We start from the raw sequence: 243793 nt of genomic DNA, 5'->3' as shown, positions 1-243793 counted from the left end.
CACATTCCTTGAGAGGAAGAGGAAACCTAGACAAAATATCTTCAGTAACATTATCACGACTAGGAACATATACAATTTTGTAAACAAAATCCTGCAATCTCATGGATAGACTCGCAATTCTAGCTGAAGCTGTAATCATGCCATCAGTAGTGAGCAAGCGTATTAAAGGTTTGTAGTCAGATCTAATTTTACACTCCTTCCCCCACACAAAGACTCTAAAATGTTCAAAGCCCACACAACGGCTAGAGTTTCCCTCTCTATGGTAGAATATTTCATTTTGGTAGGAGTTAAAGCCCTTGACGCGTAAGCAATTACTACTTCATTGTTCTTTCCAACCATTTGAGTCAAAACAGCGCCTAAGCCTTTTGCACTGGCGTCCATAGTAATAACACCAGAAAGCTTAGGATCAAAACTATTAAGAGCAGCAGCTTTTCCAATGGCAGATTTTACATCATTAAATTCTTTTTCACACTCCAAATCCCACCCAAATTTGTTCTTATTTTTTAACAACTGTCTAATATTAAATACCCTGCACGAAAAATTGCAGACAAACTTTGAGTAAAACTCAGTCAAACCTAAGAATGACCTAACATCATCTTTTGAATTTGGTGAAGGAGCCAATTGAATGGCCTCTACCAGATCAGGTTTCGGTTTGACGCCTTCTTCACAGAGAACATGACCAAGATAAGTGACACATTTAACACAAAACTTGCACTTTGAATGTTTAACAGTGAGTCCATTCTTCGAGAGTTTGTTCAAAACCATTTCTAACACTTCATCATGAGCAGAGCCAGGAATCCAAAGTAGAAATAAGGATTTATTATCGTAAACGATAACAACACCAAGGACATCCGGTTACCACTAAGTCCAGCCTTCAACTGCCCACGAACTACACGGCACGAACCTAAGACTCTAGAACATCAATAGAGTCAAGGCTAGGTTCGTGCCTAAAGACAAATGAACATAAACATAGCAACAGTAACCATAACACTGTGGCCCAGTCAGGAGGCCGCTTTTCTATGCTTGAGGCCTCCTGACCCCTGCCAATTTAGGGTCAGGCAACCCAGTTCCAGGATTCTGCCGCAGAGGTAGGCAGGTCAGGGGCCCCCTGTTCGCCCACGGGTGCAATGCGGTAGGCAGCGCTATACTTGAGGATCTCCTCCGCACTTTGTGGGCCCTGCTCCTCACCTCGGGGGCCCCGTGGGGGCCTTGCTAGATCTGGCTGGGTCGCGGCGGTGAAAGCTCACAGGTAACTCCTTGTCCGTAGTAATCATACTTCGCGGGCACTGCAGCCGTCTCCCGCCAGTGGACCCACCGCCTAATTGGAGCCTCAATTAGCGAGAAATGCTGCTGCCAAACTCCGCCCAAGTCCGGGCTGCCATCTTGGATCCAGCCCGGCTTCAGGCCACACCGCCGGATTCTGAAGTAATTTCATTGCCTCCGATGCCCAGCAACGTGGGTGATCCGGTTATGGGCATTTGCAGAAGGTAGGGTGCCTTCCATCAGGCTAATTTCATCAAGTATGGCGCAGAGCCGATCAGCGTTTAGTCCGCTCGGCCATGATAGTTGGCCACTGTACTAAATTTAACGAGCCAATTCATGTCGACCGCAAAGAGTCCGAAAATATTTGATTGAGTCTTTTGACAAAGGTTAAACCGAGCTCAGCCCTGATGAAAATCCTGTGAAATAATTAACGGGATTGGAAACCAGTCGGCTTTTCCGCAATACTCACAAAGGGCAATCTACTAGCTAAATGTCTAGTGTGCTTTCTCCGTGGAGGCTACTTTCCAAAGATTTATCCCCCCAAAAATTTGCCCTTGCGACAACAGTCCTAATTTACTAAGGCATAAATCAGCAGATTTTAGGATTGTTAATATTAGTGATGCTGGTGTAATGTTTTTACGTTGTAATTGTTTTGTGTTATATCATGTGGAGTCATTGAATCACATGTTTATGTATTGCTTTGTGTTCATGAATATTGTCAATTACTGTAAATTGTGTTAGTGTCGCGCTCAGACATATGAATGCTGTAAATGTATCACAGCATGTTTAAATATTTGTGATAAAACTCGCTAGTGCCTGTGAATAGATGGTCAAGGCATTTGAGTCTGCTTAAAAAAACAGCAGCAACTAAAAGTGGAGACCAGGTTACTTTGTTCTTGATAAATTAGTTATGTCCCACCTGGTCCCTTATGGACAAGACCCCCCTTTTTCACAGTTCAAACAGTTGTTGTCATGTTTAATAGTATCTAACACCATGACAGATATGCAACTGTTTTGGAAAGAACTTGGTGGCAAAGGTTATCAACTGAAAATTCGCTTTATTCATAATGAGATATGAAAAAAATTAGAAGTACGTATTGGTTAGGCTTATTCCCTTCTAAGAATTTGGGCTGCACAGTGGGAGAGGCCTTTAATGCTATGTCCTCTGAAATGCTAATACCATATATGATGGTCAGTATAATGGTGCAGATGTTAAAGGATTCCTTAATTCAAGTTGCGTATTGGGAACCATTTAAAAACAAAGCTGAGTAGGTGTTCTATGAAAACGGCGTTTGTTCACTCAAAAAGGATAAGAAGACTAAGTAGAAGTAACAGGTTAGGTGCTATGTGGTTAGATATAATGGGAATTGAAATAAGTCGGTAACAGCTGGCCTGATTGCAGAGCCTATAAACTCACCTGCTTACGAGTCCTCACGCCATGTTCATTGGATATGAAGGTTGGTGTAATTCAAAACCTGGTTGCTTGTAAGGACGGGTGGCACATTCCTTCAAAGCATATGGTTTTTACACTTAGGCACAGTTTATCCATTGATATGGACTTGCTTGATACAAAGGCTAAGACCTACCAAAATAGCCACTACATCGCTTAGGATTTGCACAGCATTGGGATAAAAAAAAAAAAAGGTTCATCTTACAACATTTTTATTCAGTGAATGAGGATTGGGAATTTAGCACAGATTGTTTTTGCTCAGTTTAGTTGTGAACCAGTCCAATGGGCTTCCCTCCTGTCCAAGGCTTCCTCTCCACCCTGTGGGTTTCCTTGCTGTCTCATACCCACCTGTATGCCTCTTTCCTATGTTGCGAATTAGACAGCCAGTCAAACTGATAAATATTAAGGTGCAAAAAAAATGCAAATTTTATTTTCATGGTACTGTGGCAGGCATGACTGAACTTGAATCCACTCACCCAGTTGTCAACTCATTTGTTTTGGGAAATACAAAAAAACAAGAGAAGCAGTGCGCACAGACAAAATAAGGCGGATGCTTGAATTAAACAAGCAGTAAAAAATGTTTTAAATGCTAACCTTTCTTCGTTATGACTTCAAACTGTACTAAATTATATAACTTTCCCCTCTGAGGAGCCATACAAGAGTTTTTCAAGTATTTTTGTATGAAGCTGCAGATTTAAAATATTGATTTGGGCGTCTGAATTTAATTAGTCACTGCCTGCCATACTGTTCGATTGGGATGATGTTCTCTGTATGTCATATTCCTTTAAAAATGATTACGACAAATAAATAAAAAAGGTATCAAGTCACGTTATAATTCAATTTCGCATGGATCATCATTGCTATAACTTCTTGGCAATAAGGCCTACTCAGCTGATGGGAGAAATGATTCTGTTTTGAATTGCAACATTAGGAAAATAGTTCCGGTCAGACTTAAAAGGTTAAACTTTAGCTGTAAATGTGTGAAACCAAAAACCTGCGAGTTTGAAGATTTGAATAATTTTGAACTTTAATACTGAACGGTACGGCCTGCTGATTTAGATTTTAAGGAAGAAAACATCGACCCATCATATCAGACCCTCTTTAACTCTACAAACACTACAAGAAAATTCTCTTTGAAGCTTCAAAATGGTTATTCTAATTTATTAATTAATGATGCAAGTGCCAGTGGGAGTCGATGCCAACGTCCACTCTTCTTCTACTAAGAATGTTGCTGATATATTGCAGCACAAATTGATAGTACATTAAAACGTCCTCGTTGGACAGTTGATGTCTGATGGTAAGATTGATGAGTGGACTGTCGAGTGCTGAACATTTATTTAACCGAAAATCAGAATCAACAATCCACGTGCCCGTACAGCACCGGCAGCAACTCTCCCCTTCTTGCAACAAAACACCATATGAAAAGAACATCAGTTCATGGAACAACAGCCACACTGTAATCAAAAATAAGGCTACCAGCTCGAAGGATAAAAAAGCAATGAATTATATAGTGTGAACTGAAATATTTTTCCAGATCAAATTTGTGGCTTAATTCTCTGGAAATGTTTGTAATGTGCTTTGCGTTTTTCTGCTTTTGAGACCCCCATAACATTTATTCATTCACTTTAAATACATGGTTTACTTATCATTCCATTACTTACATTCCGTATATAATATGAAGCTTTGATATAGGTTGATAGTGCATCACTGATTAATGAAATGTATTTAGTAGGGCGATGTATAAAGTATATTATATTTATGCAACTGTGCAGAAGAAACTCATGTTTCTTTTGTGCACTTTACTTCAAAAATCATGGGGTCTGTTTCTTTCATAATAATCCTGAGAAGGTGCAAATAAATGGGATGCACAGGTGTTCCAACTGGGGGGGTCTTCAGGCTTCTAAGGGAGCATTGAAGCCGCAAAGTGAAGGCCTGTTGCTTTCTCATCCAAGGCACAGCTAAACTGACCATGCTTGAGAAAGACCGAAAAAAACACTCAAAAACGAGGAATAAAAGGTGTGCTTGTAATAAGGCCATACATGAAACTTATGTATATGGCACCTTTGGTGCCATTAGAAGTAGGCTAGTGACTAAGCAGGTAGAGATTCAGGTATAGATTGTTTCCATCAATGATTTGAGACAGTGATCACCATCGCCATTATGGGCTATATTTACATTTACCTTATTTTTGCTTTTCACCATTATTTTAATTTGTGCAATCATACTAATTCAGATAATCTGCACTAGGACAGGGATTTCATATTTAAAGAAGCCGCTTCAAATATATCTGGTGTAGATTACGTGAGTGTGCATCTTTTGGAGAATGGGGCTCTAGAGCTCACTAATAAATAGAATCCTGCATTCTCTGACATGAATTATCTTTAACCAATATGCAATAACTCCAGGTAAATCATAGGATGCGCATGTCTTTTTTTCATGCTTGTGTTACCAAGTTGGTTCATACCTCTGATTGCCGGGGGATGTGAAAGTCAATATGGGCCACATTTGCAAGGAGACTTGTAAAAACGTATCTGTTTCAAACCTTCTTAACAATAAAACCATTCCATCCAATTGAATCCCCTTTATTCCTCAAGAGGATTTATCCGAGGACACCATATCCCTTTCCAAGCCCACATCCAAAGCACTTTAATGGCTATGTAAATTCTTAATGCATACCACCAGAATCTGAATGCCAGAAGTCAGTAACATTTCTTGACATAATGAACCCTTCTCAGCTCCAGATAAAAGAAAAACAATGCTTATAAACAAAATACATGATCACTTTTAATGATTAAAGGAGAGGTCTTTGCTTGAGTCAGTAATCCAGGGATGGCTGCATCATAACTGCAGGAGAGTGCTGGAACTATGCATGGATTTCTGTAATAAATACGAAAACAGTCACATGTGTAGATTTCATATTACAGAAGTCTGGGGTGGTGATATGATGACGCGATTACAATGTTGACTGCAGGCTCAGATATCTGCATGACCTTGCACCAGTCATCACATAAGAAGCTGAGAGAAAATGATGTAGAGAATAAGAAATGGTCCTTTGAGCCTCTGCCCTGTATAAAACTGCCCACCTGTCCAGCTTGGCTTTTATTTGTACAAAGTCAACAAGAATGTTCAGCAGGCTAGGATGCCATAAACACTTCAATTGGTGTCACTGTGCCTGGGAGCGCATAACTGATCATCCTGTGCCACAATCAAGAAGCCAATGTCTGGCTCTTCTCTTCAGCCTGTACTGCTGGGTCACTTAGCTGCTTAACATACTGCTGCAGCAGGCACACCAGATGCATGGGGTTGCGTTGAAGGAGTGCACAGGTCTGTGATGTCATCAGAGTGAGGCTGCTCACCACCTCGCCTTGAAGGACTGCCGCGGACGGCAGTCTGGAGCAGTTAATCACCCCCTGTTTGCTGAGGAGGGTATTTTCAATGCACGCACCTGGAAAAGAAGATAAAGACTCATCAAACGCTCAAGTGGGCGAGGCTTTGTTAGAAAACAAAACAGGTCTGCTTCACCCTCATTACTAAAAGAGTAACAGCACAGCCCACCGTTCCTTTGGAAGGCTTTCCTCACTCCTGCTTAGATTTTATTGCATTTCTAGTGCTTCCTCTTAAACGGAGTAGTGCCCATCCAGCAGCTCTATCACTCAACATAGAGACAAATAAATATGGACACTCCAGTACACATTTGAATCCAATTCCAGTACTTACACCATCAATATGTCCAAACACTTGCTAACACTTACATTAGTACAGCGGTCTTTCATTCAGACATCACAAGGAAATGTGTACTTTTAATCCTAGTTCTCCATTAGGGGTTTCTTCCTTGACTTTATAAGCATAGACTATCTGCGGCATTCTCATGTTGCACAGAGAAAAACGATTGCCGATAAAAAGGTACTTTTTTTTATATAAGTGAATTATAAAGCAGGAGAATTTTGTTTAGACTTTTGTAAAATGTAGTCCATTTTGACAGTTTTATGCGCGAGTAAATTTTGGACTTGGGTCCATGTTCACTCCACTGATGGAGACAAGTTGTTTATGAATTTGATAAGATGCTCACAATGAAACTATAGTGTTGCAAGAAACTAATTTTTCTTTCTCTACCATGAGATCTTCATCAAGGATAATAAATAGTGCATAGAAACCTTAATCCCAATACTCAGAGGTGGAAAAAGGGAAAGCGTATAGAAATCTGTGTATTGTGAGCAACAGCCACATTCATAGTGAAAGTCATCCAGGCACCAACTGAATTGGAACTCCACAACCTTTAGAGATTCTAAACTTTACATCACAGCTATCTAAAGGAGAGAAACACGAGGATAGACTTACATAAACCAATAAGGACACAACAAACAAGTATAATGAGAAAAGCGACAAACTGGGAAAAAAAACAGTTTTATCTGACTAATGAGACTTATTCTAGATTGCTTTGTAATGCAGTCCTGTGGGTGGAATTTCATTTTGCTACTCTACACATTACAGTAACAAGAACAGTGAGAATATGTTCCGAATGTGTGGTCGGCATCATTCTATCGCTGGGTTTTAACCTCTGCACACTGGGGCATTGCTGTCCAATTCCCAGTGTATGTATTCTTACTCCTAAAACATGTAAAAATTGGCTAATCACGGATTGGCATATTTAACTCTTCTGTACGGCCATAGTATTTGGTCTAGAAATTAAACCAGTGGCATGGAAAGTTAAAGTTCACCTGCAACCTGTAAGACGATTTGTGCTACCCACACGGACGTGGCAAGGAAAACATGGCTTCAGGCCTACCAGTGTAGCCTGACAGCAACAGTTTACACCTCCAGACCCACATGCCAAAATAACGCTTTGTGTCAGGGTGAACAAAAACTTCCATTTAATATTAATATATCACCTCTTGTAGCCCTTGGTATTTAAAAATGTAACATGCGGAAACGTAATATTACCATGCACCTGCATGACAGCCCACAAAACCTACTTTCACTGTGGGAAGCTGTGACGCACTATGAGAAATCCTTGGATTTGGGGAATAAGGTACACTGTAGCACTGTTTACAAAAGGGCAGAGAGAATTTGGGTAAGAGTGTGTAGGGTTCCCCTGGAAACTTTTGCCCCACTGATTAGGGACAAGACAGGAGTCGCCATAACTAATTAGATGGCGCCAGGCATAAATTAAGCGCGCCAGGCATAAATTAAGCACACCGAGCAGCACCACCCTCTGGACCTGTGGAAGAACCGAAGAAGGACTGGATATGCTGTTTGAGACCTGGGAGGAACCTGGACCTGCTGCCACTCGTACCCAGGACAAAAATGCAGATTCCAAGGGTTAGATGACTGCCCTCCTGTGTAGCTACAGGTACTGCAAGATAACTTTTTCCTGAAGTGCCCATCTGACCAGTAGCAACTAGACATGGACTGGACGCTGCTGTTGGCCTCTGCTTGACAACTGGAGACTCTTTAAGTGCATCCCACACGGTCATGGGGGACTTGAAGTGTACTCCTGTGGCTGTTTGAGCACCAGAAGATTGTTTGGAAACTTTTGAAAACGTTTCCTTCAGAGCTCAAGAGAGAGCTACTTGAAAATGTATCCAATCAGAAGTACCATAGCATCGGATTGGATCTCAGCTTCGCCCTGCTCAAAGATCCATGTACCTCTAAAAAAACAACTATATCCTGTTCTGTGTAGGAACTTTCAGCAAGAAATTTACAAAGATTCAGAGCGGCAACAGAAACAACCTCTTTTAGGTACTTGGCCGTAGGTTCTATGGCAGCAATGACTACAGTTTCAATTGCGACCTCCTCTTGGAAGATTTTTCTTCTCAAAAAGTGATAAGTCTAAATTGGGACTTAAAAGAAATGTCAATGAATTTATTCAGGAAAGTGACATTGTCCCTTCCTGAAGGGGGACGTATAAACCTTATGATTTTCAGACTTTCACCGGGACCAATCCACTTGGTGTATTTTTCTTGGCACTTTCCTACTTAAATCTTAAAAATTCATATATCTGGTCCCCTTAGTGGAGTTCTGTCATTTTGAATATTGTTTCTCTTTTTTATAAATTGTAGTAGGTTTTTTATAGTGTTGGGTCTTTGGTTTTTTAACTGTTTTGATACTTCTAAATGTTTTCCACATTTTCTGTAATTTAAGCCGGTCTACCCTGTGCCATAGCTAATCGGGTTTTAGCTCCGGTTTACATTAATTAAACTTTCGACTGGAACTAAGTGGTTAGTAACTTTATTACTTGTAGTGGACAACCATCCACCCCAATTAATAATTCACTTTCTTCCAGAGACAATCCTAAAATAGGTTGTAGTTGCCACTGATCCTCAAGTGAAGGGGTCTGTTGAAATGTCGGTACCATGTGGTTATACAACAACCATTTAAATGTTGCTAAGTTTGCCTAGCAGAAACCTAACACTTAGTTAGACTTCCTAATGTCTATAGGGATATTATCCTGATTGTAGCCAAAAGCCCTTTTTCAAATTCAGGGAGAGGACAAACCTTCCTACTGAGAACAAATCATTGTAGACAGCTGGATGAAAAATCGATTGATTTACAGAGCTATTTCACATCACTTCTGGACAAATGAGGAAGTCTGCTCAAATCAATGTTGTTCCCAAATTTTGTTCCTACTAAATACTCAAGGATTGTAACAATCTAACAGACTTTAACAGCTACAAAGACAGCAACCTTCTTTAAGAGGTGATGAAGGTGTGATTTATATATAGCTGCAAATGGAGAACCAACAGTTTAGACAGGACAATCCCATGGTGTGTGTGTGTATATATATATATATATATTTTTATATATATATATATTTATATATTTTCAGCTCCAATCGTCCACTAGGATTACGCCTGTTCAGATGAGCGGCACTCACGGGGATGGTTTTTCCAAAAGTTTATTTAAAAACCTCTAGCACATCAAAGACGCGTTTCGGCGTTTAGCCTTTGTCAATTTGCTCAACAGTTGGCGCCATGTTCGTACGTAATTTAAATATAAGTCACATGATTACTATCATGAACATAGAAAATGGACTATTAGTTCATTACAACACAAGTCCATATTGCAGTAAGCAAATGTATAGTCGAGACACGATATATATCGCTAACATTAAGATTCTCAAACAAGTTGTGTGACAATCGAATGAGCCAATTCAATATAAACACTAATTTCATCATACTCTCGCCCACAGATGGGCATATACCAAAACGGAGTCCAACATTAGAAAAACTCCCACAATCCTGCCCTGGATGGGCTACCCGTTCAAACATAGTAAATGCGACACATACCTATAATTGATGGCAGTTCAGGTCAGCTTAAACATATATAAATTTATATAAATTCATCCAGATCTTTCATTATATATATACATAAAGGAGAAAGACAGTCCTAAAGAGAAATTGTTAAACAATCATACAAATCATCTTTAGCCCAAATGTACCGCCAGTTCTTCATGGACATTTAAACCATTCAGCATTTTACTTTGTAAATCGATGATGTATCGCGATTCCAGTCGTCTCAATTTTTGTAGCCGGTCGCCCCCTCTAACACTAGCGGGGACGCAATCTAAGCATATATATGTGTAAAGCTTGTACGTTCAGTAAAGACTGTAAAACATTGACTGTTCCCAACAGTAGGAGAGTGTTCACAATCCGTAAGCGATTGACATGCAACACCCCATACAGCATATACATTTTAATCTGTCCGTGCAACAAATGGTATGTAGGCAGTACCAAGCACACTGCAAAGAAAAGGGTACTAGAACACCTACGGGCCATACACAACAACAACAAACAGTATCCAGTTGCCAGGCATTTTTCAGATATGCATATGCAAAATGAACAATTGGTGCAGTTGGTTGTAATAGACAGTGTTGATCTTGGAGTAAGAGGAGGCAATGAAGAACTGTCCCTCAGAAAACTGGAGTCCAAATATATTGTGGATTTTGAATGTTCAATACCGAAAGGTTTAAATGTTACTGAGGAATTGGCAATCCATTTATATGATTAGAAATTGTTATGTACTGATATCCGCGGTTTTCTTGATTTTAATCTAATCCATTTTATTTTCAGAATCTCACACATCACGTGGTGGCGGCACAACATGGAATTTGAATACAATGTTCTGCATCCAGACTCTGTTGTGATATGAATTTACTGCTGGGTTAGTCAAGTCAAGTCAAGAGATTTATATAGCGCGCTACATACCCATAGGGTCTCAAGGCGCTAGAGGGAGGGTGGGGAGTTACTTGTCGAATATCCAAGTTTTAAGTTGCTTTCTGAATGCTAGGTGGTTTTGAGTGAGGCGAAGGTGAGTGGGAAGTGAGTTCCAGGTTTTAGCTGCCAGGTAGGAGAAGGATCTATCTCCCATGGTGGTTTTGTTGATGCGAGGTACAGTGGCAAGGGCTTGATTGGAGGATCGCAGCTGACGGAAGGGGGTGTAGAAGGACAGTCGTGAATTGAGGCAATCGGGCCCAAGTTCGTAAAGTGCTTTGTGTGCGTGGGTTAGGAGGCGGAAAGTAATCCTCTTATTTACGGGGAGCCAGTGGAGGTTTTTCAGGTGACCAGAGATGTGTTCTTTACGCGGGATGTCTAGTATGAGCCTGGCTGAAGCGTTCTGGATGCGTTGGAGTTTTTTCTGGAGTTTTGCGGTGGTACCGGCGTATAGTGTGTTTCCGTAGTCCAGGCGGCTCGTGACCAGTGCGTGGGTGACCGTTTTTCTAGTTTCGGTGGGGATCCAGCGAAATGTTTTTTTGAGCATGCGAAGAATGTTGAAGCAAGATGATGAAACGGCGTTGACTTGTCTGGTCATCGAGAGTGAGGAGTCCAGGATGACGCCCAGGTTCCGTGCGTGGTCCGTCGGGATGGGGGCTTTTCCAAGGGCTTCTGGCCACCAAGAGTCATCCCAGGCGGAGGGGGAGGTGCCTAAGATGAGGACTTCTGTTTTGTCTGAGTTCAGTTTCAGACGGCTGTGCTTCATCCACTCGCCTACTTCTTTCATTCCTTCATGTAGGTTGGTTTTGGCGGTGTTAGGGTCTTTGGTGAGTGATAGGATCAGTTGAGTGTCATCCGCGTAGGAGATGATGTTGAGATTGTGTTGGCGAGCGATGGCCGCAAGGGGGCTCATGTATACGTTGAAGAGGGTGGGGCTGAGTGACGATCCTTGTGGCACGCCGCAGATGACTTCAGAGGCCTTTGACTTGAATGGTGGGAGGCGGTCTCTCTGTGTTCTTCCGGAGAGGAACAAGGTGATCCATTCCAGTGCTTTTCCTTGGATTCCTACGTCTCTGAGGCGCTGTAGAAGGGTGTTGTGACAGACTGTGTCGAAGGCAGCGGAGAGCTCGAGGAGGATGAGGGCGACTGTCTCCATTGTCCAGTAGGGTTCGAATGTCGTCTGTTGCTGCGATGAGGGCGGTTTCAGTGCTGTGTTTGGCTGAGTCATAGAAGTCCATTTGAACATGATATAATTCTTTTGGACTCACAAACTTACTGAGACTCCATGTTCAATTGCCCACTGGGGCGAAACTCTCAATATAGAGCATTACGGATATGGACTTTCTGCACAAACTAAGTTCATTTGCCCACTGGGGCACCACTGTCAAAAGCTAATGACTAAAACTATCTATAACGGCTATGAACAGAGTACTACCGTAGTTTGTTGTTACACGTGGTATGTTTCTATAGCAACAGGACCACAACCAATTATTGAGCTGGAATGTAATGCTGAATCAAATTATGACTTCTTGCACAATCATGCCTCTGTGGAGTATTGTTACGTAACATGCTTTGGGTCTAATCATTATATGAATTCTGCAGAAGTGTCGTTTATGCCGCGATAATACTGTTGCTGCATGATCAACGTAAACAAACATAGGAGTCAGAACGTAGCTACCAATCACGGGTCACTTTCCGTAAGACTCAGATTTAGCGATACTCTAGCAGTGTTTACTTACTTAATGATCCAAACAGCTTTGCGACATCTAGACTGTGTAAATACGGCTATGTTGGATATACGGCATTACATCAAGAATCATTTTCTTATGAAATTTTATATTGACATTATTGCAGATAACCACATGAATTTTATATTCTTATGTTTTCTGACCCAATTTTGTAATATAAGAGGCAAAATGTGGATTAGTGTACCATTAGATATATGATTGCAAGTATACTAACATGTTACAAGATGACCGCCACTAGCTATCGTGATGGTAATCTATGCACTAGGGTGTTGTGTTTAAATAATGGCAACCAACGCCACGAGATGAGCGTGACCAAGCCGTAATGGTTAAACGCGTCGTGGAACTTTTGTCATCTGCCGAATAAACTCCTGTGAAACTGCAGCTCTGGGTGTCCTGTTTTCATCATAACTTTGATGTGTTGCGGAACGGATTTATACAGCCAGCTGGTGGCTGCAACAGGACCGCTCGTGCCAGCATTACTCCTAACCAGCGGTGGTGGGAACAATATATATATATATATATATATATATATATATATATACACACTACAGCAAACCTTCTGGGTTCAGAAAGTAGTCAGGACACTCCGGGATGCTCCAAAGTAAGTATATTTGCAACAGATGGTTACAAACCGACGCGTTTCGCCGTAAGGCTTGGTCACGGTAAAGTTTGCACATCGTACTTCTGTTTACATACACCCAGTGATAAAAATAAACATAGGACTATCACGGTTTCAGGCAGTTGGTAACTTTCGTCGCCATCTTGTAATGATTATAATCCATCTTGTGCTCAAAATTAAAAGCCGATTTTCTCCATGTGGGTTGATGCGCACTATGCTGTACTGCTCGCTCCGCTTTCCAATTGTCACTCGTTGCCCTGTATCCTCAATAACGCTGGCCCCTGCGAGGAGCCAACTGAGCCCGCTTCAACTGGCGGTGAGCTTCTTTCCGCGGCCGGACACAGCCGCAAATATCCAACGTAAAAGGTTGCCCCAAGGAAAGAGCCTCCAGCATAGTACAGTACAGCATAGTGCGCATCAACCCACATGGAGAAAATCGGCTTTTAATTTTGAACACAAGATGGACTCACTGGAGGAGTAAGCGCCCACACTACAAGAACCAGAATTCCATGGACATGGTTACGCCCACATGGGCGGGGTCTTCTAATTTGGAAAGTGCTGGGAGCTATGCTGTCTGTGTTTTTGAGCAACATTAGCCATTGAAGAAGGGGATTTGAGGCGTCTGGCTGTTCTGGAATATTACTTGATGCTGATACCTTTGCTGCTGCTCGTGTGCAAGTTGTGCTCAATAAAGATTGCAACACGTACCTGCTGGAGGCTCTTTCCTTGGGGCAACCTTTTACGTTGGAGATATTATATATATATATATATATATATATATATATATATATATGGTCTAGTTATAGGAGGCCTTATAAGACAACCTTAGGTTCTGCTTTCCTAGTTCACACAATCTCATTTTCATGCACTTAAGGGTCACTTTTCAAGGAAAGAGGGCCTTGCTCTGGAAGTATGTACTATTTTATTAGGAATGCAGTTTCTATGCTTGCTGTTGATGATTTAAATAGGTCAACAGAAGCAAAACTATAAGATGTTTTTACGCAGAAACATTTAGAGGGGTTTTTCAGGATTATTGTGTGTTTCACAATAGGAGTAGAAAACAGTGTCAAGCTTCATCTCCCATCAGTGGGGGACCCACAGTCACCTGCTTCTATGCATGGGTTCAAGAGGAAGTCCCCACATGGCCCTGATATCAGAACCCGTTTCACTGCCCCCCCCTGGAGTATTGAGGTGGCTATATTGCTGCAAGTGTAGTTTCCTGTTGGTGCTGGGCTTTATACCATTGGTGTTGTATGGTGGGGCCAGAGGAGGGTCTGGAAGCGAAACAGAGGGTTCTCCAGTGCAGTCTTAGCCTGTTAAAACAGTTAAATGTATTTGTGGCTTTTCTGTATTTAACTGATGGTATCACTGGATCGCATTCCCTTCCCATGCTCATTTCCCATGCAATTCGTCAGGACTATGAGATTTTGCCAGGACCTGTTCCAAAACCATGGAAAATTGTCATTTTGCTGCTGGGCAGCCTTGAGATTCAAAGGTTTTGCAGAAAAAAAAATTGTATCAGCCCAAAATGACCAAGAGATTGATAGTGGCTGTCACTTCACCGGCCTCTCTTTGTGGACTACCTGTGCCAGCTTGCATCTGAGCCCTAGCTCCCTGTGGTCAACATTTTGTGGAAGGTAGTACTGATGACTACAGGCAATCTTTAGAGGGCAAATCTGTTGTAGAAAATAGTGTTACCCATAAGAACTAAGGAGACATGTTGCATCTGGGCGGAGATATTCCATCTTCTGAATGTACAACCAGGGGTGTACCCACATGTGGCATGCATAGGAAGAGATGTATATTTCTTTGTCAAGTTTGTTTCTGTTTAGGTCTTAATTCGAAAACAAAAACTTCCTTGTGAGAGTAATTTCCACTGATCTCTTTTGGAAGTTTAAGATCAACAGCAGCTGTTGCAGAGGAACAGCTCAAAGCTGAAGTTCTTGATAGCGGAGGGTTTGCCATTTAAAGCTTTGAAGCAATAAGCTGATGGCTTGTGCAAGAACCAGAAATCAAAGACAAGCATTTGCAGTGCCATCGGTCTTGCCTTTGGGACCTTATAGGTACTTAGCAATGCAGCACATTAGCTCACATTACTGCAACGTAGCCTCGCTTACATGTATTTTCAGCACGACATCCCCAGCTGAAAGTAATCATCACAATATAGGGAAGACCCAACGACTTCCGGTGATTATTATATATAATTATTTTTAATCACAGAAGCATGAGTAAAAGCAGGCACTGAGGATCTCTACTTGCCTTTCAGTGCGATGATGCGGGAGTGTGTTTTATTAACCGGTCATGCTGTGGCAATAAGCCTGTAAAAAAGGGCCCTAGAGAGATGTGCTTGATTTAAGGAGACATGCGGGTTAGTCATGCATCTTGCGGATCTGTCGTTTTTTTCCACTTCATTCCACAGAAGATTTTCAGCTAATTTTCTAGCCTAATTCCTGTTTCAGAATATCTCTCTTCTGTCCAACTGGCAGCATGAATGGATGCACTGAGATTGAGATTTGCATCCTCCCCTGAATGAATGGTGCTTCGAGGTCTGTTAACACCAGGACCAAAAAATCCTGTGTCATTTAGTGAGAAACGAGTTACTTAGCTGCGGGCTGAAGCACGTTCCGTGCTTGTGTTGTGCCCTACTCACTGGTGGTCTCTCACTAGTGTCTATGGGCAGTGCTTTGAATATTCATCCATCTTGCCTGGCAAGAGATGGGTTTGTCACCATTTCCAAGAAACATGCACTTTTGGGGGAACATTCACAAAGATTGTTGGCCTTATTGTTTAATTTCTACATTAAAAAAATTCTAAGTCATGATCGGATGACTCCAGCAAAAAGAAGTCACACAATGTGCGTGCAACCTATGTATTCGTAAGTCACTCTAAGATAAATAGACTAGCCTTCTCCGGGTAATGTCAACACCGAGATCAAGACAATGCAGTGGAAACAGGGTGAGGAAGCCGTATTTGTAGCTACTCACAAACATTTGCCCTGCTTTTCTAGCACTTACCTGCATTTCTACAAGTTTACCCGAACAATCCAGAAAACAGTAATAATTTACTATACTGCCACAGAGAAGGAGCTGGAAGAAAAACCATTTAAACAAGCATTGGCATAGCCAATAGGTCTCGCTTTTGGGAACTTATAAGTATTTAGTTATGCAGCAAAATATCCTTAGTGCAACAACATCAACTGTTGCATGGATAAACATATATAAGGTCCCAAAAGCGAGACCTATTGGGTATGCCAATGTTTCTTCATGGTTAATGAGCACAGAAAGTGACACACTGGGTGAGTCTACAGCAGCCACCCCGGGAACACAAGGGCTCTCCCATCAATGTATTTACTGACTGAGAAATAATCATGCGAGCAAGAAATACATCATGAGGTCAAAGTCATAAGGTACCAAACAGGTAGGGTGGTAGACCGGATTCTGTAGATAAGTGGTGGATTTGGGGACAGACATTAGATAAACAGTCATAAGACAGCACTAGAAAGGTTGGTGATCTTTTTGAAAGAATGGAAATAAATCACGCGCTGGCATACACACATTTTTTTTTAAAGTACATTTAAAATGGGAAGAAGTTGCTGAATTTTGTCTGTAGAAAAGATAGCAATTGTGCTCCAGTGACCATAGCTAGGCACGACACAATGGTTATTGTTGGTCTTCTTGCGAATGGCCATGGTGTAGCTAACAGGGGCCTAGCGGAAGGGGTGGCTCCACTACTGCTGTGTGCTTCGACCCCTTTCCTCCTCCTCCTCCTCCAACCCTGCTGCAGCGGCTCCTAACACCACGTCTGCACTAGCAGTAACGCTCTTGTTCCCGCCAAGCCGTTCCTCCCCCAGCCAAAACCCGGAGCAAGGGGGGGGAAGGGCGGGGGAGCGGGGGGCGGGGGGGGAGGGGTACGGGGGGAGCCAGAGCCAGGAGGGGCTTGTGCAGGCCAGAAGGGAGTGAAAAAAAATAAATGAACACGCAATTTACAGACGACTAGGATGTTCTTCTTGGTAGAGTTGTAATACATAGCGGCCATCTTGAAATAGAGATGTTAAGTTTCAAGTTAATAAAAAAGTACAATTTGTTCAAAATATTAGGGCATTCTATACCCCCCCAAAAAATCACAGCACGCACAAACGTTCAAAGCAATAATGTACCATGCAACAGCGCAATACTTAATCTCAATTGTTGTCAGCATCCCCATAGCAACTTAACCCATATTTGTTTCATTTCGAGAAAATGTAAAATGCTGATATCCTAAAACGACTAAGCGCCTAGCTGCCTTCAAGAGAAAACTGGGTCCCTTTTCGGCTTCGCTCGAGGTAGAGTGAAAACAAAGACACTTGTGTCCTTCAGTTTTAAACCAATGCTTCTTTATACAGGAAGTAAACCTTAGGTGCTTGCCCCCTGAAAAACAGATAGGGTCATAATTACACCGGCGGCTGCTTGGACTAAACGTAGTAACCATATATATTTATGTTTGCTTCCCCTTTTGTTGAAAAAATACCAACAAAATCGAAACGAATAAGTATGTATGTATGAAAACATATATGTATATTCGGTGCTTTCTTAATTTTCATGCTGTTCGGGAAACACATTGTTTGGTGTACATTATATACAATATGATGTCTTATTTAAAGCTTTTATACTGAAGTTTAACAACTAGTTGTTTACAGCGCGAATGGTTTACCTGTATACACTTATATGTACTCCTCCCAGAAAGAAGGAGATACATTATTTAAATATGGCTGCCTGGTTAAAACGCTGTTGAGAGCAGATCGGCCAAAGTTCTAGCCTAGCTAGACTTTTTCAAAACGTAAACATGCCAGAACCAGAAAAACATCAGTATGCGCATGAGCGCACCCTTAGCCTGACCCCAATTCTAGTCTGGCATTTCACACGTTGCATGATTTTATTGTGCGCGTGTGTCACTAGCAAGCAGCATATTTGGTAATCCCTGGAAAAGGGATGTTGAGAGGGTGGGAGCGATCTGTCCTGCTTAAAAAAAACAGTAAATAAAATCGTTAAGAAAGAATCCCTTCTTTAAGACAAAGCTTCATTAGCTAAACGAGCACATGGCTGGCTGACTCTGTCCTGCTGACGCAATATAGCTGGGTTTATTTAAGGAAGGAGAATAAACAAGCATAGGCCGAGCGGCCATGAAAGTGACACGGCTGCGCTGCCGTGAAAGTGATCGCGGCCAGCGATGCAAGCATTGGCCGCGTGCGGCTGCGAGAAGCAGATGGCGGCTGCGTGCGTGCACACAAGCTTGAGGCCACCAAAAGCCTGTGGTGGCACTTTCAAAAGCCGCTTAACAAATGTCTTGCATAACTGCACATGCACTGGCTCAGGCGAGACCTAATAAAAAAAGCATTCCCTGAAAAAGGGAAGAAAAAGAATGTGATAAATAAACTATTTTACTAACTGCGCAGTTAGAAAGTTTCCAATAAGAAAACTACACGAACGTGCAAAATTATTATTAGAGTTCTCTCACAATATTCACCAGTGTGTGCATCATACCGTCAGAGTTGGGTAAAAAGGCAGGGTCACCAGATCATTCCATGTCAGGGGCCTTTGCCGAACAAAGCAATACATCCTGGATGTGAGATGCACCTTCCTTGACTTCATGTGAACCAACTTATGTTTGGAAGAAGGATGTGAAGGGCTTGAAACAGGGTTTCTCTTTGGACATGGCGCCGTCTGGTTGTTTGAAGAAGAAGCTCAGACTCTGCACTCCTTCAGTCTTTGACCACAGTGCTGGGAATCCCACCAAGGAGTATTGCAGAGGCCGCCGCACCCGCCCGAAGGGTGGGGGAGGCTCGAAGGCCGGCGCCATAACCCTCGTGGTGCCACCAGCGGGGGTAAACTGGTTCTGGGCGCTTCGATACGCACAGGAACCAGCGGAAGCGGGGTGCGCACCAGCCACCTGACCGGAAGTGACCTGTTGACCTGGGCGCCCCCAAAGGGCGCCCAATGGTCAACCTGGCTTTGTTTGAACCCCCCAATCAGGGGGACTCACCTGAGGCCTGCATGGAGGGCTCAAGAGGATTTAAGCGACGCCGCCCTCCCAGCAGAAGCACATCGCATTCGAGGAGCTGGGAGAACGGCGCGACAGCAACAACGACTGAAGAGGAAGAGAGGCGACGCGGCGAAGGACGAAGCGGAAGACGGCAAGGCTCCAGTTGAAGATCAAGGTCGTCATCACCGAGGACGCCTTACGGAGCGCGGCGCGCCGTGCCAGCTCCCCCGAAACAACAGGTAAAAACCGCGGCAAGCTCAGAGCCCGGGATAAGCACACGCAGCTAGCTGTGCCCCCAGCAGACGGCCTGACGCAGACGCGAGAAACCAAGAAGCCACACACAAGTGCGCAGAGACTCACGACATGTCGGAAGGCCAGCCGGATGAGATGGCAGAGGTACTGATAAAGATCCGCGAGTTATCGGCCATCCACGGCGACGACTGGCTTCACCCCCACCTGGGCAAAGGGAAAGAGAACAGACCGGTAGAACAGGCGGACGAAGAACCAGGGCCTTCCGCACCCAAGAAGCTGAAAAACACGCCGATTAAGAGAACATCGAAGAGGAACCCTCCGAGGAAAGTGCGGCAGAAACCCCTCCCGCCGAGACCAGAGGGCAGCGACCAGAGCGAGACCACCGGCAAAAAGAAAAAGGGTGAGCATATTAGCAACATCGTAAGGGAATGTCTAAAATCGCTGGCGCCGGGGCTACTTAATGGCACAGGGCAAGGGGTACCAGGGCCTAGGGAGCAGCGCGCGGAGGAAGCGGCAGGTCTCACGTGGCATATGGTTGACCCGGGGTGGGCCCGTCAGACAAGAGTGCAAGAGCAGGTAAGCTTGTCCGCCCAGGGGGAACAAATCTCCCCACTACCCGGTTGGGGTTACGGCCCCGTTTCAGGAAGTCCGCCTCCGAGCGGGGTAGTCAACGATCATTACATCAGGCCATCCCCCGGTCCGGCGTCCCTGACTACGAAAGCCACCGGCTTGGCATGTCTCATCCCCCTAGCGGTAAAAGAGAGGATATGGCGCAAGGAATTCATTGACATATTTTCGCTGCTTGAAATACAGCTAGAGGGACTTGATCTAACCACGTGCGACAGGAAGGAAGAGGATAGGAGAGAAAGGCGTGGGGCCAGAAAAGAGCGCAGTTTCGACAATTGGTTAGATGCTTTTAGAATCATGGCATGCATTATAGTGGAAAGGTTCCCCCATTGCGCTGCTGACTTGTGGCTGTACGAGGCCAATATCCACCTAGCACAGAGGCAGTTCCCGGGGGATGCCTGGTTAGAATACGATAAAGGGTTTAGATTAAAAATGCAGAGGCACCCCGAAATGGAGTGGAATGAGGAGGATGTCTCGGGTTTCATCCACAAGATGCTCACAGCCAAAGATGTTAGGGTCTGGGCAGGAAAAGGCGACCAGCCCTTTCAGAGCTCCTACCAAAAGGGGAAGAGTGGTTCTTATCAAAGGCGGTCGAACGGGAGATCGTACTCCCCAACCGCAACTAAGGCGATCTGTTGGAGATACGAGGCAGGGGACTGCTCATGGGGCTCGTCTTGTAAGTTTCAACACGCATGCGCTAGCTGCGGGGGCAAGCACGCCACCGTTGCATGCAAAGGTTCCAAACACGAAGGGAAAAGGGAGAAGAGAGAAAAGAGCAAGAAGCGTTAGCCCCAACGCAGGGGAAAGGAGGGGACTGGTGGACATTTGTAGGCGCCAGCTGGCCAGATCCCCCATTATTACACAACAGCTGCGCAGATTAGCAAACAAATACCCGAACAAGGCAGAGGCCAGGTCACTGGTAGAGGGCTTCGAGCAAGGCTTTGCTATTCCATTCCAGGGCCCGCTCCCCTCGGCGGGGGCGAGTAACCTGAAGTCGGCAAGCCAACACCCCGAAGTTGTTAGCGCCAAGATAGAGAAAGAATTGAAACTGGGTAGAGTTGAGGGCCCCCTCCCAAAGGAATTGCAAGAAGGCATAGTCGTCTCCCCGCTAGGCGTGGTCCCCAAGAAAGAACAAGGTCAATTCAGGCTGATACACCACCTATCGTTTCCGGAAGGTTCCTCCGTGAACGACGGTATCGACCCCGAAGCTTGCTCAGTGGGCTATGCGTCAGTCGACGACGCTATCGAGCTGGTTAAGGCGACAGGCAGAGGAGCCCTCATGGCGAAAGCCGATATTGAATCTACGTTCCGGCTATTGCCGGTCCACCCCTCCAGCTTCCATTTATTGGGTTTCCAATGGGGCGAGGACGTGTTTATTGACAAAGCCATGCCCATGGGATGCGCGATTTCATGCGCATACTTTGAGCAGTTTGCCACTTTCTTAGAATGGGCGCTGCATGACCGGCACCAGGAAGGTGGAAAACTGCACTACCTAGACGATTTCCTGTTCACAGGCCCGGCAGGGTCCTCAGTGTGCGCAAGCACATTGGCAGCCTTCGAGGATCTAGCTAGTTCCCTAGGGGTCCCCCTCGCAAAAGAAAAAACTACAAGCCCGACCACAAGTCTCACGTTCCTGGGCATAGAATTGGACTCTATAGCAGGAACGGCCAGGCTGCCTCCAGGCAAAGTGAAAGAATTTCGTGAGGAAGTATCGAAGCTACGGGGTCGGAGCAAGGCCACCCTGAGGGAGATCCAACGAGTGATAGGTAGACTCAACTTCGCAGCTCGGGTAATCCCGCCCGCCAGGGTATTTTCAAGACGCCTAACAGGGCTAACGGCCGGCGTCACCCACAAGCACCAACACATCAGGCTGAGCGCAGGCGTGAAACAGGACCTGCAGGTGTGGGACGAGTTCCTACAAGATTTCAACGGGGTGCTGATTTGGAGGGCAGGGTGGGTAACGGCCGAACAGATAGCTCTTTACACAGACGCGGCCGGAAGCCTTGGCTTCGGCGCGGTCCTGGGAAACAGTTGGTGCGCCAGCCAGTGGCCGGATGAGTGGCATGCGCAGGGGCTCACCAGGAACATCCCGTTTCTCGAGCTGTTCCCGATCATTGTGGCACTGACCATTTGGAGCGAGAAAATAAAAAACCTGAAACTCACGCTTTGGTCAGATAACATGGGAGTAGTGCAGGCCATTAACAGAGGCGCAGCGAGATGCCCGGACATGCTGAGGCTAATGCGACGGTTAATTAAATTGCAGCTGGAAGGGAACCTGGAGCTGAAAGCACGCCACGTGCCAGGGGCAGAGAACTCAGCAGCAGACGCGCTCTCACGGTCCCAAATGAAACGTTTCAGAGAACTGGTGCCCGGGGCGGACAAGGAGATGACCCCCTTTCCATCGTCCCTCTGGGACCTGGGGGAGTAGACTTATCATGGCTAATAGGGCAATCACTTACCGCAGAGGCTAACAGAAGATACAGGACATACGCGTGCACGGTAATGAGAGTTGGGGGCCTAAGATCGCTGGAAGACAGGGCAAAAACTCGCACAGCAGTCGAGAAATTCGTGCAATGGGCATTCGAGGCGAGAAAAACGAGATCGTGGGCCCAGGCGCATTTGTCCGCCATCGCCCATTTTGCCAGGCTTTACACAGGCGAGGACCCCACTACCTCGGCCTATCTAAAGACGGCCTTAAAAGGCTGGAGGAGGGTCGAAGGTAGAAAGAAGGACGACAGGCGTCTCATCGATTTTGCCAAACTGGGCCAGCTCCTTGGAGCCCTCACAGGCTTAATATCGGATAAATATGAGCTGCTGCTATTTAGGGCGGCTTTCACGACAGCTTTCTTCGGAGCATTCCGTATCAGCGAATTGGTAGCCCCCAGCAAGTCGGGCCCAGCGCAGCAATGCCTGCAGGCAAGAGACATTAAACCAATGGAGAGGGCAGTTGAATTAACGCTGAGACAGTCCAAAACGGACAGGGCAAGGAGGGGGACGACGATACGTCTCCATTGCATCCCAGAGTCGGGGCTCTGCGCGGTATGCTGGTTATTCAAGTACATGGGGGCTCGACCAGCTGGTGAGGGCCCTCTCTTCATACATAAGGACAGGAGGAACCTGAGTAAGTTCCAGTTTACAGCCATAATGCGCCAAGGCCTTGGTAAAGCCGGGTATTGCGCGGCATCGTTTGCCTCTCACTCTTTCAGGATCGGTGCAGCGACCTCGGCAGCGCAGCATGGCATGCCAGAAGACAGGATCCAGGCAGTGGGCAGATGGAGCTCCAGGGCGTACAAGTCGTACATACGCCCTCACCTCGTATAAAAAAAAACAGAAAAGAGAGAGAAAGCCCCGAGGGGGGGGGGGGGGGGGGGGGGGGGGGAAGGTGAGGGAGTTGCCTTGGGATGCCGCACGGCAGGGTGACAGCACCCCCCTCCCTCTCTTAAATGCACACGGTGCGCAGAAAGCCACCTAACAGAATGCTTTCTCTGGACAGGGGGACACCCGCAGCTGGTCTGGGTGGTGGGGCACTCATTCGTGTCCCGGATGGAGTCTTGGTGGCGGCAGGGGGGCCGCAGCATAAACAGGCCCAAAGTGACGTACATCCGGTGGATAGGGCAGCCAGGTATGAGATGGGAGCAGCTACTGCCGACGCTGGACGGCCTCATGGCAGATTCGGCCTGGTTGCCCGACGTCCTGATCATCCACCTTGGGGGCAACGACCTGACCCGGCTAGGGCGAAAAGCAGTCGGGCAAGCCATCCAAAGGGATCTCACTAAGACAGCAGCGTGGCTGGGACCCACGACGGTAGTCTGGTCCGAAATGATCAGCAGGAAACATTGGAGAGGGGCCGATTCCAACAAGGCCGTCGACAACGCAAGAAGGAAGCTAAATGTGGCAATGCACAAGTTTTGCCTCGCCAATGGCCTGGAATCAATTCGGCACGGCCTCATCCACCCGGGCCGCCCGGAGCTCTATGGGCAAGACGGGGTACACCTATCCGAAAAGGGGATGAAGGTGTTTTGGGATAACTTGTGGGGTGCAATGTCACTCGCAGGTTGCAACTAAAAAAAAAAAAAAAAAAAAAAAAAAAAAGGGGTAAAAATGTGGAGAAAGGTGGGAGCCGCGAACCAGGTGCAGGGGGGGGGAGCCACAGTGAGACGTGGGCCTCCCTGCGGGGTGGCGGAAATCCTACACTGGTTGGCTAAGAAAACACACCGGCGGGCGGTGTGTAAGAGGATGGCCACTCACTTTTGAATGCCGCACGGCAGGGTGACGTGGCGGCATAAAGGAGAGGAGTAACAGGAGGAGACGGCACTCGCGGCCCAGACCCGGCCGGACGGCAAGGCGCAATTTGGTAGCGAGCTGGGGACCTAACTCCCGACTGGAAAGCTCCCCTCCGCAACACGCAGAAGGCGTGGGCAACCAACCACTGGAGCACCAATAGACTGGCAACAAACTGGTTTGTGTACAAGCCCCATTTTCGAACTAAGGAGGGCACAAAGAGACTGACACCCGCTATCACAAGAGGGTGTCATAATGTGTAATATGCCAATTATGATTGATGAGTAATGTTCGCAAAATGGAAGATTGCTTGAAACCAGTTTGTGTTATTAATATGTCTTTGGTTATTAATAAACTGCGGCCAACAACGACCACTAATGATAACAGGTTTTGCTGGCTGACATTATTTCCCACCTTTGGCAACAGCAGAATGCGGGGGCCGGTAAGTATGGAGGCTGGGGTCTCCGCAGAATAGGCACATGCGAGGGTTATTGCAGAGGCCGCCGCACCCGCCCGAAGGGTGGGGGAGGCTCGAAGGCCGGCGCCATAATCCTCGTGGTGCCACCAGCGGGGGTAAACTGGTTCTGGGCGCTTTGATGCGCACAGGAACCAGCGGAAGCGGGGTGCGCACCAGCCACCTGACCGGAAGTGACCTGTTGACCTGGGCGCCCCCAAAGGGCGCCCAATGGTCAACTTGGCTTTGTTTGAACCCCCCAATCAGGGGGACTCACCTGAGGCCTGCATGGAGGGCTCAAGAGGATTTAAGCGACGCCGCCCTCCCAGCAGAAGCACATCGCATTCGAGGAGCTGGGAGAACGGCGCGACAGCAACAACGACTGAAGCCCACCCACCCACACCTAAGGAACAGCAAAAGTCGCAGTGCTGGATAAGGGAAAGGGCGTTAGCGGAAATCCTACACTGGTTGGCTAAGAAAACACACCGGCGGGCGGTGTGTAAGAGGATGGCCACTCACTTTTGAATGCCGCACGGCAGGGTGACGTGGCGGCATAAAGGAGGGGAGTAACAGGAGGAGACAACACTCGCGGCCCAGACCAGGCCGGACGGCAGGGCGCAATTTGGTAGCGAGCTGGGGACCTAACTCCCGACTGGAAAGCTCCCCTCCGCAACACGCAGAAGGCGTGGGCAACCAACCACTGGAGCACCAATAGACTGGCAACAAACTGGTTTGTGTACAAGCCCCATTTTCGAACTAAGGAGGGCACAAAGAGACTGACACCCGCTATCACAAGAGGGTGTCATAATGTGTAATATGCCAATTATGATTGATGAGTAATGTTCGCAAAATGGAAGATTGCTTGAAACCAGTTTGTGTTATTAATATGTCTTTGGTTATTAATAAACTGCGGCCAACAACGACCACTAATGATAACAGGTTTTGTTGGCTGACATTATTTCCCACCTTTGGCAACAGCAGAATGCGGGGGCCGGTAAGTATGGAGGCTGGGGTCTCCGCAGAATAGGCACATGCGAGGGTTATGGTCTGCAAATTGCTCTAGCAATATTTTTTGGCAACAGATACCAGACGCCTTAGAGTAGAAAGCACGGTCTGAATTCACACGCGTTACCAAACAATTCAATAGTTGCAGAAACTGTTCCGCACAGGACAGCCAGTTACCTCAAGGAGTTGAATGCTCACTGCTGACATCGGCGTATCACTAGTTCCAGTCTTGCAAAGACACACGCAGCCTTCCAAGGTTGGCAAAGCCTCAGTTAGTTCCGATTCAGCGACCCACAGCTGAAGGGCTCCTGAATGTTTCTCTAAACCCATCGGGAGCTGAATACCAAATAATTCTGAAATAACCTGACAGATTTATACACAAGGTGGAAGGCTGACTGCTGCTGTGCGATTAGCAACTCGTGAACAGTTAGTGCTAATTATACAGAATGGCAAGATAAAGAAGCCTACAAGCAGAAATCGACAGTACATCAACGGAGAGCGTCAAGGTCCAAGCCAAGCTCCGGGACCCCCACAGGCCCATGCTCCTTGCTGCTGCCTTCGCCGAGCCGCCTCACGTGCAGCTACTTCGATATGCAGCGGGCCTCTTAACAGCCTCCGAGCCAGAGTTTACATGTCACTTGCAACCTTTCACTTCGCTACACATCAAAGGTCCGCTCTACATTTAGAAGGGGAAAACAAGAAGCTGCGCCGCAGGACGGCAGCAACTGGTTGGCAGAAACAGTGACAAATACAAGGGCACTGAGAGGCATTGGGACAGACTTAAGAAAGAAAAGGAAAGCCACGCCGATTTTCTTTATTCAGGAAACAGCTGTTTTTAAATGGAAAGATCCAATGCTTTCTTTGTTTTTGGCACCAGCTATTGACAACCTAACGAACACTAAGGCTGCAATGCCCAGACGCCAGAGGGGAGGAGGGGTCATCACAAGCTGTAAGAGGAAGATGCACGAAGGCCCGTGAAGTATGATGACCCAAATAAAGTTCTTAGAGAAATCGCAGGGGAGGGAACTACGCACACATAGGAGAGACATTTAGAAAAATGCAACAATAATAATGAAGCACCCAAGACAAGCACAACAAAGAACAAAAGGCAATACAAGGGCATTCCTAAAGCCCATAAAATGATTACTACAGGTCTTGCAGACACGGCGTTCATGCTGCCTAAACTCGACCTAAAAAAGAGGCACTAGTCTGAGGTCAGTTTTTAGGGATCCACTTTAACAGAATTTGAAAATGAACTGCATTTTAACGATCATTGTATTCCAACCTATTCAGCAGTTAAGCCAGACCCCTCAAAATGACAGTGCCACTTTTCTTTCCTTGACATTGTTCTACCTGCATAATTTCCTCCACGTTTTTTCTTAGGTATGAATATTGAGAGGATTGTCAAAGACGCAAAATTTCCAAAAATCTTCTGTTTGATCTACTCTAATTAAAAATAATAAAGGATAGCGAAAATTAGTTTTTAAGTATGCAGTCAAAAATATCAATTAAAATTAATCTTATTTAAAACCTCTAAGATACCACATATGGACTATCTCAGTGGTTGTGAAAATCAATGAAGATCCCAGGATGGAGAATTAGTTCTGTCCAAAAAGCAGGGTGTGAATCATGCGCCTCCAAGGATAAGGACACCAGCAAGTCCTTCTGTTGCTACATTTTGGGTAGGACTCTGCACACTACGTGATAACTATTGCTTTATTGGTTACCCAGAATATGTGCATCAGACACTGTTTTTCTTACCCAAAAGCTGAACTTGTGGTGTGTTCCGGACCACATTCAGCATTTCCTTCGCCTTTACTTCTTGGCTCACTATTAGGAAGGTGTGTCCAATGAAGAGCGGGAGGAGGTTCTTGTAGGGAGAATCCGCAAGGGTGAGCTTTATAATCTGGACCAAAAAAAAAAAACAAGGAGTGCAAACGAAATACACCATCAGATGCAGATAAGAAAATAGAACAGAGAAGAAGTACGCCTCAGAATTAGCCATGCGGTTGTGTGGTATAGGAGAGTTACCATTAGCCTCTCAATCCGCAATTATAGATGGGAAGCTAAGGAAGGAAAGTAACCAGGTACAAATAGGTAATTACAGAAGAACAATGCAGGTGAGAGCTAATGAAAAGCATTTAGGAGAATATTTTACAGAGCTCCTAAAAGGACTGCACTTGGTCAACTGCATAAAAGAGTTAGTTATCAATCGAGGGAATTAACTGCTATAAGGCGGGTTTCCCCCATCCCCTGTTTTTTACTTCAAAATTAAAGAAGAGTTTTTCAAAAATTATTCAGTCCATGATTAAGCTCACTAGAAGCGAGCCCTAACCAATAACATAAAATAAACTAAATTTACAAACCTCCCCAACAATGTTCGCTTCAACAAAAAGAAATAGCAGATAGATTGTGCTAGAGAAAACTGCTCTAAAAAAAAAAAGAAAAGGAGTATGGACATCTTTAAAGCTTATTTGCTACTTTTCCAGGTAAGAGGGCGGCCTCCAAGGAGGTCTACAGCACCTGCAACTAATTATTTTATAGAATAACCATCCAGGCTGTGCTTAATGTAGCACATCTTTAGGATTTTAGCAACGCTTAGAATTGAAGAAATATTTAATATCTATATAGTTAATAAAGATTTTGAAACCGTAACAATCTTTGAAAATAATACAACAATTCAAGAAGAGATACAGCCTAGCTTGTGTCTTATGAATTTGCTGATGCACTCAATACCATAGGTATATCAACATGTCTGCAGAACCTGCTGATGGGCAGTCACTGGTTGTAAAATAATCTAACATTTGTCAAACACAGTTGTAGAACTGGGAAGGGGAGTGAATTTGCTGACATTTGCTAGCTGGAACAGAAGCTCTGGGAGTGTAGATCATGACCTCAGGCATGGAAGGACTGGCCTGCTTCCATTGGCTGTGAATACTATGAAGTAGCACTGCTTAGTTAACCCCAGAATGCGAAATCTGCCGATAACCTTTTTTGCCATATGACAGCCATCCGTACGGTGTTCACTACGCTTATTCACATTAAGAAAAAGGCTGAACAGTGTTTAAGTGCCCTTACATTTTAGTAGGGTCAACAGTTTGACCAAAGAAGCAATTCCCATGTGTTAGACCTGACATCCTTGGCGTGGTTTCCCCTGACTTTTTGATCTCTGCCTCCTATGTTTTTGACTCTATGCTGGATTACGTTTTCCTGGTTTAGATGCTTCGGGCACTTTGCCACTGCTGATCAGTGCCAAAGTGCAAGTGCTCCCTGGGTAATATTGCCCCAGGAATGGGATATACATGATTGGCATATTTGCTTTACCAGTGGGTCCCTAATAAAGGGCACTGAGTGTGCCAGGGCTGGTAATCCAAATGCTACTAGTGGGCTTGCAGTACTTATTGTGCCCCCACAGGAGCAGCGCTGAAAAGGTGTCTCAGGCCTGCCACGGCAGTGCCTGTGCGCAGTTTGAAATCTGCCCTATTAGCCTGGCCGGTGTACCCACTTGCCAGGCCGGATCCTGCCCTTTCCTTACACATTGGTCACCCCAAGGGAAAGCCCTGGGTACCCTCTGGGCAGGGGGCACTGTGGGTGAAAGGTAAAGCCTGTATTGATGTAGGGGACATGCTCTAGTAGTGAACTACTGCCAAATTCGTTTTTCACTGCAGCAAGGCTATCGTGCCCATAGGACAGAATGTGTACCTGCCTATCTTCCCCCAGGAGCAAGATAGAAAATCCAAACCTGGTTTACCAGGATTCAGAAATTGAGAATAATTTTTTTAGCACAGATGGTTTTTAAATTTTGTGTCTGGAAATAGCACTTTTAGAAAGTGGCTATTTTCTTGTCCAGTCTGTCGGTGGGCCTGCCAGGGTGTGCGAGCTAGAGGGAGTGTGACAGGGTCTGGGAAAGCTCCAGCAGTGGGGTGATAGCTGGATGCCCCTGAAGGTTGGGGGGGGGGGGGGGGGGGGGGGGAGGGAGTGGTGCTGGGCTGTACCCTGCCTTTTACGATACCGGCTCCCCTGTCTGCTAGATGACGGATGTCCCTGCCTCCCTTCTTCAAAGGGAAAGATTCCCCAGGACCAAGAGACTCTCACCGCCAGGATCTGGACAAGGCCAACCCGTGCCTAAATCACAAAACCTCCAAGGCATCAAAGACAATTTGCTGTATAAAGAAAAGACCTGTGCACAATAGAAGCAGACTACTTTTGACTCAAGAGGAGGATCCCTGCTGAAGAAGAACACCGGAAGAAGACCTGGGGAACAGTACTGCCATTGCTGTGTGTCTGGGAGATGACCTGCTGTCTTTATTGTTCTACCTAAGAGGGACCGTTGGGACAGTGCTGTGTGCTTGGTCACCCTCCTGCCAAGAAGAACTCTCCAAGGGCTAGAAGTTGAGATAGCCTCCTGATCCCAGAAATCAGGGCCATCAAATTCCTGCTGTTTTGACCTACACCGCTCAGCTGCCTTCAGAGCAGGAAGATCACCCTTTCTTGCATCTGCACCGGCAGAGAACAAGAGCGGCGTGTGCCTTGCCGGCCCGCTCTCCCCCTGGTGCCTGTTTTACCAAAGATCACCGCTGGGGCCACGGGGCCTGTCTGGCCGTGCCTTCCCCCAAACGCCGAGGGCCCTGACCTCCACCGCTAGAGCCGCGAGGTCCAGAGGTGCTCCCCTCCCGCCGAGGAATCGCACAGAGAAGATCGCCGTGAGGGAAGAGGGGCTCGTCGTCCCCGCCGCGCTGCGATTGGCCCGTGGGCCCTGATGTCATCGCCGGAATCCCCAGAGGCCGCGCCCTGAGTGGCTCGCGACTCGCCGAGTCATCAGGAGGAAAGCCCGGAAGCAGCGCTGGGATTGGTCCAGCGCGTCTGCCACGAGCTTCGAGTCACAAGGAACCTGGGAGCCGTACTGCCTGCCGCTTCCCCTCCAGGTAACCCTTGAGTGTTTGCCTCGGACGAGCACGTGTCCACCTGGGGGGAGAGGGAGGCGTGGAGTGTGTGGATCGCCGGCGTAAGCCAGCGCTGAAGTGATCTATCGCCGAGCCCCTCCCTGGAAGCCCGTACCGGTACCAGAGTGAAGTGCGGCAACGGGCTAAAAGGAAGATATTGTTTGTATCATCATCCGAGCAGCCTTAAGGAGGTACAGTTCATGGGGGTATTACATTCTTACGCGCACCCACGCACAGGATCCCCATGAAGAGAGGGACAGTCCTTTTCAATCAAAGACTGCTCGTGGTGCATTCTGAATTGCACAATCTTTTGCAACAGACTCTTTTTACTTTTTAAGAACACTTTCCACAAGAAGAATACTTTGTTTCAAGAAGCATATATTATGTTGGTTTGTGTCCGTTTTTTTTTTTAAAGTCTGCCTAAAAATATATAAAGATATATTATTTTTATAAATATACCTGTGTGGTGTCCGTTTGTGGTGCTCTATTTCATTACTGTATGTGTGGGCGCAAATACTTTACACATTGCCCTGGAGATAAGCCTGTCTGCTCTGCCAAGCTACCAAGGGGGTGAGCAGGGGTTGTCCACACATGTGTATCCCCCTTACCCTGACTGGAGGAGAGGGTCCCTATTTGGGCAGAAGCCTTGGCCTCTGCCAATTAGAGACCCTCAATTCTAACATTCCATCAAACTGCATATTGAAGACAAGAACGTGTCCCGCTTGACACAATCCAGCAACTGTAGACCCATGAACTGCACTACAAGACCAGTCCAGTAATAATGTGTCTGGCATTGTCTGGCTGAGTCTAACAAAGCTTGTAATAGTCCAAAATAAGTTTGTCCCCCTGAATTACTGCTGCTACATATTGTTTTCATCTGGCAGATGCTGCGTCAGAATTTCAAACTCCTCACATCACAGCTTTTGTGGCTGGTTATATCTTTTTATTTATTTTTGGCGCCACTATGCGCTGGATTAGTAATTAAAGCAACATAGGTAAAACCAGTATTCTTTTTTATGAATGGATTTCAAGTTTCAGGTAAACAGAAATCTCCATCCCCTCATTCTACCTAAACCTATATGTTGAGGACGTTGGAGGCAACAGAAAGGGCCACAAATGATGATCCTCAATCTTCCCACAGAGAATTAGCCTACCAATACCACACAATAATTTCTTTCTCACTCACTAGAGCTCTATTACCTGTCTGATTATCTTTATTCTTTAGTACATATTGTGGTGGATTGTGGTACATGTGCTCACAACATAATGGGAGTTCAGGAGGATTCCTAACTGGTAGCACACCTATGAGCCCATAAGTGTATCTCCCATGGCACCAGTTTTCATTGCTGTAAATCCAGCTGTAGTTTTAATCCAAAAAAAGTTCCAAACAACAATGTTCTCTTGTTCAAGTAAATTATATTTCCAATTGATTCAAAATGTATCACATTATTGTAGCAATAATCCTGTATGTGTTCCAATGCATTTCGGTGATAGAATCACCTTCGTCAGGGAACGTCTACAAACAAATGAAAAAGGTATACATTGTAACAATTTGTGATAAAGTCGTCTTTAAATCTATCTATTTACACAAGTTTAACATAAATGCGTAGCGCGTTTTGAAAGCATGTTATAAACGAGTTACATCTACTGATATGCGATGTTCGGTTTTAACGTCTCAGCGTGTGTCCTTGTTGAACTGTGGCGGTTAGTTAAACGAGCCGTTTAGCTTTAACAAATGCTCGCTCCTTAGCGGGAATGTGGGAGTCGCGTTGCCGCTTACGCTTGGATAATCTAATTCTGTTCCCTTCTCACCTTGCTACTGGTGTGCTAAATCTCGCCGCTTCTGCTCAACCGTGCCTGCATGTTCGCTCTCAGGTTCAGGGAGTCTGAACTAACGCCGCGATCCTTGCGCATGCGCTGTGCTTGAATTAAAGGGTGTGGTTCTGTTGAACATTTTTTTACAGTTTTTACGTATCATTGACAAACAAAAAACTTTAGTGAACGAAAATCTGAATTTCATATCTCCTGTATCTACTACTTGTAGAGGTCAATCTAGGCTACACATTCAAAAATAGCAATATGTTCATATGTCCGTTATCAAAAATGTATGCAACATAATACCATGACATTGATTATTTACAGAAAGGTACACAGGAATCACTGGAACAACAATTGCAAAGATTGGATGCAAAAAATGAAAGAATCAAATTTACCTGGACCATCAACAATACTACCATCCAATACTTGGATGTGGAAATAACATTAAATAATGGCATCATCACCACGAACTTATACCGAAAACCCACAGACAAGAACAACCTATTACACTATACCAGTAACCATCCTTCTACATTGAAGCAACACCTCCCTTTCACTCAGTTTCTCAGGGTCAGGAGAGTGGTATCTGAGGACCACGTATGCCAAGAACAGCTACAAAACATGGCAGATAGATTTTCCACCAGAGGATATCCAGAGGAGATCATTCAGAAATCCCAAGAAAGAGCTCGTACAAAAACCAGACAAGAACTACTCACCTACAAAACCACCACTAAAACACAAAGAATAACGTGTGTTAGCAAATACTCTAATGTAAGCTCCCAGTTCAAAAAAATCATATACAGAAATTGGCAAATTGTTAAAATGGAGACGGACTTTAAAGGCATATTTGATCAAGAACCTTTATTTGCTCACTCAAGAGGCAAGAACCTAGGAGAATTACTGAAGAAACCCAAGCAAACTACACCTCACCAAATATACAGAGGGACGGTACCGTGTCTAAATTGCGCTAACTGCCACAACATCATTAAGGGGATAACGATTAATCACCCCATGAAAGGACACAAGATACCTCTTAGGGTTAACGCCAGTTGCGACACCACCAACGTGGTGTATCTCTTAAAATGCCCATGTGGGAAAGTGTATGTGGGACACACAGAGAGAAAATTGAAAGTGAGATTACATGAACACAAGAGCAATATTAGAACTCACTCCACCAAATCCACAGTAGCCATCCATTTCACAGAAGAGCGCCATAACACAAATCAACTGAGAGCATGCATACTGGAAATTGTACCGAGGAAAGAAGGAGCACTTAACAAAAAAAACTTGTTAAAAAGGGAGAACCACTGGATTTATTACATGAACAGCCTTAAGCCAAATGGGCTCAATGATCGCACAGAGTTTTCATGTTATCTGTAAATAATCAATGTCATGGCATTATGTTGCATACATTTTTGATAACGGACATATGAACATATTGCTATTTTTGAATGTGTAGCCTAGATTGACCTCTACAAGTAGTAGATACAGGAGATATGAAATTCTGATTTTCGTTCACTAAAGTTTTTTGTTTGTCAATGATACGTAAAAACTGTAAAAAAATGTTCAACAGAACCACACCCTTTAATTCAAGCACAGCGCATGCGCAAGGATCGCGGCGTTAGTTCAGACTCCCTGAACCTGAGAGCGAACATGCAGGCACGGTTGAGCAGAAGCGGCGAGATTTAGCACACCAGTAGCAAGGTGAGAAGGGAACAGAATTAGATTATCCAAGCGTAAGCGGCAACGCGACTCCCACATTCCCGCTAAGGAGCGAGCATTTGTTAAAGCTAAACGGCTCGTTTAACTAACCGCCACAGTTCAACAAGGACACACGCTGAGACGTTAAAACCGAACATCGCATATCAGTAGATGTAACTCGTTTATAACATGCTTTCAAAACGCGCTACGCATTTATGTTAAACTTGTGTAAATAGATAGATTTAAAGACGACTTTATCACAAATTGTTACAATGTATACCTTTTTCATTTGTTTGTAGACGTTCCCTGACGAAGGTGATTCTATCACCGAAATGCATTGGAACACATACAGGATTATTGCTACAATAATGTGATACATTTTGAATCAATTGGAAATATAATTTACTTGAACAAGAGAACATTGTTGTTTGGAACTTTTTTTGGATTAAAACTACAGCTGGATTTACAGCAATGAAAACTGGTGCCATGGGAGATACACTTATGGGCTCATAGGTGTGCTACCAGTTAGTATTTCGACATACACTCCAGGAGGGGAGTGATTCCCATGTCAGCACGGTGAAAGTTTTTCACAAACAGGCGGTGCACAATCCCTTTTTTCCACAAGTTCAGGAGGATTCCACATAACCAAAAGGGTAGAGAGATCCTTTGACCAAGTATGGAGGGATACGTCCTCCCTATGTAACTACTTATGACATGAAAAGTGTCCCCTCTGTACTATCTTTATATGTTCAGGGAACCAGATGGATCCCTGGCAAACCTAACTCCACTCTAATATAAGTGGGGAAAGGAATAAAATCCTTTTTTTATATAACCCTCACAAACTCTAGAAGTGACATGCTTTATCATCTGGTCCACCCTGACCCCTATAAGACTACGGTGGGCTCGACCTTATCCCAGGAAGCTCTTATGTAGACTGCTAAAAATAAAAAGGAGGGGGGGGGGGGTGGAGACATCACTTTAAATATCTGTCGTCCACTCCCAGGTATACTATTATTAGTGGGGTGGATGAGAAAGGTTAAAAGCTATGTTAGGGATTGAAAGGTTGCAATGGTCCTATGACCCTAAATCACCATCATGTTTCAGTCCTATACTGATGCCCTCAATGGTCCTGGGTTTTCTTCAGGTGGAATAATGCTACTAATACCCTCACCGATGTATATGTAATGTGTAGTTCCCAGAGTAATGGAGACTGTTACCTTCACAGGGGCACGAGTGCGGGCCCTGTAGGCAAACCAGGGTCAAGGGTCTCAACCCACTTCACAACCTACTCGCCTCGGCTCCCCTGCTTCTGGCTACTAAATGTGCTCCATTACCTTCAGCTTATTTCTAAACAAGCTATTTGGATATGGCTATACAAGGTTGACACCCAAAATATTTAAATGAAGACATTTTTTTTGTGATTGATGATTAATTACTTTTCTTAAAGAATAAGCTTGGGCTGATCTCCAGTCACGTTTTTCCTCTTCATCGGATATTCTTAGAACAACAAAACCTGGAATCATTTTGTTTACTTCGAGTGAGACTGCTGGCACCGACACTGAACCAGCAGGTTTTCACACACCTTTTTTGACATGTTGTTAGCCGGTATCCCACCTATGTGTACGGGGACTGGAAATAAATGGGTGGACTGGACTTTGAAGGAATGACGGTTGGTAGAGTCTAATGGAGTGTAGACCGAGTAACGGTGGAGAAAATGTCTGCAGCACATTAATGGAAACCACAGAGAGGTGAAACGCTGGGCTGCAATTACTCATGGAAAGTTACGGAGTAATGCACCATAATGATTCCCATATACCATAATATTATAAATGTACAGGTAATGTAATAAACGTTAATAAAATGTTTTTTTTTTTATTGTAAGCACCCTATTTTCTCACCCTCTGGCTTTCTTGTGTTTTTTTTATATAGCCTGGAAGTCGCACAACCCTAACTGTATTTTAACACACTTTTTATGTTGAAGAACAACATTTTATTTTACACTGTGCATCCAAGGCTATTTAGAGAACGTGTACTCAAAATAAAATGTGCAAAGCACCTAGCATGGAGGGAAGTGCACTGCATGGAGAAAGGACGACCATAACTGCCCTACACAACAGGACAAGACAGCAAAAACGTTGCTACTGCAGGGGCTGGACAGGTGTTTGTGGATTAGTGAATTAGTCACATTTGGAATCCAGCTCTACTGGCCCATTTTGGGTGTTGTGCTGCCCTTGTTAACCCAATCCCTGCAGATGGTATTTACCTGGTTGGGGAAGACCTTGATATGGATGTTGTGTTTCAAAAGCCTGTGCCTGAGTTTCAACATGTCCTCGCCGCTGATGGCGCAGTTCTGGAACACAGCGATCATCTTATTCTCCTGAAACACACCTTTTAGTTGCCGACTGAGGATCTTTACCAAAAGGCTATCCTGAGGGTAAAGCACACAAAAACAAAGAGTGAGAAATGCAGACATCTCAGAAACAAACCTCAGATACAGGATTATTCTCCGTCTTCTTGCCTGCTCTAGGCAGTCTACACCCAGGGTACACTTGTTTCCTGAATCATGTGGTCTGTGCTTATGTGTGTCCAGTCACTGAATTCTTTATTTGGAGTGATTGAGTGCCAGGTTGGTGCCTACTCTTTCTCGTCTGGGCTGAGCCTTTGTTTTCATCTGCTTTACCGAGCATGTGTTCAGAGTCCAGAAGTCACGTGATGTATGAGGCTTATTCTCTTATGTGTTCTCTTAATGCATTCTCCATGCAGGTTGCACTCGGTCCAGTTACTCAATGTAGCCTGTGTCAGGGTTCCGTTACTTCATTTTCAATGTAGGCTGTGACCAAGCTCAGCCTGTTGCCTGAATACGCGGTCCGTGTTTAGGGTCAGACTGCTGCTTGTGCCCAGTTCCGACTGTTGACTACAATATGAGGCTTGTGCTGAGGGCCCAGTGAATGCAAGGTCTATACAGTGTGCACTCAAGATGCCAAGCTTGAACTCTCTATTTGCATTTCTAAAGCACTGAAACACTTGTACATCCTACCAAGACAGTTCAATATTTTCAGTCATCAGTCAAAGTGAAGAGAGTGATAATAAATGGAACATTAAAATGACAGTCCACTAACTACACAGCAGGCTGTATTTATACAGGATTCTATACAAATGTAAAATGTAAATGTGGGATTCTTGTAAAGCGCACTGCTACTCTACCAGAGTGTCCTGGCGCTGTAGACCGCTGGGGAACCCGTCCTGGTTTTCCCTGTGAGATGGTCCCTTTCTGGGTATCTCCAGGGTGAAACCAGGCATCCCCGGCGTCTGTGGGGGGCTGTTGTAGAGATGAGGCAAGCTTAATGCCCAGAGTTACCGAGTGTGTTCCCTGGTCAGAGTAGGCACTGAGGCGAGAATTATCGAGTCCGTTGACCCCTGGTCCACGACCCTGCCACGTCGGGAATTGAACCCTGGTCCCGGGCCGTTCTCTGCTTACAGGTCTGCCGCCTCCAACCAGTGAGCCACACCTCTCCATACAGCTTACTAAGGAGTAACGCCAGCCACTGGGAGGAGTGAGTAGGAGTAATGGAGGAAGCATAGGCCAAGATACTTAACAGGAAGCCTTTTACGACATAATTGAACTTAGGAATGGAGGACTTAGCTTGAAGAGTATTGTGTAGAGGGTTTTTAGCAGTTTATAAACACTGACTTGGGTGTGGTGCATGGTGGCCTGGGCAAAGAAAGCAGTTAGGGTTTTTGAGTATGAAACTATCTGATAAGTTATAGAAGAGATAGAGGGTGAGATGCCATGTACTGCTTTAAGTATTGTTTAAAGAGTGCTTTGTTTTGAGCTGACAGTCATCTGACTTGGAGGCAGTGAGGACTGGGAGAAGTAAGTGAACAGCAAATGTAATCATTTAATTATGTGTAGAGTAGCAACGCGAGAGGACGGACTAGGAGAATGTTGCAATAATTAAGTTTATTTATGACTGGTGTCATTTAGCGAGTTGGGCAGTTTGCAGAAGAATGTGGCTGATTATTCACATTTTCAGTAGTTACAAGCAACCTGCCAGTAGTGACAGGAAAGTGATGAGGGCCACCAGCCTCAAGTAGAGTCAGACGATCTGCTGAGAATCGTGGCAAGGGAAGAAACGGTGGCAAAGCATAAATGTGAATTTGGGCAGAGAGAAGAAGATCCAGGTGGTTGTAACAGAGTGTGCAGAGGATGCTGGGAAGTAGATCTTTTTCTGTTTTGCAGACGTTCAGAATGAGGAAGTGGAGGGTTCAACTATGTTTGATAGCTACGAAACAGTGGAATTCAAGACTTCATCTTGCAGGTGATGGATTACAGGAGAAGAGAAAATATCAGTATTTTAAGCCAAAAAGGGTATATAATAAGGTGAAGAAGTTTATGTCGGTAACAGGTAGTGACACGAGAAAAGAGAACACAAGCATGCCTCTTTAGACACCTATTCATAGGCGGACAACTATTTGCAAGGGGTGTCATCTAACAATAGGAATACAAGAGTAGAAAATGTGTAAAAGAAAACAAGTTGTGCTATGTAGCAGTCTCAGAGGCATAGCAGACGGTGAGCCAGAGGAATTAAATGTTCAATCATTTTTGAGAAAAAAAAAAAAGATGCGTAGCCAGCCACTGGTTCCTTGCTCAATTAAAGTATCTTTACAGATATGAAGCGATATGTGCAAGCACAAGAGCGGATGTGAAATGGATTGTGAAAGTAACAATTTGTGACAGAGAGAGAAAACGTGAGGTAACAGGGTAAATCGGGAGTGCAGAACATAGTGTCTTTGGGTTCAATCCAAATTCAATGATGGCAGGTGGGCAAGGGATAATAATCAAAGTGTTTGGCTAGTCAAAAGGAAAGGCTAACTTCAAGCGACTTGTGTATTCCATTGGGAGATCCGCAATACGACCTACAGAACTTGGTTCAACCCATGTTCATATCGAGATCCGAGTTATGGCACTGCTTTATTCACTTACCTCCGTAAGACACTATTTGAACAACTAAAATCATAAACATATTGCCTGTCCAATAACATATGGAACGTCCTGCCACAGGGATACCCATGGCTTCCTCCTTCACGCGGTTCTAAAGAAGCACCTACTAGTTACCTGTTGATTGAATGCTTTTTCGATCCCCAAGTTGGAATCCTTTGCCAGGACACCCGGTTTCTATGCTCTGTCAGTTACGGATGGAGAGGGTGAGCTAGAGAAATCTGACGGGTGAGTGCAAGGGGATGTGAGTATGTTGGATTAAGACTCGCACAGCTCATCAGAAGCCTGCATTCCAAAAGTGCGCAGGAAATGTCACTACTGGGTAAAGAAGAGCGATCCAGGCTGACTGTCTCTCATTCAGATGATGCAGCTGGGACTGTAGTATGTTGCATACCGTAGTTGCAGAGCGCAGTTTCTGTTCCCTGTTATATTGTTATGTTATGTTATGTTACGACTATTTATTGTGCGCACAGATACTCCAGCCAAGGAGCGTCCTGGCGCAGAGACAAGGTAGCACGTAACACAACGACAGGCTAAAAACAGAAACTAAGAAACAGCTAAAACAAGAAGGTTTTTATAGCCCTCCGAAAGGTCAGAAGGTCCTCCAGCAAGCGGATTTCAACAGGCAAGGAGTTCCATGCTGACGCAGCCATTACCCTAAACGAGCGGCCTCCCATGCGGCTAAGCCTGAATCTGGGAACCACCGCAAGGGCCAGACCCTGAGAGCGAAGGCTACGGGCAGGGACATACAAAGACAGACAACTCGACAGGATTTCCGGGCCTGTACCTCTCAAGATTTTAAAAGCAAGGCACAAAACCTTGAAGAGGATGCGCTTCCTGACCGGAAGCCAGTGTAGGGAGCGAAGGACACCTGTCACTGAGCAAAATCTGGGCAAGCCAACAATCGCCCTCGCCGCAGCATTCTGAACCCGTTGTAAGCGGGTTAGTTCAGCCTGGTTAGCCCCAGCCAGGAGAGAGCTGGCGTAATCCAGGCGGGAGATGATAGTAGCCTGGATCACCAGCTGCCTGGTCGGGGCATCAAAGAACTTGAGAACAGGTCTCAAGCCCCTCAGGAGACCGAAGCAACAGGCTGCGGTTCTTTTAGTATGGCCTACAAAGGAGAGGCCCGCATCCAGCCATACCCCCAGATTTTTCACTTCCGATACCGGGATCGGAGTAGGTCCCAACTCTGAGGGCCACCAGTGGTCACCCCAAAGCTCCACTCCCTTCCCGACGACCATCACCTCTGTTTTAGTGGCGTTTAGCTGAAGGCAATTGCCTGTCAGCCAGCTAGCCACCGCCTTCAGTCCGGACTGAAACCTGGGGGCCTCAATCTCCGCATCCCCGCTGAGAGTAACCGCCAGCTGAGTGTCGTCAGCATATGAGACCAAAGTAAGGCCCCACTGCCTAGCGACATCAGCCAGCGGTCTCACGTAAATATTGAACAACGTGGGGCTCAGCGAGGACCCTTGCGGAACCCCCATGGCCAGTGGTTGGTAGTTGGACTTGAAGGGAGGGATGGCAACACAGAAGGAGCGGTCATCTAAAAAGGAGCGGAACCATTGCAACACCTGACCGCCAATGCCATGTTCAGTGTCGATTTTACTATGATCCTACAGCGACCTGCTCCATGCAAACTGTACTAAAGAGCAATGCAGTTCCTGTATTGTACTGCATGTTCAAGGTCAACTGTTGCATGCTCTATGCTTCCATTAGTATGGGCACGCTTGCGCTATCTATGCAATCTGTTCTCAAAGTGTACCCGTTGAATGCTTTATGCCATCTGTGTTCACGGTCCAGTACCAGCCTTTTCTATATAGTCCATAGTATGGATCGTGCTTTATCAAGTCTGTGCTCTTAACCCATGTCATGGCACCTCAACCCACGTGGTCCACTTCTACTCCAGTTTCATACCCAAAGTACAGATTCAGCTACTGGAAATAAGTTACAAGGGCATGAAGGACTGGGGAAATCATGATCAAAATTCAACCCCTTGCAAATCATCATGTGTACATAAAACAATGGCACCAATTACAAGCTCAGGGAGCCAAAGGAATTGTATTTTTCCTTAGGTGAAGGCTTTCATCCGACATTCTTGATTTCAACTGGCCCTCAATTCAGAGTTGGAAGTCCCTAAAGGTTGATTCAAGGACGTTACAAGAAAGAAAGTATGCCATTATTACCAAAAAGGTTCATGCAATCTGTCTGTTGAAAGTTCATTGCAGGTGGCTTATCTAAATGAACACTGGAATATTGCTACAAATAATTTGTTGAAAGTGAGGATTACTGAGCAAGAACTCCCTTACCTCATCCACTATAAATTCTAATGAATACATCATACCTTCTCCTCATCAAATGGCTTCTTCTTGGGAACAATGCATCTTTCTGGGACGGCAGGTTTTGGAGGGATATAACGAGTCAAAGCCATGAGCTTCTGCCGCTCGAAGTGCATGGCCTTGCGATGGCGAGTGACTGCCTTGGAGCCATGTCGCACACTCTGAACCGTTGGAAAACAGCCTGAAAATTGAGACAAAAGCATCAATTATGAAGACTCTGTAAGGTCAGGGTGAACACATTAATTTGTCCTTTAATAAACTTCAATGTTTTTCTGCTGGAGTATAAAGTTAATAAATGTTTAGATCAGGCTGTAGAATGATGGTCTGAAAGTATAGCCTATATTAGATCGTGGGGCAGACATGGAGGTGAGGGACTGTGTACAAGAGGTGTAATACAGGTGCAGAGGGTCCTGATTGTGTAGCTATGAAAGTTCTGAGAGGGGTGGAAAAAGACAGATGACTAGTACATGGTGTGTATCTTTGGGCTCAAAATATGCGTGTCTATGGCCTGCGTTCGAGCATATGTCTAAAATTGGATATTTTCTAGAAAGAAAAATCTGCTGTAGAAAAGAGTGGTTATTAATGCGTGCAACAGGTTCAGCTGTAGTGCCTCAGTTTGCTCATTAGGTTAAATGAATTTTATTACACGTCTGAATACCCAAAAAAGACAGAAAAGCAGAGGAAGGGTACCATCCTGGAGCAGATAATTGAGGGCACAGAGGATCAGAAGAGCAATTTTTTCATAAATTCCCACCATCTGATGATCAGCTGTGGAACACCAACAATGACCAATAAAAATTCAGAGCCCGGGGGCAAAACTAGCGAAGCTGTGGATGCCACAGAGCTGCTCACTCGCTCAGTTAGGAGAAGTTAAAGTTTAACGTCTGAGATCCTCTTTTCAACAACTCACTCAATAGAGCTGGATTCAGTTAATGCTCACTGCTAATAGTGTTCCTTGTGGAACTTGGCTCTTGACCCTAGAGCCTTGCATGTGCTAATCTTGCGTCTCCAAGGAAGAGCGTGAAACATTTCTTCCCAGTTATGTAGCTAGTCTTAATTAGAGCTCAATCTCCTCTCTACCACAGTAATTCTGCTGGTCTGAGAGGCCACATTGTCTGCATCAGGCCTAGTTTGATAATGATAAGAGTCCACTTTGTTTCCAAGAGTGTGTTTCATCGCACTCTTCAACCTTAGCAGAGCATGTATTCTGAATGCTGGAGTGCATCTAAAGGCTCTGTGGGCGAGGTTTCCTCGTTAGCCATGGTCTATACAGAGCTGCCCAGGGGCACCACCCTAAATTGCCATAAACTCCACAATTTCCTTCCGCTCCTCTGTCATATTTGTCCACATTCTAAGAAGAAACGCTTTGTCTTGAAAATACTGTTAAGTTACCCCAAAAAAAAGCACTGGCAAAGACAACAAGACTGATGTTGGCTTCCGCCACAAGGCTCTGCCAGTCCCTTTGTCCCATGGTGTAGTTGGAGGAAGAAATATGCGAATACCAGACCAATAGTTGAAGATATACATATGTGTATATATATATATCCCAACACTTTTCTTTCGCTCAGGACCCGAGCTTCTGTGCGACAGCGGGTGGGGTGGCAAGCCCCTATATTTCCCAAAAAGTGTTGTTCCTACTTGATTCGGACAACACCACGGGCCAAATTCTTTTCTGCGTGTTTATTTTAGCAATGCAACTCTACTCATTTCGGAGCAATCCGGAGCAATCCGCTCCTTGCTCATGTGAGCGGAATATGTATATATTTACTGACAAAAAGCCATAAAAGTAACATTGTTAGGTCAAATTGTCAATGACAACGTTAACATGTTAAACTAAAAAAGAAAGAAAAAAAAGAAATTCGCCAGTTATAATTAGCAGCACTAACTATAACGTGTGCCCCTGCCATGCACTACTTATGACCTCATAGACAACATCACTCAAGACGTGTTCTATGACATAAGCCAGTCCATTCTAAGCAGCATCTAGAGGTGCCCCCATTTTCCGATGAGATTGTTAAACCAACAATAGGTTAAGTCAGAAGACAGCCTCCAGTTAAAATACTCAAAACGTACTCTGTAGAAAGGTATCACCCACACATAGTATTCCTGTGTGAAATATTACATTTACTACTTATTTCCATAAAGAATGTTGTTCAGGTGTTTTTAGAGCATAATGAAAATAAGCGCGAAGCAAGAACAATTATGACGGGTAAATGTTTTTTACCCTAACTGAAGATGTACAGTTGGGATACAAGGTGAAAGTACACGTTGCTTTGTTTAAATCTTAATTCGGAGAAGAAATCATCATATGCTGGAAACTATGATTTTTGTTTGGTAAAATGAAACAGAAATCATACGGCAATGCTTCTCCATTACAGCTTACATAAAACTACAAAGTCCGAAGAAGGAGTACAGGGGGACGAAAATAAGAGGACTGCAGACATTTTTGCGATTCTGGGTTCAGTGTTGTAATGCTACATATTACTAGATTTAAAAAGGTATCCCCAGAATTAGTAAACTATGTCAAGTCATACGGTCATCAGTTAACTACTTGTGTTACATTCAGCAGGGAAAACAGTGACCTGTAGATCACACGTCTGAATCCCTATAAGCCAACTAAGGTTTCGTCCTCCAGTGTCAATAGATTTAGTCATAATAAAATAATACTACCTCCGGGTATTTACAGCACTTAGAAATGGAAAAAGTGTAATATGCAACCGTATCTAAATTATTTATTTCATAGACTCTGTTCATAACCTTCCGCCCGAACTGAAAGCAGTGTGTTAGACTTGGCATCATTGGTGTGGTTTACCCTGACTTTTTGCCTTCTGACCGCCTGCTTTTTGCTGGCTTTAGAATTCTGGGCACTTTACCACTGCTAACCAGTGGTTAAGTGCATATGCTCTGTACTCAAACCATGGTAACATTGGCTTATCCACAATTGGCATATTTTAATTACTTATAAATCCCTAGTAAAGTACACTATATGTGGCCATGGCCTGCAAATTAAATGCTACTAGCGGGCCTGAAGCACTAATTGCGCCACCCACATCATAAGACCTTTAAACATGGCTAAGGACTGCCATTGCAGAGCCTGTGGGTGCCGTTTAAACTGCAATTTTGACCTGGCAAGTTAACCTACTTGCCAGGCCCAAACCTTGCCTTTAATTACAAATATGTCACACCTAAGGTAGGCCTTAAGAAGCGTATGCCAATGGTGCAGTGTATTTAAAAGGTACTTTTGAGTTTTACATGTCCTGTTAGTGAATAACTGCTAAATTCTTTTTTCACTACTGCAAGGAGTATATCATCCATATGTTAACATTGGGATTGCCTTAAAATATCTTTTACATGTAATTTCCAATTGGGAAAAGATAAGAGATTTAGAGTGTAGCGTCTCTGGACTACCAATTTAAAATCACAAAGTATGTTGAAGTTGCACTTTAAATTGTAAATCTGAAAATGCCACTTTTAGAAAGTTAGGCCAAAAGGGGGTCAGGCCCAATTGACAGGAACCAGGTAGGGCCAATTATCAATGTGAAACAAGGGGGGAGAACCTGAGATCCTAATTATTTTTTACTTGCAAAAAAGCTGCACTATATACTTTTTGTGGTCTGAGTTGTTTATTTACCCTCTTTTTTTTCTTTCATTCTTTTTTGTTACTTCATAAGGCACCTTTGGGTAGAAGTACTGGAACCCTGATACCACCATATCAGAACTTTGCTGGAACCAAAAACATCCTCCCTGGAAGAACATCCTCCCTGGAAGAAGAGCTCTTGTGCTAAAGGATGGACTGCAACTTTGCTAACTGCTTTGGGCTGGTGATTGCTGTAGGAGGGACTGCCACTTTGCTACCTGCTTTGCTGTGTTGGCCTGCTGCTTCTTGCTTGAGAGTGAGAATGACTGGACCTGTGCTCTACATCCGTGAACCTAAGTTTCTCCAAGGGCTTGTTGACTTGCCTCGTGTTTTCTGAAGTCTCAGGGTCACAAAAGACTTTTTAACTCTGTTGGTCTATTCCTTCTGTGAATCATACCCTTGCCTGAGATGCACCTCCAGCCCTGGGCCTCAGAAGTGGGTTCTGCAAAAAGAAATTTGCCGATTGGAACCAAGTCAGTGCCCTGAGGACGCAGTGAAGATTCAACAACGACGTAAGTCTCGACTGCAAAGTTCAACAACAATGCAGCGCCGATCGGATAACGCCGCTGCAAGGCTGGACTCTGACACAGCGCCGACCCTTCAACACCGACTGTGAGGCTCGACTTTGACACATCAACCTGACTTTGTGAATCAGAACAGACACAGGGAGCCCTTGAAGAGGTGCTTGCTCCATGCAAGGTACTTTTTCAGCTGGCCCTGCATCGCTCCTTTAACCGGCCTGCCCTCCATCGTGGTCGGAACTTTGGATTTACCCCGGTCTAGTGCGACCACAAGTAACCCTTTAGTGCTATTGAATTCTGAACACTGTTTTGGGATTTAATCTTTACAAATTCATATCTCGTTTTCTACTTATTGGGTATTATCGTTTTGGTCTTGTTTTTAATCAAATAAGTATTCTCTGTTTTTTAGGTTGAGCCTAGCGGCAGCGCGCTTGCAATGCTCGCTCTGCGAGGCGTGCAGTAGTCAAGTATGCTGTGTACACCTCACCTTCTCTTCTGACATATTTTTGATTGGCTGGTGTTATTGCCCTTGGTAAAAGCTGGCTTCCGATTCATTATGAGGCTTGTTAGTCTCTCCTTGTTACCACCTTGTCGCTATTTTTTACCACCCATGACGACTGGGTCTTTTACTTGGCTCTGTACACGTTCGGCTTTACCGAGTGGGTCAGCACTATTTTGGGTATGGGCACTGGCGGCTGCTTTATTTTGTTGTATTTGTATCCTGAGCGTGGCGCCCGCTTTAGGGACACCGCGCTCAGTTTATTTATTTCTATTTAATACTGAGCGCGGCATCCACTTCTGGGACACCGAGCTCTGTTTAATTTGTATTTTTTGTACTTTCATAGTGAGCGCGGTGACCACTTCAGGTACACCACGCTCAGTTTTTTTTAGGGGGGGTTTTAACTGTAAAACTGAGTGTGGCACCCGCTTCGAGGACACCGCACTCCGTGTTGAAGTTAAAAATTTTAAAAACGAGGGTGGTGTCCTTGAAGCGACGCCATGTTCAGTTTTAACTTAGCGGTACAAAAGGGGGTGGTGATGGACGGAGCATCTGAACCAATCAAACACTCACACCCAGTCAACAGATCTGGGTTTAATCCATCACCGTTCTTTAGCCCACTCTGCCACCCCAGTTCAGACATGGCCATATGCAAATCATGTGTGGCGACTCACACATGTGCCTCATGGGAACAGTCCAGCCCGAACTGCCAAGCCATGCCTTCCCTGGACCGGAAACAAGCTTCATAGGACCGGTTTCTGGCATTACAGCTGTCTTCAGCCAGGCTTGCTTGAATCCAGAGGTAAAGTGAGCAAGGGACTCACGTCTGAGCATACCCTGCAAACAGTATCCAACAGTTTTCAGGCAACAATGAAAGTGCCAAGATAACTCTGATAATTAATGTACCTGCTGGAGATAGATCAGAGTTTTATCTACTGCCAGTTTTAACTCACTTAAGGTAGCGCAGAGGGTTAATAAGCCTGCTGCAAAGAGTGTGTACTATGCAGGTCACAAAACAGTATTTTATATGCCTAGCTTAGTGGGTTACTGCCTCTGTCACATAGATCCTTTTGTTACTGTGCAGATCATAAGTTACAATCGTAATCTAGGTTAGAAAGTTATGTTTTTTGTCCCAGTCCTTCATTATCCTAATTTTGCTGAAAAAAGGATTTGTTTGGGTAGAAATGTAGGGTTCTGTATAGTACTCTGCGTATGATAGCTCTGGCAGGAGTTGCTGGTAGAATGGAATGATGTGGACCGTTACAGAGGCTATGACCAAAATATAGAGCAATGGTTCACAATCTTTTTACAACCACAATGCAATTTATAGAACAAAAAACGTTTGCAGCCTATCTAATTTTAATAGACGAGGTCACTGACCTTGGCCTCGAAAAATATTACCTCCATCCAGAATCGATAGTTGCTTTCCCAAAAAAGGAACTTAAGGAACTTGCATTACGGCATCTGGAAACACTAAGACTGTCAATCGAGTCAGCAAAACCTTCAGTGGTTCACGCGAACAGTTCAGCAAACGTTTGGCATCCAACCGTATCTTACTCTTGATACTAAAACATACGAGAGGATGCTGCTCACCAGGCTCAGACTGAACCTCTTTTTTAGACTGGTCGCTTTTCCCCTAAACAAGGCTTGGGACTCAAACCTCCCTCTGTGTCCCTGCGACGCGAAATCAACTCAATCCAATATCCATGTCATCTTTTTTTGTAAATTTTATCATCCCACAGAAAATATTGGATACTTCCGCTATGCAGGCGATGGGGCCTCAGACAATGTCGACCGGCCTTCCTAAGACTGCAAACTTTAGAGTCTGAAGAAGTCTGTTACCTGGTCTTAAACTTTTTAAAATGTATTTTGAATCACAGAAAAAACCTCTAGCAAACTGCACTAGGGAAAAGGAAAAAAAAAATAATGATTTAACGATTTGATGATGATCCTTTGAAGCAAAAACCTCTCTTCTTTTTAAACAAATGACACTTACTCCCTTTTTCCTTATTGTATAAACGCTCCCATGAAATGTCATTTTAACTCATGTATGTATGGTCTTTTTATGCTGATTGCTTCTTTTATGGTTTTCTTCGTGATTAACCGAATAAAGAATTATTATATTAATAGACGAGGTACACGATTTTTTTAATGTAACTAAAGCATCATGTGGTAGCACACTGTTGTTTACAGACAGCATATTTTCCATGGAAATGACCACTATATTTGCATTGATATACGGTTTTACTGACAAAATTAGATTGTCCACAAACGATAATGTGAGGAAATTAGGTTTCAGTGAATACTGATCAGTTGTGAACCACCAAGTACAGTGACATGATCTGTTCTGATCCTATTATAATCTTTGTTTCCATCACACTTCATAATTACAAACAAAATGTGCATTATTTTTGCTTTCCTACCTGCTGAATGTGTGCAGTTCATTCATTTACAGGTATTTACATTTTACTGTGTTACAAAAAAATGACATTCTGGGGCATTTTCTATCACACACTGGTGCTCCAGCAAGACTGTCACATAATGCAATTTAATTTTCTTTCTCCGACTACAAAGTGAAAACTGTGTGCAAACACCAATCCCCATTTTTTCCCCGAAAAATGCAGCAATTTGTCAGCTGACATAACCTGGCGTTTGACCTATGTCTTTGAAGCGCACTAAATCCGACAAGATAAATATTGAATTCAAAAGCATCTTTATTTATTTATCAGACTTTTGCGACTCACCAAAAATCGGCTTGAAGCCACAGGTTGGGAAACACTGCTGTAGAGCATTGTTTGCTTGGCAGTGCCAGTGGTGTATAACTGTTCTTTACTTAAACGTGTGCATTACCAGTTTAAAACGAATAAAACTGCAACATGACGTCTTACGGTTGGTGGGCCACCCCCTCGCTATGATATTAGCCACCGAATACCTCATTGCAGACCCTTAAAAGAAAGATGTTTTTGCCACTCTCAAAGAGTCTCCTCTAACCCCCAACTTAACTCACTTGACTCTACCGAGATCTAAATGGCATTCGCCTATGTCCATTATCTCCACAGACATCCCTCTCCAGGAAGAAATGGGTTTTAATTTTCACACCTACATGATGTATAATACTAATTCCTAAAGGTAGTCGCTGCTAAAGTAGTTTTGTCATTCTATATTGCCTAAACATCAGAATACTTTACATGAGCAAACAATTACATAACACGATTCCAGGTGTTTAGGCATGGAGGAGATTTAAGTGATTTGCCCAGAATCACAGGACGTTGAGCTGACGCTGAGACTAGAGCCTGATTCTCCAGTTCCAAGGTCGATACCTGAGGCCATTGGGACACATCTCCTCCCCTGTTTCGGTCTCTGAGGGGACGTGAAGGGTTGCTGGCAGAAGTATTCTTACCCGACCGGCAAAGAACTGCTCTTTGCAGCCACGAAAGCGCTGTCATGTTCGCAGCGGACCCAGACCGTAGAGGTAGCTACGAGGACAGGACACCCGGTGTTCAGGAACGGACAGTGAAGAAAGACTAGCTTCTAAAACTGTTCAGCCGGGTTTATGGCGGCCATGTTGGAACGGGTATCGTGACTCCCCAGTTTAGCCACCGAACGCTTACTTAACATCTAGTATTGGACATCAATCTTCATTTTTTAGGTTCCGAGACACTTTGAATACATCTACTACACTCAGTCAAACCAACGCAAAATAAAGCTGCTTTCACTTTTAATACGGGCCAAAGAAGGGCACTGTGGGCGTTACCAATGTACGTCGCAGTTCAGGTGGAGCAGGCCATTAAACGAGGGGGTATATTCTGAGTGCATGCCGTTCTGACCCCCTGTACCAGAGCCGAAGTAGTACTGTCCTCACGCACGTTGGTCAAAGATTGGTCTCCTAGCAACCGAGACAGCTAGGAAGACACAATGGCACAGCTTTGGGGAAGTGCCACTAGTTGATTTCAAAGCATCGTAAATAAACAACAACGGAAAGAAGCACTCTGGACAGACAGGTCAGCGCGTACCGAAGAAGCAAAACATATAACCGACACACAACACTTTCGGGTGTTGAGCCTATTTGAAGCCATCTCCATCTGAGACCATGACAGGAGGTAACAAACTTCTGACAAATATGTACAAACCCATTGGCAAGTTGTTCAACATTCCACTGTCTGACTATTGCATGGGAGATAATCAAGCAGTTCGATCTTTAGTGTCACCATTTGTTTTTATATCATTGATATCATTTATATGTTCCCAAAGCAAGCGCCTTGAGACCTTACGGTGAAAGGCGCTACATAAGAACGTACGATTTACGATTTATTTACATCAGTGCTGGAAATGGAAACAAATATTTTGGGAACCTAGAAATTGGGGGTCAAGAAATGATAGCGAAACGGGTGTGGAGTCATGAAAGGAGAGGTTACTGTCATCCGGTGTATTTTTTGTGTGCAAAACTTTGCATCTAGAATCAGTGGTTCTGGGGCAATTTTCAGAGTGAGGGTGCTGCCATCAATGTTAGATCACTGATCTAATAGGAATTGTTAGAAATTCAAACGTCATATAAAGAACAAGTGTTGCAAATGAGCCAGACCCAGTCAGCAAGAGAAAGGTAAGGTCGTAGTATATAGCTGGGTAGTATATAGCTGGGTGTAAAATTTGGAGCACACTGTCGTAACCATATTACTAAAGCATGGTGTGATAGAACTTTGTCATTTACAGACAGCATATTTTCCATAGGAAGGGCCCTTAACTTTGCACAAGCATAGTTTTATTTACATTTAGGCATGGTTTTACTTATAGTGTTATTTATAAAACGAAATAGTACATAAATGGTAATGTGTGCAAATTGGGTTCCAGCACATATTTGTCTTTTGCGCATCACCAGGTAAAGTGTCTTGATTTGTTGTGATCCTATTAAAGTCTTTGTTCACACTTCAGAATTACATTACAAACAAGTGCAGCATTTGTGGTTTCCTAACTGCTAACATATTTTGAAATACGTGTACATTTCAATGATAGATATTTAAATGTTGGTGCATGTTAGAAGAAAACTACATCCTGCAGATTGCTGCATTGCTCCCTTTACAAAATCCTCTCACTTTGTAATCTGAGAAAGAAAAGTAAATACCAATCGCCATTTTAAAAGAATAAGCAGCAATTTTTCACTAGGCATAGCCTGACATTTAACGTCTGTCTTTGAATGCACAGCAAATGTGTCAAGATAAAAACAAAATATAAATGCATATTTATCGTTTATTCACCTTCAGAACACCAGCACGGTAATACTGGGAGTGCTGCAGCACTCCTAGTTCCAGTGTCTATGATCAGCACAAATATGACAAAGAATCTGCTCTGCCTTAACTGGTCACGAAGAGACTGAATTTTAAAATATCTTATGAGGTCAAGCCACTTGCTGCATAAATCTTTGTGTGCTCAGTAATTTTCAGAGGATAATTACAGTAAGATACCTCTGGTGGTTAATGCATTTGCTGGAGAGATCAATAGCATAGCCAATGAGTTATGGATCTCAGTGCAAGGAAAGAAATGGCCTTCTGGCTGCTGGTTGAGTTATAATCTGGGTTCAGTGGGACTGACTCTTAGCCCAGTGACACTGCACTATCTACACCCCTGGAAGAGATCTATGTTTTGTCTAGTCACATGTTTTGGATCAAGTCTGTTTATTAAGTTTTGAAGACCAAGTATACAAATCTACCACTTACAACTGAGAGGCGAGCAGGCATTTAGTCATACGTAAAGGAAAAGAGAAAATCAAACCAATTGAGAAAGAACAACTCACTCCACCCCTCCTTATTCACCCTCTTAAACTCATAGCTCTTAAACTCCACTTATATTACCGCCATTGTTCTGCACTGTTGATGGCCAAACGCTTCTATGTCACTGTCTTATATGCAACTTGCTTGTAATTTAACCTAATTGTCTCCTGGTTTAGTAGGTACTATATGCAGTGATTTAAGATATTTAGGGCATGTCAACTCATTACACTCATAGGAAAGGCAATTCATCTATGGGACCTAGATCTCTTGGAATGCACCTGCCTTGTACCCTATGGAATGTTTTTCTTTTCCATTTTCAATAATTACCAAAGTCTGATCCGAGGTACGATCACAGCCCCAGGGGGAAAAAAAGGCTTGATGTGCTGCACCTAACGTGAAGGTGATTTGTTGGCAATTCAAGTATTTCTGCAGAAATATTGTATCTATGTTGTCTAGTAATGCGTATAGTTCAGTGATCCAGTATTTGTCTTTCAGAAAAATTAATTTTTCAAAAGGTGCGGGTGGTTGGAATGCTTGTTCCTTAATGGAGGGGTGTGTGACCCAGTGTCAGATTTACATGTATTGCATTCGGATCGCGTCTAGCAGCCCATAGTGAGCTTTCAGTCTGTCAAGGAAATATTTATTCCCATCAATCAAAACCAACCCCACGTCTTGAAACGTATTTATTTAATATAGCATACCGTCTAGAATAGAAGAGGGAGGAAATGAGTCACCTCATCACCACTTGGCAGAACACAGTGTGCAAGAAAGAATTTATGTATACATAATTTGACAATTTTTTGGGGTATATACCCTAAGTTTATTGTGCATGTCAGTAATACGCAAACATATCGAAATACATAAATGGATATTAAAAATAGATACAGAGAAAAAATATGTATAAACATTTACAAAACACACAACACAAATGTGGTGTAAAATGCACCCAACTTAAAGATGAATACTGATCAATGCCGTACTCATTCATTCACTCATCTAACCACGTAGACAAGACAAATACCAGACTGGACAACATCCCATCAGACACATACGTAAAACCGGAGATGGTCAGACAAATAACACAAATTAATTTATACAGGTATTTTTCCTGTTTTGCTGTAACAATTTCAACAGTTTGTAAATTGCTGTCCAATGGATTATTTATATATATTTTGATATTTTATGCAGAAAGGACAGAAACATGGGATAACATCAATTCTGTAGAAAAGTTGCGCCAGTCGGGAGGGGAAATGCGCAGATGCGCGTTTTAGTGAGAGACCCCGGGTAAGGGTCACACCTTCCTCAGGGCGCTAAGAGCATAAGATGCGGAAGCAGCAGAGGCTTGGGGGATCTGGACGGGCACAAAAATGTAGCTCACAGAAGGATGTAATGTAGTCTTGCTGATTGTTCTGCTTAAAGAGGGTGAGAGCTGACCTCAAGGGATGAGCAAGGGAGGCCGGGCCGCAGGCACAGTAGAAGAAATAAAACCCAGAAATGTTTGTGCCCGGTGGTTTTAGAAAAGATTGGTATGAGTCCGACAGAGTCCACATGTGGTGAAATAATAGAGAGCCGTCATGGATATCCTGTACCATCTAATGTCGGAAAATCTGTAGCTGCCATAGTTTGAACAGATCCCAGGGTAGCCGTCGCATCAAAATGAGCCTGGATGCAGATATTTCCTTTAACAACGAAAAAGCTGCCATTTCTCTTGCAACCAGTACTTTGCGAGTTAAAGAAGCTCTAGTCACAGTTGTGGCTCATAAAGTAGGATAGAGGGTAAGGTGCCTACTGCATAGCACAGTGCATAACATCCAAATCACAGGTTTGTGTGTTATGTAGATAACTCAGTGGGCTACTTGCCCCAACACTTTTCTATCTATATACAGTGGACCTGGGCAAGACTCTCCACAACACCAACCTCGCCGTCCCAAAAATTGGAGTCAATAAAATCCACAGCCAAAGGAACCCCCACAAAAACTTCACACAGACTGCGTGAAAGGGTTCATGCCCTTCTGAAAACACGACATTGCACTCTCTCTTAAAAAATCTATACTGATGCCATTATCATATTTATTGTGATGTGTACCCTGAGGGCACCTTAAAGGTGCCCCTTGAAAACCTACTAGTCCTCCGTTGTACCTATGGACTGGTATCGTCCAGCCTGCCACCCCAGACAAGTTTCTGATCCTCTTTAGGTGACTGCCCGCACTCTCAGAGGCAAGAAACAATGCCTACCCCGGATGAAGGTGTTCACACCTCCTCCGAAGCAGGATGGCTCACTAGCCATCCTGCTTAGCATATCAAGACCAGAGGCTTTAACGACTCAGCCGTCTTTGATATGTGACCCTGGCTGCCCCTCAGGCCTGAGAAATGCCACCTCCTGCCCTGGGCCCATTTGGCACTAGAGCAGGAGTAAAAATTAGATATCAGTAGACGTGTTGCACTTTCAGGATAGCCGCACCCCTAAAGTGGGCCATTTGAAGTGGACAGCCAAGAAAGGGTTTCACCATTTTGAATTTGGTGAAACAAGGAAATCTGGGCCAGGAATATGGCCACTTTCCACAGGAAGTGATCATATTGGGGGTATAGTCACACCAGGGGTAAGTAGCCCATTGGCTATTTGTTATTTGTTATTTTGTTATACTTTTATTTGTATAGCGCACGGCTACTCAGAAAGAGTGTCCCGGCGCTTTGTACAGGCAGCTCAGCGTTAACAAACATAACAGCATAAAACAAAAACAGAAGAAAAGAGAAACAACCTAAAAGTTAAAAAGCCAGGTCTTAAGGCTCTTCCTAAACAGGAACGAATTGGGAGTACTACGTAAAGCCAAAGGTAAAGAATTCCACAGCTGGGGGGCCCTGAGACTAAAGGAGCGACCCCCGGTGCGAGCCTTCCTCACTCGAGGGACCACGACCGTGAACAGAGATTCCGACCGAAGTGAGCGAGCCGGGCGATAAAAAGCAAGCCTTCGCTGCAGATACCTTGCTCCCGAACCAAAAAGTGCTTTATGCACCAAAGTCAGAGTTTTAAACATAATCCGCTTCCGGATGGGCAGCCAGTTAAGCGACTGTAGCAACCCGGATGCTCTCGCTCGCCTATGAAGGCCAAAGATGGCGCGAGCCGCGGAGTTCTGCACCACCTGCAGCCGCTGAACCAAATAATCCGGAAGCCCTAAATGAAGGGCATTGGCATAGTCCAATCTAGAGCCTATTAGGGCTTGAACAGTGATCTTTCTGTGCTCTTCTGTAAGCAAAGGTAGAAACTTACGGAGCATCTTCAAGATACCAAAACAAGTGCCCGTCAGACCAAGAATGTGAGATCTTAGCGTGAGATTGTTATCCAACTTGACTCCTAAGTTTTTGGCCACCTGAGATGACTGGGCAGGGGGACACATGTCCGTTGGCCACCACTCCCGCCATTCAGGGTCTGCGGCACAACCAAAGAACAGAACCTCCGATTTGCTGGAGTTGGCCTTAAGGCTGTTCCGCTGGAACCAATCAAAGACCATCCCCAGACACCCCGAATGCTCTCTCCATCGAATGCCTGATCTTTCCTGCACGTAAAGAGCAGTTGCGTGTCATCCGCGTAAGACACGATCTGGGCCCCAAAAGCCTCCACCAGCTACTACCCAACACTCCCATGCATGCCTCTAAATTCAGTATTTATGCCCCCCCCCCCCCAACACTAGGAACTCACATTTTTCTACTGGGAACTGAATGAAGGACAAAGAAGAGTTGAGGACATGATAACAGAGGTCCAGCTCTGAGATTGGAACCAAACCCTGCCTGGCTGCTTACACTGTGACAGTCACAAATACTGACTCGTCCAGAAGCTGAACAGCCTCCCCAAATCCTTGGAGGACTGTTTTCCCCTTCAATAATTAAGCAGCTTCTCCTTTGAGGTGGACGAGCTATCCCCCTGCATCTACAGCAGGGCTCGACAGATCTGAAAAATGGTACTAGTCCTGCAGGTCTAGTACTTAAAAAAAACTCCTCGACCTAACAGTAACCTACTTGACCTCCGTCTCTGAAAGCGGAGCAAATGTGACAAGATAACAAGATTTGAAGGCCTCTTTATTGCTCATTTGCTTTGTGAGCAATAAAAAGGCCTTTAAATCTTGTTATCTTGTCACATTTGTTCCGTTTTCAAAGATGGAGAACAAAAGTTAGTATGTTTTCCTACTCACCAGAAAGGGCGAGTAGGACCTAAAAATAGCTCGACCTCATAAAATTTACCTCGCAAATGCGAGTGGTCGAGTGGATTTGTTGAGCCCTGTACAGGCACCAACTGATTCGACCCAGTACTTTGTCTTGCTGGCCATCGGGCCCACTGAGGGAACAACTCACCAGGAAGAAGTTGTTGTAAGTCCAGGCGATCAGCCCTGTCGGTTTTACTATGTCTTGAGATGCTGACCCCTCCAGGGACCTCTCAGCACCAATACCGTGGGAAGCGGAGCCCTTGCATGTTTCAAGGCTTGTTGCGTGTCCAGTCCAGACACCACTGACTCTGGCACTGACCTGCCGTCAAGGAACTTCCGGATCCACGAGGCCTTCGAGAGTGGCCCGTTTTCTCTCCCTCTCCAGGTCACAAAGCCATGCGAGAGCCTCTAACCACAGCAACCCGCTGCACAAAACACCTCTGCACCCGAGCCCCCTCAGCCGGGGTTCGCGTAATCTGACTGTGTCCTTGTGATCTAGAGACCCTCAAGTGCTGAGCTCTTGGTATTCTGCCAGACTTCTCCCTAAGTCCCCACTTGCAGACTTTCTTTTGCAGGTACATCCTCCATAGACTTTAATGCTTTAGTGCTTGAGGCTACTAACACAAGCAGCACCTTTGCACCCGAACACAACAAGGCAGGTAAAACCGAACTGCTGGCGGTTTCTTGTACTTTGGCCCCTAAGCACCTTAAGAACAAGAAGGCACCCTAAAAAAACGTTTGCAAGTATATCTATGCAGTGTATGGTTCTCCCATAGGATAACATTACCACGCTTAAGGGTTATACATCAAAACTGTTATTCAACTGTATTTTCGATTTTTACTAAAATCTATAACTCTGAAAGTACTTAACTGATTCCGATGATCTTGGTGTATAAAATTATACACAGATCTGTGCTATTTTTGTAAACTGGCCTAGGATTTCCTTCTTGAGTGTGTATCTCATTTATTGACTCTCTGTGTAAAACAAATGCTGAACACTAACCTCTGATAGCTGCTCAACCACATTACCACAAAGAGAGAACTTGGGATTATTAATTTAAGGCATGTAAACCAATAATAGTAGTCTGTACTTTTTGCATAGTGTGCCCTTACATTGGCACTACCACATAAAAAAACAGCTTCGTACACACACATGCATGAATTATTGTCTCTGTACTATGTGCGTGATGTAAAATGCTCTGACACCCTACATTGGGATGAGTAGCACTATAAAATAAATGTAAAAAACATGTAATTGCTTCTTAAATCAATATTGGTAAAATAGACAGATACAGCTTACATTCTTACAGTGCTCGCATATATCTAACATGCAAGGGTTGAACTTAGTCAAAAAACAGCTTCCGAGTCAGACTTGTACTTGAGAAGTGATATAATAAGCTATGTGGCTTTGTTTCCCTCCATTGTACGGGCATCTGAGTTTAAGTCCCAAATTTCTCTTACCTGTATGGTACTCCATCAAAAGGAGGCTTGATAGACCTCTAAATCAGGCCATTGTTTTAGGCCCAGGTTGAAGGGAAAGCTCCTCATCCCCTGCTGGTTGCTAATCCAAATAAAAACACTGAACACTGAACTACACTGGGACAAATTTTGCATATTTCACTGGGGCCAGTCTGGATCCACCTCAAAAATAGCTATTGGATCAGGGACCCAGCTGGAATCCGCTCACTTCCTGCACTAATTGGTATGAAAATTGTCGGATATTTGTTCAGAAAATTGTCATTATCTTTCCTGGCAGCACAGTAATCTACTATGGGTGAATGTTGAATGCTGACTGCAAAGAGCATTAGTAGTTTAGAGGCACTTGTGGCTACACTCACAGATAGCAGAACAAACATGATAATTATGGTGCAGTCACATGTCCTCTCTAAACATTTATGGATTAATTCACAAACATAGTTGCACACTTGCATACATGTAATCATTTTCTTTTTATTTTCTTATCCTCAAAATTTGATGCAGTTATTTTACCCTTCACACCTGCAAAGATCTTTGTTGGAGCAAGTTTCCAACATTTCCAGAGTAGAAAGCTTCCGAATGCCTACAAATTCATACGTTTTCGGGTTTTCACAAACTCTCAAGGCAAGCTATGACTTTATCTCCACCCATTGGATGGGGTTTATGCTATGTTGAGAGTATAATTCTCAAAAGACCTTTATTACAGTCCCCAGCTCGTGACTGTTCTATCAACAAAGAACCGACAGTGACCCTTCACAATAAGTACTACACATGAACAGGGGCACAAGACAATATAGGGAGTGCAGGGACAAGAACATAAGAGGTTGGGAATGCAAAGGCTCACGACAGCTCCAAAGGTGTAGGGAGAAATTAAAACATAGTTGATCAGACCACAAAACATCACTTCCTGTAGCTAACAAAATATAGTTTAAACATAGTCCTTGAGGTAGCTCGGTCTTTTACATAGTCTTGTGCTAGGCATCATTTAGGAGGAATGTGCAAAATAACTTGTTCCACTATTTCATATATCAACTGTTTGAGATTTGAAGTTCCATCTTCTTGTTTAGGTATGTTGTCATACACAGCTTCCTGAAAACTATCACCAGAAGACACTGGCACTGCAGGTAATAAAGCATCAGTCGAATCACAATGAAGGATATATGTTTGATTCAATCCTTCAGATTCAGGCAAATGTTGAGAACATTTAGCAAAAGGAAGACACAAAAAGAAATCTTAACTTATGGGTTAGTAAGGCCATAACAATGCCTTTACTAGGTTAAATAAAGTATCAGTCTCCGGCTGGTCCTGTGTGTACCTTTGTAAGGGTTTTAAAGATGGCCGGCGCGGCGGTGCCTGTATTCAGTATTCATATTCTTTATTCAGCATTTCAATGACACCATAAAAGTACAATATAAAAGGGAATACAAACATTTAAAAAAAAAATCCACTATAATACAGTGCCACCAATTTTTCAGATCATATATAAAAGCAATATTTTCTGCTCCAGCCTACAATCAGGATAATTATGATGTTGCTCCACAAATTCCTATGGTAGCCCTTAATTTAAATGAGGTTCTCAAAAAGTGTATCCCACAAAATATAGTCAGGGGATCTCGGGCCATTTGTAGAAATACGAGAGCCTCTTTCACAAGTCTAAGATAGGCCTTTTTGAACAAACCTGTTAAAAAGCGACGCCTGGGCATTAGATAAAATGGGTGTAATAGTACAAAATGAAGGGTATCCTGCGGAGATCGATGATCGCAGCCGTAGGGACCCTTTGACTCAACTGAATTAGTGAAACTCGCAGGCACAGCTAGTAAGTGATGAAAAAGGTTGAGCCTAAAACGTGTTAATAAAAATCTGTCCTGGGGATTATGTACAAGGGCGAGGTAGGGCGCCAAACCACTACAGGACCTCACTACAGCATGTGCCTGAACTGACTGTTTATTTCTCGCTTCCACGTCACGTGCTGTAGCTTTATATTTAGATAGCATCTCCTTTACTCTAGCTTGGTCCCGTTTTGTAATACATGATGGTATTAAAAAAAGGTCTACACACCCAATACTCTCTAGGCCAGCCTTCACATATTTGAGCCAAGGGATAGACATTCCTTTCTCCCTCCCCATGCAGTCAGTGATTATCTGTTGAGTCAGACTTGCTTCTTGGTTGACCCAGATCTTTAACCACGCGGCAAGGGGCCTACTCCTCACCCTGTCCTCTTAAGTGCTCACATCCCAATTCCTCATGTACAATATGGGATGATACACATTGGGGGACTTTGAGGAGCCTTCTCAGGTATTTATTGTCCTCTATTTGTAGTTTAGATACCTCCACCACCCCCCACAGTTCTGCCCCATATGCTACTTTAGCACAACAGATCGATATGTACAAAGTCAGCATCTGCTCCGGGGACCATCGCCCCAGTCTACGGCCAAAATTCATTATAGCCCCTGAACTTGATACTAACTTGTTACAATGTCCTCAATCAATGATTTAAAAGTTAAACCCCTATCAAATAAAATGCCCAAATATAAAAAGGTCTGTACCTTTGCCAGGCTCGCAGAACCTATTTTATAATTAAAATGTTTCCCAAATTATTTCGTGGCCACCTCCATGACATATGATTTAGTCAGGTTAGCAGATAAATCTTAGCTGTTCATAAACTCTACAAACCCATCTATCAGACGCTACAGTCCTACTGGGGTGCGTGCCAACAGGACCGCATCGCCTGCGTAGAGCAAGACAGGGATTGATCTGCTGCCTATTCTTGGTGAGTCTACTTTTAATTTAATTTTAAAAAATTCTACGCCATTAATGTATATGGAGAACAGGAAGGGGGCCAAAATGCATCCTTGCCTGACCCCACTGGTACACTTAAAAGACTCAGTGTGCCCTCCCTCCAAATTGTACCTCACTTTTGCAATTGTGTTCTGATGAAGGACTCTCAGGATATTAATGAGGCCAGCATCAACCCCTAAATTGAGCATTATGGCCCACAGCTTCTCCCTATTCACACAAAGGCTGCTGCCAGATCCATGAATGCTAGGTATACCTTTTCCTTGCTAGCTACTGTATATTTCGTGACCAGTAGATATAAATTTAGACATTGGTCAGTTGTGGATCTGCCGGCCGAAAACCGTACTGGACGTCTGTGAGGATATGGTGTTCTTCTTCCCAGCTCATGAGACGATTTAGGATGACCCTGCCCATTACTTTAGCTGTTACATCTATCAAAGAAATAGGACGATAGCACTGGGGGCTATCCCTACTACCCTTTTTAAAGATAGGCACTATTGTGGCCATTGACCATGAGCGGGGTAGGCCAGAAGCCGTGGCCGCATTTATCACTCTAGTTAACACTGGTCCCCATAGTTCCACATTACTTAAAAAGAGGTCCGGCGGAATCCCATCCGGGCCTGGGGCTTTGTATCGAGTGAGGCCCTTAATGCCCCCCACAATCTCTTTTAGTGTGAATACTGGCACCACTGACCCACTCTCCCTGGTTTCCTCATACTCCCCAATCACGTAATATAGACCACTAAAGTGTTCCACCCACCGTTCAGGGAGCACGTTGGACTTTATCTTAGGACTATTTCCATCTTGGAAACAAGGACTGTTAATTATCGACCAAAAAGTGGAAAGATCCTTCTGCTGCCCCTCTTAAATCTTCCCAGGTTTGGGTTTGGAGTGTGTTCTTCCTGCGCCTTACTGCCTGTTTATAAAGTAGTCTGCAGTGTATGACCCTTAAACCGTCTCAGGGCTTGTGTTTGAGAGCTGCTCTTAAATTCTTTTGGGGTAGGGAACACCCTCTGTCAAACCATTTAGGCTTAATTGTTATTTTTCCTCTCCCTGTCGTATGAATTAAGCTATATACTAGCCGCTCTATCTCTTCAAATGCCTCGACCAACGGGGGCCTCTTAATCTCTAGGATTAAGCACACCTCTAGGTGCTGTTTCCCCTCTTCCAAAAGTGTTTTATAAAAGCTATCTCCGTTTAGTTTAGACCATTTTAGGCGACGCCCCTGATCCGTGACCGTATCCCTAACATCTCCTATTCTCCTCCTTATTTCTCTACTAACCTGTGACACTGCCACTGTCACTGTTAGGGGATTATGGTCACTGAAACCACTGCAGTCAATATTAAATCCCACAATTCGCTGTTTTAACAGGTGGTTTACAATTACAAAATCAATGTAGGAACAATATCCTCTTCCTTTAAAGGTAGGGTTGACCTGTCTGTTAGGTTTAATAGATAACAGATCCATTGAATGTTCCATACCATGGTTTTTCATCACCCTACTTAGCTCCCTTCCTTCCACCGTGTGGCAAAGTGGGCTCCCTCTTCTATGTTACAAGATGTCCAATTTTCTGTGAAAGGTATCAAATTTGGACACAAATGGCAATTAAAATCCCCTGCTATTAAAATCAGTGGGGCCATGGCGTCCTTCACCCGCTCTCTCTGTGACCCCAGAATTTCTTCCAGCTCTCCCACTCTGCGTCCTCCCGCATTATAAAAAAACACTATAATTAGGTTGAGATTCTTGGTTTTATACTGCACCGCTAACATACAGTCTGATTTCCATTTTAGGTCCTTCCAGGGCCTATCCAGACTCAGATGGACCCATAAAAGGAGACCCCCCTTAGCTCTGCCTGCCGTTGATCTGTCAGCTGGGACTCCGAACGCTTTATATCCGACCAGGTTAAAGTTAGTCGGTTCAACTTCCCAGGTTTCTTGGACACAGATTACATAAAGTTTATTGACGTATTCCAGCCACTCAGTATTCTGAAATTTGTCTGAAAGACTCGCTACATTCCAGGACACTAGTTCTAGGGTACTCCAATGGTTCTTGGGGGAGGACCCTGGGGTCAGAGTGAGCCCATTAAATATATTGGTGTTCGTGGCTCTGACTTGGGGTGCGTTACATGGTGCCACATATTTCATATTTGGGTATACTCCTTTTATGATCCCCTCTCCTTGTATTCTTAATTGTGGTTCGCTTTCCTTGACTGTCATATCCTTGGGTAGTCAGTCTACTTCACTAAGATGTCTACCCCAGCTCAGAGGTACATATTTGTTGGATAACGGAAGAACGCATCCTTCCCTTATTTGGGCTGTCAAAACTCTTATGTGTATGTGAACCCTGAGTACAGTTGCCTGGGTTCTCATTCCTGGCTCTATGTGTCCATCCCCTTCCTCTATTTACCCTCCGCGATCTTCCCAGTACCCTCCCGTGGTCCCATTGTGTTCAGGCTTATAGAAATAACTTAAATCTTGCGCCTGAATGATTGATCGCATACCTATCTGTTGGGCACAGGTAACATGCCGTACTGCCCTAGGATCATTGAAATTCACCACAATACAGTCCCCTGCTATATTTTTCTGCTTATGTCCCACCCTGCTCACTCTCCTTACAAACAAAACCTTACATTGAGCTTCTCGGGGCAGAGGCCTGTTACAGTTTAACCAGTCTATTGTTTTGTTTTTCAATTGATCGTAGGATTCCTCAACTTCTGTTTTAAGCTCTGGAACCCCCGTCAGGACCGCGATATATGGTGCACAATCTGGGGGTAGATTTAAGTTGGACTGCAATTTCTTTACGCTATTCCTTTCTGAACATTCATTACCAGGCCCCTCCTGTGATCTATCATCATCATTCATTCCCTTACCCTCCACTCCCCCCCCTGCTTTGTCTTTCACCGGGAGTTTTGCCGCAGGTAGTGACCTAGGTGTTTCAGTGAGAATTAGGTCTGTTTGGCCCTCTCTCCCATCCCCCCTTCCTGTACTTTTCAGGTAGTCACCCCTATTTATCTTATCATCAATTTTTCCCAGGGTGCCCAATATCACCTCCTCAGCCTTCCCAAGTCTATGTTCGATCGCTTTAAGTCTGTCCCCTATAGGCTCCTGGTGAGCTATTAAAAGGGCCTCCAACTTCCTCCAGAATGAATCATCAGTTTGCGCAGAAGCCACTGCCAGCTCTGAGGCAGTTCCTTCTTCCTGTGTCCCTTGCAAATTATCAGCATTTGCGCTATCCTCAATGACAATTTCCTTCTGCGTGCTCTGCAGGCAGTTTTTCAGCTTCTTCCCTTTCTGTTGGGGGCCCACTCGGGTAGCTCCTCGCTTTCTTTTCGTGGTAGCCCCCCTCAAACGCTCCGCTAGTGGACAGGGCTTCTCAGGCATTCCGCCCCGCCCACCCCGCAAGGATGTATTACTTGATAAATTAGCCTCCAAGTTCCGTGAAATTTGGGGAGCTTGGGTGGTCTGTGTACCTGTGGTTTCCTCCTGCGGGACAGTTACAATATCACTCTGGCCTTGTTTGTACGGCGTTTGTGCATTTCCAATGACCCCCAGGGAAGATCTTTTTGAGAATACTGGGTCCATTGAGAGGCGACGTTCCGTCAACTCTATCTCGTGTGCCAAGACTGAGGAGGCTCTCCTAATGAATTGGTCAAGAGTCCCTGCAACATACCCTGCTCCCGCTCCTTTCCTTTCAATACCATTAAGCAGCGGCATGTTAAATAAAAGTTATTTCAGATAGCAGGGCTTCAGTAAGAACAAAACCAGCGTGCAGGTTACTTTTTACAGTGTCCAAGGGCTTCGAGGGGGGCCCAGCCCAGCCTCAACCTGGCTCAAATAGGCCCGCCCTTGGCCCAGGCTTCGCCCGGCGCGTGTCCCTCGTAGCGGGGGTCACGAGCCGCTTGGTAGTGCAGGAGGGCGTGGCAGTAAAATCCCCAGGTGAGTGTGGTCGAGGGCTCCTGGAAAACACCCTTCCAATGTCTGGCGATCAGCAGCAAGTCCGCTGCTACGAGCGGCTCTCGTGAAGCGGGGACCGCAAGCCGCTTTGTAGTGCAGGAGGGCTGGGCAGTAAAATCCCCAGGTGAGTGTGGTCTAGGGTTCCTGGAAAACACCCTTCCAATGTCAGGCAATCAGCAGCAAGTCCGCAGCTCTGAGCGGCTCCCGCGAAGTGGGGGCCGCGAGCCGCTTTGTAGTGCAGGAGTGCGGGGCAGTAAAATCCCCAGGTGAGTGTGGTCGAGGGCTCCTGGAAAACACCCTTCCAATGTCAGGCGATCAGCAGCAAGTCCGCGGCTACGAGCGGCTCCCACGAAGCGGGGGCCGCGAGCCGCTTTGTAGTGCACCCAGCACCCAGTTGAAAGCCAGGGGCTACCCAAGAAAGTTGTTGCAACATTCAACCAAACGAGCCTGGTTCACACAGAGGGAAGAACTTTTGAGTAAAAAAGAAAAGAAACCATTAGAGAGGCCAGTGTGTGTAACTACGTATGGCCCATATACCAATAAATTCAAAGCAATAATTCTGAAGAATTGGCATTTAATTTCGAATTTAGGGGTTCCAATGGAAAAACCTTTTTTTGAACTAAAGAAAAACAAGAGCATTGGACAACAGATTGTCCGAGCTGATGTGGGAGTCAGCCAGGCCAAAACAGATTTACGCACGCTCTGGAAGTTGAAACCAGTTGAAGGGCACCACAAATGTGGCACTTGTGTTTCATGTATCAACACAATAGAAGGGGCGACGTTTGAGTTTAACTCAACAAAATGGACACACAAAGAGTTTACTAATTGCAAAAGCCGCAACGTGGTATATGCAATAATGTGCACATGCCCTAAACTATATATTGGGAAAACCAACCAGCAAATAAACCAACGGCTGGCACAACATCGATACAGAATTAAACAAAAAGTGTTAACCGCCCCAATGGTTCAACACTTTTTACAGAGTAATCATACAGAAAAAGACTTCAAGTGGACTATCCTGTCCGGTATGAAAACTCCGCTACGTGGGGGTAACTTAGATACCATGCTGTTGAAAAAAGAAGCGTACCTAATTTTGAGGTTCAACTGTGTGGTAGATGGAATGAACGAAATGTCAGAACTTCAAAGAACAATTTCCTGAGTCCTCTAGTTTATACCACAGGTTATGACATCCTTTACAATTTATCAAAATATGGCTATATAATGGAGCCCCACCATTTTTACTAACGTAAGCAATAACATCTGTATCTGCATGTAACAATGAGCTCCAGTGATTGCGCCAAGTGCTATATTTCACCAGAATACATAGGGAGAATCTTTCATCTCCTTTCACAAATCCATTGAAAATATGGTTATATATTATAGCTTCACCACATTTATCACCGAAAGTAACATCACTAACTCTTTCAACCATATGAATCAACAAGCTTTAGTGATTGCACTCCGTTTTAGTACAAACAACTACATTTCCCCCAATTCATAGCGACGACAACCAACATGTGACCCGCTCGGTCATTTCCGGGTATCTGCGCATGTAACTTATGGCGCGTGTGGTCCCGGAACGCTAAGAAGTGCAACTGAAGGTGTTGGACCGATTTATTAAATATTCTATGATTGCAGGAGGTGAGATCCGTACATTTTAATTGCTGAACAATGGGTCTCTTCAGATATATTCGAACCCTAGATTACAATCGGTTACTTTATGTTACAGGAACAATAACGTGAAGCGGACTCGTAACGGAGATGCGCTCACGTAAAGCCATGAGAATCCCGGAACTGAGCGGACCTTTGGCCCATTGCTAAAGTAAGGTGCCGTTTTTTAAGAATAACTTGATCTATTCACCACAGACCGTGCAGAGTAGCTAACTGAACCATTTTCACCCAAAAAATTTTTGATAGACAAAGCGGTGAACGCCCTATACATTAAACTACAATTGTTGATTCGTCCAATTTATGCAAGCTTCCATCCAAGCCATACAGTAAGTGTATTGCTTTACTTAACCACCAAAAAATAAGATGCCATTGCGCTAACTACTAGTAAAAATATGAGACATCAGTCAGTTCTCTTTTTTCCATCCAAGTATATTGAAACAAGCATTTACAATGCAGCGGTCTCGCCTTTGAAAAAGTTAGAGCTATTGGTATTGTAAATGACAACATTTTTATGTATGTGTTGGTTTTGAAAACAGATAAATAAATGGCATTGTCATTTACAATGCCAATAGCTTAATTTCTCGCAAATGCCACACACGAACACAGACCCACACAGAGTCCCACACACATACATACCTACAGAGCCACACGCAGAGCCACACACACATATACACAGAACCACATACACACATACACAGAGCCACATACACAGACACACACACAGATACAGACACACACACAGCCACACACACACTTCATCCACCCACTAAGTCCATCCATCTAGCCCCCACTCAACTCCATTCATCCACTGACTCCATCCACCCAACCACACCTTGTCAGGGGTAGCAAGCACTAGATAATACAGTTACAAAACAATACATAAAACAAACTTGAGCAAGTACATGACAGCCTGCACGACACTGCTTGCGCAGTGAACGCCAGGCTTCGTCCTAAAAAGTAAAGTCCATTAAGCGCCCTCAGATCAAAGGGCTCGCCCACTGCTCCCACCGTGGCCAGGAATCTAATTAAAAAGTGGACGGGTAGCCGAAAAGGCACAGTAAGCAATTTTTGGGGTGGGTGATCGGGGGCTGCAGGGTTTCCAGCCACAGCGGTGTTCAGTTCTCATTTCAACATACCTTAGTGAGGGGGGGATGCTTCAAGGAGGGGTAGGTAGTCAGAGTTAACCAGTGTTCCCATGTTGATGGTGGAACATTCAGCAATTCCTGTGTTTGTTTGTTTTTTAAGTAAAACAGCACTTTGTGAGCTGGGATCTATCGCCAATCCTACCTAAATAAAAAAGAAAACGTGGAAACATATGCTTCATAATGCCAAGTGCTATGGGTTAATAAAAATGACAAAAATAATATCCCAACGAGGTCACTTGGTAGCTGTGAATAAGTCCACCCCGTAGCTGGGTTTGGGGTGGTACTGCTTTGAATGATGGTTCTGGTGGCCTAGGGGTGCCTTACTGCTTTGAGTGTGGTTTAGAGTTGAGATGCTTGCAGTGTAAGTTTGACGGTCAGTCCATCACCTGTGGAAAGGAGTAATTTTGTTTTAGGAAGTGTTTCAGTGATCAACGGTGCTTTCGTCATGTTAGGTACTCGAATAAGCAGAAGTGATGTTTGGGGTTGTTTGGGGAAGGTGTGTTATTCTTTGATCACATTTGGATTTTGGTACAAGTCTGCTTTCAGTGGGTTTGGATGATCGCCACTGTTTCGGGCATCTTTTATGGGGCACAACAGCATTAGGCAAGGTTTGGGGCTAAGTGTTGGGAGTCTGTAGTGCTTTGTCCAGAAACGGGGTATTAAATAGAGAGAGACCCCATACAAGCCAGGGGAATAGGGTACTAGTACATAGTGAAAAAAATGGGATCCCTTGGTGTAATGTTATCCCACAACCCAAAAATATATGGTTGTTATTCTTTTATGCCATATATTAGAAGTGAGAATAACTAATAGATCCGTAAATTCTAAAAAACATATTTTATTTTCAACTTTAGAAAAAGATTTGTGTGTATATTACACAGTTTAAAAACAGTACATAATAATTACATTCCACAATACATCTGCATACACTTCAATAAAAAAAAGAATGTTTACAATAAATGCACAATTTTATGTTAAAAAGGTTCCTAAACCACTTCTAATCATAGGTGAGAGAAAGACAGAGGAGAGAACAAATAACAGACAGCCCTATTTGTCATTTTAGTACATATCCGGGAATTATAATATAAGAGGCTAATCCAGGACACACTCTTGTAATGTCTATGGAGAGAGCTCTATCCCTTGATTATGTAATCCCAGGCGTCGACGCGTTTCGATGGTTTATCTACTATTTTCTGACCATCTTTTTCAAGACAATAATGGATATGTCTCTCATATAACACTGGCACTGGGTGGTTGCCAAGGTCAAAGAAAAACCTGCAGGTAAACATACTCATATAAGTATTGTGTTCAATACAATTTGCATCTGCATCATCTCATCTTATTTGTCACAAATTTTTTGATAAAAACACAATAGTCCAATTCATACCCCATTTTTAATTCAATTTGTGGTCTTTACATTTTAGATAACATTGTACGCATTGCTTTCCAATTTTTATCGTCTTCTATCACAATTGCATACACATTTTTGTACCTTGATTTAATCACACTTAATTCCGCCTTTTATTAGGTCATTTCTCATATATGGGCTCTTTGGGAAAAATTAACTCTCCCCTGTTGCATTGGGCAATAAAAAAAATTATCTTTATCAAACCCGGGGAGGCTTAAAAATGACCCACAAGCCCCACCCCGTTGTCAGACCATGAATGCTTGGGCAGGAAATACTGGATTTGTACTTTATACCTTAAATCATGTCCGCCTTTAGGTTCTTCCAATTACAATTTATGATTGTTTTGCATCTCATCAGGGGGCTTCCTGTAAGGAAAATATAATCGTATTATTCCCCTATCACTGGTAACAATGTTGATGTTCTCGTCCCAAGCATTACTAGTAGGGCAGAGGTATTCCTATTTATAACTCTCTGTACTACGGAATCTAGATTTGTATAAATAGCAAAAACAGGTTTTAATGTACCTCTTCCTTTGGGGTAGTGCTTGTATAGAAGGCGTCTTTTTTATATCTTCCAGTTACCAGGGACCAGCTTTAGAGGGAATCTGGCAGTAGTATTTTCTTATTTTCTCTTGTATTAGAGTTCTGTGAGGGGGACAACGATAAGGCCTCTGTCTTATATCTTCGCTTCCTCAAGGCTTGTATTTACAAGGGAAAATGTATAATATTATCGTACCTTCTTACTCGTATATCTTTATGTTCCACACTCTAAGTTTATCAACAATAGGTTCTTTTCTACTGGTCAGCAGTAACCGCCCCGGACCTTTTACTTTGCTCTCTGTTGGTCAGATATACCGCAAGAGAAAAAGGGATATATTTATTTTTATTTAGTAAGTATGGGCTCTTACTGTAGACACATGTCGTACTTAATTGTTAACATTTCCTTATTACTAACAGGCTAAGAGGGTAGTCAGAAAATTCCCTCTTCTTATCGTGCCCTGAGGCGGTATTTTCGATTGCTTTCTTAGGTCCCTCTTGGAGGTGCTCTAGTTACAGGTATAAATAAGAAAAAATGTTCCACCTATCAGGATTTATACACTAAAAGAACGCTGTCTTTTAACTAAACTAAGCCGTCTATATCGTGGCTATACGATCGCCTTACCTTTCGCAGCTCAGCTAGCTAAAAATCTGGTCTTCCTTCCTTGCCTCCGGTCGTCTCTCGTAAAAACGGCTTGTTACTCGATTGTATTCGTTAGGGTATTAAATATTCGAAAGGGCCTCTTTTCATTGGTGGAAATGAGGCCACCTCAGGTGTAGCTTGTTACAAATGCTGCGCTTCCTCTGGTTACCCGGAAGTTCAGCTTCAAGTGGAGAAGTGTGGCTCAAGTGGTCCCGCCTTGGCGGGTCTTGGGCTCAAAATTTCCCCGGACCTGACAATTCTCGCCTCGGTGCCTATTCCAATCATGGAGTCCCACTCTGTAACTCTGGGCAATAGCTTGCTTAATCTCCACAACGGCCCCTCGCAGCGGGATGCCTGGCTTTCACCTTGGGGATGCCCAGTAATGGGTTATCTCGCAGGGGAATACCAGGACGGGTTCCCTAAGCAAGCGCTGGGACGCTTTCGGGCAGCCATGTGCTCTACAAATCAAATTTCATTTCTTTCATTTCATTTCATTGACCTGGAAGTTCAAAATATACATCTAAGCCATTGATTGCCGGATCCAAGCCTCTTTTTGGATTGTTTTTACACGGCTCATTTTAGACATATCCAAGCCTCTATTTGATCATTTCATCGTGATCAGATAACTCGGAAGCATCATGTACCCATGTGACAATGGGTTAATTTTAGCTCAATACCGCATCATCCTCTAAGTGTGCCGTGATATACGCCTATTGTAATAAAACTGGATATTGTAAACAATTACGCCACCCACGCAAATGGTAGCCCTATTTACAGGAGATTAAACATATTCCCGGGCGTTGTGAATAGGGTAATTTCCAATGATCGCGGCTTGTTACTACTTACATTTTACAGTCTAGGACAGACAATGATTACCTAATCGATTCATTTAAAGATTGTTTTTTAAAATTCCAAAACATTCTCTTCATTCATAATAGTGCCCATTTACATTGTCTCTTTGGTGGCTTATAACAGCAGATGTTTATAAAGCTCACGCTCCTTACCTAAGGGCGTATAAGGAACAGTACACTATCTCCTAGATGTAAATTATTTTGTTGTTATTGTTTGATGGTAGCCCTATTAGGACATGTTCCTGGATTCCCTCAACTATTTAATTTTATATACAATGGCTTCAATAATGAGCATGTTTCTCACTAGGGGTATAGTCTAATCCCTTCTCCTCAGATTCCAGGTATGGTAAATTCCATGTTATCTTGTCGGTAAGGTAAGGATACATTATTTTAACTAATAGCCCTGACTAGTTAAAAGGTTCATCCATTCTTCTCTAGTGTTGAGACCTTTCTCGATTATATTTAGGTAACACATGTACCATTGTTCAAGAGTCTTTCTGATTGTCTCTAGGTTGTCTCCTCTCCTACTGATACTAATCTTTTCCAGTATATACCAAGTGAAATCATCATGTCCATGGTTGTTTTTAAGGTAGTGATCAGTTAAGGGTGCGTTTTCTTTTTTGTTTTTTATGGACGATCTATGTTCCGAGAGTCTTACCCGGAGTTCTCTGCCTGTCTCTCCAACGGAATCTGAGGAGAAGGGATTAGACTATACCCCTAGTGAGAAACATGCTCATTATTGAAGCCATTGTATATAAAATTAAATAGTTGAGGGAATCCAGGAACATGTCCTAATAGGGCTACCATCAAACAATAACAACAAAATAATTTACATCTAGGAGATAGTGTACTGTTCCTTATACGCCCTTAGGTAAGGAGCGTGAGCTTTATAAACATCTGCTGTTATAAGCCACCAAAGAGACATTGTAAATGGGCACTATTATGAATGAAGAGAATGTTTTGGAATTTTAAAAAACAATCTTTAAATGAATCGATTAGGTAATCATTGTCTGTCCTAGCCTGTAAAATGTAAGTAGTAACAAGCCGCTATCATTGGAAATTACCCTATTCACAACGCCCGGGAATATGTTTAATTTCCTGTAAATAGGGCTACCATTTGCGTGGGTGGCGTAATTGTTTACAATATCCAGTTTTATTACAATAGGCGTATATCACGGCACACTTAGAGGATGTTGCGGTATTGAGCTAAAATTAAACCATTGTCACATGGGTACATGATGCTTCCGAGTTATCTGATCATGATGAAATGATCAAATAGAGGCTTGGATATGTCTAAAATGATCCGTGTGAAAACAATCCAAAAAGAGGCTTGGATCCGGCAACCAATGGCTTAGATGTATATTTTGAACTTCCGGTTCAATCAAGCTGAACTTCCGGGTAACCAGAGGAAGCGCGACATTTGTTACAAGCTACACCTGAGGCGGCCTCATTTCCACCAATGAAAAGAGGCCCTTTCGAATATTTAATACCCTAACGAATACAATCGAGTAACAAGCCGTTTTTACGAGAGACGACCGGAGGCGAGGAAGGAAGACCCGTTTTTTAGCTAGCTGAGCTGCGAAAGGTAAGGCGATCGTATAGCCACGATATAGACGGCTTAGTTTAGTTTAAAGACGGCGTTCTTTCAGTGTATAAATCCTAATAGGTTGAACATTTTTTCTTATTTATACCAGTAACTAGAGCACCTCAAAGAAGGACCTAAGAAAGCGATCGAAAATACCGCCTCGGGGCATGATAAGAAGAGGGAATTTTCTGACTACCCTATTAGCCTGTAAGTAATAAGGAAATGTTAACAATTAAGTACGACATGTGTCTCCAGTAAGAGCCCATACTTACTAAATAAAAATAAATATATCCCTTTTTCTCTTGCGGTATATCTGACCTACAGAGAGCAAAGTAGAAGGGCTGGGACGGTTACTGCTGACCAGTAGAAAAGAACCTTTTGTTGATAAACTTAGAGTGTGGAACATAAAGATATACGAGTAAGAAGGTACGATAATATTATACATTTCCCCTTGTAAATACAAGTCTTTAGGAAGCGAAGATAGAAGACAGAGGCCTTTTCGTTGTCCCCAACACAGAACTCTAATACAAGAGAAAAAAAGAAAATACTACTGCCAGTTTCCCTCTACAGCTGGTCCCTGTTAACTGGAAGATATAAAAAAGACGCCTTCTATACAAGCACTACCCCAAAGGAAGAGGTACATTAAAACCTGGTTTTGCTATTTATACAAATCTAGAATCCGTAGTACAGAGAGTTATAAATAGGAATACCTCTGCCCTACTAGTAATGACTGGGACGAGAACATCAACATTGTTACCAGTGATAGGGGAATTATACGATTATATTTTCCTTACAGGAAGCCCCCTGATGAGGTGCAAAACAATCATAAATTTTAGTTGGAAGAACCTAAAGGCGGACATGATTTAAGGTATAAAGTACAAATCCAGTATTTCCTGCCCAAGCATTCATGGTCTGACAACAGGGTGGGGCCTGTGGGTCATTTTTAAGCCTCCCCGGGTTTGATAAAGATAATTTATTTTGTTGCCCAATGCAACAGGGGAGAGTAAATTTTTCCCAAAGAGCCCATATATGAGAAATGACCTAATAAAAGGCGGAATTAAGTGTGATTAAATCAAGATACAAAAATTTGTATGCAATTGTGATAGAAGACGATAAAAATTGGAAAGCAATGTGTGCAATGTTATCTAAAATGTAAAGACCACAAATTGAACTAAAAATGGGGTATGAATTGGACTATTATGTTTTTATAAAAAATTTGTGACATATAAGATGAGATGATGCAGATGCAAATTGTATTGAACACAATACTTATATGAGTATGTTTACCTGCAGGTTTTTCTTTGACCTTGGCAACCACCCAGTGCCAGTGTTATAGGAGAGACTTATACATTATTGTCTTGAAAAAGATGGTCAGAAAATTGTAGATAAACCATCGAAACGCGTCGACGCCTGGGATTACATAATCAAGGGATAGAGCTCTCTCCATAGACATCACAAGAGTGTGTCCTGGATTAGCCTCTTATATTATAATTCCCGGATATGTACTAAAATGACAAATAGGACTGTCTGTTATTTGTCCTCTCCTCTGTCTTTCTCTCGCCTATGATTAGAAGTGGTTTAGGAACATTTTTAACATAAAATTGTGTATTTTATTTAAAAAATTCTTTTTTTTATTGAAGTGTATGCAGATGTATTGTGGAGTGTAATTATTATGTACTGTTTTTAAACTGTGTAATATACACACAAATCTTTTTCTAAAGTTGAAAATAAAATATGTTTTTTAGAATTTACGGATCTATTAGTTATTCTCACTTCTAATATATTGGATAAAAGAATAACAACCATATATTTTTTGGTTGTGGGATAACATTACACTAAGGGAATCCCAATTTTTTCACTTTGTCCAGAATCCCCAGTGAAATGAGGTTACACTTTGATCACGTTTAGTTGAGGAGACATTGCGGTGTCAGTCAGTGTTAAGTGGCTGAGTATTGCCTCAGACAGGTTTTGTCTCTTTGAGGGTGACTTCTGCTGTGCACAGTGAATGGTGCTAAGTGTTGCTTTATGCACTGTTTTGGAGTCCATGCTGCTTTAGTTGGCTTAGTGTGTCCGAGGGTCATTTCTACAATGTTTGGTGTTTGCTCAGTGTTGCTTGACGAGTGTATGAGGGTTTGTACTGCTTTTGGCATGTTGTGTCTGTCTTTGGGGGATCACTTCTGCTTTTTCTCTGTATTTGAGAGTCGCAGTTGTTTTATAAATAATTCAGATTCTCTTTAGATAAGGGGCTATTTTAAGTTCTGAAGCCTCCAGCCGGCTAGTAATCCTAAAAGGGCTGCCTTGATCCCAGACACGCTTGACTAAGAAACAAACTCTACGCGACGTCACACAGGAGCCGTACACGTCAGGACCCAGTTCTGGCGGACCCTGAATAGCCAGGGCGCTGCACTTGGCTTCAGTGAGGCTGCGTTGACCAGACCTTCACACCAATGCCCTGCATGGCCCGGGGTACAGAGAGCACAGGCCTCCCCCAAGAGCACCCAGACTATGCACATGGTAAATGATTAACGGCACAAGGTGAGCCGGCCAGGCACAAATATTTGCTCGGCACTTCCTCCACGGGCAGGGTTCGCGCGTTGCCCTTCCGCGCACTGCTCTGCTGTCAGAGCTGCAAGGTTACCGCCCGGGCACCAAGATGAAAGAAACGGGGCTAGAACCTGCATCCTGCAGCTGTGCTGTTCGTCCTGCTCGCTGTAGTAATGTTGATCACCCGCTACATCCCTGCGGTGCTGTCGGTCTTTGTGATACAACACTCTCTGCTGTGCTGTTTACGGTCCATTGCGATGCCTACCGCAGATGTGCTGTTGGGCACTCTACCGTGTACCCAGGCCAGCTCAGAGACATGCATACTACTGCAGCATGCCTACTGTGCCGCTCTGCAGCCTGCTGCTGTGCTGTTCGTTAGCTTTGCAAAACGCCCCGCATAAGAGAGGGCGCGAAAACAAATATAGCTTCATTGCTGTGAGTGCGCCCTCCTTCAAAATGTGACCATATTTCAACACACAAATTGCTCAGGGGAGGCATCTGACTCCACCCCTTTCATTCACAGAACTCGACCCATGTCCTATCAAAGCAGCCAATTATGTCTTTACACTGTGCTGTCCCCCTCAAGGAAAATAACTACAATTTCGATTAATCTGGACACAACTGTAGTGAGCCATCCGGCCACTATATCATTATGTGCAACTTGAACCATAGGGAGGCTGAAACGTTCTTTACTTGTAGTTATTCACGAAGCGTTGAATTTTGTTTTAAAATTTTAAAAAAACTTAAGCAGCTGCATTGCGTGTTTCTATGAGCTGTACCTACTGAGATGGAAGGGCGTATGACCAGTGTCCAGCGCCGCCATGCTGCGTCCTGTCCCCTAATTTCAAAGAAAAGCTGCCTGGTGCCACCACAGCCGGGGCCTGTCTGCCACCGACGCCAAACATAACGTTTCCCAGACCTAATGGACATTTTCAGCTCATCCATCGAGGCCTTGTGTTTACAGCACTCCCACAAAATCCGAGCAATTACCCTCTGTAACGGGCGGGGGCTCGCGGAGACAACGGGACCCCTGAAGCCTTAGAGAGAACGACTCCCCTGTAGCCCGGGCCTTTATTGTTAGTAAATACCATAAATGCCTATCTTTAGAGACAATCGACCCCGAGCTGTGACCCTGGCGGATCATGTGTCTCTCATCTGGGGGAGCCATTAGGCCTTCTTGGTTCGTTCGCAGCACGGAGCGCCAGGGCCCCCGCATCAGTGCCCTTCCCAAGATGGGGGACACAGTGGCCCATGTGGGGTATTTTCCCTCACCTGTATACGGCAGGATAAGTCAGACCCGGTGATAGAGATAACCGGATGCGGGAGGGAGGGGAAGCCCTCCGGAACCCCCTTACCTTTAAAGACGATGCTGGTGACCGGGTCCGGCTTCCCCAGTTTGGTCTTGGGGATGTTGCTGGCACTATCCACGATGACCTTCAGCATGGTGCCGGAGGAGCAGGGCGAGGACGCCGGGGTGCGGGAAGGATGAAAGGAGCTGGCTTGGAGTCTCCTGCGGGCTCTCCGAGGCTCTGCTCCAGTCCTACCCCAGAGGCCAAGGCCCGACTCCTGCCTGCACGTCTTGGGACCCAGCGGAGCGGCTACTGGAGCTGCCTATCCGTCTACAGCTCCTCCCACATCGACCAGCGGCCTCAGTGCGCAGCCCAGTCCTGCAAAAGCCACAAACAAATGATCAAAACATGCCGCCCCCCCCCCCCAAAAAAACCACCGCCCAACGCCACATGACGTTCGCAAAGGGGCGGAGCGAGAAACAATCACCGCAACGCCCACGAATCTGCTCCGAGAATTACTGACAGATCTCTCTTCTAATGGCTAGCCTCCATTTATGGAGCTAGCCAATGGAAGAAAGAGGCGGGTGAAAGCCCCTTAGCGAAAAAAATAAAATTTCGCCTGCTCGACACTGCTTGCGCAGTGAACGCCAGGCGAAACCTAAAAACGAAAAAGAACTAAAGAAAGTAATTAGAAGTACATACAACAAAACCGTCTCAAAGCACAAAGGTAATTTTAAGTCCCTTCTAGCTTTTAAAAACAAATAGGAATTATGAGAACATTACTGAAAACAGTGTTGTTTAATTGGCAGTTACCCAGCTTTGCCCTGAGGAAGAACACGCTACTCGGGAACGTGTTTGGGAACGCGTCGGCTTTTCCTTATGAGACACTCACCCTAAGCCCACTAAGGATATTAAACTTATGGGGTGCCAGGTTGATTGGACACCTTTGTAAAGAAAGCCAAATAATAGAAACCCTTAGTGAGAACAGTCCTGAAGTACATAAAGGAAACTTACAAACAGGACTGTATGAGTTAAAATTCCTCTGGTGTACCTATGTATTGTTGATTTATTGAATGCATATAATTTTTCTTTGATTTTGCCACATATTAATTATTCATGTTTGATTTGTATTATTGTTTATTAGAAAACTGGGATACTAACAATCTCAGGGCGCTCCTCACTATATATCGGGGATAAAGTGTATTCAGTACTCAATCTAATTGTGGTGCATCTAGAGGAAGGGCGTATACCCAACACCCCAAATTTTCCGTTTTCACACAGAAATGAACAGTATAATATACCTCTGAGCACTCAACTATATACTCCGGTCAAGTGTACCAAAAAACTAAACATGTGCTCCAAATTATTCAGCAGACCACAAAATTCAACAGTCCCAAATGAAGTTTAGCAAAATCAATGTCTCTTGGTCGTCTTCAAAATTTATTCCAAAGTTCCAGGTAAGTTCCAAAGTTCCAGATATATATCTTCAATACATCATTTCAGTGAGGATAATACTGTTGCCAACACGTGTTTCGTCGTGTGTAAATTTAACACATAGACTTCCTCAGGGCTGTAACAAAAATATACATCGCCCACCATTAAAATACTTCAAATCATAAAAATCTCAGGAGAGATAAGTATAGTCCCCTTCACCTCAAGAAGTTATTATTATGTGCAAAATGTATGTAGGCATTATACGTGAGAAATATAAGAGTGAAAATTATCACACACAAGAGACCAAAGATAATAAACAAGTTAAGGATTGCGTGACTACCTTATAACCCCGTAACATCCAAACAGGAGGTAATTGCCGATATTCACCTGAAAAACTATTTTCAATCCTCTCCTGTAAATATGACCTCCTCTCCAGTGTTAACTTGGCAAAATGTCTAAGTAATGAAAACCAGACATCAAAAATACGACTCCCAGTCATGTTGTCAACAACTCCCTATGATCGCGTCATAAGTCAGCATGATAATATGGGTTCATATATTTAAGTATAACACGTATATATTACTACAATCATTAACCATGGTGTTCACCATAGTCTGTGTATCAATGTATGGCTAAACCAAAATAGTACGCATGCTAATTTCATTACCCTGACTTGGGTATATAAATTGGACTCTCCTAAATATACTGTGCATACAGTTATTTCCTCATGTATATTATACCACTCTCTAAATCAAAAATCGTCCTAAAAAACACAATTTACCATATTATTGTCAAGAATCGTTAAATAATAAATCCACATATCAGTTTGATAAATACATTTGCGTTAACCCACGGTATATAATGGGGGTTGCAAAATTATTCATAATACAGTAAAATAAAGTACAACAATTCAAAACTGTAGTAGGCGACATAAGGATTACATGCACACCCAATAAATCTAAAGAGTAGAAAAGAGCCTCAACTCACCAACTTCAACCATACGTATCTTTATGTGGGGGCACTGTAAAGTAAGAGAATATAACATTCACTCTTCTATCCCATGTCCAGTATTTACATCCATAGTGATTAATCCTATTAGTTCTTACCCTCGTATCTTATCAATATATCAAAGTCCCCAATCCGATCCGTTCCAAATATACAGCGTCTCTGTTTCGAAATGTAGTCACATTAATGACATAGAACCTATATATCCAAACAAAATATATATCCAAATAAGCGATAGTCAATATATAAATCCTAGGCATTACGTTAATAAAAAGTACGCCCCACGGTCTAGTCTTACCGTAGGGTATTCGTTTTCGGTTGTATCCAACCTCGCAACGTTCATCCTAAAACACGGAGAAATCTGTTGTAAATTCTAGCAACAGATAATCATAAGAAAAAGTGTAAGTCGTGGTAGTAGTCTAAACCACACGAACTACATACCCGTGATACAGCGGCAAGTGTCCTCGCTGTACGTCGGCATTCTGTATAAGCGCCATCTTGGAAGATCTATTTAACAGACAAATTAACAGCCGCCATCTTGTAGTGGGAAAATCTCACCGTAAAAGTCGTCGTGATAGTATATAATGTCCAATACGTCTAATGAATAATATAGGACGTATTCGTATTTTAAATGAAAGTAGTCAAGTCCTACGTAACATAATGAAATTATGTTCGTGTTTATCACATGAATGACGCCAGCATAATGTCGTCGTGATATTATATATTGTCCTATACGTCTTAATTAATACTAAAAGGACGCAAATATATACTAAATGAAGGTAGTCAGGTCATTCGTATCACATTAAAATTAGGTTCGTGTTTGTCACATGACTATCGCCAGCATAATGTGGTGGTTTTGTGGGGAGGCACTAATCTCAAACGATCCTATTTATTCAATGTAAATATATATAAGCAAGTTAACTAATACAATAAGCTCTTATCTGCATACTGAAATGCACATACGTAGCCCATGGTCTAACCATGAAGATGGAAATAAAAATGTCAACACCCACTACTACCACCACTAATACCCTATTACACTGGGTGTTGACATTTTTATTTCCATCTTCATGGTTAGACCATGGGCTACGTATGTGCATTTCAGTATGCAGATAAGAGCTTATTGTATTAGTTAACCTGCTTATATATATTTACATTGAATAAATAGGATCGTTTGAGATTAGTGCCTCCCCACAAAACCACCACATTATGCTGGCGATAGTCATGTGACAAACACGAACCTAATTTTAATGTGATACGAATGACCTGACTACCTTCATTTAGTATATATTTGCGTCCTTTTAGTATTAATTAAGACGTATAGGACAATATATAATATCACAACGACATTATGCTGGCGTCATTCATGTGATAAACACGAACATAATTTCATTATGTTACGTAGGACTTGACTACTTTCATTTAAAATACGAATACGTCCTATATTATTCATTACACGTATTGGACATTATATACTATCACAACGACTTTTACGGTGAGATTTTCCCACTACAAGATGGCGGCTGTTAATTTGTCTGTTAAATAGATCTTCCAAGATGGCGCTTATACAGAACGCCGACGTACAGCGAGGACACTTGCCGCTGTATCACGGGTATGTAGTTTGTGTGGTTTAGACTACTACCACGACTTACACTTTTTCTTATGATTATCTGTTGCTAGAATTTACAACAGATTTCTCCGTGTTTTAGGATGAACGTTGCGAGGTTGGATACAACCGAAAACGAATACCCTACGGTAAGAATAGACCGTGGGGCGTACTTTTTATTAACGTAATGCCTAGGATTTATATATTGACTATCGCTTATTTGGATATATATTTTGTTTGGATATGTAGGTTCTATGTCATTAATGTGACTACATTTCGAAACAGAGACGCTGTATATTTGGAACGGATCGGATTGGGGACTTTGATATATTGATAAGATACGAGGGTAAGAACTAATAGGATTAATCACTATGGATGTAAATACTGGACATGGGATAGAAGAGTGAATGTTATATTCTCTTACTTTACAGTGCCCCCAAATAAAGATACGTAGGGTTGAAGTTGGTGAGTTGAGGCTCTTTTCTACTCTTTAGATTTATTGGGTGTGCATGTAATCCTTATGTCGCCTACTACAGTTTTGAATTGTTGTACTTTATTTTACCGTATTATGAATAATTTTGCAACCCCCATTATATACAGTGGGTTAACGCAAATGTATTTATCAAACTGATATGTGGATTTATTATTTAACGATTCTTGACAATAATATGGTAAATTGTGTTTTTTAGGACGATTTTTGATTTAGAGAGTGGTATAATATACATGAGGAAATAACTGTATGCACAGTATATTTAGGAGAGTCCAATTTATATACCCAAGTCAGGGTAATGAAATTAGCATGCGTACTATTTTGGTTTAGCCATACATTGATACACAGACTATGGTGAACACCATGGTTAATGGTTGTAGTAATATATACGTGTTATACTTAAATATATGAACCCATATTATCATGCTGACTTCTGACGCGATCATAGGGAGTTGTTGACAACATGACTGGGAGTCGTATTTTTGATGTCTGGTTTTCATTACTTAGACATTTTGCCAAGTTAACACTGGAGAGGAGGTCATATTTACAGGAGAGGATTGAAAATAGTTTTTCAGGTGAATATCGGAAATTACCTCCTGTTTGGATGTTACGGGGTTATAAGGTAGTCACGAAATCCTTAACTTGTTTATTATCTTTGGTCTCTTGTGTGTGATAATTTTCACTCTTAAATTTCTCATGTATAATGCCTCCATACATTTTGCACATAATAATAACTTCTTGAGGTGAAGGGGACTATACTTATCTCTCCTGAGATTTTTATGATTTGAAGTATTTTAATGGTGGGCAATGTATATTTTTGTTACAGCCCTGAGGAAGTCTATGTGTTAAATTTACACACGACGAAACACGTGTTGGCAACAGTATTATCCTCACTGAAATGATGTATTGAAGATATATATCTGGAACTTTGGAACTTACCTGGAACTTTGGAATAAATTATGAAGACGACCAAGAGACATTGATTTTGCTAAACTTCATTTGGAACTGTTGAATTTTGTGGCCTGCTGAATAATTTGGAGCACATGTTTAGTTTTTTGGTACACTTGACCGGAGTATATAGTTGAGTGCTCAGAGGTATATTATTATTGTTTATGATAATGTGTTTGGAAGTGAGAATTTCTTGTACATATGTGTAAAAAGAAGATGAAATTGACAAAAACTTAAGAATGCGAGTATATGAATAAAACGTAGGGGTTTCTGAATTAATTAATCGAAGCCCACAGTCTGCTTTAAATAAACAGCAGCTGACTCTAATCTCGAGACCAGGCTTCTTGTTTGTTTATTTGATTGTAGTGCAGGAGGGCGGGGCAGTAAAATCCCCAGGTGAGTGTGGTTGAGGGCTCCTGGAAAACACCCTTCCAATATCAGGCGATCAGCAGCAAGTCCGCGGCTACGAGCGGCTCCCGCGAAGCGGGGGCCGCGAGCCGCTTAGTAGTGCAGGAGGGCGGGGCACTAAAATCCCCAGGTGGGTGTGGTCGAGGGCTCCTGGAAAACACCCTTCCAATGTCAGGCGATCAGCAGCAAGTCCGCGGCTACGAGCCGCACCCCTGTATCATGTGTGTGCCTTTTACTCGTCCACCGGTTTGTGCCCCCTCTTTCATAATCTGTCTCTCACCCTCCCCCACCTCTTTCCCTCCTTCATTCTTTGTCTACTTCCCCTGCTCCAACCCCCTCTCCCCTGAATCTCCCCCATACCTGCTCTTTCCCGTGCGTATATGTCCTTATTGTTTTTATCGACCTAACATGTAACTATGCTTTGAAACTGTGTAATCTTGTAATGATGTAACCTGCAACTATGGTCTGATACTCATGTGAAGCGCTCTGATACCTTCAGGTCTAGCCAGCGCTATATAAAACCTTTCATATAAATAAAATGTCAGTACTCAGATGCAATGTCCTTTGCAGGCCATAGTGCCGCTTTGGCCTCCAGTTCTTGTTTCAGATTAGCACTCTGTGTAGCTGCAAATGTCAAGTGGTAGGGGCAGTATCCACGGCTGTGCAAGAATTACTAAATGGCTCTGCTTTTATCAGTGTCCAATGTCTGACTGTGGGCTATCACCTTTGATGCCATTGTGCTTCTCAGTTCCCCACGTTGGCTTTTATTCTGGCTTCAAATATTTCCTAGGAACTCATGCCTGTATATTTAGCTGTGTGTGTGTTATGAATTAAGTATGGGATTGAGAGCTTTTCTGCATATTTGAATGGCGTCTTGGTTGAAGGCTTCAAGAAGCAACTTTCTATGATCGTATAACATTGGAAGTCAGATACAAAGGGCATGTGTTAAGGTCTCCTTTGCCATGGTTGAATCCCAACCAAAGGTGAATGAAGTTGGAATTAGAACCAATGGTCAAAATATTGCTGCTCTTTTAGGACTTGCAGGTGTTGGTCACTTGCCAAAGTGTAGGCCTGCTTTGCCAATGTCACATTGTCTTCCTGCATGTAAAGAGATCTAGTAGCTCTATTAGGTATTCTCCTAAATTCACTGGTTGATGGCTGGGTAATCCATAGGTTAGCGATTTGTAGTGATTGTTTGGGGTCTACTAAAAAGCAGCTGAATGTTAACTTCAAGTTCTGCTTGTTAATTTCTTGCCAGACCTATGCGGATAATGAGTTTTCCTCAGCCCATCTAAATCTATTGTACATCTTTAAGAAAGTTTTTTTGGGCAGTGTCTGTTTTGTTAAGGGCAACCCTAGGCGCAGATGTTCCTGCAAAGTGTGATTTGGAAGATTGAAAATGGACTGGGAGGCGTGCTGCCTTGTCTGCAGTTTTTTTGCAGCTGTGCGTAATAGTTGGAAGCCATTTTGCCACCATGGCCTTCTGTAGTGGCCTAAGACTGGACCCTGCAGTGATCTTGAAAATGTGCAGAATCCTGAAGTCAGAGAGACAGGTTTAGATTTCACTGTGTCCATGTGTGGCGTGAGGGTCCCTCTTGAGTCAAATACCATACTCGGGTATTTATATTTTGATTTGATGGATAGCTGGATCCCATCGATGTTCCATGATCCCGCAAAATGTAGTTTCTTGCCAAATTTCACAGCTTTTGTTTACTTTTAATTAATGTTGAGTTTGTGCTGTGAAACAAAGTAGGGCATCTAAGAGCCATCTAAGAGCCATTGCAACCCCACAGGAGTCATGCTCATTATGAGCAGATCAGCAGTGTATAAAATGTAGGTAAGGGGGCAGTCCCCTGGTTTTGTATGTGGAACATTGATAAATTCCCGTTTAGTGGACAGGCACTGTGGCAATGTGCTCATTCCCTGACAACTTTAAGGACCAGATATGGCCCTCAGACCTGCCCTGCCCTAACTCAGTGGGAATCAACAAAACCATTTGCCAGTACTGTGCGATGAATGGCTACAAATTACATTTGAAGAGCTCTCAATTGCTCTATCAAGCTGACCACTTTTTCAGTCAATGAAAATTTGAAACAAGAAGCTTCCAAAAGATGTTTGTTTATTAGATTTAACTTTCAATTTTAACTATTTATTCAGACTTTGTTTTTTGTTTTTTTAGATATATTTGTCAAAAAGATCATACAATATATACAACAATATACAATCAGTTGGGAGGAGAAACAAGTGAATGGGCAAGGGGAAGGTCAATAAAACATTTTAGACAACATTTAGACACTAGACGTACAATTAGACACTAGACAACAGAAACATTGAGTAGTACACAAAAGTTGGGGTTGGTAGAGGTTGCTGGCGTTATTTTAAGCTATTTACAACAAAGCAACAGTATTTTTTCATCGTCCTATATTCAAGTTTTTTGGCTTTTTTTCGGAACAAATGAAAAAAGTATGACTTTCTTTTTATCGCTCAATGAGCTAATCAATATTCTGATAAAGCTTTACAAAATTCAGCTCATTTATCGCCAACGATTGGCCGCAATATTGTACAAAACAACCACTATAGTGGCGCCAACATTCAACTACCACCTCAATAGGTCGACTCGTTTCAAATCCTACATTGATATATAGGATTCTCTTCAGGACCAAACAAACTCAATCTGTGAAAAACAAATGAATGAAAACTCTGTCAGTGGAAACGAAAGAAAGACTCTCAACTCACACTTTACATCCATCCACTCTCAGTATATTACCTGTCAATAGTTTGACTGCATTTTTAGGCGTGGAGGTATACTGAAAAGAAGTGAAACAATATGTTTCAGAATTTAAGAGCACAATTTGATCGTTTTTTAGAAACTGTGTTAAGGTCATGTTAGTACTCACAGAATAATATTGTAAAGCATCCCCTTTCAACGTGTATCCAGATAGTTGGCTTTTTCACAATCCAAGGCAGTAAACGAGGGGCGGGCTCGCCTCGTGGTGTCAATCTATGGTAAAAAACAACGGATGTAATTATTCCGTTGTATATTCTTGGAGACCTACAGTACGAGCGGGAGAGCACAGGCATAGCGTGCAACTCCGCTCGCGGTTAACTGATAGATCGCGGGCGCTGTTTACCTGAGGCTGCGTCTTTCTCCTCCGATCTGGATCGCGGTCAATGGGAAAACGCCTCTATTTACTTCAGGTTATTTCCGGGTTACAACAGGGGGACTCATGGGAATTGTAGTTTTGAACAGCCGGAGAGCCCTCCGGCTCTTCATTCAGGCCGTGTATGTGACATGGAAATGAGGTGCCATAGTTATGAACAGTGTAGGCACTGTCTAATATCAATTTGATCTTATTCTTTTTATAAACTATATAATTCCGACATTTCGTTTAAGCCTTGCGTGGTTGTATTAAATTTCAAGATTAGCATGGCTTCGCGTTGTCGCAATTTGGCCTCTACATCTCCGCCTCTCGGGTCAGGGTCAATTTTAGAGATAACAGTCCATTTAAGATCGTGTTCACCGTGAAGCTGGTCAATCCAATGTTGGACTAGTGGGGCAGTGACCACTTTCCTCTTTATACGTGATTTATGCTGGGACATCCTTTGTCTTATTTCCTGACTTGTTTTTCCTATGTACAGCTTGTCGCACGGACATAGGATCCCGTACACCACATTTTTCGATCTTAAATGGACTGTTATCTCTAAAATTGACCCTGACCCGAGAGGCGGAGATGTAGAGGCCAAATTGCGACAACGCGAAGCCATGCTAATCTTGAAATTTAATACAACCACGCAAGGCTTAAACGAAATGTCGGAATTATATAGTTTATAAAAAGAATAAGATCAAATTGATATTAGACAGTGCCTACACTGTTCATAACTATGGCACCTCATTTCCATGTCACATACACGGCCTGAATGAAGAGCCGGAGGGCTCTCCGGCTGTTCAAAACTACAATTCCCATGAGTCCCCCTGTTGTAACCCGGAAATAACCTGAAGTAAATAGAGGCGTTTCCGCTCCATTGGCATCGCGTTTTCCCATTGACCGCGATCCAGATCGGAGGAGAAAGACGCAGCCTCAGGTAAACAGCGCCCGCGATCTATCAGTTAACCGCGAGCGGAGTTGCACGCTATGCCTGTGCTCTCCCGCTCGTACTGTAGGTCTCCAAGAATATACAACAGAATAATTACATCCGTTGTTTTTTACCATAGATTGACACCACGAGGCGAGCCCGCCCCTCGTTTACTGCCTTGGATTGTGAAAAAGCCAACTATCTGGATACACGTTGAAAGGGGATGCTTTACAATATTATTCTGTGAGTACTAACATGACCTTAACACAGTTTCTAAAAAACGATCAAATTGTGCTCTTAAATTCTGAAACATATCGTTTCACTTCTTTTCAGTATACCTCCACGCCTAAAAATGCAGTCAAACTATTGACAGGTAATATACTGAGAGTGGATGGATGTAAAGTGTGAGTTGAGAGTCTTTCTTTCGTTTCCACTGACAGAGTTTTCATTCATTTGTTTTTCACAGATTGAGTTTGTTTGGTCCTGAAGAGAATCCTATATATCAATGTAGGATTTGAAACGCGTCGACCTATTGAGGTGGTAGTTGAATGTTGGCGCCACTATAGTGGTTGTTTTGTACAATATTGCGGCCAATCGTTGGCGATAAATGAGCTGAATTTTGTAAAGCTTTATCAGAATATTGATTATCTCATTGAGCGATAAAAAGAAAGTCATACTTTTTTCATTTGTTCCGAAAAAAAGCCAAAAAACTTGAATATAGGACGATGAAAAAATACTGTTGCTTTGTTGTAAATAGCTTAAAATAACGCCAGCAACCTCTACCAACCCCAACTTTTGTGTACTACTCAATGTTTCTGTTGTCTAGTGTCTAATTGTACGTCTAGTGTCTAAATGTTGTCTAAAATGTTTTATTGACCTTCCCCTTGCCCATTCACTTGTTTCTCCTCCCAACTGATTGTATATTGTTGTATATATTGTATGATCTTTTTGACAAATATATCTAAAAAAACAAAAAACAAAGTCTGAATAAATAGTTAAAATTGAAAGTTAAATCTAATAAACAAACATCTTTTGGAAGCTTCTTGTTTCAAATTTTCATTGACTGAAAAAGTGGTCAGCTTGATAGAGCAATTGAGAGCTCTTCAAATGTAATTTGTAGCCATTCATCGCACAGTACTGGCAAATGGTTTTGTTGATTTCTTGATAGGGCGCAGCCTTACTGTGCTTTACGCCAGACCCAATTTGTTTCTTGGTTGATATAGCGGGCGCCGGCTCGCGAGGTGCATTTGCGAGACACCAACCTGTCTCAATTTTTGAACCCGTTTTTTGCCATAGGCTTTGGACTGTGGTTAGTAGTCACTTTGTTATTGTGGTGTTTCATTGACAGGCAGCGTTTTGAGCTACTTGTCCCTTTTTTGGGGGATTTACTAGTGTTGTTCCACATATAATTTCATTCACAATCTTATTCTTTATTTTTTTGTCTTTGAATGAATGAATGAAAGTGTTCGTATGAATACCCTCTAGGCGAGTGTAGTTTATCACCTTACCCCCTAGACTATGTCAGAAGACCAGACCTTCGCGTACAGCGAAGACCACATTAAAAAACTTTTGAAGGACCCTCCCACATTTGGCTCCGCCACACTCAGTAATACAGCACAAGTGAACAATGAATCAGATAAATTGATCCGTTTGAAGAAAAAACAAATAAGGACAGATCTGCACGGCCACTACCTGCTCCAACATCTCAGGTCAGGAACTATACCGTCAGGATTAATTGTTAAGAATATACCAGTGATATTTACTGAGGACAATATATACAAAAAAGGATTCAGCTATATTGAGACTAAATGTAGTCGGGATCTGATGGTGTTAACCATCGAAACTGCTCAACGTTTATCAAAATCACAACTTGAGGAGATTGAAAAATTAGAATCTGAAATTAAAACTAATCCTCTAATCCAGGATTGTAAAGCCTTACTTGAGAGAGTCGATAAGGAAATATTAGAATTCAAAGACTTCACTGTTCAACAAAAAGATAACAACTTTGAAAGAGATAAACGTAACTTCACATTCGAGAAAACTTATCCGTATTTACAACAAGAATTTTACTCAAGACCAGAAGCAAGACGCTTCCTGAACGACAACCAAGGGAGATCCCGTTCTAAATTCCTCACATTTTCAGATACATCCTCCTCTGGAGGTAGTGATTCTGATCAAGGCAGCTCCCGCCCGCGATTCAACCAAAGAGGTGGATATCAGAGGAACTATCAGCAACAATACCAATCGAATTACCAGCCCAATTTTCAAAATCAGCAGCAACAACAGCCTTTTTTAGGACAGGACGCACAAAAGCCCCGTGGGAAAACCAGATACAATCAGCCATGGGAAATGTCAACGCGAAGGCAAAACTACAAGAATTAACATCTTACAAAAAATCTTCTATTTTCAATCTTTCAAACACGATATTAACATCATCAGAAATCAGTGTCCTGGAGAAGGGACTCACATTTGTACCATCTAGGTTTACTGACTTCGTGAGATTAAAACTTGAATTTATAGAATTTTGTCGTAAAATTCGATTGACCACCTTCTTTGCTGATAAAGAAAATCCCCTTCAAGTAGAGACTACTGGTTTTAAGAAAAAATCAAGCTTCTGTCCTCCAGCACATAAAGTGCCTAAAGAGGTCACTTACTTTGAAAAAACGATACTCTCAGCACTAGCTTCACAAGAGAAAAAAAGAAACGGATATGTCAAACCAAATTTATCTCAAGAACAGAAGTTGGCTTTGCAAACTATTAAACAGAATGACAACATTATAGTTAAGCAAGCCGACAAAGGCGGATCAATAGTTGTATGGGGAACATCAAATTACATCCAAGAAGCAGTTAGACAACTATCAGATTCAACTTGCTATCGCAAGATCAATAAGGACCCAACATCGGATCTACAAAAAGAATTAGGGCTGATCCTTAAAATCGGACTTGAACAAGGTTTTCTAGGAAAAAATGAATTCAATTTTTTGTCCAATAAACACCCACGTATCCCATTATTTTATGTGTTACCCAAGGTGCACAAAAATGCAGTTACCCCTCCAGGCAGACCCATCATTTCTGGATGTGATTCATTATTCGAACCGGTCTCCAAATTCATCGATTTTTTCCAGAAGCCTTTTACCCTCACGGTTAAATCTTTTCTTTTGGACACCACTGATTTTTTATCGAAACTTGAACAAATTCCATTTACTGAAAATCAAGACATGCTAGCCAGCATGGACATAGTCTCGCTTTACACCCAAATCCCCCAGGATCAGGCTTTGGAGGTATTAGAGATTTACTTGAACAAACGAGAGAGCCCTATGAGAATTCCAACAGAATTTATATTACAATTGGCTAAATTGGCCCTTACAAAGAACTACTTTAAGTTTGGCGAAGACTTTTACTTTCAGATAAAGGGAGTCGCCATGGGCTGTCCCTTTGCCCCGGAATTGGCGATTCTCTATATGAGCCAATACGAAGAGATGTTCATCCATAATAATAACCCATTCCTCCAATGGATAGGGGGATGGGTAAGATACATAGATGATATTTTCTTCACATGGTCAGCTCTCCGGCTGTTCAAAACTACAATTCCCATGAGTCCCCCTGTTGTAACCCGGAAATAACCTGAAGTAAATAGAGGCGTTTCCGCTCCATTGGCATCGCGTTTTCCCATTGACCGCGATCCAGATCGGAGGAGAAAGACGCAGCCTCAGGTAAACAGCGCCCGCGATCTATCAGTTAACCGCGAGCGGAGTTGCACGCTATGCCTGTGCTCTCCCGCTCGTACTGTAGGTCTCCAAGAATATACAACGGAATAATTACATCCGTTGTTTTTTACCATAGATTGACACCACGAGGCGAGCCCGCCCCTCGTTTACTGCCTTGGATTGTGAAAAAGCCAACTATCTGGATACACGTTGAAAGGGGATGCTTTACAATATTATTCTGTGAGTACTAACATGACCTTAACACAGTTTCTAAAAAACGATCAAATTGTGCTCTTAAATTCTGAAACATATCGTTTCACTTCTTTTCAGTATACCTCCACGCCTAAAAATGCAGTCAAACTATTGACAGGTAATATACTGAGAGTGGATGGATGTAAAGTGTGAGTTGAGAGTCTTTCTTTCGTTTCCACTGACAGAGTTTTCATTCATTTGATTTTCACAGATTGAGTTTGTTTGGTCCTGAAGAGAATCCTATATATCAATGTAGGATTTGAAACGCGTCGACCTATTGAGGTGGTAGTTGAATGTTGGCGCCACTATAGTGGTTGTTTTGTACAATATTGCGGCCAATCGTTGGCGATAAATGAGCTGAATTTTGTAAAGCTTTATCAGAATATTGATTATCTCATTGAGCGATAAAAAGAAAGTCATACTTTTTTCATTTGTTCCGAAAAAAAGCCAAAAAACTTGAATATAGGACGATGAAAAAATACTGTTGCTTTGTTGTAAATAGCTTAAAATAACGCCAGCAACCTCTACCAACCCCAACTTTTGTGTACTACTCAATGTTTCTGTTGTCTAGTGTCTAATTGTACGTCTAGTGTCTAAATGTTGTCTAAAATGTTTTATTGACCTTCCCCTTGCCCATTCACTTGTTTCTCCTCCCAACTGATTGTATATTGTTGTATATATTGTATGATCTTTTTGACAAATATATCTAAAAAAACAAAAAACAAAGTCTGAATAAATAGTTAAAATTGAAAGTTAAATCTAATAAACAAACATCTTTTGGAAGCTTCTTGTTTCAAATTTTCATTGACTGAAAAAGTGGTCAGCTTGATAGAGCAATTGAGAGCTCTTCAAATGTAATTTGTAGCCATTCATCGCACAGTACTGGCAAATGGTTTTGTTGATTTCTTGATAGGGCGCAGCCTTACTGTGCTTTACGCCAGACCCAATTTGTTTCTTGGCTAACTCAGTGGGAGGTCCAGCCAAGAATTTGGGGGTCTGGTTTGGACAGGACCTTAAATTATCGGACCACATCAAAAAACTGACTGGCATTTGCTTCGCCACTCTTAAAACTCTGAGAAGATTTTTCCCTCTTCTCCCTAGAGTAGCCAAAGAGACTGTATTACGAGCCCTGATTCTGTCTCGGCTCGACTATGCAAACGCACTATTTAGTGGCTTGCCTGACTACATGGTACACCGCTTGCAGGTGATTCAAAATGCGGCGGTACGTCTGCTATTCTCGCTACCTAGGAGATCCAGTGTGTGGAGCCACATACGAAGCCTTCACTGGCTTCCAGTGCCGCATCAAATTCTTTTTAAGGTCCTGGTTCTGGCATTTCGAGCGGTCCATCGTCTTGGACCGGTTTATCTGCAGAAAAGGTTCTCATTTTACACCCCAAACCGTGCACTGCGCTCTGCCAACCCATGTCAAATGGCCCTGCCTAGATACAAATATGCCAGACTGGGAGGCCAGTCCATTACAGTTAAAGCCGCCAGAGCCTGGAATGCACTTCCTCTGTACCTTAGAGCCTCTCCGACCATCTCTGTTTTTAAGAAGGGGTTAAAAACCCATCTGTTTAATGCCCCTCTCTAGTTGGGTTGGTTATGCTATGTTCTGACACTCTCTTTTTCTAAAACTCACCGCGCCAGGATACTTTGTAGTAACAGAGCGCGATAAAAAAGACTTAATAACATAACATTTTTTCCAATATGGTTGAGTACGTGTTACATGTGGTTTCTGGGCCTCTCTGAACTTTGGAGCTCCAATTTAAAGCTTCCAGCTTAGTGTCTATTCCTGAAATAAATACTGCCATGGTATTTAACAGGTCAACTTGTTTTTCTATCTTTGTTGAGTGGAATAGTTTTATTTCAGGAATAGACAGTTAGCTGGAAGCTTTAAATTGGAGCTCCAGAATTCAGAGAGGCCCAGAAACCACATTTACCACATACTCAACCATATTGGAAAAAATTAGCACATTGCTATAGTTCCTAAACAGTCTAAGGAGTTGTTACGGAACCCTCTCTCTGGGTTTACTGAGTGTTTGTGGGCGGTGAATTCCTGCTTGTTCAAGGGTCCCAGTGGCTTGGGGCTAGGTTGCGACTGTGTGGCTCAAAGTATTGTGGGTTTAGGGTTTCCATTTGCTTGCCTGTTGCATCTGGACCAGCTGTTCATATAGCCCACTGGATTTTTGGAGGGGAGGCGTAGGTGATGTGGTTTGAATGATCGTGTTAGGATCAGGGGGAATGAAAAGGTCTGTCTGTTGGGGTTTCAATGACTATTCTTCATCCTGAAAATGGGGAAACTAAACTGAATACAGTCTGTACTGTGTTTCATAGTGTAGGCTATGAATTGATGGATTATCCTCACTGCACTGTGGCCTATGGTGGCTGTTTCAGTGGGGTTTGCACTAGATGTATGTACAAGTCGTTGACCTTGTCCCCATCAGGGAGTGTCAACACAGGCGGGGTTAGACCCCTTCTTTCTTATCATGGCCTCACTTATCGGGGTTTTAATGCCCTGCGTGGCAGCTTTGCACTCCTCTTTGGATTTATTTAAAGAAGTCAAACACTGTGGGGGAAAAAAGGGTCTTCAAGAGTCTATGAATTTTTTCTTTTTTATGCTCTTGATGTAATTGGCCGTGACTAAGGATGTGTGTCCTCAACAGGTTTTCTTAGTCTTTTTGCCTCCAGTGGAGTGGACTTTAGCCTCCCGGACCTCATGATAATACCTCTTATGCTTATACTTGTACTGCCTGGGTATAACCTTGTTAAATTGTATTTGCGATTGAGTTGTGTTATGGTAGGTAGTGATACAAATGAATTGTCTCACTGTTGCAGGTGCTGTTGCAGCCGGCTGGGCAGAGCGGTTTAAATGGTTTAACAACTGGAGCAGTCAAGACAGTTAAAGCAGGCCCAGTGACCTTTTTTGGTCTTGTAAATGTCTTTATGGAACTTAATGATTGAGTGACAGGCTGATTGGCGGATTAGCAGGCTGGGAGGGCCGTTGAGGCATGGTGTCTAGAGAGAAACTGACAATTGGCCGTGATACCAGTGGAAGGCGAAAGAAGTCACAGAAGTCTTGGGATCCAGGGGACTGGGGCACACAAGCCACACTGGTACCTGGAATGCCCGCCTCCACCCGCCACTGGGGCTGCTATTCCCTCAGAGGGAGGCCTGCAATGGTACCCAGATACCTTCAGTAATAATTATATTATTCCTTTCTGCTAGACCATTGCTTTGTGGTTAATATAAAGGAGTGAGCTTATGAGTAATTCTATGAGAGCCCAAAAAAGTCTTCATTTTATACAAAGTAAATTGTACTCCATTGATAGTGGTAATGGGAACTAGAAAATCTTCCCTGTAAAAGCAAATCTAAAATATCATCCATCTCTGCTTTACTCATAATTTTCCATTCAACACATTTTGAAAATCCATAGCTAAGTGATGCCATGGAGCTTGGGGAAATGGAGAGGGAAAAATCGCTGTTTTATAAAACGCCAAGGGCTACATACATCATTTGTAAATTGCAGTCGCCAAGGGGCAGATTCGCAGAATCTGCCCCTTTGCGATCACAATTTCTGCATTTGTTATGCATCTTCCCAAATGCAAAAATCGCTATTTAAGTAATCGCTAAAATTGTGATTACTTAAATTGCGATTGCATTTAGGGAATCGCAAATTACAATTCCCTAAATGCAGTGCAACAACTCCCAAAAAAATTGCGATTTCTCAATCAAGAAACGCAAATTACCATCAATTCAAAGTTGATGGTAATTTGCGAGAACTTTGAATAATGCACAAAACTGCATTTTTCATAGTTCTATGTTGCACACATACATGTCCTTCGGGCATGTGCGTGTGCAACATGTGTTGAAATTGCAATTTTAGGGTTGCATCAGGGTGTCCTTTTGGCACCCTTGCACCCTTGAAATTGCATGCGCAATTTGCGAGTACCTATTTGGTACTTGCAAATTGAGAATGCAATTCCCATTCATTCCTATGGGCCTGTAGGCCCACAGGAATGAATGGGAAGCAATTCCTTATTTGCGAATTGCAATTTGTGAGGCGCAAATAAGGAGTGTGTAGGAATCGCAAATTGTTTTGCAATTCCTCCATGCATAAGCATTTGCGAGTACCTATCTGGTACTCGCAAATTGAGCATGCAATTCCCATTCATTCCTATGGGCTTGTAGGCCCACAGGAATGAATGGGAAGCAATTCCTTATTTGCGAATTGCAATTTGTGAGTCGCAAATAAGGAATGTGTAGGAATTGCAAATTGTTTTGCAATTCCTCCATGCATAAGCATTTGCGATTCCTAAATTGCCATTACTTAAAAATCTCAATTTAGGAATCGCAGATGCACAGTTTGATGCATGTGGCCCCAAACGTTTATCAGAAATGAAACATTTTGTACAGTTCCTCACAATAGAGGAAATCACGTTGTTCATGTAAAGCCCTCAATAAGCAGTTATTTCAATTTCTTACTAAAGGCAAGTTCTAGGTGCTCTTGCCTTCATTCACGGGTAAAACAAACTTATCTTCCCTTTAAACAATACTACTTTCAGAAGACAAATCATCTTAAACTTTCCAGCAGATTAGTAAACCTTTGTATAACGAACCCTCTCTGGACTATTTACTTGCAACGTATTCCCACACTTGCTTTAACTCCTAGTCTTTATCCATTCCTGTCTCCCAAGCATCCTCATCCAATAACTCCATGTACCTTCAAGTGCATCATTAATCATTAATCAATCAACACACCTAGAATACTATTGACACAATGTGAAACATTAAGATAGTTGATTTTGTTTTGTTGATAATTTATAAAAGAGATTCTTTAGGTTTGATACCATCAGGTGTGATATAGTGACCCAAGTACTCAAATTTGTTGCACAAAAACATGCACTTCTCGAATTGTAATGATTTATTTTCTGTAAAACCTGAATAACTTTATCAACAATGACATAATGTCATCCTGGAATGCCTAGACTCTAGTCATGTCCCTAAAAAGTATGTTTATAAGCCTCTGGAGTTGAGGCCAAACCAAATGTTATGTTATGTTAACATTATTTGGTATAGTGCATGCGAAGGAGTACCTATGCGCTCTAAGCAGTTCTAGGCACAAGATATTCAAAATAGGCAGGTCTGTAAGAGTTGTTTTAAGCTGTTGAAGTTTTAGCAGGAATGGATGTAAAAAGAAAGTTTGATCCAGTGACCAGGAGCAAGATGGGAAAATGACCTTCCGCTGTATCTCACAGTACGGATATGGTGGGGACATAGCAGCAATTGATCCTTAGGTCTGAGATTTCTACTCAGTAAGTAAAGGAAGAAGTTCTCTCTGAAAGAAAAAGTGGGCCCCTGCGAGCTAAAGATTTATGACCAAGACAAAGAAGCTGAAAAAACAAGGACAGTTTGTTCACAGGGAGCCAGTGAAAGATTTTCAGTGTGGGCTCCGAAGGAGAATCTGAAGGGAGCTCAAAGACCAAACGTGCAGCAGTATTTTGAACCACTGGCATCCGGCGAAAACAACATGTCCCTCCTCAGGAGTAATAAAAGTATTTAAATATGTGTAGTTATTTGTCAGATAGATATAATGGTATGCTGCCCGTAAATCTAAAGTGGAGAATTAGGTCTTGCCAATTAGGTCCAAAAATAACACTGGATCATGTTAATACTCCCATTTCGACTTAGTCAGGGGCTCTGGGACAATTGGAGACTATTACCTTCAGTAGCCCGGTTAATGCAATCAAGGTGGCCTCATGGAATATAGCAGGATTGAGGGGTCGCCTGGATAACAACGATTGGGTAGACTTCATTATCACACATGACATCATCGTTTTTCAGGAAACTTGGTCAATCGAGCCCCTATTTAGGGTAGGCTTCCTAAATTATTATAAACCAGCCACACAGGGCCCCAGGGGTAGGGCTTCGGGAGGTCTTACTATATGGATCAGAAACTCCCTGGGCTTCAGCGTTAAGGAAACCCTGGTGGAGAATGCTGACCTCCTTTGTATTTCCCTGAGTAAGGACAATTGTAAGGATATTGTTTTAATTAACATCTACTCCCGAGGTTGTCAGGGTGGGAGGAAGCAACCCATTCTTAATGACCTCGAACACCTCCTGAATAAGTATAAAAGTGATCATCTTGTCTTAGTGGCTGGTGATCTGAATTGCTCATTCGAACCCATCCTGAGTCTAGCTGAGGATGTGGGGATTGATGAAGATACCGCCTGGAATATCCCCCCGTTAGCTATAACTAAGGGTGTTAGGGGAACGGAGGCTGCCCCCTCTGGCTGGGGCTCTGCCTAGAGTGGGGGCTTCGGGCAGTGAATGGCCGTAGTCCGTCTGACAAGCTGGGGAAACCAACCTTCGACAATGGAATTAGTGCAAGTCGTATTGACTATATATTGGTCAATATAGAATCCTGGTCACACGTAATAGATATGTTAATAGAGACCAGGCCAGAGAGTGATCACAATCCTCTCTCCCTGGGGCTCAGGGTTCCTGGATTAGGTGTCCCCAAACAGAAACAGCTTGTATAACATCTGACCTAGTCCTGTGTGATAACAGAAGACGGGTCAAATGGTCAAGGGTCACAGCTGACCCAGAGCTTATCTGTCAAATAGAGGAGTTGGTCCTAGACACAAGAAATAGGATGACTGTATTATCTCCCAATGGCGGGATAGAGTCCATTACTATTGATCTCCACGAGAAATGTTTTGCGGCTCTCAAAAATCTTCTCACTAGGCCATCTAAAATCATAAAGTCAATCCACACAAAAGATGGTATAATAAGAACTGCAGAGAAGCCCACAGCAAACTAATAGCAGCTGTTAAAACCAGAATAACCCCTGATATCAGGAAAGCTAGACAGTTTTATAAACACACCCTTTGGGAAGCTAAGAGGGATTGGGACGATTCGTACTGGCTAGATCTCCTCAAAGCCTGTGAGTCGTCTAACCAAGTCAAATTCTGGGAGATAGTTAGATGGGGCAGGGATTCGGATTCCCAAATCCCTGTAAATCATGTTTCCGCTATGGATTGGGTGGAATTTTTCTCCGCCCAATTTAAAGATACAAATACTGAACAGGAGCTGTCAATTGAGTCTACAGTGGGAATAACACCAATATCGTATGGGGATAGGCTTACTTTCTGCACCTCAGGCACTGTACATGCCCTAGGTTCTGTCCAGTCTGGTAAAGCCCCAGGTTTAGATGCCATACCAGCGGACCTTTTTAAATTGAACCTTGATCTGTGGGTTCCATATATCACAACTCTAGCAAACTCTATCGCAGCAGGGGCAAGGGTACCACAATCCTGGAAAGGCGCTGAGATACTTCCAGTTTATAAGAAAGGGGACCGATCATCACCGAAGAACTATCGCCCCATTAGCCTGATCAACTCTATTCAAAAAGTTGTATCAAGAATGGCCCTAGCAAGAATACAGGGGTGGATCGAGCAGAATAACATACTCTCCCCCATGCAGGCAGGGTTTAGATCAGGCACCAGCACCCTAGATCAGGTGTTCCGACTTACCATGCTGTATTGGAAGGTGGTTTTCTTGGGCGGTGGGGTCATCTATGCCGCCTTTGTTGATCTTAGGTCGGCCTTCGACTTGGTCCCTAGGGCAAAACTATGGGAAGCCCTCAGACTTATGGGTGTCCCACTCGAACTTTTAGAACTAGTCAGGCGTTTACATGAGGATAATTTTGCCCAGGTAAGATGGGGGAGACAGGGTCAGGTGACCAACAGTTTCCCAGTCCAACGAGGGGTGCGCCAGGGCTGCGTGTTGGCCCCTACCCTGTTTCTCCTGTTTATCAACCAGGTGGTTGCATTCTTTAGTGATACGCAAACAGACGCACCTACCCTGGGGGGATTAAGATATCCCATGTTAATATTCGCCGACGACACCCTGCTCCTTTCCAAAACCCAGAGCGGGTTACAGGTAGCCCTGAATAGATTTGCTGAGTTTTGTATAAACAATGACCTACAGATCAATGTCGACAAAACCAAATTCATGGTTTTTAACAAAAACAAACCAATTAAAAGTTCGGTTACTTTGAATGGTGCCCCAATTGAACAGGTCAAGGTCATGACATATTTGGGCGTGACTCTTGATCACCAACTTACCTGGAACCCCCAGTTGGAGGTTTTAAAACTTAAATTTGTTCGCCTTACGGGATGCTTATTGCAGGAACAAAAAAAAACCTTGACCAAACGCATCATACCAGCGGTAAAAATTTATGAGGCCAAGGCCAATGCTGCTACCCTGTATGGAGCGGACATATGGGGTTACAAAGACTTGTCAACACTAACCACAGCACAGAATAGGTTTCTGCGGAACCTGGTGGGGCTTCTACAATCATCACCAATAAAACCATTGCTTTTAGATCTAGGTTGTAGACCTCTGAACGAGATGGCGCAGTATCGTCTCGTAGCACTCTGGCGTCGCCTGTGGACGACCCCAGAGCTTAGTCTTTTCGCTCATGAATTGGGCGAGGTCAAATCATTGTGGGGTGCTAACAAAATCCCATGGCTCCGTGAAGTAAAACAAATATTGTATTCAATGGGCCTCCCCGAATAATGGTTACATCCTGCATGCTCTAGGTTCCCTTCCAAACAAGAGTTTAAAGATCAGTTCTGGGCTGCAACGAAATCTGCACTGGTCACTCTTTCTTCTGACAACAGCTTAACGGGACTTTTTTTTAACACATAAGATAACACCGTCCCTTGAGCCCTATTGGGACTTGATCTGCAAAACCCTAGACCGTAAGCTATATAATCAGTTTTGAGTGGGCACTTTGCCGACCAACTCCTTTACTGCAAAGTGGGCGAAGAAAACAAGTAATAAATGTTCTTTTTGTCCTGACCAGGTAGAAAGTATTGGTCATCTGTTTTTCGCATGCCCAGCATATCGATCGCCTCGATTGAAATGGTTGAATCCTATTTGCAAAACCTTGAATTGTCGGGGAAATTGTGAAGCCCTGTTAAAATTACGTGATATACGAATTGAAATGTCTGTGATCTGTGTAGCCAAATTTTTGGGGTGGGTGTGGCTGATTCGTGCAAAGAAATCGAAAACCCTTTTAAATTAATTATTATGAAATGATTGTATGTTGATTGTGACACATTCTTTTTTTAAATCTTGGGGGCTTGTTTGTAGAGGTTTTTAAATATTATATTATGTATGTTGTTTTTTATGAATTTTATTCGAAATAAAGACAAAATGAACTGAACTGAACCACTGGCATCCGGCGAAAACAACATGTCCCTCCTCAGGAGTAATAAAAGTATTTAAATATGTGTAGTTATTTGTCAGATAGATCTAATGGTATGCTGCCCGTAAATCTAAAGTGGAGAATAACCTGGCATTACTCAACTTGTAAATAGTTCTTGAAGTTTAGGCAAGGGATGGGCAGTCCACCAGAATCTGCTTCTTCAGAGAGCACAAGTCTGCACTGAGTCGCAAATCCCTAGAGTTCTAAATACCAAAACAATGGGTGTCACACATGCAAGTTATTCGTTTGGTTCAATAATCCCTTGTGTGCAAAAATTGTGATTCTCCTATTACCATGACTAGAGTATCTGGATTTCATTAAAGACACAGAGGCTAACATTATACATTATGCATAATCTTTTAATGCAGTCTCTAAGCAGCCGCATACATCATTTTAAAAAGGTTCCATAAAAGAACATTAAGAATAGATAAAGGGCATGAGCCAACATGAATCTGCCTCTTTTAAATGTGGAATTACTGAGAAATCCATAAAATACAATAAACTTCAAAATGTCCAAATAACTTCAGAAGAACTTCAGGTAAAAATATCCGAAGGCGGGAGAACCGTACAAAGATCCATTCATCTCGGAATTAAGAAGGATCATCTGAAAAGGATATAAATGTTAATTTGGAGGAAACCAATCGAATAAATAAGACAATAACATTTGTATCACATTAAAATAAGAATCAATTTGTTAGAACTGTAAGCAAGATAGTAAAAAAGTAATACAGATTAGTAAGCCAAAGCTGTAAACAGAAGTGCAAACGGACACAAAAGAACATATCCCAGGGTGGGATGGGTGGGATAATGTGAGCCTCCGTGTCTTTAATGAAATCCAGATTCTCTAGTCATGGTAATAGGAGAGTCGCAATTTCATTACAAGAACGGAGGCTACATTATGCATGTTGGTAGCTTTGTAAGACTACATCAGACATATGTTCTATACGCTTACAGTAATGTTGAGCAAAGGTGCTAGCATTCAACCAATCAGCAGCTTTAAGAATGTCATCCAACTTACCACCAGACCAAAGGGATTTACTGGCCATGGCACCTCTAAGAGAGTGAGCCTGATATTTAAGTAAATCGATGCCTGCTAAGCTCATAACAGTTTTAACCCATCTAGCAATGGAGGTAGAAGAAATAGCTTTATGTGGTCTAACAAAGGAAATAAGTAACTGTTTGACATCAGGGAGTCGAAGAACAGACATTCTGTGATCATACTCCCTTAAACAATCAACCACACGATTAGGACAGGAGTCAAAGCGAGGATCGAAAATTGAATCGGACGTAGTCTTAGTTCTTCTATAAATCTCAAATTTCACACCAAACATGTTTTAGGACCTATTAGAAATATCTAAAGCTTTGACGCCAGAAACTCTTCAACGTGAAATTAGACATAAAAGAGTAGCAAGTTTGATTGTGAGGTGTTTTCTGTTAAGGAAAGTGTTATCAGGCCAACTAGTGAAAAGGTCTAAAATTAATTTAATATCCCAAAGAGAATCATACTTTGGTTTTGGGGGCCTTCTTAGACGGATGCTCTTCATAACTCTACAAATGTTAACGTTTTTACCTACCGGTTTACCACTCACAAGAGTATGACCAGTAGAGATAGCTGATCTATAGCAAATGATGGTTCTATAGCTAAGACCTCTATCAAATTGTTCACAGAGGAAATTAACTATGTCAACAATAGGTGCCTAAAGGGAATCCAGGTTCCTTTCCACGCACCAACGAACCCAGGTTCTCCAAATGTATTTGTATCTGTAGTGGGTGCCAGGAGACCATGACTCTGAGAGGAGAGCTGAAGCTGTAGAGGAAAGTCCTGAGATCTCGTTTAATCTCCTGACACTCTCCAAGCAAGAAGGTTCTAACTCCCAGTCTGGATAAGAGAGTGAATTCCGCCATCTATGTCTGTTAGGAGATGATCCAGGGAAAGGATTAGGAAAGGGTTGTCGCAAGCCAGTTCCACAGCTGTTGGGAAACAAGCCTGAGAAGGCCAGAAGGGAGTTACTAGAACAAGGGAGCATTGTCTCACTTTCTGTAAAACCCTTTGGATCATGGCAAAGGGGGAAAGGGATAGGCTCTTAGATCCTTCAGGGATTGGAGAAAGGCGTTCACAGCTAGGGCTCCGGGATTGGGCATCCGGCGGAAGTATTTTTCCACTTAAAATGTTAGTCTGCTTTCAAAAAGATCTATTTCGAAGGGGCCACAAACCTTGTTCAGACAGTTGAAAATGGAAACATTGAGTTTCCAATCGCTGTAGTCTAGAAGAAATCTGGAGTTCCAATCCGCTGAGATGATGGTTTTTCCTGGGAGGTATTCTGCTTTCAGAGTGATGTTGTGTTCTAGACAGAACATCCAATGTTTTTTGGCCAAATTCGAGAGGTCCGCAGATTTGGTACAGCCTAAGCAATTTATATAGGCTACTGCAGACATGTTGTCCATCTTTAAGAGGACCGACCTCCCTTGAAGAGAGTGTTTGAAGCTCATCAGAGCATAAAGACCAGCTGTGAGTTCCAAGTAATTTATGTTTTGAGAGGATTCTTCCAGAGACCAGACTGCACCTGTGTTCTGATCGAGGAGGCAAGCTCCCCAGCCATGCAGGCTGGCATCTGATTCCAAAACTAATTCAGGTTTCGAACCAAAAATCGCTTTTCCGTTCCATGCTTCCAAGGTTTTCCAGCCACCAATTCAATTACAACTTGGTTTCTCGGTCTAGAGAGACGCGATCTTCATACCAAAGACCAGATCTTAGGTCTCTTGCTTTCACTCTTTGGAGGGCTCGATAATTCAGAGGACTGCGAAAAATCGCTTGGATAGAGGAGGAGAGAAGACAGAGAAGTCTGGCCAGTTTCCTGAGGGGAAGGTCTTCTTGTTTCAGGACATGACAAATTTCTTTCTTGATTTTGGTTGATGATGAAGCCGAGACTTTCGAGAAGGTTCATAACTGTCTTTAGATCTTGAGATATTTGGGAAAGTTCCTGTGACATAATTAGAATGTCGTCTAGATAGACGATCAAACGGATTCCTCTTTCTCTTAGGAATGAGGCGAAGGGTCTCATAACCTTGGTAAAGGACCAAAGGGGACGGAAGAAAGGCCGAACGGGAGGGCTTTTAACTGGTATAATCGATCCTTCCAAAGGAATTGGAGAAAGGGTTGATGAATTTTGGGCATAGGGATGGTGAAATAGACACACTTCAGGTCTAGCTTTACTAGCCAGTCTCCTTCTAAAAGAAGATCTCTTAAGAGATGAATTCCTTCCATTTTGAAGTGTCTGTACACCAAAAATTTGTTGAGATGTCTTAAGTTTATAACTGGTCTCCAACCTTTGTTTTTTTTCTCTACCACGAAGAGGGTGCTGATGAATCTGCGTTCTTCCAGAGAGACTTCTATGATCGCACCTTTCTTGAGCATGGAGGAGATCTTTTGCTGTTCCGAGGGAACTGGAAAATTCGATGAAAGAGAGGATTGAGTAGGGGTTTCTGTAAAGTCAATTCTGAAACCCTTGACGGTGTTCAAGACCCAAGGATCTTGAGTGACCATTTTCCAGTTCTGAATAAATAATTTGAGTCTCCCTCCCACCTCTTGGGGGAAAGAAAGAGGGGAAGGAGGGGCAAGAATACTCACTTGGTGTGATGTCGGTGGAGGATTGACCGCAAGATCTAAATCCTCTTGAACGCATGCCTCGTCCTCTTTAGGGATAGAACTGCGAGATGTTGAATTGCTGGACGCCTCTACCGAAACCGCGTGATCTTGAGGAGGGCCTTTGATTAATTCGGCCAGAAAAGAGGCCCCTTCTTCCGGCCTGCCCAAAAAGGTTATTATTAAAAACCTTGCACATGTTTTGTTGGGCTTTATCCAAAGCCGTAAAAGTTGCAACATACTTGACAAGAGATTTTATGAGATCCTCGCCAAACAGTAACCCTTTAGGATTCTGAGAGGTCTCCTTGTCAGCCATGTCAGAGAGTTTAGGGTTTATTTTGGTTAAGACAACTCTACGTCTTTCAGCGTTTAAGCTAGCATTAGCATTTCCAAGAAGGATTAAAGCCCTCTGGCTCCAGCCCCGGATTAAGTTAGTATTAAGGGCAGTGCCATTAATATGGCTCTCCTCAGCTGCGTCAGTCATTCTAGCTAATGGGCCTAGTATGTCTAGAACACGATCCTGACATCCTTTAAGGGATTTCTTCATGCCTTTACATGGATCTCGGCCAAGTTTGAAAATACATTTTATCAATTCTAGGTCTAAATTAGGAGTTTGGCATGCTTTGTCATCAATTGAAGGTCTGGAGCACTTAGCTCTGAGAATATTGCGAGTATTACGCTCTAGTGGAAACCTCAACCATTTATTGAAGAACTTTGCCATGTGGTCCTGAGGCCACCATTCAGAACTTCTAGGATGTTTAAGGTTTAGGGGAGAGAACATTTCGTCTCCCAAAGGGTCAAGAATGGTATCCTTTAAGGAAGAGGAGGGTTCAGGTGGTTTAAAAAGGTCTTGATCATAGTCCTCGCTCAAATCAAGGATGTATTCTTCAGGGGTATCTGCTGAATTATCATCCCTGAATTCATTCTCTCCCATAAGGTCATGAGCACTTGGATTTTGTGTGCCGCTAAGGACACCCGGATATTGTGTGCCACGAGGTACACCTTGATAATATGTGCCGCGAGGGACACCCATGGGTTTCGAGGTGCAAGGACCTCCAATTGTATTTGAGGTGCTAAGACCTCCTGGATTCTGTGAGGTGCTAGGACCTTCCATAGTGCTCCTAGGGGTCAAATGTTCAATGTTTTTGGCTTTTTTTGATCTCTTACCCCTAAAGTTTTCAACATTGAGAGTTTCTGGTAACTCATCCTCATCAGATGTGAATGACCTTTTAGAGGACATGACCTTTTTTAGAGTATCAAACATGCAGGATTGCATTTCACTATGTAGAAGTTTCTTAAAACTCTCATTTTCCATATTGGCAGTAGGGGCAGAAGCACCCTCACTGTCTGAGTCAGACATGGCTGGTATATTGTAATTAAAAAGTCTAACAAGGGCAAAGAAGGTTATAGTCCCCAAAAGCGGTTAGACTTCCAATATGATATTGGATGGAAAGTGAGTTTTACCTTTCCTTTATATTATTATTTTTTACATAATAGGCACAATGTATCAAATTAATTTTTAAAATACAGAATTATTACTTGCGGTTGAGGCAGGAGGTAACAGCTGATTGCGAAAATCGAGTAACTGACTCGATATAGCTCGCGATCAGCTGTCCTCCCCATTGAAATAGAAACCGGTGTCTCGGCCCGGAGAATAAGAGCAGAGAGACTCGCAAACAATGGGGAAGTGGAAAGCACCTTGGCAATGCAACTGCGCGACGTCGCGGTTGCCAAGATCCCCTCCTCTAGCCCACAAGCGTAACACAGCCGCGCTCGAGGAGCGGTGTGTGATGCGAAGAAATGGGGAAATCAAACTCAGTTTTGACGGTGATACAAGGCTAAAAACAAGGAGAAAATCAACGCGATCAGCGCGCGAGGCAGAGGGATAAATACAAGAAGTGGAAAGTGGCACAGTAAAAGAAAAACTGCTAAACTGGGAAAGTTTATAAAAGGTAGTACTTACGATTGCTGAAAATTAAAGGGGAGTTAATACTTACGATTGCTGAAATTAAAAACCGTTAGGAAAAAAACACAATACACAGTAACAATAATGTGAATAGTCATAAAACTAGGCACGATAAAATAGGCCATAAGGGAAGAAGTAAAGGGATTTCCATAAATCGGAAGTTGGTATGGAGGCAGGGTGGGAAGAAAAGGGTGAGAATAACCCAAACATTTCAAATATTGTTCATATAAAATGAAGATAAGGAAAGAAATGAATAGCACTTATCTGCCCAGAGCCGCATTTGAAAGAGGCAGATTCATGTTGGCTCATGCCCTTTATCTATTCTTAAGGTTCTTTTATGGAACCTTTTTACTATGATGTATGCAGCTGCTTAGAGACTGCATTAAAAGATTATGCATAATGTATAATGTAGCCTCCGTTCTGGTAATGAAATCTTTCAGTATATTAGGTAGTTCCTTTCTAACACTAAGTGAACCATTGCATATGTTATGTTTGACAGAAATTGCATTCCCTATGAGTCTAATTCTATGTTGAGCCTTCTTCTCTTTTCCTAAGTTTTTGCTGAACATACCTTTGCACTAGTGAAGAATATTTTCAACATCAATCGGTTCCTTCTTAACACACACAACAGGAAAATCAGTTCCTGGGCAGAATGTTACCAAGGTCACCTTGATGACACCAGCCTAAAAAGTGTTGACCTTTTTGGCAGCATACACTTTTTTTTAAATGCAGTTATCTTTACATCGTGTTGAGAACCCATAAACTAGACATACAATTGAGTTCTCACAATACAAACATGTTTTTACATCGGGATCAAAAAGAGTTGTTTCATTCCAGTTTTCTTCCAAGAATTCTTCTTCAATAACGAATCACTGAAACAATATCGATGACACACATACCTAAATATCGAGTAAAAAATATAGAATACAAAAATATCGACTTCCTATCTCCAAACAGTTAAGTCCAAAAATATTGAATCAAAAATATTGTTGTAAAAAATATGGTCAAAATATCAATTTTTTTAATGCTTTAAGGTAATTAAAAATTAATGAAATAATAAATATAATTAACTTAAACATACTTAAAATACTTAAATAACATTAAAATTAATAAACAATTAGGGGTCGATTCCGATCCTGGAAAAAAAAGGCCATACGATTCCTATCCGGAGCCCTCTCCGTACGAATCGTAAACATGCCGTACGACCTGACGAGTATGATCAGGACCGGGGTATGAGGACGTGATTCGTACGGTCAACGTCAGGTAAGGCCGATTTGTACGGAAAAGCACACAATCACATACACACCGTACGGTCCGTACACCCCATGATCGCAGGGGTACGGTGTGTACCCCTGCGATCATGGGGTGTACGGACCGTACACCGCGATCGCAGGGTGTACGCACCGTACACCCAGCGAACATGGGGTATGGTGCATACACCGCATGATCGCGGGGTACGGTGCGTACACCCCATGATCGCAGGGGTATGGTGTATACGTACCGTACCCGGGGGGGCCCTTGTGTACCTGTTTCAAGGCGAACTCTGCTTCGTTTTCGACTCCCGTTAAAAAAGCGTTGTACGGTGCGTACCCGACACGAATCGTACTTGCTGTGTCGGAGAAACCAGTCGCAAACCGTACGGATGTCACATACAGCGGGTTCTGAGGGAGAGTCGTACGGGGGTTTGATTCATACGGTCTCTGTACGATTCGTACGGACTCCAGCTCCTGGTACAAATCGTACTTCGTTGTACGTACGGGGGACGTTGCAGGGCACGATTTGTACGGGAAAACGCTCCTTACCGCTATTCAGAGTGGTTTTTCCCAAACTGGAATCGACCCCTTAATGTACGTTAAAAAAACCAACATACAAATTGATTTATTAATACATATATATATATATGAACGTAATATTGATGAACAATATAACATATTTTTACCGTAGGATAGTGTAAAGAGTAAAATTTACTATTACCACTCCAGTGAGTGCAACAGTAGAAAAAGCGTTGGATAGCATGGGGGTAAACATTACTATTCCCACTCCAGAGAGTGCAACAGTAGGGAAAGCGTTGGATAGCGGAAGGGTATAAATTACTATTCTCACTCCAAAGAGTGCAACAATAGGGAAAGAGTTGGATAGCGTAAGGGTAAAAATTACTATTCCCACTCCAGACAGTGCAACAGTAGGTAAAGCGTTGGATAGCAGGAGGGTAAAAAGTTACTATTCCCACTCCAGTGAGTGCAACAGTAGAAACAGCGTCGGATAGCGTAGGGGTAAAAATTACTATTCCCACTCCAGAGAGTGCAACAGTAGGGAAAGTGTTGGATAGCGTAGGGGTAAAGATTACTATTCACACTCCAGAGAGCGCAACAGTAGGGAAATCGTTGGAGAGTGTAAGGTTAAAAATTACTATCCCCTCTCCAGAGTGTGCAACAGTAGGGAAAGCGTTGGATAGCGTGGGGGTCAAAATGACTATTCCCAATCCAGAGAGTGCAACAGTAGAGAAAGCTCTGGATAGCGTAAGGGTAAAAATTACTATTCCCACTCCAGAGAGTGCAACAGTAGGGAAAGCATTGGATAGCGGGTGTATAAAAATTACTATTCCCACTCCAGAGAGTGCAACAGTAGGGAAAACGTTGGATAGCGAAGGTTTCAAAATTACTATTCCCACTCCAGAGAGTGCAACAATAGGGAAGGCGTTGGATAGTGGGAGGGTCAAAATTACTATCCCCAGTCCAGAGAGTGCAACAGTAGGGAAGGCGTTGATAGTGGGAGGGTAAAAATTACTATTCCCACTCCAGTGAGTGCAACAGTAGGGAACGCGTTGGATAGCGTAGGGGTAAAAATTACTATTCCCACTCCAGAGAGTGCAACAGTAGGGAAGGCGTTGGATAGTGGGAGGGTAAAAATTACTATTCCCACTCCAGTGAGTGCAACAGTAGGGAAAGCGTTGAATAGCCTAGGGGTAAACATTACTATTCCCACTCCAGTGAGTGCAACAGTATGGAAAGTAAATACTTCATATATTAATAAAAATATATATATATATATATATATATATATATATATATATATATATATATATATATATATATTAATACCAATTAAAAATTAATTAAAAATAAATACAAATGTAATATAATATATTAATTAATCAAATAAAAATACAAATAATTTTTTTTTATTAATAATCATTTCCTATTAATACAAATGAATTACCAATTTACAATTAATTAGCAAATGAAAAATAATTAACAATTAATTAAAATAAATACTAATAAATACATTTATAAATTTAATTAATAACAATTAAAATACTTCCCACCCTATTCCCCTATAAAACCACTACCCACTACAGTAAATAAATAAATAAAATAATTATTAATTAATTAAAAATTAATTAACAATTAATTCAAGATAAATACCAATAAATAAATTAAAACATTTAATCAATTATAATGAAATTAATTCCAACCCTATTCCCCTATAAACCCACAACCCGCTACAGAAAAAAATAAAATAAAATTAACATAATTATCAATTAATCAATTAATAAAAATTAATTACCAATTATAAGTTAATTAATTGGCAATTAAAAAATATTTAACAGTGAATTCAAGATAAATACCAATAAATTAAAACATTTTATCAAATATAATTAAATTACTTCCCACCCTATTCCCCTATAAACCCACAACCCGCTACAGAATTTAAAAAAATAAAATGTACATAATTATCAATTAATCAATTAATAAAAATTAATTACCAATTATAATTTAATTATTTACCAATTAAAAAACAATTAATTCAAAATAAATACCAATAAATAAATTAAAACATTTAATCAATTATAATTAAATTACTTCCCACCCTATTCCCCTATAAACCCACAACCCGCTACAGAATTAAATTACGCAAAAAATAAATACCATAAAATTCCTTACTTAAAATAAATTATAAAATAAATATACACTTTTCACACATATACTAACATAATAAACACTTAAAAAAATTCGATATTATTAAAAAATCGATATATTTTACATCTATATTAAATACTTCGATATTTTGACTTTCTATATTTATGTAAATCGATATTAACTTACTTACCTCAAATTCGATATTTTTGTTGTCAATATTCTGTCCATTCGATAATTTGTCCTTTTTATTCGATATTTTTGTTGTCTATACTCTGTCCATTCGATATTCTGTCCATTCTATATTTTTAACTGGATATTAAAGTAATTCTATATTTTTTACTCGATATTATGACTGTATACCTTCAATAACAGTTTATAGGGAACAAGAGTCTGCTAAAACATATACTGTAACTCCATCCACAAAAATATTGCACGCAGGTGGAATATAATATCTATTGTCAATACATTCAACGTGAGAATGAACAACAGATATATTGTCTTTGCTTTTAGTGACCTCTATGGTAGACGGAGAAATACCCAGAATGACATTTCTTTTGTTATTCGCAACTACATCCTTGTTTTCTTGAGTAGTGTTGATGCTCTTAGTAAAGTATTGCAAACATTTGCTAAATTTCCAGATTTGTGACATTTAAAACATTCTGTCCTCACAGCTGGCAGGCGAGTTAGATTCCTCTGTAGAATGTTGTAGATTGCAGAATAAATGTTAATCAGTCACATTTTTTGATATGTTATTTTGTTACAGTGGTAAATGTCTGTATGCCACCAAAATGATTATTTTTGAATAATAATCTACGATATAAGTATGCTCTCCAATTTGGATGCTTTCAGATAATATTGTAGTTGCATGCTACAGTGTTATCAAAATTCGATAACCGTGTTGAGCGAGTGACACTCCGATCACAGAGAAATGGGCGCAGTTTCCATGTGGCAGCAGTTATATTGGAATGCCAGTATCAATAAGGTAGCCATTTTGTGACCCAAGTTGGCGGTCACAAGATCATGCTTTCACATTTTGACCCGCTTACTTGAAGGTATGGAGAGCTTTTAAGTAGGATACAGATGAGAATCTACATTTCTGTTTAGCGAAAGTAGTTCTTTTGAAAAACTGTTGACTGACATTATTTGTTGTAAAATGTAACTATACTTAAAGCAGCATGCTCAATATGAAATAACTCTGTTTACAAAACAAAATAGTGGACCTAATGCTATAATCGAGAAATATGTGTGCTTTTTATGTTCTTTCAGTGAGTGATTGAAGCTGAAAAGTTAATTACCAACACTGTTTATTTGATTGTACTATTCAAAATAATAGGAATATATACATTATCACACGAGTAAAATGATAAGTGATCGGGATGTATTAGGTAAGCTATTGAGTCATAAATAGATAAAACACCCGTGAAGAGCAATATATACTAGAAAGAAATGGTTAACAGTTTAAATTACATGTGATCCTATGAAGGAAATGGGGAAACAGAAATGGACTTACAGGTCCTGGGCACACACAGTGCACTGTACTAGGGACTTCGTAGTAAGTCAAACAAGCCAATCATGGAAACACCAATCCATATTCACAATTGACACAAAGAGCATATGCACTTTAGCACTGATCAGCAGTGGTTAAGTGCCAAAGTCCTAAAACCAACAAAAACAGGGTCAAAAATAGGAGTCCAAAAAGTCTAGGGATAAACCCGCTGGAAAAGTCAGGTCTAACATATGCCAACAGGGATGTACTGGAAGAATATATAATAATTGTATCTTGCAATTAAATTGTGTGTATATATCATTTTTAGGTCTCGCCTAGCGAATGCAGCGCATGCGCTGCTTCACCTTGGAGAGACTATTATTGTGGGTTTAGTGAGCGAAGGGAGACAAACCATGTGCGCGTACAGACTGGCGATGTGCACGTCGATGGCGTCTCCTCTCCGCGCACACACCCTTTCACCGCACGCTTGTTTTTCTAGAGCAGCAATTTTCTGGAGTAGCAGCAACATGGAACTGCCAGCACAACCAGATGGACAGCTTACATTGCACCTGCACCTGCCACTAGTAGGTTCTAGAACAAGCTGTTCAATGTAACCCAATCCTGATAGGAGCTACTCATACTTTTTTGCCCTATGGATCTGATGGGCATCTAACATTGCCCCTCGTTCCTGTTTGGAGACACTCCTTTTCCACCATTGGAATCTGTAAATGCCCCCCTGTCTTGAAGTGAAGTACTTTAGGCTGTTCTATCTTTTGAAGTCAGTACATAGCTAATAGCATGTCTTAAATTTAACCTGAGATGTCACTGCTATTCCACTGCTAACTCGAATGGATCAGTTGTAACTCATTCTGGTCCTGAAGTCTGCATACTTTTCTACTACTGAGATCAGACAGACATCAGTAAGGGCAACTTGAGTTTCATCTGAGCTTCTCCAGCTTTTTAACTAATGAGATGTCAGGCAGGTTTACCAATGCATCTCAGGCAGGTTTACCAATGCATCTCAGGCAGGTTTACCAATATATCTCAGGCAGGTTTACCAATGCATCAGGCAGGTTTACCAATGCATCTCAGGCAGGTTTACCAATGCATCTCAGGCAGGTTTACCAATACATCTCAGGCAGGTTTACCAATACATCTCAGGCAGGTTTACCAATACATCTCAGGCAGGTTTACCAATGCATCTCAGACATGTTTAACAATGCATCTCAGGCATGTTTACCAATGCATCTCAGTCCAACAGCGAGTGTGAGGATTCTGCTGTGATAAATTCCCATCTGCCTGAATAGAAGCTTTGCCACTAGAGATCTCACACCATTATGCAGATTTAAACCCACCAACCCTGTTGTGCAGGACTTAGAGCTACTACACTGCTAATGCCTCACCTCATTTACCTGTTCACCATCACTCATCTGCAGCTCTATTAGCGCACGGGCAATTTCTCAGCTACCGTAAGGAACTTGAGGTAATTTAGGATTGTGTATCACAGGATTGTGCCGCAGTGGCCCACAAGGTGCTGGTCACAGGAGTAAGTGCTTTTGGCATCAGAGGGAAATCTATGGGATTTGAACCTGTTCCAACTACAATCTATTATTTTTAATTCAAGCCTTAAATTCATAAAATTACTTTCCAAGTCTGGATTCATGCAGTAGTAACCAGGTGCATGTGCCAGCCAGTTGTAAGTCCTCTTTAAGGCTCTCAGTATGAGCCTACTGTGGCTCAGAGTCACTTTGAAGTTGCCTAGGCCCCGGGGCTAGTAGGGGGTCCTACTCATGCAATGTATTGCAAACCAAAGCCAGTCACTTGCAGGAAATTTCTATCAGCATTGTAAGAAAGTGGGTTATTAGTTGCGAAGGATGTGAGTTCTTCACAAGTAATAAGTCTGCACACACTTCCATCTACTGGGAACCAAGTACCCCTTTGTAGCACTTGAATCTCTTGGGTATCGAAGTAAAGCAGTCCAAGGCCAACTCAAGGCAGATGATCAAGGCTAGTACTCTAGTCCCCAGGAATGTAACAAACAACACACAATAAATCATTGTCCAGTCAATGCTTTTGTAATACTTTATTATGCACACACTATTGAATACTACATTTAAATTTAGAATTATTCAGATGATGGCAGGTGGAAATACCTATGGTGACACCTTACCCACAGTTCGCACCCCTACCCTGACTTCCCAAAAACATTTTTACCAAAACAGCCTATGAATGAACACCTGTACTTAACCCTGCTCAAATTATATTCAATAGGCCACCCACAGCTCAGTAAATTATCTTCAATATAATATTACAAAGGCTCTTTGTTTGCTTTCAGGAATTTTGTTGGATGGATCTGATTCCAGTGAGATATTTTATATGGCATTTCGCACCAAAACAACAGTGCATTCGTACTTAGGTGTATGCTTGATTGCTGATTGGTGGTCTGACCTCAGGACTTGTTTGGCTATGAGTAGAAGAAATAGCAGCTCTAAAACCATTTCAAATTCATCTCAGGCATTCCATATTGTCTTCTCTTTTAAAGTTCTTAACCATGTTTTCTTTAATAACCATTTTCTACTTTTTGGTATGTAGTTGTAGAATTGGATAGTCCTTTTGAAATTAAGCGACATTTCTACAAGGAAGGAGATTTAACGTAGGTAGAGGCTTTTCTTTACAATCTACCACAAACCCATAGCAATGATGTTGCCTGAACCTGAACATTTAACAATAGGCTCCAAGAATATTACTTTGAAAATACATGCAATGTAATCAGGAAGCACAACCCTGGTACATCTTGTTTGTTTGTTTGTTTATAAAGGTTTATATAGCGCGAACAAGATCCCGAGTGATGTCAGAGCGCTTTACAAAGGAAGGAAGGAAGGACATCCAGTATTGACAACAAATAAGAAAATACAACAGGAATATTCACATATGGAGGCAAGATGGCGGCTGTGGCGTGGGCTGTGTAAGCAGCTCAGCTCCTCTCTCCTGACCCCTGACCAAAGATCGAGAGAGAGAGCGAGAGAGAGAGAGAGAGAGAGAGAACACCCTGACTTTTTCGGCTACCTGGCGAAACCATGACCCGCTGAACAAGAGCACCAGCTTTCGAGGGTATTTCCCTAGAATTTTTTTTTTGCTTGAAGGACGGCACGAAGATGAGATGCTGAAAGACGCCAAGAGGGTTGTAACCCAAAGTCACAGCTAGTCAACGAGAGTCAGCAAGAGAAGCCGGAGCTTCTAGACTAGTAGCGGAAAAGAAAGTTTTTCTTCCTGGAACTACAACCTCTGCAGTTTTGGCGAACGAGGGAAGCTGAAGACGGATACGGATGCTGGGTGATTTGCTAGCACTTCGGCACAGAGCTCCGATATGGAGATTCCCTGCTCTGTTTTTCCCTAGTCATTGGTACAGAGTTATTCATGGCCGAGGAGGCGCCGCATTGAAAAGAAGATGCCGCCAAAAGTCGCCGGAAAGCTAAATGAAGTAGGGAAAGTGACTACCCGGAGCGGAAAAGCCAAGGAGCTAACCGGAGGAGCCAACGTGGAAAACACAGAAAACATGGACGGCAATGCAGACCGCTGTGAAGAAGGTGAGAGCGCCCCTGATATTCTCAGTACTTCCAACTACGCTAAGGCGAATGCAAAGAAAGGCGGCGAAAATAGGGGGAAGAGCGGTGCAATATAACGTATGCCTAAGCAAGGAATTCAGAGTCAGACTCTCCCCGCAATGTTTGAGCGGCATAATGCCCGGAACATGGACTTAGTGGTGGAGCCAACAGGAGTGGGGGGTGCTGCTGTTTCAGACGAAATTCCTAGTGACCAGATGCATTTAGATGAGGTGTCATCAGACTCAGCAGCAAATTCTGAGAGTGTTGAAGTAAATTTAAATAAGGAGCGACTCTGTATGGGAAAAACTGAAGCTGAAAGATGCATTGTGGGAACTGTAGTTTCGGAAAAAGCAGACACAGTGAAAAATCATAGTGTGGATAACATAGTGACTGAAAATGATCCTGCTACGTTTAATCAGGAGAAGCAAGGGGGGGCAGGAGCGCCAGAGCCCAGCGAAAACTTTTACTCACTCTCTGAGGCATCTTCTGACGAGGGCTCAAGTATGAGCAAGGACTGGGCAGATTATAGTGAAGGCAGCAGCCCGGATGTGGAGCTAAGAGAAAGTGCTCCATCCCCCGATTGCAGTATCACAACCATTAAAAAGAAGAGGAGGAAAAAATTGTGACAAGTTACACCAGGAAAAAAATGGGCAAGGATTAACCCGCGCACCATTGCCCCAGGAGTTTACTTTGGTTACCATATACGAAACAATGATGGGCCACAGAGCGGAAAGTGAAGCAGAGAATACTAGAATGCAGGCTACCTGTAGCAAGGTTAAGAATGGAGTTCGGCGGGCATTGAAACTAGGGGCAGAAACAGCGGTTTGAGCGGCATAATGCCCGGAACATGGACTTAGTGGTGGAGCCAACAGGAGTGGGGGGTGCTGCTGTTTCAGACGAAATTCCTAGTGACCAGATGCATTTAGATGAGGTGTCATCAGACTCAGCAGCAAATTCTGAGAGTGTTGAAGTAAATTTAAATAAGGAGCGACTCTGTATGGGAAAAACTGAAGCTGAAAGATGCATTGTGGGAACTGTAGTTTCGGAAAAAGCAGACACAGTGAAAAATCATAGTGTGGATAACATAGTGACTGAAAATGATCCTGCTACGTTTAATCAGGAAAAGCAAGGGGGGGCAGGAGCGCCAGAGCCCAGCGAAAACCTTTACTCACTCTCTGAGGCATCTTCTGACGAGGGCTCAAGTATGAGCAAGGACTGGGCAGATTATAGTGAAGGCAGCAGCCCGGATGTGGAGCTAAGAGAAAGTGCTCCATCCCCCGATTGCAGTATCACAACCATTAAAAAGAAGAGGAGGAAAAAATTGTGACAAGTTACACCAGGAAAAAAATGGGCAAGGATTATCCGGCGCACCATTGCCCCAGGAGTTTACTTTGGTTACCATATACGAAACAATGATGGGCCACAGAGCGGAAAGTGAAGCAGAGAATACTAGAATGCAGGCTACCTGTAGCAAGGTTAAGAATGGAGTTCGGCGGGCATTGAAACTAGGGGCAGAAACAGCGGTCAGAGTTACAGAAGCAGAAGCGCAAATTTCTGCCCTTGAAGACTATGCCTCGGCGCAAAAAGAGGAGTTAGAATCCATCAAGGCTCATCGTGACGATTTGAGCTATAAATTATCGGAGCTTGAAAATCAGTCCCGCAGAAATAATCTCCGCTTTCTGGGGGTTCCTGAGAAAAAAAAGGGGGCGGGTGTACGTGTTTTCGTTGCAGAATTGCTAAAGGAAGCTTTTCCGGAATTAATAACATGGGACTGGTCTAGGGAAATACAGCGGGCACATCGGTTTCCGTTTACTGCAAGAAAGCCTCGTCCTGGAGAAGAAAGCCTTCCTAGAGCTATATTAGTCTGCTTTAACAATTTTCTGGCTCGAGAGGAGATATATACGACCAGGCTCGGCCTGATAAGAAAGCAAAGGCGAAGGTCTACAGTTTCGTTGTCAGACCAGATTTTTGTCAGGCCACAGTCTCAAAGCGCTGGCATTTCCGCCAATTGATACCAGACTTTCAAAAAAAGGGGGCTGTGGTATATTTGCAGAACCCTGCGAAATTGAAAATTATGTTTAAAGGTCAAACTAAATTTTTCTGGTCAGAGATACAAGCTAAAGAGTACTTGGATACTTTATAGAGTGTGGTATTAGGAGGTAAAAGAAGCAAAAGAGGAAAGCTCAGGGAAAGCCGGGGGAGTTTAGCTACTAAGATAGAGATGTTTTTTCTCGAGGGGATGATATTGGACTAACTATTGGTTCTGCGGGCTAGGGGGAGGACACGGCACTCCATATTTTGCAGGGACTAATCGTCCTTGGGCTTCATAGGTTGGGAAGGATGGGTGGGGGGGGGGTGGAAGGGGTAAAGGGAGGGGCACAGGGTTGTGGTGTTGGGGGGGAAAGACAGCAACAGACAGTAAGGATTGTGAGCAGGTTGATAAAGCACAGATGACAGAGAAAATGAGTGTGAAGAGTTATAAAAAATGCGGAAGATGTAAAAGCGTCCATAAAATGGAGAAAATTGGTTATACAAGCATAGAACAGGATTCGAATAATAATACCAATGGATAGGAAAATTAGGATTTGTACATTAAATATATGTGGCCTAAATGACCCTAAGAAACGTCCAATTTTAGCTAAAATTATACAGATATTACAGCTAGATATATTGTGTTTGCAGGAGACACATGTTGCATGGGCTTACAGAGAATATTTAAAAAACATGGGAATGGGCCTTGTTGTCTGTTCTAAGCAAACTGGAGTGAAAAGAGGGGTAGCGATACTTAAAAAGAGGGGAGTGGGAGACTGTCCAAGGGCAGAGGCAGATAAATGGGGCCGGTGGCCAATTTGCGAATTTATAGTGGGACAAAAAAGGTTTTCATTGTGTAATGTGTATGGGCCGAATTTGGACGATGCTGAAGTTTTTAATTTTCTAAATCTGGAAATAGCACAATGGACACTGCCTGTGTTAATAGAGAAGCGTGGCTCAATGGTTAGAGCGGCAGACCCTGATGCAGACGTCTGACCCGGGACCAGGGTTCAATTCCCGCCTCGGCGGCTCTTGGACTCAATCTCCCCGGACCTGATAATTCTCGCCTCGTGCCTAGTCTAATCATGGGTTCCACTCTGTGACTCTGGGCAATAGCTTGCTTAATCTCCACAACGGCACCAGCAGCGCTTGGATGCCTGGCTTCACCTTGGGGGTGCCCAGAAGTGGACATCTCACAGGAAAGCCAGGAAGGGTTCCACAGCGGTATGAATACAGCGCTACGATAACCTCTGGGTAGAAGGCGCTATACAAGTACAAACACATTTACATTTACATTTACATTTATTGTGTGGAGATTTCAATATCCATATTGACTCGTGTATGAATGTCAGATTCAATCAAATATATAAAGGGAGAAAGAAGTTAGTTTTCGCGGCAATAAGAGGTTTGCTCTTGGACCATGGTCTCCATGACGTTTGGAATGCAAAACATCCACGGGATTATGAGTTTACCTTTTACTCTGCCCCCAACTCTAAATTTGTACACCTGGATTACTTTGAATAACATCTGAGCTGTTAGCTTAAGCTAAAATTGAGATCCACCCTAAATTGGTCTCCGACCATAATCCGATAGTGTTAGAGTTGGCTTTAGATTTGGAAGATAAAGTGGAACCCCCACAGTGGTCTTATGAGGGGAAGTTACTTTTGGATGAGGAGTACTGTCAGGCAATGGGTAAAACAATTCAGGATTTTTTTGTTTTTAATAAGGGCACAGCTCCCCAGGAAATAGTTTGGGACGCGTTCAAATCAGTAATCAGGGGGGGAACCATCAGCTTTTCCAAGTTTAAACGTAAAAAGATACAGCTCAAATATCGGCAGAATTTTGTGCAGGTTCTTAAGGCAGAGCAAAAGTTGGCAGAGGGCATTAAGCAAGGAGCAGTGGCCGAAGCAATTCAGTTGGCCCAAAGAGACCTTACAATTAAAAGATCTAGTGTATATGCCAATATTGCCGATCAAATAGCTGTAAATTACATACAACACAAAGAAGCGGCATACAAGTTTGGGGAAAAATCAGGAAGAGTGTTGGCAAAAAGGACAAGGGAGAAAGTGGTGTATAATAGTATTTCTAAAATTAAAGACTTACAGGGGGCGTTACAAGAGACTAAGGAAGGTGTGTTAACTGCCTATCAAGGGTTCTATCAACAGCTATATACTGATGAGTCAGGCAGAATGGGGGCTGACGAATATCAAAGGGATTTGATTCCAACAACTCTGTTTGAGGCACAAAAGACAGCTTTGTTGGCTCCACCAGATTGGGAAGAAATTAAGGCTGCAATTCTAGGTTTAGCTCTGGGCAAGGCCATGGGACCTGATAACATCCCACTGGAATTCTACCGAATTTTTAGGAATACATTAAAAAAAAGAATAAGTGGAAGTTTGCCAGCAAGCATTTCTGGGGAAGGCTCCTTGCTCTTGGTTGGAAGCTACCATTGTAGTCTTAAAAAAAAAAGGTCAAAAAGCGGAGGAGATGGGGGCGTGGCTAGCAGCCGACGATGGCGGCAGCCTAGAGGGAGAGCTCCGTGACTGAGGCGGCTCCCTGGATTAATCCGAGCATCCATCCGTTTTTGAAACTTCCCGGGCGGGAAGGCACAGAAGCCTAGGACCAAGCGGCGACGAACCGTGCAAGCGGGACCTCAATCCGAGGTCGGGAAGTACGGTTCTGGCAGTGCCCAGGAGGGGCCTCTGCACAGCGTCCAGACCGGGGACCACAGTAAGCGGCAAGCCTGGAGGAAGTGGCCCGTCTCGGGCACAGAAACACCGGAAGTGCCGGCCACGGAGTGCGGCGGTGGTAGACTGACCGGAGCACCCAGCCGCCATCACCGGGCATCAGGAGCCGGAGGGGCCTGGCGTGAGGCGCATTGGAGGTGAGGGCAAAGAGATCACAGACGCCCGGCGTGGGCGAAGGGTGACACACGGAGCGGCGAAATCCAGGCCGGCGACCGCCATCTTGGCCGGCGGCGTCCGCGCTGAATAACTGTACCGCGCAGCAACTCCCCAAGGGCGCCTTGAGCGGCAAAGAGCCCAGACACCGCAAAGAACCTCGAGGTCACCCCCGCCCGGCTTGGGACCTGAGACCTGAAATACATTCACACGGGGCGCCCGTCCTTTCCCCGGCAGGATCTGGCTGGCACCGGCACGGGGCCCCCCATTTACATCAGAGATCCCGAGCAGGGGACCCGACGGCCGCAAAGAGAAGGGGGCACGCGTGGCACTCAAGAAGGGCGGTGACAGTTCCCTCAGGGCGACACCGATCAGCTGCATACCCCGCACAACAGCCCGAGACCCTGCTGGTAGCCTCTCACCTCCACACAAGAGAGATCCGGTCCAGCTAGGCGCCTTTACTGGACACAGTGCCTGGAACGCCCCTCGAAGGCCGCACCTCACCCCTGCACACTGAACGGACCCCGGGACAGCCCCCTATTAGCTGTCCGAGGAGGTCAGTGAGGCACAGCCCCAGTGGAACTTGGAGTGCGGCGACTACACAACACCAAGTCGGCCCAAGAGACGCCGGAATGGCAGGCAAAGGACCTAAAAACGTGGCGGCGCAGTCACGCCTGGACCGGTTCGCGTATGAAAAGCCCGGCTCTCCCTCGCAGGAGGCCAAATCACAATCAAGTAAGACGACCGACGTGCCCAGTGGCAAGAAGGCGACAATTGACGACGTCATGCGATCCCTCACGCAGGTGCAAGCCACGGTGGGGTCGATCTCAGCCGAGATTACGCTCATAAGGGCAGACTTTCATAAAATGACGGAGAAGGTGAACAACATGGAAGTGGTGACCAAATCCTTGGTTGAAGACGTGTCTGAACTGCAAATCAGCATGGAACGCATCTCTAAAGAAAACAAGGAACTGCGCGAAAAGCTCGATGACCAGGAAGGGCGCTCAAGACGGAATAACATCCGTATAATAGGTGTGCCAGAATCGGAAGACACGAGGGCGATGGACCTATATGTAGAGAACCTGATCAAAGAGACTTTGAAGCCCAAAGGACTCTCGGCCTTCTTCACAGTGGAAAGGGCGCACCGGGTACCAGGAGGACGCCATAAGACTGGCGCTAACCCCAGACCAATAATAGCGAGACTCTTCAATTTCAGGGATCGAGATGCCATCCTACAGGCGGCGAGGAACTCACCTCCCATTAAAATCCAAAACGCGACACTGGCATTCTTTCCTGACTACACGGCCGAGGTGGCACGGAGGAGAAGGACCTTCTTTGAAGTCAAAAAAGAACTGAGAGCCAGGGAAATCCCATACTCCATGATCTTCCCAGCCAAGCTTCGGGTCGTGGCTGACAACAAGACTTGGTTTTTCGATTCCCCGGAGGTGGCGCAAGATTGGTTAGAGGGATGGAGACCGACGGGCCTCCCCCGTCGCTCCAACAGACAGAACAAACACCGTAATGCTGGCTCTCGGCAGGGCTCGCAAACCAACGACGAAGACGCAGAGGTGCATTCCCCTTTGGCTGATCATCATGAGGACAGTGCGGACGGGGGGCTGTGAATCACTGCTGTCGACTGGATGAACCGATGAAAACGAAGACTGACAAGGCCGCTTTGGACACTGGGCGGAAGGGCCTCCGCAGCTGAGGAAGGGGGCCGCCGACCACGGAGAAACCTTCACCCCAGCGAGCAAGTACTATGTTATGGGTGGGGATCAAGCACTCTGCTGAGTTGGGGGGGCGGGCAGTTTTGAGTCCGTTGAGCAGGGGGGCAGGGAGGGGGGGTGTTGGGGGTAGGATGGGGTTATGGTTCTTAGTTTCTACACGGGGTCAAGATTGCTACAAAGGGGCGCATGACCACAAAATGCCACTGTCACGATACTGCACGCAGAGTCACTACACGGACCTCCTGGTCCTCCATGCGCACAACTTCTCAATCCGCATACCCGAACAGGATGGGGGAGGGCACTGATGTAGGGCGGGCGTCCCCATTGAGCCTCATGTCATGGAATGTGAGAGGTCTGGGCGACAAAATCAAGCGAGGGCTGGTCCTACAGAGTATAAAAAGGGTAAATCCCGCCCTGGTCCTACTACAAGAAACACACCTCACAGGCACGGCCACAAGGGCCCTAGACAGGAGGGGCTATAGCATGGTGGCCCACTCTGAGTTCACGAGAGGGTCCCGAGGCACCGGGATACTAATTCACCGATCGTCCAAGTTTGTAATCCATTCAGTGGCAACGGACACACAGGGCCGCTTCGCAGCGGTGCATGGACAATGGGAGGGAAAACCACTTAACATAGTATCGGTATACATCCCGCCGGCACTGCACACTATAGCCTTCCCGGAACTAGGCAAATTCATATTAGACCTTCCAGAGGGGACTCTTGTGCTGGGCGGGGATTTTAATGCAGTGGCTCATGACTCCCTAGATCGATACCCAATACGTACACAAACACCGGCACACTCCAAATTGCAAGACTTCATAGAAGCGCAAGGCTTAGTGGACATATGGAGGCGGCTCCACCCAGTGGACCGGAACTACACATACTACTCAACGGTTCACGACAGCCTGTCGCGGATTGACTATTTCCTGACGTTGGGAGGGGGACACCTCACTTTCACTGACTCACAGATTAGACCGCGAGGGGTCTCAGACCACTCCCCGCTAACACTGACTCTCTCCAGTCAGGAACGGACCAGTAGGCGGATCTTCCCTATCTACCCGGGATACCTGGGGGTGCCTGATATAGCCAAGGCCTTGAAAAGAAATACGCGATCTTACCTCACCGAAAATGTGGGATCAGTGGCGTCGCCTACGGTCCTGTGGGAGGCCTACAAAACGGTGCTCCGCGGGCAGGCGATCTCAGTGATCGCACAGCACAAGCACACGCAGCGTCAGGAACTGATAGGTCTAGAGGGACAACTTGACAAGGCAACGCAGGACCACGAAGGGAACCCAAATGGAGACACGCAACACGCGCTCCGAATAGCCCAGCAACGGCATACCGACTTTCTGCGCAGCAGAGTGAGGGAACATATGTCAGCTACTGCGAGTCGGGTGTACGACATAGGCGACAAAGCAGGGAAACTCCTGGCGCGGTTGGAGAAAGCGCGGGGAGGTCAGAGGGCCATACTCCAGTTGAAAGATCCCAATGGCGAGATGCACACCAGTCCGGCAAGAATAGTGGAGCTCCTGGCAGACCACTTTCACTCCGTGTACACCCCTGAGTATGAGGTCACACGGGAGATGGCAGAAAGCTCGCTCTTAGGAGTGCAGACCCGCACTCTCACCCCCGACCAACGGAACGAGCTTGACTCCGACCTGACAGCGGAGGAAATACAGATGGCCATAACGGCACTACACCCGGGGAAAGCGCTAGGCCCCAACGGGGTCCCGATAGAGTGGTACAAAATTATGTCCGAAACGCTATCCACACCATTGCTTGATATGTTCCAAGAGTGTCGGGAACAAGGGAGACTGCCTCCTGACCAACGCACGGCCACAATTGTTGCAATACCCAAGCCCGGCAAACCCCCTGAGGACTGCGGTTCGTACCGCCCGATTTCCCTCCTCAACGCTGAGAGTAAGATCCTGGCGAAACTGTTGGCCACCAGGCTCCTGCCTCACCTGACACATCTGATACACCCGGATCAGTCGGGCTTCATGCCGCACCGGAGTACGGCGCTGAACCTGAGACGGCTGCACGGGGTGCTGGCGCGAGCCCCACGGTTGGGGGAACCAGCGGCGGTACTGTCACTAGATGCCAAAATGGCGTTTGACATGGTGGAGTGGCGCTATCTCTTTGCGGTCCTGGAACATATGGGTATTGGCCCGACGTTCATATCATGGATCAGACTACTGTATGCCGAACCCGTGGCGCGGGTGACCGCAAATGGCCACATATCGAGAGAGTTTCCGCTGGCACGGGGCACGAGACAAGGGTGCCCACTCTCGCCGCTACTGTTCGCCCTAGTGCTGGAACCCCTAGCCACAATTATCAGAACCTCCCGGCTGCTGAAAGGCATACAATGGGGAGGTGGTTGGGAAGATAGAGTATCCCTATATGCCGATGACATGCTCGTCTACCTCATGGACCTCACGAACAGCATCCCGGTCCTACTGGCACTGTGCGAAACCCACGGTACGGCTTCGGGCTACAAACTTAACTGGTCCAAGTCCATAATCTTCATGGTGCAGGGCGACCTTCCAGCCTTGCCTGAGGATTGCCAATTGATCGTAGAACGCACCTCCTTTAAATATCTAGGGATATGGATCACGAGGGATCACTCGACCTTCATGGAACTGAATCTTAAGCCCCAGCTGGACAGGCTGAAGGCGGACGTGCGCCACTGGAAGAATCTCCCCTTAACACTATTAGGTAGAGCAGCGCTCTTCAAGATGATGGCACTGCCTCGCTTCCTCTATGTCCTGGAAAACACCCCAGCGATGGTCCCCGTATAATTTTTCCGCCACGTAGCGGCACAGCTGTCCGGCCTTCTGTGGGGTGACAAACCGGCTAGGGTTGCGCGATTGAAGTTGACCAGGGACTGGTACAGTGGAGGGATAGCCCTCCCCGACCTCGAACTGTACTACTGGGCCGCTCACCTCAAGGTGATCAACCAATGGGTTCACGCGGCACAGGACGACCCGGCATATGAGGCTGACAGGCACCAGCTGGGCACGTCCACCCTTCTGGCCCCACTCTACAACAAAGGAATAGTGAGGAAGCTTGAGGGACCTACCAAACACACAGTAACCATCTGGCACAAAGCGCAACGGCGGCTGGCATGGGAGGGAGTGATCACTAGCCTCACGCCACTATGGGACACGAAAACACTCGGCAACCTGCGCAGTTCAAAAGGGTTTGATCAGTGGGACACTATCGGGATCTCCGTGGTGGGCGACCTATGGACGAGGGAGGGCGTGCTCTCCTTTGCGACCCTGAGGGAGCAATATAACCTGGAGGTAACCGAAACATACAGATACATACAAATTAGGCACGCACTTTTGTCGGTGTTGGAACCAGGTGTTACGCTGCCGGAATCGGCCCCGTTAGAGGACCGATTGCTTACGGACTACATGGAGTCCAGTGCAACCTCCCTCACTTACCGCAAATTGATGAACTACCTGCCGGATCCCCTTGGAAAGTTGAAGGAGTACTGGGAGGATGAGGTAGGAGACCTAGATGAGGCGGACTGGAACGCAGCCCTGGCATCGCCCAGGGAGGCGGGTATTTCCACCCGATTCAGGCTGGTCCAGCTCAAGGTACTACATAGGGTCTACTACACCCGCACCACACTATATAAAATAAACAGGGCAGAACACCCATATTGCCTAAGAAAATGTGGGGAGGAGGGTACACTGTTCCACACTATATGGACCTGCCCAATCATACAGGACTACTGGAGGCGTGTCACGCGCACGATCAGTCAGGCCCTCCAAAACCCGTTCGCGCCTGACCCCAGAATCTGTCTCTTGAACGTATGGGGTCCAACGGATTTGTCGTTGCATGCCAAGGGCTGGGTGGTCATTGGAGTAATGATGGCAAAGCGTGATATAGCGAAGAATTGGGGGGCACTAGAGACACCGACACTGGCGCAATGGTGCAGGAATATGGACGTGCTCATGGTGACGGAGAGGGCAGTATATCAACAGAGACGTAATCCACGTAAATGGAACAGGATTTGGTCACCGTGGAACGCATACAGGGGGGACATTTGTGAGCCTTTGCCCGAAGAGGAGGATGGGGACAGCTCAGGGGACGATGAAGATTTGGAGTGATAAGAGGGGGGAAGCGGGAGGCCCAGGTACACTGCATGGGTCCGGGACCAGGGAACTTAAGGGACAAGAGAATGCTATCGCCAGAGACTGTTTTTAGGATTGCTGAACGCCTGCATGCGGATCATTGTTGCAATGGCCTACAGTTCATGATCGTATAATGCAACCCCTGAAGTAGCAAGTTTTATGTTGGGGGGGGGGAAAATTTAAAAGTTGCTCTATTGATCGTAGGCAGCTGAATGTTGACGCTGCTCTACAGTACGATTAATTGTGAATGTATACCATGAGATTGCAACAACAAAAATAAAACTTAAAAAAAAAAAAAAAAAGCGGAGGAGATGGGCTCATATCGGACGATATCATTATTGAATTCAGACAGCAAAATGTATTCTAAGTTAATTGCTAATCGGTTAAATAATCTGATGCCGGGGTTTGTTTCTCCCAGACAACATGGATTCATACAGCATAGAGGCACCACAGATCACATAAGACTGATTATATCTTTGATAGACTGGGCTCAGGGTATGCAGTCTCCTGTCGGTGTGGCCCTGTTGGACGCCGAAAAAGCGTTCAACAGGGTCACCTGGGGCTTTCTGTGGTTGGTTTTAGAACGGAAGGGGTTCCCCGCAGAATTTGTAAGGGCAATTCAGACTCTATATTCTCATCCGTCTGCTGTTATTCGAATCTCTGGGAAGGTGTCGGGGAAAGTGTCAATAGCAAGGGGGACAAGGCAAGGGTGTCCCTGTTCCCCCTTGCTTATATATTAAACCCTTTATCATCAGTCTAGAGGAAAATATTGTAATTAAACCTGTGCAGGTAATGAGTTATGATTTCAAAGTCTGTGCATACGCGGACGATATCGCGATAGTGACATCAGATATGTGTGCCGCATAACCAGCTATTATAGAGGCTGCGAGATATTTGCTCAATTTTCTGGGTATAAACTGAATGTTGACAAGACGCAGCTTATTCATTCAGAAGCCGGCTGCCCAGAGAATATCAAGTTTGAAAAAGAAGCTAACTATTTAGGGATTAGGATTACAGCCCAAACTGAAGAAATTATTGCTATAAACCTTGACCCCATAATTATTTCTTCTAATAAACTACTAGAAAGAATAAATAATTTAAAATGTTCACTCCTTGGGTGCAGCAATGTGTTAAAAATGCTAAGTTTTTGTATGTATTTCGGTCTATCCTCTTTATTATCTCCTCTGGTTATTTTTCCCGAATAAAAAGAATGTGTTCTAGATTTCTCTGGGGATATCATCGGGCTCGTAGAGCATTAAATAAATGTGAGTTGCCCCGAGAAAGAGGAGGCCGGGGTATACCGAACTTTCATTTCTATCACTGGATTGCGTTATTGCAGCATATGGGAATTTTGATTTTACCTGAAGATACTATTGAGGATTTTTCTACGCCCTCTATTTATGAGATGCTTTTGGGTGCTGAGGCCAAACAGTGCTTAAATCGGATTATTGAGCCCAGTTATTACAAAAAAACTAAATTCAAGACTATATATTCCGGCTATGTTATATGGAGGACAATAAAAAAAAGACTTAAAATAGGCCCCAATATAAATATGTATACTCCTTTGCAGAATTGTTCTTTTCTTCCAGACTTATTTCGAGATGGGGTGATGCAAAGATGGCATAACTTGGGGATATGCAATTTTGGAGATCTGTTTCAAGGGAATGACTTTGTTTCTTTTGACTATTTAAGGAAGGAATATCATCTATACCACATTGATATCTTCAGATACGTAGTTTTTGTGTTCAGAAACTCTCAAACAACTGATCCTACCGGGAAAAATTAGAATTGTGGAAGCCATAAAGAAACTGAATAAAATAGGACCCTTATATCAGCTGCTATTTGAGAAGGAAGAAGATGACTTAGAGGATAGGGCATCTAAATGGCAAAATAAGCTAAGTGTTGAGTATGTAAATTTGGAGAGAAGCATGGAGATTGCGATTAAGGTATTACTCAATGGATCAATGATTAGCCAACACTCTATGTCAGTCTTTGAGTTATATTATACGCCAGGGAAACTGGCTAAATGGAACTGAGGGCGAGGGACAAATTGTAACCGATGCAGTCTATATGCAGCGGATGCTGCTCATATGTTCTATAGATGCCCCAAACTGTTGCAATTTATTGCTGATATTGAGTATTTTTTAACTAATAGTTTGAGCATTTCAGTTAAACTAACGGCTCCACTGGTCATTTTGGGGTGTGATGAAAGCAAAGCTTATCAGGTCTCAGAAGCAGAGGAAGGTTTTATTTTTATTTGCATGTCAGTATATCGCTCATGCATCACATCTCAATGGCTTGATGAGGAACCACCAAACTTTATTATGTGGCAAACTAAACTATTGTCTATGTATCATCTCGAGATTTCATTGTATAAAATTAAGGGCATCAGGGAAAAAACTTTTGGGTATAAATTATGGTCTCCAATAATCAACTGGGTAGGACTGTAAGAGAAATTCACGGCATCATCTATGCTCTCTATGTATCTTATGAGGCAAACTGAATTAGTGTCTATGTATTATCTCGAGATTGCACTGTATAAAACCAAGAAAAAAACGGGGCATATTTTAATGTCTATGATTTATGTATTTTTAGGTTTTGTTTTTTTCTCTTTGCCGTGGCTTTCTTTTGAACTGCTTTGAAGGATATGATGTTGCTTGCGGCTTGATAAATTTAAGTTGTATTTTGGTTTTTCTTTTTCTCTGCTGAACGTATGCTGTCATAAAAACTTAATTAAAAAAAAAAGGAATAATCACATATATCCCAGACAAATAAACGCATAGTTTCCATACAAATGAAACAAGGAGAATAGTACAATAAACGAGTATGTAACAGTGTAAGAAAGGGGGTATATAATGCGGAAAAAAGAGCATAGATCCCGTATGGACATCAGGTATGAATACATAACAGGAATACTTGCATGTTTCCCGGACAAGTGAATCACGGAGGGTAATATGACAAACCTGAATATAACAGGCAACGAAGGGGGACACATAATGCAGTAAAGACAAGCAGCATCACATGAGGGTACAATGGTTGTCGGAACGGTGATTATGAACAAGTGATCCAAGCCCAAATTAAGGTAAAAATGTGTTCATTAGAACTCTTTTGGCTTCAAGTTTGAAAGCAGTCGTTGAAGAGATTCCGCGTACTTTCAGTGGAAGAGATTTCGAAATCCTTGGAGCAGCGCCGGAGAAGGCTCGGAGAGCGGTTCTGTTTTTCTTAATGATGGGTGGTTTCAGGAGGAGAGTGATAACGCTTCTTGACGCTCTCCCACCACAGGATAATTCAAGCTTTTGCGCAAGGTACCTGGGAGTTTTGAAATGCAGGGCCCTGTGCACCAGAACAGCAATCTTTAACTGAATTCGAGCTTCATAAGGCAACGATTTAAGAGATTTTAGGATTGGGAATATGTGCTCTCTTCGTTTGGTACCTGTGACCAGTCTTGGCGCAGCGTTCAGTGATGCCCTTAGTGGTGCCAGGGTGTATTTGGGCAGGCCGCAGAGCGTCGCGCTGCCATAGAGATACAGATCTTGAGATACAGATGGCCAAACTCTACTTCTGCACACTCAATTGCAGAAGAATATGTTAAGTTTGTGGTTTGACATGCAGTGATGTAATACCCTGCAAAGTACACTGAGCCCCCCAGGCCACCACCTACCACTTTTGATGAGGGGGCCCCCTTGGAGCTCGAGGCCAATGTTACGCCACTTCTGACTTGAACCAGCCACTTTCCTTGTCTTGCTAGTGCAAGCAGTGGAATCATTTCCGTTGGAGGCTCCGATCCATAGTTAGTGCCATTGCTGGTCAGACCTCTTTGGCCACTACACATGGACAGAAGCTTCCCTCACACAAAGAACAGTCATGGCATTGCAAACCTCTCTAACACTGGGAAAAGATACTGCACAGGAATCAGGAGTGCAAGCTTACCTCACATACAGAAGTAGAGCACGAACACACCCAGTGCAAGCACAGGTATACCTCAAACAGAAGCACAAGTTTTCCTCATACATGCATGCAAACTACATAACATACAGTAGATGCTTCACTCAAGTACACGTGGAACTGGTACTGTTCAATCAGCAGCCCAAGCTTCCCTCATATAAACAGATGGACAGCAGAGGCAGCAGGGCATAGTTCCCTCGCATACCGAACAGGCACAGCTTGAGCGCACATAACTCATGTCTCCAATGCAAGGGACAGATATAGCTAGGTCGCCATATTCAAGCAATGGCTCTGAGTACAACACAAACTTGTTATCATACTTGCCAATAGACCCGATCCTGGTGGGAGACCCCCTTTTTTAAAACCAGAAAATGGCTTTATTTCAGCTGTCTCTTGCCTGAAATTCCCTTTGCTTCCACAGAAGTCAATGGGGGCAAATACAGTCTCCTGATTGTTTTTTTTAACTATTCCACTTCTCTCTTCTAAAATGTTGGCATGAATTGTGTTAAGTACATTTTACTTTAGAAGAGACGAGACACAGGGATGTTATCTCTTCTCACGGCAGGCAGTCCTTGACAACTCTGTGCTGTCCAGCGGTCGCAGTCCTGACTAGATTGGAAAGGGGCGACCACTCGGTCCCCCCGAACGTATGGTGGAGTACCCCGATCCCCCCGGGAGGCCATCTTGGGCGGGAGGCAAGTCTCGGCTGGTATGCCCGAAGCGGCGTAGCCGGGGCGCGCCTTTTCCCGCCCTGGAGTGGGTTGTCCTAGACACTGACGCGGCCGGCCACGCCCCCGGAGGCAGGCGGAGGCGGGTTTACGCCCGCCCGAAGACGGATAAAAGGAGCAACAAGCCAAGAAAGCATCCTCTTGTTCCTATGCTCTGAAGCTGCACCTCCCCGCTGCACGTGAGCTCGAGACGGAACGAAGAGCCAATTTTGAGCGTTGTAATCTTTCTCTTTGTTTTTCAGATATCTTCTTTCGAGAATGCCGGGCAAGAAGGTCGGAAAGCGGGTCGGGACCGATCAGATGCTCCGCATGCTCATAAAGGAGGTAGCCGATTTGAAGAAGCAGATGGCGGCTAAGAACGGGGAGGGAGGACCGAAGCGAGTCGTCGGACCAGCTTTGCCGGGAGTAGTCCCCAGCGGGAGGGGCAAGAGGTCCAAAAGGGGCGCACCTGGGGGGGAGGCCCCGGTTCCCGATACTCCACTGGAGGAGCCAACCTCGGTTCCGAAGGAAGGGCATCCGATCCCCGTGGTGGTCACCCCCGTGAACGGGGAAGATATGCCTCCCGAGTTGGCGGCGCAATTGGCAGCGTGGTTGGGAAAAGATAGTGAGGGCACCACGGCTGACGACGCCCGGGCAGTAATGAGACAACTGCGGGAATCTAGAGAGGCTGCGAAGGCACCATCTTCTGTTCCCCCACAGGTTCCGGCGGCTGAGAATGCAGCAGGCGCAAGTTCGGCAGCAAATGCAGCATGTAGCTCAGGTAAGCGGCTATTGCCGATTGCGGGGGAGGGGTCTGTACCTTCACGAAGGGAGAAAGTGGCCCAGCATGTTCCACTGGAAATTAAGGAAAAGATTTGGGCGGATAAGTATGTGAACATGTTTTCTTTGCTTACCGACCATTACGAGATGGAGCATGTGAAGAGCCAAAAGGAGCTCATGCATCCGAGTGTTTGGCGCGCAAAAATGGCCGCCTTTAAGGTTGACGAAAGCATAGGCACTTGGGGCAGAGCGTGGGGCATTTTTACCTCCATCATGGGTGAGCGCAGGCCCGAGTTGTTGACCGAGTTGCCTATTTATCAGTCACGTATCATGGAGTATTCTCTGGCGTACGAGGGTAATCAGTGGTTCTGTTATGACAATATCTTTAGAAAGGCTAAAGAGCACGACCCAGCTTTATCATGGGATTGTTTCGACTCCATCTCTTGGCAGAAAATGGAGAGTTCAGGAATGTTAAAAGTGCCATTGTCGGGGAGTAACGGGGGTGAATCTTCCCGCCAATCCTCGGGGACACCCTTTCGGACGGGTGCAGGTAACGATCACCACTCGAAGTCGAGTGGCAACGCAGGTAAAAGGGGGATTTGTTGGAATTTTAACAGGGGAAAATGTACGAGGCCCCAGGGGTCATGCAAGTTCAGGCATGAATGTGGAGGGTGTGGGCAGTCATCCCATCCTGAGACCATGTGCAGAGCCAAAACGGGTGATAACGGTGGTAGGGGAAGCGCCAAACAGGTCTGAAATAGTCCGAGGGGCGCCTTTACCTACCCCGATTGATACCATGGCAATGATTCCTTGGCTCAGCGAATACCCGGATCATGCTTCCGCTGGGGTGTTGCGGGACGGGTTTTCATATGGTTTCCGCATCCCAGTGGGAGAGTTTCTTGGTGTAGCAAGCTGTAAGAACCAACTGTCGGTCTTGCAGCATACGGCAGTGGTACAGGTAAAGATTGGGAAAGAGGTGACTCGAGGTCGTGTCGCCGGTCCATTTGATTTGCCACCGGTCGCTAACTTTGTTTGTTCCCCTCTAGGAGTGGTCCCCAAGAAGGACCCGGGTGAGTTTAGGCTGATACATAACTTGTCAGCCCCACGTGGTCTTTCCGTGAATGATGCGATAGACCCGGAAGTGTGTTCGGTGCGGTACGCATCTTTCGATGAGGCCGTCGCCATGTTGAATCGCCTGGGGCCCGGGGCGCTGATGGCAAAATCAGACATCGAGTCAGCGTTCCGGTTGCTCCCGGTACACCCAGACGATCAGCGTCTCCTTGGTTTCATGTTTCAGGGTCGCTATTACATGGATAGATGTATGCCAATGGGATGCTCTATATCTTGTGCCTATTTTGAAAAGTTCAGTTGTTTTTTGCAATGGGTCTTCACAAAGAAGACGGGTTTTCAACATGTTATGCATTATCTCGATGACTTTCTGTTTCTGGGGGCAGCTGGGGATCCAGAATGTGGACAGGCTTTAAATGAATTTTGTGTCTTAATGAACCATTTTGGTGTGCCATTGGCGCCAGGTAAGACTGTGGGTCCCTCGACCTCCCTCGAGTTTCTGGGGATCGAGCTCGACTCGGAAGAAGGTTGTTTTCGGTTACCAAGAGAAAAAGTGTTAAAATTCAGGGCATCCCTTGAAACATGTATTAGTGAGACTAAGGTAAAACTGCATCAATTGCAACAAGTGGTGGGCCAGTTGAATTTTGCCCTGAGAGTAATGCCGATGGCCCGCCCCTTTTCCCGCTCGATTGCACAAGCCATGGTCGGCCTGAAGGAGGGTCACCACCGCACGAGGCTCTCGGCAGAGGTTCGCCAGGACATGCGCATTTGGTTGGCATTTCTGGCGGATTTCAATGGTCGAATTGTCTGGAACAAACCGGCGGTGTCCTCCGAGGAGCTGGGGCTGTGGACAGATTCGGCGGGGAGTATAGGTTTTGGAGCCATATTCGGCACACAATGGTCGGCTCAAAAATGGCCGTCATGGTGGCATGAGTGCGGGTTGACGAGTAACATTGCGTTTCTCGAACTTTTCCCCATTTTGGTGGCCCTGAAGACATGGCCTGAGGGGTTCCGGGATCACTCTGTGGTGTTCTGGTCTGATAACATGACCGTGGTTGAGTGTATCAATAGTCAGGCAGCACGTTGCAAATGGATTCTGAGACTGCTCAAGGAAATTGTGTTATTGTGTATGCAGTTGAATGTGCTCTTTAGGGCAAGACATGTCCCGGGGGTACTGAACCAAGCGGCTGATGCGCTTTCTCGTTTCCGTATGCAGGCCTTCTGGGGTTTTCTGCCCACAGCGGACCCGGTGACGGCACCCTTTCCCGAAGCTCTCTGGTCTCTCGGTGCCCCGAACTACAAAACCTCGTGGGAGAGAGTTTAGCACCCAGGACAAGGAAGGCATATGAAGGGGCGTTCCGTTCCTATTGGTCCTTTTTGGTTTCTGCTAGGGGGGAGCTTTGGGGACAGGAAGAGCTTGTCGTGAAATTTTTGCTGTCTTTACATCAGGCAGGCAAATCGGTGGCTACGGCCCAGAGGCATCGGGCCGCCATTTCCTTTATGGCAAAGGCTCATGGGATCCAGGACCCGACAGCGTCTTTCATGGTGCAGAAAGCGCTACGTGGGTGGCAACGCCTTGAGGGTCGCAGAGTAGATGAGAGGCGCCCGATAGGTCTGGATAGGTTGGCCCTGTTATTATCCGTACTTCCTGCAACGTGTTCATCCCAGTATGAAACAGTGTTATTCCGAGCCGCATTTGCGCTAGCATTCCATGGGGCTATGCGGGTAAGCGAACTAGTGGCGAAGAACAAGCAGGATACGATGGGGGGACTGTGCAGAGAGCATATTCAGGTCAAGGTGGAGACGATGACTGTCTCGTTTGTCAGGTCCAAAACCGATCAGGGTGCGATCGGGGACTGCATAATCATTCAGAGGATTCCCGGGTCTTCCATGTGCCCTGTTGTTTGCGTAGAGGAATATTTAGCGCAGAGGGTGGCATCATGGGGGGGGGACCTTGTTGAGACACGCTGACGCCACCCCACTGACGAGGTTTCAGTTCCAGCGGGTGCTTGCGATGTCAGTTTCGGCCGCGGGCTTGAACCCTGGCGATTTCGGGACCCATTCCTTTCGGATAGGGGCTGCTACTGAGGCTACAGCCAGGGGTCTGAGTGTTGAAAAAGTAAAACGTTTGGGGCGTTGGTCCTCGAACTGTTACAAAAGGTATGTGCGGTTGCACATGTTGTGAAGCTGTAATGATGTACTCACGCTTCTTGTTTTTGTTTGGTTTACAGTTTCGCAAGCTTACGAGGCGGGGCGGACTGTGCAGTCGACCCGACACCTGGGAACCAGCGGTCAGACATCACCGGCTGCGAAAAAGGAGGTGTGGGTCGTGGGCCACTCATACGTGAGGCGTGCCGCGGACGTATTCAAAGCAGGTGACATGATTCACATGGCTGGGGAATACGGGTACAGGGTGACCTTCTACGGAAGGGGCGGGCTCTGTATTGACCATTTTCAATCCTTTTTCGAGGGTTTGTTAGGGCGGACAAGGTCACCGCCGTCTATAATCATAGTCCATCTTGGGGGCAACGATTTGGTGGCCACTGGTAGACGACTTCTTCTTGAGGCGATGCTTTCCACAGTAAGTTGGTTGGCGAGAAGAGTTCCAGGGTGCACAATTGCATGGTCCCATATGATTCCACGGCAAGTGTGGCGGGGGGCAATTTCGGTGTCTGCTCTGAATCACTCAGTGAAGAAAGTAAATAACAAATTGGGTAGATTGTTTCGTTCAAGTACATTGCATTCTATTCCGCATGGTTGTATCAAGGGGGACAGTATGTATTTGGGCGATGGGGTCCATTTGTCCCGGGTGGGGAATGAGTTACTCATAGGTGACCTCATAGCTTGGCTAAGGAGTTTAAAACATGACCTTTAGGCAGGAGTTGTTGTGGGGGGTCCGGATAGCCGGTCAACTATCCGGCCTGTGGCGGTAAGGTCATGATCGGTGAGCAGTAATTGGAAGATCCCTATGGGGGGGCGTCACCCATTACGGATGGGAGCGCTCGGGGGAGGTGGCCATTGGCCCCTCAACGGGGAGGCAGTCCCTTCTAAGGATGGGCCGCCGAAAGGAAAGGGAAGGCGGTCAAGGCCCCTTCCTGGATAGGAGGGGCTACGGGCCCCTCCTGGGGAATTTCCCGGGGCCAGGACATCTGCGACGGCAGATGTGGTAAGTTGTGTGGGGCGTGGGAGGGGGTTTACGCTACCTTCTAGACACCTCACACGAGTCCTCGGACGACCTTTAAATGGCGTCGAGTTTATTGGGCCCCCGTCAAGTCAAGGGAAATTGGTAAATGCACTGAGGTACGCCTCTGTGCGGTCGCCCCTCACAAGTGAGGGGGGTATTTCTGGTTTAGGGATCTGACACCGGTTACGACCTTGCCGTTGGCCCGTAAACGTTAGGATGTACAATTTCAAGTTAAACGTTTTGTAGGATGTTAGTTCGGCTAGGAGAACCTTTGTATTAGAAATATGTTAAGGTTAGCCAAACATCGTAATGTGGAAATGAAATTGTACATAATATGAAACTGTTATTTTAATGTTTTGATTTTGTTTCATATTTTAATAAATACGGCCGGGAGGGTCACTCCCTCCCGTCTTCCAAAAGTTCTGAACCGTTTCCGGTTTCCCATCCTTGGGGATTGTGTTGAGAGGGGGTGGCGGGTATCTCAGCCATATGGAAAGGGGCGACTACTCGGTCCCCCCGAACGTATGGTGGAGTACCTCGATCCCCCCGGGAGGCCATCTTGGGCGGGAGGCAAGTCTCGGCTGGTATGCCCGAAGCGGCGTAGCCGGGGCGCGCCTTTTCCCGCCCTGGAGTGGGTTGTCCTAGACACTGACGCGGCCGGCCACGCCCCCGGAGGCAGGCGGAGGCGGGTTTACGCCCGCCCGAAGACGGATAAAAGGAGCAACAAGCCAAGAAAGCATCCTCTTGTTCCTATGCTCTGAAGCTGCACCTCCCTGCTGCACGTGAGCTCGAGACGGAACGAAGAGCCAATTTTGACCCACCCACCAGCCCCTGAAGACAGACAGAGGTTTTTGAGTAAAGTTTGGATGTGTTAACCCTATTTTTTACAGGTAGTGATGACTGTCGTGTTAATTTTTTTTTTTGTTGAATATGCAATAAAGAGAATGGTCATTTACAGTATGTTTTCTTTGAAATAAATATAGTAATGTTGAATTAGTATGGATCTGTACTGAGATGTAAACAGTTATGGTTGCCTTTCTTTTTAGTAATTTAGTCAATTGTCGTATTTATCTTGGTCGGGCGGTAAGGTCATGATCGGTGAGCAGTAATTGGAAGATCCCTATGGGGGGGCGTCACCCATTACGGATGGGAGCGCTCGGGGGAGGTGGCCATTGGCCCCTCAACGGGGAGGCGGTCCCTTCTAAGGATAGGCCGCCGAAAGGAAAGGGAAGGCGGTCAAGGCCCCTTCCTGGATAGGAGAGGCTACGGGCCCCTCCTGGGGAATTTCCCGGGGCCAGGACATCTGCGACGGCAGATGTGGTAAGTTGTGTGGGGCGTGGGAGGGGGTTTACGCTACCTTCTAGACACCTCACACGAGTCCTCGGACGACCTTTAAATGGCGTCGAGTTTATTGGGCCCCCGTCAAGTCAAGGGAAATTGGTAAATGCACTGAGGTACGCCTCTGTGCGGTCGCCCCTCACAAGTGAGGGGGTATTTCTGGTTTAGGGATCTGACACCGGTTACGACCTTGCCGTTGGCCCGTAAACGTTAGGATGTACAATTTCAAGTTAAACGTTTTGTAGGATGTTAGTTCGGCTAGGAGAACCTTTGTATTAGAAATATGTTAAGGTTAGCCAAACATCGTAATGTGGAAATGAAATTGTACATAATATGAAACTGTTATTTTAATGTTTTGATTTTGTTTCATATTTTAATAAATACGGCCGGGAGGGTCACTCCCTCCCGTCTTCCAAAAGTTCTGAACCGTTTCCGGTTTCCCATCCTTGGGGATTGTGTTGAGAGGGGGTGGCGGGTATCTCAGCCATAAAGACTACAGAGGCGTGCTATGTTCTCATCCCCTCCGAGAAAAGAGCACTCAACACACTGTCTGAAGTCTGAAAGAGTTTCTACACTAAGAGCGGCGCCCAAATAAAACAGGGGGCTCCTCCAGGCACTATCTAGCTGCTCTTGCCGTGCGTTACCAGAACTGTTATTACCCTGTAATTTCCTCATGCATCCCACATGTGGATACTTGACCTCCGAGCTGCAGGTGGAGGGGTCATGAGTTAACACAAGGCCTCGTGGGTCTTTCTCCCGATTAGTTCACGCACCCACGGTCAGTGTCGAGAGAACACCAGCGCCCACAGTGGTTGGTCTCTGTCCAGGTTTACTGGACAGCGGTTAACCAAGCAGCCACATCTGGAAACGACTGACAGCCAAAAACCCAGCTCTAGTAGTCATTCCAGGGACTGTGCTGAAACGCTATTCATTGGCTTGGTACAGCACTGTGTTTTTAGGTCTCGCCTAGCAAACGCAGCGCATGCGCAGCTTCGCCTTGGCAAGACTATTGTTGTCGGTTTGGTGCGCGAAGGGAGACAAACCATGTGCGCGCACGGACAGGCGAAGTGCACGCGCATGGCGACTCCTCTCTGCCTCACATGTTCGCACCTCGCGCCCACACGCTCCCACCGCGCACTTGTTTTAGAGACAATAACACTTCAGAAAAAGTCTACTAGATGGCGCCATAAACCAAGCCTCAAGAGACACAGACATTTGATCTCTCGTGGCTGCGCTGGGAATAGGTGTCAAAGGGGCCAACGCTGTGCTTTACACAGGTGAAATCTTGGAAAAGTGCTTATTTTGAGTCATCAGGGGCGCCCCAGTGGAGGAAACCTTACATATTTACGTAGTACTTCCATAACGCTGGAAAATAGGAGCAGCAACACACAACAGACAGCACAATGACATGATAGTAGCAATCCCGAGGAGGGTTTCTTTTCGGCAACAGATATTCTTTTAGGATATGCAGATGTACACAAACAGCAGCATTTGCGCATTTCAGTTCAATTTACGAGTATAATTTTGTGTCTTAATGAACCATTTTGGTGTGCCATTGGCGCCAGGTAAGACTGTGGGTCCCTCGACCTCCCTCGAGTTTCTGGGGATCGAGCTCGACACGGAAGAAGGTTGTTTTCGGTTACCAAGAGAAAAAGTGTTAAAATTCAGGGCATCCCTTGAAACATGTATTAGTGAGACTAAGGGAAAACTGCATCAATTGCAACAAGTGGTGGGCCAGTTGAATTTTGCCCTGAGAGTAATGCCGATGGCCCGCCCCTTTTCCCGCTCGATTGCACAAGCCAAGGTCGGCCTGAAGGAGGGTCACCACCGCACGAGGCTCTCGGCAGAGGTTCGCCAGGACATGCGCATTTGGTTGGCATTTCTGGCGGATTTCAATGGTCGAATTGTCTGGAACAAACCGGCGGTGTCCTCCGAGGAGCTGGGGCTGTGGACAGATTCGGCGGGGAGTATAGGTTTTGGCGCCATATTCGGCACACAATGGTCGGCTCAAAAATGGCCGTCATGGTGGCATGAGTGCGGGTTGACGAGTAACATTGCGTTTCTCGAACTTTTCCCCATTTTGGTGGCCCTGAAGACATGGCCTGAGGGGTTCCGGGATCACTCTGTGGTGTTCTGGTCTGATAACATGACCGTGGTTGAGTGTTTCAATAGTCAGGCAGCACGTTGCAAATGGATTCTGAGACTGCTCAAGGAAATTGTGTTATTGTGTATGCAGTTGAATGTGCTCTTTAGGGCAAGACATGTCCCGGGGGTACTGAACCAAGCGGCTGATGCGCTTCCTCGTTTCCGTATGCAGGCCTTCTGGGGTTTTCTGCCCACAGCGGACCCGGTGACGGCACCCTTTCCCGAAGCTCTCTGGTCTCTCGGTGCCCCGAACTACAAAACCTCGTGGGAGAGAGTTTAGCACCCAGGACAAGGAAGGCATATGAAGGGGCGTTCCGTTCCTATTGGTCCTTTTTGGTTTCTGCTAGGGGGGAGCTTTGGGGACAGGAAGAGCTTGTCGTGAAATTTTTGCTGTCTTTACATCAGGCAGGCAAATCGGTGGCTACGGCCCAGAGGCATCGGGCCGCCATTTCCTTTATGGCAAAGGCTCATGGGATCCAGGACCCGACAGCGTCTTTCGTGGTGCAGAAAGCGCTACGTGGGTGGCAACGCCTTGAGGGTCGCAGAGTAGATGAGAGGCGCCCGATAGGTCTGGATAGGTTGGCCCTGTTATTATCCGTACTTCCTGCAACGTGTTCATCCCAGTATGAAGCAGTGTTATTCCGAGCCGCATTTGCGCTAGCATTCCATGGGGCTATGCGGGTAAGCGAACTAGTGGCGAAGAACAAGCAGGATACGATGGGGGGACTGTGCAGAGAGCATATTCAGGTCAAGGTGGAGACGATGACTGTCTCGTTTGTCAGGTCCAAAACCGATCAGGGTGCGATCGGGGACTGCATAATCATTCAGAGGATTCCCGGGTCTTCCATGTGCCCTGTTGTTTGCGTAGAGGAATATTTAGCGCAGAGGGTGGCATCATGGGGGGGGACCTTGTTGAGACACGCTGACGCCACCCCACTGACGAGGTTTCAGTTCCAGCGGGTGCTTGCGATGTCAGTTTCGGCCGCGGGCTTGAACCCTGGCGATTTCGGGACCCATTCCTTTCGGATAGGGGCTGCTACTGAGGCTACAGCCAGGGGTCTGAGTGTTGAAAAAGTAAAACGTTTGGGGCGTTGGTCCTCGAACTGTTACAAAAGGTATGTGCGGTTGCACATGTTGTGAAGCTGTAATGATGTACTCACGCTTCTTGTTTTTGTTTGGTTTACAGTTTCGCAAGCTTACGAGGCGGGGCGGACTGTGCAGTCGACCCGACACCTGGGAACCAACGGTCAGACATCACCGGCTGCGAAAAAGGAGGTGTGGGTCGTGGGCCACTCATACGTGAGGCGTGCCGCGGACGTATTCAAAGCAGGTGACATGATTCACATGGCTGGGGAATACGGGTACAGGGTGACCTTCTACGGAAGGGGCGGGCTCTGTATTGACCATTTTCAATCCTTTTTCGAGGGTTTGTTAGGGCGGACAAGGTCACCGCCGTCTATAATCATAGTCCATCTTGGGGGCAACGATTTGGTGGCCACTGGTAGACGACTTCTTCTTGAGGCGATGCTTTCCACAGTAAGTTGGTTGGCGAGAAGAGTTCCAGGGTGCACAATTGCATGGTCCCATATGATTCCACGGCAAGTGTGGCGGGGGGCAATTTCGGTGTCTGCTCTGAATCACTCAGTGAAGAAAGTAAATAACAAATTGGGTAGATTGTTTCGTTCAAGTACATTGCATTCTATTCCGCATGGTTGTATCAAGGGGGACAGTATGTATTTGGGCGATGGGGTCCATTTGTCCCGGGTGGGGAATGAGTTACTCATAGGTGACCTCATAGCTTGGCTAAGGAGTTTAAAACATGACCTTTAGGCAGGAGTTGTTGTGGGGGGTCCGGATAGCCGGTCAACTATCCGGCCTGTGGCGGTAAGGTCATGATCGGTGAGCAGTAATTGGAAGATCCCTATGGGGGGGCGTCACCCATTACGGATGGGAGCGCTCGGGGGAGGTGGCCATTGGCCCCTCAACGGGGAGGCAGTCCCTTCTAAGGATGGGCCGCCGAAAGGAAAGGGAAGGCGGTCAAGGCCCCTTCCTGGATAGGAGGGGCTACGGGCCCCTCCTGGGGAATTTCCCGGGGCCAGGACATCTGCGACGGCAGATGTGGTAAGTTGTGTGGGGCGTGGGAGGGGGTTTACGCTACCTTCTAGACACCTCACACGAGTCCTCGGACGACCTTTAAATGGCGTCGAGTTTATTGGGCCCCCGTCAAGTCAAGGGAAATTGGTAAATGCACTGAGGTACGCCTCTGTGCGGTCGCCCCTCACAAGTGAGGGGGGTATTTCTGGTTTAGGGATCTGACACCGGTTACGACCTTGCCGTTGGCCCGTAAACGTTAGGATGTACAATTTCAAGTTAAACGTTTTGTAGGATGTTAGTTCGGCTAGGAGAACCTTTGTATTAGAAATATGTTAAGGTTAGCCAAACATCGTAATGTGGAAATGAAATTGTACATAATATGAAACTGTTATTTTAATGTTTTGATTTTGTTTCATATTTTAATAAATACGGCCGGGAGGGTCACTCCCTCCCGTCTTCCAAAAGTTCTGAACCGTTTCCGGTTTCCCATCCTTGGGGATTGTGTTGAGAGGGGGTGGCGGGTATCTCAGCCATATGGAAAGGGGCGACCACTCGGTCCCCCCGAACGTATGGTGGAGTACCCCGATCCCCCCGGGAGGCCATCTTGGGCGGGAGGCAAGTCTCAGCTGGTATGCCCGAAGCGGCGTAGCCGGGGCGCGCCTTTTCCCGCCCTGGAGTGGGTTGTCCTAGACACTGACGCGGCCGGCCACGCCCCCGGAGGCAGGCGGAGGCGGGTTTACGCCCGCCCGAAGACGGATAAAAGGAGCAACAAGCCAAGAAAGCATCCTCTTGTTCCTATGCTCTGAAGCTGCACCTCCCCGCTGCACGTGAGCTCGAGACGGAACGAAGAGCCAATTTTGACCCACCCACCAGCCCCTGAAGACAGACAGAGGTTTTTGAGTAAAGTTTGGATGTGTTAACCCTATTTTTTACAGGTAGTGATGACTGTCGTGTTAATTTTTTTTTTTTTTTGAATATGCAATAAAGAGAATGGTCATTTACAGTATGTTTTCTTTGAAATAAATATAGTAATGTTGAATTAGTATGGATCTGTACTGAGATGTAAACAGTTATGGTTGCCTTTCTTTTTAGTAATTTAGTCAATTGTCGTATTTATCTTGGTCGGGCGGTAAGGTCATGATCGGTGAGCAGTAATTGGAAGATCCCTATGGGGGGGCGTCACCCATTACGGATGGGAGCGCTCGGGGGAGGTGGCCATTGGCCCCTCAACGGGGAGGCGGTCCCTTCTAAGGATGGGCCGCCGAAAGGAAAGGGAAGGCGGTCAAGGCCCCTTCCTGGATAGGAGGGGCTACGGGCCCCTCCTGGGGAATTTCCCGGGGCCAGGACATCTGCGACGGCAGATGTGGTAAGTTGTGTGGGGCGTGGGAGGGGGTTTACGCTACCTTCTAGACACCTCACACGAGTCCTCGGACGACCTTTAAATGGCGTCGAGTTTATTGGGCCCCCGTCAAGTCAAGGGAAATTGGTAAATGCACTGAGGTACGCCTCTGTGCGGTCGCCCCTCACAAGTGAGGGGGGTATTTCTGGTTTAGGGATCTGACACCGGTTACGACCTTGCCGTTGGCCCGTAAACGTTAGGATGTACAATTTCAAGTTAAACGTTTTGTAGGATGTTAGTTCGGCTAGGAGAACCTTTGTATTAGAAATATGTTAAGGTTAGCTAAACATCGTAATGTGGAAATGAAATTGTACATAATATGAAACTGTTATTTTAATGTTTTGATTTTGTTTCATATTTTAATAAATACGGCCGGGAGGGTCACTCCCTCCCGTCTTCCAAAAGTTCTGAACCGTTTCCGGTTTCCCATCCTTGGGGATTGTGTTGAGAGGGGGTGGCGGGTATCTCAGCCATAAAGACTACAGAGGCGTGCTATGTTCTCATCCCCTCCGAGAAAAGAGCACTCAACACACTGTCTGAAGTCTGAAAGAGTTTCTACACTAAGAGCGGCGCCCAAATAAAACAGGGGGCTCCTCCAGGCACTATCTAGCTGCTCTTGCCGTGCGTTACCAGAACTGTTATTACCCTGTAATTTCCTCATGCATCCCACATGTGGATACTTGACCTCCGAGCTGCAGGTGGAGGGGTCATGAGTTAACACAAGGCCTCGTGGGTCTTTCTCCCGATTAGTTCACGCACCCACGGTCAGTGTCGAGAGAACACCAGCGCCCGCAGTGGTTGGTCTCTGTCCAGGTTTACTGGACAGCGGTTAACCAAGCAGCCACATCTGGAAACGACTGACAGCCAAAAACCCAGCTCTAGTAGTCATTCCAGGGACTGTGCTGAAACGCTATTCATTGGCTTGGTACAGCACTGTGTTTTTAGGTCTCGCCTAGCAAACGCAGCGCATGCGCAGCTTCGCCTTGGCAAGACTATTGTTGTCGGTTTGGTGCGCGAAGGGAGACAAACCATGTGCGCGCACGGACAGGCGAAGTGCACGCGCATGGCGACTCCTCTCTGCCTCACATGTTCGCACCTCGCGCCCACACGCTCCCACCGCGCACTTGTTTTAGAGACAATAACACTTCAGAAAAAGTCTACTAGATGGCGCCATAAACCAAGCCTCAAGAGACACAGACATTTGATCTCTTGTGGCTGCGCTGGGAATAGGTGTCAAAGGGGCCAACGCTGTGCTTTACACAGGTGAAATCTTGGAAAAGTGCTTATTTTGAGTCATCAGGGGCGCCCCAGTGGAGGAAACCTTACATATTTACGTAGTACTTCCATAACGCTGGAAAATAGGAGCAGCAACACACAACAGAAAGCACAATGACATGATAGTAGCAATCCCGAGGAGGGTTTCTTTTCGGCAACAGATATTCTTTTAGGATATGCAGATGTACACAAACAGCAGCATTTGCGCATTTCAGTTCAATTTACGAGTATAAGTCTAAACAAGCATTTGCAACGCAATAGGTCTCTCATTTGCTAGAGTTTCAGCTATTGGCCTTGTAAATGACAATGCCTTTTAATTATGTTTTAAAAACCAACGCATATATAAAAGGCATTGTCATTAACAATGCCAACAGCTCATACTCTCGCAAATGCGAGACCTATTGCATTGCAAATGCTTTTTTAAGGAGCTGTTGTATGAGGTATGATTTGTTTTTATATTTAAGTATTCAATGGGGATAAATAGACTATGATGTGGCATAGTTTGTCTCTCTTTATTTAAATTGTAGTGAAACAAAGTCATGAAACTGGACTAACTACTGAAGGTGTGACTATGAAAAAGCAATAGGATTGTGCGAAACACATGTTGGCCAATGTTATGAAATAAATGTTTCTATTCTATGGAACTGACTTTGCTTAATTTGTGCTCCTTCCAAATTACCTTCTCCCCTCCCAACTATTCCCTACAGATGAGACATGTGGTGATCATTATGTATTCAAATCTCAATTCAATTAAAAAATTCTTTATTTCGGCCATTATGGCCATAAATGCACATAGAAAATAATACAGCACAGTTTGTACATATAAATCTTGCAAAAATAAATAAAGTGTGTATGCTTGCAGGATTTAAAAAAGAATTCTGAATATAAGTGTAAAAAAAGGTGCTAGTTCGAAATAGATGTTTTTAAAACATTTAAAACATAGTTAAAAAAGTATTATATATTTTATTTGCGTTAAAAAGCTAAAATGATCGGATAGATCCAGTTTTTTATATGGATGACCGTACACACCACATAGAAAATAAATAACGAGTGACTGAATACACTATGGGCAGACTAGTATCGTATTTTAGGAGCCTATGCTTTGTCCCAAGATTCCGGCATACCTGTTCTAACCATCGGTATCTAACCTTCTTGTATGCCGGGCAGACAAATAGAACATATTGATCCATCTCCGCACGACTCATCCTGGACATCCCCCGCCACAGCCACATCTCCGGACACCTGAGAGCCCTGCACTGGCTTCCCGTCAACAAGAGAATCACGTTCCGACTCCTCACCCACGCACACAAGGCGCTCCACTACCTGGGCCCCAGGTACCTCAACGACCGCCTGACCTTCTACACTCCCACCCGCCAGCTATGATCGACCAGCCATGCCCTCGCCGCCATTCCACGCATCCGAAGAGCCACCATGGGAGGAAGATCCTTCTCCTACCTGGCAGCCAAGACGTGGACCCATCCACCTCCGTCAGACCCAAGACCACCTCTCCTTCAGGAAGCAACTCAAGACCTGGCTGTTCGAGCAGTAGCAGACCCCCCTCCCCCAAAGCGCCTTGAGACCCTCCGGGTGAGTAGCGCGCTATACAAATTTCTTGATTGATTGATTGATCTCTGGATTGTCTGCTTAGACTGGACACCCTGAGTCAGAGTATTTCTCCATTTATTTGTAAATGCGTGCATTGGTAGTACACCGTGCCTACATTGTAGGTACAGTTTTTTTGTAAGGTGGGGCTGTATGACATCAAGAACAGGATCTAGCTTATATTGATCTTTGGCCTCTAGAAAATATAGGGTCAATGTGCCAGTATTGGAATTGGCCTTTATCTGGTTAAGTTTTAAATTCTCTAAAAATCTTTGACAAAGCCTGCTTGGGAGTTATCACGCAAGTTGCTTCAGCATTAACCCATAGGTCTCCCATCCTCATAGCAGCCAAGGTGGTTTTAATATAGGACAGCCATGGGATTTTGCCAACTCTCTGTATATTTACGACCTCCTTTATCTCTTCTCTAAAGAACTAAAGTTCTGGAGTACTCCAGATACGTCTCCAATAGAGAAGAGGCCTAAGGGCAGCTTCCTCCACAATTGGGTTAACCCCAAGGTCCATGCGGGGTGGCGTCAGTGGTGTGCTTTTAGGGAGACCTAATAGCTGCCTAATAAAAGAGTTCTCGTTCTTTGAGAGGGGATCAGGTGGTCAATGGCCCCATATTTCAGCACCATATAAGGCTGCTCACCTACCCTGGACCTTATAAATTTCTATTGCTGGACCAACCATTTTGTGGTGCACTTCCTAGACATCTTTGCTATCTCCCCAGCTGTCTGTGCCAGCTGTAAGCTAGCCTTCTTGATTTGTGCAGTCCACTCCATTTTTTCGGTGAGTGTTAGGCCTAAGTAGTCGAAGACAGTCAATTTCTCTAATGGTTTCCCATATAAAAGAGGGTTTGGTTGTGTGGTGTTACCTGCGTTGAAAACAATAAATTTTGTTTTTAGTGAGTTGATTTCGAAACTCCTGTTTTTACAAAATAGATGGAAAATATCCAAGGCCCTCTGTACTCCCATTGAGGACTTGGATAAATAGAGGGTATCATCAGCGAACATCATGGCCGGAACCCTGTTGTTCTCCAGCCTAGGGACATCTATGTCTCTCCCAGCATTTAGATCCTCCACCAGACCATTGATCGGGGCCAGGACGCATCCTTGTCTTACCCCTCTGTCTATTGGAATGGGGTCAGTAAGCTCACCGTTTTTACCGTACCTAACTTGAGCGTAGTTGTTTTTGTGGAGCCGTTTCATCTGGTAGCAGAAGTAAGGGGGAATCCCCAAATCCAATAAAATGGACCACAATTTATTCCTAGGGACCAGGTCGAAGGCGATTTTAGGTCCACAAAGATCAGATAGAGGCTGCTTCCCTCTAAAAGCACTGTCTTCCAGTACAGAAGTTGGAGCCTGAGTATCTATTGTGGACATCTTGGCTCTCAATCCTACTTGGTAGGGACTGAGTATAGAATGCTCCTCCATCCAGCTTTCCATTCGATCCAATAGCACTTTTGCGTATATTTTTTGTGTGACATCTATGAGGCGTATTGGACGTTAGTTAGCGGGGAGGAGTGGCGAGCCGTTTTTGTAAATTGGAATAATCTCCGCCCCCAGCCATGACTGGGGAATTGACATTCCATGTAAGATGGCATTAAACAGGGTCCATAGGTAGGGGGCCCAAATATTAGGTTTGTTGCTTAATAGGTCACCCGGGATCTTATGTAGACCTGGTGCCTTTGAGGGGGTGTAATGGCCGGATTTTCCGCTTAGATGGGATCAGCCCCTAGGGGCCCCTATAACCCAGCCAAAACGTACTCACCTCCCTCCTTAGAACGTATTCACAATGAATATGGATAGATATATGTATATACAGGTCGTACCAAAGGATGGGGAAATAGCAATACACATGCATAGATTTTCTACAATATCTTATTCACATCAGTTAGTCTCGCGGCCACTCCGACCCAGACTGATCTACCCTAGGGCAGATATGACACACAATCCGGTGCGTCTACACATGGGCCTGCAGAACCCAATGCTCTCCTTTCCAAACGGTTCACAATCCGGTAAACCTACACGCCAGTCATCCCCCCTGACGCTCTCACTTACGCAAGCCACAATCCTGTGGGTATCCACGCTGGTAATCCTCCCCAACGTTCTCACTAACGCCGCATATCAACGACGACCACATTCCTATGAGCAATTATCGGGACAATGTCTCATTTATCTACTTGGGATAGAACTATGATAATGAATTTTAATACGGTTCCCAAATGGTATGATGTACCTCCTATTCTTGGCATCAAAGGTCCACTCGCTCCCTATTTATTTGATCACTATTTACCTGATCGGGATTTCACATCCGTTCATGCAAACAACACTCAACTAGGAAATCCATTTACCAGGATTGAACAAGAATACAAGGCACATATCAGTTCTCTAAGAACTAAGGTATTTATTGACAATAAACATACATCACAATACTATGCAACATAATTTCTGTAAAGAAAAGGTAAAGGTTAGAATGCGCGCTCATTAAAGAAAGGGCGGAGATCACCTTGTTAACGTGAAGTCGGGACTCGGCAGTCATCTAGGTTCCCTTCTCGTCTCTGTGTCCTGGCTCGCCTCGCAGTCACACCCCAGCCGTCACAAGTACACGTCTGCACCACTAGGCTCAACCTCGTCTGCTTCCCTCCAGGCCACCGGAACCTTGCTGGTTATTAACTACCGTCTCTCTCTCTCTCTCTGTGTCAGTGCGCTCCGCGCTAATTCTCCTTCAGTCTTTCTCAGAGAGTTTCGGTCTTAAATCTTTCTCGGACTTCAAAGATGGCGACTGTCCGCCATGAAATAATTAATGGCAGAGATGCTAACGGCTAGACGCCGCCTACGAACAAACTGACAACTGACGAACACCTTCGCTAATATCAAAGCCCGTTCCTTCATGGAAAGTTACGGCCAGCAACCTGCCGCCCACCAAATTCTTGTACCTCCCCGTACCAAGGACACGTTCCTAGCCGGCCGGCCTGAAGTTGTGTCTTCGGAGTGGAGAAAAATACATTCCTTCGATAAGGGCCAGCCTGAGCCGGTTCTCTCCAAGCGAACAACAGCTTGAAACTAAAACATTACACCTAACCTAGAAGGCCTCTCGAGCTACCAGGCATAGAGCAAGATGGAGTCTGTCTCGTTTAAGGCCTACAGGGCCCGCAATATGCGTAACTCCATGGAAAATATCCTAACACGTTAGCAAATGGGCAAATCATGATTAGTACTTATGTATCTATCCCCTAACTTAAATTCATAAGCCCTACACTAAGGAAAGGGACACGAGAATGCTCTACTATATGAAAGGCAGGGATCCGGTCTATAGTCCTAATCCCTATGCTATGGGGGTGATAGGCTGGAGTCACTCTCCATCATTCTCCCTCTTAAAGGAGCCAGAAAAGGGCAGCCATTACATTACACCCCTTGACTCCAGTCTATTAACCATAAACTAAATAGAACTCACATCAGTAGAAGAATAATAGGAAACAAAATTAACTGACCTATGTCTCTTGCTAAGTCTACAAAATTGGAGCAGGGAAGGAATGCACTGAATAAAGCAACAAACAGCTATTAAAACACAAATGGCAACGATAACTCCCCCTAAAATCTGTCGTAAAGAATGCAAGTCAGGTAACCAATTAAAGAGCCAGTCAAAGAAACCCTGATCTATGTGTTGTCTAATTTCTGCAGTCAAGTCGTGGAGTTTGTCAATATGGGCTTGGATTGATTTAGAATGGTCGGACAAATTAAAACAGCATAGGCCCTCAAAATCGGAACATTCATGTCCATGTTTTAACAAAAGATAATCAATAGCAGCGCGATTCTGTAAAATAGCTCTACGTTCGCCTTGGGCATCTAATAAAAGATCAGATAAAACAGTAGAGGTTTGATTGATGGACTTAACCATCCAGCAGGCCATCTTGCCGATCGTTTTGGCATTATAAACGGCCAATGCAGGCACTCCAATAATAGAAAAAGCTAAACCAAGATATTCCGATTTAGAATAAAGGTGGACAGAGGAATCACAGTCCTCATGCAATGACATTGAATCACGTACAATACGGGAATGTGAATTAGGATGTGAGGAAAACATTAATAAACTCAATCTAGTGATGGCACATGGGCCACCAGAAATATTTGCAGGAATATAAGGCCAGGATGAATTCCCGCAAGAAAAGAGCCAGCCAGATGGCAATAACATGGAACGATAATAACTAGGGGCAACTAACAAACGTCGACATGTCATATTATTCTTAACAGAAAGACATGAATTCGGAAGTCTCTTCAAACACAGCAATCGTTGATGAGCTGAAAAAGAAGTTGCAGCTTGTATCTTCAGTTTAATACATTCGGTGATAGCTTTAGGATCACATGTCATTATAAAACATAGGTCTCCAGGGGTAATGTTAAAAGTAGTAATCCGGGAATGAATAGGGATATCGAGGTCTGGAAGAGCAGTACATAAGGGACAAAATTCGTGGGCCGCAAAATCGCCCAGAATAACATCCGGCGTAGCAGGCCAAAAGGAGTCCAACGCCGACACATCCTGCAGCAGCAGTCCAGAGAATGATCTGAAAGAATACAAATACAGGCCTTAATCATTCTCGTAAATAACATTTATCAGCTGGGACAGCTTCCCAGCCATCTTTCCCTGGCTTCATCACCAAAACGGTGTTGTCATGACCGGTCGCAATAATATCAGCCTGTTCAGGAGGATTTTTAGGCGATTGCACCCATATTTCAGCTCCAGGAAGATCAGATGATCCGAAGCCTTTTTGTCCTCGCACAGTTAGCAACGTTGGGGCAGAGCCTTTCTTGATCTCACCACTGAAGACAGGCATAATCAGTAACTGAGCAACGCGGTCAGACTTTTTGATCAATAAATCAGTCTCACTGCTATTAAGCAAGAGAACCTTAATCTCTCCCTGATAGTCACTGTCAATTACTCCTCCGAGCACTTGAATACCTTTCAGGGCCAGACCTGATCTGGGGGCAATTAATCCAAAACTACCGGCAGGTATACAGACACCAATGCCAGTTTCAACAATGATTCGGTCTTTTCCTGGTAAATTTGCATCATTTAAAGCATGCAGGTCTAGGCCTGCGGAACCTGGGGTCGCTCTACATGGAGCCAAAGCACCGGGGGTAATTTCCCAATACATGACAGTGTTGGATAGAGAATTAGGCTTTACATCAACATTTGGAGGAAACAAACGCATCAAAGGGGATTCAGCATGTAACAAAGGGCGATTATTTAAAATCAATAAAGCTTGAAACAAAACATCCTTCCAATTCTTATATCGGTCATCAGTCAATTTACGCAATTGTTCTTTTAACAAACCATTCATATTCTCAATCAGTCCTGAAGCTTGTGGATAATATGGAATGTGAAACACCCAATCAATGTTATTTTCCACACAGAATTCCTGCACCAATCTTCCACGAAAGTGGGATGCATTGTCTGATTGAATTTGGAATGGGACACCATAGTACAGAATAAGCAGCTCCAGGGTTTTAATGGTATTCACTTGGGTAGCGTTCTTGCAAGGGAAAGCGACCAGAAGGCCACTATAAGTGTCAACAACTGTACAAATATACTGACAATTCCTGCTCATAGGGAGCGGACCAATATAGTAAATCTGCCAAATTTGAGCGGGCAATTTACCTCGATGTAAGTGGCCTCGAACAATTTGAGGCACCTCCTTTTTTCTAGAATGCTGACAAATGGGACAATGTAGAATGACATCTTTAATTAAAGAAAAAGGAATATGAATTCCTCTATCGGCAGCCCACCTGCTAGTGGCTTTTTCTCCAAAATGTCCTGCTTTCTGGTGGGCCCACTTCGCCAATCCCACCAAATCAGAATCTTGCATATCCACCACTGCCTCAGCAATTTTAGATTTTTCATCTGCAATGTTATGAAAGAATTTATCAAGGGAGTCAATTGGAGTGTGAGCATCCACGTGAAAGATTGTTACAGTACTCTGCGGGAGCAACTCCCAAATTTCTTGCCATAATTCTTTTCCCCACAATTCTTTTGAATGCAATTCCCAATTATGAGAATGCCATGTTGGTAACCATACCGCCAGTCCATTCGCAGTGGACCAGGAATCAGTGAAAATATGACATGTGCCAGGCAATTCCTGTTTCAAAACCTGGTAAACTGCATAGAGTTCAGCATACTGACTACTCTTACCATCACCAGTTGTACTCAATAATTTCTGCGTGATTGGGTTATAAGAAACAGCTTTCCAATGTCTTTTCTCACCGATGAACTTCGCGGAACCATCCGTAAACCACACATGTTTTCTATCCTCCGCGGACAGATCATCAAATGATTTACCCCACTTAACGGGAGACTCCTGCACTACGGGTACGGAACAATCGCTTCCAGTTTCATTGGAGGGCGCCTGCGCCACTCGTTCGTGTAAAACCGCCACACCTTTTGGACCCACACGTGCCCTGTCCTGAATGTACCATTTCCATTTAATCACACTCGCCTCTTGAGCATGTCCAATTCGATGGGACTTCGGTGAACTCAAAACCCACTGCATGATGGGAATTTCAGGCCTCAAAATCACAGCATGGCCTAGGGTCAGTTGCTCGGTATCCACCAGAGCCCAATAACAAGCAAGTAATTGTTTCTCAAAGGGTGAGTAACGCTCACCAGCCTCAGGTAACTTTTTAGTCCAAAAACCCAATGGCACTTTTTGTCTGCCCTGCTTTTGCCACAGGCTCCAATTGGCATACAGACCTTCCACGGACACATTCAAGTCCACATCACCTTCACCCACCGGCCATAAATCCAAAGCATACTGAATAGCTTCTTTAGCCAAAGTAAAAGCATTCTGTTGAGACTCACCCCATTCAAACGCATTCTTTTTACGAGTGACTCGATATAATGGAGCCAGAATCTGACTCAGATGGGGAATATGCTGACGCCAAAAGCCAAACAAACCAATGAAACATTGAGCCTCTTTCCTGTTCCTAGGGACTGCAAAATCAAGTATTTTTCGCTTCACCTGTGGGATCACTTCTCTGTGACCTTCATGCCAATTGATTCCTAAAAATTTTACATTTTGGGATGGACTTTGTAATTTGTCAGGATTCATTTCCCAACCTTTCGCTCGCAAACAGTCAAGGATCTGATCTAAATGGGACTGTACCTGGTCTTGCGTTTCACCTTGAATCAAAATGTCGTCAATATAATGACACACCTGAACTTGTGGATTCGTGGGCACTTCAGACAAATGCTCTGCCACCAGCCGGTGACAGATCGTAGGACTGTGTACATAGCCTTGAGGAAGACTCCGGAACGTCATTTGACGTCCATTCCACGTAAAACTGAACTGTTCCTGACATTCAGGGGCAATCGGAATTGAAAAGAAAGCATTAGCAATATCAATAGAAGCATACCACGTACCTGGATGCTTTTGAATTCTCTGAATCAAAGTGACAATGTCAGGCACTGCAACAGTCAATTTAGGTGTGTGTTTATTCAATTCTCGATAATCAACAGTCATGCGCCAAGAATTATCACTTTTGCGCACGGGCCAGACGGGATTATTCCAAGCAGACGTGACCGGAGTTATAACTCCCGCGTCAACCAAATCCTGAATTGTAGCAGTAATTTCTTCATGACCACCTGGGATACGATATTGCTTTTGAGAAATTACCTTCGTGGCTAAAGGAATTTTAATAGGTGGCATTCGCAAACGGCCAACCCGTACGGGTCTGGTCGAAATGTACTGTCTAGTTCCAAATTGATAACAACCATCATCCAAATGCAAAGTCATTCCTTTTAAAATGTCAATCCCAATTATATATTCCAAAAGTGGTACAACCAACACAGAGTATTCTCTACGAGGAATCCTACCAATTTTAATTTCAAGTGCAGTTTGAACTGCGGGTGTTTCTTTACCACCTAAACCAGTAATTGTGAAAAACTGTCCTTTAAATTTCTTTGATTTACCATAAATTAAAGTGGCCTCCGCCCCAGTATCAACTAATGCTTGGGCCCTTTGGATATTACGATGTTTCCAAAAAATCTCAATATCTACATAGGGTCTGTTGTCTCTGTGAGCCCACTTGTGTACCGGAGCTTAACCTATTTCCTAGTCATTTTTCCCCCGTTCTGTCAACCAAGACAAATCAGGGTAAATGCTCTCAGTTTTCTTCGGTATCAAAATATCTTGTTCATATCCGTCTCCAGTACGAAACGGATTATTGTCATGTTCAAAAAATTGTGAATTGCGGTCAGAAAGTCTGTTACGATCCTCCCTTTTTCTCATCTCAGGGGAATAACTCCTCTCCTCTCTTTGTCGGTTGGAAACACGATCATCTCTCCCCCTTTCACGGTCATCCTCTCTCCCCCTCCCGCCAATATGATGAGGGGATGCATCACGTTCACAACGCCGATCATCACGGCGACCAGAATTCACACGTCGTCTCTCATCACCACTGTCATCCGAACCACGGTCATACTCATTCTTTCGCACACGACGGGCACCCTCCTTCCGATCCAAACCACGCTTACGAAACATGTCCCATAGGCGATTATTAGGCTCACCGTCAATGTCCTCCCTTTTGACACCATCAGCAATAAGAGCAAGAAACATGTCACGTCTAGAGAACTTATAGTCCCCACCAGTACGACCCTCAGGTCGAGATTGTCTTTCAGGTTTAAACCACTCACCCAGCTCACCATGCTGACGAACAGAGTCAAGCACAGCAGACAAAGGATTGCCAGTTTGATTAATCAACAAAGTCATCATGACCTGCTTGTAAGCAACAGGCGAAGAACGGATAATTCGATTGCGCACAGAAGATGTTAAAAGACCATCCAGCAATCTGTCAGCAGTACTAAGAAAGATAGCGGTTTTCATGACTTCCTCCTTTAAACGTTGCGACGCATCGCGCAAAGTGTACCATGGTTTGTCATCAATAGGCCAATCAGATTCAGTAGGATATTTGTGATTACAGCCGTCAGACGCAAGCTGGAGCAAAGTAATTTGACCAGCACCATTATAGTTCCGAAAATGATCTTGAATAGTAGAATCAGAACTCAAAGAGCAAAACCGTAAGCAATCAACAGCATCAAGCATAATACCGGCAGCGCCAAGTTCATAAAGGCGCACCATCCAGGTAAGCAAGGCCTCACCAGGCCGTTGTCGAAATCGTTGTAAAATGTCACTAACCTCCTGCTGAGTAAAATCTTCAATACAATCCAAAGCAATACCAGCTGGATTACCAGGGGCTTGTTGTAATTTGCGCCGAAACACAGGGTGAGCAGAAACCTCAGGAAGAGCTTCCGAGGAAGCCCGCAACTTAGATTTAGAAGAACAATCGGGGCAAGATACGTCATCCGAATGGGAAGAACGAGCACGGTCGCTGTGAGGAACCGTATCAGTATATGAAGCAGATTTACAATCACGTCCGGAGCGAGAAGATTCGCGCTTGTCAACCTCCTCCGCCGAGGAGTCTGAAGCATTTGAATCCCAGATATTACCATCCCACTCATCAGGATTCCAATCCATTCCGGCTTTTGCTACAACCAGACGCACTTTACGAGTAGATACACGACCACGACGATGTTTATACTTATATCGTGCAATGCGGACCGCAGCTCTTTCGGCTATGGTCTGATATGTTTCAAGTTTGTCGGCAAGCAATTTATTTTGACAACGCAAAAGAGTATGCGCATTTTGCAATTCAACACACTGTCCTTCCATGTCCTTAAACTGCTTTTGTAGCTGAACAAACCTCTCATGAAGTATCCTGTATGCATTAAGAACAATCCAACGGGGCGTGGCTTGGATGCCGAGGAGGTAGGCAGCGTGAGCTCGGAGCTCCGTGCCCGATCCCGGAAAATATCCTGAAAATTCGATCGGACCCCGAGGTAACCGATACCATCCGGTACTGGAAGGTACTGCGGAGGGTCCGGGGCCCACGGAGGACGACACCGAGCCTTCCCACAGCAGTATTTCGACTTTGAAAGTTGAACCCAGGCGGAAAGTCGCGGACCCCAAAATGGCGGCGAGGGCATGAGATCGCTCGCAACGGAGACATCTGCCTGGAGACCCACTGAGGACAGCTCCCAGACACACGAGAGGTGTTGTCGGCTGCATCGCGCCTCTCCCCAGGTGCCGAGTGGACTTTGGGCGCGCCCTTGGGCGGTGGTTGAGGACCGCCTCCTGGTAGGAGCGACGACGGTGCGACAGTGATCCAGAGACGAGAGCCCCGGGCCTCTGGCGCATCTGGCGCTGGCCGGGCTGCGATCGCTAAGTGCGTCCTGCTTCTTGGTGACATATCCGGGCCGGAGAACCCTGCCGGAGAACAGAACCCGACGACGCTCGGAGGGCGGCCAGGAACACACTCGAGGACCACCGCCCGTCCCGGCCCAGATGGGGAAGACGAAGGGGAAGGGAGATGGCGCGACCGATACTGAAGCGGCGGAGGGAGCGGAGAGAGACCAAGCGGCGTTGCAACGGATGCAGGATCGTATCCTGGAGGCCATCGCCACCACAAAGGACGCCCTGCAGCAAGACATAGCTCAGGTGGCGACGGGCTTGGGCCTCCTGAAGGCCGACCACGACAAACTTAAGGACAGGGTGAAATCCGTGGAGATCACAGTTAAGGACTTAGCCCCAGGCCAGGCAACGATGAAGGCCCAGATGGCCGACGTGATGGACCGCCTGAAGGTGCTGGAAAGGAGGGCCGAGGATGCAGAAAACAGAAACAGGCGCAACAACGTACGCCTAGTGGGCCTGCCGGAGAAAATTGAAGGCGACGACATGGTGGGCTACTTGGATAACTGGCTGCGGACGGAGGTGGCACCAGAAGGTCTGTCCCCCTTCTTCTCCCTGGAACGGGCACATAGAGTTCCGGCGCGTCCGCCAGCCTTAGGCCTTCCTCCTCGCCCAGTGGTGTTCAAATTGCTCCATTACCGGGACAGAGACTGGCTTTTGCAGAGGGCGAGAGAGGCAGGGCCCTTTCAAGTGGAAAACAACAGAGTCACCATGTTCCCGGACTATACATTTGAGACGCAGCGTCTCCGGGCAAACTTCCTGTCCCTCAAGCGGGAGCTCCGCCAGGAAGGCATCAAGTACTCCCTGTTGTTTCCTGCCAAGCTAAGAGTGGTGGTGGATGAGAAATCTTTATTCTTCACGACCTCCGCGGACGCATGGGACTGGTGGGACACTTATAAAGCGGGAACGGACGGTGCTAAAGCCAGGGAGGAAGAAGCTAAGGTGGCGAAGCCGATCAGGCAGTCCCAACGGATTAGGAGGAACCGCAAGAGAACCGGGAAACCCTCGATGTCGCAGACGGAGGCGGAGAGGCAGGCGGCCCTACAGGCGGTGGTGGACTTATCTAGAACCGCCAGGACTCAGTCCGGGAAGGGTACAGATTCGGAGGACCCGGGCACGGGCTCAGAGACAGGACAATCGGAATTTGGTGGAGCCCGGGGCCCTATTGTGACGCCGCAGACTTCGGGAGAGATACTGGAGGCGTGTTGAACTGATCTGTTGGATTGAACTCGCTGGTTGGACACCGGGGCACTGGGCCCGCAGCAGTGGACCGTTATTGATTGAGGTTTTGGGGAGCTGTAATGTGGGGATTGTGGGGTGGAGCGCGCGGGGCTGATTTGTTTAAGGACTTATAGCATTGAGCCGCGCCTTACTGGCCCCTAAGGTCATCGCAGTGGGGACTGCGACTATTGCCACCTTTCCTTGAGGGGTGGTCGGGAGTGTTGGTTTGGATGGGGGTACTTCCAGTTGCGGGGGGGCCTGTCCTGGGGGGGTGGGAGTTGCGAGCAGTTGGGGTTGCTCAGGGGGTTGTAGTTGTTGGAGGGGTTCGGCTTCCTGTTTGGAGAGGGTGGGTGGGTGGGCCCGTGGTCGCGGGACTTGTGTGGACTTTGTTCATTGCTGTATGGTCCGGTTGTGTAGGGGGGAATGGCTAGTACTGGGGCGTTAAAATGTGTGACCTGGAATGTGCGGGGTATGCAGTCCATGGCGCGCAGACATAAGGTTCAGGCGTACCTCAAGCGTAGGGGGGTTCATATAGCATTCCTGCAGGAGACGCATCTAAATAAGCAGGAAGGGGCGGCTCTGCAAAGGCGCTGGAGGGGGCAGTTATTCTACACAACATTCTCAGCGTTCGCAAGGGGGGCATTGATTTGGATACGGGCGGGGGTCCCCTTCCAGGTCTCAAAGTCATTAGTGGACCCTGAGGGCAGATATGTGGCGGTGGAGGGGAGGCTGAGAGGCAGGATGATTTCTCTCTGTAATGTGTATGCTCCTAATGTAGACCTGCCTGCTTTCTTGTCTACCATCTCGGGCAAATTGGCGGGTTATTTGGCAGGACCGGTCCTCTTGGGGGGGGACTTCAACTCAGTTGAGGATGTGCTACTGGATAGGTCCCATCCCCCGCTGCGCGCGTCCCCAGTACATAGGGTCGCCAAGCGTAGGTTGGAATGGCAGGAGAGCTGGGCCCTCACGGATGCATGGAGGGCGTTGCACCCCACCACTAGGGACTACTCCTTTCACTCGCACCTACATGACTTGCATGTGAGGCTGGATGCGTTTCTTTGTTCGGAATGTGTGCTCCCCGCGGTGGGAGGGGCGGAATACTTGGCCAGGACGATATCGGACCACAACCCCTTGTTGGTGTCTCTGGAATGGATGGTGACTGTTAACTGCGTGCCAACGTGGCGCCTGCAACCTGACACCCTGGACGACTTGTTGTTCAGGGAGGCCCTGAGTGAACGCATTGAGAGGTATTTTGAGGAGAACAGTGGCTCGGCCTCCACGAGGGCGGTTGAATGGGATGCGTTCAAGGTGGTGGTGCGGGGACACTGTATTGGACACACGGCAGGGGCTCGGAAGACTCTGTTGGATGACTTAGATAAGGCAGAGACACGGCTGAGGGATCTCGAGAAGAGGCGCCCATATCACCCTGAACTGCAGGAGGGGCTTAGCGGGGCACGGGAGGGGCTGGCGGTAGAGCTAGAGCGGCTGCGCAGCTTTGACCATAAGGCGTACGTGACGAGGGCGCATGCGGAAGGTGATAAGGCGGGGGCGATGTTGGCTTGGCTTGCTAACCCAGCCCGGGGGGGAGGGCCGATCATGAGGATCCAGGAGCCAGGGGAGGATCCCTGTCACTCCCAACCCGGGATCCTGAATAAGTTTTGTGCTTACTATGAGGGGCTCTATCTGAGTGGCGACACGGGAGGGGCGGAGGAGCTTGAGGAGTTCTTGGACGGGTTACAGTTGCCGCGAGTGGAGGACTCGGAGGCAGAAGAGTTAGGGCGGCCCATCTCCCTCGGAGAAATAGGTTGTGCTGTAAAACAGATGGCTAGAAACAAGACCCCGGGCCTTGACGGACTACCGATCGAATTTTATGGCAAATATCTAGAGTACCTTGCTCCGCGGCTGCGCGAGGTGTACAACGAGGCACTGGAGAAGGGCCGACTCCCGGGCTCTATGTGCGAGGCCCTCATGATCCCGCTCTTGAAGCCGGGTAGAGAGGGTGCGGCGCTGTCCTCGTATCGTCCGTTGTCTATGTTGACGACGGACTACAAGATCCTTAGTAAAATTCTGGCCAACAGATTGCTGGGACACATGACGGGCCTGGTTCACGGTGACCAGTGCGGTTTCATACCAACACGCAATACCACTCATAACATCCGTAGACTCACGAGACTGATGGGTGCGGACTGGCAGGACACTGTCTCCCCATTTGTCCTTTCCATTGATATTGAGAAGGCATTTGACAGCCTCGAATGGGGATACTTGTATGAGGTGATGCGTCGCTTCGGGCTGGGAGACGGATATATAAGATGGACCAAGGTCCTCTACGCTGAGGCGGTAGCGAGGGTCCGGGTGGGCGCACTGATCTCGAGACAGTACCCGATTAGGCGTGGCACTAGACAGGGTTGTTCCCTATCCCCGCTCCTGTTTGCATTGGCAATGGAACCCTTCGCTGCAATAGCCAGACTGGGCCGCCACTACGCTGGTTTGTCCTTTAGGGGGAGACCGCACTTCATCTCCCTGTACGCAGATGACTTGCTGATGTTTTTGGCCGATGCGGGCACCGAGCTTCAGGGGGCGCGGCGGCTACTGGAGCAGTTCGGTGGGTTGTCGGGCCTGAGGGTCAACTGGCCTAAGTCCTGTCTGTTTCCCCTGAGGCCGGGAGAACCATGCCCACTTACTGCTCAGGAACTCCGGTGGGAGCCACGCTGCCTACATTATCTAGGGGTCTATGTTTACCACGCCCCGTCCGACCTACTGGAGGGCAACATCACTCGCTGTATTAACGCCCTGCGTGGGTCCATGGACTTCTGGGCAACTCTGCCGCTCTCCCTGGCTGGTAGGATTTCCCTGCTTAAAATGATCGCCCTGCCCAGGCTTTTGTATTATTTTAGGACACTGCCGGTATGGGTCCCGAGCTCTGTTTTTAAACGCCTGAGGTCATTGGTCATAGCGTTCTTGTGGGGCACGGGTAGGAGGCGCATAGCGCTCGACACGCTGTTGCGCCCCAAAGATGAGGGAGGTATGGCAGTGCCGGATTTTGAAGGATATTACCTGGCCGCGCAGCTGCAGACTTTTACTCAGGAGGTGGCGAGAGTGTATAGAGGCCCCGAGGAGGCGAGAGGCGAAGGCACCCCACGACACGTTCTGGCCTATATTACGCTGCACCAGAGACTCCGAATGGGTGACCTGACGGTCGAGGAGCAGACATTCCGGCTTTGCTGGGACCGGGCCCGTAAGCGGGCGGGTGTCCGCCTTATGTATGCCCCCGAAATACCGCTGGGAATGGTCACTGCCCTCCCACACGGAGGTGACTGGTCGCGCTTGCTAGGGTGGGAGGAGGCCGGAATACAAATGCTGGGTGACCTCTATGAAGATGGGGTGTTGCTGCCGTTTCGGGACCTGCAGGAGAGGTTTGACCTGCCGAGGGGCGACTACCTGCTGCATGCGGCAGTCACGGGCGCCATGCGAGCCCACTGGGGGGAAGGGCTGCAGGAACCGGACACCTCGATGGCTTGCCAGTACGCCATGATGGCGGTGGGAACCTTTAAGGCTGTCACGTGCCTGTACTCCAGGATGCAGCGGGAGGCCTTGAAACCTCTGGCAGCCCTGAAGGCCAAGTGGGAGCTGGACCTCCAGGTGGAGATACCGGACACGACCTGGGGCCAATTGCTGAGGCGGGCACGGAAGAGCTCGAGGAATGCCAGGTTCCAATTGATCCACTTTTATGTTATTCACAGGGCATACCTCACGCCCGGGAAAATCCAACAGTACTTTGGGGCGACCGACGCTGCTTGCCCCAGATGTAATACAGCTGGGGCGGATCTATGTCATATGCTGTGGGATTGCCCCTCTTTGGGCGACTACTGGCAGGAAGTTGGGCGGGCCCTTAACGGCGCGACGGACAGGGATATCCAGTTTACCAAAGCAGTGGGCGTCCTTCATTGGTTCCCACACACACCTAGGACTAAGATGTCCAGTAAATTTATAGATTTAGGGCTTATCCTGGCCAAGCGGGAGATTACACGAAATTGGAAGTCCAGAGTGGGGCCCACGTATAAAAGATGGTATGGGGAGTGTCTGAGATGGGCCGCGTGTGAAAGTACCCTGCGATACCAGATGGCCTGGAGGTCGAATGACGAGAAGGCACTGGAAAGGGCGACTGCATGGGAGGTGATGGTGCAGGCGCTCCGGGATGTGGACGATGAGGGGCAGGATGGCGAGAGTGAACTAGCTGGAGCAGACCCTGACACTACACAGGAGACCACACCTTAGCGAAAGATTACTTCCTCCTGCAATACACCAGACACTATTACATGGCTACCCAAGCGCAGAGCGACCACGGGGGAGGGCGGGTAGGAGGCTGGTTTGGAGGGATGTTGGGGTACCGAAATTTGGGGAGGGGGAGGGGCGTAAATCACAAAAGCATCCCAGGGGTATGTGCTTGATGAAGCGGTCGGACAGTGTAAGAAGTACAAGATCTGGACGGAGACGGAGTCGCCCGCGTCAGGATCGAGGAGATCCCCCCAGATGGAGATCAACTGGATCGAACTAAACCTGTACATGTTATATACTTATTGGTGAATATCTTGTCTGTACATTTATATTGGTGATGCAATAAAAATGATGTTAAAAAAAAAAAAAAAAAAATTAAGAACAATCCAACCTCTGCGTCCTAAAATAGGAAGCTCATCACCCTTCACTACTGGCGCTTTCTGTAAGCACGATACCACATCGGCAGGCTCCGCCTGCTCCAAACAAGAAGACCAATTTTCACTCAAACCAGTAGAATCAGCCCACTCACGGGCCAAAGCCTCGTAAGGCGTACACTCCCAGCCGGGAATCTGAATCGGCAACTTGAAAACCGACGGTGATTTTTTCGCAAACATATTAACACAAAAAAGTTATATACACAATTATAAACAAAATATTATACGTACGAGCCGAGCGCAAACCAACAAGATCAAAACAATACAACGCACACAGGCTTCGTAAACAGTTCGTGACGCCAGATGTAATGGCCGGATTTTCCGCTTAGATGGGATCAGCCCCTAGGGGCCCCTATAACCCAGCCAAAACGTACTCACCTCCCTCCTTAGAACGTATTCACAATGAATATGGATAGATATATGTATATACAGGTCGTACCAAAGGATGGGGAAATAGCAATACACATGCATAGATTTTCTACAATATCTTATTCACATCAGTTAGTCTCGCGGCCACTCCGACCCAGACTGATCTACCCTAGGGCAGATATGACACACAATCCGGTGCATCTACACATGGGCCTGCAGAACCCAATGCTCTCCTTTCCAAACGGTTCACAATCCGGTAAACCTACACGCCAGTCATCCCCCCTGACGCTCTCACTTACGCAAGCCACAATCCTGTGGGTATCCACGCTGGTAATCCTCCCCAACGTTCTCACTAACGCCGCATATCAACGACGACCACATTCCTATGAGCAATTATCGGGACAATGTCTCATTTATCTACTTGGGATAGAACTATGATGATGAATTTTAATACGGTTCCCAAATGGTATGATGTACCTCCTATTCTTGGCATCAAAGGTCCACTCGCTCCCTATTTATTTGATCACTATTTACCTGATCGGGATTTCACATCCGTTCATGCAAACAACACTCAACTAGGAAATCCATTTACCAGGATTGAACAAGAATACAAGGCACATATCAGTTCTCTAAGAACTAAGGTATTTATTGACAATAAACATACATCACAATACTATGCAACATAATTTCTGTAAAGAAAAGGTAAAGGTTAGAATGCGCGCTCATTAAAGAAAGGGCGGAGATCACCTTGTTAACGTGAAGTCGGGACTCGGCAGTCATCTAGGTTCCCTTCTCGTCTCTGTGTCCTGGCTCGCCTCGCAGTCACACCCCAGCCGTCACAAGTACACGTCTGCACCGCTAGGCTCAACCTCGTCTGCTTCCCTCCAGGCCACCGGAACCTTGCTGGTTATTAACTACCGTCTCTCTCTCTCTCTCTCTGTGTCAGTGCGCTCCGCGCTAATTCTCCTTCAGTCTTTCTCAGAGAGTTTCGGTCTTAAATCTTTCTCGGACTTCAAAGATGGCGACTGTCCGCCATGAAATAATTAATGGCAGAGATGCTAACGGCTAGACGCCGCCTACGAACTAACTGACAACTGACGAACACCTTCGCTAATATCAAAGCCCGTTCCTTCATGGAAAGTTACGGCCAGCAACCTGCCGCCCACCAAATTCTTGTACCTCCCCGTACCAAGGACACGTTCCTAGCCGGCCGGCCTGAAGTTGTGTCTTCGGAGTGGAGAAAAATACATTCCTTCGATAAGGGCCAGCCTGAGCCGGTTCTCTCCAAGCGAACAACAGCTTGAAACTAAAACATTACACCTAACCTAGAAGGCCTCTCGAGCTACCAGGCATAGAGCAAGATGGAGTCTGTCTCGTTTAAGGCCTACAGGGCCCGCAATATGCGTAACTCCATGGAAAATATCCTAACACGTTAGCAAATGGGCAAATCATGATTAGTACTTATGTATCTATCCCCTAACTTAAATTCATAAGCCCTACACTAAGGAAAGGGACACGAGAATGCTCTACTATATGAAAGGCAGGGATCCTGTCTATAGTCCTAATCCCTATGCTATGGGGGTGATAGGCTGGAGTCACTCTCCATCATTCTCCCTCTTAAAGGAGCCAGAAAAGGGCAGCCATTACAGGGGGATACCCTTCTCAATGCTCCCGTTATCTCTATCAGGGAAATTTCAATGACAGCAAAATTATCGGACTGCAGGGAAACGCACTCATTAGTAGCTTGTCGTGCTTCTTCCTCTTCCCTTGTATAGAGGGTTTCAAAATGAATCTTCCAGATTTCTGCCCCCAAATTTGGTTCTATTGCCGACTTGCCCTCTGTGGAGCCAGTGTTGACTAAATTCCATAAGGACCGCATGTCCCTGGAACATAAGGCAGATCTCAAGCTTTCCCATTTGTCTACCTCCCGCCATTTTTTTGCCATGTTAATTATATTTTTATGAGCTATCTGATTGCCTTTTATCATGGGGTGATCTTTCTTTTTAATAGCTGAGATTAGTGCTTTCTTAGCCCTATGGCAATCACCATTATACCAGGGTGGCCCGTGGAATCTTTTTTCTTAGTTTTTACTAGAGGAAAAAAAAAATTGCCAAGTCACACACTAAACCTTTATGGTTCTTCCCAATTTCTGTTCGGGCAAAATCAGAGGCAACATTATAACTGAATTGATCAGCGAGCTCTAGATAAGGGATGATGGTTTTGTAAAGGGATGATATATTTTCCTGCGAATTACAGAGAGCCCCCCATTTGACTCTCCTACTCCAATTGGAGAAAAGTGGCCAGGATCTAATTGGGTATTGATTTGCATGAATATCCATACGACAGAACTATACCATCTCTAAAATTAAGGCATTATGGTCGCTATCATGACGAAGAATTACCTTAAAATCAATCACCCAGTGCCAAGATTTAGTGTCCAACAGGATATAGTCCAAAATGGACGAACAACCTGATCTAATGTAGGTATGGTTAGCCGGGGAGTCAGATTTAGTGCGCCCATTACAAGCCCTAATAGAATGGGTCAGTGTGAGGGTGTTCATTTGGAGTACCAATGGGGTCCAAGCCGGGGTGACTGGTGCATTCGATTCTGGTATAGCCCAATGCTGGTCTTCCTCATTGGGATCACCTCCTATCAAATCTTTCAGGGATTCAAACTGACAATTGAAATTTCCAGCGAGAACCATCGGGGTATTATCTGGAATAGTGTGCAAAAAACTGGACAATTGTTCAAGAGTTGACGACTCCTGACCATAGCTGATTTGGCGGGAAAAGGCATCCATTATGGCCACTCTGATCTTAGTGGAAAAGGTCAGAATGACACAGCGTATATCCCGTGAAGATGTCTCAACCTGTTTTGCACTGCAACCCAGATGCACAGCAATCCATGTACAGAGTCCTCCCGCAGGTCTACCCCTTCCTCTGTTGGTAGCTGCCAGGCTAAAGGTCGCATAGCCTAGTCTATGGGTGCCCTCACTTGCCCAGTTTTCTTGAAACATGCAGATGTCATTTGCATGATTGAGGGCTCCCCACTCGGGATTTTCTAGTTTAGAGGTAAGGCCAGCAATATTCCACGATAAAACATGAAGTTTAGATAGATTTCTTGGTGGCTGGTTTGAGTTATCAGTAGCTACTACAGCCGGCTTAAGGCCATTCCCGTTCCCATCAGACTTGGTGGGTATGATTGCTGTGCTTGACTGCAACTGGGCTATGGATGTTTGCACATAATTCAGTAATATATATTGTGTAGTATGGGTATGAGCATGAGAGGGCCCCTCCGCCCCCTCATTTTGGGCACTTTCCTCCCCCGCAGCCTTCCTTAATCCCTGTATTAGTTTTTGTCTGGGGCTAACAGAAATCTTATACAGTATCCTCCCATTCGGGTGGTTTTCCCAACGATCCCTCTGAAAACTTGGCTCTGGTTTGGATGGCTGAGATGGTGGTAGTCAATCAACTTGTTCTAAGGGTTCAAATCTATTTGCAAGTGGAAGGATAAAGAACAAAAAATTCAATTGGTCCTGCCCCACACTAGGATTTTGCTCAGGCCGGTGTCTGAGTTCTGCACCACGGATTGTCCATGAGCTGCTTTCTGGAATGAATCTCAGGGGGTAGAAATACCCCAATGGAATGGGTCTGACCCCCCCTTCATGTCTTTGGCTGTTTCGCATTAGGGGGGGTCCTTACAACCCGGGGATTTCTGAAATTGATTACAATAATGTCAGCAGGTGTGTCTTTTATTTTTTAGCCCACCCATCCCACCCTGCATGTGAATAAAATCTCGTTTGCATCGCTATATGAAAATTGATGTTCAAATCTCAACATAACCCCACAAATCACCACTATTGTTAAGAAAACCAACTGCCAACTCTCTTCTTCAGAAAAGCCTTTTACTTCTAGACAGGGATAATAAAACAGACTTTATATGTGATCTGGTGATGGTTTGGCTGGACTACTATATGACAGGCTACACGGATCTTATAAAAAAAAAACTCCTCCTCAAACTGCAAAATCATGCAACCTGGATCTACATTAGGCCAGCTCTTGAAGCGCTCCAAAGGCTCCCTCTTGAATTCAAGATCTTATTCCAAGCACTATGCATTATGCACAAAACTCACTAGGACAAAGTTCCAAACTGCTTCAGCATGAAAAAGGCACTCTTTGTGTGCACATTAAGCATGGGCGGAAAATCCGTTTCGCTCGCGGATTTTGCGGATTTTCGGTAAATTCGCAATCCGCGAGATTTGCGAATCTCCCGCAAAATCCGCAAATCCGCGAGCAGCGGATTTTGCTCGCACTGTTCGCACTGTTCGCGTGAGTTCGCGCCCCGCGAATAAGTGCAAAATTGCAGAAATACGATCTTAGCAAAACTGAAAGTAACTACTTACCAGGTTCAAAAGTTCAGGCTCATCATTAGTAGCCATTTCCTGTAGTGCTTCCTGAGGGGCCCCTCCAGAGTTCAGTTGCCAGTTGAAACTATTATGTGACCCTGCTCTGAACCTCAGAATAGTTACACATATGCCACAAAGGTCCTGAATTACAGCTAAGGGAGACAAGCAGGAGCCAGGCTGGAAGTTCAAATCCATTAATCAGCCCCTAATTCATTATTGTCAGTTGGGGCAGGGCAGGTGTTGTAACTAATTTTGCAACAATGAAAGCACTTAGCAAGTGCAAAAGATCACTAATCAGGAAGCACTAAGGAAGCAGGTGCCAGCTAAAAAAATATTCTGTGACACATTAATCAGCCCCAAATTAATTCAGGTCACTTGAGGCAGGGAAGGTGTGCTTGCGTTGCCACAATAATGTACACTGACTGGACAACCAGAGGGTGCTGTGATGAAACAGAGGGTGGCATGGGTGGGCCAGAGGGTGGCATGAGTAGTCAGAGAGTGGCAGTGGTGGCAGAGAGTGGCAGTGATGAAGAAGAGTGTCCCAAACAGGCTGGACACGTAGAAACAACAAGTTTGCGAAACTTGCGACCCGACAGGTAAGTTCGCAATTTGCGACATTGTTAAAAACCCTCGCGAACTGGCAGAAACCCGCGCAAACACACAAAAAAAAAATCCGCAAATTCGCGAGAATTCGCGGATTTTGCGGATTGCGAGTTCGCAAATCCGCAAAATTCGCGAACGCGAGATTCGCAAAATTCGCCCATGCTTAGTGCACATCTGAAATAAAAACGTCAATTTAAAAGCATAAAGTATGGAGGAAGATTCTTAGGGTTCAATGGCCCGACATTATGGAACTGCTTTAGCCCCCACCTCCAAATTGAAGCACAATAACTTCAGTTGAAGAAACACCTGAAAAATAAACCTTCCATTAAGTCTTACAGCTACATGGAACAATTGAAACTATCTAAACTACTAGGTTCATCCTACTCCTTTAGCTGGATGCTACCTCTAACGTGATACCTTGCTGCTCAGACCAGGACACCATTCCTTGCTACCCGCATCAGCATTATAGTGCCATTACCAAGATGCTCGGATTAGAATACCAATCCTTGCTTTCATTATGAAGTGTCTGAACTACACACCCTGATACTCTTTTCCTGAGATGATACAATTCCTTGCTCACCTTATGAGATTGCTTGTCTGATAGCCTGACTCTCTCTGTTCAAGAGGATGTGAAGCTCCTTTCAATAAATAAGCTGGAATGATTTTTCAAATCTGACTGCAACTGTCCCTGAGAAAGTTTCATGCAATTATACATTGTGGAACGAAAAAAGTACTAGCAGGAAGATTTTAATGGGATTGAATATTGGACTATTTGAAATATAATATAAGAGACTTGGATGAACTAATGGGGACACAATATTGCCTGCTTTTCAAACAACATAAAAGTGGGATTTTCTTCAAATAGTTGGGGGTGTGCTGAAAAATTTTCATTGCTATCTGCAATGTGTAAAAAGTCCACTGATCTTAATATTTTAAGCAACCCAATATCCCTCTTCCGTTTCAGCACCAAACTACAGAGCTTGCTGTAAATCAAGGACAGCAGGCTGATAGCTTCTGAGGTTGCTGAATGCTTTACACAGGTCATTGTTAAAAACATGGCCTGGAGCCTCATTTATTCTTTTCAGAGTGGCATGGTAGCTCACTGGGTTGGCGTAGGACCTGATCTCCACTCTTCTGGTAGACTACCAACCACCCTTTCTCAAGATCCTCTCTGGAAGACAGGAATCTCTCTTCAGTGCATGCACCATTGCCGCTGAGGCGTTAAATGCAGACCAGAATGCTGAGTGGGCTCCATGTTCTTTTGTTTTTTTTACTGGCTTGTTAATTTGTTTGTGTTTTACAAAGCCGCAAAGCAGAAGTTTGTGGGAAAAAAAATTGCTAATGGCCCTGACTCTCAGTGAGTTATCTCACTACCTCTTGCGACCATTGATCGGGGTACTTGTCTGTGACTGCCATACCTTGCTAGGTGGTCTCTGACGAGTCACTCCTTCCTCAGGTGGAAATCGAACTGACGGGTTCGACAGCATTGTTGACTCAGGCTCCACCGGTGGAGGCCACGCATTTCCTCCCCAAAAGTTTTTTTTACAATAACTGGGGGCTTATAATTGCCCTATAAAAGGCTGGACATCATTAATTTTACTATACAGACTTGTTTTGATGCGAGAACATGCCCGTAAAATAAGATTGCAGAGCTATTCGATTATAATAATTTATTACAAGTGAATATTGACTTCACATTGCCACATTCTCAGAAGTTCTACCTGCCAGATTTAATGGCTCATTTCTTTCTCTTCTGCTACCTCACCTACAGACGCGCTGGAAAAATACCATCACCCTTGACAGATTGTCAGAGAGTGCCTGCTACGCAGAGTGCATAATGCGCCTTGTGATGCTGAGCAGTGGAACTGCTCCTGGTCGGGTCTCTAGTCTGTCTCTACTTTATCACATGGATCTGAAGAAGAAATAAAGCTATGATCCTGACTACACCTACAGACTATGGATCTTTCTTGCCCCACCCCCTCCCACTGACCAACGGACATTTCCACCCCAACGAGTAAGGCTGCAGGGAGGTTTTCATTAAAAAGATTCAAGGCGTAATATTTAGTTACAGGTTGTGATGCTCCCTAGCCACATATTAAGGCTGAGCTACTATTTAAATAATCGATCTTCCCCTCTAGTCTCACAAAGCTCTGCAGTTGCCAAGGTCAAACATGAGTTGAACATTCAGTACTTTATTTTGTATGCTGCTTACTCGCAAGCTTTGTCCTTTTGAAGTCTCCTCATAGTGCTGTATCACCACATAACTCATTGGTGACATTGTCATGGCATTCTAATGTGCAGTTGGTGGTGCTTTGTCCCATATATTCATAGATTCTTGTTTTGGCTTCTTGCTAGATACTGTGAGGAGGCCCCAGGAGGAAGCGCCCTTGATATCTTTCACTCTTATAGCCAGACGTAATCTGGATCCTCCATTGGAGAACTGGACCATGGAACGCATGTGAGTATCACATGGTCATGAGACTCAGTTATTGCAAACTACAGGGACTTTTTCGAAATCCCACTTGGCAAGCGTATTTTGCAAAACACACTATCACCCATGAAGGTATCCTGGCACTAAGCAGGTGTGTGTGTGCCTAGCCCTGCCTATGGTAAGTTGGTCAATTGAAAATGCAGGTCTTTAACTTCTTGAGTAATTCAAGGAGAGAAGAAGAGGCTCTGATGTGGCATGGGCGGTCGTGCCACACTTTAGGAGCGATGTAAGAGAACGCTCATCCTCCTGATGTGGTTCTGTGAATGCATGAGATGTGTGTGAGTAGGAGCCCTGCGGAGCGAGGTGTCAGGTAGGTGGGGCCTGAGATGTTTAGGAGTTTGAATTGAGCGTGTTTGTGAAATGGAAGACACTTTGAACGTAGAACTTTCTCCTGTAGTCTAGGCCACATTTAAAGTATGGGGGTTCTGTAAAGACTGTCTGTAATACTGTTTCATTTCCCTGCATGTAGTTCAGAGGCCCTACGGTCCCTTCACACGGTCAGGCTTGACAGGGAGAAGCTCACTGCTATTGAAAACCTGGAGGGCTTGGAAGCAACCAACAGCCTCTACCTTCAGCAGGTAAAATGTGATGATCTTACAAAGCAAAGCAACATCCCCTCAGTGCCTTATAGAATAAACATCTGATTAATCTCCTACTTAACATAAATGTTACTAGGGTCACAATCTGAGCTATATGTCACTGTCTGGCACCGCTATCCTTTTTCACTCCCAGACTAATGATATTGTTTGTAATTCATGGAGTTTACTATTTCCCTACCTACAACTTCCAGGGGCGGCTCTAGGCTCATGGTGGCCCTGGGCAGCGAGCGTAGGTAGAGGGCCCCGGAAGAGGGGGTCAGGGCGGGGTGGAGCGCGGAGACCAGTGAAGAGGGGGTGGTCAGGGTGTTTGGAAGTGGAACAGAGCCGGAGGCCGCCAAATCCCTGCCAGGGGCCACCACGCAAATATGTAACCATCCTCAGAGGATTATTATATTAAGGATATATATTGTCGTGGTGGCCCCTGGGGTTTGGTGGCCTTGTGCAGGTGCACAGCTTGCACATGCCTAAGGCCCCTGCACCTTCTATAATTCACCCTTCTCGTTGTGTAGGCTATGGTATGTGGCTCGGTAGCATACAGCTATTGTCAGGCCCCTTTGCTGGCCACGCTCACCTTGATCTCAGTCATTGTTTAGTGTCATGACCCATAGCACACATCCTCTTTCCAATCTACATCCATGATGGTCTCAGAAACATGCCTAATGCTATCACTTCTCTTTTTCTACAGAACAGAATCAAGAATATAGAAAATCTTGATCATCTCTTGAACCTGCGGTGAGTGTGATTAGGGCTGTAATACTTTGTGTCACTCAACTTCCACTTTCCTGGAAAGAGATATACAGTCTAACAGAGGGAGGAAGAGAATAACCTCACACTTGCTTAACCTGCTTCTGTATGCAGGCTACATAAACTCTGTTATGGTACAGAAGTATAGGGATTAGACCACTCATGTTACCATCAGTTAAGAGCCCCATTTTGACTCGCTAAAAGCTGAATTCTAAAAAAGATACTTTCTAACTCTGTGTCAAATTACTGAGAACTTCCTCCTCTATACAAAACGGTGCTTGAACAGTGACAAGACGAAGGTAAATAGTTCAGTCTCACTGTCTGAACTGGCTTTATGTGGGGATAAGCATGGTAATACGCTGACTGATTCCTTATATAGATGTGGGTATGATAGGTCTGACCTACCATCGGTATGGCTAGGATATAACAAAGACCATGCAACGGTCTGGGTGGAGTGTTCCTGATCACTGACTGCTTGAGCTCTTGATAGCATGTCACTAAGACCTTACATGGCTATGTTTAACCCCTTAGCTGCTGAGGATTTTCCACACGGAGAGCTGTGCCCTTTTTTTTGATATTTGGGGTACTTCGCTCTTACGCCTTCATAATTTTTTTCTGAATAAGGTATCCATGCCAAATTTGCATTCTTTTTTCCAACATCCTCGGGATTCTAAAGATACCCAAGGTTTGTGGATTCTCCTAGAGGGAGCCGAAAAAAATAGGCAAGAGATAATTAAATTTCGTTTACTTTTTAAAAAATGGGAACATGTGTTTTGAAGAAAGTATGTTTTTGTTTCCTAAAGTGGAATCGACAAAAGGTTTGCTGTGGTAGGATCACCATCATCCCAGCTTTGAAGAACAAGCAGAGTTTTAAAAAAACACTGTGTTTACATTTTTCTATGAGGTAGGCCATTCTTCCACATTTTTATGGTTTTTACCTACAAATAGTTTATGGTTGAACCAGACCGAAAGAACAACCATACTTATTAGAAAGTAGGCAACATTCTGAATTAGGCACGAGGTCATTTGTGTTGATCCCTCAAGGTTTTATCAGAGAAACTAACTGTTGAAATAATGAAAATCAGTAGGGGAAAAACAACAATTTGTGGCACTGTTTTCATCTGTAACTTCATGTCATGATAGCCAATTTACAAAAGCAAGATATGGTTATGCTCAATAGACCCTTCTGGTCGCATGGGTTGTTGGGTTTTTAGGTTCTCCAAAAACAAGGTGTGCTGATTGGTTGGAGAGGAGGAGCCTCTCGGCCCGAGTTTGTCCGCTGCTCTGCCAGTAAAGCTATGTCCGACCCAGGGCCTGATTTTGAGCCTGATTTTGAACCGGGGTCAGGCCCGGACTGGCCGTTGCGGGCACCGGGCAATTCCCCGGTGCGCCACAAGGGTGGGGGCCGGTTTTGGGCCCCTGGGGGCCGTTTTTGTTACAAGGCCGTTTTTGCAGCGTTGCTGCAAAAACGGCCCTGTAACAAATTCAACCGAAAACCGGCCCTGGCAAAGAGCCCGGTCGCACCCCCAAATCCCCCTGGCGGGGGCCGGCCGATCACTTTGCCAGGGCCGGTTTTGGTTCCCAGTCCGGCCCTGGCCGGGGTTGAGCCAGGTGCTAAGTAGAGTTGAGCTGGTGTGGGTGTGCAGTGGAGGTGGTCGCCTGCTCCCCGCACCCGGCTACCGCTCCTTGTTCACCACTCCCTGCTCCCCTGCCTCCCACTTTGCCTGCCGCAATTCTTTGAACGGAGCAGAGCTGGTGATTGGAGAGCAGGGGCAGAGGCGAATCGTGCGGCGGCTCATTTATCTCACTCTTTCGCTCCCACAGCTGCAATATCTATGTTTTCCCCACATCCCCACGGAGGTGGGCCGCCTAATCCCAAGGCAAACACGCCAAAGGGAGCGGAGAGGAGAGGCGATCAAAAGGAGCTGAGTTGAGCAGAGTGGAGCAGTGAAAGGGGTTGGAGTCAGGACACCTGGTTGCGACGTTCAGGTAAAGAGAGCGAGCAAATCCATTGCGAGACGCTTCCTGTTCCCTCTGCCTCCTGCCCCCCACTTCCTGCCTCCTGCCTCCTTGCTCCCTCGCACTCCTTGCATACACCAGGGAACTGTGCCATTGTAGTGCGGTAAAAGTGGCAAAAGTGACAGTAAAAGCAGCTATTTGTCACAACAGTAAAACAGCAGAGTCCATCAGTCCAGTTACAACAGCCCTCTGCAGCCCTCCGCAGAGGAAATTAGTTAGAAGGGGTGTGAGTTAATCATCAAGACCCCGCTCACTAAAGTTAGTGGCTTCATGATGAAATACGACCAGAAATTTGCACACACAGATTTATGAACAATTTAAGTACCCAAGCAAAAGGGAAAAGAGGGTTGTTGAAACAGCGTCCTCACAAAGTTTTTGCAAAGAACTAAGCCACAAGTCAATAAAGAAAGTCCAGCATGCAGCTATATGGCTGAGATACCCGCCACCCCCTCTCAACACAATCCCCAGGAATGGGAAGACGGAAACGGTTCTGAACTTTTGGAAGGCGGGAGGGAGTTACCCTCCCGGCCGTATTTATTAAAATATGAAACAAAATTAAAACATTAAAATAACAGTTTCATATCATGTACAATTTCATTTACACATTACGATGTTCTTGGCTGACCTTAACACATCTCTAATACAGAGGTTCTCCTAGCCGATACTAAACATCCTGCAAATGCATTTCTCAAAATTGAAATTGTACATCCTAACATTACGGGCCAACGGCAAGGTCGTAACCGGTGTCAGATCCCTAATACCAGAACTCCCCCCTCACTTGTGAGGGGCGGTCGCACAGAGGACTGTACCTCTGTGCCTACTTCCAATTTCCCTTGTCTTAGCGGGGGCCCCTGTTAACTCGACGCCATCTTAGTGGTCGTCCGAGGACTCGTGTGAGGTGTCTAGAAGGTAGCGTAGACCCCCCTCCCACCCCACACAACTTACCACATCTGCCGTCGCAGATGTCCTGGCCCCGGGAAATTCCCAGGAGGGGCCCGTAGCCCCTCCTCCCCAGGGAGGGGCCTATGGCCGCCTTCCCTTTCGGCGTCCCCATCCTTAGAGGGGACCGCCTCCCCGTTTGAGGGGCCAATGGCCGCCTCCCCCCGGGCGCTCCCATCCATAATGGGTGACGCCCCACCTCTAGGGATCTTCCAATTACTGCTCACCGATCATGACCTTACCGCCCGACCAAAATAAATACGACAATCTAAGACTAAAGAGGAGAAAAGACAATTATACTTAAGCAATTCAAAGTATAACCTCTACTGAGCATCACTGTTCAACTCTGGTGCAACTACTTTGCTGAATAAAACATGCTGAAAAAGAAAAATTATCAACTTTATTACATACCAAATTACCAACTTTTATTCAGAACAACCTGTAAGAGAAACAATATCACGTCACTCGACTTTATTCAAACAAATCGCTGTCATCAGGGGCTGGTGGGTGGGTCAAAATTGGCTCTTCGTTCCGTCTCGAGCTCACGTGCAATGGGGAGGTGCAGCTTCAGAGCACAGGAACAAGAGGATGCTTCCTTGGCTTGTCGCTCCTTTTATCCTTCTTCGGGCGGGCGTGGACCCACCTCCAATCCGCCTCCGGGTGTGGCTAGTGGTGTCGGTGTCTAGGACAACCCTCTCTTGGGCGGAAAAAGGCGCGCCCCGGCTACGCCGCTTCGGGCATACCAGCCGAGGCTCGCCTCCCGCCCAAAATGGCTTCCCGGGGGGATCGGGGTACTCCACCATACGTTCGGGGGGACCGAGTGGTCGCCCCTTTCCATATGGCTGAGATACCCGCCACCCCCTCTCAACACAATCCCCAGGAATGGGAAGACGGAAACGGTTCTGAACTTTTGGAAGGCGGGAGGGAGTTACCCTCCCGGCCGTATTTATTCAAATATGAAACAAAATTAAAACATTAAAATAACAGTTTCATATCATGTACAATTTCATTTACACATTACGATGTTCTTGGCTGACCTTAACACATCTCTAATACAAAGGTTCTCCTAGCCGATACTAAACATCCTGCAAATGCATTTCTCAAAATTGAAATTGTACATCCTAACATTACGGGCCAACGGCAAGGTGGTAACCGGTGTCAGATCCCTAATACCAGAACTCCCCCCTCACTTGTGAGGGGCGGTCGCACAGAGGACTGTACCTCTGTGCCTACTTCCAATTTCCCTTGTCTTAGCGGGGGCCCCTGTTAACTCGACGCCATCTTAGTGGTCGTCCGAGGACTCGTGTGAGGTGTCTAGAAGGTAGCGTAGACCCCCCTCCCACCCCACACAACTTACCACATCTGCCGTCGCAGATGTCCTGGCCCCGGGAAATTCCCAGGAGGGGCCCGTAGCCCCTCCTCCCCAGGGAGGGGCCTATGGCCGCCTTCCCTTTCGGCGTCCCCATCCTTAGAGGGGACCGCCTCCCCGTTTGAGGGGCCAATGGCCGCCTCCCCCCGGGCGCTCCCATCCATAATGGGTGACGCCCCACCTCTAGGGATCTTCCAATTACTGCTCACCGATCATGACCTTACCGCCACAGGCCGGATAGTTGACCGGCTATCCGGACCCCCCACAAAAACTCCTACTTAAAGGTCATGGCTGCAAACTCTTTAACCAAGCTACGAGGTCTCCTATGAGTAAAGTATTCCCCACCCGGGACAAATGGACCCCATCCTCTAGATACATATGGTCCCCCCTGATACATCCATGAGGAATAGAATGCAATGTACTTGTACGGAACAACCTACCAAGTTTGTTATTCACTTTCTTCACCGAATGATTTACAGCAGACACAGAATTAGCCCCCCGCCACACCTTCCGTGGAATCATATGGGACCATGCAATCGTGCACCCCGGAACCCTTCTCGCCAACCAACTTACTGTGGATAGTATCAACTCGAGAAGTACTCGTCGACCAGTGGTCACCAAATCATTGCCCCCAAGATGCACTATGATTACAGATGGCGGTGACCTTGTCCGCCCTAACAAACCCTCCATAAAAGTTTGGAACTGGTCAATACAGAGCCCGCCCCTTCCGTAGAAGGTCACCCTGTACCCGTATTCCCCAGCCATGTGAATCATGTCACCTGCTTTGAATACGTCTGCGGCACGCCTCACGTATGAGTGGCCCACGACCCACACCACTCTTTCCTCAGCCGGTGATCTTTGACCGCTGGTTCCCATGTGTCGGGTCGACTGCACAGTCCGCCCCGCCTCGTAAGCTCGCGAAACTGTAAACCAAACAAAAAACAAGAAGCGTGAGTGCATGACATTAGCTTCACAACATGTGCAACCGCACATACCTTTTATAACAATTCGAGGACCAACGCCCCAACTGTTTCACTTTTTCCACACTCAGACCCCTGGCTGTAGCCTCTGTAGCAGCCCCTATCCGGAAGGAATGGGTCCCAAACTCGCACGGGTTCAGGCCCGCAGCTGCGCTTGCCATTGTTAGCACCCGCTGGAACTGAAACCTAGTCAGTGGGGTGGCGTCGGCGTGCCTCAGCAATCGTCCCCCCCATGATGCCGCCCTCTGCGCCAAATACTCCTCAACGCATGCTACCGGGCACATGGGAGATCCCAGAATCCGCTGGACTACTACGCTGTCCCCGATCGCTCCCTGATCGGTCTTGGACCTGGCAAATGAGACTACCATTGTCTCCCCCTTAATTTGAATGTGCTCTCGGCACAGACCTCCCCCCGTATCCTGCTTGTTCCTTGCTACCAGTTCGCTTACCCGCATAGCCCCATGGAATGCTAATGCAAAAGCGGCCCGGAATAGCACTGTCTCTGATTGAGATGAATATGTCGCAGGAAGTACGGACAGTAACAGGGCCAACCTTTCCAGACCTATCGGGTGCCTCTCATCCACTCTGCGACCCTCAAGGCGTTGCCACCCATGCAGCGCCTTTTGTACCAGAAAAGACGCTGTGGGATCCTGGATGCCATGAGCCCGTGCCATGAAAGAAATGGCGGCCCGGTGCCTATTGGCCGTAGCCACTGATTTGCCTGCCTGATGTAATGATAACAAAAATTTCAGGACATACTCCTCTTGGCCCCATAGCTCCCCCCTAGCTGAACCCAAAAAGGACCAATAAGAACGGAACGCCCCTTCATAAGCCTTCCTTGTCCTGGGTGCTAGACTCTCTCCCACGAGGTCTTGTAGTCCGGGGCACCGAGAGACCAGAGAGCTTCGGGAAATGGTGCCGCCACCGGGTCCGCTGAGGGCAGAAAACCCCAGAAGGCCTGCATACGGGAACGAGAAAGCGCATCAGCTGCCTGATTTAACACCCCTGGCACATGTCTTGCCCTAAAGTGGACGTTTAGTCTCATACACAGCAGGACAATTTCCTTCAGCAATCTCAAGATCCATTTGCAGCGGGCTGCCTGACTATTGATACACTCAACCACGGTCATATTATCAGACCAGAACACCACAGAGCGATCACGAAACCCCTCAGGCCATGTTTTTAAGGCCACCAGAATAGGGAACAGTTCGAGAAACCCAATGTTACCTGTGAGCCCACTCTCGTGCCACCATGCCGGCCAGGTTCGTGCTGACCAATGATTACCAAAGATGGCGCCAAAGCCCACACTCCCTGCCGAGTCAGTCCACAACCCCAGCTCCTCGGAGGAAACCGCTGGTTTGTTCCACACGACACGACCGTTGAAATCCGCCAGGAATGCCAACCATATGCGCATGTCCTGGCGAACCTCTGCCGAGAGCCTTGTGCGGTGGTGCCCTTCCTTAAGGCCAACCATGGCTTGAGCAATAGAGCGGGAAAAGGGGCGAGCCATCGGTATCACTCTAAGGGCAAAATTCAGCTGACCCACAGCCTGCTGCAACTGATGCAAATTTATTTTCGTCTCGCTAATACATGTTTCAAGCGATGCCTTAAATTTCGTTACTTTTTCCTTAGGCAAACGGAAGCACCCCTCTTCGGAATCGAGCTCTATTCCAAGAAACTCGAGCGAAGTAGACGGCCCCACTGTCTTACCTGGTGCCAATGGCACGCCAAAGCGTCTCATGAGATCACAAAATTCATTCAAAGCTTGTGCACATTCTATGTCCCCGGCTGCCCCCAGGAATAGAAAATCGTCAAGATAATGCATAACATGTGTAAACCCCGTTGTTCTTGTGAACGCCCATTGCAAAAAACTACTGAATCTCTCAAAATACGCACAAGAGATGGAGCAACCCATTGGCATGCATTTATCCATGTAATAACGTCCCTGAAACATAAAACCAAGGAGACGCTGATCATCTGGGTGTACCGGGAGCAACCGGAACGCCGACTCGATGTCTGATTTAGCCATCAGCGCGACGGGCCCCAGGCGATTCAAAATGGCGACGGCCTCATCAAAAGATGCGTACCGCACCGAACAAACTCCCGGGTCAATCGCATCGTTCACCGAAAGACCCCTTGGAGCTGACAAATTATGTATCAACTTGAATTCCCCTGGATCCTTTTTGGGGACCACTCCCAGAGGCGAACAAACAAAATTAGCAACTGGCGGCATGTCATATGGTCCAGCAACCCGACCTCGGGCCACCTCTTTCCCAATCTTTGCTTGTACCACCGCCGTATTCTGCTGAACCGATAGTTGGTTCCTACATTGTGCTTTTCCCTGAAAATCCCCCGCCGGGATGCGGAAACCATACGAAAAACCATCTCGCAACACCCCAGCGGAGATATGATCCGGGTATTCGTTCAGCCAAGGAATCAGTGCCATGATATCAACCGGGGTAGGTAGAGGCGCCTCTCGGACTATTTCAGACCTGTTTGGCGCCTCCTCTACTTCCCGTATCACCAGTCTTGGCTCTGCACATAGTCTCGGGGTGCGAGGACTGCCCGCACCCTGCACATTCATGCCTGAACCTGCAAGACCCCTGTGGCCTAGTACATTTGCCTCTGTTAAAGCTCCAGCAGACCCCTTTTTTACCTGAGTTGCCATTATTCCTTGTGTTCTGATCCTTGCTTGGTCCCGCCCGAAAGGGCGCCCCTGACGAATGGCGGGAAGACTCGACCACGTTTCCCCCCCAAGATGGCGACTTCGCCGCGCCTGACTTCTCCATTTTTTGCCAGGAAATGGAGTCGAAACAATCCCACGTCAGGGATGAGTCGTGCTCCTTGGACTTACGAAATATGCTATCATAACAAAACCATTGACTACCCCCATATGTTTCATAAAATTCCATGATACGTGTCTGATACACGGCTAATTCCACCAATAATTCGGGCCTACGTTCCCCCATAATTGCAGTGAACATTCCAAACGCTCTGCCCCAATTGCCTATCGATTCTTCAACTCTGAAACCGGCCATCTTTGCGCGCCATACACTAGGATGCAAAAACTCTTTTTGATTTTTTACATGCTCAATCTCATAGTGATCGGTCAACAAGGAAAACATGTTCACATATTTATCCGCCCATATCCTTTCTTTCACCTCAATCGGGATATGCTGAACAACTTTTTCCCTCCTTGAAGGTACCGATCCCTCCCCGCCATCGGCAATGGCTGCTTACCTGAACCGGTAGCTGTGACCGTAGTCCCTGCCGAACCAACGCCCGATACTGGTTGTTCCACGGAAGCCTGCAGGGAAACAAAAGGACACGGTGCCTTCGCAGCATCTTTCGATTGCCGCAACTGCTTCATTATTGACCTGGCTTCTTCAGCCGTGGCCCCCTCGATCTCTTTGCCCAACCATGCCGCCAACTGGGCAGCCAGCTCAGGAGGCATATCCTCCCCGTTCACAGGAGTGACCACCACCGGGATTGGTTGCCCCGCGTTCGGGACCGGAGTTGGGGCCTCGATCGGGGTGACCGGGTGCGTTGGAGGTGCTTCGGGAACCGGGGCCTCCCCACCCGACGCTCCCCTCTTGGCCCTTCTACCTCTCCCGTTAGGGACCACTCCCGGCAATGCTGGTCCGATGACTCTCTTTGGTCCCCCCGCACCATTCATTGCCGCCATCTGCTTCTTCATGTCCGCCATGTCCTTCATCAGCATACGAAGCATCTGATCGGTCCCGACCCTCTTTCCGACCTTCTTGCTAGGCATCGTCCACGTATACTCCTCAAGGTCCTAGGTCAGGAAGCTCCGAACTCGCTGAAAGAAGAAACACAAAAATTAAATTCTCAAAATTGGCTCTTCGTTCCGTCTCGAGCTCACGTGCAACGGGGAGGTGCAGCTTCAGAGCACAGGAACAAGAGGATGCTTCCTTGGCTTGTCGCTCCTTTTATCCTTCTTCGGGCGGGCGTGGACCCACCTCCAATCCGCCTCCGGGCGTGGCTAGTGGTGTCGGTGTCTAGGACAACCCTCTCTTGGGCGGAAAAAGGCGCGCCCCGGCTACGCCGCTTCGGGTATACCAGCCGAGGCTCGCCTCCCGCCCAAAATGGCTTCCCGGGGGGATCGGGGTACTCCACCATACGTTCGGGGGGACCGAGAGGTCGTCCCTTTCCAATCAAGTTGTAAGGAGCATGAGAATAGGAACAATTCGTCAAGCACCTTCGAGTAAAATTAGGAAGAGAGCACTCACAAAAGACCTAACTCCTACTTCAAACAAAAAGAAAAAGAAAGAGAAACCCACTTCGCAAAAAGAGAGGCTGGTCTCAGGCCCAACACCAGAACCAGCGCTTTTCAAATTCGGGGGAAAAACGGGACGCAAACATTTCACTTGCTAAAGGACCCGATTGCCGCAATTTACGCCTCCCCAGAAGAGGCTTTAGGCTTGCAAAGCCCCATAATTCCCCAAAAATCCACAATCCCCAAAAAATTAGGAGAAGCAAACCCCCTACCTTCAAAACCGCAAGTAAAACAATACCAAATAAGTGAAAACACCCCACAAAATAGAAATTACGGTCAGGAAATAAGCGCAGGGGCAGTTGATCATGAAGAAGCACCTAATAAAAGGTGGTTGATAAAAACAACAGCACAGGTACACCTGCCCACTGCTTCATCAGATATAAGTAAGGAAGGGGAAAGCGGAAATAATTAAGATAAAAAAGGAGGCACAGGTAAAACTGGTACCCAAGATACCATACAGATGGAAGAATGGATCAGTTCCTTCTCCATTTCAAATGATATTGACCTTATCTAACCCTTGGAACTTAACACACAAACCAAAGAGGATATTTATGCAAACAAGCAAGGGAAAATTCCAGTAGTCGGCCCGCCTCCAAAAAGGATAATTGAGGCAGAAAGGGGGGGGTGGTTGCCTCCACACCTATAAAACTCTCAACCAGTCTGGACCACCAGGAGGAAAAAACCAACAACAGAAATGCTGAATCTCCAGAAAGACGAAAGCATCGATCACCCCTGAATTACAATGTTGTCAGTCAGTGGATTAGACTCAATATTGGGGATTTTGCTGCTATCTATCGATAGAGCCACATGGAGCAAAGCGCTGGTAAGAACACTACAGCAAGCAATAGATGTCCTAAATTTTCAATCTAATAAACTAGATGTCTAGGTTGATTTAATGAACCTAATCACAGTCCACATTGCAGGAATCCATGCAAAACTAGATACAATCAAAGCTCAAATCACAAATGGAAATAAAAAAGACGTACAAGCCAAAAATCAATTGTTAAATCAAAATTGTGGATGTGGTCAGATAATAGGCAAAATGGCATCTCGGCCCAAAATACTGACAGAAATTTTACGGGTCGTCCAATCACCTGGAAGTATTGACTGTATGCCCATAACAGAACAAAAGGACGACAAACAAGGTACAGTAAGTCAATCAAAGGAGACGGGCGACTCCATGCACCGATGGTTTTATAAAAACGAAGGAAGTCCTGGAAATAAATTGGGCATGTAACAAGCAAAGTGCCAACAAAATAATTTCCATACACAACTCACCTTGTTCAAACAAAAAGACAATGGAAACGTGCTCGGAAAGCCATGCACAACGCCAGCAAACAAGCTGCCCAGGAAAAAGTATGAATCTATCCAATATTCATCCAACACTAAAAAAAAATCATCAATAATTACAGTAAGAACATATAAAAGGCGGACTCGTGCAGCCCAGGGTTAAACATGCAAGACCTCACTGACAGCCCCAACATATCCCCTCAAAGTAAATCTATGTTATCCTAAAAAAGAAAACAGGAAAGCACTGAGCAACCTAAGCGAGGGAATAAAAACAATAAATCATGCTAAGGCTAGCACAGAAACCACGAAAACGAGGTTCGATCTGAAAACCGTAACTAAAAAACAAGAGGGAGTAAAAAGGAAATCAATGGATTCGCAAGTCTTATTTCCAATTCTAGAAACAAAAAATATAGAGCAAGTAGAAATAAGTTCGCAAATAAGAGTACAAGAAGTTCAGACAACAAACCAGCAAATAAGGGTATCCTCACCAATAGCAAAAACGCAGAGAATTCAAACAGAAATGGACAAAAATAACAGCAACCAAATAAAAATAACCCTGGACAAACAGGGCAGGGTCTGTAAATTACCAATTGAAATGCAAATCACAAAGGAAAATGCACCGTAGAGCATGATCCAAAAAACAGTAAAAACAGAGCGTGAAATAATCGGTGAAGGAAAATCAAAATCAAATACTTCCTCGTAGGAAAGGGCTTTTGAAGACAACATGCGCCAAGACGAAAACACGGCCTGTGAACCTTTAATGGAAAAAATGAGTATAAATTAAAACCGAAACCGACAAAGTGCTTCAACAAAGTTTTGCCGAAAACTAATTTTTGTGCCAGAATACCCAACTAAAGGCAGATTGGATATCTTAAATAGGGGAAACTTAATGAGGCGATTTAATGAGATCACAAAATTAAGTAACATTACATCAGCAGAACTCTTGGCCGTGGAATTTCAACAAAGGGAAAAAGGAACAAAAACAGAGGCAACCCGCACAACATGGTCTTCAAATGTAACAACGGCTTTGATATATTCAACAAAAGTAGCCTTTGAAGCATGGGGCATATTGCTAAAATATTCGGAACGTATCAAATACCCGTACCCATTATTATATAAAGAGGCGTATCAAAACCACTGGAATTAACAAAAGATCAACATCATTTTTGAGGGGGCGAGAAGAACCACCCTGAAAGCATAACTAAGGCAGGTAAAAAGTTCTAACAAGCTCAGCCCAAGCCCCCAACAATCTAAACAACAGACAGAAGAAAATCAAGATTGGTCTTGGGCTCCCCAAGTCTTGAGCAAACAACGACCCTAATGAAAACAAAATTCTCAAAGGGAACAGTTCATAGAGGTCCAATCAATTTTACATAATGAGGAAATAATAAGAATCTGCTCATGGAACACCCATGGCTTCAGAGAAATGGTCCAAGACCCGGCGACCATATCCTTCTTGGGAAGTTTTTGACATAATCCTATTATAAGAAACATAGAATCTAACATCAAGATCTATTGTTGGCTATGAAGAACATCATGTCCTGGCAGAAAAAATGTCTAAGCATGGGCACTCAAAGGGGGGGGGGTGCACAGTAAAACAGGATTGGAAATCAGAAGAACTGGACAAGGGAGAAAATTGGGTACAAGCCATTAAATTGGAATGCAAGTAATCCTCACATACAAACCCATGGCAGTTACTGATTTTAAATATATATATCCATCCCGATAAGAAGAAGAAAAAGGAAAGATTGTTCTGTCTGATAAACATGTTACAGACACTGCAAGCCACACACCAAAACTACGATTATTTCAGGTGATTTTAAGAGCAATTTATTAAGGGATAATCTGAACAAGAGAGAGCGCCAAATGGAGTCCGGAGTAAACAAATTTAACCGAGAACAGGAAACCCTAGGTTATACCATCCTGAACGGAAATACCAAGGGGAATCAACCAGCTGGCATCACATTTTTGAGTGGAAAGAAACAATCCACATAGATTATACTATTGCAGTAAGGAACACTTGCACTTAGATGACTCCTTTTGTATAAATACCCGTCGGTAGAGTGACCATCTCGTACCAGAAATGGCACTAAACATACACCTGCTTCATAAAAACAGCCTTTGCTAAAATGGCAGATATACAGGAGACTAAAGTGGTGAGGAACAAACCTCAAACAAATAATGGACACCGTGCATAAAAACGTAGAAAACATCGGGACAATGAGTACCCATTTATTAAAACAAGATTGGGAGAGCTAGGAAAGACCTTGTTAAATATATTTCCAGTAATTCCAGCACGCCAATTGACCCATGGCGCCAGAAACGAACCATGGTACAATATACAGCTGCACGACTTGAAGAGTAAAATTGCAAAGGAGGTAAGAACCAAGGCCGTAGCAGCAAGAATGGGAATAGTTACAAATAACGGTAAGATCACAGAAATGAGAAAGGAATATAAGGATAAGTGCAGGGAGGCAAAACATGTGCATATTGAAAATCTTTGGGAGAAATTGCTCTGGGCAAGTAAATTGCCAAATAGCAGTGAATTTTGGGGGTTATTAAATAACCTAACAAAAGGAATAGGAACGTCCAAAATGCTGGAATAAGCGAGTCAGCATGGACACAAAATATTGACAAATTGTACAATAACACTCAAAATGGTACACACATGTGGGCAGAACCAGACTTGAATATATTGGAGGATGCAAAGCAAAATGAAATTTCAATTAGCCCCCCCATCCCCCAAACAGAAAATAACACAATTGGAACGGGACCTATTAAAACGCAATATTCACGACTTAAATAACCTAATATCAACTAAACAACTACAAGTAGTGATAGAAAAATGGAAAACTGAAGGTACAGCAGGGCCAAATGGTCTCCCTAACGCACTTTTTAAGCAAGATCCTGAATTTTGGGCAAATTACTTCACACCACTTTTTAATCACCTATATCGCGAAAATAAGATGCCAAATTCCTGGAGAGGGAACCTATTTCATCCAATTTATAAAAACAGAAGTCATACTGAGCCTGGAAATTACAGGCTCATTGCTTTAATTGACTTTGAGACAAAACTATTCGCATAATGTATTTACAACAACTACAGGTATGGACGGAGGAAAAGAGTATATTCCCGAAATACCAAACAGGTTTCAGGCATGGTATGGGCACCAACATGATCTAGGCAGCATTGGCAATCCAAATAGAAAAAGCAATAAGCAAAATAAGCAGATAATCCAGACTATTTGCATGTTATATCAACCTAAAAACAGCCTTTGACTGAGTGCCACAAGATCGCCTTTGGATGAAATTGAAAGCATGGGGATTACCACAAAAACTAACTGACATCATAATAGCCCTTTATAGTGAAACCTGGGCAAGGGTGAAGCTTGGAGACAGCAGCAGAATATCTTCTAAGATAAATACAAACAATGGACTAAAACAAGGCTGTGTCCTATCACTGAGTCTATTTAATCTATATCTCCCAACATCTCGCAATATCTAAACAACCACCTGTCAAAAGTAAATGGCAACCCTCCCAAATTGGCAAATAAGCCAATTCAGTCCCTACAATACGCGGACGATATAGTGGTCGTGAGCCAAACCCCAATCAGGTTGCAAAGAGTTATCAACAACCTGATCAATTAGGGTTGGAACAAAGGTGGTGCATCTAGCAGGTCCCAGGCCTGGTAAATATAAATGTCACGCAAAGGGTGAACAAATAGAGGAAATCAGTTCATATAAATACCTTGGCATTAAATTGGGTCAGAAAACAGATATAAAAGCCCATTCATTAATTTTCGCTTACAAATAGTTGCAAAGGAAACTGCGCTGCCCTTCCCACAGTCATCTTCTGAAAGTAATGGCAGTACAATTACTTCCGACACTGGCACATATCATAGAAATATGGCACAGTCAGGAAATGTATATTCTAAATGAGCTGCAAACAAAAGTATACAAAGCAGTTTTTAACCTTCCCAAGCGACGTCACCAGCACAGATACGTTGGGAATTCGGCCTTCAGAACCAGGAATACCAAAAAAAATCTATCTTCGCGAAATTGTGTTGGAAATTTCGATTGTCAGAATCCGGATCTCTGAACAACTTATGCTGGGCAGAAATAAAGGCCCAGTTTGATCAGAAATCATCAAATACATGGGGTGAATACCTGAGTGTAGCCCTGAAAGCTTTGACCTTCACGAGGTTTGGGACAGTAAGACGGAAAGAATAGCATTTAACAGAAGACAAAACAAGATTTATTAAACGTCGTCATGCCTGGTCGGTAATAAATTCATATACAGAGCCCAAACCGCAAACCTATTTAGCAGCACATTTTCGACTTACATCAAAAAAGAGGTTTATGCTGTACAGATTAGGAGTGTTACAAAAGACAAGGGAACTCAATAGGCAATTGGTCAGAGACCTTGGGTGCATATCTAATTTCTAAAGACAGGGGTCCCTAGACAGTTTTGAAGATATTCAAGGTAATACATATAGCCTAATAGACTCTATGTTCTTTGTCCAGCTGGACATAATTTAATATTAAATAGGTACATGGAAAGGATTTCATACAAAATTCAAGTGGGACACAGCCCACTCATACAGTTCCACAAACGTTATACTAAAATACTACACAATAAATTAATATATGAACTAAAGACCCAGTATCAGAACTCTGAATACATGCAATATTGTCATAGTATAGGAAGTATACATTTAAACAAATAAGCAACCATTGTAAATAAGAAACAGCATCCAGGGGTTTAGGCCAAAGGAAAGTGGCAAGTAGGTTCACAATATGAAGGGCACCTAAGCAAATAATGCAAAAGCACAAAACCCTGGTTACCCTGATATTCGCCCTTGTCTTAATATCTCTCAAGCCTGAAATCTAAAAAAGATTGTCCCTTCCGTCAATTCCTAGTGGATTTGCAGTTCAAGACATTATAGGCACATGCCTTAATTAGGCAAATTCAGGTGTTTTTAATACCCTATCAAAGTCAGTGCATCCTTGATTTGTTGGACATAAGTGGAATGATTTCCTGAATTCAATGATTGGTTCCAAAACCGATGTGTTTATTGTGAATTTTCACACATAAAACAAAGAACAGCCAACACGTGTTTCGGCCGTGGGCTTTCGCAAGGAAGAAAGTCATTGCTGGCAATCCAGTACTGTGGCAGTCATAGGTGGCAGTCACTGTGGTCTGTCGTTAGCCAAGACCTTTTAGGTTTAATAAAACTATATGTGTAATATACTTATTTACAGAGGCTTTCCGGTTGCCCTGTCAAGTCAAGTCAGGGATATTTGTATATTTGAGAACAGCAAGGGGACCCAAATAAAGTCAACAAGAGACCTTGGAAGTTAGTTCATTAAAGCACCAGTGGTCCCTTACAGGCGTGGGGGATATAATCAATAAATATATATATTGAAGTGACATGCCCAACCGGGCAGAGGTCAAATATTTACTTTTCAAACAATGTCAAGCAACTTATACATACAATATACAAGGCGGGGCACAAGCCTGTACCCAGCTTAACCCACAGTGAATAAAAAGGGAGAAAAACAACACAAGAAACAAACAAAGGGCTTTTAGGGAAAGGATTCGTGTTCTGTTATCTTGTTATACGTACAATTTTAAGGTATAGAGCAGAACATTACTTGCACCTTTACAATTATTAGGAGGGCAATAAAGTTTTTTCATTTGTATAAGGTGCATACATATGTCAACGGCGTTTCGATCCGTTGAACAAATCATACGGATCATCATCCGGACATGTAATAAATGCCTAACAGTTAGAAGCCTCAATTGCGGTTTGCAAGCCGGGGGGGGTTTTAAAAGCAAGGGTGGCTGCGAAGGCAGCAGGAACGTTCAATTGGAATCGTTAAGCCGAGTCGATGATCCGGGAAGGAGCGTCAGATGGCCAATTTTAAGGCGCGATCTCTCTGGATACGCGTTGGGGTACAATGACGGGATGAAAGGTCTGTGCTCAGCTCAATCGCATTAAGTGAGGGATATTTGTATAGCGCACATATCACTCCCAAGAGTCTCATGGCGCTGGCAAATGGCTCTGACAAAGAGATGATGAGGTAATGGCTTAGTTTTCAAAAAGCCATGTCTTCAGCTTTTTACGGAAGCAGCTGTGTTTGGGGGTGATGCGCAGGTGTAAAGGTATCTCATTCCAAGATGCCGGAACAAGAAAAGAGAAAGAACGACCCCCTTTCCTGGCAGTATGAATTCTGAGAGGAGTAAGCAGTGCCTCATTGCTGGATCTGGGCAGTCTGCCTGGCTGATACCAGCATAACTTCTGCGACCAGTATTTGGGACCAATACCATACATTTGCTTATGGGTCAGGCACAGAATTTTGAAGAGAATTTGTTTTTTTCACCGGAAGCCAGTGGAGAGCTTTTAGACTGGGATCAGAGGAAGATCTTTGGGGAAGGTCGAGGACCAGCCTAACTGCAGTGTTCTGCAGGACCTGAAACCTGTTCAGAAAGCTTTCACTGATTGAGAGAAATAGGGCATTACCATAGTCCATTCTGTTTATAATAAGTCCCTGTATTAATGCTTTTCGGGCTTCAATAGGGATCCATTTGAAAACCTTCCGTAGACTGCGCATTATGCCAAAGCAGGTGCCGATTAGATGATTTATTTGGTTCTTCATGGACAGTTGGTTATCCATGTATACTCCGAGATTACGGACCGTTTCCTTGGGTGTCGGACAAGGGACAAGGTTGGATGGCCACCAATCATGAGTCCAATGCTCAGTGGCCTTGCCAAAAAGCATGATCTCCGATTTGCTACCATTCAATTGAAGATGGTTAGCCCTCATCCACTTATCAACATGTGTTATACAATGTTTCAAATGCTGCCTGGTTTTGTTCGGGTCTGGGTCCGGACCCGGGCCCAAGGTGATCAGAATCTGGGTGTCATCAGCTTAACATATGACTTCAAAGCCGTAGGATCTGATCACCATAGCCAACAGAGTCATGTACAAATTAAACAGCGTTGGGCTCAGAATAGAGCCCTGCGGTACTCCCATCTCGACCGGTCTTTCATGAGCACTGCAATTGCCGATCTTCACTGTGGTTACACGGTCCGATAAGTAGCTGTGAAACCATTTCAGGGCATTTCCTCAGACACCTATCTCCTAAAGCCTCTGTTTTAAGATGCTGTGGGAGATGGTGTCATAGGCGGCGGACAGATCAAGCAGGACGAGGATGACTGACTGATGTTTGTCTAACGCCAGTCTGATGTTGTCAGTGACCTCGATCAGTGCTGACTCAGTACTGTGCACTGACCTGAACCCAGACTGTGAGAGGTCTAAGAGTTCATGGCTTTCAAGATGGTCAACAAGCTGTTTGTTAACAAGAAATTCTAGCTCCTTTCCGAAATAGGGGAGTAATGATATGGGATCGGCCGTCGTTTTTTTAGAATCGGTCTTACTCTGGCAGCTTTCCATATTATAGCAGAGTCCGCCTCCGAAAGTGACTTGTTAAATAAGCCAGTTATTCTTTCCAATAATGCTGGGGCAATAATGGAGAAAAATTTGGGCAGAATAGGGTCTGTGGGGGAGCCAGACTTTACCTTCTGCAACACAGAGGTGGCTGACTTGCAGTCACATTTTACAAAATAATTTAGAAAATAAGAATGGTCGGGTTAAGGGATATGAGAGAGTGATGAATAACTGTAATTGTTTCCTCAAAGAATTTAGATAGACAATCAGTCCAGTCTTGGCTGGCAGGTTTTAATGGCTGATTGCTAGGAGTTGTGAATTCCTTCAAAATTTGATATAGTTCTTTCGAGAAGTTTTCTGACATATTTATCCGATCTATAAGGAATGTTTGTTTTGCCAGTTTTATTTCCTTCATGTAGTCATGATGCACATTCTTGTATGTTTTTTTTTTTTTCGAATATGGAACGCTTCACGAATTTGCATGTCATCCTTGCGCAGGGGCCATGCTAATCTTCTCTGTTTCGTTCCAATTTTAGTATATGTGCTGCCGAAGCGAGCACACATTCTTGTATGTTTCACGATCGCCCCGATTTTTACTTTTGCGCCATTTTCTCTCTGCGGTTCTACATGAAAATTTTGTAATTCTTAATTGGTCCGTGAACCATGGGGCAGTTCTCGTCTTCATCTTAACTTTACTGAAAGGGGCTATTTTATCTAATGCAGTCAAAATAGCATTATCAAGATGTTTTGCCACTTGGTTTATGCTAGCTTCTGGGCCTAACTGGTCATGGCAAAAATGTTTCAGGAAAAGGGGCAAGGTAACTTTGCGCCATGGCCTATGCAGTATATGTTCGCTTTCCCGGTCAGTTTTATCTGCAGTTGTGGGAATGGTGAATTTTAATAAGTAATTGTCAATAATAGTGGAGTTGGGGGCTGCACCTTTATTCCAGTTGAGTTCGAAAAGAGAAGATCCAAAGTATGACCTGCACAATGTTTGCCGACCCTGCCCTGGTCTATTGGTGTGTCATGCACAAATTTCTTACTATGTCGCCCACTATAGCATCTACCAGGAGACAATGGGTTGGTGTTACAAGTAGGAATCATGTGTGAAGGCTTAAGATGTTGTTTATTTCATAACATCAAGTATTCGGTATAAATGCAGCACATATCCTCTTGTCCCTGCTTCCTTCCACCAACTGTCTACTCCCCAGCAACCTGGACCGTTTCCCCCATATTCTAATAATTACATCCACTACATTCTACTACTGTGAAATCCCATTACAATACATCCCCCTTTGGATAAATCAAAAAATAAATACAAAATAAAATTAAAAAAACAAAACACTGAACAGTATCATCAGAATGCAAAATGTACACAATAATTAGTATGTGTTTCATAAGCTTTCATGTACAAGTCCTCTAACCACTTAGCTGTTTTTCTAAATTTCTTATTACGTACATCTTTATCAATGTTATTAATACCCACATTTTCCTCCAGATGACCCTGTGCAACAATATCTTCACCTGAAGCATTGTCAGATGCCTCATGTGAAGACACCATCCCTTCATTAGTGATCACATTGTTTGTTTCAAACCGAACTCCATCAGAACCAGCAGAAACAAAAGTACTATTATGACAATGAACAGTGTCATTTACATTTTTCTGGACATCAATCAAAGGATCACTGGCATTCCTGGAATGTTTAGCATCTATCTCCATCCAAGCATCTGAGTGACCAAAAGCTATTCTTTTAAGATTTCATACATTTCCACTAAGTCTCTCAGAATTTTCCAAAATGTCATTGACTTCTCCAGGATCATAACATTTACTCTGCCCTTATATAACACAGCCAGGTTTTTACACTCAGTTCCAATCTCCTACCTTAATCTCCACCTTCTTAGTGTGGTTTTTGGAGTCGTGGTACAGTTTACATTTTTTCTTGCAGTTTTTTACGTTTTCTCTAAATCTTCAATAGAGCAACTCTTTATGCTCGAATTAAACAGCCATCCTGGATTAAATTTTGATCTGAGATTCTGCCCTCTCTTCATAACGAATAGAGAAACACCAGTAGATTCATTAGTTGTAAATCTATAGGACCAGACAGTTTTTCCAAGTTGAGTCACCCAATCTTCATTTCAAGCAATGGCCAATTGAATTGCTCCTTTTATGACATGGTTGAATCTCTCAACCATGCCATTACTGCTTGGAATATAAAGTGAAGTAGTTTTGTGCTTAATTCCTGCTCTTTCAAAATATGACTTTGCTTTTAGAGGAACAAACTGGACTCCATTGTCACTTAAAATGGTGGTGGGAATTCCCTCAGACACAGACTTGATCTAAGAATTCTAAAACATAGTAAGTATCCGCATGGTCAGCAACCTTGGTTACAGGCCACCTAGTTAACAGATCAATGAGAACCAAAACATACATTTGTGGCGTACCGATAGGTCCCAATACATCCACGGCTACAGATTCCCATGGGTTCTGAGGACTGTCTGTAATACACATTGGAGGTCTAACAATAACTAAAGATTTATCAGCCTTCATGCAATTGGAATATTCCCTCACAAATTTCTCAATTTCATGGTTACTACTAGGCCACCAAAAATGTTTTTTACAACTGCTTTCGTTCTTGGTATACCAAAATTACATTCATGAGCCAAAGCAATAACAGTTTTGCGTAGACAAAATGGGGGGTAATTTTTTCACCTCCATTGTCTTCAGTAAGTTCAGATCTCACTTCCCAAAATGTTCGATTAGTCTCTGTTCTTGCCATCTCTGTGGACATGTGACACCTGTGGTTGAAGTGAGTGTTGATGAGTCCCAGCCGGCAGGCACTTCAGGCAGCAGCAGGAGAGGGTCCCAGGCAGCAGCAGGAGAGGGTCCCAGGCAGCAGGCACTTCAGTCAGCAGCAGGAGGGGGTCCCAGGCAGCAGGAGAGGGTCCCAGGCAGCAGCAGGAGAGGGTCCCAGGCAGCAGCAGGAGAGGGTCCCAGGCAGCAGGCACTTCAGGCAGCAGCAGGAGAGGGTCCCAGGCAGCAGCAGAAGAGGGTCCCAGGCAGCAGGCACTTCACTGCTGAGGGTCCCAGGCAGCAGCAGGAGAGGGTCCCAGGCAGCAGCAGGAGAGGGTCCCAGGCAGCAGCAGGAGAGGGTCCCAGGCAGCAGCAGGAGAGGGTCCCAGGCAGCAGGCACTTCAGGCAGCAGCAGGAGAGGGTCCCAGGCAGCAGCAGAAGAGGGTCCCAGGCAGCAGGCGCTTCAGGCAGCAGCAGGAGAGGGTCCCAGGCAGCAGCAGGAGAGGGTCCTAGGCAGCAGCAGGAGAGGGTCCCAGGCAGCAGCTAGAGAGGGTCCCAGGCAGCAGCAGGAGAGGGTCCCAGGCAGCAGCAGGAGAGGGTCCCAGGCAGCAGGCACTTCAGGCAGCAGCAGGAGAGGGTCCCAGGCAGCAGGCTCTGTGAGCAGTGGAAATGTTGGGCTCACTCTCACAGAGTTATAGCCCCATGGGCTCGAGTGAGATGCCAAGCTGCAATTATTGGTTGTCCATGTCTGCCTCATTCAAAAGCATCCAATGACCGGCTCCGCGGTGGCAGAGCACGCCTTCCGCGATTTTCAAACCTGCATCAGGCCACCGCAATCGTCGCTCCCATTGACTGTAGGCTATGCCCCATGGCAGTGATGCACCGCAGGGGCCCAGGGTGAGCTACTGCAATGGTGCATCTTTCAAACTCATCCAATGACCGGCTCCGCGGTGGCGGAGCACGCCTTCCGCGATTTTCAAACCTGCATCATGCCACCGCAAACCTCGCTCCAATGGCTGTAGGCTATGCCCCATGGCGGTGATGCACAGCCGCGGACAGGCGGTATCAACCGCCATATGTGATCTCACTTCCCAAAATGTTCGATTAGTCTCTGTTCTTGCCATCTCTGTGGACATGTGACACCTGTGGTTGAAGTGAGTGTTGATGAGTCTCAGCCGGCAGGCACTTCAGGCAGCAGCAGGAGAGGGTCCCAGGCAGCAGCAGGAGAGGGTCCCAGGCAGCAGGCACTTCAGTCAGCAGCAGGAGGGGGTCCCAGGCAGCAGGAGAGGGTCCCAGGCAGCAGCAGGAGAGGGTCCCAGGCAGCAGCAGGAGAGGGTCCCAGGCAGCAGGCACTTCAGGCAGCAGCAGGAGAGGGTCCCAGGCAGCAGCAGAAGAGGGTCCCAGGCAGCAGGCACTTCACTGCTGAGGGTCCCAGGCAGCAGCAGGAGAGGGTCCCAGGCAGCAGCAGGAGAGGGTCCCAGGCAGCAGCAGGAGAGGGTCCCAGGCAGCAGGCACTTCAGGCAGCAGCAGGAGAGGGTCCCAGGCAGCAGCAGAAGAGGGTCCCAGGCAGCAGGCGCTTCAGGCAGCAGCAGGAGAGGGTCCCAGGCAGCAGCAGGAGAGGGTCCTAGGCAGCAGCAGGAGAGGGTCCCAGGCAGCAGCTAGAGAGGGTCCCAGGCAGCAGCAGGAGAGGGTCCCAGGCAGCAGCAGGAGAGGGTCCCAGGCAGCAGGCACTTCAGGCAGCAGCAGGAGAGGGTCCCAGGCAGCAGGTTCTGTGAGCAGTGGAAATGTTGGGCTCACTCTCACAGAGTTATAGCCCCATGGGCTCGAGTGAGATGCCAAGCTGCAATTATTGGTTGTCCATGTCTGCCTCATTCAAAAGCATCCAATGACCGGCTCCGCGGTGGCAGAGCACGCCTTCCGCGATTTTCAAACCTGCATCAGGCCACCGCAATCGTCGCTCCCATTGACTGTAGGCTATGCCCCATGGCAGTGATGCACCGCAGGGGCCCAGGGTGAGCTACTGCAATGGTGCATCTTTCAAACTCATCCAATGACCGGCTCCGCGGTGGCGGAGCACGCCTTCCGCGATTTTCAAACCTGCATCATGCCACCGCAAACCTCGCTCCCAATGGCTGTAGGCTATGCCCCATGGTGGTGATGCACAGCCGCGGACAGGCGGTATCAACCGCCATATGTGTGGCGCATCATGTCCACCGCCAGCAACCCATGCCTCCATGCCAATGTCTACCGCACTTGTGGACGGCGGGGGGGGGTGATGGCGTCACACCGCCGTGGACAGGCGGTAGCTAGACATCAGCACCACCCCGTCCACAAGTGCGGTAGCTATTGGCAGGGGTGCTGGTGGTGAGCATGCTGCGCCACACATATGGCAGTTGATACCGCCTGACGGTGGCGGTGTGACGCCAACACCACCCCTGTACACAAGTGCGGTAGACATTGGCATGGAGGCATGGGTTGCTGGCGGTGGGCATGCTGCGCCACACATATGTCAGTTGATACCACCTGTCCACGGCAGTGTGACGCCAGCACCACCCCCGTCCACAAGTGCGGTAGACATTGGTATGGAGGCATGAGTTGCTGGTGGTGGGCATGCTGCGCCACAGATATGGCGGTTGATACCGCCATATGTGTGGCGCAGCATGCCCACCGCCAGCAACCCATGCCAATAGCTACAGCACTTGTGGACGGGGTGGTGCTGGTGTCACACCGCCGCGGACAGGCGGTAGTTTGCGCAAATTTGGTCACATGCAATGGGAATTTGAAACGTGAACTCTGGATCAGTACACAGCAGCAACAGGTTTAATGGCACATCATTGTACACACAATTGCATCTCTTGGTATCAGGCACAGGTGGCTGCATGCTATGTGTGACGCACATTGCTCTGTGTTCCTGCATTGTCACTGATGCATTTGATGGTTGATGATGGCTGACAATGTGAAGCTGGTGTTAATTATGTGTAACCAAGCACTGTGCTGTTGGTCTGTGCTGACCTTGGCAAGGCTTGTCTCACTAAATGGTGTTGTTCCATACTTGTGCCACCATATCCGGCCATGCACACAAGTTTGACATCTACTGTGATCATTGTGCTCTTGATGTGCGCCAGCTTCACATGATGCATTGAGGTGTGACAGGTATAGCAGATGTGTGTGAGGCATTCATGGTCAACTCACACACTTTTCTGGATGTTACTGGATGAGTTGTGCACATGTGGGATGTCCAGTTCAGGAACTGTGCTATTTACATTGATATTCTGTTATGTCTGTGGGACATGTTTTAGGTAAATGGATTGGTGTGTCCCCAATTTATACACATGTAACCTTGTGTGTCATGCATCTCACATGGAATTTATAATTTTGGCGTAACATAATCCATGGTATGCGCTGTGTCTGATAGAGCGCGCAGTCCACCCGGGTCACCGAGGTTACCAATTCTTTACACGCACTGGGCCCTGACGTGCAAATTTCAATACCACACTAATAATTTGGGTGAACCGGGTGATGATTACTTTGTTTCTCCTCCTGCACGCTGCTATGAGCAATTAAGGTTTGGTTTCACCTCTGCTTACCATGCACCTGACTTACCACAGGCACAATTCTTATGACAGATCTGGAGCTAACAGGGAAATAGCAGACAGGCCTGAGATCAAATACTCTTTATAATCAGTACAATACTTATCCACAATTTCTGTTAAATGACCACAGACACCTGAGGATGTTTAAAGCTTTATAAAAAGTTCAAAGAGAATATGACAAGGCAATAAGTGATAGGCAGAATAATGCGTCTAACATCAAAATCAACACCATAAAATAGCTATAGATTAATGCTAAGACCATTTGAGTATATGGGAAGACTAAAAGGTAGGAATTTTTAGAACAGAACTAGTCACTGCAACTTTATACTAGAACATAGGACGTGGATGGGACCTAGAACATGTACTTAACCTAAGTGTACTAGACTATTCTTGCTAAGATCACTGCAATCAACTAAAGGAAGGGGAAAAATTGGAGCATACTAATAAAATATAACAGTTTGGCAATCTTCTAAGGGTAGGGAGAGAAGTGGAACAATTCTAACAAACAATTTGCATATACCTTGCTTTTCACGGTGATAGGGCAATATCACAGACAAGAGTGCTTTATTAAGAAATTATGGGGAGAGAGAGAAAGAGAGAGAGAGAGAGACGCAAACCCACGGACTGATAATTACCTAGTTCAGAATGAAGACTAACCCTGGCCACGGGTCAGTTGAAAGGACGGGGACAAGGACCCTCAGGAAGGAATGCCAGAATGCGAGCAGGTACAGCTCACGGACAGTAAGGACAGGATACCCCTCAGGATTTGGGATCAGGACTGGGCTCACCAAGGTACGACCAACACCCACAGCTTCGGAAGCAACGCCAGCGTTACCCCTCTCTGCAAGTAATCCGCCAGTAACCCCGATTGGGTTTTCAAATTTTCCCAGCAAAGTGCTTCGCCAGCACTTAGGATTATTTCCACCCCTTAGGAGTTTGTGGAAAGTATGGACAGAGTGCTCCGCAGCACTTCAGATTGAGCACCTATAGAGTTCGTAGGGTCAGTGACAGGTCTGCTACTCGGACAAGTCGGACAATTTTCCTAAGCTAAACTAGGGCAATTATACTATTCTGGGGACCCTTAGACCACCCTCTAATGTTGCAAGTGACAGTTTCCCACATTATGATTGGTCAGGAGAGGTGGTGCGGTCAGTACCACCTCCTAAAATTCAACGTTCCCATCATGAAATTTAAATTTTCTTTTCCGCCCATTAGGTTCACGTTCCCATCCATAGAATACAATAGAAAAATATGAGCGCACAAGACATCGCAACAAAGTCTTTAATTCTCAAGGTGAGTTTCATCATCTTGTGCTGGTTTCTCAGGCGCATTGGGCTTCAGGAGCCAGCTGGCTGGTTTCAGCTTCTGCGCAGTGGGGTTTTCTCTCCCGTCATGTGACAGTGCCCAACAGAGCCTCAAGTATGGCTCCGCTCCCGATTTCCCAGCCCCAGAGACGCGGTACATGAAAAGTAAGCGAGAACAAATTAAAATCACATATAAAATGATCACACTGTATACCATGATAACATTCTAACCAACCCTTACTTTATAATGACTATAGCATTATTGTTTTAGTGCGAAAAGACAGATAGGCTAAAGCAGCAGTAGCAAGCAGAAAGCGTGGTGAGAGACAAGCAGCCATATTTGCGACAGTGCGCATGAGCACAAATTCCCTCCAGAATGCGAGTGCGTCACATCACATGGGTATGACCGACGCATGCGCAGACTGAATTTCAGCGAAACAGCCGGGTTTAGTGCAAGCTTCGTTAATATGAGAAAAGACATACAAGCAAGCATCCTGGGGACACCCGCGTGTTGGGGAAATACTTAATAAATGACGAACAATGGTGTTAATATGATTATACAGTTTAGGCAAGGGTTTTGTATACGAGCAGGGCGCTTTACATGCGAATCCCTGCTCCATCAATCCCCTCTTTGATGATGTTTACTATCATCACCACATAAAAGGAAACAGATGCCAACTTTTCATTCATCCACATCACTCATTTGAGTTTCAACAAATTTATTGTTGAGTTTTCTTTCAGCTTCTCTATGAGAGTGGTGATTTTTCACCTTTTTGTAAATTTCACTCTTTAACTCTTCTAATTCTAGTTCATCAATATTTCTTTTCACCCCCCTCTTATTCACAGTATATTTCTTTTTGCACTTCTGGCATTTGCAGCAGATAAAAATGATCAATACAACTACACCTATTACAACTATTGGCATCAGTATTTTCCACAAAAGATTTCTACCTAGGTTAGTAAACCAACTACCTATAGAGGAGAGACCTCCAGTCAGTCTCGTCCAGGCACTGTCAACCTCCAATGGTTTGAGTTCTTTTTCCAAATTAGTTATGTTTTTCACATATTGTTTTAGTTCGATACTTTTATCAGGAATGTAAGTGCAACAATGTTGCGCTTTCAGCATTCTACAGACTCCGCCCTCTTTTGCTAATAGGGTGTCAAGGGCAAGACGGTTTTGTAAAACCATTGATCTGATCGCAACCATTTCAGTATTGACCATCAGAAATCCAGCAGCAGTGTCCGTTGATAACCGGTCCACTACTGTAGACAATTTGCAGATTCTATGAGTGTTCAGAACTACCCCCATTCCAGGTATCAGTGCACTAAAAATATCACCTATAATTTCACCTACACTTTCACGTCTACTACGCACTAAGCCATTAGTTTCTTCATCGCTTCCAGCTGCATTATTCACATGGTATATTTTCGGGAAAACAATGCCAAAGTAGCAGCTTCCATACCAGTGATCCGGCAATTTGAAATAAGCCTTGTTCCCACATATATAGTATATTCCGGGGAACACAGGTTCTGACCCATTTTTGAAACCCCAACCTCCAATTACCTTGTAATTATGTTCACACTCGCTGGAACCGATGAATACATTGTTATAGTACTCTGTCTTTTCCCTATGGATACAGAGTTTCCCCTTTCGTTCAAAATCCAGCAACAAGGCAGGACTAGCTTCGCCTTGCGAGGTGTTATCCATGTGCTCAGCCCACCTAGGGACTCTATCCTTTTCGTCATTTGCCTTCTTCTGAAACTTTTCTCTCCTTCTGTCTGCCATCTTTATAAACATCTTTTCCTGCTCTTGCAGAGAACAGGTCAGATTAGCTTGTCTTGCTTCATCTAAATCTATGTTGCCTATAGTCAGAAAATATTCTCCCATATAACGGGTCACGTCACTTTTAGTATGTACAAGGTTCAAGTGTCCTCTAATAGGAAGTTCAGAAAATACTACGTCAGCATTTGAATAATAGTACTGTAAAGTGCTTCTATAAAACAAGCTAGCTAATATACTACAGGAGATTCCATAGGTTAAAGGTAGATGGTGGTATGTCACGCCTTCAGCCACTGAGGTTGGCAGCTTCATGCAGACATAACAGTCCTCTATTTCCATAGCTTCTACGTAATGCACTAACAAGTTAGCAAAAACATTTAAATGCGTCTTGTTTCTCATTTTGTGAAAGTGTAGTCCATCCTCATCTGATGCTTCTAAATTAGGTCGTGTGTGTGTCAGTCCTACTTGTTTGTCGCGTCTTTCTAGGCTTCGTGGTGTTTCTGCAGTCTGTACAACCCCTATGTCTACTGCTTCTGGTTCAGTAGGGGACAAGTTAGGATCTTTACTTATCATAAAAGGTATAAAAACTGTTAGTCCTATCCACATGACTATTAGCATTGCTATACTACACAAGCATATTTTACAACAGGTTTTAAGACACCCACACCGGGATCTCCCAGAGACATTCGGATCAGACATTTTTAGCTTACAGGTGGCTTTTGCTACCCCTCTTCGTTTCTTTGCACCAAAGGCTCACTTCGGGGCTCTCTCAAGGAGGGTCTTCGTCAGAACTCCGATCAGCGATGGACTCTTCGTCACTGTTGCCACTGTGGTGTGGTTCGTCTATTTCCTCCAACACAAAGTAAGTCCACTCAGGGCTCCGATACAGTCGGTTCTGTTTCTTTAGTCTGTCGCTCTTTCTTAGCGATATGCCTTGGGCTGCCTTTCTTTCACTTTCAGCCCTTTTTCGGTCTTTTAGTTTTTCTTCGACTGTCTTTAGTCTGAGCCTCAGTCTCTTGACGTATCGGGGTGCACTTCTGCCTCCGTGCCTCCCAGTAGTTGAGGAAACTTGGCCTTCTTCGTGCACTCTTTTTACTTTTTGATGTGGCACCTCTGTTTCCCTGCCTGTCTGACTAGTTCCAGGTCTTTCATCTATTTCTTCTGCCTGGTCCCTAATCTGACCCTGCTCAGATTCAAATCGTACTTACTTTTTATTTCTGGTTACTGTTGTTTCCGTTGTCTGAGCACTTTGATCTAATTCTATCTGTTCCTGTTCATGCTCTTCGATCTCTTCGTTTTCTTCTGCATGAACGTCAGCTCTAATTTTTAACTGTCCCTCTCCAATTTCTGGAGTTTCAGGAGAGGTTTCGATGTCTTGATCTGACCGTACTTGGCCTATTTCCTGATCAGGTGTGTTATGATTTTCGTTGACCTGACCTTCTTCTTCTATTTCTAGCTCACCTGGACTATCCCACTCACTGTCTAAGTATGAGTATTTCCTGGTTCGTATTGGATCATGAACCGGGTCGTCGGCGGGGAACCATTCAACGTCTCGACTTGTGCTCGGCAGTTCGATGTCAGCTAGCTCCGGACTCTCCTCCTCGGAAGCTTCTTCAGCTGCGCTGCCTTCAGCTCCAGTCGCGTTTTCTCCAGATACCCGCTTCGTGTGGCTGGCGTGGATCCACTTCGGTACACCAGCACACTTTACAGCAGTTGTAGTGACGAGGATCACTTGTCGTGGCTTTCCCCACCTGGGTTTCAGGCAACTGCTCCGGGTGTGTTTCTTTAACGCCACCCAATATCCTGGTTGCAGTTTATGTGCTGGAGTCTTTGGCCACTCGTCTTCTGTCTCTCCAATCTGCTGAGAGAGAGAACGCACTTGGTCACCCAGCTGCTTGCAGTATTCTAATACCATATCATCAGAAATGCTTAGCAGTTTGTGTCCGGGCACCCATGCCTGTCGCATCACTCTTCCCATTAACACTTCATGGGGACTCAGGCCAGTTTTTCTGTTCGGGATACTTCTCAAACTCATCAGCACAAGGGGTAAAGCTTCTATCCAGTTCATCTTTGTGGAATCACACATTTTTGCCAATCTGGATTTCAGGGTGCCATTTATTTGTTCCACTACCCCAGAAGCCTCTGGATGGTAGGCACAATGCAGTCTTTGCTTCATTTTGAATGCTTTACAGAGTTCCAATAGGACATCGTTGGCAAAATGCCCACCTTGGTCCGTTTCGATTGTCTCTGGGATCCCGTACCTAGGTATCAACTCCCTGAGCAATAACTTGGCTGTGGTGAGAGCATCATTTTTCTTTGCTGGATATGCTTCCACCCACCTGGAGAATAGGCAAACTATGACTAAGATATATCTATACCCTTGACACCTAGGCATTGTTATGAAGTCTGCCTGCATTCTGACAAAGGGACCTATTGCCTTTCCGACATTACTCTGTTCCACTACAGTCTTCTTTCATGCATTAAATTGCTGACACACTAGGCACCTCTGGCAAAGCTTTTCCGCCTGGTTCCTGAACCTTGAATTACAGAACACCTTGTCAAACACCCGACACATTGCGTCTCTTCCCATATGTGTTGGTTCATGTATCATTCTGATCATGGGGTCGACCAAGCTATCAGGCAGCACAGGCACCCCAGTCGGGTTTACCACCACACCATCATCTCTCAATTTGCATCCTTCTGCTGCCCACTTTCCTTTCTCTTGCCTGTCTGTTGCCTGTTGCAAATCCTTTAATTCCTCCCACGTTGACACATTCTCAAACAACATAAGTTGGCAGCTGGTTCCACCCCACAACGCAATTTGGAGTGACATATGGTATCGGGCACAAAACTGTGCAATTTGGTCAGCGTACCTATTACCGGCAGTCACATCATCATTTCCAGATTTGTGAGCCGCACACTTGACCACGGCCAATTCTTTGGGCAATTGGATAGCTTCCAGTAAGTTATGCACCACCCTTCCATTTCTGATAGGGGTGCCTGAGGACGTCATGAATTCTCTTTGCAGCCACAATTGGCCGAAGTCATGAACAACCCCGAAACAGTACTGGAAAGAAAAGGTTTTTAACTCAGTTCTGGATGGGTGCACTGCCTGTTTGTACGCATACGATTATGTTTATTGTAGATATCTTAGGTGCTATTCGGCGAGTGGACCAACCTAAACCACTCCCTAGAGTAGAAACAACTACTGCTAAATACGTTACAGTTTGCCGGAGCACTCTCATGTGAGTATACAGATTGTTCGGTAACAATTTACATACATTTCAACACCAATTATGACAGAAGTACAAGAAATCCAAAAGATGAGTGAATCTTGGAGTCTTTAATGGAGATTACAGCCAGCCGACACGTGTTTCATCGCCTTCGCGATTCATCAGGGCTAGAAGGCCGTATCGACGTCACAAAAGGTCGCTTAGCTGGTGATAATTCCGACCCAGCCGGGCCCGTGACCTATGAAAGCTGGTTCGAGTGCGTCCAGCAACAGTCTAAAATCTTGTTTATGAATAATAAATCAGGGCGTATTATAATGTACTCGGAGGCGACCCCATATAGTTGTTTACGTATGTGTTTGCTTCATCAGACAAGTACTCTCTTTCTTCGAATTATGGCGGTAACAATTTCAGTAAATAATGTCCAGGTTTTACCTCTCTTACTTAGGATTATGGCGGTATCAATATCGTTTTCGGATTATGTACTGCACGGAGCCGTGTGTTGGCTCTTGCAGCGCGTACGGTGGGTGTGCCTCCTCCGAGTTCAGTTCCTGTTTGGACGAAGGCGATGAAACACGTGTCGGCTGGCTGTAATCTCCATTAAAGACTCCAAGATTCCCTCATCTTTTGGATTTCTTGTACTTCTGTCATAATTGGTGTTGAAATTTATGTAAATTGTTACCGAACAATCTGTATACTCACATGAGAGTGCTCCGGCAAACTGTAACCCGAAACAGTACTGGCTGTCTGTGTAAACAGTTATTCTTTTGTTCTTACCCCTCTTACATGCTCTGGTTAACGCGATGAGCTCTGCCACTTGTGCAGATTTCACCTCGCTCAGGTAAGATGCTTCTATGGTTTCTGTCAACCTAACCACAGCATAGGCAGCACTCAGACTCCCACTCTCATGTCTCAAACACGAGCCATCCACGAACATTGTCTTATCCCCATCAAGTAACGCTATTTCACGGATATCCGGACGGGGCTTTGTACTGTACTCAGTTAAATCGATGCAATTATGTTCCCCTCCCTCTTCGATTTCTACATCCAGAGGGACCGGTAACAGTGTTGCAGGGTTCAGGACATTGCACCGAGAAATAGTTACATTTTCGGCGCCAATCAGAATTCTCTCATACTTAGTCAGCCGACTAGGTGTGAGGTACTGGGTCTTAGTTCTGGTCAGTAGGATTACAACAGAATGAGGGACATATACAGTGACGTGATGTCCCATGACAATGTTCTCACTCTGTTCCAGACTGACGCAAGTAGCAGCAACTGCCTTCAAGCATCCAGGTAATCCAGCAGCCACCGGATCTAGGGTGGCCGAAAAATAGGCCACTGGTCTTCTAACTAGTCCGTGCTCCTGGGTCAGGACTGAAAGAGCACAATTCTCTCTTGTGTCACAGAATAGTTCAAAGGGCTTGGTGTAGTCTGGCATGCCCAATGCAGGAGCGGTACATAGACAGTTTCTCAAAGTTACCCAAGCGTTCATGCTTTCACTGTCCCAACTGACGGGGTCTTCTACTCCTTTCTTTGTCAATTTTATTAGGGGTCTGGCTAGAGCCGCAAATCCTACAATCCATTGTCTGCAATAACCCACAACTCCCAAGAACATCCTTACTTCTTTCTGAGTTCTGGGCAGTTCCATTGCTTTAATTATTTTGATTCTTTCGGTAGTAACTTTCCTGATTCCTTTTTCTATCTGGTGCCCCAGATACTTCACTGAGTTTTTACAAAATTGTAACTTGTCAGGCGACACTTTATGTCCTCCCTTTCCTAGGTGATTCAGCAAGGCAATTGTGTCAGTGACACAGTCAGTCTGGGTTTTAGATGCCACCAACAGGTCATCTATGTACTGCACCAAAACAGACTCTCTTGGCAGCACTAGGGATTCGAGGCACTTTTTTAGTATCTGGTTGAAAATCGATGGACTTTCGGTGTACCCCTGGGGGACACGATTCCAGACATAGATATGGCTGTCAAATTCAAAACTGAAAAGGAACTTGCTTTCTGGATGCAATGGGATGGAAAAGAACGCATGGCACAGGTCGATGACAGTGAACCATTCTGCATTCCAGGGAATCTGATACAGTATCACTGCAGGGTTGGGCACAACAGGACAGCAAGGCACAACTATTTGGTTTACCTTGCGCAAATCTTGCACCACCCGGTACTTTCCACTAGGCTTTTTGATCCCAATGATTGGCGAATTACAGGGACTGCTCATCACTTCCTCTATTATTTCTGCTTCGAGCAGCCGGGTAATTTCAGTCGCTACTCCAGCTTTTACTTCTGCACTCATTTTGTACTGTCTGGTTTTGGGGTATACAGCATTTGTTTTTATTGCTATTTTAACTGGGTCCACATTTGCCATTAAACCTACATCTTTTCCTGTGAAATCCCACACTTCTGGAACTACTCTTAACTGGAGCTCTTCTGGTAGATCCTCAACTGTTAAAGGTTTGATATCAGAATCTTGTCTGACTAACATCAGCTTGTACAAACCATCTTCATCGGGTGTCTGAATTTCGACGCCTTTCGGTGTGCAATAGATGGTACAATGCATCTTGCACAACAAATCACGTCCCAGCAGGTTCACAGGACTGGAATCACAGAACACAAATCTGTGCATTTCTTTGAAATTTCCTATAGAAACTTCCATGGGTTCAGTTACTGGAGTACTTATTATTTGATTGGAGACGCCCACTACTTGGATCGCTTCTCCCGAGAGGGGTAGGTTAGGAACATCCACTGTTCTCACAGTAGATCTGGTAGCACCAGTGTCCAACAGAAAGGTGACGTCTTTTCCCTCAACCTTTCCTTCAATGTATGGTCCAGTCTGGTCTACCGGTAAGGAGGCGCCAAGCACGCACTCCTCATCCTCCCCTCTCAGGCCCCGTCAATCTTGATCTTCACAGAGGAAGGTATCATTTAACAAATACTGTGGAATGACTGCGTTTCTTTCACTCTCGACTTCCCATACTTCCGCCCTCTCATTCTGCTGACCCTGACCCTTAAAATTCTGTCTAGGAGCGCGAGGTACTGGAGGTAATTTTACCTGCTGCTGGTTCTTTCTTGTCCCCTCTTTCGGCACCTGTGGATTTAAACCATTTACAGGGGCATTACCGGCCTGCAGGTGTGGACACTCGTCTCGCCAATGCCCTATCTGGCCGCACCCATGGCACGGAAACTTTTTCATGGCCTCTTCTCGACTCATTTTAGCTCGGGGCTTGCCTCCCCCCCCAGCGGTGGCATTCTGAGCATTATTACTAGAAGTCAATTTACTTAACTGTTTCTCCTCCTGTTCAGCTAATTTCACCTGTGCCCACATTACCTTTTCTTTAAGGGCTTTCTTTTTATTTTCGATTTCATCTTCGCAGTATTTTGCATATTTCAGGACATCATCTATGGGCTTTCCCTGCCAACTGATTTTATTATCTCGAATCCATTGTGAGATTTCAGGCCTTAATCCTAGCACAAATCTGTAACTGAAATGGGTCATGTCTTTCATGTCTACGTTATCGATACCACTGTAAGTTTTAAATACCTGCAGTAACCTTTCATAAAATGAATGCACCGTTTCATCACGTTCTTGGGTGGTTCTATCTATTCTGGTCCAATCCGTCTCCTTTGCTGGCACCTTTTTCTTTAGGTACTGTATGACCTGATCGTACTTCCTCATTACTTCAGGGGAGGGAGCTCCGGTTTTCTCATCTCTGGGATATTCATCGTTGGGCCAATTAATTTCTATTTTACATTCGGTCCATAGATCTACAGGGACCACAATGTCGAAAAACCCATCCAGGTCTTTCAAGAGGCATTTCTGAACTTTTATGAAGCGTTCTACCTGCCTGTACCAGTCAACTGGCTTCTCACGTAATTTCGGGAAGTCATTTGTAAATGACACAATATCCTGTCTGGACCAAGGGACATGGACATATTTTCCTCCCGGGACCTCTCTCATGGGACACAATTTTTCTGTTGGGGTTACTTCCTTTAACACGAATTCTGAAGCCTGAGACTTAGCCCTGCTGTCTTCCTTTTTCTTTGCCCACCGGGTCCTCCATTTTCCCACCTCGCCCCATTTCTGCAAGAGCTTCAACAATTCTTTTATCTGGATCTGTTTTCCCATCACATTCAAGCTTTCTAAATCCTTATCTGAAAAATCTACTCTGTAGGGTTTCTGAAGAATTTTGGAGCGACTAACATCAATTCCCATTTCGGTGGCTGTATCCATTATCCTTTCATGGAGCAACCTAGCACTCCGGGTAAGATTTTTGCTGATAAACAGTAACTCGTCTTCACTGTACGAGCTTAGGCGCTCAACTCCTACATTCCCAGCCATCATTTCTTCTATTTCTATCCTTAATTTATATATCTCTAATGCTTTAGGTTGGGGAGTGGTCTCCTTTTCCAGCTCTTTTGTCCATCTGTCTAATTCTTCTGGGGATACTACGGTGGCACTCCTAACCCCAGATGCACCTTCAATCAGCACCTCTTTTGGTCTAGTCTGACTTCTTGCCCCCGATGTACTAGTCCTCGGCTCTCTAATGGGCAAATCCATCAGAACCACAGATTCACACTCACTCTCTTGATCCTCATCTATGAATACTTCCTTCCTCGGGGAAGGGACGCTAGGAGTAGGCAGCATTGGGGTGATGACAGGAGGACGGGGACTAGCCAGGTCATTTCTATACAGTGGAATAGCTGGACCAATAGTTACTGGAATAGTCAGGGAAATAGGATGTGGATGTATCTGGGCAATGGTTCGAACTAAATCCTCTCGCTGTCTAGCCAGGGCTTCTTTCTCTTTTTCCCGCAATGCCTTTTCGGCAGAATTGTCATGCAATACCTGAGGTACCAAGGGAGGATAAATACTCGGAGCAGTCGGAGTGACCAATCGGGGTGGACCTTCTCCGAACGGCTGATAATTTGGGACCGTGGATTTAGGTCTGCAAAACCCATCCCCGTCACTGGTTTTACTGTCTGTACCCGTTCCATCTGTATCACTGTCCCTCCTACATCTGGGATATTTTGAAAAGGGATTTGGAGAATGCACAGGCTCTGACTCTGCAACATAGGGAGGTGGATTTTTCATTAACAAATCTTCCAGGTGCTCATCTTCTGAGTCCCCTACAGGCATTAGGTGATGGGTCTTTTCTTTACATTTTCCTTTCTTCTCTTCTAATACCCCCATCATAGGAAATAGTCCTTCAGTCAACATAGATTGCCTCCACTGTTTCATTTTCTGCTCTTTGGTCTGCGCTTGAACCCTCGGATACCATTTACTCACTCCCTTATCCATCCGGGGTTTATCTCGCTCTGCAGCCTCAATCTCCCATTCCTCCAGAGCTTCGTACTGGGTCAACCTAGGTCTAGGGTGTAATTCATTCATGCGGGTCCTTAAGTTAAACAGGATCCGACCATTAAATGTACCTTCAACAGGGAATGCTAGGACTCCGTCATCGGCAGTATACTTTGCCCAATTTTCTAACCAGACACAAGTGTGGTACCCTTTATCAAACAACATGAAAGAAGCAGGGGTATTTGGCGGAGGAATGAGCACGCCTTCCCTCGTTCTAATGGGCTTATCAGTCTTGAAAAAATTCTTTATTTTATCAGAAAGTGACATTTTCCTCTTTACTCCATACATCATGTGCGGTCGTATAAGCTGATCCTTATGAAATCCTAGGTACTGTGGATTCGGTATGAAATCTGGATACCACATGCAACTCTCCAGACTCGCTTCTAACTCGGCTTGATTAATTTTGTTTACCTTTGTGCTTCCAATGCTAGCGCGACTTATATTTCGCACTACCCAATCAGGTCAGAGATTACAAACACCCTTGTCCAATGGGTGCGCGGCCTTTTCGCAAGACAGAGTCTCACGCTTCGGCACTCACCCCTCCTTTACAAATTCAGCTCCACTACACACCCGCTGTCTTGACCAATACCAGCGCGGCACGGAGTGACGTCAGAGCAGCTCTCCGACTGACTCCCTCCTTTACAAGGTAACGGAAACTTTTTACTCTCCCTAAAGTGCGAATACAGATTTTATTCAACAACACGCAACGTTTGCCACTATGTCTGAGTGTTCTAAAGAGATAAAAGAACTTTTTCTCACTACAAGTAAACCACTTCTGTCTACTTTTCATTCACTCTGGATATACTTCTTTGCCTGTCCCTTCACACTAGTAACATAGAACCCGTTATTCTTCTGACTCATCCACCTTAGTCGGGGATATGTGCTGAGCCAGGATTTCACCAGCGAACTATCTTACTTACCAGACAAGCCTCGGAGACCCTACTACTCCTTCCGTATGCGACCCTTACTAGGTGATATCGCAATGAAAGTTTTATAAAGGACTCGTAGCTATCATTCACTCCAGAAAACAAAGGTCCTAATTAGTGCTTCCAGTTATCCTCAACCCTGCACTGATGACTCAAACCTAGTGACTTCAACAGCTAACCGGATTCTGCTCACCGTTAGCTAAATACTTCCCCGGGGATTCGGACTACACTGAACATTCACAAACAATTTTCGGTTAATATAACATTTATAGCAGCAATGCAAAAATCATATACATTTACATATAAATCCTTAAAACATTTCAAAATATTTGACTCAATACAGTAGAAAATCAGCAGCACATTTTATTTTCACGGTTTGTTTATGACCTATCCTGTCTACCTAATCTAACTAGTCCAAACCATCCTCTGGTTACCAGAAAATTACTGATAGAGCGCGCAGTCCACCCGGGTCACCGAGGTTACCAATTCTTTACACGCACTGGGCCCTGACGTGCAAATTTCAATACCACACTAATAATTTGGGTGAACCGGGTGATGATTACTTTGTTTCTCCTCCTGCACGCTGCTATGAGCAATTAAGGTTTGGTTTCACCTCTGCTTACCATGCACCTGACTTACCACAGGCACAATTCTTATGACAGATCTGGAGCTAACAGGGAAATAGCAGACAGGCCTGAGATCAAATACTCTTTATAATCAGTACAATACTTATCCACAATTTCTGTTAAATGACCACAGACACCTGAGGATGTTTAAAGCTTTATAAAAAGTTCAAAGAGAATATGACAAGGCAATAAGTGATAGGCAGAATAATGCGTCTAACATCAAAATCAACACCATAAAATAGCTATAGATTAATGCTAAGACCATTTGAGTATATGGGAAGACTAAAAGGTAGGAATTTTTAGAACAGAACTAGTCACTGCAACTTTATACTAGAACATAGGACGTGGATGGGACCTAGAACATGTACTTAACCTAAGTGTACTAGACTATTCTTGCTAAGATCACTGCAATCAACTAAAGGAAGGGGAAAAATTGGAGCATACTAATAAAATATAACAGTTTGGCAATCTTCTAAGGGTAGGGAGAGAAGTGGAACAATTCTAACAAACAATTTGCATATACCTTGCTTTTCACGGTGATAGGGCAATATCACAGACAAGAGTGCTTTATTAAGAAATTATGGGGAGAGAGAGAAAGAGAGAGAGAGAGAGACGCAAACCCACGGACTGATAATTACCTAGTTCAGAATGAAGACTAACCCTGGCCACGGGTCAGTTGAAAGGACGGGGACAAGGACCCTCAGGAAGGAATGCCAGAATGCGAGCAGGTACAGCTCACGGACAGTAAGGACAGGATACCCCTCAGGATTTGGGATCAGGACTGGGCTCACCAAGGTACGACCAACACCCACAGCTTCGGAAGCAACGCCAGCGTTACCCCTCTCTGCAAGTAATCCGCCAGTAACCCCGATTGGGTTTTCGAATTTTCCCAGCAAAGTGCTTCGCCAGCACTTAGGATTATTTCCACCCCTTAGGAGTTTGTGGAAAGTATGGACAGAGTGCTCCGCAGCACTTCAGATTGAGCACCTATAGAGTTCGTAGGGTCAGTGACAGGTCTGCTACTCGGACAAGTCGGACAATTTTCCTAAGCTAAACTAGGGCAATTATACTATTCTGGGGACCCTTAGACCACCCTCTAATGTTGCAAGTGACAGTTTCCCACATTATGATTGGTCAGGAGAGGTGGTGCGGTCAGTACCACCTCCTAAAATTCAACGTTCCCATCATGAAATTTAAATTTTCTTTTCCGCCCATTAGGTTCACGTTCCCATCCATAGAATACAATAGAAAAATATGAGCGCACAAGACATCGCAACAAAGTCTTTAATTCTCAAGGTGAGTTTCATCATCTTGTGCTGGTTTCTCAGGCGCATTGGGCTTCAGGAGCCAGCTGGCTGGTTTCAGCTTCTGCGCAGTGGGGTTTTCTCTCCCGTCATGTGACAGTGCCCAACAGAGCCTCAAGTATGGCTCCGCTCCCGATTTCCCAGCCCCAGAGACGCGGTACATGAAAAGTAAGCGAGAACAAATTAAAATCACATATAAAATGATCACACTGTATACCATGATAAAATTCTAACCAACCCTTACTTTATAATGACTATAGCATTATTGTTTTAGTGCGAAAAGACAGATAGGCTAAAGCAGCAGTAGCAAGCAGAAAGCGTGGTGAGAGACAAGCAGCCATATTTGCGACAGTGCGCATGAGCACAAATTCCCTCCAGAATGCGAGTGCGTCACATCACATGGGTATGACCGACGCATGCGCAGACTGAATTTCAGCGAAACAGCCGGGTTTAGTGCAAGCTTCGTTAATATGAGAAAAGACATACAAGCAAGCATCCTGGGGACACCCGCGTGTTGGGGAAATACTTAATAAATGACGAACAATGGTGTTAATATGATTATACAGTTTAGGCAAGGGTTTTGTATACGAGCAGGGCGCTTTACATGCGAATCCCTGCTCCATCATGTCAACTTCTTGATGGTTGTCTCACTGGTTAGAGGCGGCAGACCCAGAAGCAGAGAATGGCCCGGGACCAGGGTTCAATTCCCGACGCGGCAGGGTTGTGGACCAGGGTCTGCGGACTCGATAATTCTCGCCTCAGTGCCTACTCTAACCAGGGATCACACTCGGCAACTCTGGGCATTAGCTTGCCTCATCTCTACAACGGCCCCCCACATTCGCCGGGGATGCCTGGTTTCACCTTGGAGATACCCAGTAGGGACCATCTCACAGGGATAGCCAGGACGGGTTCCCCAGCGGTCTACAGCGCCACGACGCCTCAGGGCAGCAGTGCGCTTTACAAGACCACATACATTACATACATTACATTACATTACATTACTTTGACATGTGTCCATGTACATCACACCTAGGAGGAGGCCAAATCTCATACGCCACCTGACAGTGTTGGGGGACATGGAGGATGTTGCGATAATCCGGAAATTCTGCCTCGACCGGGCTAGCCTCAAGACCCTTTGTGACCAGTTGGAGCCCCACCTGCAGCCTCGTAGCCACTACCCAACTGCCTTCACACCCACATACAAGGTGATGGCAGCCCTCCACTTTTTTGCTACTGGTTCCTTCCAGGAGACCGTGGCCGCCACTGTAGGGATGTCGCAACCCATGTTCAGCATGGTGCTGAGGGATATTCTTGCAGCCATAATGTTATATAAAGATCAATACATACATTTCCCCAGGGGAGCTGAATTGCCAGGAGTGAAGGGTGACTTTTATGCCCTTGGGCACATACCACATGTTGTAGGTGCCATCGATTGCACCCATGTAGGTCTGGTGGCGCCACAGGCCACTGAGCATATGTTTAGGAATCGGAAACATCATTCTATTAATGTGCAGGTGGTGTGCCTTGCGGACATGACGATTTTGCATGTGTGTGCAAAATGCCCGGGCTCTGCACATGATTCCTACGTCATGAGGGACAGCATGGTGCCCCGTATGATGGCTAACCTGCATCCCAATCGTGCTTGCATTGTGGGTAAGTATGCCCTGTGATATGGCGTGAGGTGTGTTTGTGACCTGCTGCACTGAGCCTATGCGACATTGCAATGTGTGTTTTTATTTCCTAGGTGACTGAGCATATCCCAGTCGACCCTGGCTGCTGAGTCCAGTGCGAAATCCCAGGACCCTGGCCGACGTCCGGTACAATGAGGCACATGGCAGGACCCGAAGTGTCATTGAGCAGACTCTTGGGCTACTCAAGTCAAGATTCCGCGGCCTTGACCGGACTGGAGGAGCACTGGCATACTTGCCTGGGAAGGTCTGCAAGATCTTTCTGGCATGCTGTATGCTGCACAATTTGGCCATTCACAAGAGGATTCCCCTGCTCCTGGATGATGGAGAGGAACCAGGGCCCACACCTGCCCAGGGACCTGAGTCCAGTGATGAGGACAGTGGAGAGGAGGAAGGAGTTGACATTCTTCAGCAGCTCATCAACCGCTACTTCACTTGAAGGTGTGTACAGAGGTTCAACTTGTACATTATCTGTTGTGGTGATTGTTGTTGTGCAGGGCTATCTGCGGATGGTAGAGACAGGCACACGTTCAGTCACCTGTGTGTGGTAAATGTGACATTGACGTTCCATATGGGGACATATGCTGGACTCTATTTGTTCACACCTGCAGCCCATTGTTTTGTATGCCAGTAGTCTCTTGTGGATGTTTTGTATAGTGTTCTGTCTGTGATGCCACAATGACACCAGTGACTGTTGTTCTATTGTGTCTCCCTAGGTGCTTCAGAATAATCCTGCCCTACATATTGTACATCATTTGGACACATCATGGACATTGTCAACACTGTAAATATTGCACTAAAAACGATACTGCACAAAGCTGGTGCGTCAGGTATTTTATTTGGAAAGTGGACATGTGATTTGTGCGGGAATATTTACATGAAGGTGGGGAATGAGCAGTGAGTTGACAGTCATGGTCGATGAAATGCAAGAGTAGACACCACATGGATGTGGTGACCCAGTCCAACAGACAAGTGCCATTGCCAAGGAAATGTGGGGAAAGACAGTCCAAACAGTCAATGCAGAGGGGAAGAGGGTTGCCATCAGGGCTGTCTCCGTGACTGGCGTGTGGCAGGTGCTTTGCCTCCGGGGACTCCCAGGCTCTTCTTTGGATGCCCCCTTGATCTTTTTGTGCGGTGGGGGGGCCTGCTGACTGGCCAGCGGCGTCAGAGGACTCGCCCCTCTCTGTTGGCGCAGGGGAGGATTGTGCACTGTCAGCCTGCGGCACAACAGGAGGGGGCAGAGGTGTTGGTTGGGACACAAGCCTGTCCCTCTGCAACGCCACGTGCTGGGCCATGAGGTACACCATTTGACCTATACGTCTGTCGATGGCCCTCATCAGCAGGATGAGCTCACTTAAAAGTTTGTCCGACTGGCCACTTTGTCCCTGGACCTGTTCATATGCACCGATAACTCGGGTGAAGTGGTCCAGGGATGGTGTGCCAACCTACTGACGTCTGGGGGGGGACCCTGGACCTCCCACCAGCCCTGCTGCCACGGACCAGTTGCCTCGCCATGGTGGGTCCTCGCACACTCTCCCTGCCCTACACAGTTGGTGTTGTGTCCTGGTCATCCCCTGGGACAGGGAGGGTGCTGGTGGTGGTGGTGGACGAGGTGATAGCGGTGGACGAGGTGGTAGCGGTGGAGGCACATGCCGTGACTGCAGGGGTCTGCTGTGCAGTTGTTGGTGCAGCAGACGTAGTGGTGGTTGGATGGGGTCCAGGGCCCGGTTGGGCCTTGGCACACCAGATGGGTCGACCTCGAGCTCATCGTCCAAACTGTCCTGGGAGTCTACATCCGTGAGTCCATGTACCGGGGGTGGAAACTGGCTCTGCTGGTTGATGTTGTCCGCAGCAGCAAGATCTTCATCATCTGTGGATTATATGGAAAATGGTCAGTGTTGGGCGATGTGCAGGGATTCTGTTAGCTGCATGTCATCTGCTGTCTGTACAATACACAATTGAGACAACTTTTGCATTCTTGTTACAGGCAATACTGGCTGTTATTACATGGTGCATGCCAACATCATGAACTCATACATGTCCTGTGTCAATGCATTGCAGGCAATTGGTGTCGTGTGTAGTGTTGCGGGTCTCCCAGACAGAAACAGCTAGAGCTGTGAGGATGGCTACCTACCTGTAAGTCTGTTTGATAAACAGTGCAATGGCTGACACATGCTCCTGGGTGGGGAGGCTTCCATGCTGCTGGGAGTAGTAATACAGGCCTCCCACCCCCAAACAGTCCTCCAACACATGATGGCTACCTACCTGTTAGGTGATGGTGAACAGTGCAATGGCTGACACATGCTCCTGGGTGGGGGAGGCCTCCATGCTGCTGGGGTATGGGACAGGGGGCATGCTGCGAGTAGTAATACAGGCCTACCACCCCCAAACAGTCCTCCAATACAAGATGGCTACCTACCTGTGAGTCTGTTTGATAAACATGCTCCTGGGTGGGGTAGGCCTCCATGCTGCGGAAGTGTCAATAAGGGGCATGCTGGGAGTGGTAGTGCAGGCCTTCCTCCCCCAAACAGGCCTCACTGTGAAGATGGCTGGCTACCTGTTAGGTGAGGCTGAATAGTGCAATGGTGTTTGGGTTGTGAAAGGAAGTACTTATCAGTGTGTTGGTTGGCATTTGTTTGTACTTACCAGCCTCCGTTCCCCCGGATACTCCTGTGAGACTCTCAGGATGCAGTATGGCAATCACCTTCTCCCCCATGGTGTGAATGTTTTCTGTGGGATGGGAGGGCTACTGCCAGTCACGTCCACCAGCTCCCAGTTCCTTCTCCTCTTCTCCTTGACAACACTCTTCAGATCATGCCACAGCTTCATGATCTCCTTCTTGGATCGGGGGGTGGTCCCTACTGCATTGACCCTTTGGACTATCCTTTCCCACATTTGTGTCCTTGTGGCTAATGTAAATTGATACTTGTAAATGTAATTAAATGTAATTTGATACTTGTATAGCGCACTACTCACCCGCAAGGGTCTCAAGGCGCTTGTACGAATACCGCTGTGGAACCCATCCTGGCTTTCCCTGTGAGGCGTCCACTTCTGGGCACCCCCAAGGCGGAGGCCAGGCATCCTTAGCATTGTGGGGGCCGTTGTGGCGATTAAGCAAGCTATTGCCCAGAGTTGCAGAGTGGGACTCCATGATTAGAATAGGCACCGAGGCGAGAATTATCAGGTCCGTGGAATTTTTGAGCCCAAGACCCGCCAAGACGGGGAATTGAACCCTGGTCCCGGGCTAGACCTCTGCATCAGGGTCTGCCGCTCTAACCATTGAGCCACACTTCTCCAATGGTGTCTGTTGGACCAGGCTACCAAACAGTTGTGGTTCCACTCTCACTATCTCATTGACAATGACTGTCAACTCACCCTCTGTGAATGTTGGCATTTTCGGTGCTGCCATGGTGGTTGGTGTTTACAGTGTTTTTGTGGGTGCAGGGGTGTGTGTGGTCCGTGTGTTGTTGAGGTGTGAGATGTGTTGTGTGCTGGGGAATTTTTGGTGCTGGTGTGATGGTGGTGGTGGTGGTGATGTGTGTGTGCTGTGTTATTTTGCCTCACCTCTCAGATGTGGTGAATGCCCTTCTCTTCTGGAGTGTTGCAAAGAATTGTGGTCAGTGAAGGGCCTGTATTTATACTCAGCTGTGTGGGTGTGTCCAATTGGGCCTTTGCTGTGAGGTGTATTGTGAGTGTTGTCCTGGGAGAATTTTTATTTTTTTTATTTTTTGTTACAGTGGTATGTGTTTTGTGTATTTGCGGGGCATGGCTACTTTGATTGGTGCGCAGTTAGGTATCGTTGCGGTGTTTTGGCTTCGTCCACCATGTTTTTCGTGTACCGTCCGCAGCGGTGGCTATGCTGCAGCTCTTCCGCTGTCTCTCTCATTCACTGCAGTGTGCAACCGCAGCGGTCGGAAACATCGGTTCGTTCCGCGGGACCATCGGGTGAAATCCTAATTTCCTGTGCGGAGTCTCCGCTGTGCTTGCGGCGGGGTGTAGCTTTTCTGCTGCTTTTCCGACTGCAGCGGTTGGTTTTGGGTCGTCACTGCCCGCGTCGGGCGGTTTTTGTTAGCCTGCTACCGCCGCAGTCGGTCTTTTTTGGCAGATGATCCTAATTTGAGCTCCGGTTTATCCGTGGTCCCGGCGGGCGGTTGTTTTCCGCCTCCATGGCGGTCAGGGTGATTTTCCGCCCGCTATCCTAATGACCCCCTTTGGGTTTAAAATAAACATCCAAATAGTGAATAGCAGCATCAAAAACATGAATATCCCCTACAATTCCTCTTTGGGTTCCCCTCCTGCACCTTCTTCCTCAGTTAAAACTCTGGGCATTAAACTTAATAACCAACTCAATCTTCATTCTCAAATTACTTCTGTGGTTTCTTCTTGCTTTTTTATTCTTCGAACTATCCGCTCTGTCTCTCGTTTTTTTTCTCCTCTCGCACTTAAGCTAATCATGTCCGCTCTGGTTATTTCCCGGCTGGACTACGCCAATGCCCTCTACAACGGCATCCCAGCGTATAGCCTGCGGAAGCTCCAGCTGGTTCAAAACCAGGCGGCCAGATTGGTGTATGGCCTCCCCCGATCCTGTCACTCTACTCCCCTGCTGAAAGCACTACATTGGCTACCTGTGAGGGAGCGTTCCCTCTTTAAAACCGGATGTATGGTCTTTCAGGCGCGCCAAGGGACTGCCCCGGCCTTCATCTCCTCCTTACTTAAAGAGTACATCCCTGTCCGCGAGCTTCGGTCATCCACACAATCACTCCTTCAGGTTCCCCGGTACAGACGCAAGAAATGGGGTGGAGCCAATTTCTCTTTTTTGGCACCCTCCTTTTGGAATTCCCTTCCTGATCACTTGCGCCTGGCCACACATTACTCTTCCTTTCGCAAAGATCTTAAGACCCTCCTTTTTACCCAGGCCTTTCTTAATATAAACTGATCTTTTTTACTCTCTATTAGTCCTGGATTTTTACTGCTAATTGAGCCTCCAAAGCGCCAAGAAACCGCATGGTGTACGCCGCGCTATATAAATATTTTAAATTCAAATTCAATTGTAGCTTTTGACATTTGTGAATATACTTTGAGCCCATGAGGACCAATAAAGTGTAAAAGTATAATTTTTTTCTGATTTGTGGACATCTTCTCATCATCTATAGCAGCAATATAATTAAAAAAATATTTTTTCCTTGCGCCCCATTTCAAATAGGGGTGTAGAAGATGAAGGCCAGAATGGTTGAGGTGCGGTAATATTATAACTTTGAACTGACATAATGGTTCCCCACTGGATACACAAGTAATGGACGAAGAGGGAAAAAAACAACAATAAACTAATATTACTAAGAGTGGAATAGTTCAGTGTCCAATCTTCACCATGAAGCATGGACCATTCCACTGTCCAGTTTTTACCACTCAAAACAAAGGAATTTTAGAAATGCCCATAATTACCACAGTAAATTCCTCAGTATCTGCTTGTGCAGATCAAGCATTAAAAGTAACGATACTCCAGTAGAAGTTCATCAAAACGATGTAGCAAAAGTAGCTGAGTCTTTGCACATGCATAGAATTGTGGATAGAGTGGTGCTAGCTAATGCAAACAATAAAAGATCTCCCTGATTTCAAGATGGCGGTACGTAACGTTATGCAGGGTGAACTAGCATGGGGATTTCCTTCCTGTTCTTGCATAAGACACCTTGCTTCAATGACGAGTACACAGCATGTCACAATAGCTTCAACAGTGGCGGTTCTAACAGAGTGCCGTTCCTGAGCGTTTGAAAGAACACAATGCAGTTTGGTAAGTGGCAGCGCTACTCTTTTTGTACTTGCGCTGAAGGAAATCGTATTGCTCCAATGCTGCCACAGCACATACCTCCTTGCACTTCCTGTTCGTAGCAGGGCTCGTAATCGGGCTTCAAATGGCTCCGCAGCATACCACAACAAATTTAGTAGCTCCAAAAGAATTTAATTAAAATAACGAGAAACTCTGCTGCTGAGTACTAATTAAATCACCAAAGTGGGTTTCAATGACCAGCTCTTCGCCAAATGTTCCAAGTAGGAACCACGTGTGAAGGCTTAAGATGTAGCTTATTTAATAACATCAAGTATACATATAAATGCAGCACACTTCCTATAACCCCTGCTTCCTTCCGCCAACTGCCCGCTCCCCAGCAACCTGGAAGATTATCCCCATATTCTAATCATTATATCTACTGTGCTCTACTACTGTTTTACAACAGTTGGGCCACTTCAACCATTGGCTAACTTCCCTGTGAATGACAGAATTCTGCTCTTTCAAAAGGAGCACTTCCAAACCCAAACTAGTTCTCTTCAGTGCCCGGGAGATACTTTGGCAATGTGTGCGTGGTGTTCTGTTTCTAGGTTATGATGTTGTGTTCTGTATCTAAGTTATGATGTAGAGATCTGGAATGTGGGGTGGTTGCTAATGTGGAAAGTTATGGGTTGATTCTCGAGCAATTGTTTTGGTACTTCGATGGGATGTGGTCTCTGCTGACGCTGTACTTAATAAATAGGATCATTCGCACCAGGACCTAGCATGGCCTTATTTATGGACTTCACAGTGTACTCTTAGTAACAAACATATTTTTGGTTTTAGACAATGTTTTATATTGATAAGGACACAGAAGCTCCCCCAACTACAAAAAAACACAGCCATTGTAAGTCTAAAAGGCTGGCAGCCGACACAAGACCTATTGGCCTAGCCATTGTTTGTTTTTAATAGGATAATCAATCGGTATCTTGTCAAACAGAATTCTCCCTCCACACCACATGTCCCTTTATCTTGACGTGGTGTCAGTCTGCCCCGACTGATCTTATTTTCTTCCTTGCATGATGCTTGCTCTGAAATAGAATTGTAGTTGATTCTGGGGAAAATATAGAATTTGTTTTCTATTGGAAGGGCATTTTATCTGGCTGAATGTTATCGAAATAATTTCATCTCAAGATCGGAGGCTACCATTAGGCACAATAACCTTTAATTGCCACTCCTCAGCACTTTTAAAGAAGTACAACACACCAAAACACTAGAAATAGAACACTGCAATCCATAAATATCCCTGGTCCACAACATTTCTCCTCTTTAATTTGCTGCTCAGGAGAAGATAAGTACCTTAACCTTATACTTTATACCTTATATTTCGAGATATGTTTGGCTGTTTGGCATGAATATTGTTGGTAGTATGCTGGTATGTTGATTTTGTAGGTACACTCCAGCTTCTAATTTTTGGTAGCTGAGGTGCACAAAAAAGAGTTTGCTTTTTTGTTTTTGACAGCTTTATAACTTGACTACACCAGATATACATGTCAGGAAATAGTTTGTTGATAAGGTTACGAGGGTTTTTAAGTAGGAGAATGGGAGTTTGTTTTTAGCGCATTAGTAATAAATAAAAAAAATTGAAAGAGGAAAAGCACTGTTTAAAATGTGCGCTTTCCGGTAGAGTAGGTGAGGGGTCATGCTGCACTATTGCACGCGGCCTCCGTTTTTTACAATGAAGAGCATAGCAACTATGTGGCGGTTAGTTGGTAGCACAATCACATGTTAGCAAGAGCGGGTGAGAGGTCATGAGGCTTCCGTTGCATGCGGCCTCCCTTGCTTGCGGCCTCGATTGCCCTAGTAACCAGCAGAGCGTGCTCATGTGACTCTGGCTCGTGCTGGAATCGACAAGTATGTGAACAGGTGATCCTGCGCGCATGGGCAGCGTGTGAGGATACAGGAAGACATTTTAGATTGATTAAGAAGATAGGCCGGAATAGCGCATACATGAGCGCGGTCACGGTTTAGCGGTGGCCAGAACGGGGAGATTAGAGTTTGGTCAAGGAGCATTTTGAGGAGGTTGGTCATTATTGAACTTAAAAAAGAATAATTTAAAAGGAAGTTTATTGTTTGAAATTGGAGAAGGTTTTCAGTATGACAGAGGAGCAGAACAGTGGTTTCACTGTGACAGGAGAGATGGTGAATGAAGAGGCTGTGAAAAGGTTAATACAACATGAAATTAAGAAACAAGGTAAGGAGGTTGAAGTTGGAGTTTTGAAAAGTAGGAAAAGAGATAAAGATTGTGGAGAAGAACATTTTTCATGAATAGATGGAGAAGGAGTAAGTGCTGATGTGGGTAGACAGAGAACTAAAAAGATGAGACATGTAGAGGATGTGTTGATTACTAAAAAGATAAAAAGAGGGCGTAAATGCCGGAATAAATTTGGGTGTCCTTGGCGGTACACATGAGAAAGGTGTTCTTAGCGACATACATGGTAAGGTGTCCTTTGTTGGCACACATGAAGAAATTTTGAAAGAATAGGAAATGACAGAGAAGTAGGAAATGAAAGGGATTTGGATGAATATATATTTGAATTAAATCAGGATGAGAATATGGAGGAGAAATTTGAGGAAATAGAGCGGTCAACTTCAAATGACATCATTAGAGATCCATTTGGATGAGAGGTGTTTATGCCTCTAAATATTAAACATCCGCACAGTGGAGAATGGTGACCTATGGAGCATGTGGAAAAGTTAATTAAATCATGGATTCGCTAACCTCTGAATAGGGAGGTTCAAAGGGTGATGAAGTCTGAATGTTCAAGACCAGTTATAGATGAAAAGGTGTGCAAACTTGGATCCTGAGTTGATTAGCTTTTTTTAAGCTTGGGAGAGACCAGAGACAAGGTCTTGAGAGATCATTGAAGATATGCCAGGATAAGCTCCTGGATTTGTTAGGACCCTTGGCAAGGATTTTAGACATGGCAGAAGATGAGTATGCTAATGAAGAGGCAGTAGATATCGAACTGCTTATAGGGTGGAGCAAGAGGGCTCTAGTGCTCCTAGGAAATGCAAATGCAGGCCTTTTATCAGTGCGTAGAAGGGCTATCTGAATGAAGATAAGTCATAAACTAGGGGATATGGCACAGAAAGAAGGTAAAGAGGATGCTAAAGGTCTGCTCTTTGGAGAAGGACTAGGTAAGAGCATTGGGAAATATGTGAATATGTTCACAGCGCTGCATAAGGTGTAAGATAATATGAGGAAGGTCTTTGGAGGAGGTGTTTTTGTTGGGGCCATTAGAAGGGGACAACCTGCTGGCCAAGGATTACAGAGGTACCAGTATAGTGGACAGTATCATCCTCAAGTTGGGAATAGCTATTGAGGAAGAGGCTATGATTCAGAAGGATTCTACCCAAGCAGAGGAGAAATGGGAAGATCAGGTCGAGGACGTTTTTCAAAAAGATGGGCCAGTTTCAAGGAGGATAAGGTTAGTAGAGAGATTTTAACTGGTTCTACCCTAGGAAAAGTAAGGGGGACGGCTGAGGTTTTTTGTAGAAGAATGGAAGAAAATAACACAGGATCCTTGGGTATTGGAGACAATACAGGGATATGGAGTAGAGTTTATGGAATTTCCCAGCCAAAGAGAAGAGGCAAGAGAGAGAAGGATGTCAAAAGATCAGGAGGAAATATTGGATTTGGAGATAGAATTGTTAATAATGAAGGGAGCAGTTCTTCGGGTAAAAGAATCAAGGAAAGGATTTGTAAGAAATTTCTTTTGGGTGAAGAAGAAAGAGAAAGGGCGGAGGCTGGCCATAAACCTGAGGGATCTGAAGAAATTTATAGTATTCCGACATTTCAAGATGGAGGGAATCCATTGCTTGAGAGATTTGTTGAAAGAAAACGATTGGTTGGTGAAATTACATCTGAAGGATGCATATTTCACAGTACCAATGGACAGAGTCAGAAATAGTTACAATTCAGGTGGAAAGGGAATCTTTACCAATTTTTTTGTCTGCAATTCGGCCTTTCATCAGCACCTTGGTATTTTGATGAGTGGTCATGTCCTTTTTTTCGGCAGAGAGAGGTGTGCGAATGTTAATCTATTTAGAAAACATTTTGTTGATGAGTCCGGATCAGAGAGAGTTGGAAAGGAATTTGAGGAATGTTATTAGGTTATTAAAGAGTTCAGGTTTTGTAGTGAACTTGGAAAAGTCTTTTCTGATTACAAGTCAAACAATTGAGTTTTTGGGTTTTCAGGTAGATACGGTGAAGTGTATGCTCTTGTTGCCAGAAAGGAAGGTGAGGTTGATAAAGAAAGAGATAAAGTTGAGCATGAGGAGAGACTCTATGACATTAAGAGACTTGGTGAGGATAGTAGGTTTATTGTCTTCATCAATACAGGCGTTTTTTCAGGACCCCATCACTATTGAGCTTTGTAGAGGGTGGAACTGGAGGCATTGAGAAAAGGGTTATGGTATGCAGATCTGATCTCATTGACGAAAAAAGAATTGGAGTGGTGGATGACCAATTTGGATGCGTAGAATGGACGCGCAATTTTTGGAAATGGACCAAATTTTGTTTTGGAGATGGATGCGAACTTGAATGGATGGGGAGCTTGTTTAGGAGTAGTACAGACAGGTGGACCTTGGACAAAGGAAGAGAGCTCAGGACACATACGTTGTTTGGAGTTGACTGCAGGTTTATATGCAGTGAAGAGTTTCAGGAATATTCTGTGTGGGCAATCTGTGATGATAAGGCTGGACAATGTTTCAGCAGTGATGTATATAAACAGACTGGGAGGAACAAGATCCAAAGGATTGGTGAACTTGGCGCTGGAGTTCTGGAATTTTAGTTTAGAACACAAAATAGAGGTGAGAGCAGAGTATTTGCTGGAAGAGATTAATCAGATAGCAGATTGGAATTTAAGGCATTTGAAGGACTTCAGCGATTGAAAATTGGATGTGAAGAGTTTCAGAAAGATAGACTCATTGTTGGGTCCACTTAAGATGGACTTGTTTGCGAGCCGTTTGACTTATTAGGTGGAGCGGTATTTCAATTGGAGAGTGGACCCTTTTGGCATTAGCAGTGGATGCATCCCAGCAAGTTTGGGCTGGAAAGAGGGCGTATGCCTTTCCCCCATTTGCAATGATGCAGAAAGATTTATTGAAGTGAGACATGAGAAATGTCAGATAGTGTTGGTAACTTCGTTTTGGGTGTCACTGGTATGGTTTCCATCAGTGATGGAGCAGGCTTGTTCAGAACCTTATTTGATTCCAGCAAAAGAAGGACGTTTAAAGAATATAGGAGGAGAGGAGCATCCTTTGGTGCAGAGCAAGGTGCTGAACCTTCTTGTCTGAAGAGTGTTAGAAGATGTAGCAGTTTCAGAGGACTTTCAGATAAGGCTGCAGTTTTATTGGAAGCATCTTGGGCACCAGGAACAAGGAGTAGGTATAGAGGAATTTGGAGAATATGGGTTCGTTGGTGCATGGAAAGGAGTCTGTATCCCATGGAAGCTCCTGTAGTTGAGGTGGTAAATGTTTTGGTAGAGAAGTTTGAGGAAGGTTTAGGTTACAGATCAATTAATTGCTATAGGTCAGGTGTTTCAACAGGACTTGCACTTGTGGACAACAAGTCAGTTGGGAGAAATATTATGGATTGTAGGGTTATGAAGAGTATGAGATTGAAGAGACCACCTAAGGCAAGGTACAATGTGCTGTGTGATGTCAACGTGGTGTTGAGTTTGTTTTTCAGCGGCCAGCAAATAGGCACTTGGATTTGAAAAGTCTTTCAGGAAAGTTGGCAACTTTGTTATTCTTGGTTTCATGTAGAAGAGTATCAGATGTGCGAGCATTGGAGGTAAATAACAAGGTAATAGCACCAGACGGTGTGTATTTTGAAATTTGGAAAAGGATAAAAACGATGTTGGAGACTATTCTTTATCCAAACTTTGAAGAAGAGAAGTTGTGCGTAGTGGAATGTATGTATGAATATGAAAACGGAATGTTGGAATTCAGAAGGCATGGAGAGAATCAATTATTGATATCATATGTGAAACCTAATGGAGTGGTAAGTCCAGCAACTATTGCTAGATGGGTAAAGAATGTAATGAGAGAGTGGTGTTGACGAGGAGTAGTACAAGGCGTATTCTGTAAGAGGCGCAGGAGCAAGTAAAGTTTAATTGAGCGGAGGTAGATTGGAGGAAATATTAAAAGCTGCAGATTGGTCTAATGTAGGAGTTTTTGTTAAGCACTAATTTAGACCACTAAAGCATGTGTCTAATGTGATTCTAAAAGGTTTGAAATGAAATGGCGATTCTCCAAACAAAGTGAAATGAGAATCAAGATTTCATTAAAGACACAGAGGCTAACTTTATCCCCCCCAACTCACCCTAAGAAGGATAAAAATATGAATTTGAAAATCTGGATTATTTTATGTCTGAGGTATAGCATTGTAACTTTTGGTTTGATAGGATAATTCTGTTGTTTCTGTTTTTTTCTTAAGGTAATATATTATTAATGAATTGCATTAAAGCTTGGATGCACATTTGAGAAGATGTCGATAGACAAATGTTGATGGTTTGTTTTGTTATTCTCAACAGAATAGTGAGAGAGGATTTGGAGATCATGGCGGATAGAAGAGGAGGAAAAGGAAGCGAAAAGAAGAGGATGCCCGTAAATTAAAAGAAGGGGAATGTTGACCACGCATATTTATGAACTAGAGTGTTCTTTCTAGTTCTAGTGTTTTGGTGTGTTGTACTTATTTAAAGGTGCTGCAGAGTGGCAATTAAAGGTTATAATGCATAATGTTAGCCTTAGTGTCTATAATGAAATCTTGATTCTCATTTCACTTTGCTTGGAGAATTGCCATTCTCTGCTGATTAGTATCTGTTCTGTGTCCTTATGCTTTTCTGTTGGCTCTTCCTCATGTAGTCCATTCCAACTCACTTTTTACTCAAAGACCATGGGAGTAAGGGGATCCATTCACATTCTGTCCCGTTCGATCTATAGGTGTGGGTTCGGTGCTCATGTTTACATTCTGAATAGACCTTATATGGGGGAGCATTATGTGTTCACGTTCATCTTTTGACATCACGTTCTTTCCAAGACTTCCAATGAGTTTGAATTAGGTGATCTTGCTTGCTTCCTGTCCAAGCCTTACATAAATGTGTTTCTGACAAAGGCCTTACTAAAGTGTGGCGTGCTCATGATCATTTTCTGAGCAAAGCCTTCTATGTATGTGGGCAGGGTGTTACTTCTTGATTGCAATTTATACAAAGGCTTTACAAGGGTGAGAGTAAAGAGTTTCAGCTCACTTTCTGAATTAAAAGGGTGATGGTATATTTTTGTTCAAGGCCTAACCAGAGTAAGGATAAAGAAGCATGATTACCCTCCACTTAGCTCATTTTCTGCCCAAGCCTTACATGGATGTGGGTACGGTGTTACTTTTCAATCACTATCAATTGGCTTAAAAGGGTGAGAGTAAAGAGTTTCAGTCCACTTTCTGAATTAAAAAGGTGAGGGTATTTTTTTGTTCAAGGCCTAACCAGAGTAAGTATAAAGTAACATGACCCTTGCGCTCCTTTTAGCTCATTTTCTGCCCAAGAGTTACGTCGTGGTAGTAACAGTCAGTCAAAGGCTTTGAGTGCTCAAGTTATGCATGTTATGCATGGCACAGCATACACCAATTAATTGCCATCCTGGAGCTTCTGGTAGACTTTGGTCTGCAACTGTGACTTTTCTCAATAGAGGAAATTATGGGAAAAATAGCGTAGGAAGGTCATGCAACTAATTCCTGTTTCACAATAAGTGTGGGTGATGTGTTTTGAACAGTGTAGGGGTTTACCCATGGTTGTACTCTAGTGGGTGTGGGTGCAGATTCATGCTTTACCTGTTTGCCTACGGTAGATGTCATATGTAACCTCTGATGTGTGTTGTACCTTTGATCATGTCTTTAGGTCCTGCAGCCCATCTAAAATGTCGGACTGTCGCTCAGAAGAAGGTTTCCCTGAACTACTACTGTTGTTTCTGAATTGGCAATATATGGTGCTTATCACATTTACCAACCATAGCCTTCTATTCCTTTGATTCCTTATCCTCCGAAACTCTCCGTTCTCTGGCTCTTCAGGATGTGGAATTTTAAGTATTGTTATATCTGAAATTTCATGTTGAGGACATCCCTATCTCTAAAACGAACTACCACTTTTCCAAGTAGTCTTAACTCTCACCTACTCTTAAAAGCAACATGGATAACGTCCAGTGCCAATCCTGTCTTTGGTCCCACTCAGAACATCATCTGTATTTCCCTTTTTAGAGCCATATAGCTCTGATGCCAGAAGACAGTACACACAACACTTAAGGCTTCTCAATAGTACTGTCCACGCTGAAGGGGAAAAGCTGTTCCTGCATCCTCGCGAAGGTGATGGGAAGGGGTTCCTGCTTATTTCCTGACATAGCCCTTACCTTAGCACATGTACCGAGCTCCTGCTTGATGGTAAGATGTTCCTGTATACATTTCTTATCTAAGACTTTACATTTTACAGGTTCCTAACCTTGGCACAAAACCATATACAGAAGCTGAAAAATCTCCGATCCCTGCAGCGCCTGCAGTTTCTGGACGTATCCGATAATCAGATTGACAATTTGGACACTGGTATGAGGTCTTGACTGTTTCAACCCCTTCTCAGTGCCTCTTTAGAAGCCACAACCCTTCGAATAAGTTGATGCTTCCATTCTGAATCTCATCCAGGATGGGTACCCCACCAAAAAACAACAGTGGAGCATGTACATAATGCTGGACTAAAACTCCTTACCTACATCCCAAAAGGTGTGTGAATTTAGGAATCCCCAAGCTTTGCACTTGAGATCACAAGTTTTTCCAAGTACACAACAACTGAAGATCTACTAGCCTAGAATATGTTCTTATCAGAGGCATAGAATTCCCATTGCTCAATGCTTAGGACATATATTTTGGGGTCAAGTCCATCAAGTTATCATGTTTATTTTGTCCTTTGGACAAGTGGGCACAAACCCTGCAGCACTTAGGCTGCCAGTTTACAGCACAACAATATGGATATGTGAAAGAGCATTGTCTGAAGTTAAAGTAAGATTTTTATCCTTATGATGATGCTGTTCAAACATGTATTTATGGCTCATTAATGAAAAGCTCTTATTAATAGGGTGAGTGCTCTAAGGAAATCCTTGCATTACCGACAGTGATTCCAGTATAAAAATGTGCACACATGTTTGCAAAGGTTAACAGTTTAAGGCTATCTATAATGCTCCCAGAACCCTCTCTGATTAAATGCAAATATTCAAAGAAGACAGAACTTAAAATTGATGATGATCAGCTTTCAAAACAGAATGTACACATAAAATAACCACTGTAAGAAAAACATTTTGTTAAACTGTGCAATTTTAGGTACCATATCTTTAATCATCATAGTAAAATGTGTTTGAGACCTGCTGGCATTTCCCATAAATAATAATAATGGAAAATTAGTCTAAAACCAACTTCAGTAAGGTTATAGAAAACTACAAAATAAAATAAACTAGCATTGCCAAAGACAATAGGTCTGTCACTGATTGCCACCTTTTTGGTTTTGTTAATGCATGTTTTGTTAGGACAGAGTTTGTGTAAAACTTTATTGTTGTGTAAGCTCATTGGCTCTCGCCAATTTATCAAAAACTTTGGCTAAAAGAACAAATGTTTTTTGGTCTCAAAAACTACACATTGCCATAGTAGTCCATAGAACTGAAGGCAGCTACTTTGAATGCAATGTGCTCCTTGTGAAATTGCAGGACACCCACACTCTCAGTGAAGTTAACCGTGTAGGAATTTATAAATATATCTAATTTTAATGTCTTAGCTAACACTAAACACAAATAGGGGCCCAATTATTTTAAAAAGTCAAAAATTGCCCATATGGTATTTATCCTTGCGTTAGTGCAGATTTAAAACTTTCATGAATTCAAAATAATTTAGGAAAGTAGGCCTGGAAACCAATTCAAAAGAATTATAGAAAAGTAGGCCTGGAAACTAAACTTTGTGAGCTGCATTTTAGTGTGAGCAAATATGCATGTGTATGTGTGCTCATGTGAAAATCTCCTGAGCGTTTCCAGAGACAATTGGTCGGGCACCGATTGCCACCCTTTTGGTTTTGTCAAGGCATGTTTTGTTTTGATAGAACTTTTGTAAAACTTTATTGTGAAAGCTCCTGGGCTCTCACCAATGTAACAAATCTTTGGCTAAAAACACAAAACAGTTTTGGTCTCAAAAACCACACATTGCCATAGTAGTCCCTGGCACTAAAGGAAACTACGTTGAATGCAATGTGCTGCCTGTGAAATGGCAGAATACCGTTACTCACAGTGAAGTTAAACATATATAAATTTTTTAATATATATCATTTTAATACAACCAAAACTTTTGGCTAACACCAAACATAATTAGGGGCCTAATTATTAAAGAAAGTCACAAAATTGAACCTATGGAATTTAATCTTGCGTTAGTGCAGATTTATACCTTTCATGAATTCACAAACATTTAGAAAAGTAGACTTGGAAACCACACTCCTAGAAAAAGTTTGTGAACTGCATTTTAGTGTGAGCAAATTTGCATGTATATATTTGCTCATGCTAAAATCTGTTGAGCCTTTGGAAATGTACTTTCCCTAAACCTTTTTTCCCACCCTGCAAAATGTTTTACTTCTGCCGTTCAATCAAATTTCTTGTAAAGAGCGACTACTCACCCGTTAGGGTCTCAAGGTGGTGAGAAGGGTAGGAGGGTCTGCGATTCAGTTGCAGAAACAGGTCTTGAGGTCCTTCCTAAATTGCGGCAGCGATGTTGTTTGCCTGAGGTGTAGAAGCAAGGAGTTCCAAGTCTTTGCAACGAGGTAGAAGAAGGAACTTCCTCCGGTGTGGTCTTGCGGATCGGCGGGATGGTGGCCAGGGCCAGTTGGGCAGAGTGGAGATGTCTGGTGGGAGTCTAGAAGGAGAGGCGGTGGTTGTGGTATGCAGGTCTACTGTTGTGGAGGGCTTTGTAGGCATGTGTGAGGAGCTTGAAGGTCAAAACAAGAAACCGGTTTTTGTTGTGTCGACCAGAACAAGGCGCCTCCCGTGGGTAACGTAATTTATCAGTTCTTCAGTAACTTTCATACGGTCCCACAGAAAAGAGCACAACCTTTAACCTCTCATTAGGACCAAAATCCATATAACATTGTTACAACATAGATCTGTGCACACGTCAATTTATGGCAGTAAAAGACTGTAAGTAATCACAGTCTGAAAGTAACACAAATAATGTATGTAGCCGAAGTCTTGATAGAAGTATTTCTTTCAAATCTGTTTTAATCACATCGCCCAGCCAACACGTGTTTCGTCAGGGCACATCGCCCACGACTTCATCAGGGCTCTACAAGATGTACAATGGTTGCATGTTACAAACATGTAATTGAACCAATTACATCACCACTATTTTATCTGTATTAATGTATACCAGTGACAGCATTTGTGAGCACACAGACCAAACCCAAAGGACAGCATCCCACGCTGTGTGCGAGTTATGTGAAGTGTGTGAAGATGTCATATAGGCATGCATTTTCATGCTGCCAACGTTATTTGTCCTATAAAACATGTTTAGTGCACAAGGATATATACAGTGCAAGCATCTGGACACACATCCAATATTTATAATATATTTAAAATACTTCAGATATCAATATATTATATTAAATTAAAGTCTCTGAAAACAGGGGCTATCATTTAACTCAGTAACCTCTGGTGCATGCATTAGTGAAGAGAAAAGAGCACAGATAGAAAGGAAACAAAGAAGTGCACCCTATGTCACTGCACCACAAGTGCATCTTACCCGAAGGCAGTAGTTGCCGCGTTTGGTCTACTGTGAAAAAATAATGTCAAGGACATTATCAGTCACATTTGCTTTACAATCAAACACAATAGTTCCTTCCACCTAACGAGCACCCGTAATGCATAAGAGAAACATACCTCTCTGCCGGTTGTACTTCCGTCCCGGCTGCCAGGTGAAAAATGAGTGGTCTTGCCGAGATAAGTCAACAGCACGTCTCGTGTTTAGTGCCAGAAAGCAATACGCTGGAGAGGGAAGCACAGGTTTACCTTCTGTAAGTAGCTCATATATAAAGTCTTTATACCTTCGCTATGCACAACTGACAACCTAGTATGCTTATCCTCGTTCTGTACAACGAGGTGTAGCCAAAATTAATTTAAGATACCACGACGGTATCATTCGGTTACGTAAAGCAGTCTAAACACATTGTACCCGTTCCCGCTCGTTCTAGTGAGACTCTTAGCAAAATCAAGTCTAAACACATACGGATAACTTTCAGGTACCGTCCGTTAGACCCCCAAACTATTATACAGCGTGTCTCAATGTGACACTTACCCGTCAGCAGTTTTCCAAGTATACCGCAGCCTGAGTACCGCTGCCACCCGCTTCCCAGCGTGTAAATGCGGAAGTGTCAGGTCCGATGTTCTTCTCACATCAAATACTCTAACGGATCTAGACCGCTGACCTAATTCGTTTGAAAGCGGAAGTAGTGTCAACCGGAAGTGAGTACACACGATTCCGACCATAATAGTCGACCAAGGCTGGTCCTCTTTAATAAGTATGTACAACGACATATCATCATATATAATTCAATGACAATTATTTAGAATTGTATAAGAGTCAAGCCTCCGAGCAAAAACGGGACAAATCATATGGTACGCTCGACGTTATTTCCGATTCATTATAGTCTACCACAATGTCAGGTCCATATCCGTCTGACAAACAAGCTAACTCACTACATTTCATCAAGTAATAACAGTTATTTTAAATCTTTACAGTGACTATGAGGAGACGGGGCATATCCATCATAATATGCTTGACGTTTCCATTCTGTGATTTCATTATTCTCGATGTCAGATCCATATACGTCTGACAATATAACCTCCCCAACACAATATATCCTTAAACTTAGACATAATCTCTTAAAGTGAGAGAGGAAACGAGAGCTAAGCTACTCAATGTGTCATGTCATATCAGTAATTTGATCATAAGAAGCCAAAGCGGATAGTTTAGAGAAAGTTATAATTGGTGAATACATTGTGACTTATGTGAGAACAACAGATATGATCCCATGTCTGTGCTCAAGTTGTTGAAACCCAGCTTCCAGCGACTGTAACTGTCATGTTATAAATAACAGTGCCATACGTTCACACAGTTCCAAACCACATAAGTATTTACCACGTATATAGTCAAACATCATTGTATTCACCAATTATAACTTTCTCTAAACTATCCGCTTTGGCTTCTTATGATCAAATTACTGATATGACATGACACATTGAGTAGCTTAGCTCTCGTTTCCTCTCTCCCTTTAAGAGATTATGTCTAAGTTTAAGGATATATTGTGTTGGGGAGGTTATATTGTCAGACGTATATGGATCTGACATCGAGAATAATGAAATCACAGAATGGAAACATCGAGCGTATTATGGTGGATATGCCCCGTCTCCTCATAGTCACTGTAAAGATTTAAAATAACAGTTATTTCTTGATGAAATGTAGTGAGATAGCTTGTTTGTCAGACAGATATGGACCTGACATTGTGGTAGACTATAATGAATCGGAAATAACGTCGAGCGTACCATATGATTTGTCCCGTTTTTGCTCGGAGGCTTGACTCTTATACAATTCTAAATAATTGTCATTGAATTATATATGATGATATGTCATTGTACATACTTATTGAAGAGGATCAGCCTTGGTCGACTATTACGGTTGGAATAGCGGGTACTCACTTCCAGTTGACACTACTTCCGTTTTCAAACGAATTAGGTCAGCGGTCTAGATCCGCTAAGAGTATTTGATGTGAGAAGAACATCGGAACTGACACTTTGACATTTACACGCGGAGAAGCGGGTGGCTGCGGTATACTTGGAAAACTGCCGACGGGTAAGTGTCACATTGAGACACGCTGTATAATAGTTTGGGGGTCTAACGGACGGTACCTGGAAGTTATCTGTATGTGTTTAGACTTGATTTTGCTAAGAGTCTCACTGGAACGAGCGGGAACGGGTACAATGTGTTTAGACGCTTTACGTAACCGAATGATACCGTTGTGGTATCTACAATTAATTTTGGCTACACCTCGTTGTACAGAACGAGGATAAGCATACTAGGTTGTCAGTTGTGCATAGCGAAGGTATAAAGACTTTATATACGAGCTACTTACAGAAGGTAAACCTGTGCTTCCCTCCCCAGCGTATTGCTTTCTGGCGCTAAACACGAGACGTGCTGTTGACTTATCTCGGCAAGACCACTCATTTTTCACCTGGCAGCCGGGACGGAAGAACAACCGGCAGAGAGGTAGGACTCTCTTATGTATTACGGGTGCTTGTTAGGTGGAAGGAACTATTGTGTTTGATTGTAAAGCAAATGTGACTGATAATGTCCTTGACATTATTTTTTCACAGTAGACCAAACGCGGCAACTACTGCCTTCGGGTAAGATGCACTTGTGGTGCAGTGACATAGGGTGCTCTTCTTTGTTTCCTTTTTATCTGTGAAATTTTTTTCTCTTCACTAATGCATGCAGCAGAGGTTACTGAGTTAAATGATAGCCCCTGTTTTCAGAGACTTTAATTTAATATAATATATTGATATCTGAAGTATTTTAAATATTGTAAATATTGGATTTGTGTCCAGATGCTTGCACTGTATATATCCTTGTGCACTAAACATGTTTTATAGGACAAATAACGTTGGTAGCATGAAAATGCATGGCTATATGACATCTTCACACACTTCACATAACTCGCACACAGCGTGGGATGCTGTCCTTTGGGTTTGGTCTGTGTGCTCACAAATGCTGTCACTGGTATACATTAATACAGATAAAATAGTGGTGATGTAATTGATTCAATTACATGTTTGTAACATGCAACCATTGTACATCTTGTAGAGCCCTGATGAAGTCGTGGGCGATGTGCCCTGACGAAACATGTGTTGGCTGGGCAATGTGATTAAAACAGATTTGAAAGAAATACTTCTATCAAGACTTCGGCTACATACATTATTTGTGTTACTTTTAGACTGTGATTACTCACAGTATTTTACTGCCATAAATTGACGTGTGCATAGATCTATGTTGTAACAATGAGGAGCTTGAAGGTAATTCTTTTGTTGATAGGTAGCCAGTGAAGGCCTCTCAGGTGACTGGTGATGTGGCTGCGGCGTGAGATGTTCAGGATGAGTCTGGCGATGGTGTTCTGGATGTTCTGCAGCTTCTTTAGGAGTTTCTGGGTGGTGCTGATGAGTGCATGGGTGACAGTTTTCCTGGACTCGGTGGGGATCCACTTGAGAATTAGAAAGCAGCAGGACGAGACAGCCTTGATTTGGCGGTTTATTGAGAGCGAGGAGTCCAGGATGATGCTGAGGTTTCATGCATGGGTGTAGGGGGTTTATGAATGGTGCGGGCCATTAGGAGTCATCCGAGGTGGAGGGAGTGGAGTCCAAGATGAGGACTGCGGTCTTGTCTGAGTTGAGCTTGAGGCAGCTGTCCTTCATCCAGGTGGCGACTGCCTTCATCCCATTGTAGAAGTTCCTCATGGCGGCTGTGGGTGAGTCTGTGAGGGAGAGAACCAGCTGGGTGTCTTCGGTGACAATGTTGAGTCTGTGGCTTCTGACCATGGCTGCTCGTGGGGCCATGTAGATGTTGAAGAGGGTGGGGTTCCATGAGGATCCCTGAGGCACTCTGCAGCTGATCTCTGTGGGTTATGAGATGAACAATGGTAGTCTGACTCTCTGTGTTCAGCCGGTGAGGAAGGAGCGGATACATTCTAGGGCTTTGACGCGGTTGCCGGTGTCGTGGTCTTGCGCAGAGGGTGTTGTGGGAGATGGTGTCAAAGGCGGCTGAGAGGTTTAGTAGGATAAGGGCAGCAATCTCGCCTCAGTCGACGAGGATGTGTATGTCGTCTGTAGCGGCGATGAGAGCGGTCTCAGTGCTGTGGTTGCTTCTAAAGCCCAATTAGGAGAGGTCCAGGATGCGGTTTGTTTCGATGAACTCTGAAAGCTGGACATTGATGGCTTTCTCAATGACTTTGGATGGGATGATGGGGAAGTTCTCCAGTAGGGATGAGGTTTTGGGGTCATCAAGGTTGTCTAGGTGGAAATTGAGGTTGCATAGGAGAATGTAGTCTGTTGAGGCGAGAGCGTGGTCAACGATGAAGTCGGCTATGGCTTCACTGATTGGCCTGGTGGGTTCCGGGAGGTCTGTAGACGAAGGTGCCATGAAGGGTGGTGTTCGAATTGGTCTGGATCTGGAAGTAGAGGTGTTCCATGATGGGTGAGTGGTCTTTGGAGCTGGTTTTGAGGCAGAGGGTGTTTTTGTGTACGATTCCGATGCCTCCTCCCGGTTGGTTGACGCGGTTCTTGAGGATGTTTTGGAGCCATCAGGAATGGCAGTTGCGATGTCCGGAGCTAAGGAGTGGTTCATCCATTTTTCTCTGAAGAGATGGAGTCAAGCAGGTCCCAGATCTCCACAGCGTGCCTTTTGAGGAATGAGGTGTTGAGTAGAATGTGGCTTAGGTTGTCGGATCCGTTCTTGAGGGTTGGGCGGTCGGCGGATCTAGTGTGCAGAGGGATGGAAAGGCGCAGTTGCAGCAGGTGGTGTTTTTCGGTGATGCGAGGTGGCAGGCGGTGAAACGTCTGGGGTTGAGTGCGTGGAGGATACTGGTGTTGTAGAGATGGAGGCTGACGGAACCAGGGTCTGTGGCACTGGGTGCTGTCCAGGTACGGACGGGTGCAGACAGGCTTGCCTTTGACGCGCCATCATTGCACCCATTGCGCGGACCTTGTCAGGAGTACATTTCCAACCTTTTCCAGTGTGGGTAGAGATTAAAGAAGAGTTGGTGAAAAACTGTTAAACATGCAAGTTTGTATGTGTGCACAAACTGGAAAGGATATTCCAAACCAGTACTACCACTTCTCCCTGCTTCCAACCCCAGTATGTAGATGTGTAAAAAGGCTGCAAAATCAGGTTAGTGCTAGAATACAAACAATGTCAATAATATGAGTACTGGTATGTAAATGTAAATGTACATGTATTTATATAGCGCAAATCGCCCACATCGCAGGCATCTATGCGCTTGCTTAGGAAACCCGTCCTGGTATTCCCCTGTGAGATACCCCGGCAGGGTATCCACAAGGTGAAAGCCAGGCATCCCGAGACTTACTAGTCGTTAATATATTTCATGCGACTCATCAACACTGACGCCTAGTAGTCTAACAAACATGTCTACTCAATCACTATCAACTTAAATAATTGTAATCTAAATGATGCTCACCATATTTTACCCACTTCTGGTTACTGAGTATTTCAACACTAGTAGTAATCCAATATTATTATGAAATGCTAGTTGTATATGTGCCTCCAGGACCCCCTAAAATTTCTCTACCCTTCAACCTGAATTGTATTAGATGTACTTCAAATAATGTAAAATGTGCGTGCAGTCTCCTTGGCATTGGTTAACAGTGTGGGAGTTTGAGAGACATTTCCTGATCTGGGGAGTGTTTTAGAGAATACCTCAAGATCAGAGGTTAGGAAGATGAGTAGTGTAGGGAGTCTTTCACCGTCCCTTAACACATCTTAAAGGCCTTTTGTGTTATTTGCAGGTGAGCTACCTCCGGGCCTCATCATACTGCACCTGACTGGAAACCCCTGCACCAATAATACGAGCTACAGGTAAGAGGCATCACCACTTAAACAGATACTGACTGTAGAGGCTTTCCTTGGCACACAAGCGATGACACATCCTAAGTATGTCACACCACTCATACATTCCCCCCAGACATTTTTCCTCTTCCATACACTATCAAGTAATAGTTTACATATTACAAATAATTTATGTGTAAAGGTCATTAATTATTTTGACCGGCAAATAACTTTCACTACTATGTCAACCTCCATATCACTGATGCACACTTCTCAACTTTCTCGGCTCACACCAAACCTTCATTTTGCATCTCGTAAAGTAATCGCATTACCCTTTTGGTGCACGTCTGTTTCAGGGAGACTGTTCTGAAGGCCCTTCCTGGTCTCCGAGAGCTGGACGGGGAGCCTGTCGCTGACTATGGTGCCCTGGATATGGAGGAAGAGGAGAACCTCACGAGCAGTGACGCTGACAGCTCAGATGAGGACTTCGAATTTATGAGCCCCTTAAATACAAACAGAGGTAAGAAATCAATATACACATTTTGGAGGGATATGGAACAGTTATTTATATCAGCTACAATCGATTTATAATAGTACCCAACCTGGGTTTACCACTCATAATCCTGTACTGCCATCTTTCCCCAAGGTCTGGAGGCTCCTATGCTCAACCAATACATTGGGACTTTAGTCAGCCATTCCTTCAGTCCTTTTTCCTGAGTCCCCTGCATCGCGTGAAGTCCCATGTCACCCAACCTCAGAGCCACCTGCATCTTCAGAGCATCCTACAAGATTGAGATTCCTGCTGCCTGGTACCTCATAGCACCATTCACCACTAAGATCCGCTCCCAACAGATTCTCCCAGCCACTTCAGGTCCACATGCATGTCAAAGTTCCCTTCAGTAGAGTTTCCTCCACCATCAAAGCTGATAGATCCACTCCGATCCTCACCCTTGGCAATTTGATACCTTGGCACTTCCTTCACTCCTGGTTTTCTGCATCTCTTGAGTATTTCTGCATCCCAGAGGCCAATGAACCCCTACCTCCTCTTGTGCCCAATGCCCCTTTCACCTTTTAGAAGGTCCTGGACCCTTCAGAATATTCTGCACTCCTAGAGCCTCCTGCTCTTTCAGGACCTCGACTCCCAAAGCAAATCCAGAACTTTCTGCAGAGCCACAAGAATGTGTGCTAACATCTCTCATCTTCTTCCCCTGCTCAGGGTTTTTTGTGTCTTTTCACCAAGAGCTGTTGGGGCGCTCCGAGCGGAGGAGAAGAAATGCACTGAGAGAACATGAATCACGAATAGAGGAAGCTCAGGACTTACCAAGTCCACCCTGGGTCACAGGACATTCAGACTCCATAGCCAGGACAGGTTCGCTGCTCGAGAAAGAAGGTCTTCAGTGCCCAAGAACAACCACTAGTAATTTCAAAGCTACTATTTCCTCAAGAGGGCCAAAGTCAAACATGAATGCAGAACCCTCACCCACAAAACTTGGCATCACAAAGACAGGCAGCACTAGGGACAGACTTGGCAAGGCTTCGCCATCTCCTGCTGCTGGAAAGGTTTTGTTGTCACCAACTACTGGAAAGGCTGTATTGTCCCCTGCTACTGGGAAGGCTTCATTGTCACAAGCATCTGGGAAAGCTTCACCATCACTTGCAGCAACAAAGGTTCCATCTTCAAATGTGTTTAGGAAGACCTCACCACCTGCCATCTCAGAGAAAGTTCCAGCAACTCATGCTTCTGCAAAGGTAGTTTCTGCAGTCTCAGTGAAAGCCTCTCAGTCGCCCACCTCTAAGAATGGTTATCCGTGTACTGCTATGAAGAAGGTTACACCTCCAGCTACTCAGGGCAAGAATACACCATCATCTGCTCCATCATCTGCCAAGGACAAGGCTTCTCTAAATCCCACGAGAACTCCAGTAGCCAAGACTATTCCAGCCCAAACAGGAAGCAGGGGACCAAAATGAGAACAACCCAGAAGTACTTCCTGCCACCATCGTATACTACATTCGAACTCTAACCCCTCAACATTTGATTTGACAGCTGTGATCTTACTCTCTCAGTGGCCTCTGCCACAGCCCCTCTGACCTGCGGGGTGGGATCACATACTGGAGCCTTTTGCCCATGATGTCTGTTGCAGAAGGCCTAGGCCCATCACTGCTTTTCACTCATGGTAGTGAGTGGTACTGTCCAGAGCGATAAGATTTTAGCTATAAAAGTACAGCGAGAAAGTATTATTTGCTTCCTTTGAAGTATTATTTTGGCACAGTTAACAAAATAAAAAAGTGCATTTTTTTCTTTCGTGTTTCTTCTTGAATTTGCAGTTGCTGCAACGTTTAAGTACGTCTGTGGAGGCACAGTGAGAGGAGGTGGTGTACGATTATAATGAACAGGACAAATACATCTGCTGTCCGCACTAGAAGGCATTGTACAATGGGAGGCAGATTCTAAAAGAAAACATTTTAAAAGAAATAAGTGGTGGCATGAGGGCTGTGAGCAAACCAAAAGGAAAATAAATACAAGTAAATATTAAAAGTGAAATACTGTATTAAAAATAAAACAGGATCCAGAGCGTCTTTAATCTATACAGGTATTCCCAAACGAAGGCAAAATTTACTTTTTCAAAACAAGCCAGCTCAATCATTCTTGCTCATAAGGATCCATTAATATAGGCTTTTGTTATATCATTATTTATTTTCATGAGACTGTTGCTGGTATGCTTTAGCATATTAAAAACGCATGAGAAAAGTGTATCAACTATTCATTTGCTGTACTCTTTGCTACGTATGTCAATTAGATGTTAAAATGTTATATTATTCTTTTTACAAAAGCAGGAGATATTGCACAGTCCTTCAGTTTTTATAATTGTTTTGCTAAACTTAAGATACAAGTGTATGTTAATTGCTACTTGGAGGCTTCTTTTCAACACAGAGATGAGCACTCTACTGTTTCCTTTGCAAAGTGTGAATTTCTGGTTGAGACTTCTAGCAGCAGATTCCTCACCTTTTGAATATTCTCCAGGCGCCAGACTGGATCGGGAAACTTTTCAGCAGTACCTCTGCATGCTGGTAAGTTGCTCTGTAATGGCACCATTTCGCTTTGGAAATTACATTCAGCACCTACGTAGGCGCCATTCCAGCGTACTCTCTTCCAGTGCCACCAGGCGCAGATCCTAAGCTCTCTCCTGTCTCTCAGACACACTTTTACCTCAGGAATATGTCAAATTGAAGATGCTCACCCTGGCCCAGGTCTTGTCTGTGCTCAACCCTGGAGACTGGATGGTGGCGTTGGACCAAGAGGATGCTTATTTCCGCCGTCATTCTTTATGTGGCGTGAAAAACTACTTTTTATGTATAATACTGAATCTGCTATATATAAGTTAAAGGGGGTTAGAAAAAGAGTATTGGGGGAGAAAATCTGGGCACCAATTGCCGAATGGATATAAATCAGTAAACTGTTATACTCATATTGATATTCATTTTATAATATGATATATATTTTAAGTAAGATTTGTTTTATTTTATGAGATATGTATTGCTGTATTTCCTTGCAATAAAACAATAAAATAAAAAAAAATAAAAAAAGATGCTTATTTCCATATGCCTGTCCTTGCGGGCCATCAGCGCTACCTGCGGTACGTTGCAGGACAAGAGCATTACCAGTACGCTGTGCTCGCCTTTGGTCTTTTCAGTGCCCCTCAGTTAATAATAATAAATCTTTATTCGGAAGCAAACACAACCATAAAAGATACAAGCAAACATAAAAAAATAAAATAGCATCATTAAAAAAATTCAGATCAAACACTGCACATCCAATTAAGACAAAACTCCACTCTTTGTCACAGAGGATGAAATACTAAAACACAGAAGGCCAAATCAATGTTCAATCAGGTGTAGAAATTCTGGATCTATAGCCAGCAGGAAACTTGTCACTGCACAGAGTAGAAGTTCATTAGTCAACAGCTGTAAATACATAACCGCCACTATGGCTTGCCTAAAATTCAAGCTCTTTCAAAGAGGGCAAAAAAACTGCCTTGTAGAGAGGGAAAAAAATTAGGGGGAGAAAGCCATACGCGGATGCAAGGAGGAGGTGGGGAAGGTTCAACCTAAAGTGGATGACTAAAAGCGACAGCGATCATAATGCGCTGATTCTATCGCTGGTTCCACTTTGTGGCTCCAAGGATGACCAGCTGGATGAGGTTGCCCCAGATCATAACTTAATTTTAACCAACGATAGGCGCAGAGTCCGATGGACCAAGCTCCTGGATAATCCTGCCTCCATCTCTGAGCTTTATGCCCGGATTCTCCCCATATTAGAATCCGTAGGGGTGATTATTGGTCAAACTGCCCTGGAAGATCCTTTTACTAAGCTGGCCAATCTCCATATTGACTTGGTGGTCACTCTGGCGGAACTTTTGAACCCAGTTGTTAGGAAAGGGTCCCGCAGAGCCCAAAGACCTTCATGGTTTAACCCAGTCTGTAGGAGGGAAAAGGCCAAACTGCTCGCCGCACTGAAGCACCCCAGAAATGTAGAGGCAATTAAAACTGGAAAGGCGGAGCTGAAGCAAGCCATTCACCATGAAAAGTTGGATTGGGATCACTCCAATTGGGAAAATATGCTGGCCTCATTACAGGTTAGAGACTCTCGCAAATTTTGGCAGATTGTGAGATCAGGATCTGCTGAGCCAACTCAAGCTGTTGAGGTCAGCATAGCGGCCTCAGTGTGGGAAGACCATTTTCGCTGCCTATGCGAAGAGGCTGACCAGGGCTTGTTAAAGCCCCGAGCCGGCTCTTCGCTTGAATATTCGTCTCCCAGGGTTGAGCTAACAGCGCAATCTCTGCCCAACGAGGGCGCTGACCCTTTGCATTTCTCCTTGGAGGAGGTTTCTAGGGCAATTTCCAAATTACCAGTAGGAAAAGCCCCAGGATTAGATAAAATCCCGGGTGACCTATTTAAGCACCAACCTGGGGTTTGGGCTCCCTATTTGCTGCTATTGTTCAACGCAGTCCTCGCGGGAATGGCGGTCCCCAGTACTTGGCTGGGAGCAGAGATTGTACCTATCTTCAAGAAGGGCTCTCCTCTGCGCCCAGCCAACTACAGGCCTATCAGCCTCATTGATGTTTCGCAAAAACTTTTTGCGAGGCTGATTCTCGACCGCCTCCAGGAATGGATGACGGATCATTCGATCTTAAGTACATTCCAGGCGGGATTCAGGAGCAAGGTGTCAACCACAGACATTTCCCCTGCCCCTAACTTACAGAGAGACAAACATCCTTCTAAACCGACCTCCGGGTTGAATAAGCAAGGTGTTCATTAGCAATTTGTCTGCACTAGAGATGGTCTCTTCTTAGATGGTAACACTCACAGCTTCCAGCATATATTCATTCTGCTGCTTTAACCACCCTTAAGCTGATGAATACCATAAGATGAGTTAATTCCATCTTTGTGACTCGAGTGTCATCCATCCCGTGGCCTCCCGGACTGCTCTCTTTGTATCACTGTTGAAATACTCTTTGGACTGTTCAGTCTGAACTTTAAGATGAACTAAAATTAATGCTCTATTTTGTAGTGCGTGGCCTCCTTTATCCTGAGCGGTTGCCAGGTGAGGTGAGGTTTTCCCTCCCTTCAATTTGGGTGAGTTGAATGTGACAACATTATGTAATAACCAATTTATATAGGTGCATGATAGTTGTTAAGGACACTTTAACTTTTTCTTGTTTTGTTTCCTTATTACGTATGCAGGAGAAGATACACCAATGTTCATTGAGAATTGGTCATGGTCTGTAGATTTTCAATCACAGCACGATAAGTAAGTGTTGCAGTAGTGCATCATAGGTCCTGACGAAAGCCTATAAAGGCTAAAACATGTTGACCAGATAACACTCATTGTGAATAGCAATTCCTTGCATGCTATTATCACTCTGCTTTTAATCATACCAACTTGATTGACAGACCCAATAAAGTTTCCTTATGACATCAAGATAGGTATTTTTAACCACTTGGATTATGTTTCTTTCCTTTTCATTTTTTCACAAATTTTGAGCACTGCAACTTTGCCCCTCTAGCCTATACTCTGTCATCTTCTCTGGTTGAGGGTTCAACCATTGGGTCCAAGATCTGCTAGCCTCAGGGTTGTCCTGAGGAAGGGCACATTGGACACCAGTTTTCAACCGAAAAAAACCCAGATGACGAAGTTCCACTAATGAGTGGGCTGATGGGTACACTTTCCAGTTCTGTACTCTGTATCTTTTCTCCTGGTCTTCTCTGTATTAATGTCTTTCTTTTGGATTAACCTTTTGGTCTTATCATCCATGTGGGACACTATATAGGTTCCAAGTAATTACTTTAACTAATTCAGAATTCTGGTATCTTCCGTGTGTTTAATTGTCTAGTTGGGGGACAAGGTACCAGTAGGTCTATAAAAACACTTTCCCCTCAGGCCCTCCACCACTCTTTGTTCTTCTGTCAACCACAGACCAACTTTTCCGGCTGGCCCTTCTCTTTTGGAAGACGGTCCGGGTAGAGGGGGGAACACTATATACCATCTTTGTCGACCTTCGTGCGGCATTTGATTTGGTCCCGCGAAGCAAACTCTGGACGGTACTTGCCAAACTTGGTATCCCCTCAGATCTCCTAGATATTATCATCCGCTTACACACGCACAACTATGCACAGGTAAGGTGCGGGAGGTTGGGCTGCCTTTCTAAAAGGTTTCCCGTTGGCAGAGGGGTAAGGCAGGGCTGTGTTCTTGCACCGACCCTGTTCTGCCTCTTTGTCAACGGAGTGATTGACTTTTTAAATAATGTCACTAACTCTGATGCACCCAGGCTTGGCGGCAGCAGGGTGCCTGTAATCATGTTTGCGGATGACACTCTGCTGCTGTCTAAATCCCCTATGGGGATTCAGCGCATTTTGGAGGGGTTCGAGGCTTTTTGTCGAGAACATGGTCTCGAAATAAACACCACGAAAACTAAGTTTATGATTTTTAATCCCCCCAAAAAAGCACGACCTAACCCTTCTATAGGCATGAACAGGCTTGAAAGAGTCTATACGTTCGAATATCTGGGCGTGACCATTAATGAGAAATTGGAATGGGGTGATCACCAGGCCAAGTCACAGCTCAGATTGGCACAACTAACAGGGGGAATAATCAGGCTAGTAAATTCCAACAGATCATCTATCAGGACGCTAGCCCCCCCGTTGGAAATTTACAGACTCCAGGCCAGAGGAGCAATCCTCTATGGTAGTGAGCTTTGGGGGCATACATGCAGAAAAGATCTGGTCACTGTAGAAAATAAGTTTCTGAGACAACTCCTAAAATTGCCGGTAAGCACACCACTCTTCCCTCGTAGGCTGGATATGGATCTGAAGCCTCTGAATGAAGTGGTGGGTTTAAAACCCTTAACTTTTTGGAGAAGATTATGGTCCACTCCTGAGTTAGCTAACTATAAACAGGATTTACAGGAAATTCTTGCGTTTCCTGTTATAGAGAAGATTCCTTGGTTCAAATATATAAAATCTGAATTTGACCGGTTGGGTCTTCCGTCCCTTTGGAGCGACCCTGAAGTGGCATGCCAGGGTATGTACGGCAAACATCTGGTGGCAGCCTTCTGCGCGTGTAACCTGGCAGCTCGCACACAGGGTACACGTCCAGATTCCTTGGTTAGCACTTTTCTCGAGGTGAAAGACTCTTATAATTTTGAGTCAGTAATCAATGACATTTACCCAAACTTGGCTAGAAAATTATACCTCCAATGGCGGTACAGTACATTCACAAGTAAATGGAAACAACAGACCCTGGAAAACTACCCTGGTTGAAATGGAAGCCTGGAAGACGAACTGCACCTAGTCTTCTTTTGCCCTGCCTACATTGCGGCCAGAAGGTATTGGGTTATACCCTTATGTAAAAATCTAGGGTTTCGCAAATGCTCGGAGGCCTTTAGAATCCTTAAAACTGACTTATCTAAACCGATTGTGTTTGCAATGGCCACATTTTTAGAAGGAGTATGGCATAAGAGAATGCTCCTACTCCCAAGAGCATTGAATCCTTGAGTCCTTGATTGCTCTTCAAAGTTTTCTGATATGCAGCTATATATAAGGTTTTAGATTTATCTGATCATTTTTTAACTGGAAATTATTAACATTTTAGATTGTTGTAAGGAATCATGGTTGGCTTGTGGGATTCTATATAGGAAAGTTGATGTTCCTTCTTTGTATTTATGTGCCTGTCGATTTTCTGATGAAATATTGTGTTTCTTTTTTTTTTTGTATCAATTTTATGTATATCTTTTATGGCAATTGCCAAAATAAAGATTAATAAAAGAAAGGATGACTAAAAACCTGTTGAGTGCGCTAGTCAGGGCAGAAAGGTAATATTCCATTCCCCGTACAGACTTTAACAAGGTGTGCGCCCTCAATGTTTGCTTCCTAAGCTCGATGTTTTCACGATGGGCAGAGGTATATTTAAAATATAGATCTTTTATAATGTTACAGTCCTGAGGCCGTACTGTGTCACGTGAGAGAAAAATATCTGGCCTACCTAGAGCAAAGAAAGACTCTTTTACATAACATAGTGAAGGACTGGGCTATTCTAAGGCCCAGCGGTGCCAGGGGACAACACCTGAAACCTTCGTGGGTTACCTGTTCCGACGTACAAATCACAGAGACACGGGACACTTCCTTCGGCGTCAAAGATCAAGGTTTATTTACTGCAGGGATACAGAAATCGCAAGAAGTACACTACGTGTAGGTTCTGAGAGACTGCTTCGAATTGCAAAAGTGGATCGCTCCTTTTATACATATTTTCGTCATAGCACAACATGGCGAACAAAAGGTTACAACTCAGTTCCCACAGTAAACTTCAAAAGGGTTGCTTTCATGTATTCAGGAGCCCGAAACATAATTACAGTAGCATTGCCGGTTCCCAACTGTAAAAGTACGTTATCTCACCATTAGGTACATTCCATTCTGGCTGTAAACGAGTTAAGAAAAGAGACAGAAACAGGTGCAAGGAAGGCAAGGATAAACACCAGATTGAAAAGAGTGTAGGGGGGCAATATCGAAAGCATGATTGCAGGATCAAAGGATTCGTGCCTAATGCATGCACGACTGAAACAAGAGACCGGCACGGCTAGATGAGCCACGAGCGGAGCCATCTGCCTTTGCTGTGTCATTCCCCTTGTCATAAAGACACCCTCAAAGGAACACGTGTCTTCCGCAGGAGCTTGGGAATCCCAGGGTCACGAAGCGGACAGTGTCCGTTTGCTGGCTACTTGAGGGCAAGAGACAAAATGGATGCTGTATCTAAAATGGAACCCGTGGGTTCAGATGGAGAAACCCACGAATAAGACGAACGGTGCAAAGTAGTGTAGCGAAAACGCGTACACCCACTAAACTCGTCATTTGCGGTCCATAGATACCAAACTCGTCCATATTCGAACAAGTCAAAAACGTCATTACGATTCTTACAGAACCTCAGACGCTCCTTTTGCCCTCATGTAGG

General features: G+C 44.9%; 2 protein-coding genes, 1 long non-coding RNA gene and 1 other non-coding gene across 4 annotated transcripts; 1 reads left to right on the top strand and 3 right to left on the bottom strand.

The window, feature by feature from the left end:
- Window positions 1-5279: 5279 nt before the first annotated feature.
- On the bottom strand, window positions 5280-50118 carry MRPL10 (mitochondrial ribosomal protein L10). The gene is made up of 5 exons (XM_086924300.1): window positions 49782-50118; window positions 41730-41905; window positions 36653-36817; window positions 27689-27833; window positions 5280-6158 (listed from the first exon to the last, which is right to left on the bottom strand). The coding sequence occupies exons 1-5, from the start codon at window positions 49825-49827 to the stop codon at window positions 5920-5922; spliced, it is 771 nt and encodes a 256-aa protein (XP_086780426.1). The 5' UTR covers window positions 49828-50118; the 3' UTR covers window positions 5280-5919.
- Window positions 50119-50148: 30 nt separating this feature from the next.
- On the top strand, window positions 50149-236589 carry LRRC46 (leucine rich repeat containing 46). The gene is made up of 8 exons (XM_086924299.1): window positions 50149-50481; window positions 168364-168466; window positions 168969-169077; window positions 169784-169830; window positions 225100-225209; window positions 234251-234320; window positions 234647-234810; window positions 235507-236589. Exons 1-8 carry the CDS (start codon window positions 50472-50474, stop codon window positions 236256-236258), a joined length of 1365 nt encoding a protein of 454 aa, XP_086780425.1. The 5' UTR covers window positions 50149-50471; the 3' UTR covers window positions 236259-236589.
- LOC147717491 (U6 spliceosomal RNA) lies at window positions 188642-188748 on the bottom strand. Its single transcript, XR_015296223.1, has one exon. It is a non-coding gene; the product is annotated as a U6 spliceosomal RNA (small nuclear RNA).
- LOC147717490 (uncharacterized) lies at window positions 228422-229068 on the bottom strand. Its single transcript, XR_015296076.1, has 3 exons — window positions 228978-229068; window positions 228563-228667; window positions 228422-228455 (listed from the first exon to the last, which is right to left on the bottom strand). It is a non-coding gene; the product is annotated as an uncharacterized LOC147717490 (long non-coding RNA).
- Window positions 236590-243793: the final 7204 nt, after the last annotated feature.

Source organism: Lissotriton vulgaris, chromosome 5 (assembly GCF_964263255.1).
Source record: "Lissotriton vulgaris chromosome 5, aLisVul1.2, whole genome shotgun sequence".
NCBI classification, from domain to species: domain Eukaryota; kingdom Metazoa; phylum Chordata; class Amphibia; order Caudata; family Salamandridae; genus Lissotriton; species Lissotriton vulgaris.
This window is presented reverse-complemented; position numbering and strand designations above follow the sequence as displayed.

Bases quoted from the DNA above. Each gene is read 5' to 3' on its own strand.
- MRPL10 (XM_086924300.1), bottom strand. From the start codon at position 49,827: ATGACAGCGCTTTCGTGGCTGCAAAGAGCAGTTCTTTGCCGGTCGG. The intron at 41,906-49,781 runs GTAAGAATACTT...CTCAATTTTCAG, and splicing joins AGCAGTTCTTTGCCGGTCGG to GCTGTTTTCCAACGGTTCAG. The intron at 6,159-27,688 runs GTAAGAAAAACA...CTTCTTTTCCAG, and splicing joins ACCACAAGTTCAGCTTTTGG to GTGCGTGCATTGAAAATACC.
- LRRC46 (XM_086924299.1), top strand. The intron at 168,467-168,968 runs GTGAGTATCACA...CCCTGCATGTAG, and splicing joins AACTGGACCATGGAACGCAT to TTCAGAGGCCCTACGGTCCC. The intron at 169,078-169,783 runs GTAAAATGTGAT...CTTTTTCTACAG, and splicing joins ACAGCCTCTACCTTCAGCAG to AACAGAATCAAGAATATAGA.